Here is a 288028-nt window from a genome sequence, read left to right on the forward strand (position 1 = left end):
AATCGCCCCCTTGGGGACGAATAAAGTCATTGATTGATTGATTGATTGATTGAAGATGGACTTTCTCTTACGTGGGTTTCCTTTTCCCACACCTACTTTTTTCTCCTCCTCATCCTTTTCTTTCACTTTAATTAACCAAGGATGAGTAACAAAGTCCCTGCTGTTCTCGTTTGACTACCTGAAAACCAACAGTGCTCAACAGGCTGTAATTAAGAGAAGCTTTTTCTGTTTTTTTTAAACACCCTAACGTGTACTTTTCGACAAAGTCAACACGTAATCTAAATGGGTTGGATTTTAATTCTGCTGTGTTTGTATGAAACACACCATGGAATACATTTTCGTTATGTACACGAAGGAAATCAGTGCTGCTGACTATCTCATACAAACAATTAAGGGCATCAGATGACTGTTCAGGGGCCTCATTTAAAATGGACTGCGTAGGATTCATACTAAAAGTGCACGTACGCTCAAAAGCTGAAAATGGCGGGCGCAAAAAAAAATCCGGATCTATAAAACCGCGTGCACGCAGACTTCCACGTAAGGTTCTCTTTATAAATCACAGTCAGCTGGAAGGCTGCGCACGTGAATCCGCCTGGTATCCCGCCTTCTACACGCCCACTTTCTACCAAAAATGGAATCATTTTGCATATGAATGAGCCTGCTGAGCATGCGCAGTGGCTTCCTGCAACCTGTTTGGCTTCAGAATGAATGAATGAACGTGTCGAGCCACCGTGCCACTGAATTTCACTGAGATCTGAGATCTAGATGTTGTTGATGAGGAGGATGACAGGAAAACCACATTATTTTGTGGTCACAGTAAAAGTAGAAAAATAAATAGTATAAAATAAAGCGAGTGAGTGGCAGCACGCCGTTGCTGCGCGGAACGCCGTGAGTTCCCCGGTGCAACAGGGGGACACACGTCCCCCCGTCTTTTCAAAATCATGTTTATTTTCCCCTTACTTTTTACAGTTTAAAAACTAACGGTAGGCTCAGCCTTAAATTGCAAATTATCAAGACACTGTATGAAAGCGATACGAGAACGGCCCCGCAGCCCCGCTTCACCCGCCCCCCCCCCCCCCCCCCGCTCCCCTCCCGTCTCCCCTCAGAGCGGCTCAGGGCGGGTTTATGGTTCTGCGTCACCGACGCAGAGCCTACGGCGTAGGTGCGCGTCGCCGCGTACCCTACGCCGTAGGCTCTGCGTCGTTTTAACGCGGGGCCATAATTTAGGCACCATACACCCGCACGTAAAGGTTTCACGCGCCCGTAAAACTCATATATATGAAAACAAATCTGAGTCCCTTTAGGGAAGAAATGAGGGGCTCCGTGGGGCCCCCTAAACGCAGCCCCTCATTTGTTCTGTCCTAAGCGGTGAAGGAGGTTCCCGGCGTGTCCTGCACCGCGGCTGCAGCTCCGGCAGCACCAGAGTCCTGACTGACTGAGCTTCACACACAGAGGAACACGATCAGCGCTATATTATTTTATTTTATTATTTTATTATTTTAAGTCTGATATATTTTGTGATATGTGATGACATTATTAAGAGTATTACATGAATCTGGCTTCATTTCACCACCTCAAACCCTGCGTCGCCAGTTCCCCGTGTCTTAAGTAAATTCTTACGGGAGGGTCCTAGTTGCCGTAAAGATAAGCAGATTTTTCGGTTAGTTTTTTCTTTTTAGATCCGAGGATTTGCGTAGAAGGCGGCTTCCGCAACTTTCAGGCGCTTTTTCTGCGCAAGCAAGCTTTATAGATGAGGCCCCAGAGCTTTAACGAGGTTGTGACTCTGGCTGAGCATACAAGAAAGAAAATCTCAGCTGTCTACTGGTGCTCCCTGCTGGCTCATTGTCTGATGACCTGGATATTTGCTTTGATGAAGAGAAATGAGCTTGTAGTACATGATAGTCAGGGGTTATGTGGACATGCCGAGTGTAAATGCCATGTAAATTCTGACAACAGCACACAACACATTGATGTCCACAGTGGACGAGCTGACAGATAAGTCACCACAGAGAATTACAACTTCCTTTTTGACTGTGTGGTGATATTTGTCATTTATTATTGTAATTTTTTAGTCGGTTGAAAACATAAGTGCAATGCAGTTGCTTGATGTGCTATAACTGCAGTATTTAATGCTTCTGGTTTGGAGTCAGTCTGAATGACGTCATTATAAAACCCAGCAGGAACCTTGCAGCTACTTGTGATTTAGTGTTATTGCGCCATCTTCTGGCAAATCACTGCAAGTAATCATTCCACAAACGGTCAGACTTGTTCAATCTTTTAACTACAATTTCACAAGATTTATTTAAAAAATAAAAAAAAACTATTTATAATTTAATGTTGTTTATAATATTTCCATTAATTTACATAAAGTGTTTGTGTGAAAGAATACACCAGAAACGCAGTCTCTTATGTTATGATCAGATTTATTAACGGATGTCATTGGGAGTCACTCCCATGTGCAATTAGTGGTGTTCATCTTTTCTCCCAACAAACCAGAAGGGATCTCAAGACACAAAAACCACAAAATCAAGAATGACCTCTTGAATGCTTCATAAATGTTCTTTGTGCATTGACTCATTGCAATTTCTTTTGTAAAAATGTCATAAAATCAACAAAATATACTACCTATTTAGAAGAAAAGTTAATTTAAAGCAGGACAAGATGAAAAAAAAACTTTTTTTTTGTTTTAAAAACCATCACTTCAGGTCTGCAATCATACTCACTCAAATATGTTCTTTCACAAAATAAAAAGCTAAACTTTGATGCCGTAAGGAAAAACACCCTGCAAGTTTAGGCACAATATCAGTCACACATCATTCTGTGCTTTGCATGCTGAAGAAGAAAAGCACGACTCAACAATATTTATGTGATCTTATTAAGAAGAAGAAGAAAAAAAAAATACAAATGCGACAGAAAATTATCATCATGAAGTGAAATAGGTGGTCAGTTTTAGTACTACAGGCATTGCTATAGTGGTTAACTTTTGCAAAGTACTGACAAGATATTTCAACTTCAACCACGCACCACTGCGGACAAAGGATAAGTACAGATAAGTCAATGCATACCAATGCAGCCACTAAGTGATGCACAAAAAAAGCAAAACAAAACAAAAAAAAATTTAAGCATCCTCAATGAACAACTTATAATTTTCTCTTATTTTATTTGGACCAATGAGTTGGAAGGGAGAGGGGCAGTAACATTTCTGGGGCGGATGAGCCAATACTGTAGGTGGTCCTCATTCCCCTCAGCCTCCGGGGATTTGCAGGGAGGCAGAGGAGACAGAAGAAAGCGGGAAAGCAGGAAAGCATATGAGCAGTCAGATGGAGAAAGAAAACTAGCTCGGATGTGGCACAGAAGGAGCTGGTCTGACTTCAAAAGCCCGATGGTGTTAAAACATTCATGTCCCGGGGTTTAAGTTTGTGTGGACGTGGGGCAACTTGCTTAGCTTCAATGCCTGAGATATCAATTTTGGGGGGCATGAATTTGGCAGGGTCTTCCACCTTTAGGTTGACTTGGGTGTTGGTGCCATCCATGGTAGAAGACTTCTGAAGTCCAAAGTAGGACTGCAGTGAGAAGCCTGCAGGAGAGAAGTGTTGGTAGATACAGTTATTAGCACCAATGTGGTTTTAGGTAGTTGTAAAATGTTTTTTAAAAAAACGGGGTGCATTTAAAAAATAAATCCACCTGTGCTTTGGACATATATATTTGGGTATCTGAAAGAAAATCTCAAAAACTTTGACTTAACATAACCCTGTCATGTTGGTGCTACACAAGTCTGTAAAATACATAATTCAGGGTGCAAGTTCAGATGTTCAGGATTCTGTGTTATAGAATCACATAATAGTAAAATAATCCAGCCACCCCATCTTCTCTCAACCTAACTTGATATGCCTTTTTCTATGGAGCTAGAACAGTTTCAATATTCAAAAACGCACAAGAGATTTACAAATGCAAATTAATTTCTGATGCACACACACATTTAATCTGATTTACAAATGGCTTGTGGTCTGTGGACTTCTCTGCATGTATGTGTGGATTTTTGAGACTCCCCTAACTTGCCTCAACCCACAAATATCTTCTTTTTTTTTTTTAAATACGGAGTGGTCTGCAACAATCAGATACCTTCCTTGTTTCAGCCAAATCATAAGAACACACCCCAGTGGTGGACGATTTACTCATAAGCCAACCACATTAAATCATGAATCCAGCCCATAAACGTGATCATTTTTGCAGGATGAGAATTTTTTTTTCTTCTTTTAATTGTATTCTATGGTGTCTATATATATATATATATATATATATATATAAAAAGAATACATCTTTTCAATCTACCATAGTCCCCCACCCATTTCATGAAAGCAGAACAAAAGTTCAGATGCTCATGCTGGCCTGTAGAAACAAGTCACTCACCAGTGCTGGTTTCGGAGCCTGGGTCAGTGGGGGACTTGTGAACCACAGGCCGAGATCCAAAGAAGCTCCACCTGTCTAATCCTCCTCCACCTCCACCCTCATTTCCTCCCATGTCTGTGCTGGAGTTAGCTCTGTTATACTCTGGTGCAGCAAGAAAAGGTCCTGGACTCAGCTGTAACCAGCTCCTGTATTTTCCAACAACCAAAAGCATGATATGAACACACATAAAAAGGCAACGCTTGCCATATTACATGTTTAAGCAGTGGAAGTTTTACATTCAGCAATTTTAACATAACATTGTCAAAGTAGAATACAACCATGTCATTCTATAAGCCGAGTGCTCACCTGCGATTAAGAGCTGGTGATGAGAGGGGACTAACGCAGGGGGTGACACTGGGGGTGACACAGGGAGTCACACAGGGGGTGACGCAGGGGGTGACACTTGGGGTGGATTGTGCTGATGTTGTAAGCCTGTCCTCCTTGAAATCCCCACTTGGCATTCTCAACTTCTGCTAAAACAAAAAACAAAAGAAAAAAAAAATCAAAACACTGAAGGAAGTCCTGTTAATGTATCAAGAAGCACAGCAATGACCTCATTTAAAAAGTAAATAACCCTAGGTACACAATGCAAAAGGTCACCAGTGTTTGACTTGTCCTGTAGAGCAAGAATAATAATAATGTGCGTCACACCATCTGTGCCTATGACCTGTTACCATGTCATGTGGGTGGGAAAAGAGAAAGACTGAGATGCTGGATTATTTTTCCACAATGGACCATAGATTACATAAATTAAACTTGCTCAGAAAGATGTGTACAACACCAATACAAAATCCAAGCATCACTCCTACTTTAGTATTTGTGTGTATATATATATATATATATATATATATATATTTTAAGGCTGGGACTTTAGCATGTTAATTTCGATTAATTAATTACAGAAAAAATAGCACATTTTAATCGCATTAGTTTTTTCCCCATGGAACGTTTCTCACGGGACGACTTTCACACGGATGGCGCACCAATCAACCAGACCCCTTGAGAGTGAGGCTGCGTCCGAAATCGCATACTTCCACCATAATGATATTTATTCAAAAGTGTGCCAAACTTAAGTATACTTTTTAGTATGGCATTTCAGACGCACCGAGAGAGTTATGACACTTACGTCGACTCCCATTAGCATGACCTGGATGATAAGCAATATACACCAGTGAACCATTATAAGTTTCTAAATTAAACATTGCATTTTCATGCAGATGCACTATAGTCAGCTTGGATCAGTTGTCCATGTAAAGTTAATTTCCTGTGTCCTTTCTTTTGTCATGTCCAGATTTTTTAGTTTTGACCACTTGACCCGTTTCAAATGATTCAACAATGTTAATTTAGGGTTTTACTCATCACTTTGCACATCTATAGGATCATAGGATCAAAGCACAATTTAAGAACGTACAATAAATGTACCAATCATTCTCAATGGTCACATGTTATGCAAGAACAGTTAACAAAAAATCACAACTACTTCTTGCACAAAGTCAAATAAAACACTTTATTCGTTGTAAAAAAAATTATAAAAATACTAATACAAATGCATGCACATTGCACTGTTAGTACTAAAGTGAATCATTAAGAGCAGAACATACTTTTAATTGACAAAAACTTTCTTTTAGATGTGTTGGTTGGCACAGAGGTCAAAGCTTGCACTGTAGACAAAAAAAGAAACATGGTAGAATTTGTTTTAAAAATAGCTGTAAGAGGATGCAGATACCCTACATTTTGCCCATACCTGCCATGTTACAAGCTTTTATATCTTTCATTTTATTGTAAGCTCCGCGGCGAGATCAAAGCGTTTTACAACTCTCTCTCTCTCAAGGGTTCTGCAACCAACGTGCATTAGTGTTATAGCGAAGTGCGGCCGTCGTCATAACACAAGCTAAGTTGTTACCACACACGTTAAAGATGAATGACGTCGCAGACGAAAAAGGTCTCGTTGGTCCCGTGGATGGGAAATTTTGTTTTAAAAAACGGATGGATGGAAGCATGCTCGGTTTTCTAATGCGTTTCCATGTTCTGGAATGTACTTGAAACAGTTGAAAGTATTTTGTTATATTTAAGGGTGCTTTCACACCTGTGGCCGTTTGTTTTGTTCCGATTCAGGGGCTAAATCGATACAGTTGTTTCGTTTCTCGTTCGTGGCGTTTGTGTTCACAAGGCAAACGTCTGTACCGGTGTCGGTGCTTTTTTTTCCCACCTGCTTTTTTTTCCCGGCTCCCCGTACGTGATGACGTTCCGTCTTGTGATTGGCTTATGACCGTACGTGATGACGTTCCGTCTTGTGAAAACTGATGATTATTAAATGTAATAAAGCAAATCGATAATTTAAAATGTCTATTAAGATCAAAATATTTAACTGCTTACTGCTATGCAGCAAGCAAAACATTGTTTACCCTATACTGTATATAGTAGGCTATTATTGTTCTCAGCTCACTGATGAATCTCCTAATGAAGAGAGGAAATAGTGAAAATAGTCCCTAATAAATATTTTAACTCTAATACTTTTTTTAGCCTATGTCAGTAAGATCACTGATAATTCCTTGTATATGTTTCTTCTCCCTTTTACCTCCACTATGATCTGCTGCTTCTGACTAAAATACCATCGCGGGGAAAAAAAATGCACACTTCCGGGGAAAATATTGCAGCCCGATACAATCTGGTACCCACACCGGTTCAAAGCTGATAACAAATGCCATGCACGAACCAGCTGTTCTCTGATTGGTCAAATGAACGCGGAAGGAGTTTCCTCTTCCGCACCCTCGGATAAACACGCCCCTTTCAGCGCAGCGCAGACCGCAGCCGCGGCTTTAGGCTGATTTATGGTTCTGCGTTACACCAATGCAGAGCCTACGGCATAGGGTACGGCGTAGGCCCTGCGTCAATTTGACGCGGAACCATAAATCAGGCTTTACCCATTCATTTATGTGCTACCGGCGCAGAGCTCAGCGGCGGGCGAGAGGCCGCCTGCCGCAGGGTTTGCGCTGCGCAAACCGGACAGGTGTGAAAGCATCCTAAGTGTTGTTTACACAAGGTCCTTGACTATAGGCTACCTGTCTCATTCAATGTGCATACATTTAATTTACTGCACTTTATAGCAAATTGCACTGATTTGTTCTTGGTGAGGCACCACCTTGATAAAGATAAACTGTTTCATAAATTGAACATATGTTTTCACTAGTCAATCATTCACTCGTATACAAAAATCAATTTGAAACAAACAAAAAAAGGAAATCTCATTGTTCTCAGGTCTAAAATTGATATGCGATCAAATTGCAATTAATTACAAAGCCTGTAATTAATTAGATTAATTTTTTTAATTGAGTCCCAGCCCTAATATATATATATATAAAAATAAATATATATATATATATTTTTTTTTTAGTGCAAAGGGTAGATGATATAATAATATTCAACTGAATGAGCCTCATCATTGGTTTATTTCAATGATATAATTAATATGATTTTCAAAGTTTAGCTTCAATCCAGTACTGGTATATTATCTATATCATTAACATTCCTAAAATTCATATAAATATTGTGGGACACATGTAGCTTTCAAATCAGGACAGTAATACTTGTGTGAATGATTAACAGGATCCATCTCTGTGGTCTCTTCTTTGGTGCATTATTTGGACTTGTAAACTGCTAGATTTCGTCACTGCACCAGCCCTCTTGGACCTCAGCCATAACACTGAAAAACAGCACTTAAACACGAGTCTACCCATCAATGTTTAAATGCATTCAGACAATTTTCAGTTTTCACGAGTTTTGTTAGGTTTAAAACTAAATTAATAATACTTTTTGCAACATAATCAGACCCCACCTGTGATTATATTTTCTAATTTGACAGTGTATGGTGTACAATGAAAATCAAGCCATAAAGTTAGGAAAATGAAAAAACAAAAACATTTCTGCAGGACAGACAGGACTGCATCACCGGCACCACAGTGACCTCTGTTAATCTAAAATGGAAGAACATTAACTAGCTGCCCATCCAAGGTCAGAATTGGGGGGGGTTGAAAAGCCTTGACAAACAGGTGACGAACGACCAAAGGATCACAATGGCTATGATCCAATATTTATCTGAGAAAAAAAACAGAAACTTGCCGCTGGTCTGAAACACTGAAGATAGAACTTTTATACCTGAGTGACAACTAAGACTGAATCAGAGAAGTGGGATACCAATCCAGATAAAAAGATGTTTGTGCAACAAATAAAAAAAATCCTGAATACAAATCTTTTCAGGCTTTGTCTTTTAGGTTAGAACAAGCTTTACTTTCTTCAAAGTAAAACTAAGGAACTGCATTACAAAACAACTGTTAAAAATTCTCAAATGTCTCAGCCAGACTCTATCCCCAAAACTGGGACCTGAAAACACCTGTTTACTGATACTCACCATCAAATTGATTTATGATTTAATGAAAGAGTAACATTTCAGGTTTTTGTCCGATTTTATATAAATGGCAAGCAATAATCATTATAAAATACATTTGAACACGAGTTGAGAAGTTCATCAGTGAACTGTATCTCTATATTATAGGAGGTTATAGAGTCTATAACTACGACAGCATTTCCGAAATGAAGCGGAAACAAAACCAAACACTTACATAATGTATACATCTGATTTTTATCAGACACTAATTCGTCAATCTCTACAACTACATTACAGTTTATATTTATAACTGATATGGCAATTTAGCGTTACTGTCGACACTTTAATCTATAATTATTTTTTGGGATTTTTTTTGTACATGTAAAAACAACACTTCAAGAGATGTTTAAGAAAACAAAACAACAAAACACTTGATATCTTAATTTACATGTGCAAAAAAGGAGTAAGAAGTGTAAACGTATTTAATCCTACCCCCATTCACTAATAATTTAACCCGTAAATACTCACACTGCTAAATAACAGCATTATTATTATAATACTCACACACATAGGTGAAATATATATATATATATATATATATATATATATATATATATATACACACACACACATACATACATACATACATACATACATACGCCCATATAAATATTTATATAAATATACTTATTTACACTATACTGTCTCTATTAACTGCATCTGCTTTATATCTATATACAGGACTGTCTCAGACAATTAGAATGTTGTGATTTTCTGTAATGCAATTAAAAAAACAAAAATGTCATACATTCTGGATTCATTACAAATGAACTGAAATATTGCAAGCCTTTTATTATTTTAATATTGCTGATCATGGCTTACAGCTTAAGAAAACTCAAATATCCTTTCTCAAAAAATTTGAATATTTTGGGAATCTGAATCTTAAACTCTAAACCATAATCGGCAATATTAAAATAATAAAAGGCTTGCAATATTTCAGTTGATTTGTAATAAATCCAGAATGTATGACATTTTTGTTTTTTTAAAATGCATTACAGAAAATAAAGAACTTTATAATAGTTTATAATATAATAACACAATATTCTAATTTTCTGAGACAGTCCTGTATCTACTTACACACATAATAATAATATTGTAGTTAGTTGATTAATAAACTATAATCTATAGGTCATTATCAGTAGAAGTAAGGCTTTTCTGTATCTGTGTTATCAGTGAACAATAAGGGAGGTAAACTGGGTCTAGGGTTGCATAACAACATTACAGATAGTACTGTAGAGGCGGTAATGATTGTTTTCTCTCTGGTAAAGAGTAAAACAATCATTACTGCCTCTCCATCTGTTAGCTGTTAGCCGCTGCTCTGCTAACAAACTACAACATGTCACACACTGGAAAAACCATCAAGCTACAGGCTTCGCTTATAACACGTAGCCAGGGAATGGCCGACTATTCACTAATAACTTAGTAGTGACTCTTTAAAACCAACAGTTAACCGAAGAATGTGTTTGTTTTTCTCGAGTTAGCTCCGACATTAGCATTGCAAGCTAAGGCCTTGCTGCAAGCAAAATTGGAGAAAAAAAATGCAGGTGTTAACTACGGCATCATACAAACCTTTTTATGATCAGTTTTCTTTGACGCCTCAACTCGACGGAGTCCTTCATTTTGTCCATTTTAATGTGTTGCTGTGGAGACGATTAGTTTTCAAAGATACGACGCCGTCAGGTTGATTTTGTGACGACCTCGGTGTACTGGCCCTTTAAGAAAGTGGGGGGCGGGGCCTCTGAGGGCGTTGCCCGGCAACGGCGCTGATAGAACCACAGCACGGCGCACATTACGTAACTTGTTTACCAAGGTGTTGCTTCATGTTTCATCTAATGTCACTGCACCAGTGTATCATTTATGGGTTTTACTGTATAATTTTTGAAACAATACTCAATACTCATAAAGAAATCTAGGAGTCATCATAGATTATTTATACGGTGAGAGAGTGAACACGGTGGACCCTTGACATTTGAGAAGCTCAAGGTTTAGATATTAATATGCCTGACAATTTTGTTTTCCTCTTTGTGTGCCTTTTACTTAACATTTTTAGGGATTTGGGTGGGGGGTGGGCTGGTGGGGTCACTGTACTACCTCAGGATTGCAAGATTTCCTTTTATTTTAATTTTTTCTTGATATGTTTTGTAAGACAACTATTTTGATACCATCTGAACCTGCACCAGCAAGACCTTCAGTGGGTTTTTTTTTTGTTATGGTCAGGATATACATTCTCAATATAACATTGTTATTATTATATTCATTGTGAAAAATAATAAAAAAGATTTGAAACAGAAGAAATCTAGGAGTCATATTTGACTCTGATTTTAATTTCAAATCACATGGACGCTGTGTCACTAAAACAGCATTTTATCATTTAAAAAATATTTTCTTAGGTGAGGCCGTTTTTTTTCTCTCTGAGAAACATGGACAGACTAATGCACGCCTTCATAACTACAAGGGTAGATTACTGTAATGCTCTTCTGGTCTACCCAAGAATACCATAAATCAGCTGCAACTGGTTCAAAACGCTGCAGCGTGAGTTCTGACTCAGACCAGAAGGAGAGCACACATAAGGCCCATTTTAAAATCCTTACACTGGCTACCTGTTAGTTTTCGTGTTAATTTTAAATTTATTGTATTAGTTTATAAAGTGCTACATGGGCTTGCACCAGAGTATATTTCAGAGATGATTTTATTCTATGAACCAGGAAGGAACTCAGATCCTATGGCTCTTCCTTTTTAGCTGTTCCACAGAGTAGAACTAAAACATTTGCTGCTTTTAGCCACTATGCTCCAAAACTGTGGAACAGCCTGCCGGAGGATCTGAGAGGAGCTGGAGATGTGGACATTTTTAAACATAGACTAAAAACTCATCTCTTTGGTCTGGCTTTTATGTAGCATCACATTTTATAGTTTTATTCTGTTTAACATTTTTTAGAGGTATTTGTTTTATTTATTTATCTATTTCTTGTCATGTTTTTATTACTATTATATTTTATTGTTGTGGACTGATTATTTTTTTGCCTTAATTCTTGAAGTTTTATCATTATTTCATTTTAATTAACTATATTGTATGTCAGTGTGCGTTGGTCTCCCAGTTTTTATTTTAGTTTTTATTCTGCTTATTTTTCAGTCAAAATGTTAAGCACTTTGTATTTCATGTACCTGGATGAAAGGTGCTAAAATTTGATTGATTGATTGATTAGAAGAGGGAGACCAGATACCATCCAGTTTTAGTAGTTTAGAGCAGAGGTGGGTAATCCTGTCCTGCATATTTTAGCTGTTTCCCTGCTTCATTGCACCGTGATACAAGTGACTGTGTCGTTAACAGAATTGTGCAGACCTAGATGACAAGCTGATGACGATGATTAATTAGAATCAGGTGTATCAAAGCAGGGAAACATCTAAAACAGGGGTTTTCAACTCCGGTCCTCGGGCCTCCCTGCCCTGCATGTTTTAGATGTTGCCTTGCACCAACACACCTGATTCTAATTCATGGTCCTCATTAGCTTGTCATCAAGGTCTGTACATTTCTGTTGATGACACAGCTCCTTGAATCACGGTGTGCTGAAGCAGGGTGGCATCTCAAACATGCAGGACAGAGGGGCCTGAGGACTGGAATTGAAAACCCCTGATCTAAAACATGCAGGACACCAGCCCTCGAGGACCAGGATTGCCCACCCCTGTTTTAGATGCTACCCTGCTTCATTGCACCGTGATACAAGGAGCTGTGTCAACAACAAAGCTGTCCAGACCTTGATGACAAGCTGGTGACGACCGTTAATTTGAATCAGGTGTGTTGATGCAAGGAGACATCTAAAACATGCAGGACAGGGTTAAGGACCCCTGGTCTATTGCTATGTATGTAGTCCACATTTGTAATATATGAGTGGAGCAGGGCCCTTTTGTTGCAGGGCAAAAGTGCATATGAAACTGCATTATTCTAAATACAATTTTTTATAAAATGTGTTGTATGTTATACACATAAAATGTATCGAAACTTTTATCAATAAGCACACTAAAATGTTCTTATTTAATAATCCCAGCTATCAACTGGGACCTTCTAAACAAGCATTTGCCAAACATCCCACATATTAAAAAGGTAAAGGCCCAAAACTTACAATTGATCTGCATTTAACACACAATCTCATCTTCAATTTGTGCATATTTGTATTTGGATGATAATAATACGTGATTTGTGTTTTCAATTATGTGACAAGGTTACACTTCCTAAGGATATTCCCCCATGCTTGATAGAGATGCAAACATGCTATTCTATTATTTCGAGGACAAAACTGTCTTCTGCTCCTGCTTCCTCACATTAGTTTATAATATTAGTTTAAGAACAGTTTCTATGCCAGAGCCATAACTACACTGCTAAATAATCAACTGACTTTTTCCATGTGCAATACTGACCGAACCGTGCAATACCTGCCATAGAATCGTGCAATACCTGTATGTTGTCTTCCTGTTTGTGTCCTTTTAGAAATTATTTATTTTTATAGTTGTTGTTTTTTTAATATATCTATTTTTTTAAACCATGCACCTTAGAGAAGATAGCATCCAATTTCGTTGTACCTGTACAAATGACAATAAAGACATTCTATTCTATTTATACTTACTGGTAATGTGCCATCAACTAGTCGATGAAAGCGGGTCTCCTCAGCTGAGAGGCCCTTGTGCGGTGAATAAACAGCATCTGTCAGTCCTGCCTGGTGCTCAAACTCCCGGAGGTTCTCTTGGGTGTGCTCTAAGAAATGTGAGAATAGTTTCAACATTTTTAGTTAATGTTTAAATGTGTTCCACAGTATTACCATAGGTATTCTTAAACATTGTTATTCAATAATTGAGAGCCAAAGTAGTCTGAATTTGAGCAATGAATAACTGGTATACAACTGTAAACACATGAATAAATCTGTCATAAAGCAATGGAAATCTTTTTTTATATAACCCCAAATCAAACAAAAGTTAAGATATGAAAATGTTTTTTGTTTTAAAAAAAAACAAACAATTACATTATATTAATGTTTTCCCTGTAAACCTATGTGTGAATATACATCTTGTTTTTGAATTTCATGCCTGCATGTCATTCCAAAAAAGTTGGCATACTGACCATTTAGTGCTAGTAGGAGCTAAAGGCACAACTAGATTGAAGTATTTTTATTATTTTTTTAACATAACATCAACAGTTGATTGTAATGGTGATTTGTTGTGTCCAGAAAAAAGAAGCTGAATGTTTGAGTTGCAAAGATGGGCAGAGGATGCATGAGAAACTAACTGAAATGTTTGAAAACACAATTTCTCAAAGATACAAAAGGAAAGATTTGCATATTGCTTTTCTTACAGCGCTTAATATCACTCCATTTGTTTAGGATTCCTGAAGAATTTTAGTGGGCAACAATACATAATCTGACACCTGTGATCTAATTTTTAAGTTCTTCAACATGGAGTCACATTTACAAAAACTACTTACAATGTTACTGTACAAAGCCTCAGAGCAATTGAAATGAATAACTTCTGACTCCAGTTGTCTCTCTTCACAACTGGACATTGTTTTATGGCACTATATCACACATGAACAACAATTAAAACTAGCTCACAGAGCCACACTGGGCATCATGTCAGAGATGACTCACAAGAGTCACGAAAGTAATGATGGAAGAAGAAAAAAAAAGAGAGTTATCCAGCATGAGACAAGAATAGATCTTAGACAGTGGTGTAAAAACAAGGTCCAATGAGTCACTTTAAGGCAACCTTGGCCAGTGGCATCATCAACCAACCCACAGTAAAAAAAAAAAAAAATGTATTATGGTCAGACGAAAAAATAAAAAAAAAACATTAAAAAAAAAAAAAATCTGAACTCTTTTTGGCAACAAATCCCCCCCAAAAAATCTGGTTTTGTGATGGTATGGGTTTTGTATAAGCGCCTTGGCAAAGGTTCTTTATACTTCACTTCAGTGATGCCAGCTTAAATGCAGAAAAACACATCGTGATTTTCAAGCAGCCAATACAAGAGCACATTCTGCAGACATTACAAGTACTAAACGTATAGGGATGGCCCGCCTTTAGGTCCTATCTGCCCGCAAGCATTTTGAAATGAAAAATGCAAAAATAAGGACTCTGTACTGTTGCACACCTTAATATTTGCAGGAAGAGTGGTACAAGTTAACAACTGGATCACTTCGTCATTTGGGGTTGTAACACAAGACAATTTGCTGGTGTTTTTTTTACTTACTTATCATTAGTGAGCTCATTAAAGATGTGGCTTTGGTTTTCACTATTGGCACTGGGGGCTTGAGTGGCATCGTCGTCTCAAATGTCAATAACTGCCCGGCATTCTCTCCGTCCTAGTCACACAAGTTTACAGTATAACGATCAATTGACACACTAGTTACATAACAGACAAGTGATCACTTCCAAAGTGTACAAACATGCACCAAATCCCAGAGAGCCAGTTTACACAACCCCTTACAGTGAACATTTTGTTCAGGTAACCAGTTCAAAATAATGGGGGTTAGAAAGTAAAAACAAACAGGGAAGCACCTCTGCACCGTCCCTGAACCTGTGCTGTGGAATGACAGGATCTTTCCACAAGATGTTGACATTCATGTCTGGAGGTGGTGAATTGATAGGGGCATCCATGTGCTCATCATAGCTGATATTGCGTCGGACTATTCCGATGGGATGTGCTAAGGAACCACAGAAGCCAGCAGACATGGCAGACATGCCAGACTCGAGCGCTGAATAATGGAAATAAAGACAAGTATAACTGTTATCTGACAAAGATTATCCCTCTTGATTTTATGTAATTGTATTCCTGGATAACAGCATTACCTGGGATGTCTCCTCGCCCTGAGGCCATCTGGACAGCAGGTTGGGGGGTGCCGACCAACAAGAGACTGAAGGCAAACAGTGAGGAGGTCTACTGGTCTCAAACCTGCAGAACATGACACCACGGTGTTAAACCCAGTGTTACAGGGCTAAAGTTAAAGCCAAGTAAAACACAGAGATGTCTTTTGTTTTATATTTACAAACAGTAAGTTATGCTAAGAAGCATGTTGCATGTCTGTATTACTCACTGTTACATCAGATTTATCACAACCAAATGTTATTTCTAGTGCACAGTGTGTCCTGTCCCTGACCTGCTACAAATAGAACCGAGAGTCTGGTTACTGTTGAGCAGCGTCATGAACATGACATTAAGTCAGAGCCGTTCTCATCCATCTGGCCGTCTTATGTCCATTTAGCAGCAAAAAAATACTTAATTAATTCAAACATTTTGTGTTCCCTTCACATGGAAATAACATGTCTAGCATTTAATTCACACGACTTCCATTTAACCTTGAGTACTCTGTGTAATAAAATACAAAGAAAAGCAAGTCTTCTTCTGATGAACTGATTTCCCTTGATCCTTAAAGCAGTGTCAAACATAATATTTTATTAAAATCTAATATTTTCTATGTAACCTTATAGTCTGCAAACTACTTTGTCAGAATTCAGATTTTTTTTTCTGCAGCTGCTGCTTTCCAGACAAACAGCGGACTCTTGTTCACGACAGCTTTCAGGGAAGTCAGTAGCAATGACTTGCAAAACACAATCCTAAATCGCACCAAGGGGATTTGAGAGTAAAACCTGATAAGTTGCCACAATCATAATGAACATTATAGTGATATAAACTGTTTTTGGATTCTTCTACAGCGATTATCCAGTAGACTGCTCACACGATTCAATCACATCCAATATATTATTACAATGTAATACCCACATCGTTCTTCAATTTGATTACCAGCCTTTGCATGCCTTTAACTTCTTTGCAGTCTGTGATTTCCAGCTCTCCTTGAGTCTGTTGTTGCAGCTTTACATGGCAAACAACATGTTATTAGACATGCTACTTGACGCACCTTACCTGTCAATATTTTCCCCTTGTCGTCTCCCGTTCAAGATCACTCCTCAGATGCGATGCCGTCCTCTGTCACACTGGGAAAGAGCTGGCAGATTGTATCAACGAGCCCCGCATGTTTGATCAACCCTGACTTTTGGACATGCAAACAACAATCAGAGCGCAAATGCGTCAGCCGCTCGGCAGCAGGGGTGACGCTCCTCTCCTGCAGCCGCAGCAGACGGAAGTGAAACTTGAAAGTCCTGCAGAATGTTTAGAAATAATGGCGCGACATACTGTCACTTTTTGTGTTTTGTGAATCTCTGCTATAATGTAATAATGTGCTCTCGTTTGCAAGGTAATCTGTTGGTTTACACGCCACTTTAAGTTTGGGTGTGTGCTGCAGCTGCGTGCATGGGGGGGCAATATTCCAGGAGGTGTAATGAGGGGAGATGGACACGAGGAAATGTTTATGAAGACTGCAAAGACCTACTCAGCATTTTCCTACATCAGGGGTATTCAATTGCAGTCCTCGAGGGCCGGTGTCCTGCCTGGTTTAGATGTTTCCCTGCTTCAGCACATAAATGACTGTGTATCATTAACAGACCTGTGCAGACCTTAATGACATGCTGATGACGGCCATTCATTTGAATCAGGTGTGTTAAAGCAGAGGAAAACGTGCGGGACCCATGGCATACATCATGCATGTAAAAGAGGGGCTGGTGAACAGCAAAACCCGCCATACAAACTAAATGTAGTAGGCCAACCTTTTTTTTTTAATTTTATTTATTTTTTTTAAATGTGTCAATATCAGCTCGGAATATGACAGTATCAAGTTCAGTTAAAATCGAGAGTTTGAAAACAATTGTATTTTTTGTCATTGTTTGCATGTTTGCCTCGAGCCGGTGCAATTTTTTGCTCCTTTGCAAAAGAAAAAAGAAAAATCTTGAAAAGCTTGTTTGCTGACATCAGTTTTGGGTGTAATTACAGGAACAGCAGATGGAGCATACTTTGGCATACTTTCAGTGCCAACGGTCAGAGGTCTCTTTGCCTGCTGCAGGATGTGATGCTCAACCTATAAAGCAAACAGCAGAACAGAACTTTAGCTTTTTTTGTTAGTTATTTTTACTAAAAGCTGTCAAAAGCTTCAAGTTCATAGGGAGACTATAGGCTACACCTCTGTGCAACAGAAACCTCCTGCCAGCTGTAGACTGACTGTTCTGTGTGTAATTCAAATCCACTTACAGACTATTTTTTTTCCACCGACCTCCCCAACAGGGAGGAAAATGGAGAAAGGTTGTTTCTGAGGAGACTAATTCAGAGGCTAAATAGGGGAGCTCTGATAATTGTCTTTGAAAGGAAAAACCAGAAGATGGCAGCACACCATTATGAATAACAGATAAAGATTCACTTCATGAGCATTTTCTTCCGTGAAATGTCTGAAATGTACAGTTAAGATCAAGACACATAGAGACTTAGAATATTAGAAACATTCCAGTAAAAAAAATAAAAAATCCAATGAAAGAAATAAACTTAAATAAATGCTATTATGAGCCAAATGTCACTGTAAAGCATTTTGGTCAACAGTGGTTGTTTTAAAAGTTCTATACAAATATTGAATGAACATCACATTAAATGTGATATAGCTGCATCGATTTACTCTCCCTTTTCCAATTTTTTCTCTCTTGTCCTCTTTCCTGTTCAGTTTTTGTTAGAATCCTTTTCTTTCTTTCCAGGAAATTTCTTCCATAAAGTAAAAGTTTGGACCCAACTGTAGCACATTCTTAACCTGTACTTTCATGTTTAGCTTATTACTTCTGCTCCATTACATTTCTGGAGTGTTTTTATTTATTTATTTATTTTTATTTTTATTTTCTCGTGGAAGCACATTTGTCTGACTGCTCACTGAGACTTGGAAGGTTGTCATTAAATTATCAAATGAAGCAGAAGAAATAAGTAAATGAAGCTGCTCAGATGAAATAGTCAGCTCAGTCACACTAATGTTTGACTCAATAAGATGTTAAATCAGCAGTCCAGTCCAATATATACAAATAAAGCTTATGGATTAGAATGTAAGGTACCAGTTACTTAAATATTAGAAAATTATTGACTGAATATATTTATTGATTTATGTTTTATAATTAGTTGAAAACAAGAAGCCATAAGAACGACCAGTGGAAGCCAAACTAATAATTTTAATCATAATCAGCTTGATTTTCTGACGGTTAAATTGACCTGATTCTCTACATTACGTTAATTTGAAGAAAAATGTGTTCCCTTATATTCTTTTGCATACCTATAACACCTTTCACTAATTAAGGGTTATATTGCATGGCTTTATTTCTTACTTTTTTAAATGTAACTTTGCATTGCTGCTTTAAACTTAAAATTTAAAGCATCACATCCTTCCACTGCTTCCAGTGCTGTTTTATGACAGGAAGAGGCAGTGTCATACAACAAAGAAATTCTTCCAATAACTTTTAAAAGTTAAGACTTGGTTTAAGAGTTTAGTTGCAGACGTGTAAAGTGTCGGAGCTGGAAATTTGGTTGTTCTGGTCAAGTTGGTTAAGGCTGTCACAGAGGAGAGTGTAATATCCTCAACTGAGTTGAGTTTATTTGTAATATCAACGTCTGTAAGCAGTGTTGGTGACAGTTGTGTGTAAATGCTGGATTGGTGAAGTGACTTTAGTAAAGTAAAGTCTTTATTATCATCATACATCCAGTGTACAACAAGACTGGGGCGTTCTCATTTGGTGCATTGACGTAAGATTAAAATGTTTTTCTTAAATCGAATAGCAGGATAAAAAAATAGATAGATAGATAGATAGATAGATAGATAGATAGATAGATAGATAATAATAATATCATTTGTAAATGTGGTGTAGTTAAAGTAAGCAGAGGGAGGAAGACAGCGTAGAAAACATCAGGTTCCTGGGCATCCACTTCATATCAGACCACCCTCCTGGTGAAGAAAACTCAGCAAAGCCTTTTCTTCCTCTGGAAGCTGAAGTTGTTTCCCCTACCAGCTGCTGGTGAACCTGTACAGATGTGGAGAGAGGATCTTCTGTTACTGAGTAACTGTGTGGTAGGCCAGCTGCAGGCCAGTATCAGCAATCCTCCCTCAGACTTGGACTCGGTGTGTGACTTAAACCACCAGGTCACAGGCTGTTTGTTGTCTCAATGTCACAACAGAGCTGCAGGACTGTAAAAAACAAACACAAAGGGACAGAAGAACAGGTTTTCCCCAGAGCTGTGACCTTCCCTCATACCTCCTGCACACATGCACCCAGGCAGGGTATAACAACACCTTACCTCCTTTAACACTTTATTTGTACTGAGGCACTTTGTTCAACAGATATTTCTAACTGCTACTCTGGGCTGCTACTTTTATTTTTTATTACAGAATGCCTTAAACACATTTTTGAGTGACCATTTGGAAATTATTTTTTATTATCTGTTTATTGTTGTGTACTGTTGCATGTCTGTGTTTGTTTTAAAACAGTCAGCAAACAGAAGAGTTTTGTCTGCTGCACAGTTAGAATGAAGTGCATTCCTTCAGTCATTAATCCGGATGATCTCATCTTTTCTATGACTCAGGGAAATTTTTACACATCAAAAGGAAACGCTGAAAGACATGAGAGAGAAAGGAAAAGAAAACAGAAAGCATTCCTTGTAATTCTGGTCCTTGTAGTTTGTATCTAATAGCATTTAAAAAATGAATCCAAAAGTGTAGTCCGTACAAATATAACAGGTGGAGCCCATTTTAATCAGCAGCCAGTGAATAGTTTTACACTTTGAGCTAATTTCTCCTTCATATTTTCTACTAAGGTGTAAAATATAGTAATAAATACTTCTAAGTCATTTTCAAAGAATGGCATTGCTGCTTTAAATGTAAAACCAGAGTACATCTTCCTCCTCTGGTTTCATTGCTGTTTTTATGAGTATAATAGGTATAAGTGTCAGTTTTGTACCATAACAACGAGCTATTCAGCATTACGGTAACATCTTTGGTTGTGTAACACTAATTTAAAGAGCTTTTTAAAGATAAAGACTTGGTTTCAAGCTGAATTGAGTGACTTTTCCAATACAGTTGTGGAAAGTTTTGAGTTTAGTTTTTAATTGTTATGGTTAAGATTTGGTCACAGAAAAGAGTATTATAGCCTCAGTGGAGGTGACCTCTCCCTGTACTATCCATCTGTGTGCGTCTTTAGTGTCAGTCGTGAGTAAAAGACACCCAAAACTACAAATCCTTGTCATTTTCTTGTTTGCATTACGTTATAGAAATAAAAATACACAAGACTCCTTGATGTTTGGAGTGACACATAAGTAACGTGCTGCGGCTCAAATCCACTATGTGCTAGTGTTTGGACAGAGCACAACGAGGACCAGGGTGGGAAAAGAAAACCATTACTCAGAGATCCTGTAGCTTACTTTATTTTTCATGATATAAAACTGAGTTAAAAAGAAACATTGAAAAATGTACAACATAGTCATAGTATATATATATATATCTACAAGACATAACAAAAGAGGATTCACATCCACAGAACATAATGCTGTGATAAAGTTGATGGACTGTAAGTCCACCTGAGAATAAATAGAAATAAATAGTTAACTTGTGTGTGCACGATAAAATGCACGTCTCTTGATGAACCAAAAGCTAAAGATGAAAGTTAGACGGCAGCGGTAGCAGAGGATGCGCGTTTGGATCTGAGGGTTTGCCGTTTCCTTCTGGAGCTGAAAACAAAGCAAACAGGAGTCTCATTAGACCGAAATTCTGACAGTCACACCTGAATATTGGTAATTGTCATAAGTGAAGAAGTGAAGAAGAAGCACAGATTTGTGTAATACTCACATTATCCCACTCACAATCTTCTTCACAGCCTTCGGCTTAGGATTCAGACAGTAACGCAGGCCGCTAGTCTCAGAAACACTAATGGGATGAAAAATAGAGATCAGTCCTGTTAAAACACTGCAGGTAATCAGACACACTCAGACACACAGAGCCAAGAGCATAAACGTTTTGTTTTAGTTGGCAATGAAAACTCAAAAACTCAAAAAACTCTAGTCCCATTACACATTTCATTACTGTGGTGTTTTATATCAGGTAGATTACATCTTCATCAATGAAATACACTAAGCACTGTATTTTTACATAACCTTTCTTATATTTACACAGATTGAAGTTGCATAACTTACACAATCTCAACTCTGTCACAGAAGACAGTTGCTGGGTAGATCTGGATGTCCTTTATGCGGTCCTTTGACATGAAGCCGTTCTTGACATTTTGACAAAAACATCTCTGTCCTGCTTCATTGACTGGAAAGAAAGACACACAAAAATGGATTAATCTCCTGACTTTTTACAACAGTGTTAAAAGTCATAATTCTTTCAATCATGAATAGGATTAAAAGCTTACGCAGAGCTTCGGAGATAAAGACCACAGCAGCAAGGAGCAGGAACAACCGTATCATGCTGGACATTGTTGGTTTCCTCTTTGGTCGAGATGAGCGTAGAAGTGAAAACGGGTGGTAAAGATAATGCGGCAAGAGAGAAGATCAAAGCAACTCAAAGAAATCAGCACTGTGAAGGACAGAGGCTGAGTTGGGTCTTAAATGCTGTCTTCAGTGGGCATATGTCATCATTCTTGTGACCAAGGGAAATTTTCTGATACAGAAAGTGAAACCACAAGATGGAAGGAAACAAAAGGGAAAAAACACTTATCGCCTACTCGCAGTCCACTCTGCTTTATTAGCACATATATTTTACTTCTTTAAAAAAAATAATTAAATAATGCTTTTAAAAATACTTTTCTTTTTCTCAAACTAACTTTGAGCCAGCCACGAGCTGAAAAGTACATAATTGAATTCATTCATGCCACTTTATTAGTATAGCAAAAGTTCACAACAAAAGTCACTTCTAGGCAATTTATACAGAAAACAAACAGTTTCACTGCATTTAATTAGGCACAATCCATTTCAGTTTGATGATATTGCATTTCAATTCAGTTAAGTTAATCCAAATAATGAAATAGCTCTGATAAAAAAATTAAAACGGCCTGATTATTCCCAACATGTTGCATTATATCTTCAGTCTGATGCAGTTCTTCATCTAAAAAAGTGTACGATGGCAGTGGGAAACAAAAAAAAACCTAATTAATAGGGGAAAAAAAAAAAAAACAACCGGACTCAGGAAGAGCAGCCACCTGACTCAGGCTAGTCGAAGGGTCTGAGATGGGAGAAAGAAGTTAACAAACACAGGAAGGTTATGCCAGGAAGAGCTGTCTCTGAGACACAAAAGATAAAAATACTGACTTCAGTAAAAATGACACATACATAGAAGAAGAGTAAAGCGAACAGAGTGAGGTAAGTGCATCATGGGAGGTCTCCTTTCTGTTGAGGTCTACAGCAGGAAGGGTTCAGGGTTCAGCCCTAATGATAAGGTTTACTAAAAGTGGATGTTTTAAGGTAGAAACTATGTCCACATCCCTAATCATGAACTGTGAGCTTTTTTCACAGATCTCTTTTGAGTCCTCATCAGAACTCTCACAGCAGCATCGTGGTTGAATTGGAGGCTTTTCAGGATAACTTGAGGACATGACATGAACAAGACTGTCCATTGTTGGAGTAACAAATTGAGGGATTAGTTTCTATTCATCATTCTGAGACAGGATCTTCTTAAGTCAAGCAGACACATTGCCAGATCTGCAGGATATAGGCTATATCATTTCTTTATTTGCTAAGAGTTATTTCCACTGAGGGAAAGTCGTTCCAGTGTTGAACCTGGATATTCCTACAGACTTTATAAAAATAGCCAACACTTCTGTGAGGTCACCTATAGAGTTCTGAAGAATGGCCTTGAAGACTGATTTCCGGGGCGGCGGTGATCACCATTTTGGCTGGAATTGCTACCTGTGCCCAACATCAGTTAAACCAAAAATGAGCAAATGGGGGGAACAGTCTTCACCGTAACTCTCTCAATCCTTGTTTTGGTTGTCGCTTCGGTAGAAACATCTGAGACAAGGATGATGGAAGTATTTGATCAGAAAAAATGAAGGGTAACATGAATTAATGTTATAGTTTTTTGCAACGTTTAGAAAAAATGTTTAGAGCAAATTGACTTAGAATAGACTGATGTGATCACATATGATAGTTGTAGTTGTCTTTAAGAGGACAGGGGGGGAGATAAGAGTGCACAAACTGTGCTATGATTCATTCTGAACATGATTAAATAAAAAAGAATAACAAACAACAATAAAAGGAAGGATGTACACATGCAGGCAGTAGTTGTTTTTTATTGCCCAGCAAGAGACATCTATGAGTTAAAAATATTTTTTACTAAAAATATTGTTATGCATGCAAATTTGTGTTCTGGCACTTTGTGATGTGTGGAAACATTTCCAGGGGCTCCTCGTTGCTCCACCGGATCCCTGTCATCTCTGTAAGCCCAGGCCTGCCCTCTCATTGGCTGTAGCTTGAACAGGGATTCCCCTGACAGATCCACATATTTGCCCAGGCTTGTGACTGGAATATAGATTTATGCTCATCTGGTTGATTTTTTTTTAATATTATTATTTTTTAAATTAAATACTTTTTGAAGATTTAGTTTTGGTTAGAAACATGAGTGAGAATAAAGTTTCTCCCGTAGTTGGGTAAAGTGTCTGTGTTGGGTATTGGTATAAGGTTGAGGTCACAAAACAGAGGATAATAGCTTTAAGAGAAGTCAGCCCCCCTATTCAAAGATGTGGTGATGGTTTGCTGTTGATGTTGTATTTTCTGACTCTGTGAGCAGCTTTGGCATAAAAAAGCACCTAGAAATGACCCAAACTCATATTTATGGCTCATAGTCTTAAGAATACGTATGTTGCAGCTCTCATCCACTAGATGGCACTGTTTTGATGGGGCAAGTATCAGACTTGGAACAGAAAACTTGATTTAGTTTTTTCTTTTATTAAACAAAACTGAGGCAAACAAAATCACATAAAAAACATACAACATTTAAATGTATCCACTAAACATAGCTGAACAATAACACATTATAGATTTGATGCTCTCAAGGTCTCCCTTAGCATAAATACAGTACTAATAAATAATATAACTATTTTAAATCCACATTTATTGAAGGTGCATTTGTCGAAAGGTCAGAGGTCAGACGAGTCTTTGATTCAACGAAAGGGGAGAATCAGATGCGAGGTGTGCTGGCGCTGGTTGAAGTGAAAGTCAAGGAAGTGGGCTTAGAGGTTTTTTGTTTCCCCCTGGAGATGATGCAAAGAAGAGAGGACACTCATTAGACAAGTTTTTGTTATCCGTCAAGTGAAAGTCTCAAACCTTCACATCGGCAAATGTGGCATAAGCGTATTGAATAAGAAGCGCAGATTTGTGGAAAACTCACAATATGCTAGTCACAATCCTCTTCACAGCCCTCAGCTCAGGATTCAGGCAATAACGCAGGCCGTCATTCTGGGAAACACTGTTGAAATAAATAAGGAAATGATTCAAATTAAAATACAAGAAATCAGACACACGCTTTAAACGGGTTACTGAAGGTGAAAGTGAGAAAAATGTGATCTGCCTTGAAATCTACTTTAAGCATATTTCACAATTTAACTTACACAATCTCAACTCGACTGCAAAAAACAGTTGCCGGGTAGATCTGGATGTCCTTTATGCTGGACTTGGACCTGATGCCGTTCCTGGCATTTTGACACAGACACGTCTGTCCTGCTTCATTGACTAGAAGGAAGAAGAAAAAAAGTGAGATTAATATCCAGATTTTACAACATTGTAAAAAGACCAACATTTATAAACAATAACAATTGTTCTAAGCTTACCTTGGGCTTCGGAGAAGCAGACCACGGCGGCCAGGAGCACACAGATCCAAACGAAGCTCGACATTGTTGGTATACTTTTTTTTTTCTCGATGGATATGACTGCTGAAGTGAAAGTGTGCGATAAGGTGATAATGCAGCAAGATGAGAAATCAAGATGTAAAGTAAGAGTGTTGACAGGAGCACTGTGAAGGACAGAGGCTGTGCAGCCTCTTAAATACTGTCATCAGCTGCATTGCTTATCTTTCCTTCCTCTGGGGGAATTTCTTTAAACTGGAAACTGAAAACGAAAACCACAAATGAAGAAGGAAAGTAAGACCCACTAATCCGATAGTACTCAAACTTTTTCATGCCCCCCTGGAGGATGCTTTATTTTCCATGCCCACAACACAACCACCCCCTCCCCCTCCCCACCCTGAACTATGTGAAACCTGCCGTGTGGTTTGAGATGCACTGCATTAATCTTCTTCTCTTTCACTTCTGCTCTTGTAAGCATGAATCTAATGGGGTTAATAATCCTCCTGTTACAACTTTGCCTTTTTAAAATAAAAACAAAACGATCAACAGCTTCTCTTATTAACATTGGTAAGATTAAAGTGATAATATGACAATGATTCACTTTTGTTATTAATTCCCATTTCTACCGACATGTTTACATTTGATAGGTAATAAAAGACACTTTTGGAATATAACGTTGTGACTTTGTGTTCAGGGTTGACAACGTCATCGTCTTACCTTTTTGAGGACAGTCAAGCAGAGAATTAAACAAGCTGTATGCATGTCTAAATAAGATTAAAACATGCAAATAAAATAACGAGTTCATCTTGAAGTAGCTTTGTTTAATTATTAACTCCCTATAATATCAGTGAGGATATCGAGTGAGGAGGATTTTCAGTTATCTTGCCATATTCTTCTCATCAACTGTCCGGCACTAATGCTGCTCTGTCATAATTGTAAATGATTATCTTTGATGAGCCCACAGCACCCATTTCTAAAAAAATGGGAGAATATTGACTCGCCTGACCATAGAGCATGTTTCCACCATTTGGCGATTTTCTCCAGATGCCTCCAAGCCCAAGCATGTTTAACACAGCCTCTTAACAAGGGAAACGTGCAGCTTCCATGTTGCACTGCAAAGATGTAAACAGCATTTCTGAATGAGTCTCCATATTGTAGTGGCAGAGAAAGGTTTCCCAAAGTAATCCCTAAACTGTACGGTTACATCAGAGGAAGACTATTCTTGATGCACTTCTGTCTGAGGTGTAAGGGATCACGGGTGTCCGTCCTGGGCTCATGCTGTTGCTCTTTATCCTCTGAAATTCCTCCAAACTCCTTGAGTTGTTCAAGTGCTGCAGAAGGAGAAACGAGCAAACTTCTTTCAATAGTCTGTGTAAAGGGCCTTTAAATGACTTTGCAGTGAATTGGCGCAAGATGTTTGTGAGTTGAATTCAATTAAACCGAATTTGAGAAATGTTGTTTTTAGGCTTTGAATGATTTTCTCATAGAGATGCTCTACCCAGCCTTTCATGGATACTGCTTTTGTACTACTCCATCATAGTAAATACCTGTTAACATCAATCATTTGAAAAAACACCATTATTTATACTTTAACCTCGAAACTAGTAATCCCTCCTCCTTTTTTTATGTTTTTTTTAATATATATATGTCTTTGACCTGAAATGCAGAATTGGTCATGTACTAACATGATACATTAGCTGACAAAAAAAGATCATGACACATTCGAGGGTCCTACTATCCACAGAGAAGTAAAAGTCAAAATAAGTGCGATGCGTCTGCATATTTCATACAACTTTTTCTGTATTCAACACATTGCATTCAACACATTGATCCACTGATTGTCCTTCTTATATTTCAGGTTGACTTTAAAGACGTTGAATGAGATTATTCCAGATATGAGTGGACCACGTTTCATTTGACATCTAAAAGTGTAGCGTGATCTTTGCAATACGCAGTTGAGTGATCTACAGTGGTTAACACCTTTAATGTTTGCTGCAACAAATGTGTGAAAGCTCTGATGAAAAACCAAAGGGAAGTTTTCATTTATTTCCACTGTTAGTTGTGAGGTGTTTGCACTTGACACTTGTGGTGTGAATGATCTTGTATTTCCACTGCAATGTAATGTTTTACTATATCAATTTCAGCTATGATTGTTTGATATGAACATATTATGTGATAGTAACACATATTAACACCTACCAGATATCTCACCTGATTTGATCTGATATGATCAGACGGTAGATCTGATAGATGAAAGTGGAGCTATCTGATGTGGTCTGGGGTACTGGTTTAAAGGAAATGTTTGGTTTCACTGGAAGTCATTCTTAAGTCAGTTTTTATCTGAGTTTCCCTTCTCAAAGTGAAAATAAAATGTGACCAGTTTTTATTCTCTTCTCCATTTTTGCACTCTATTTTCTTTCGTTACCATTTGCAGATCAGATGCAAGGAACTAAGTAAAGTTCAGAGAAAGAAAAATAAACTTGAGCTGGAAATCTCACTCTTTTTGAAATGTACTTAAAGCATTTCTACTAATAATTATGGATCATTTTCAAGCCAATTAGTGACCCCCTTGTGCACAAAAAAACAAAACAAAAAAAGAAAAGAAAACTTGTTCTTTTATTTTTTTCATCTCTACCTCTAAAACTTTAGCCATAAACCTTCAAAGAAATGCATTTATAATTAAACAAACTCAGAACTGAGTATCTGAAATCCACCTCAGTCACGGAGACAACTTCTGTATCACTTTTTCACAAGATTTCCAGATATTTGCGTGAAAACTCACATCAACAACTAGAAGATTCAACGTTTCATATGAAAATGTTTTGCACCTTTTTTTTTTTTTTATATATTTTTATCCCTGATTTTTTTCCCATTTTCATCACCTAGTGCTCCTACCTAAGTAACAGTCCAGGGCATTGCTCCCTCTACCAACCTCGGGAGGGCCCTGCACTGAGCTCAGGTCTCCTTAACCTGAGGAGTGAGCAGGCCGCATCTTTTCACCAGACAGGGTTGGGTTTCTCTGGCCGGACGTAGCGCGTGGAAGGATCATGTTATTCCGGCCAGATCTTCCCCACCCTATCTGGCGCCCCGGTTGGCCAGAGGGGGCATGTATAGCCCAGGACCTTCTTGCTGTGATACGGCTGCAATACCGTGCCCCTAATGTTTTGCACCTTGAAGAAAAAAAATATCACAACCCTTATATACAGAGATTCATAAGTCTGCAATGTTAAATGTGAGATATATCAAACTGCAAATACATTGAAATGCATCCATTCTAATTTAGGAAACAGGGGTTTCCCCTGACATTAAGGAATAGGGAAATTGACCTTTGTCTGTTAGTGTATACCACACAGACTCAACCGCAGAGATAAGGCCATCAGTAAGTGTCATTTCAGTGAAACTAAGAGTTTCTATTTATTCATGTCAAGACCTTGGCTCAACTTCAACTTCAACTTTCTTTTATTGCCACACGGCTAGGCCGGTGGAATTAGTTAATTGGCTATTGAGATCACAGTTTTTTTTTGCAAAGGTATGCTACAGTATCCTCCCACTATGTTTGATTCAAGTCAGCTGTCATTCTGCCAGACAGGCTACACTTTACAAGCGTAGAATATTTAATGTTTCTATTCTATTAGTATTTCATTTCAAATTCTGACAGGAAATATTGACAGATTAGTTCATGGAAACTCTTCTTTCCTGTCTTATTTGGGTCTGTTGGTTGGTTGAATGGGGGTTTAGGTGTGTGCAAGGGGATTGCCAACCACGCTTTTATTTAAAAGCCCTCGTCTTAGAGGGGAAATTTATGTTGTTGTTTTTTTTCACCAAAAATTAACACCACATAGTGTGACCACCATGCAGGAATGAACCGACAGGAAGAAATAACGTCAGAGGTGTCTCTTCCTCTGCTGGCTTGTCTGTGCAGCAAGACGTGGTTCCACTTCTCATTTCTGAGATTTCTCTGACTTCATGAAAAGCTGTGATGAAATTAAAAATGTATAATAATTCAAGAAAAACAAAACAACTGGTATGTGAGAACTTAAGAGAAGAAAAACAGAACTATAGATCCTGAAAAATCTTGACATGGCGTGCAAAGAAATCAAGAAAATGTTACTTTTAAATAATAAACAGCTTTAATTGTAAATGACTGGTTAGATTATTGTGCTTAGAGAGTTAAGAATACTTACTGCCACTTGGAGAAAGTGCAAAACGTTTTCTGAGTTTAGCAGTTTAGTCTTATTTGACATTTCAATGTTTGTTGTTGGTTTCATTTACGACACAGTGCTACGACACAGCTTTTTTTGATGAGTAAAGCAATAAAAAACAGTTAATAGTTCTGGCAACATGCAACTTACAGAAGAGATTAGTAAAAGCAGTTGTACTACTTTTACTACTCTCATCATCTCTCAACAGGAATTGTACAAATAAAGGTGACAACTTGCTGGTTCTTTAGCTCAGCTGTTTTATGAATTGTGAATCTTTGAATCTGAAATGGATTACCTGAATATGATTATTTGTTAAAGTTATTTGTTAAAGTAAATGCACAATTAAGGTGTATTTTAAAAGAAATAAACTATTTTTCATTCAGATTCAGCAAGGTGGTCAGTTTACCTCCAGATGGTGCAATTGACCCTCTCCCTCTGGTCCCTGACCTGGGGCAAGTTGAGACACAAGTGGACTTTTATTTAAGAAGTCATTTTCATCAATTAGCTGAGATCAAATATGTGTGGCAATAGCACTAACGCTATTTCTACACTATTTGAGGATTGACTCGAGAGCTTTTAAGGATTGACACGACTATTAAAGGAGCTTGAGGCAGGATTGAGGCAGGATTTATGAAAAAAATTCGCGTACGTTTTAAGTTTTCTAGTAATAATGTCAGATGAAGCGTTCCAAACCAAAAAGAATGAGCCCTCTAGTGTATCTCTCCGTTGCCTTGAACAGGCTGTGTGCTGCAAAATGCGCTGCAATTCGGGGCCCGAATTTCCCGCGCTGTCCTGCGGATGTGACGTCATGCACGTTCTCCCGTGCCGGCTTCACTGTTGGCTGCAGTACCCCCGACGGCCGTCGTGGCGAAGGGTGGCGCTAGAGAGTCTCATTTCTTAAAAGGAGCCTCATGCTCCTTTAACTAGTCCCAAAGTCATCTAACAAAATAACAGCCCTCCAACACCACCCTCCACCTCAGAAAAGTGTAATGAATAGTAAATGTTACTGATTTCAATTGTACTTAATTTGTAGATGAAACGTCAATTCTAAATATTAAAGATACACACAATCATCGACTTGAAATTGCATTATTTACCATTATAGTAGCCAAATGATACTGTATATCAGCATCACTGAAATGGAATAGACCTGAGGTTTAATCAATCACAACAATATGCAAATATTATTCAAAGGACAATGAATCCATACATTTAGTCAAACAAGACCATTATAAACACAATAGTGTAATTAAATACAGACACACATGCAGATGCACCAAAACATGGAATCAAATGTTAAATACAACTGGTTTACAAAACTGTACATTAACAAGAGGAAGAACCGGTGATCACAAGATTGTGTCACCTTGGTGTGTGCAACGGCATCTCAATTATCCGAATCCAAGACATGGCGAGACCGAGAGACCCAAGGCCGAGACAAGACCAAGACCACAAAAAAGTGGTCTCGAGAACTACCAGTCTATTGGCCAGTGGTCCAGTTAGTCAACTAGTAAAGGTCCTTCAATGATCCAAGGCGATAGTCACTTGACCATAGGAGCCAGCTGCTGCAAGAGGTAGAAGCCGATGAGCTGAAGACAGTCCACCTCCGTTGTCCTCTGGTTCCTTCAAACAGGAATGAAGGTAGCTGCCTCACGCTGCTTTGCTAAACCTTGTCCTCGAACCTTTCAGGCTTACTTCAAAAAATATTGGTCTCTTAGTGCAGTTAGCAGCACAACAGGTCATATTATTTTCAAAATAAAAATGACGACCCCCTGTTATTCACAGAAATCCAGTCAAAATAGTGCTAACGGCTAAATAGTTAAAGCGATAACAGCTAACCATTGGCTATAGCGAGACATCAATTAAAAAAAGAAGACAGAAATATAGGGCCGACCGATGTGGTATATGAAAATTCAAGGCCTGCCATCTTTCCTATTTTGCCTTGTGTGAAACCACCTACAATAAAGACTATTATTTTAATAGAAAAATCAAGTTAATTACATGTGGTTTCTATGACAGTAAATACATAGACTGTATTAAGATATAAGTCTGTATATATAAATCTATATCTTCGTTTCATATATATAAAATCTGGCTGCATCAACTGAGTCATGTTTTAATGTAAAACCTACAACGTTTAAGGATAACATTGTGACCACTGACAGATAACATAAGCAAACAAATCATCTTGTTACAAAGCAACTTTCTGCTGGAAAGAACTGTACCCCGGCATTCACACAAATATTTTTTGTCACCTTCCACCTACCTAAACCAATCACACCCCCCACATGAAAACATAATCATTAAAAAATCCCCTGACTTTATCATAATAAAAGAGCACAACAAAGAGTCTGAGGAGTTCGTTTGGTTTTCACAAACCTGAGACACCGGTCTGAGGGGACATGATGGCAACTGTGGGAAGCAAATACAGACCCCATTCCTCAACCCAAAGGATCTATTGCTAATGTGTTGGGACCACACGCTCCGGGACACCCTCAAATGTTCTTTGTAAAGTCCCTGACTGGTCAGAGCTCTTCTGGAGCACAAAAAAGGTCCTTCTCAATAATAAAGCCACTCTATGTAACAATGCAATTTCTGACCACATGGGGGCAGTATATCACACGCCAGTTCATTCTTTGCCAGTCTATTAAGATGTGAACAATTACACCTCTACTGGAACAAAGATTTGCTAGACTGTCCCTAATCATTAGCACAGTACACTCATTGGCTCTTTTGGCAGCATAGGACAGCGATGTGCCCCCGTGTGAACTGAGATGATATTGCTGCTTAGAGCGGCTTTAAGTGGGTTATTATAATATTGAGTGTGATCAGTATATAAATGTTCAAATTCTTTGAGGAAAGGTCCAAGGAGAAATAAAAGAAGCAATCTGCCTTTCTTGTTTATCTATTGAACATTGACCCACAAAACCCTTGACTTTAGTTTTCACTCATTTGAATATCTGACTCTCAATTCCTCAAACATCTTGTTGTGGTGCGTTGTCCGTCTGACCTTTTCTCTTGGTATTCGTCTTCATTTTCCCTTCAGTCTGCATACAGTCAGTTGGTTTCGATGGCTTTCTTTAGCTATCGTTATATATAATCAGGAATTATGAACTGAAGTGAAATGAAATTCATTGAATTATGAGTGGATTATAATTAAATGAATTGTTAGAATATCACTGATTATTACAGCATTGACCTAAACTGTATTTAGCTGGACTTGGTCTCTCTTTTCTAAAGAATAGATACTTTTTATATTAATTTATTTATTTATTAGAATAAACCAGAATCACCTAACTAAGGGCATTTGAATGGCAGCTGCTACATACCCTCTCAGTTCCTACAGACGCAGGAGGGAGCTGCTTAGTTTTTCATATAATCCATTTTTCTGCATATTGGCTTAAAGTGTCTTAAAAGAAAAAGGATATGGTGTAATATCGAAACTCTTACTGCACTCTTAGTGACACGTGAATGTGTTCCGTTTTTTACAGTGTAAAATACTTTTTCAAATGTCATCATCATGAAATCAAATTCTATGTTTAATTTTCAAATGTTCTGCCTTTTTTATGCTTCACATGGAAGAGCAAAGTCAAAGAAGAAAAGAAAAGTTGTTTTTTTGTCAATTATTTGCAGCTTAGCTGCTGTTAGGACAGGGTCTACAATACTGAGTTATTTAAAGTAATCACACTGAAATATCTAAGTGTCATAAAATAACGAGGGTTGTCCAGTTTAAAGGGGATTTCATATTTTAAGATGGATGAGGCTGGTTGTGCAAAGCATTTTCTAAAGTAGTCAACAGCCGAAGCCTGCCCTCTAGTGGTTAAGAGGCAAAAATATGTTATATCTTTCTGGTTAAAATCAAAACCTCACCGTGATCATGAGAGAAATCTTAACTGTAATGTTCAACAGTTAAATTCTGAATTGTATTTTTCTTGACTGATTGTTAACTTGTATCAGTGTGTCATCACTAGTCGGATGATGATGATCTTTGGATTTTCGCCTCCTCTCTTGTACTGTGTAGGCGCTTCTGTTGTTCCAGTGCAACATCAGATGACTGGCAACTTGCATGTGTGGGTTCAGTGGTGTCATCTTTCCTCAGCCTGTGTGCTCCTCCACAATTGTGTTTACCAGTGCAGGATCCCACGACAGTTACCATAGAAACTCCACTGCCTGGAACCAGCAGAGCTGAGAGTGGAGTTCATTTCTGAGGGGTTTCCACAGGCGAGGAAATACAAATTGGGGCTGAAAGCAAAACACTGATGGCGAAAAGTAAAAGGGCTGGTTTGATCAGAGTAATTCAATTCACAAAACACTGGGAGATAAAAACAAAAAACAAAAACAAAACAAGAGTTACAGATTTGGTCTCTTTAATGACTTTTTATGGTCACTAACAAACATCAATAGAGGAAGGATTATGTAAAAACTGGAGAACATTTATATCATGTCACAGATGGGCAATCATGATTCTATTTACTTGCCTTTGTATATTTCAAACATGTTTTTCCTACATATTTTATAACACCAATGCCTCATGCCTTGACACAAATATATTAGGAGGATATATTCTGGGGAATGTCACCATGGCTGTCTCCGTGCTTCTTATACCTCAGCAATAGCAGGCAGCATACAGGCTCTTAAGCGTGTTTCTCTCCAAGCTGACCTGCAGTCAGAGATCCAACGGGAGATGAGGGAATGTTTCACAACCGGATTCAGTTTCTCACCCTCTGCTACTCTGTCTTTTGGGCAGGCTCTCCCGATGACCTCCGACCCGGAGAAGCTGTGTTTCGGGGAAACATTTGGAACTGAAATATTGGTGTTGGTCTGTATTTCTGGGCAGCTGCTCTTTCGATGGCATGGGATATCTGCATTTGAAGCGTGAGGGATGCTGTTTGCTCTGTTGCTCCGCCATACGCTTCCATGCTGCCTTGCAAACCTTCCCTCACCCGTTCCTGAGAGTGCTGAGATGTTGTTCTGGTGTCCGTAAAGATACTCTAAAGGGTCAGAGTTGCCATACAGCAACTCCTCATTCAGTTCTTTTTTCTCATCCTGAAGCACATGATTGGTTTGTGGCTTCTCTTTTAAGTTGAACTCAAAAGTGTTTAATGTAGTCCTGATGAGCCGTGACGGCCTCAGCCTGTGCTGCGCTGTGTTTTCCTGCCGTGTGTGGAAGCTGTCGGGGGAAACGTCTCTGGCAGGGAAAGTGGGGCGGGCCAGGTGGCAGATGGAGAGGAGGTAGTCCTCCGATGAGACCGCCTGGCTGTGATTGCTGAGGAGAAGTGTGTTGGCCTCATTCAAATCCTTCACCGTCTCCTCCGCACCCTCTTTGATCGTTGGCAGAGTGAGTCTCCTCTTGGACAGCAGTCTGGACCGTGGCCGCATAGCTGAGGAACAAACCAAAGGGAGGTCATTTCTAAAGCTCACGCAACCTTCAAATCCTTCACAACTGTGCAGCCAGTCTAGTTTGGAATACAACAGCCTCAAGCAAGAAGGCAATTTTCCCATGAATCTTTCACTAAATTTACCCAACCTATTGGAAAAAACTTTAAGAGATCAAATAATAAGGAAAAACAACAACAAAGGCTATAACTGCCAGACTGTTGTTTACTAAAAAACATCTTCCATCTGCGCATTGAAATATACAATGTCAATGCAAGAAAACACTTGATAGCCTACACAGCATTTTCTTTGAATGTATGTATATATATATATATATATATATATATATATATATATATATATATATATATATATATATATATATATATATATATATATACGGTATATATATATATATATATACATATAAAAATATATAATAACTAACAGAATACATTGTTGAGAAGCTGAATGGAGTAAAAAGCAAAAAGCCTTTATTTTGATGAAATGCTTGTTTTCAAGTAAGCTTTTTAGTCAAGAATCTCTTCAGACTAATCTGTTTCTTCAGTGACTGAATGCTGCTCACCAGATACATAACAGCTTGTTGCCTATGTTTCAAAACACAACCATCCCCCGACTGTATCAATCAAATTAAACATAAAGACTCCCTGTCCTCCTCCTGACTCTCATCTTCCTCGTTTTAGGCTTCATTCCCATGCTTACTTTGGAGTGGCTGCATGACCAGCCCAAAATACAAACAATCCCTGCAAGGAGTAGCAAGAGGCTCTGTAAATAGATGGCTATTTCAAATAATATTGCAGTCACGTAAAGCCACAGAATGTGTCAGTCTGTATTTTTTTTATGCAACCCCATATTGTCATAACCCCGAGCATAACCCACAAAGTATTTTTGTCTCAGACTCCATGCCAAAAATAGAGTATGGCAAACCAAAATGCCAGCCTCTCCCAGTTTCTTCCAAGGTGTAACCATTGCTAAATTTAGCTCAGCCCTTGGTATACAGCATCTAAAAATGGCTCCACGGCAGCAGCTCCAGGCTGAAGCACAAAATAGGTGCTCAGTGTCTTTTTTATCTCATGCATTTTCAATAATTATGCAACAATCTTGCACAATTTACTGTCACACTTACCTGCTTATAGATGCTCTTTGTTGTTTTCACTTGTTCTTCTCTTGCAATTTCAAAAATCAGCTTGCATCAGTGTGATTTATTTTGCTTTTGAGCCTATGTTTCCCTCCAGTGATGCCGCTCTGTAGCTTCAACTGTCTCTGACCAGAGGCAGAGGTAGAATAGAGTTTTATCTCCTCCTCACATCCCTCCTCCTCCTCCTTTTCCTACTGCACTCTCTCTCTCCCTCTATAGCTTACTTTTGGTTTGCCCTCCTTCCCTGGTTCTAAAAATAGACCCAGCATCCATTTCCTCAACCCCAGTACTGTCTCTGGCCGACTGCACTGATGTGGACAGAAAAAGAGAGGCAGCAGTAAGATCAGAAGAGATGGGGAAACAAAGAATGAAGGTGCATTAACAAAACAAAACAAAAAAGAACAAAAAAGAAAATACGAGTAAAAATATATACACAGAGGGAAAGAGATTATTATTCTTTGAGGAAGCCCTAGAAGCCCTAAAAAGATACATTTGTCAAAATGAGTATGTAAAAACAGAAAAATGCATACTGTAGACTAGAGCTTTAAAAATTTGATTTGGCTGTTAAAAAGCAGGGAATGCACAATATGCAGATTCACTGATGAGCATGTGAGAGCTTGGCACGTGCTCACTTCTTCTGAATGTTTGTGTGTGTGTGTGTGTGTGTGTGTGTGTGTGTGTGTGTGTGTGTGTGTGTGTGTGTGTTTGTGTGTGTGTGTGTGTGTGTGTTTGTGTGTGAGTGAGTACAAAACAACAGTGATCTTCCTGTAAGGCTCCATATATAGAAAATGAGTCACCAATACCTCCTGGGAGAAGCTTTTCATGAGCTTATAAAACATCAAACAGTTGTTTTATAAAAACACAAACAACTCTTTACTATGTGTGTTATAAATATATTGTGTTAAACCTTCAGGTACAAAAACCCTTATGTGTATTAAGACTTAGAAACCACAAAAAAATAAAATAAAATGGGTATGTATATATATATATATAAGATAAGATAAGATAAGATATCCTTTATTTTCTCCCTCAGTGGGGAAACTTATTTGTTGTCAGCAGTACACACATATAGGGGAGGGGTAAAAAGACTGAAAAGTCAGAAATAAAAAATATATAAAAAAATACAAAAGATACGTATAAAATATAAAATATGAACACAGGATATGAACAGTACAGTTAAACAGTGCAGAGAAGCAGGAGGAGTGTTGTGAGGTAGATTGGCAGATTTTGCACATCTTATGTTATTGCACATATTATTGTCATATTATTGTCCACTGGCTACTGAGAGCAGGCCTGGTTATATAGTCTGATGGCAGCGGGGAGGAAGGACCTGCGATGCCTCTCGGTGGTGCATCGTGGGTGACTAAGCCGGTCACTGATGGAGCTCTCCAGGGCTCTGACAGTCTCATGAAGGGGGTGGGAGACATTGTCCATGATGGAGGACAGCTTAGCCACCATCCTCCTCTCCCCCACCACCTCCACCCGGTCCAGACTGCAGCCCAGGACAGAGCCGGCTTTCCTCACCACCTTGTCCAGTCTCTTCCTCTCTGCTGCAGTGATGCTGCTGCTCCAGCAGACCACACCATAAAAGATGGCCGACGCCACCACAGAGTCATAAAAGGTCCTCAGGAGGCCGTCCCTCACTCCGAAGGACCTCAGTCTGCGCAGCAGGTGGAGTCGGCTTTGGCCCTTTTTGTATAGGGCCTGGGTGTTAACAGTCCAGTCCAGTTTATTGTTCAGGTGAACACCCAGGTACTTATAAGAGTCCACAATCTCTATGTCCTTTCCCTGGATGTTCACCGGCGAGGGGGGGACTTTGCGCCGGCGGAATATATATATATATATATATATATATATATATATATATATATATATATATATATATATATATATATATATATATATATATATATATATATATATATATATATATATATATATATATATATGTATATATATATATATATATATATATATATATATATATATATATATGTATATATGTATATATATATGTATATATGTATATATGTTTAAGGTTCTTACCAGCATGGTATTAACCATTAATATATATGCAGACAAGGGAAGACAAAAAAAAAAAAAAGAAACCACAAATAAACTTTAGCAAAGACCGTAGTTACAGAATTTCTGGGAAGTGATTGATCACAATTTACCACCAAAAAGCATCTCCAATGGTGGTGGCCCAATATGCTGTTTTTTGTTTTGTTTGGTTATTTGCTTGTGTTAAACGTAATGAAACTAATATTTGGCAAATATAACCTTGGATGATCAACAGCATATACCTTGCTACCTTGCTTTCATTTTCATTCTTTCATTCTTTAATTTTTCTGCTATTCTGATGTGAGTTTGCTGGTGGTCCTTGAATCTTTGTTTGTTGCATGACCCAGTTTCAACCACGTGTTAGCTGTCAGACAGATGACCTCACATTTCCCTCGAGAATACTCCAGTATACAAAAGAGTTCACGGTCCACTCAAAGACAACAAGGTGTCCTCTGTCCACAGCAACAAAACAAACCTCAAATCCTCCCTCCTGGTGGGTTTGAGAGTTTGTATGAGGTGTTTACCCTGCAGTGATCGTTCAGTTTTAACTAAACATGATTAGGGCCAAAGACTTCCCCATCTGTCCATAGGACGTTGCACCAAATGTCTTGTGGTTTGTTCAAATGCAGTTTAAATAACCTCAGTTGCAATCCCATGTTGTTTTCAGATAGAAGAAGGCTTTCTCCAGGAAACTCTTCCAACCAGCCATACTTGTTATCGTGCTGTCATGGATTTATGAAGTGGCGTCTGAGATGTAATTCTTGGGTCTTTGTATATTTCTCTAAGTACAGATTGGTCTCACCTTGGGGGTAATTTTACTGTGACTTCCGGTGCTGAGATGATTTTTAATTGTCTTGTATACTTTGTTCTTGTGAATCTTTCTCTGTGGAAACCGTTGGATTCTTCTTTTTGATGTGTTGCAACATCTGCTTCTCTAAGATCATTGCTTATGTTTTGTCCTCTTGATGTTATGTTTATTCACTTGAATTCTGAAGTCAAGAACACTGGAAAAAAAATTACTTTTTTTTGTGCATTTTTCTGAATTTATAGAAGTCTGCACACCTGCTGGTGATCGCATCCTTAAAGGGGACATATTATGGCATTTAATGTATATTTTAAACAGGCCTTGAATGTCTTAAAAACAATCTAAAGCTTGTTTTTTCTACATAAATCAGAAATTCAGTCTCTGGGCCATGTTTTTATTTTTCTAATTCTAATTTTCTAAAGCCTTTTTCTGTGATTCATTTTCAGGGCGGGGGGGGCTATGATAATGAGGCTCTGCGCTGATTGGCTGCTTGAATGACGTGTAGCAAGGGAGGAGACAAAGCGTCGGTCCGGGCAGAAGAGCAGCGGCTGCGTAGCAAAGCGTGTCCACGGTTCTGCGTTAAATCGACACATACCCTACGCCGTAGGCTCTGCGTTGGTGTAACGCGGAACCATAAATCAGCCTTTAGTCACCTCGTCTTCAAACAGGAAGATTGAATTTAATTCTAAACAGTTACACCACAGTTATTTACTCCGATTCCTCATCATTTCACTTCTTATGTTACAAGACAAATGAATCATGTTAACTGTAAAGAAATCACAACACTGAATTTTCACAAATGGCAACTTTATTGTTAAAATATATAAATAAAATGTATGCACTATTGCTGGCTCAAGGAAGGACCGCGCATCTTCTGAATGTGAACAGCTCCAGGTGCTTGAAAGATCTGAAACCACAGAAGAAAAATGTATTACGGTACTAATAGAGCCCCGAGCCCGGGGCTCCTCGACCGTCCGGTCCGTGAGCAGCCCCCGCAGCTCCGTATGCGGCGCCGGGGCTCCGGAGCTAAGCTAAATACTTAGCCCATGCAAAGATCATACAAATATAAATAAACTTAAAAAAAAGGAACATACCGCTGACTCGTGTGCAGTTACCGGGTCCGTGCTGTGGGAACTGATCCTTTTATGAGGGTAAATGTCGATGCAAAATCTCATTTCTACTCTCCCTCGCTGTTACAACAGCCACCGCTGCTGAACAATGGCGGACGCTCGAGCCGACAGAGAGCTGGTTGTGGGCGTGGTTTCAGTAGCGGAAGCCGAACCTCTGCGCCTCGGGTGACGTCACCCTAGGCGCAGATTCTCATCGGCTCAAAAAAAATCGTTGTCACCCTAGGCGCAGATTCTCATCGGCTCAAAAAAAATCACGTGACACTGGGGGATTCTGTAAGGCGGGGGTCAGAGAGCTTGCAGAAATTCATGGTATTTTGTCTCCCCTGTGCTGGCAGGGTGAGGGGAGACCACTGTATATATGTTAAAACAAGAAAAAACTTGTCATAATGTTTCATAATATGTCCCCTTTAAGAGTCGATAGTTGAAACTTACCTGCTTAAATCCTATGAAAGCAGAGAGGGGGTCTTTAGTATGTCCTACATGTTTTCTATTTCTTGTGGGCCTTTTTTTTAACTTAAAAAGGACACAGTAAATAATCCATATACTAATAATAAGACCCACTATGGATTCGTTGATCTTTATAATTTTTTGCTACTGAGTTTTGTTTATGAATATTTTGCAGAAATGAATGCTCATATTAAGAGAGTTTCATAAGTAAAATTACTATTTTGTAATCTGAATAGCATGTGATGCAATAGAAACAATGTTTTTTTAATCCATTTACTCATATTACATTTCTACTGATCGTGGACGAGATCTCCACTTCATTCAGTGGCTTGTTTCTGTAGCCGTCATGGGCATGACATTATTGTTCACATAACACTTGGCATATTCTTCTAGAAGGCATGTGACTCATTTTTTGAAAAGGCACAGATCAGAAGGATTTTCAGGCTTCTGAGAATGAAGTCATGGGTTTGTGGAGAATGGTATAATTTGATATGATCAGACATGATCTCTGAGCAGAAGCAGGAAATCTGGGATTCTCTTTTTGCAGATTTGACAAATAGCTTCTGTTGTGATGTTTATGAAATTAGAGTTAATCATATTGTAAGTAAATCTAGGTCTCACATGTCGTCAGAACGTGGCTCTTAAGTTTCAGCCCAGAACACATAATATCCTTGGTAATGCCGGTGGGGATGTCCATATTGCCCCTCGTGCAGGAAAGCTGGAGATCCTTTAAATGTGCTGTTTCTTCTTTGAGCTAACCCAGCAAGATGTTAATTTAGGTGGAGGTAAAATTGAGGAAGATGGATAACTGTACTCTGGCCTGGGTGTGAGATATCGCAGGACCCTGCAAATCTGAATCGCTCATTGGCGCGTACATATCAACATTCACATAAAAGTGGACTTTACAACGTGATCCAGGCACGACAGAGAAATCCAACAAACTAGGTCTTTACATACTAAAGACTAATTTTCAAATATAGGCAACTGTGAAAAAGTCTCAGAAAATGTGTGTTGGTTTTCACTTGTAAATCCTGCATTTGTGGGGGGACATGAATCCCTGATCCCCAAACCTGAAAGAATCAAATCCTAGCAGTAGGAATCACAGGTCATTTACATAAATTATTTATTGAATCCCATCCTGTAGGCTACAATGTAACACGCACAAACCTATTGGAATTGGGAAACCCACTGACTTGCCTTAATCCACAGACACTTAAAGAGCATTTGTCTACATGAAATCTTCTAAAACAAGAGTATTTTAACAGAGGAACACAGCAGTCGAACATTCAATTCAATTCAATTCAATTTAATTTAATTTAATTTAATTTAATTTAATTTAATTTAATTTAATTTAATTTAATTTAATTTAATTTAATTTAATTCAATTCAATTCAATTCAATTCAATTCAATTCAATTCAATTCAATTCAATTCAATTCAATTCAGCTTTAAAGACACTTCAAAAGCAGAATTAAACTCCAAATTATCACAATAGAGTCAATTAAAACACTAATGATAATTGCTCAGATAAGAGAACCAACAACTTGCATCAAAACCTTTCTTCGATACAATCCCCTGCCCTGAGCAAGCACCAGGTGACTGTGGAAAGGAAAGAAACCCTTTACTAACAGGAAGAAAACTCTGCAGATTGTTGCTCTGTGGTAAGAGAACCAATCTGCATGAGCAAATTCTGTTTTTATGAAAGGAAAGTTGTTCTGAAAAAGCATTGGTATGCCAGCTTTTTCAAAACTCTTCTTTTTTGCTTAGTTACGCAATTCTTAAAATGGCAGCGAGGTCTATTCAAGGCAAGTATATGACTGATTAAGTACATTTTAACCTTTATAAGTGAGGAAAAGCATAACCTTTAGCCATTTAAAATAAAGCAGACATTGCTATGCCACGTGATGACCCATGTTGTGAGTCATGTTGTGAATGAAAGCCTGAGACCCAGTGAGTGTGCAGTTTGCAAGTTTCTTGGCGCCTCGGGTAACTTTTAACTTTGATCTCAGCAGCCAACTTTTTTACAACTAATATTCCTGGAATTTAGATGTTATATCAGATCAGTTCATATACATATATATTCATATATATATCATGTATCATGTGAATTATCATGTATGTATATATATATATATATATATATATATATATATATATATATATATATATATATATATATATATATATATATATATATATATATATTTATATATTGTTCATTTAAAGTTGTATTTGCTTAATTTTAAGGATTTTAAGGCTATCAGATTATTGTTACCATTTTTTTTTATTGTTTGTACACTTAAAAGTATAGAATTCAGTACTAACTTACATACATGACATGATTGGATGAAGGATGTGGGACAAAATTAGAAGTAATTAGAAGCCCGTGGAAGTTTTATCCTTCCTAAGCAACGTCTGATCTGGCCGAGGGTAAACCTCTGCTGCTATCGGACAGGCAAGATGTGGGAAACGAGTTGTGGAAACGAGAAGTCACCAACATATTAATACAACTGCTGGGACGGTTTGAAATCACCATGACACGGTTAACATCCCTGGTGCCTTAGCAACCAGCCCACTTGAGCGGATGCTGTTCATACAATCTTGGCTACATAAGCTGCTGAATTGGCTTCTTATTTTCTTGGAGGATTGGAGCCACGTGCATCGTGTTACTATGGACAGCTGACATGAGATCAGCAGATACACAGGTTACAGAAGTTTTTCCAAAACCCTGAGCTGTGTTGTGCTTTCATTGCACATTTACAGACGGAGAAAAAAAAGCAAATAAACATATAAATGCTTTGAGTAATGTTTTCATATTTGATAAAGAATTCAGCAGCATAGTTAGACTGTTGAGACTGTTGTGACAAGACTCATGACATGTTTTTGTCTCCAGAGAAGACACATGGACCAAAAAACTCATCACGCAAGAGAGCATTCACAGTACAGTGTACACAGTACCCTGTACTGTGCATACGCAGTACAGTGCATACAGAGGATGTACAGTACAGTACAGTACATCCTCATGTATAATCTTCCCCAAGGTATTTGTATTTAGTAAGCACTACTGTATTTCTGTTATTCATAACTCAATTCACCTTCTAATGAGACATTGTTTTATTTGATTTCATTTCTATCACTCCAATTGATGGAAACATGCTTCATGCCACATTATTTATTTCTGAGAATTTCAAAAGTTGGTCACGAGTTTGATTTGGAAGTTTAGGCAACACTGCTAATGTGTGAGTGCATGTAGATTAATAAATAAGTTGGTATTAAATCATAAACCACTCAAAGAACAGGCCCATGAGTTCTGCCTCTCATATGTAACCGTAGCAAAGTCCAGCTAGACTGGTCGGGTCAGACAACAAACAGAATACAAATAGAAGCTGGAGCCCTTTCGCTATCTCGTGCTTCGTGTCTTGCCTGCAGCTTTTGCATGTTTGCATATTATTATGAGGATTTGTTTAAACAGTTTAGCAGACATACTGGGGACTTTTCAATAATATTAGAAATGAACTATGCATATTTCCACTTTAACAACATTGTCAAGAGAACCTTTGAAAACTTTCTTTAAAGTATTGCAGGTATCATTGGTAGGTTTAGATTAGTAAATAAATGCTGCTTCAATCTCACCAGACAACAATCTGTCCCTCTGTGTGTGTGTGTGTGTGTGTGTGTGTGTGTGTGTGTGTGTGTGTGTGTGTGTGTGTGTGTGTGTGTGTGTGTGTGTGTGTGTGTGTGTGTGTGTGTGTGTGTGTGTAAGTGTATTTGAGGAAAACACAGACATATACACACATATGTACCCACAGTTATCCACACACACAGGTAAACACAAGCATGTGGCTCGTTTCAGATAGCGGCCAGACTCTCGAGCAGCACACTGACTGCTTTCATCGACAGACATTCTGCTAATGACACACAACAAGCACAACATCAGACAGGGGGCCGTTCTGGCAGGAGTGACAGAATAGCAAACACAGAATTGTTCTCATGGCATTCTGCCGGTACTTTTATATCTATTTTTTACAGAAAAATAGCACTTTCATAAGTCGGCTTCATAATCAAGAGTGACTGCTGATGGAAGTCAACTTAACTTTGACCTAGAGGTAACAAATATGTGATGTGTGCTCTGGAGAAAGATGGACTCTTAGTAAGTTAATCTTGAACAGCTGAATTGAAATAAACCCTGTGTTTTTGTGTAAATACTAACAATACTACAACTTTAGGGGAACAACATATAATTAAAGCTGCAAGCAGCGATGAACGGGCCCTCGCACCCTTGTGCACGTTCAGGCATGCTGCAGTGGAAGCACTTGTATGACTTGCATGTAGATGTCTTCAGGCCTGGACATTTAGCGGATGACACCAGCCACGACTCTCTATACCAAACCATTCAAAAGTTATGGTAGAAAGTAGGAACTATCAGATATCGACCAATCAGAAGAAGGGACGGGGCTAATTCATGCCAATGAAGGTCAAGTACTTAAAACCATGTCCGATGACACCACCCACGACTTCCTATGTCAAACCATTCAAAAGTTATAGCAGAAAAAAAGGGACAACCAATCAGAAGAAGGGACGGGACTAATTCAGGCCAAGGAAGGTCAAGGACTCAATACAGAGTCTGAGGACACCACCCACAACTCTCTATGTCAAACCATTCAAAAGTTATAGTCAGAAAATAGGGACAACCAATCAGAAGAAGGGGCGGGGCTAATTTGCACCAATTATGGTCAAGGAATTAATACAGAGTCCGATGACACCACCCTCGACTCTTTATGTCAAACCATTCAAAAGTTATGGCAGAGAAAAGTATTCTAGGGGGCGCTGTTGAGCAATTTTGCCACGCCTCCAAACCACGAAATATCAAATTTATCGCCAGGCCTGGCTTGCATGCCAAATTTGGTGCCTTTTGGGGAACTATCAAATATGGACCAATCAGAATAGGGCAAGTTTAGGGGGGCAAAAAGGCCCTCCTTTTGTCAGAAGAAAGAAAGAAAGAAAGAAAGAAAGAAAGAAAGAAAGAAAGAAAGAAAGAAAGAAAGAAAGAAAGAAAGAAAGAAAGAAAGAAAGAAAGAAAGAAAGAAAGAAAGAAAGAAAGAAAGAAAGAAAGAAAGAAAGAATTGCCATGTGAGCAATAACAAGTACTTTATTACAGTGTGTATAGGATTTAAGCAGGTCATTTGCAACCAGATGTTGCTAATTTTGTATTCCCGGTGCAGAGACTTCAGGCTAACGAAACGCTAAGAGAGAAAGACATAAGCACTTGTCTTAGTGAAACTGGTGTTGCTGCACATCAGTTATGAAAGATTTATAAAAGCAATACTTAACAGTTCAACACCCTACAACGAGAAAGCTGGTTTTACAAGTACAAAACATTATTGTATTGTTAGGAGTGGGGCCGAAGAAAGGAAACAACAAAAGAATGGTAAAAGGGGGGTTGGGGGGGGACACCTTTCAGACCCTGAAGGCTCCAATGAGTGTTAAACATTGAAAGCCATGACAGCACATGTAGAAGAAGAGTGAACAAGAGTGATTTGTTTGGAAGGCCTGACAGGAACAGGACAGGACAGCAGGCTTGCCAAGAATTGAAAAAAAAAAACAATCACAAGACTTCAGCAAAAATGTCTGATGGATAGATATGACTAAATGTTAGCTGTTTTTCCTAATGCACAGCACCATGTGTGATAAAAAAACGAAACAGCAAACACATAGCCTGATGTCAAGCATGGTGGGCAAGGGCTCATGTTCTGGGGTTGTCTAGAAGCCTGAGGACTCGGGGGACCTTGCATGGTCCCCAAGTGGACCCATGAACTTCTCTGTATAGAGTATTCTGGACGTAACTGTGCAGCGATCTGTCTGACAGCTAAATCTTGGCCGATGCAATCAGGGCAATAATCCAGGAACAAATCTAGGTCAGAACGTCTGAAAAATGAAGGAGTCAACGTTTCTGGAATGAATCATCGAGGTTCAGACCTCCAAATAAGTGAAATGTTAAGGGAGGACCTTAAAATAAGTGGATATATAAACAAACACTTAAAAACTTCAATGAATTAAAACTTTATATGTTGTTGTTATAAAACTGGTTTGTAAAATGTTCTTTAACACCCAAAAAATGTAGGATTAAAAGAGGCCAGTTGACCTTTACGTAACTGTAGACAAACATTGTGTTTAATATTGTACTGTTTTAGTAACCAAATGCAATGAAGCACCTTAATAAAATGAAGGCCTTGAGACTCGTCCAGTAAAAAGAATCACACTTTTTTCCATCTTACATCATCAATACGGTATTCAAGAGAGTGCAGATGTTTTTTTTAACAGACTGTCTTGATAACATTATGGTAACCAGTGTTATTGTTACACAATTACTACACAAAAATACTATATCCAAAAGTTTTTTTTTTTGTAGTTCAAGAAACAACCATAAAAAGTGTGTTAAACATTATTATTCAGTCTTCCTTATGTCATCTTTTCCTCTCCGTCTTCAACATCTTGTTCTCATGCTCTTATGCACTCAAAAAGAAAGGTGCTTTCTGTATCTTTATGCCCGACAAAAGCTTTCACGTACTCCTTTGTTGGTATAAAGACCTGGACACAATGAACTGAAGGTTTGACAAATGGAAGGGCTTTGATTGTTGAGCCTGGTTATTGATTTCTAACACTAGGTCACTAGCTGTCCAATATATTCCAAGAAACAGAGCTTTCCCCTGGGGAGTAGAAGAGTGCGTTTCCTTGAAGAGCTGTTCAGTTCCAAGAGCATGTTGTTTTGAGATGATTGGGCAAGATTCAATTAGAGTGGGAAGGACAAGCAGCACGAGCATTTGTGATCCAGTACAACCATTCCACACGTATTCATCTATGAAGGTTTTCATTCTTCAACAAACAGGACACTGGTAGTGTCACGATCCGATATCAGTTAAAGGGCAACTGGATTACAATAGATTATAAGGTGTAAGCATTAATACATAATTCGACACAGTTCTTGCCTTGTAGACCCAGTACATGTGAAATGTGCCAGGCCCTTTTTAAAATAAGACTTTTCCAACAAAGATTCATTACTTTACTATATATATATATATATATATATATATATATATATATATATATATATATATATATATATATATATATATATATATATATATATATATATATATATATATATATATAAAGCCAATCTTACTGGAATAATACACATCTAAAAAGAAGTTTAGATGTAAATCCTATTTTTATCATTTTGACTTCATGACAGAACGAGTCATTCACTGGCATTCCCATACTTTACATCATTGTTGTCCTGTTATTTCTCTGCCTTTGCCACATGTTTGTTTCTCTGACTGGTTGTCTCTCAATCCAGCGGGATCCAGAGGTAGTTTCTTAAAAGCTCAATTACTCTCAGTGAGGCTGGATGGGAGAATCAGCAGTGCACTGCAGCTCTAAGTTTCACCACACGGTCGAGGCTGAAGTCTCTCAAACTATTGCTGTTTCTTCTTTGGGTTGTGAGATCAGCGAAATGTTAAAAATGTTTACCCTAACACAAGAGCCTATGCAACTCATAAACGTTTTTCACTCAGGACTGAGCTACTCTACAGGATATACTTTCACACTCATCACCTCCAAAGTCCTGCTGCAAAGAAAAAACCCATAATGTTTGACTCTGTGGCCATGGTGTTAATGAGGTGATGCTCAGTGTCTGATGGATGACAGATGTTCTATTGACGGCTGGAAAAAAAGAAAATAGTTTATTTGTTGTATCAGATCAGAGGATTTTGCTTCTCATGGTTTTAAAGTCATTCAAGTACCAAGTTCCCAGCAGGCTGTCATGTGCCTTCTGGTGAGGAACGGCTTCTGTCTGACGGCTCTACCATAAAGGCCTAATTAGTGAAGTGCTAAGCTGACGGCTGTCCTTCTGTAACATCTACCATTCTCCGGAGGATGGATATCATTCATAGGGACCATGTTTTTTTCTTTGATTTGCACGTGTCAGAAGCAAAGGTTTTAATTTATATATTACAACTGTGTAAAATCTCATATTTGAATGGCTTTGTGTACTTTGATTGAAAAAGTAATCTATTAACAGATGTTAATTTAAAAGAAAAAAATCTTAAAGGGTCAGAAACTTTTCAAAGGCATTTGATCTAAAAATCCTTTAATTAAACCGGGATTATGAACTTAACTGTGACTGATTTATAAAATAATTAAAGTCTTTACAAATAAATATGTACAGAATGATGATACTACATTACAAATGCTGCTTTTGTTTGCCCCTCCCCCAGCAATTTATTTTCCCAAGCATTTCAAAACAACTTGGTCTTGGAACTGAGCCGTCTTTCAAGGGAACAATTTTTTCTGCCCTCGAGGGGACAACTACATCCATTTCTAAGAAGTTCCTGGAAACCGAGTGATGAAAATCAATAACCAGGAGCTAAATAATAACAGACTCTCCTGTTGTGGACCCATCAGTTCCAAGCATCCAATATATACTGGATAGAAGATATAAAATGGAAAATGTATTACATTTTTGTTTCCCTTAAAAAGGTATTTCAATATCCTTACTTCTGAGAAACTGTACCTCTTGAAAATACTCTCTTTTAAATACCCAATCATGTCACTGAGCTGTAGCAGTTTATTTTAATAAGTTGCATGTTTCCAAGAAAAAGGATGAATGGATGGTTCTCAAAATGTTTATTTTTTGTTTTTTTTGTTGCTGCAAACAAATTAAAAATGAACAAATACTGAAAATGAAATGGTAGAATGTCTCTATTTCAATGTTTGAAGTTTTCTGTGCTTTGTTGTAAATAAAATATGAGTTTATGAGAATTGCAGATCCCTGCTGTTATTTGTTTATTTTTTCTAAATTTGACTTTTACACAGAAGCCCAGCTTCATTGGAAGTGGGGTTGTGTAAAGGCACTTCAGTTACTGCAGCAGTATCATTGCTGTCAATACAAAGCTAATAATTCATAGCTTAAGAAACAATTAAAAACAGCGGAATCTGGTTTCAGTTTGAATACAGCTGTCCAAGAATAATACATTTCACTTCCTGAATGTCTGTCTTCTTGCAGGACAGACACATAACATCATGTTGGCTCAGGGTTGATGTACATTCAACCTTTATCATCAGTCCCTTGTGATCAATAAGCCTGCTAGTGGTTAACAATAGCCTCAGCATGATGCGGCCACCACCATGCTTTATTGAGGGGCTGATGCTGTTAAAGTTATGTGTGGTATTTATTAGTGAACTTAAAACTTTTCTTTTTGTGATTCTCTTCCCTAAAGCTTAGCTTTGAAATGTTCAGCTTTATGTGCACCCGCAAATACACACTTAGTCACTGGCTAGAAGGTAGGTGTCCTGTGGTGTTCAGCAATGGATGCTGGCAGCAGAACGTTCAATTCAATTCAATTCAATTTTATTTGTATAGCGTCTCTAATACAACAAAAGTTGTCTCTAGATGCTTTCCAGGAACCCAAAACATGACCCCCGAGCAATTATTACATAAACAATGGCAGGTAAAAACTCCCCTAGTGGGAGAAAAGCCTTAAGCCAAACAGTGGCAAGAAAAACTCCCTCAAAACTCCTTCAGATCATGTTGGTGAGGATGTCAGACTTTGATGACTCAAGCTTGTTCTGAGGGACTCTGCAGATGCTCACACTTGCATCTGGGAATGTGGGGACCAGCTCAACATCTTGAACATTTGTGAGTAGTTTGGTGAGATTGCAAGGTGTTTTTGTCAGGGAGTGACAGTCCCATTTGGAACTGCAACTGATACTGAATTTAATAGCCAAAGTTTAGCCCTACAAACAGAACAGAATTACTTTGCTTAATGTAAATGAATCTAAAATATTTACTTGCAATATGCTTTTAGGCAGAGCAACTTCAGCATTTTTCTTTCAAGCCTTCAGAAGCAAGAAGTCCTAATGAAAACATAAGCCAAACCCTTCCTAAACAGAGCTGTGAAATCCTGGCTAGGCAGCCATTTTAACCAGAAATTTTGAATGTTGATGTGGTTTGTCAAAAAAGGATTGCCTTTAAAGATTTAACAATAAAGTGAAATGATTACACGAACCTTTGTCCTGATTTCACCATCACTAAAGGCAGGAGCGATGTGAACGCTACGGGAGCGCAAACGTGATCACGGTGAACAGAGTTCTGTACTCTGTCGCCCCCTATCGGCCTTATCTGTCATAGCTTTACAACTATAAGTCAATGGTAAATTGTAGAAAAGCTTGCAGAGGGCTGTTGATATTTTGAGATGATGGCTGCAGCAGGACCTGATGCGGTCTTGTGCTCTTCAACAGACTTCACAACTTTGCATTACACTGAAGAAGGTGGGCGTTACAGTGTTTTTGACAAGAACTCACACAACGCTCATCAATTGCAAAATACCACAGGTACTTATACTTTAATAAATATTAAACATTAAGTTCTATTTCATATGTACATGTATTGTACAGAAAGATAGATGGCTTTGCAGCAAGTTAGAGATGTACAAACAATGCAACTTCTAGAGAAGTAGGTAAACTGGCCCTCAAAGCTTTAGTATGAACAGTATGAAAAGGCTTGTTTATTTATTTATTGTAGTTTCCCTGCATAAATGAATGCATGAGGGACATTGCTTTTAGCAACACTGACAAAAAAAAAAGCACCATACTTGTCTGGGCATCAAAGACATTTGTTCCCTCTCAAAAGTTTTAATTTCCACATAGTTTAACAAAGTTATAATAGATTATGTAAGCACCAGGTGTTTGGCAATGTCCCTCATTTCACACTATAAATTCCTGAGAAATTACAAAATTCTGGGGATATTTCTTTCTTTGGAAATAACAACACAATCCAACCAATGTAAACATTTGTAATCTAATGAAATCAGAACGGAGCTCAAACTTTGTAAATAACTGACATTTTCCTCAAATATACAGAATGTGAGGGGTACTCAGAGTACTGGTCACTTAAAAAGATAACAACTGTAATATTATAGTTGTTATTATAGATCTGAGAGGTATTTTCATATCTGAGTGGGGAGCTGCAGTCCTCGGCTACAATAAAATATTAGAGAGACAATTAGATTCATGTTTTGGCTCTGAGGATCAGCGGAATGCAACTTTAAAACTAATTTACATCTTATCTACATCCCTATATCCTCACACAACAGCATTTAAAAAGTGAAATCGAAGGGCAATCGGTTGGATCTGTAAAAGGTGGGTCAAAAGGGAAGAACTGTTCATAACTGTGTTTAAATTGCAACTTGAACCAAATCTGCATCAGGCAGCATCAATGCTAAAAAGCTTTTCTTCAATCAGAAATTCCACCAAGATACTCTCTCCCAGCAGCTGTCCTGATCATATGAGAAAGGTTTATTTATTCTTTTTCATATTTTGATTGGAAAAGGTTTAACATAAAGCATTGTGGCAGTTGAAAGGTGTTCCTCTCTATAAGAGAAATGAGAAGGCTTGTTCTATTGTGCAGCGTGGCCTCTCTTCATCCTGAGGAGAAAGTTTCGCTTCTCCTCTAGAAGCTCCTGTATACGTTTGTTCCTGGTTCTTTCTCTGAGATTAACCCGCCGCTTCGGGATCAGGTTGTTCTGAGAGATATCACTGTCCACGTTGATGACCCTGTTGTAAAACATATCAAGGGAGTTCTCACTGTTCTCTGCAGCTATTTGCTGAGGCTTTGTAGTAGAGGCGACGGTGGTAGCCACGGTTGGTGGTACTTCTTTCGTGGAAGCGATGGTGTTGAGAGGTGAATTGGTACCGGGGTCCGATGTTGTTCTGGGAGTGGGGTCGCTAACAGGGATGTACTCATACACGCTCTCCCAGGGTGAAGAAGCGAGCTCGATCATGCCCTCTCCATGTGCAGTTGGAATCACCATGGAGAGGTTATCTTCCAGCACGATGGTACCACCCACGTCATCTAAGATGATAGACGACTCCTTGCTGTCATCGCCACTTGGAAAGGTCCCGCTGGTCTCCATAGCATCGCCGCTACTTGTCATCGTTCCATCACTATACGGCATTGTTTCAGCTGGATATGTGAGAACTTCAATATTGATGCTTTCAGCAGGTGTTGTGAAATCAACAAAGGTGTCGGGCGTCGTGGCCTCAGCAGCTACACTGTCACTGTGCGGGAGCAGAGATGCATCCGTAATATCATTGTTTATGTATGTGACATTGATTCTCGACTCAGGGAAGGGCAAACTCGCTATTGTACCATGTACAATGGCACTAGAGGGAATAGTAGAAGAAAATTCCCTTTGAAATGATTCTTTGCTTTCAGACGGTGAGGGAGGGGTTATGTAAGAGGCTGTAGTCTGTTTGGGATTAGTCTTTTTCTCCTTGACTTTATTCTGATTAACCTTGGCCTTTGAGTTTAACCCGCCTTTGGGGGCTGGTTTTGGAGGTTTTTGGAGGGTTTTCTTAGTCTGAATTTGTTTTGTGGCTTCTTTTTTTGGGACAACACTCTTTTTGGGATTGGTCTTTGTTGGAACCTGCTTTGACGGAGAGGGTTTGTTCTTTTTCTCCGAAGTGGGCTTTACCGGAGCAGTCTTTTTCACAGGAGTATTCAACGACGTCTTGTTTGAAGAGGATTTTGCTGAGGTAGCCTTTTTCCCAGCCGTGTTTGATGGAATAGTCTTTTTGGGACTTGCGTTTGCTGGAGTGGTCTTTTTGGGAGTGCCACTCTTTGGAGGAGTATTTTTCTTCTTGGGGTTGATCTTTGATGGAACAGGTTCTTTTGGGCCACTTTTGTGTGTTGTCTTGTTTTTCTGATTGATCTTTGATGGGATGACCTTTGGAATGACCTTTTTCTTGGGTTTTGGCTGGATTTTCTTGTCAGACTTGGATCTTAGCAGGATGTCTGTTGGGTTTGTCATCACCAAACTGGGTGTTGCTGTAAGGTGTGCAGCGTCTATGGGAAAGGTTGGGAACGCTGTGTTGATACCTACAGGAAACGCGGTAGAGAGGAGAGGAGTGGTGGCTGCAGCTGGTGGATGAGTGGGCATCATTTCCGCAGTACTCAGTGGAGTTGGGGGGGAGTGAAGAGTTGCATCGTTAGATGGATGAGAGGTAGACCAGGAATACATCGTAGAAGATGAAATGGTTGTGATGACAGGTTGACTGGGTTGAGAGGTGCTAAAGCTGGAGCTCAGCATGTTGGTGAACGGAAGAGTTGTGTCTCTGGACCAGGTGGAGGTGATGAAGGTGGATCTGGTGGTAGCTCTGGGAACAGGGTCCGTGCCATTGACGTCGCTGCAGGTTTTGCAGCATATACGCCAATAGTCCGGTAGGGAGCAGTAGCGCTTCAGCACCTCCATACGACAGAACACGGAGCGGTCTCTATGACAACGCAGGCCTGTGAAGAAGAGAACAGAGAGCTGTGATTTGGAGCAGTTAAGAGTCTAAGAAGCAATATGTGATTGATGATTTCTGAAAATTAAATAATGTTCACAGTAATATATTATGGTTATATTAGCATTGGTCTCTGTGTGCATGTTAGTGTGCGTATGAGAGAGTGTGTGTGTGTGTGTGTGTGTGTGTGTGTGTGTGTGTGTATGTGTGTGTATTGCATCCACACTGTGCCAAGTAGTAAAGCCAGACGATTAGCAGAGGATGCAGGAAGGATGAAGAGAAAAACCCAAGAGCAGTCATAAGGTCAGTCCAGAGCAACTGAAATGGAAAAGAAGGCTTGCCAGTCTTGTGTTGTTATCATATTTGAAGATTAAATATTTATATAAACCATTTATCTCCCAGTTCCTGGCACTCCATCACTTGACACATAGGAGTGTTGTTGTATTGCAGTAAAAAAAATAAATGCATTCCCACAGCAACGTCTGACATTTTTTTGTCTATTTTCTACCCAGACAACATTCCTGGTGAGAGAGAGAGATCACACTTTTTAAAACATTTTTATTGATACAACTTTGCTGTTGAGAATGACAGGAACTGAAACAATGAGATGTACGCCCTTCCTCCTGCTCAATATATAGATATATTTTTTTCTTAAGAAAAATAATTCAACTGTATCGAAAGTTACAAGTTCACAGTCACTTTGGTAAAACACTTGATTACTTGGAAATCAACCAGTCAATCTGTTTTATCGATTGAAAAAAAAAGAAGACATGAAGTACATAAATGATATTTGCTTTTTAAATAAAATACATAACTTCCATGATGATGTAAAAACTGGAATGGCACATTAAGTGTCATATGAAACATTTACAAAACATTAATAAAATTTCCCTGATAAATCAAAGTGCATATAGACGCAGTGCACGTAGTCCATCAGAATGTTTCTTCAACGTTAGCCAAACGTTAACCAGCCCCACGCAGCAAGCCAGTGAAGCCACAAAACAGTTACCCATAGTATAGAATATTATAGAAGAAGATAACAGTCATGAACATTATTAAATACAGTCAACACCAATGTTATATACAGTATCGCACTGCTAGGTCTGGCTTGGTTTCACACAGTCCAACTCCAGCAGAAGGAAACCTTGGATAGCTCGCTACATAGTCACAACAGAAATATGTGATCACAATACAATGACAAGTCTGAAGTGTTCTTTTTTTCCTTTTTTTTCATTTTTCCTTTTTCTTTTTCAAATGCCATATGTGTCAATACCCCTAGGCCCTTTGAAAACCCTTTCCCAGTAGTCGGACATTGGCCCAACATCACCTTGGTAGGTTTGATGGTTGGCGGGTGTGAGTTTGTTTAGTTGGTTTGAAGCTGCCTCTATTCCGAGTGAAACTTTGAACGAATAAAGCCATCTCTTTCACAGATAAATGCCATTACATTCAATCCAAGATAAGGCATTGTTCACGTGGTTTAATGTTCATCAAAAGAAAGTGAGATCATCGGACGCTCTCAAATCAAAGTCTATGAGGTATTTCTGTATCTGAACGCAGTGTGTAAAAGCCAGAATGGTGAAACACTAACACACCCACACACGCACACGCACACGCACACACACACACACACACACACACACACACACACACACACACACACACACACACACACACACACACACACACACACACACACAAGATCAGATACAGATACAGATACACACATTCATGCTCACAAGCTCAAGCGACTGAGACTTTGACTGACTAGACAGGTCTTTTTTGTCATTTTCTCCCCCATATAAGCTCACACGTATGACATACATCTTCCCATGCACACATAATATATACACAGGGACACACACACGCAAACACACATGCATACACACATATATATGCAAACATACATGTGATGAATGCAAATGTGCATGACAAAACGTGATCCTATTCTTAAAGAAAACAAGAAGTGACAGTAAACCCCTGATCCATCTGAGAGATTGGAGAGGCAACTAACTAACCAGGTCCTGCATAATATAGGTCTAACCCCTTTCCCCCAAAACACTTTGTTATTAAATATTCATCTGTATTCATGTAAAATCAATAAAAAAATACACATAACAGTCAAGGATCTAAGCGATCAATAGCAGTCCAAAGGTTTTAGGCAAATAAGCTACAGCTTATTCATGGTAAAACATTATTAATATTATTGTTACTCATATAGATTTAGATTTTATAGGTATATATAAAAACAAATATACTTATAGATGTATTTGTTTAAAGTCTGCAAGCACAAATAAGCTGCATTTATTGAACTTTTGTATAACAGTCAAAGAGAGAATGGCTGATGATGAGGTGAAATGGGAAGCAACCTCAAGTGGTCAGACTACCCTGTTTTTTTTTCTTTATTGTTCTTCAAGATTTTTCACCTCACAGTTCCCTCCCCCCCAAAAAAACGTTCACTCATATCACTTCCTGTCCCTGTGTCGCGTTCCTGTCAATCTGAGAATGGAACGCATAATGAGACGCCGTTCTCATCTCCGTATGGAACCAGGATGTCAGATGAGCATTTTAGCAAAGATGTCCTCAGATCACATTCACGATAAAGCTTTCTTTTTTTTAGATATATTTATATATATATATATATATTTATATATATATTTCTAGATATTTATATACTTTTCTGTTTATTTTCACATCTGTTTCTCCCCACACTGACAATGCCCTACAAAAAGAAAAAAAATGTGCAGCGGCATCTCAGGTGTGGTAACCCATGACAACACGCAGCAAGCTCGCGCAAAACATGGCCGCCAAATGCAGAGGGAGTTCCTCACACTTGAACGGCTCACTGACACACCTCTGGAGGTGCCAATGAAAACCTGTTTGCCTTGCCACTTCGGATCCTTTTCATATCAAATTTTTTTGTTGATCTTTTTGAGTTTTCGACTGGCCAGCGGTTACAACACAATGCTCCACACAGGAGAGATAGAGAGAGAGAGAGAGACAGAGCAAAGAGAGAACCAACTAGCACACACAGGAGCCAGAGAACCTCCCCGCGGTCAAAGCCGTCTCAGACACAAAGAGAGACGTCGTCCCCCCGCAAAAGAGAAGCGAAAGCTTTGCCACTCGCTCACAGGCGTGGGCACAGGCACAAGGAATCGGGGAGAGGCGGGTCAGGGGGCCAGCCGGGGCCAGCCCTGCAGAGACAGGAGGACAGAGATGGGCAGGGCCCGGCAGAGGACAGACGCGCAGCTGCGGCCGCTGCTGTGGAGGCCGGGCTGGGAGCTATAGAGGGAGGTTTTACGTGAGGAGATCCTTGGGTAGTTGGCGTTTGGGCGAGACAGCCACTGGATCAGAATGTTGCCGTTCTTGTTGAGGTCTGATGAGCCCTCTGCAGAGAAACAAAACCAGAGTGATGGAGGTGTTAGAAGGCTTTTTTGAACATCAAAGCAGACAAACTTATTTGCATGAAGCGCCAAAATAAAATTAACATGTCAATTTTCACTGGTTTATACTTAAAAAAAGCACTTTTCTGAACAGCAGCAGGGTATTTACTATTCCTAATTAAGCATTGCCCCCTTTTTGCCCTTAAATGGCCAGTATTTCACTGTATAAGGCAGGGGTATTCAACTAGATTCGGCCGGGGGCCACATCTGCAAAAGGACTGTATGGAGAAGGCCGCACAATTTGAAAATGTGGGGGTTTTCAAAATGTATTTTGCACTCAAAGACGAAGACTTATGTAAATATAATACATTTGTATTATACATTTGAATATATCTAGTTTACATATGAATTATGTATTAATTGTCTCCAGATTTAGTAATTGTGAATGTTAAATATAATATTCAGATAAAGAAATATTATTTTGAATGCAAGTTCATTTTGAAACCATGCATTGTGCAAACTTAATGAAGTTGATATTGAACTACTTTTAATGAAACACGCCATAATGACAAAGCACCACTTTCCACCAAGATTTCCTTATTTGAATATTATATTAAGCATTGAGCACAACCATTTTAGTCCATAGTAGCCAGTTATAAAAATATTATAAAAAATATATATATTTTTTTTCAACAAACACCCCCTTTTTTGAAATATGACCAGGGCCACATAAAAGCTCCTGGCGGGCCGCATGTGGCCCGCGGGCCGCCAATTGAATATCCCTGGTATAAGGCGTCTATATAGTGCACATAAAAGGTGTGTTTGTTTTTTGTATTAAATCTTAAAAAAAACAAAAGTATGGGATTTTCACTTATATTTGCTTTTTAGCTTTGATATTGCGTGCATTTGTAACATTTTAACCATTAAATTAGCTGGAAAGGTTATTCTCAGTGCTTACTGGGACATGGTTCCATGCGACAAACTCTCATGGTGTCCGGCTTGGTCTCCAGACACAGGCCAGTGGTGTTGTCCCTTTTGTGGCAGACAGTCTGCCTCTGCTGGCTGCCGTTACCACATGTCACTGAGCACTAGATAAAAAGATATAAACACACATAGAGGTATAAACAAAGACAGATTCTTGTGGTCAAAAAACGTCCTACAAAGCAATCCAAAGGCATGTAAGGGATGTTAACATTATAGCTGTTTGGTCTGTGATCAGTAGAGCACAACTTGCTTCTCAGACGCTTCCTGTAATGTTTGAAACACTGAACACCAGACGAAACTCTTGCAAAAATACTGTCTGGTTGTTTTCAGTATCACTGGTGGGTCCCACGTCTAGCCTTCGTACCTGTGACCACGGGCCAACTGTCCACTGAGAGGGGCAGGGAAGTCGGTTGCAGGGTCTGCGGGACTCGGGTCGGTCGTCACTGCAATGTTTATTGTGGATGGGTCGTGTGGTGTTGTCTTCCGAGGGTTGGACACAGCTGACGGAGCGGATCTGCAGCCCTGTCTTACCACAGGGTTTACTGCAGTTCTGCCACTCTCCAGACACCCAGCTGCAAGGTGTGAAAATGATCAGAGGGGGAAAAAAGCCCATTTGAATGTAGGAAAGCTTGAAGTTGTGTGAATATGGTAAAGTGGTATCCCTAAGGTTACACGTACATGGGTGGGGGGCAGGGCTTCTGGTTGCAGTCTCTGGTGTCTCCCCTCGGTTTCATATTGGACTTGTTACAAAAGCTTTTGTGAACCATCTTGCTGTCAACTTTTCTTCTGCAGCCGTATCGTAGGTACTGCTTCCCTACAAATTAAAGACATAGAAGAAGATGTGAATCTAAAGACACAACGGCAGGAAAGAAAATGAGAAAAACGTGGCCACCCAGACAGTATTGTCCTGGCTTCAATGTACCTCCACCACAAGGCCTGGAGCAGTAGGACCATCGTTTTGGTGCCCACACATAAGCGCTGTCCTCTACCAGGACGTTGCTTAGAATGAAAGAATCATTGTCCATATTCATCATGTACTTGTAGGACAAATTCACATCCTCATCGCCATTTAATTTCACCTACAATGAGACAAGTCGACATGAATTCATTCAGAAACATCATCACTATCAACAACAGGGTTAATACTAGGGATGGGCGGTATGGACTAAAACATTTATCACGATAATTTCTGGCATTTATCCTGATAACAATAAAAATGACGATAAAAAAAATACCAATTCAACTCCACCTTTGTAACTATAAATCTATCACCACATTCAGTCTTTGGAGCCCCCAAAACACTGCTCTAAAAGAATAATAATTGCTACTAAACTACACCAATTAAATTGAATTGATAAAAACCAATGAAATTAGTACACCTGTACTGCAAAACTGGAATGACTCAGATCCGCCATGTTTGTTACACAAACACGTATCAACGGGAATTTATCCTTCTTTCTTTCTTTCTTTCTTTCTTTCTTTCTTTCTTTCTTTCTTTCTTTCTTTCTTTCTTTCTTTCTTTCTTTCTTTCTTTCTTTCTTTCTTTCTTTCTTTCTTTCTTTCTTTCTTTCTTTCTTTCTTTCACGTACGTTGTGTGTTGATTTAACGCAGAACCATAAATCAGCTTTACACAAAAACGTCATCAACAGGAATTTATCGTTTTTACCGCGAGATGACAAATTCTTACCGTGGGGAATTTTTTTGACTGTTTATCGTGAACGGTAAAATATCGCCCATCCCTAGTTGATACACGAACAAAAAGTGACGAGTGTGAATTTGGTTATAATTTTCTTTTATAAAACCAAACTCAGCATCAAACTCATTCCTGTTTGGTGTACCATTATTAAAATCCCATGTCTGAGTGGCCCGGTACTCTGAAGGGTTTCCCTCTCTTTGTCATTTTCATATTCCCACTCCACGCCTTTCTCTATGACGGAGCGGGATTCTGGGTAGTCGTTTTCCCCATTTAAGAAGACCAGCCCTGATGCCACGTTCTTGACAGCTGCAGGGAGATTTGGAACAGAAATTCTCAATAAAAATAAGCTGAAACAAATATATACATGTGTGCATGAAATACAAAACAAAGTCTGACATCACGTACCGAGAACGTGCGAGGTGGCTTTCAGTTCTTGAATCAGTAAGTGTCTCGCTCCTCTGGGGATCTCCAGAACTTTGAGGAAACCTGAAATAACAAACTCACAGGGTTTGTGCCCACAAAAATAGGCATCGGTCGCCTTGAAGAACTTGTTTTTTCCCCCCTTCAACTAGAATTTTTTGCTCACTAGGTAGAATCCCTGCTGTCCTCATTATTTCCTGCCTGGGAAAACAGGCAGGAAATTCTGGGAGCTGTAATGATGTGGGTCTGTCCTGACACCAAGTCTGATTATATACTTAACATTAGCTCATGAAGTTCGACGTAACTTCTTGGCAATGTTCTCATGGAAACATGTTGGAAACGTCAGCTCAACGTCCCAAAGGTTTAGAGTCAGTTACACAAGAGTTCCTCTAGAGGGCGATGTTTAATTAAACATAAAATGCAAAAGCAAAGGGAGCAGCATACAAACAAATATTCTATGGCCAAAATATATTATGATGACAGTCCCAGATTTAAACACAATAACTGTGGCTGTTTACCTTGTTTCTTTGCGGTCCGTGTGATTGTGTCTTTAAAGGTTTTGCAGCTGGAGCTGTCGCCTCCACACACTCCACACTTGTCTTCCTGCTTTGAGGAGCCGAACACGCCGTCGCAGCCCACCTTCTGTTGATGAGACACGGAAAGTTTGAGACACGTAGACATGATCGCATCCAGCTGCTTATCCTGAGGATCGCACGTGACGTCACTCACCTCACACTCCCCCCGCACACACACGTTGTGCGGGTCCTTGTACGAGCAGCGCGTCCCATCCAGGACCATTTTGTGCATCAGGACTGTGTCTTGTGTCTCCTTGGATTTGCAGTACAGGTGGCAGCGTTTGTTAGCTGAGAAGCAAAACACAAACAGGCTTTGAACTTTACTAACTGTGAAACAACTCAAGCTGTGACTCCTGGAATCCATGTTGACGGCTTCATTTTTAATAACCAACATGAGACGAGTTTTTTTTATGCTGAGAATGAACTCCTTGTGACTCTGCTTGACCCTGTGTCTCATTGTTTCTGGCTCAGTGAGTCATCCTACAACTACATGTGCCTTCAGAGACGAAACGTGTCAGATATCTGCCCTGGGAGAATGAACACTCTTACACCATCGGTCATCAGGCCTGCGGTTCAGAGACTTTGTCTCATGGAGCTTTGACACAAATAAACAGATGCCGGGAATTCCATCAAACTGATGAATTATGGGAGGAAAACACATTTTGTGAAGTAAGGATGAGGATGCACACTGACAGTGTCTGAATGAAGCCTCTTCCACTGCAACCACTGCTCATGTGGCCATTGTCATGCACATCCATTTAGTACAGTAAAGATGCAAAACTGCAGAGCCTGAGCTTGTTTTTACAGTTTATTATCATTGTTCATAACGCTTCTTCTCACTTTTTGTCTCACTTTCTGTTCTGTTCCTGAACGTTTAAATGGATATGCCAACACTCTGGGAACTAGCTCATTTGCATTCAACTCCACAGTCTGATAAGAGGGTGTAAACCTGCGAGCCTAGCTTAGCATAGTCAGTTAAAGTCAACTGCAACCACTAACCTGAGTGACAAAATAAATATCAGAATATCTCCAAAATGTTCCTATTTACGTGCTGTTACTTGTGCGATCACCTTATGTAGAAATAAGTGCAGCATGTAAAATAAGACGCTGCTGACTCGTGCAGGAAACAACAAAGTGCTACTACTGAGTGCCAGGGCTCTCAAGTCTCACGCATTGAGCGTGAGACACACGCATTTCAACAAGTTCACACGCTCACACGCCACACATTGTATTTCTTGCTCTGAGAAATTATTAACTTCACCGCACAGTAATTCCAACAGCCCATCTTACAAACGTAAGTCAAAGTCAGGCTGTGCTGCTCATACCGCTCACAGCAGCTGTCTTGAGTTACCAACCTATCGGCCAATCAGAAAATATAATCTTCTGTTGCCGGGTGAGGTCTGAGTTTCAGCTTTAAGCACTTCATCCCCTGTAAAACAAGCCCCGCGCCCCCTCCCAGATGTGCAGAGACATTCCTATGCTAACTATGACTGATTTTGTGAGAGGGCCGTCATCCCCTGATGATAAATACTTCAGACCAAACAATCTGGGATACATCCAGGAAGAAATACAGGTTATGAAAGCTAATTGTAAACTATCCACTCCCTCAGTTCTTCAACTCTCAGGTAATTTGTTACCTGGCAACAGATCAGCAATCATTGTGTCCAGTTAAGGGTGCTTTGCCAAAATATAGTTTCTCATTTGGTCATAAGATCGACACATCTCATATGTCCCGGTTATTTCTCGACAAGGAGAATATATAAATCACAACAGGTCGAAAGGAATATTTTGGAGTTTTTAGGAAGTTTCTGAGGAAGTCACTTAGGCTAGCTGAAACAATCATAGGAATGGACGAAGCCTCAACCGATAACACACCCACCGTACATCAAAGTTAGCTGTGTCTATCAGCTCCATCACCCAATCCCCAGAGAGATATCTGTGGAGGTGCCTGCAGACTTTTACAGCGGGATGTCCCGTTTTAAGTGTTGACTCAATTGCAAAATCAAAAATCACTATCACTATCATTTGTGCCTGCAAATGTATCCCTTCAACATGACAGCATGCAAATAAAATAAACGTTTAGACCAATGCAAGTTGCAATCCTCAGTTTTCAAGATCATTATTGATAGAGTTCACTGCTCTGCAGGACATTCTGGGAGACTGTACAGTATGATTTCATCTGCATGAAAACACAGAACGTAAATGGTTAGAAAAGTTTCCAACTAACTGTTTCCCTTTCATTTCATGTCTCTTTTTTTCTGGAGCATTTTCTCCCTTGTGGAGAAATAATGGAAACAATTTATCAAACCAATATATGAATTTCACATCCAGGATTAGACACTCTCACATGGAGCTCAGGAGATGACAGAACATACGTGGAATTCAGCCTCTCTCTCTCTCTCTCTCTCTCTCTCTCTCTCTCTCTCTCTCTCTCTCTCTCTCTTGTAATTTGAGCCGTTGAAAGCTTTGCTAAAAAATGCGTCCAGAATGAATAAGAATAAAGAAAAATAATTTAGCAAGGCTCATCTTAGTTCACACAGCGTGACCTCTGACAGATACATTTTAAAACTTGATGTCTGAAACAGCTTTAGCTATGAAGTATTTGAGGAAAACTTAAGGTATGGGGTTTCCTCTACATGGGTTGTGGTTAGGGTTAGGGTTAGAAGAGGAGGGTCAGTGAAGTTTAAATTATATCAGCAATTGGGTGGAGAGGAAGAGCCGACTAAATTAAAAGAGATATTCAGACATGGTGTGTTTTTATGGAAGGGCTTAGACATTCTTCAAAACTGTGTTCACCCTCAGCAGATTGTCCAGATGTCAGTGACCGTAACAAAACACAACTGTAAGACTTTACACATCACGACTTTCCTAGTCCTCAATGAGGTAAATACCACTTCAGATGAACAACAAAACATGGCATATTACGCTGTATCATTATGCGTTAAGGATGAAAGTCATCAACAATGACATCAGTGAAGCAGTTGTTGCTTCCCACTAATCTGTGAACTGTTGAAAGGCCTTTTGTTAATTCCAGATTCCATCATTCAACACTGAAAACGATTTAAGGTCACTCTGTGTCACAACGCCATAATTCACGCCACCACTTTTGGAGAAAACGGAAGTAGCACATCAACGCAAACACTGCATATCAAGTCCCAAGCATGATGGTGGAGGGGTGAACATTTGGAGGTCAATCACACACATAGGACCTGGGTATCATGCTGTTACTGAATCCGAACTCCAAACCACATCAGTAACAACGGAGATCATAAAAATCAAAACAAATCAAAAAACAAAACAAGGTATGCAATTACCCATTCAAAGTCCCGTCCTTAAAATGACTGAAATGCTGTGGAGGGAATAAATCCATGACCATGAACTTCAAAGAACTGACGCATCATTGTGAAAAAGAGTGGACCAAAATTCCTCCACATCCCACAGAAAATGATTACTTCGGATTAAAGATGGGAGATCTACTTCATATTTTACACCTTGTTTCTGCATCTTGGCTTAGTTATTGTTCAATAAATAATGACACAGTTGAATATGTCAAGTGATGTTGTTCATCTGATTTTCGATTTACCTAACTGTAAGACCTGGGGAAGACCAGGGGATTATTTTTCTGTTATGGTCTGATGTGTACAATATTTCAGTTGAAAGAAGGTGTATTTTCTTTTTTCAGTTGACGGCATTTAAATCCACTAAAACCCAGCCACATTCATTAATATGTTTACTCTTCCTTTAATTTGTTTTTATCCACTGAAGAGCTCCAATCGTGCATCATCACTTCTGGTTTGACATCCACAAACTACGTGCCGTCCAGCTGGATACTCACGGTCTGGGTGTTCATAAGGCAGCCAGTTGTGCTTGTTGCTGTGGTCGCAGGCTTGGCACTGCTCCTCTCTCGGGTCACTGTATATATCCTCACACTCATTGGTGTTGCACATCTGGAATTGGTATGTTGCCCCCACGCAGGTTCGGCCTCCGTTGGCTGGTCTGGAGTCGTGGCAGGGCAGGAGCACAAGAATGCTTTATGGTTTCATTTCTGAACCAACTGTGCGCTTTTAATTAAAAATATTGAGCTAAAATAAACATAAATATGAGAGTCCATAAGGGGTGAGTACAATAAATATGAAAATAATTTTGAAGTGCATTTAACTAAGCACAGTTTTCAACAAATACTTGTATACATGGTGTAACACACTTCCATACCTTGGATTGTCGCAGTCACGTGTGCGAAACTGCACTCCCCCGCCACATGTGCGGGAGCACTGGCCAAACTCGCTCCATGAACCCCAATTTCCATCTTGTTTCATGATGTCAGGAGTCAGCCAGATGCAGTGACCTTTAAAGCAGTGCTTCAACACACCAACAACACATCCTAAATTTAGCATTTTGATATCTGGGGATCAAACTGCTTTTTTTCAACATCATGGTAACGCAGCAATGTATCAATACCTTCCCGTTCCCACACATGGTTCCGTCTATGGGTGGTCCTTTCTTGGTCTTGCAGAAAAATGGATTGTCTGGGTGGCTACACCACAACTGCTTGCATGGATCGAACGTGCGATACTGCGGGGCACAGAAAAAGGACCCTTTCATGTCAAAAACCACAACTTGCGAGAAAAAACACCGGGCAACCATAATGAAAAAAGCTGAGATGGTGCTAAACACTGAAAAAAGAAGACAAAAGGAGAGATGGGAAGAGAAATATCACAACAACAGTAGCCACGGTATTAGTGCCAACAATAAAATACACCAAACCTGAACTGTACACTGCACTCCACTGGAAAAACAACAAAACAAAAACAAAACAAAAACAGCAATTCATGCAAACTTAACCAATGGATGATAAAGAGAGACAAGCTTCTCATAGTGAGACAGACCATGGTTTAATTACACCACAACAGAGGTACGAGGGCAAAAAGCCACAAGATCTGGTTTGAGTGACCTGTAAAAGCCTCTAGACACAGAAGGACCAAATTCTTCTCCTCATTCCTATATGAAGACGAGGACACCGCTAAACTGAGCTGGGTTTATTGTCGGAGGGACATGCCCTCCCCCCTCCTTTCCACACACTTCCCTAACTACCGTGATCCTGGGGGACCTTTACAGGTCAGGACAGTCACAATCAATGGCCAAGGACTGTGGTAGGTAATCTGAAGTACATCAAACTGTAGGATCCTAAAAGCTGAAGGGAAACATGGAAAAACAGTTTTTGTTCTGGCGAAGCCCTTTCCTTTGGATGGGAGAGACATCTCTCCAACCTTTTCTGCTCATTTATAGTCTTGAGTGTGCCAATATAATGAGGCCCTTCCTGCCAGTGCTGCAGTGATTTAGCATAGATTTGCAGGAGAGTACTCGGGCTATGGTATTGTTCAAGTGCTGAACAAAACCATAACCACAGCCCCAAGGAACCAGCAGGGTGTTGCTGTTTTGAGGGATTTTTTTATAGCCGCTTTCTCTTAAAATATGAGCGTTTTAGAATCCTGCAGACTACGATCCAAAAGAAGACAAATGGGTAGGACAGAGAAACAAGAAGTACAGTAAAAAAGAAAAAAAAAAAGCAAGGAGCAACATTACAAACACTTCAGTGGACAAATAGAGAAAAAAAAAATCTGAGAAAATACATGACGGGCCACACGTCTTCCCAGAGGTTCGGTTACCTTACCTGGGATCCCGACTGGCCCGCCTTTTGTAGCTGAGGGGAATGAGTTTGACAAGAGAATAGAGGGTAATCTAGCAATGTGTGCAAAGCCCCCCCCCCCCCCGAAGAAAAAAACCTTTAGTTAATCAAGCAACAGCTTGGCAACAGTGTGCCACAGTGGCTTCACAGTTACAGAGAAGGTAAGGTTGGCTGGAGGGAAGCTAAAGATGCCAGGCAGGAGGCTGCAGCCAGGTGGAGCTTGTCTAAGGTTTGTGTCGTGATTACAAACTACTCGTAGTGTCAGATTCGTGTAAAGGCACTGTGGTAACAGGACAACGGCACTGCTACAATGAATAGGTGCTTTTTATTAACATTAATAAAAGAAGAGGAAAGAAAAGCTATCAAAACCAATTACCTGCTTTTTAGCAAGATGTCAATCCCACCAGTGGCCGGGAGAGGAAACATCAGAAGAGACATCAGAAGAATGTGAATACCTAAGCATGCGTGGCTCATTATAGTCCAGAGTAAATGAGAGACAGATGTCACTACCGGGCTCAGTCAATGAAGATAACCTGCTGAAGCCAAAAGTTCCCATAAAAATGTAATTGCCTCAGTGAAATTCAGCTAATTCTAAATAATCTTGAGACCACTATTTCAGAGCGATTTTGCCAAAACACTAAAGATTCACATTGGACTGTATCAACATTTGATCTGAGAAGATAAATGATACTAAGCATGACTGGTGACAGTCGCCCTCAGCTTGTAAGTGTTAGTAAAACGGTAAAGGAACTGTCAGGCTACCGGCGTCTCTTACCGCGGTGCACATCGTGTAGCCTACGCCGAAGTCAAAGCGACACTGTTCGTTCATTGAGTAGTGCAAACCAGGGAGTTGAGGCAACGATGGCCAGTTGTGGTCAAACGGGTCATCCCGAAGGCAGTCGTAGGAACTGGAAGAGGAGGTATAAAAGGTATGTAGTGGTAATGTAAACCCAAAGACATTTGACCAGAATAACAGAATTTTCTTGTAAAAATTATAAAGTCAAAACGGAAAACATATCTTGTACTTGATGTTGGCTCAAGTTTCATGAGTTATGATTAATAACCAATCAATCAGACAGATTTGCACATAGTCACATAGTCAGGCATATAAAGACTGCAGTTCATTTGCATTACTGACCTGGAAAGTAATCTAAACCTACAATTATTTTACATCCGCGCACATTTCTCCCAGACATTTTATAGCATACACCAGATGGAATCAGGCCAGATGAAACCCAGGGTTGCCTGTGGAGTCACTTCACTCTCGCAGTGCCAGGAGGATGTCCTTATCTTATCAGCGTTACATACTCTCTAGTCTCCGCACCGGCTACAGAAGCTGTGCTTTCAAGCAACAAGCACACAAGAGTACTCTCCAAGTTCAGCTGGGTTTGTGCTTGATGCTTGACAGATTTCTATCATTTTACACTTCTGGCTTAGTGTTTACACGTAGCAGATTAGCAAAATCTTTTATATAGCGTTTGATTGTATATGAGTTAAGCTAAAAATTGACATAAAAAACAAAACAAAAAAAAACAATTTGCCTAACTGTTCACATGGAAAATGTAAAGCTATATTTACAATACATATAGAAGCAAGAAAAATGAACTGGTTTTCTGAATTATTGTGCCATAAAATGTGATACACAAACAAAATGTGCTTAAGTCAATAACACAGTAAACAGATTAAGATTGTGGTGACTTTAACAAACACAATCATCATCACAAGAAAAAATATGTGAACCGTTGGCATTAACCCTTTAATGCCTATTTGATAAATATATTTCCGAGACCTCTGCACCACTCCCAGAATCAAAAAATAAATACTATTACAGTACCTAATGTACTCATAGAGGTACAATAAATAGAAAACTTTTAAAAACAGAACTGGGAGTGTTTTTAACTTCAATACTGTATGTATAAACACTTTAACTTCATAGTTTTCTGTGTATCACTTCATATATCAGGCATCAAGGGGTTAATATCTGGTCAAATGTTCTTTGGCAGCAGTGACTTCAGTCACGCACTTTTGGGAGCTTGTAAAAGTGCAGCTCTTACTTCATTCTTAGAAGACCAAAAGACAACTTGAAAACTTCATCAACTCCATGTAAATTCAATATGCTGATGTCATAGCTGACCTTTAAAAACCAGTGTAATCAAATCCTGCTTTACATGCATGGCTGTGTGTGTGTGTGTGTGTGTGACAGTGTGTTTCTCACTGAAGGTAGCGTCCCAGCTCCTGCATGCTGCATCTGGACCAGTGAAACCGGTGGAAGGCAGCTTGGACCAGTGGGGCCATGATGCTGCCCATGTGCACCTCATCGCCGCAGCGGTTTCCCTGACCGTCATGCTCCATCCCCAGCCTACGCAGATCCAGAAGAGAGAAAAGCGTACAGGAGAGACGTGAAGGGAGAGGAGACAAACCAGCACAGACAGATTGGGAGCGTGTGGGAGGAGAGGAGCAAGGAGCAAAGAAAAAAAGAAAGGCAGCAGCAATTCTCTCAGATATTGACCATTGGACCAAAACTGCGATGAATCAACGCAGTCCATCAACAGAGAGCTTTGCTGTCTTTTTCTGTAACATAAAGCCGGGCACGAACACATCTTAGCTGAACTTACACATGTCCGGTCTCATGTGCCACCACAAAGGCCGAGGAGAAACCGTCCTCGTGGTTCAAAGTGCAGCTCCTCACTGGATGGCACATCCCTGTCACTGGAGCATAACCTTAGCAACCAAGAGGAGGCACGCCATGTTAATGCTTTATGAACTCAATGTTATATACTGAAGCAATCAAAAAGAGAAAACATTAGAAACAAACATGTTTGACCTGACAATAAACAGTGGCTCCATAAAATGTAAAAATTTCACTTGCGTTCTGTTTTGGCTCATTTAACAGCGTATATTGTTAACGAACACTAATTAAATACATTTACACATGTCTACACATTTTATGTAATGTAATACTAGGGAAAAACATTATTACTTTGTCACCTTAACTCCTCGGAGATGTTTAATTTAATTGCAATCTCATGTCAGACAAAACAACTGACAAGTAAGATCAAACTTATTAAGGTGACTTCTAATTCTAACACACACACACACACACACACACACACACACACACACACACACACACACACACACACACACACACACACACACACACACACACACACACACACACACACACACACACACACACACACACACACACAGATGTGTGGACTTCACACTTAAGAGAAAACATGTTTCCTGTAGGGGCTTCCACCTCTACTCATGCCAATCTTCTGCTCCCTGCGTGCTTGTCTGTCCTGTACTGCCTTTAATTGTGGAGCTGTGGCTTCTCTGTATATTGATTTTCTGCTGCTGACGGCTGTGCCCAAGGGCAGCTGAAGGACTTCTGGATAGCTAGGCCACTGCCTTTAAAGGCCTCTCCTGTGGGTTCAACCGTTAGTCTGTACTCTGCTGCACAAACCACCAAAGCCACAGTGCACTATACAGCTACACAGAGCAAAAGAAAGGAGAGGAAGAGCTGTCTTTGTGTACCTATGTTACTTTCAAACACGAGAATGCATTCGATAAAAGTTTAAAGGGGACCTATTATGGCATCTGATACCTATTTTAAACAGGCCTTGAATGTCTTAAAAACAAGCTTTTGATTGTTTTTGCTAAATAAATTAGAAATTCAGCCTCTGAGCCATGTCTTTATCATCTCATTCTCTAACCTCATTATCTATGCAGGATTCTGAGTGGGCGGGGCTATGATAATGAGGAACTGTGCTGATTGGCTGCCTGAATGACGGGATACACCGCTACGAAAAAATGGCGGAAGCTCCAGCCAGTGGAGTGAGTTGTGGGTGTGGTTTCACGCATCGGAGGCCAATCTATGTAAATCAGATTTCTGTTACGTAACGACAGTAGCAGAATCTGAACGGCTCGTAGAAGCCACATGACACTGGACGGCTCATCCGGCGGCTGTACAGACACTGCAGAATTTGGTTGCTTTCCTCCTTCTCTGAGTTGGCAGGCTGAGGGGAAACCACTTTTTATATGTTAAAGCAAGAGAAAACATGTTTTTCATAATAGGTCCCCTTTAAGTCATTAGATAGTGTACATGTGCTCAAATACCCTGCATGCCCGTGGGGCCGAATTCCTGTCTTGTGAGGAAAATGGCATGATCGTGATATTCAGCATCCGTTGTGTCTTCTTTCTGCTGCAGAAAGGCCCAGCGACACACATTCTCCAGACTCTGAGATGGATTCCCCAGTTCAATCAGACTCATGGACTGGGAGAGAGAAATGCAACAGAAAACAAAAAAACAAAACAAGGGGAAAACACTGTGTAAATATAGTGATAAAAACAAAAAACCGGGAGCTTCTCATTCAATATTTGTACATTTTAATTCATCCTCTAGGGGGCAGTGTCACAGTATTTTCATGGCAGAATCTGTTGGGTAAATCGCACTGTATCACACACACCTAACACACACACACACACACACACACACACACACACACACACACACACACACACACACACACACACACACACACACACACACACACACAGGATCTCAGAGAGATGCTCAAAAATAATAATAAGTTCATGAATTAATCATTTTTAAGACCATGAAACTGAACAAAAACATGGCAATTAATAGACTATTTACTTATAGGTCAAAAACATGTTTAATTAGAAAATGTCTCCTCATGATTGAATCTATAATATTAACACCTGTGGAAACACTCTTTGTTTTCACCTTCACCTTGTACACTCTTCCTAATTAGGATTTTTGCTTACATTCCCCCCTTTTCCTTGAAATCTCCTGTTTTTTCACTACATCAATTTTACTTTTTTTAAATACTGGCTTACATTTTCCATGCATTCACAATTCACAGCTACTGTAAGGGATACATATGACCTGCCTCTGCACACAGGGCGGAGCGTAATATTATGCCCCTTCAGACATGCGGGTCGTTTCCAGAGTTCATCAGCTGCTTGTGTGTGTGTGTGTGCTTGAGTGTATTTCCATGATCCTCACCGTGATCGCAGCAGTGTGCACATGTTATGTTGGACAGCGTGAGTGAAGTGTGGGCGTGTGTGAGTGTGTCTGCGCTCAGGGTCACATAGCCAATCTGCAGGATGTCTGGGTGCAGCTCGGTTGCTACGGTAATTGGGAATGATGGACAGCCGGAGCTTTGGCTGAAGCTGCATAAGGGCCAGCCCAGAATGACCAATGTTGTGTTGTGTGTGTGTTTTTCCAGAGTTCAGCTGGGACTGTAGCTATGGCTAAAGCAGTGCCACAGTGCACCTATCCAGCAATAAAATCCTTCATATCATCTGCTGAGCTAATCCAAACCTTTTACTGTTCCTGTCCACATCACAAATGTGCAGATGGAGTTACGATTAAGATGAAAATGATTCTCCTTTTTTATGAATGACGCAGGTTTATCGCTGATTGTTTATCTTAGTCTGGACCATGATTTTGTGCTGCAACCTACAGGGAAGAACGCTGATTGCATAACAGGCAGAGTTTCTGTGCGCTTTGGTGCTGCACTGTGCAGGCTCGCGACTCTGAAACACTCCCTTGGGATGCTGCATGCTTTTAGTTCCTCTTTTGCTCAGTCCACTGGAATAAGAGGCTCTGGGCATCAACATGTGCTGATAAGTGTGCCCCCGGATGTCTGTGTGTTTGTTTATGAGTTTGCGTGTGGCTTTAGGCACTTAAAGTGATTGTAGAAAATTCTTAGTATCACAGATCGGGCTGATGGGTGAAAAGGCATAGGAACTTCTCAGTTGGACGTGTATCTTGTTGGGGCTTACCTTGCCATAACCCAGCATGATTATCCGTACTAGTACCACATTGATTTTTGCTCCCAAAGACTTGTCATGGTAGATCTCATTCACCTGGTGCAACACAGACAAAAGAAGAACATTAGTTAAAGGTGTTCAAAAACAGAAAAATAAGCCAAAAGAAGAAAAAAAAAAGCTAAATTCAATAGCTTGTCATTCCACATTTACCAACTAATTGTTTCCTGTGTGATTTGATCAGCTCCTCATATCGTTGCAGAGAAGTTTTGGCCCAGTCTTCTTTACATCACATGTTTAGTTCCTTGAGGTTATCAAGGTCGACAAGACATTGGCAACACATTCTGATGTAGATTTGTTGGTGTCCTATGTATCATTTTCTATCAAGCTTTAGCAGACGATGTCACATTTGTCTCAAGAATGCTCTTGTATACAGAAGAACTCATGGTCAACTCAATGACAGCAATACAAAAATAGCTCCTCTAGAAACAACCCTAATATTCATGAATCTCTTTTGAAGAAAACATATCCTTGCAAACAAGGTGAAAACTATGTTTTTGACAAGACTTAGAACTAGCAATATAGTCTTAAATAGTCTTCTAATTTTCTTGAAACAAGGATTTAAAATTTTTTTTTTTGCAGTGCGGGTCTCCTGGCTGTAAAACAACCCCAAATCATCACCCCTCCAGTGCTGTGTTTGACAGTGGGGACACTTTTTTTTTTTTGGCTGAAATGCTGTGCTGTGTTTTTCGCAAAACATGACACTGTGCATGAAGGACAAACAACACCACTTTGCTTCCATCTGCACATTGGACATTGTTCCAGAGCTCCTTCTCCATGTTCCTGTTTAGATATTAGAGCCTCTCTACTGACAATTTTTACTTCTGTTGTCATGAACATCAACATTTAACTTTCCCAGTGAAGTCTGCAGACTTAGAGAGATGTAGCTCTTTTTTTCCTGTATTTCTTAAAATATTGTGGGTTCCAACCTTTGAAATATTAACATCTGTCTTAATATCTTTTCACGTGTGAATTTCTCGCAGTAGAACGGTGAAGGCCAAATTGCTTGGAAATGTTTTTTTTTAACACTTTCCATATAAATATGTAGCAAAAAGAGCTTTTCCAAGACCAATGCTTATGTTGTTTCCTCTTGGCATTGCGTGAACATACAGTACATCTAAATGTATCCGGACAACCAAACTCCCTGAAACTCTGCTTTTATAAAGCTCTACTAAGAATCAATTCATCAAAGACTGACGACTAGCAGCATCTGGCTACAATTTACCCCCTTAAATCTGATGGAGGCAATAAGGAAGCATTTAGATGTGGCCCAATGATTTATTTATTATGGCTACAATTTTGTTATAAGCAGTTGCTTGTCAAAGGTTGTATTTGCGTAATATGATAACTCAATATGATCAGATGATTAATTATAATGGTTTAACACAAAAACACAGGATTAAAAAGGCCCTACTAACTTTAACATGATGTTATATTTGGTCCATGTCTTTGTGAAGGTAACGGCACAGACAGAGCTCTTCGATGCCCCAGTGGAATTCGATCAAGTTGGAAAAGGGGTGCTTGAGGGTTTATGGGAGTTTGCCCAACCAGTCAACATGTGCTTTGTGGATCTGGAGAAGGAACTCGGCCGTGTCACTTGTGGTATTCTGTTGGGGTGTTCCGTGAGTGTTCAGTCTCTGTTCGACCGGAGCAAGAGTTTGGTTCCCATTGTCGGCAGGAACTCAGATCTGTTTCCAGTAGAGTTGTCCCGATCCGATCACGTGATCGGAAATCGGGGCCGATCACGTGATTGCAGACTCGATCCGGACTCGGACGTTATGAGCCGATCAGGAATCGGATATATATATCAGGGTTTCCGTTGTCCGGTAATTGCCGGACTTTGTCCGGTAAAATATGCCGAAGTCCGGTATTTTATAATCTCTCCGGGCAAAATGTCCGGTGAAAATACTCACTGGCGCCGACATCCACGTGTGCGTTGATTTATGGTTCCGCGTCGCACCGACGCAGAGTCTACAGCGTAGGGTTCGCGGCGACGCGCACCCTACGCCAGACCCTACGTTGAAGGCTCTGCGTTGGTGTGACGCGGGACCATAAATCAACGCACACGTGGAGTAGTGGGCTCGGAGCGGCAGCCATACACCGCATGCGCGGAGAGCACGCCTGTTTGTTTTGAAGCTGAAGCAGCCCTATGCTATCATGTCTGTTGTGGGGAATTACTTCAGAGTGAACGAGGAGAACAATGCTGTCGCAAACTGTAAGATTTGTCAAATGGGGATTTCGAGGGGTGGCAAGGACAAAGCTTATGTTATCTCTTAATTATCTCTAAGCTTATCTCTAATGTTTGATTGTTCTAATGTTGCACTAGTAGTTGTTCTACTTCTAATGTGAAGAAAATTTTTTTATACTGACTTAAGAATGTTCAAGCTGCCTACCTCCTATGTGCTCAGTTTACAGTACACATGTTAAAATATAATAAAAGGGTCATCCTGCATAATTTTCTTTTCTCTTCTTCATTTTTTATTGTTTTATAAAAGTATCGGATCGGGACTCGGTATCGGCAAGTCCTCAAAATCAAAGGACTCGGACTCGGACTCGGGGGCAAAAAAACCTGATCGGGACATCCCTAGTTTCCAGTGCATGTTGGACTCGGGCAGGGCTGCCCTTTGTCACCGCTTCTGTTCATAATCTTTATGGACAGGATTTCTAGGCGTAGCCAGGGGCCGGAGGGGATCCAGTTTGGGAACCACAAGATTTCATCTCTGCCTTTTGCAGATGATGTTGTCCTGTTGGCTTCATCAAACCGGGACCTTTAATATGTGTTGGGGCGGTTTGAAGCCGAGCGCAAAGCGGCTGGGATGAGAATCAGCACCTCCAAATCCGAGACCATGATTCTCCACCGGAAAAAGGTGGCGTGCCTTCTTCAGGAAGGTGCAGATGTCCCGTCTCAATTGAAAGAGTTTAATTATCTCGGGGTCTTGTTCACGAGCGAGGGAACGATGGAGCAGGAGATTGACAGACGGATCGGTGCAGCGTCCGCAGTTATGCGGTCGGTGTACCAGACCGTTGTGGTGAAGAAGGAGCTGAGTTGAAAGCCGAAGCTCTCGATTTACCGGTCAATCTACGCCCCTACCCTCACCTATGGTCATGAACTTTGGGTAATGACCGAAAGGATAAGATCGCAGAGTGGCCGAGATGAGTTTTCTCTGCAGGGTGGCTGGACTCTCCCTTAGAGATAGGGTGAGGAGTTCGGTCACCCGGGAGGAGCTCGGAGTCGAGCCGCTACTCCTTCACATTGAGAGGAGTCAGCTGAGGTGGCTTGGGCATCTGTACCGGATGCTACTGGACGCCTCCCTAGGGAGGTTTGTTTGATTTTGTTTGGTTTTGTCATACTTGATTTCCTGTCTGTGCTGTAAAATAATCTTATTTATTGTTATAACTCATCTGTGGTTTCCCATTTTTTGTTCAGCCCCTGAGCTGAGACTATTACTACAAACAATATAAATGGTGGCGTGTGATTTTCTGAAGGAGAGCTCACACCACGAAAAAGATATTCCTTTACAGTTTTTATTCAGAAATTTTGTTTTCATAAAGCTTTCTTTCTTTTGAAATTGCTTTATGGTTTGAGCTCAATTCTTTGGTTACAAAACAATATACTCACTTTGAAATGTCCCCTATTAGAAATGGAAGTGTAAGAACGATTGGACTGAAGTTTCCTGTCAGCAACACATGGGAAGAGGGGAAGGAACTAAAACAATATTTAGGAAAGTGTAACTCTGAGCATATACGAAAAGGAGCTGAAGATGTAAAGGATGGAAGGTTCCTCATGCAAAGAAACAAGGTAATGTGTGACAAGGGAGATTAGAGAGCACTCTACTGGCACACACACACACACACACACACACACACACACACACACACACACACACACACACACACACACACACACACACACACACACACACACACACACACACACACACACACACACACACACACACACACACACACACACACAGAGAGAGCAAGAGGGGTAAATTGGCACTGAAGTCAAGCCCTGCTGTCCTCAGAGGCTGTGTTTGGTGCTTAATGAGGCAAAGGGATGTAAAAACAGACAGCTATAATGAGATGGCTGATGGACACGCTGCAGAGAAAAGCACACACGCAAACTGTACACACACAAAGGTACTGAGATAAGGACCAAAACTGCAGAGGCATGCAGCAGGAGAATGGTATGAGGGAGAGTTGAGAAATGCTACGAATAGACACAGAGGCAGAAGAGGAGAGAAGAAGCTGAGCGCAGAGGGGGAGACGAAGCACAGAGGGAAAGGGGGAAAAGAGAAAGAGCTTTAAAAGGAATGGAAATGATGCATTCTTAGAAAACATGAATTATGAAGTTGTAGAGAACTACTTTTTATGAAAAAAAGAGCTCTAAAGCAAGATTATGCTCTTTTTATGTGTAGCGTAAAGTTGGAAATCCCTGCCTCTTATTCAGGAAAGTGTGCAGTGATATTACTTAAAGGGGACCTATTATGAAAAAACACGTTTTCTCTTGCTTTAACATATATAAAGTGGTCTCCCCTCAGCCTGCCAACTCAGAGAAGGAGGAAAGCAACCAAATTCTGCAGTGTCTGTACAGCCGCCCGGATGAGCCGTCCAGTGTGATGTGGCTTCTACGAGCCGTTCAGATTCTGCTCCTGTCGTTACGTAACGAAAATGCAATTTACATAGGTTGTCCTCCGATGCGTGAAACGACGCCCACAACTAACTCCGCTGGCCGGAGCTTCCGCCATTTTTTCGTAGCGGTGTATTGCGTCATTCAGGCAGCCAATCAGCACAGAGCCTCATTATCATAGCCCCGCCCACTCAGAATCCTGCATAGATAATGAGGTTAGAGAATGGGATGATAAAGACACGGCTCAGAGGCTGAATTTCTAATTTATTTAGCAAAAACAATCAAAAGCTTGTTTTTAAGACATTCAAGGCCTGTTTAAAATAGTTATTAGATGCTAATAGGTCCCCTTTAAAGTCTGTATTCTCATTTATTAATGACAAACTGTCTGAAACAAATTCCTTCATTACATCAGTATATAAACATGTCTGGTGCACAAAGGAGAGACAGGTTTGCAATCCCCCCCTCAAAAAAAATAAAAATTACATTTGATTTTCTGTGTTTCATGTTCTTTGAGTAATTATAGGAACATCTGTAAGTTTTCAGCATTTTATCTGCTAATGTAGTGAAATAAAGTGACAATAACATTAACAGGTTTCAGTGGAAGCTGCTTTTTACATCAAGACATTTTAACGGGCCTCTGCGCTTTTACAAGTTGGAAAAACGTCATGATGAAAAGCTGCAACACTGGTTAGAACTTTTGGACGTTCATCTTTGCATGAAACATCAGATTATATAAGAAAAGATGAGCGATACTTGGAGTTACAAGCATCATTGCATCACTGGATCGTGGTTTTATGTGTCTTTTAATTATTCTGGAAAGCCCAAGCAAAGACAGTGATCACATGTATGTTTTTTTCCTTTATGAGATTTGAAGTGTGAGCCAGGGATGGACAGGCAACCTATCCAGATCCATCCAGGGTGTACATCACCTGCTACACAAAGGGAGCCAGGGTCGTCTCTGGGTCATGTAAACTGTATGTGTGACTGGACACATATTTGAGGACAAATATTTCAGATATTACAATATTACTTTTGAAACGACCACCAGCACACTGTGAAAACACACAGTCTTTCTGAGTGAATCAGGTCTTCAACACATTCAAGAGAAAGTAGGGACAGTAAAACTTTCCCTGCTTTGTACTTAGAAAGGTGTTATGGCAACAAAGATACCAAAGAATTCTTCATTTCAGTTGTTATTTTGCTCTATTCTTTCTATTAATGCATCTTAAGATGTGCAGCAGAACAAGACCATCATATTGTCACATTTTCATTTAAAAACCTTCCACACATCCCCTGTTGTGAACAGGTTAGGACCTCAGGCAGGCCAGCCCCATACCTATATAGTAATTCAAGCCAATAACATCACAAATTCTGGGTTTTGGACTCGTTACTGGTCCTTGTCTGTCTTTGGTGTGAAACCCCCTGCACCACGTTCTTCCAAAAAATATCTACAGTATCGCTTCCGCTGATAACAATACTCAATTCAATAATGCTTCCCCATCCAATAGCGGTGGTTGAGTGGTTTCTCAATTAATACAAAATGAAACAGTTCAGCTGGCATGTAATGAATGGAAACAAAAAGTCTCATCAGTGGAGTTGCAGCTGCAACAGGATCAGTGCTCCATTTATTAAAATTGCCAACAAATGACTGTACTTACAGCCAATAATGAAGTAAGTCTTGAGTGATCAGTAGCTGTAACTGCCAGAATCAGACTCAACAAGTCGGACAGAAATGTCACGATGGAACAGAGAGCTTTAGGAAAGTCAGAAACTATAAAGACACTCACTTGACTCTTTTTTAACAGAAACCCATTGAACCTCCAGTAAATTCATCTATTGTACATCTTTTGTCTATCATTTACCCAATATTTGCCTGGATTCAGAAAACTCTATCTGTTCATGTTTAAGTTGGGCAGTGCATCTTTTCTTCAGATGGACAATGACATTTGCTGAAGCTGTTTTTAATTCATCTGTGCAAGCAGCTCCATCATGTTAATGTGTAACATAGCACCATAAAGTAATTGAAAGGTACTATAAGAGAGAAATGAGGTGCAAATCCAAACTTAGTTTGGTTGGAGACTGTAAGAAGTAGACAACACTTCCTAGATGTTGAACGTTTCTTTTTTGTTTGGAGTTGCAGTCACATCTATTTAGAGACTGATGTTATGTCTGCATAATGAAAAATTATGCTAAAGGGGGTTCATGTGCATTATGAAGTGCAAAAAGGGTTCCTCACCAGTGTGTGACCAATTAAGAAAGAAATTGTGCCGGAAGTTTGAGATTTTGATATGTCATACAACTGCTCTGTATACAGCGCTCTGATTTACATGGCCCCAGAGCTGACTATTACAAAGTGTAGCACCACTGCCCCGCAGCAAGAATTTTCCTGGTCCCAATGGCAACTGGGGCCTTTCTGCATGGAGCTTGCAAGTTGTCTTTATGCATGTGTGGGTTTGTGTGATATTGTTTCCTTCCACAGTCCTAATACATGCATACTAAGTTAATTTATTAGGTTAAAAGATGTCAGGTCAATGGTTGATTCTAAATCAATCGTAGGTATAACCAAGAGCTTGCATGCTTCTCTGCATGGTGTTAACCCTGATGAAGTGGGTGTACCTCCTGGGTAGATGGAGTTAATATTTCATTAAGCATCTTGTTTGGGTAATGTTTTTTACACTGCCTTTTGACTGTCATGTGGAACAGAAGTAAGGAAGGACGACAACTCATGTGCCATCAGTGGAAATATATATATATATATATATACATAACCATCATGTATGGGGGCTGTGGGCTGTGTGAGCTTGCATGAAATGGACATGGGTGGGTCAGTCTGCATTTTGCCTGATCCAAGCCACTTACTTCCTTGGAAAAAGGGCTATTAAGAGCACTTGACTTTGAGCATACCTTGGCACCCTGAATTCTTCTTTGAAGAGAAACAAATTTGCATGTTCACACATATGCAGAGACACTGAAACCTCCCTTCAGCCTAACTTTGGCTTTTTTTCATCATGAACGATGGCATTTGCAAAGAGCTAGATGTATAACGCAGAGACTAATAGGCCAATAAAAAGTTCCTCAAAAAACAGACCCCTGGACTTACAGAGATCTGTTTACCAACACAAAACCTAACAGTATGGACATGTTAAACTATTAAAACATGTGTTTTCTTATGTAGCTATATGTGTGACAAATGTTATGAATCAGTAACTTTCTAATTATATGAATTAAAGTTATAATTCAAATGTCTAATGGTGATTTTCCTTGTTGCGTCATCATAAGCTGTTGCCAATGATATTTGACTCATACCCTGCTTTTTGCAGCAGACACAATCCCTGCTGCCCATATCTGCCAATTCATTCTTTCACCCATGTTCTTTGTCTTTTCTTTCTTCGTTCATCTTCTGTACACATCACTGCACAAACAGCTTGCACACATTTTTTGCATGTTTTTTTGACAAAAGTGGTTTGGAGACCAGTTGGATGACAAAGTCAAGTGATTTGGGGTTTACACAAAGGAGATAACTCATATAGGAATAGGATAAACAACTGCAGGTAGTATATGCAAATAATCATACTACGGCTATAATGCTAGTTGTTGCACCGTTTTGTATTTACAGTTCACTTCATTGTGACTTACGCTAGGAGCTGACACTAGTTCTCATGATATGCCGCCCACATTCAGTCTGGAGTGGTATTGTTACATATGGCGCTTTTCCACTAGTACCTACTCGGTTTGACGCTTTCCCACTAGGGGTCTACCCGTACCGAGTAGATGCTTTTACTCTGCCGAGGTTCTAAGCTGGCTGAGTCGGGCTGTATCTGACGTCATTAAACCACACGTCAACGATTGGTCAGGGGGTTGGAGTCAGACGTCTGAGTCAGGATGCGGATATTAGCAAAGCGACTCTGATGGCTTCTTGTTCATTTTATTTGACAGGCAATGACAGCGCAAAAGTCAGTTTGGTGATCCAACTCTGAGGTGCAGATGATCATAAACCTGGTGGCTGAGGAGAGAATTAAAAAGGGATCTATATGGGCGATAAGGAACGACCAGATCCACCAGGAGCTCTGTCACTTCATAGCTGCTCGCGGCTACCAACGGACTTTTCAGCAGCGCCGAGATAAACTAAAAAAAAATTAAAAAGCGTTGGTGCTTGAAGCTTCTCTCATTCTCTTGTTTAAATTTGACATCGAACACAAGCCACAGACCCAGCAGCACATATATCATCTCCTCCAGGTTCTTCATCTTTAGTGTTGTTGTCTTCTCTGTTTAGATCACACAATCAAATACGTCACAGCAGCTTCGCTCCAATCCCACCTACTTCTGCTCCAGGTGCTTAACTGTTATGGAAAAGAAACCAGGCCTGAGTTGAGATGAGTAGAGACGAGTAGGTACTAGTGGAAAAGTGCCAATAGTGTGCCTTTAAAATTCTAGTGACACAGTCAAACAATAAGTTCAAGAAAAAGAATAAGACCACTCAATAATATAAATGTTACAAGACAGAGAAAAAGTATGGACAGCTCAGACTGAAATCCATGAACAAAAGACGAGTCTATCGCAGTGAAGGACACTATTTTTAATCTCTTCGTAAACTGCTGGAACCTCATTCACAGGTTGACAAGTGTAGTTAGTCCAGCAGCAAAACTCATTCTTTAATTTTCATATCATTTATAAGACTAACGATGAGCAGCAGGAGTACTTTCATTGGGAGTTACATAAGGTATAATCTAATTTTATAATAACAATGATATGGTCCGGGAGCTTTATTATTTGATCTCTAGTGTTGTAATCAGCTTATTGTAAAAAGTGGACTTCATTTACTGAAATAAGAAATACAATTTAACCAAGAAACAAGTAAAAGAAAAAAAAGAACTAAAAACACACTCAGCTGTTGATGAGACAGAACTGAGTCATCAAATAAAATCTGGCTAGAGTATTACATTAATTGGACAGATTTTCTACATCTTTCTGTCAACATGCCTGGAAAAACAATTTCAGCTGAAACCTAGAATTTGAGAGTATTTAACTAAGCATCGATGGCCCTTCCAAGGAACAAGGAGTCTGATAATTACCTAGACTACAGCTCCTTTCCCAGCTCTTCCCACCAGTGCAGAATATGAGTTTTACTTTTCATTAAATTACTTTTCGTTGGCTCCTTGGAAAAAAACAAAACCCAACATAACAATCTGCAACACCTTTTACACAAATGAGGGTTATTACACGTTAGAGAAATAAAGGTGCTGACAAAGTGCACATAAGGTCTCATCAACATGAAGAATGGACGCACGTACGTACACACACACACACACACACACACACACACACACACACACACACACACACACACACACACACACACACACACACACACACACACACACACACACACACACACACACACACACACACACACTTTCAGCCTCAACTATTAATATACAAGCAGAAAGTGATTAACACTTTGCTGCACCCTCTAAATGTTTCCCTTAATGGATGAGCGAGACAGGCAGACAGACAGATCGCCACGGGTAACAACATCTATCATCGTTATGTTTAGGAAGATTACAGCATTACGGACACAGTACACAGTATATGTCACAGTATTTAACACGCCGTTGTCACTACAACACTCTAGTACCACGCGCTGAGTTTTTGTTTACACTTCTCCTGTTTCTTTTCTAATCTTGTTCACTGTATCAAATTATGTGTAAAGATAATGTATTCACGCATAAAAATAACAATGGAAACGTAACTGAATAAAAAAAGTATTAAGATACATGGGAAAGGAGTGGGAAGCAGGGAAGACTTACCAAAACACATTTAAATTAATGTACACACAGATTTCGACACTCCTGCTGAACTTTGCTGAACTTTTGAAAGGACTTAATGGTTTTTTGTGGGAGGGCTTTGATGTCCTGCCAAAAACAGAAAGGACCCTGTCCTCGACACACACAAACATACACACACATACAGATGATCCACTTTGACCCGTAGCTCATTTCAGTAGTCATTGAAACAGACAGGAAGGAAAAACAGAGATAAAAGACGCAAAAGGAGGAAGATGCAGAGAGCCATTAAAAACATGCATGTGAAAATAATCGTTATTTAAAAGCATAAAGCAAAGCAAAGACAAGCCCCCCCCTTTTTTATAATTTACATGGCTACACAACAGATGCTGAACGTGAGACATGCAGTAAAGAGCGACAGGCCGGGACTCGAACCTGTGCTACCTGCATGAAGACTAAAGTCTCTGTAAATGGCGCTCGCCCTAAAACAACAATTCAAGTCAGCAAATTGCACAACAGTGGAAAGTAATAACTTAGTCATGTATTCTAGGCAAAAAAAAACAATGTATAACTTAGTAACAAGGGTCCTAACATATACTACTTTATGTTTCTACAAACCACATATATTTATAATCTATAATCACAGGAAATAGGTGGAAGTAATTTTTTAGTCCCACTACCAGGATGTTGTTACTTTTTATCAGTGAAAAAAATCCCAGCGGGTGCTGGTGTTGGTAATGTTCTCTATTTATCTGTCTGTTTCACCATCCATCCATCCATCCATCCATCCATCCATCCATCCATCCATCCATCCATCCATCCATCCATCCATCCATCCATCCATCCATCCATCCATCCATCCATCCATCCGTATAATATTGTTATATAATGTTTATATATATATATATATATATATATATATATATATATATATATATATATATATATATATATATATATATATATATATATATACACACTGTGGTCACATTAGTATAACAAATAGGTTTCCAGCTGTCGATTGTGAATCATTTATTAATTGAATTCATTAGTTACAATGTGACTATGATGTTAAAAAATTACAGATGAAACAAAATCGGCTAAATATTTTCTTTATTACTGAAAGAGTTGATTGACAAACAATTTCAGTCCTTATGGTGGTACCATGTGGAATAACAGGACCTTTGCAGTTAATAACCCCTTATTAGTGATGCTGGCATTGACGTCACTGGCCTGCTGGTGCAATAGTACGTATGACATAAGCACGTTTCTGCGAGCCCTCCTGGAAACAATAGAAATTGCGTTGAAATGCCTGAGATGTGAAAAGACTGACAATACATAACATGGGGGAGATCTTGTATGATGTTCAACTTAGCTAAAATTGCCCTGGATGGGGCGAGACCGCTTACGGCATGGCTTTATGCTTTATGCTGATTGGGTAATTACATAAAGCGTTGTGAATGGTCTTCCTAGAGGTGGTGTCACACGATCACCCTTATGACGCCTCTGCATTTTGTGGAAGTGAGATTCTTGCACAACTTGCAACGTCACTCTAACCATGGACTCTATTTTGCCAGGCTACATCAGAGTTTCAGAAAAGCCTAAAAAAATCAGTCCAAAAGCCATTCATCATATCTTTTTTTTTCACCCGGACAAGCCATCATCCTATAAAGAGCTTCTGTTTTAGAGCTCTGTGATGAAAGCCATACATTTATCACATTAGCTGTGATGAACTAGCCGGAGGAACATTTAGCACTGGCGGCAAACACTCCACGGATACGTGTGTGTTTTATCAACACCAAAGAAACACGCAGAAAGCGGGTCATGTGAAGAAATGAAGGTCCTGTTTAGACCTGGTAACATCTGATAAGATGTGGCCAGGTGTAAGCACATCCGTTCACACCTGACATTAACATGTGTCCCCCGTTCATCTTGAGTGCCAACTCATGATAGGATCCCACACTGCTGAAAGAATGTGGCTACATGCAGCCCAGACACCTCTGAGTGTGACTTGAGTGATTAGATCTTAAAGCGTCCTCGAATGCATCACAGGTGGCTTCCACCTATACTTAAGGCCGGCCCACCTGTGGAATTGGATCGCTCAGAATGGAGCCAGATGTAAACAGGGCTGACGCACAGTTAGCTGTGAGACCTTGGTTTTGGAGCCTGAGGTACATACACTTCACTATGAGACAATTGTTTAGTCACTTTGTTCTGGATGAACTCTCTTATAATCCCTATTACGGTTCTGACACTGCTTGGTTGGATTTAGGAAAGAATTGCAATTTGCTTAAAAAATCTCCTTTCAAACAGCATGTAAATACTGTCACTGTCACTATTTGAAGTAGACGAGTTGGAGCTGTTTAAACAGCAATTTTAAGTTTATACATTGCATAATTGAATTGTAACTACAATGTAAAAGTGTCAGCTCTTCAGAGTTTGGCTACAGTATAGACAGAATGTAAAATAATAAAAGCTTTCAGTCTTTACTGTGCAGTTATGCAGCTTTAGAGATCTCTCTTTAGAGATCTCTCCTTATCGTAAATGTGCATTTTATAGAGTGCTCGGAAACCTTTATGACTAACACTATACTTAAAAAGTTTTTCCACATCATTGAGGATTTGCTGCTATAAACTATCCAAATCGGGGAGGAGCAACAGTGCGATCAAGCAGTGCTGCTGAGATCCTGGGAGAGGGAGAGAACTCCAGAGAAGCAGCGAGTGAGACAGGAGCACACCCATCCTGAAGTGAGCATCGCAAACTTTTAAGAAGAAAGTCGCCCAGATGCCACGCGTGGGAGGAAGCCCTTATTTATTTATTTCTGTTTATCTGGTTGTCAGTAATTTATTCTGAATGTGCTGTTAAAAATACTCCTTCTCCCTCTTTCTCTCCAACTCTTTTCCACAGATTAAAGGGGGGCTGTGACAGGGCTGCATATTCCCTTCTCCTATATTGTCTAACAAATATCTAAAAAGGGAGGCAGGGAGCACGGCGGCTCTTGTTCTTTCTCAAGCACAGAAGTGAGACAAAGATGTGTGGTAGGATTTGCTGCTCAGTGCTCGCACCTGCTCAACAGTCGGAGGTTAGTTCTGCACGCAGTTGGTCGCAGTACAAGCAAAAGCAAACAGATGCACGCTCACATACAAATGCATGCATGCTAAAAAAATAAATATCATACAAAAAACAAAAACCTTCTCACAACAGGTTTAATTTGTGAAGATTAAAGTCGGCACTGTAAAGTTGTGCGTGTGTGCACAGAAGCTCATGTACACACACACACACACACACACACACACACACACACACACACACACACACACACACACACACACACACACACACACACACACACACACACACACACACACACACACACACAGTACCAACACCTGGGAGTGTGACTGCTAAGTGTTGTTGTGGCCCGGAGCACACTACCTGCTGTTTCTGCAATTTTTTCTTTCTCACGCACACACATACACCCACGCACACAATGAATGAGGACATGACACAAAGCCTGACGAAATAATACGTAGGAGCCCCTTCAGCACAAGCGGCTCAACATACATAGACACTTATACACAATTGAAATCTCATCATATTCAGATAAAGAAGAAAGGATTACCTGCGGCTGATTGCTGGATGAGAACATGTAGGAAGGGAATTGAATCTTCGTGCAGGAGCTGTGTGTGTGTTGAGTGTATTTGTGTCTGTGTCACCTTCTTCCCTTGACCTCTCTGTGACTTTCCATTTAGCTCAAATGGACATATTTTGTCATTTAATCAGTTTTTACAGCGAGAAAAAACATTACGTTTCAAATACTTGGGAACCTGTCTATGGTGTGTGTACATTACTAGCGTTCATTTCCTTCTGCCCAGGTATACACACACGTTTGTTTTTATACTTATAGGAGTTGTACTTACAATGTTCATGAGTGTTAGCAGGTACTTTTGCACATGTTCCTTCCCATGAAACTGGACCACGGAGTCATCGACACCCAGAAGCACCTCAATGTTGTAGGCTCTGTCAAGACTCTGTCTGCGCACTCGCCCTGCTCGTGTGTGGTTGATACTCTGCTCCACGCCACGGTACAGAGACTCCAGATCCATCAGACCACCAAGATCCGCCCCTGGAGATAGAACACACACAAGCACATGTTTTGGAAAGTCAAGATTTGCAGTGGAGAAATGATTATACTTGTTGAAGCTGACTAACAAATTTTTTACTTGACCAAAAGTGTGCCGTTTTGAAGGTGGAACGGCAGGACTGCACAGAGTTTTTTGTGTAAAAAAATACAAATAAAAAACCCATCTCATTTCAGTGGGGGCAAATACAATCTCAGATGAACAATAATACGTACCTTTTTAAATCGAGTCATTACTTATCTTTCAGATGTGCAAACCTATATTAATTCAGACGCTTTGACGATTTCTGGTCTAAAACATTTAGGAGTGTTGTAACACAACACCAAGAAGGCAAAACATAAGTAATGCTCTTCGAGAAGCGATTATTGCTTCACATCAGTATGAAAAAGGGTTGTAAAATAATTTACGAATAATTCAGAATGTTCTTCATAAGATAATTGTGAAGGAAAAGCATTCAAGACAGCTGACAGCTTTCAAAGAACTGAACAAACCCACTAAATTCACCTGGAGTTCCGTGACTAGAAATAAAGTTGGATCTAGAAATATAGTTCTGGAACTACACTAGAATGGCACCACTAGTAGTAGACTTGAGTTCCACAACTGAGACTGGGGCTGCGTCTGAAATTGCATACTTCCACCCTAATGAGTATGCAAAATAAGTATGTGAGATTTTTTACTGCGTCAGAAAGATTAGAACGTACTCAATAGCATGCTCTATCCATACTCATTCCGGAGAAATTTAATAGTGTGGATTGATGGACACTAGCTCAGCAGAAACTTGCAAGAAAATGCAATGCAGCGGTGTTTGGTTGCTAAGTGATACGTATATGTCATAAGTATAATATTAAGTATAATAATATTATTATATAATATTAATATTATAATATTAGTATATAATAATATTATATAATGTCATCTTGTTTCGACCAGAATAAACGGGAAATAGCGGAGCGGTGCTGCTACTGCTGCTGTGACACGTCACTTCCTCCCAACGGCAGGAAATGACGTGTGCGCTCTGAATAGTACGTCCGAATTAATGCATACTACTGATATTTACTCAAGAGTGTGCCGAATTTAAGTATACTTTTTAGTATATACTGTTTAGTATGGCATTTCGGACGCACCGTGGGAGTAACGTTCTATAACTACAATTAGGTTTCTGGAACTACAACTAGAATTAGTAGTTCTATAACTAGAATAACTAGAATTAAAAGTAGATTTCTAGAACTAGAATGAAAGTTCTGGAACTAGATCTAAAAATCCACAAGTATAACTAGTGTTCAAGAAGTAGAAGTAAAATCTACAACCAAAGCAGAACTTCAAAGTTTTCCAGCTAAGTAAAGTTTGTTTGGCAGGTCTGCCAGGAGAATGCCTTTTCAGTTGAGAAAGATCATGTACAGATGACTACGGTTCACAAAACTCCATTTGAACAAACCACTGGAATGTCAGATGGACAGATAAGATGAAAATTCATCGTTTGGTTTTAACGACCAGTGCCAGGTCTGGTGAAAACCAAACACAGCACATCAGACACACTTCATACCCACTCCTGAACATGCCGGTGGAGGGGTGATCATTTGGGGTTTGCACTTTGCCGGTTTTGTGTTGACCTTGAACAACTTCTGTATACTGGAATATTCTAGGAGTAGCTAAAGTTTGGTTAAAACTGGGTTGTGCAACAAGAAAGTGATTCCAGGCACGTCAACAACCCGACTGGAAGACTGTGGACCTTGAGAGAACTGTTTATAAGAGAATGCACAAAAATCTCAATGAACTAAAGTACTGTAATGTTAAAAAAGAAGAATGCGCTGAAATTCTTTGACAACAATGTTGATAAATTCATACAGGACAGGATTACGTCCAGTTATTGCTGGTATGGCTGGATCTGCACTTATTATTATTTTTGTCTTTTTGGCTTCAATTTTGTTTGGAGGTGAAAAAGAGAAAAAGGTTAAATGTTGTTCATCTGAGGCTGTATTTTTCTAATATCCACACCCACTCAGATGATTTTTATTATGCTTTCACACACAAAGACTTTATAAGATAAGGCTTAGGTTAGGATCACAGTTACATTACCTGCACAGTGCTGTGTTACGAAACAAGTGTTCATTCACAGAGTTTCTGAGAGACCAGGCATGACTTAGAAACTGGACAAAATGTCCGTAATGTATTTAAAATCAGCTCTCAGTTTGTTTCTTTTTGAAACTTCTAAAAGCAACAAATGAAACCGAAAAAATAAATGACTGCAGTGAAATTAAAGTCTTGTAGTATTTGTGGCTCTGTATTTTCATAACACCACGTCTTCTTTACAATTTCCCCAAAAAATTAACAAAATATTAAAATAAAACAATTTCAGACCTCACATCCACATGCAGTTATTCAAGATCTGTCTGGCTTTCCGAGTTTCTTTTGTAAGACACCAGTTGACCAAATCAAGCATGTGTGTTCCTTGTAACCGTTGGTAACGGTGTGGCTATCCTTCACAGATTCTCTCCTAATCAACCAAATATTTCTACTCCCATCTGAATAAAAGGAACAGATGGTGCTTGCTAAACACATGGATTAGGACAGCTCCCTCACAAAGGGGCTGCCACTCTGCTCTTTTCTTTGCATATACTGTATACTTGAAAAATGCAGATCATTTAGTTTGAGGCCTTTTCAGTTCATATGTATTATACAGTACTTTATTTGCTAAAATAAGTTATTAGTTCCTCATATTAGGATTTCAGATTATGAGTTGTTCATTTAGATATCTGTGGATGAAATACAATCCTAATTCTTGTACTATATTAGGCATTGAGCGGAAAGTCTGGTTGTGTTTCTTTCGTCATGCCAAATGAGGCGACGGGCTGAAGTAAGTAAGGATACAAAAGATAAATTGTCCTGTCTCCAGAGCCAAGGACATCCCTCCCTAATGCGCTATCCTCTATGCTCATGCAGAAGGCATCGAAGGCCAAGCCCCTCAGTCGTGGAGTTGTCGGCTCCGATGGAGTCAACATAGTGTCACTCTAACAGACTTCAAGGCTTCCCAAACATAACACACAAGCACAGCTTAAAGGGTGCTGTGTGAAAGCGCGTACAGGTGTTGGTGCGTCAGCACTCTGAGCACCAACATTTCCGATTGGGCTATAAATCTCTGCTCCAACAGCTGCTTTAATTTAGCCGAAGCGCAGCCGCAGGGTTGACCGACCGTGCAGGTTATGGAGACCGGAACTTAATGTGGAGGTGCGTTCACGCTGAGTTGATTCAACATGTGGCATGAAGAGACAGTTTGAGCTCCAGTGTTTTGACACATGCAGCTGAAGCAAGTGTTGAGAGGAGGACAAAGAACAAGATGGAAGACAACCGGGGGGGGGGGGGGGGACGAGAGAGAAAGAGAGCGATATCTGCCACCTTGTCTCCCAATCAGCAAGGGGCAGCCTGCTTTCCCACTCCCTCTTATGCAACGTTTCCAAGACAACGGGCTCCTGGGTAAAACAACAAACACGTGGTTAACACTGGCTCCTGAGCTTCTTGTGGAATTAATGTGAAAGTCTGACTATTATCCCATATCTGCCCACATTCCTGTGAGTGACAGAATACCAACACAGAAACAGAAAAACTGGAGGTGGGGGCACAGAGACAGGATAATATAGAGAACGATTTAAGATTTCTTCAGCGCATACTTTTGTCTGTTTCACAGAACATTTTATACGGGCACCGAACATTTATTCTGCTTGTTAGCAGAAGAATCTGTATTCAAGACAGTGTACTTCACAACAACCCTTGGCTTTTCCTAGTTATAGCTGCCTTTAACAAGCCTGATGTCATAACCACCCCATCTGCTTCTACAGACAGGTCCGGATATTTTTACCTTTTGGTTATGTAATGTTAGCTTCTCACTTTTAACTTCTTAACTCAGTACCTCGCAAACATTGAACAAGACAACAGACCAACATTGTATAACACAGGACCACAACTGTGTTATAAGCAGAAGGAACGAGGATGTCTTAAACCAACTCAATCAAAAGCATGAAAAGTATTTTACCAGGTCTGATGTGTTCATGATCACTTTTCACGTTTTAGACCTCCTTATTTCATCACACCTGTGTCCTTGCTGGGAAGCATACAAGCGCTTTATTTTTTTCTTGCTTCAGCTGTTTTAGAACAATTTTTTTAGAGAAAACTAGAGGAATAAAATGGAACGGGAGAGATTGAGGGAGGTGCGAGGTTGAGCTGAGGGGTGTGATGGATGAGAGAGTGAGATGAGAGGAGACCAGAAGGACCTTGGGTGTTGTGAGTTCCGCTTCGAGCTTCTGAGGTGACGGAGAATATGGCTGTCTTCTAAAGAGTCTGTCTGTGTAGCTGGGAGTGAAGCATCAGGGAGAACTGCTTTGTCTCTCACAGCAATAACTTGCATAAGCTCCTGACTAGGGCTGCAGCTATCGAATATTTTAGTAATCGAGTAATCGGATAAAACTTATTTTTGTTTAGTTAAAGAGCAATTATAAATATACATAAGAAAATAAGACAGTTCCCCTAATAATGAACCACTGGTTTCCTTTTTTGGACAATCAATGTCTTTATTTTTAGAGGCACATAGTTTAAAACAGCCAACAGCAATTGCATCTCAGGAAATGTGACTAAAAAATAAATAAGCACATTTTAAGTTGTAGTTAAGTTTTAAGTCAGTCTTGATAAGATTTTGATTTGGCAGTGTTCAAAATAAAATTATGAGACTTGCTGTATTGGAGCACATTAGGCACCAGTGCGACTTGATGTTTTACCCATCAATGACTACAGAGCTAAAATTGAAAACTACCCAGTTAGCTTTATTACGTTTTTATTTTTCACCCTTATCTCTCTACAGCTCTGTGTTTTTAAAGATTAAATGCGTTAGCCACGCATCGACAGTAGTCATAATTAATATAAAAACCTAGCCCTCCACAGGGCTAACGTTATGTTAGCAAGGTACCGTAATGTTAATCTCATTAATTAGCGCTACGTTAACTTAATTTTACCTTGTCTCGGGTGACGGTCCTCCGCTCTTGGAGTAAACAGGGTGTTCGGTGGAGATGCTGCAGCATTCAGGACGTACTGCTGTGGTATGCAAACGCTGTCTTAAGGCTGGATTATGGTTCTGCAACAAATCGACGCCGAGCCTACGCCGCAGGTTGCGCAGCGTCGCGCACCCCACGCCACACGCCACGCCGTAGCCTGACACGCACCTCCAACAAATTGTAACTATGCGCCAAGAGGTCGCAGACCAATGCAGACCAAGAGGGCTGTGATTGGTTCGCTTGGTAGCAACGCATTTCCGGTTTCCGGTTCGTGAAGCAGTCGTGAACTTTCAGCGTTCTTTTCTTCGTGTATGTGTGATTTTTTATTTTTATTTTTTTTTGCACAATAGTTGTCCTTATCTCTTTGATTCACTGTGACCGGAAAAGTCGGATAAACCATTCAGGAAAAGATTGCACCCACCTAGCGCTCGCGGGGGGTATTGCACCGCGGCAAAATGGAGTGTTGGAGAAGTCCGAAGGTTTCACAACGGCGTCACGGCAGCGGCGTGTGCTCTGCGTTGGTGTAGCGCAGAATCATAATCCAGCCTTTACAGTGAAGACATGCAACACTGTTCGCCTTGGTGTCCAGCTTAAAATGCTCCCACACTTTTGACATTTTCTGCCTTTTCTTTAGTTAAAACCAAACAAGCCTCTTTCGTCTTCCTTTACGTGCGTGGCGTCAGCACGTTGTGCCGCATTAAACGTAGTCTGGGCGAAATACCCTGCTTTGAGCTGGCGAAATTAAACGATTCCTCGAGGCAGAGAAAATTCCTCGATCATTTTTTGTAATCAAATTACTCGAATTATTCGAGGAATCGTTTCAGCCCTACTCTTGACACTAAACTGATATCCCTGTCAGCCTATATATAGGGAACTGATCATAGCACTTTCAAACTTTTCTCTCTTGATGGTGTCATATTTACTCTAAAACCTCATTGTTCCTACTGAAAACCTTTCCATCGCTCTTTACACCTGCAACTTCCCTTCCTTGCTCTTCCCTTCCGACTCCTTCTCAACACATTTTCACCAACTCATCCATCTCCCAGTATCACACACACCAACGTAGCACACCTCCTCACACACACACACTCTCTTCTTCGTCCAGTGTTTTTATTCAAGTGGGGTATGGAGCATGGCCTTATTAGGAGACAAACGTTCTTTGTCTTTCAACCTTTACAAAATGTCAAGAATGTCTGGTTGCTCGCCGAATACTAGGTGTGGTAAGAGGAGAGTTTGAGAGAGAGGCTAGCCTCACAACTGATGAGACTGGTGATAATTCAGGTCAAGCAACACTTTACTACCTAGCAGTAGCCTTTTTAAGGTGACAAGCATCCCTCTGATCTGCATTCAGGATGGCTGGCTGGTTCTGACCTGTGGTGGTCTTGCTATCTACTGTATCTGTCATGGACTTCAGCTATTCATAACAAGAGTGAGCCTCATGAATACTGATTTACGTGATGACTGAATTTCCCTAAGGACTAAAGCTCTAACTCATGCTATGGTTGCACATTTGTGTCAAATGTTGAGAGTTCAATAAAATATGATAACGAGGAAGCTAACGTTTTCTCATGGGCAAATGCTTCACTTGCGGCTGCAGAATTGAATGGCCCAAGAGCAAAAGAAGAGCTACATGTGAAAATGTGTCTCTCAGGTAACTCTGCTCTTGAAAATTATTTCTGCTCGCTTGAAATCAAACGGATTTTTGGCGATTTGGAGGTGGCTAATGACTATTGAGTACACTGATCAGCCCAAGTACTGCATCGTCACACACACATGCAGATATCTACCTTCACTTTGACAGATAAAGTTAACAGAACATCACGGTTGCAGCACCTTTTGAAAATAAATAAATAAATAAATAAATAAATAAATAAATTAACATAGCAGTGGCAGAAAATCATGAGTAAATTACAAGCTGCTCGATCCCCTGCCACGTTGCCATTGGCAGGTATCACAGGTGCACTCTCTCAGTAGACACCATGGATAGAAACTGACAGCCAAAAATTCTAAATCTATGGTGCAAAGTTGTTAACAAGGGCTGCTTACACATCTACCCTACTTCTGTCTTCTGTCTATCTTAAGTCTTTTGTCCAACTTTATCGTTCAACAAGACCATGAAGAGAGATACTGGAGTCTGGAACATACTCCTGCAACCATGTCTTGAAAAACTCTCTCCTATCAGCAAAACCACTTTTTCCATCCCACCTCCCAGGCTCTCCATCCTCGTGCTGATCGAGGGGGAAAAGCAGTCAAAAGCTCTTCCTTTCTGAACCTCATTTCTCTTCTTAACCTCCCCCCTCCAACTCATCTGTATTTGTGGTCTTTTCCACAAATGCAGTTACAATATTCCTACATGAGTGGGCACAAACTCTTAATGGTCACCAAGCAGAAACTGGTGCAGTCGTGGAAGGCCCCTCTCCTGCACATAGAGAAGTCCTGAATACATTTTCTCACTCTCCCTGTTCTGTTTTTGTTCCTGGGCAGCTTAATTATGCAACCTAAAATGATGAATTTGTCAGGAACAATACATTATTTGTGAACATGAGAGGAGGATACACGCAAGTGATCCGCGGTGTTGATGTTTCAAAACTATTGTCACTTTGTGTGAGTACAAACAAGAACAAATATCCTGATTCTGAAGTCTGATTCATGCTTCTGTGTGCCAGAAGCATGCAGGCTATGCACGGCTCCGATGCTGTCATTGGCGTTTATACTTTTGCATTACACCGCCAACCACAAGTAGGCAGTGGGGACTCTTTTGTGCAGCGAAAGGCTTTTTGTTTGCTTCTTTCATATACTTTCCTTTCTACACGCATCAAAAATGGCAACAGTAGAGCCGACCTTGTTGGTGACAAGATTGTAGCAGGACCCAAATGTAGGAGAGGAGGTGTCAAGTGTAGTTGAAAAAGTAATTTATTAAAACAAAAGTGCTGCAATGCAGGGATACCAAAAAGAATAAACCAAAGGGAATTAAACTGAAACTCGGGACAAACCAAAAACCCACATACAAACTAAACGAGGAAACGAGGTACACATTCGGAACAAAACAGAACACACCAGCAGGGAGAAAACAAAGGACAAGACAATATATACTGTATACACAAGGGGCTGACGAGACACAGGTGTAAATGGATGAACGTCAAAGTCAAAAACAGAACCAAACACAAGGATACAGGCCTTCAAACTAAACATGATCAAAATAAATCCAAACACTGTGACAGTTGGAGCTCATAAAAGTTGAGCAGCAGTTAATTTTAATGAAATTAGAGCAGCGATGAGTTGAATTGAGAGCCATCTGGCTATCTTTGTAGTGTGGACTAGTGTGGGCTTCTACAATAAGTCACTCATCAATCTGCTCCATCTCTCTCTCGCTATTCACTTTGAAAATAGTTCCTATACCTATACTTTGATACCAAGTTCAAATACACAATGTTCAGATGCTGTTGCTGAGATAGATTCATTTTAAATTAGATTTGTCATTTTCATACAGGAATCTTAAAAATAGGCCTCGAAGACGTTTTGATGTTGTGTTTCCCATGATGGAAAATGGCATTAAAGTTTTTTCAGGAAAAAAAAAACTAAAAAATGTTTTTTCCTCTGTCTATACCGATTACTCTGATTGTAACATTTATTGTAAAGCCTCACATGAGTTTAGAGCAACAACAGTCTTAGAAAATAAAGCTTACACGGATAGCTTTTTAATGCTGGTAATTAATAAGGCTAAGTACCTCAAAAGTAATCTCACTTCAAGTATGAAGAGCCCTGGAGACGAGAAGTCTTAGTTTAAGGAACCTTGATAAACTATCTGCTGTGTGGATTGTTGAGCTCTTTTGAGTCATTTCACAGGAGATTTAAATTATTTTAGATTTTTTATTACAAAATAACAACGTGGAAGTCTTTGGCAAACTCATGTAATTCACACATAATTTTCCCACAACGAATGATTCAAACCTTTTTCTATATTTTTATCTTTTTACTCTTTGCTGGTAAGTGGAGAGTTGATGGTCAACTCATTAGTGGCTTAGTGAGCTCACGGCTGTATTTCAGGTACGGATAGGAACACACACAGGCACGCTTGCACACACGCACACACGCACACGGCTGAACATTTTGTTATCTAAGTGACAGCTTTATGGGTTGTCAAGGTGATGAGAAGCTCGGACAGAAGATTGTTAATGTGGCCCCTATCAGCCGGGCAGGTAGAGACGCACCAAGCTGTCCAACAATAATGTCCAGATAATGAACGCTCATTTGTAAGCTGCCATATGACGGCTGTAAAGGCTACAGACTGTGGATCACATAGTAAACTGCAGTCGCCATAATCACAAGGTTGTTAATTATTTAGGTTGGCAATCAGCAGTCTAATTTTACATGGACAGCTCCCTAAAGAGCATAATAATTATTCATGCATCAAGCACTGAACTTGGCCTATTAATTAATAACAGCTTTAGGTTAGGGCTGTTATTTTCTATCGGGAATTTCTATAATGCTGATGAGATGTTTTGAGTGGTCGAACCTTGCCTGTGATTTGTCACATCCGGATATTCTTAATACTGAAGTTCTTACATTGGATCCATGTTCCCCGAAGTGGACTGGACCATTTTCATTACTGCATGAAGTAGCTTTTATAACCAGCAGGTGAGCGGGCCACCTATCTGCACCGCTGCTCGGTGTGTCTGTGTGGATTTCTAATGGTTCAGGAGACAAGGCAACCTTTCGCTTTCCCTTCTTACATAACTGTCTGTCTGTCAGAAGCCCACAGGGCTGCTGGCTGCCGGGGAGGTGATGTGGCGCACATCGATTCCCCCTGTGACCTGCTGTAGCACAGTTTCATTATCCAAGCTGAGCCGTTCCTTCATAAAGTCGGCAACATGTGCAGCTACCTACACATTCATAAAACAATGCCACCTTATTCAAAAGGCTCTTTTGTCATTTTGAAATGGGAGAATTTCTCCCAAGCTGCATAAACGCCACCAATTAAAAAGAAAAGCTCATGCAAGTACGGCAAACATTTCTCAATGCCGTAATCAAATCGTCGCCATTCGCTGAGGGAATATTGCTGGAAAAGATTAGTCTTCCTTCTCGCTCTGTGGTTGGATCTGTGAAGCTCAGCGCAAACTGAAGAGCCTTAGTGTTCAATAAGACAGTAAAGCCAGGCTGATATAAGGCTTACTGCTGGTGTCGCTGTCTGAAACTGGCCTGTCCACCTCTCCTTCTCGGTGTCATTTTATATCAGTCTCGGGACATTTGTAAAGGTCTCTTATGAAATCTAAGAGGAGGGGAACATCTCCAATGATGACAAGGCAGCAAAAATAAGCAACGAAAAGCACCAGTGTGATAATGACAGGGTCTGAGAATAAGACCAGTCGTACATCTACACCCCTTCTTACCACCTTAGCTACTTCACTACGTCACAAAAACCTGCAGTTTTCGATCCGTTTCAGTGGGAAACAGTGTGTGCATTAATGAGTAGGAGAAAGACAGAAAGGCTGACAGTGAGGCACAAGGTCCAGATTAGGGAGTAGCAATAAATCTCAGTGGAGACAGCCTCCCGCTGGCTTGAAGGGTTTGTGGGCCCCTAGCCACCTCTCTTCCAACCTTGCAACCTCTCCTGTCACCTCATTCTCTAATATCTATCATTCATCTATTTCGATATTGACTCAGTCTTCTAAAAATGCTGTGAAACAGACTAAATTTCTCTCCTATTTTATGAATTTTTTTTAATTATTCTTTTCTAAAGCATAATGAACAACTGAGTTATGTTTGGAATTTTTTGGGGGGCCAATTTTTGACTTGCTTAATGGTTTTTGGCATTTTGATTTGCATGTCAGCAGAAAATATGCATTTTAAGGCCATTTTTTTTATATGTAACCAAAGTTATTACTGTGTGCAAATAAAATGGCTTGAAGGGGTATTTTTGATACTTACAGCTTACAATCATTAATATCTCTTTCACAACTTGGGAACAGTTCAACATCAAGTAAACACATCATTATCACCTTATTAACGTGACAAAAACAAAACACAAAAAAATCCCCTAACTTGTCAAAAAACAGATGCTCGTGTACACACATTTAGCACTCAGTAAACAGTAGCATTTGAACATTTTCAATTTCAAATCAAGTTTACTTACAACTATATTCAAAAGCAAGGAACTAACTTTGTCATTCCACTGCAAGGTCATATTATTTGGTAAGTAGAGAACGGTGTTAAAATACAGTTGAAAGTAGTAATAAAGAAATCAGATAGTTAAACTACATGTTTAAAAAAAATATTAGAAGAACTAAGAGAAGCTGTAAAGTTGATGACACGTCTTTGTGGTACAAGACAACAATAGAGAAAACAGCAGGCAATAAAAGTAAGAAATAAAACATTTTGTGATGTCCCGTCTTCAAAATCTAAAATATTTTCTCTACTGTGCGTAGAACTTGATAAAACAGATCATTGAATTTCCTTTTCTCATCGTATTATATTTCAATTGGAAAAAAACTGATATAAAATGTAAGTTTTTTTTCTAAATTCCAAATTTAGAAGTGAAACAAAAAAAAATAAAAAAATACCAACACAATATTCATCCCCCAAAGAACTTCAAAAAGCAGATTTCAAGTTTAATCCATTTTGGGTCATGTCTAATTCAAGTTACAGGCACTAAAAGTATAAATCAAACATATGGGAAGGGGAAAGCAGAGTTACAGTGCGGATAGAGCGCTGCTGACCTCAACTAGGGATATAGACTTGTAGTGGTTGAAAACTTGAAGAATCTTCTCAACATGACTGATACACTATGAAAGAAGGTGCTGGGAACCCATTGCCCATGACTGGGGGAGTTGATATCTTTGTGTGTTGTTGTTCTTCTACATCTGATTCAAATCTGCTGACTGCTGCGTTTGTTTACTAATTGTTTAAACTAATGTGAAAGGGCATGTAGCGCCACCAAGTGTCACAGAGTCAAAAGCACCTCACTCAATAATTCGATTCTCTTCCCACACATGTATACTCGGATTTCTCAGAAACTTTAGTTTAATCCTTAGCTCGATTATGTCCAATAGCTCGATTTAGATGTTCATAGAAGTTTCTCTGGTGCATTATGGGGTCTCAGAGCTTGGCCTGCATTGCCATCTGTAAGTCAGCCCATGTTCTGTTGGATGCCCAACCCTGCTGAAGATGCTATTCATTAACTATCCCGTTTAATTCAATTCAATATACTTTATTGTCCCACTTGGGGAAATTTGTCTTGGACTCGACAGCTGAGCCGCAAATGCCTTGACAGCTACAGTGATAAAAACAATACATCACCGGGCAAGCCATTTCAGCCACAATTACAAATGTTTGTAACCTTAACAGACAACATTTTTTTAGGCTAGTGGTGGAGAGTTTCCAGTTTAGCTGGTATATTTACCATTTAATGACAATGTGTTTCTGTTGACTCTTTTGAGCAGAGATCCCCAGCGGTTACTGGGGCAGTTTGCAGCTGAGTGTGAAGACTCTTGGATGAATGTTTGCACCTCCCTGTCTGAGGCCATGGTCCTCAGTCAGAAACGATAGATTGCTCACTCTATTTTAGGAAAGATTTGCCTCAAGTGGAGAAGTTAAAATATGTCTAAGTCTTGTTCAGGAGTGAGGACAGAATGGAATAGAAGACTTACAGGCAGATGTAAGCTACACTTTTTCACTATGGTGAAAAGAGAGCTGAGCCAGAAGGCAAAACTCTCAACTTCCCAACTAGGGCTGTTCGATTTTGCCCAAAAATAAAATCTCGATTTTTTTCTCTCAAAATCCGATTTTCAATTACGATTACGATTATTTTGTGAATTGACAAAAGGCAAAGAAATTATTTCAAATATGCTGTTTTTTTATTGAACATTTGCCCCATTGGGCTTTAAGTGCAAACTTTGCTCTTATTAAACCAAAAATGAATGAATAAAGTGCAAAACTCTGTAAAATAAGTTGAAAAAAAGTTTTAAAAAATATAATAAAATATAAAGTTTTATCTCTGAAAAAAAATCAGCAAATCAGCACTTGCAAACATACAGTAAGTTATATTTCCAATTAAAAAAAACAAGACATTTTCTAATTAAACTAAACTGGGTCTTTACATGCTAAATAATAACGCAACCCATGAAGGAGGTAGAGGTGTGTAATGTCAGTCATTACATTTGCTATTCACATTTGCAAGTTTTTTGCAAGGAACACGAGCCGGTCTACCGCATCTGGCTTGAGGGATGCCCAGTGGCATGTTACAACGCCCCCTCCTACACCAAAGAGCCTCTCCGATGGGGCACTTGTCGCAGGTATTGAGAGGTATTTCCATCAATCATTAATATGGTATCAATCATTAATATGTGTGCAGACAAGGTAAAAAAAAAAAAAAAAAGTGAAAAAATCGATTTTACGATTTTCACGTTTTAACATCGTTCTAATTACATAATCGTGATTACGATTTAAAATCGATTAATCGAACAGCCCTATTCCCAACCAATCTATATTCCTAGATTCCACCAATGGACATGAACTATAGATGGTGAACAAATACAATGCAAGCTGTCGACTACCAGGAATACTTGGAGTTCAGTCCTCCAGAAGCAGACGCACTGCCCTTCCACATTGGAAGGAGCAAAAATAAGCAGTTTGGTAATCTGGTCAGGATGTCTGCAGGAGGTATTTGACCTTCCACTGAGATATTTTGGACATGTCTTGGGTTCCTTCTGGTACAGCTAGAAGACCTGGCTGGGGAGAAGGAGTTCTGGGGATCTCCGCTCAAAACGTACCTATAAGTACCCAGATAAGTGCAGAAAAATGGGTGTATAGTTAAATAACAGTTCAAACATATACGTTTTGCTAACACTATAAAGGTTTATTGACTCAAACCTTTATATTTCTATTGTATATTCTACTTAAAATGGGAATAAATTGAGAATTTAAAATTTGAAAAGGTGTGCAGTGGTAATTGTTGATATGTGCATAAAGATGAGTTCACTATTTCATGTATGTCTTGAGACCTTATCTAAAAAGAATTATGGCATTGACTAAAAATAAAACCTTGTTCCTTTCCTCCTCGCTTCCACCCTCATTTCTCCCTCCCTCACCCACGGCTCCAGGCAGTGTCCTGTCTCGATGTTTGCTGCTGGTGAAGTACTCAAAAGAGCAGCCACCACCTGAGACACACAGCTCCCCAGTTATTACGACAGGCTGGCCAGCAGCAGCTGCCACCCCGAGCACTGTAAGAATGGAGGAAGTGGAGGAGGCTTTTCAGGGAAGAAGCATCGAAGACAACATGACAGAATAAAGATAAACGTACAGAAGAGACAACATGTGACACGCAAAAGAAATAAAATGAACAAATGACTACCGAATACACACTTGACTGGACTAATTATTAACCAAAATATTGGTTGTTCTGTGCCAAGTTCTCAAGATGGTGAACAAAATATGAAAACTGACATAAGGCAAAATTTGATTTACAATGGGGTCTTTAGGACCAGACAAATGAAGGCTAAAATATCTGTCATGGGATGATCAAAGGGCCACATTGACACTGACACATTGATGAGATAATCACAGGTGGACAAGTAAAAATCCACAAACAAGGCAAGAATAACTGACAGAGTAATCCAATACTTCAACAACAGGTGGACTGTGTGAACAGCCGCCATAAAACCCGGATGAGCAGGCATGTTAAAGGTGTCATTTCACCTGCTGAGTGACACCTTCTCCTGACTGTTTCCTGTAGTTTCTCTTCTGTTTGCATTCCTTTTCTTTACAGGGTTTTACAAGCTGAGCAGAGATGAAGGGATGTTTTCTGTGACTATTTCTCCAGCTGTTAGCAAGATTATAGGGCAGGAGCTTGGGAAATGGAAAACCCCACTGAACAGTGCTGCGCATCCATTCGCAGTTTTCTTGGCAGAGTACTGCACTCTAGGACTGCCCTCTTGTATCTCTTTTAATCATTATATAAACCTTTTAAAGCTGTTGAAAGGTTAAATGCGGAGTACGAGTTGGTGAAATGAAGAGAAAGTCTGCCTAAAGCTGTGAAACATATTATTTGTAAATGTTCTCTCCAACAGAGGTGAACCCATATGTCTGCCATGAGGCAACAGATTGAGGATTTATCATCCAATACCATCTTATCATCAATTATTATAATAAACACATTTAACAGGCTGTAAAATAGTTATACTCCATCTCTAGCCTAGTTCCCTAAACAGAGAAGCATCTTCCCAGAGATTACGTTGGGATGCTTTCGACAATTACATTAAGAAGCTCTTGAACATACTGCAAACTTGAAGGGGGAAAAAAAGTGAATTGAAATAATAGTGTTTCGGCATTTATAAACAGGCATACTCTTCCACCAAGAAATATTACTGGCTAGATGGCCCACATAAAAGCAGCGCTCTCCTCGGCAGTACAGCGTTGGAGCCAGACGGAGGAGACTTAATAAAGCACTACAGTGTATCAGTGTTACTATATTGGCAGTGTTTCATAACAAAGTCCTTCAGAGCAGATATAAATTAGAAACAATTAAAAGAACCATTCATCACTTTCACACAGAAGATAATAAAACATAATGATTATAAAGAAAACTCCTGATCCATTTAGCACTTCTGTTGACAGAGCTGAGGAATATCAGTGCACTGTTTCAATGAACTGAACTCAAATAAACACACATCCAGTGAAGACGAGCCCTTCCCGAAGATGTGACAACATAAAAAAAAAGTTTAAGGTCATAGTTTAAAGTGAATAATTCAAACTGTCTAAAATCACAGAAGCAAGTCTATCCTGAGGGCAAATGATGCAACAGCCGGCGTTTGAACTCATTCATTGATTCTACAGTTCCGCTCTTTACTGGAAAATCCTCTCCAAAGCTTCCCACATGAGGACCCAGATCATCATCGCTTTGTTGCAAACCAATGTTGATAAAATCTTAATGCAAAGATGCACTGGGGGAAAGCAGGCTCTACCCCCGTACACAGGATATCTCTCCACATCCACATTCCTCAGTTCGCCGTCCCCCCGAGGTGCTTGTGATGGTGCAGGGTGAAGCTACAACCTCTCTGGCCTCCCAGGTATAGGACTAATCAATGCAGCTTCTTCCGTGTAACAGTAACTCTATACCCGAGTAGGGAGGATAGGGGAGCTACCAGAGCGGCCTCCCCAGTCTCTCTGCCCTAATCAAGCTCCAAGGTAATCAAATCACTGTACACACAGGCAGATGGCCAATAAGGGAACGACCATGATGGCTCTTAATGGGAGTAGGGCAAAGTTTTAAAACTTACCAATGACTTATTTCTTCTCCCTTTACATTTAATTGACATTACTCAAAAGGGAAACAACAATATTGAACAACAGTTCCATAAGCCCAGCGCGATGCTTCTGTCTGCGTGCCCTTTATGCAAACTTTCTGGATAGCCAGATACCAACATGCTGACCTCTGCTAAATCTAGCTGAAAGTGCTTTTTCTTTTGTTGGACCAACTGGACTGAAGTTGTGAAGCGGGAGGAGTTATTTCAGGCACCCATGGTTTCCTGAGCCAAAAGTCATGTTCAATCTCTGCATAGATCACTGGTTCCCAAGCAGGAGGTACTGTAGGGCTCCATAAAGCGCTGCCAAGCGACTGCGCCCCCAGAATGACAACAGAAAAATCTGGACTTAAATCAACCCCATATTTTATAGAAAATAAATAAAAAAGATTCTCTGACATTGTCAAATACGAATCAAACTGAGAATATCACAATTGCCGTTAAATTTGGTGAATGACTGTCGAAACGTAAGTATTAAAATGTCTAATTTATAGTGTAGCCAATCAAAGATACAATAACAAAAGCCAACAGACATTCATGTTATTGGCTCAACATAGAGTGTGGTCTCCAGCTCATCGAGCAAACTCATATTCAAAATATGTGCAACCCATGTGGAAAATAATGATATGGTCAATACAAAGAAATTAAAACAAACAAAAAAAAGACCCTGTAATTATTGTATCCCTTTTCCTGTTTTTTTTCTTTGCAGACAATATGAACCCAAGGTGTTTCATGTTAGTACAAGAGTCATTTTGTTAATAAGGAGGTGCAAGAAGAACAGATCATGTCAACAACTAATGTAATGATGGTTTGGTATAAAAGCAGTGTTAGTTGAAGGCTGGGTGAGGAAGAACTGTAGGAAGAGGATCATCACTTTATCAACTAGTGCATGAGATAATCATTAAAATGCTTAAAAGTTGCAAAGCACTTGTGATTTTGTCTTCTATAATGCATAATATCGCAAAACAGTTAAAGTAATCTGAATACAAAGGGCAAGGACTCAAGCCTAAGCTGGTCATATGTGAAGGATAGAACAACATGAAGAACTTGCATTCATCAGCTGCTGACACAATGCCGAGGGTAAACTTCTGTCTGGCACCACAATATGGAGGAATGTTCTCAAATCCTTTTATACACTAAGGGCCTGATTTACTAAGATCCTAAATAAAGAGTACTAAATTGCGTGTGCACTGAAAAAGTTTGCACGTGCTGTTGTTGTGTGTTTTGCGGGTGATCAACTAAGAATGCTCGCGCAATTGATAACAGGTGCAAACCGCAGTATTTAAATGAGGTGTTGCGTGTCTTACGGTTTGCGAGCGCAAAATGAAATTTGACGAGTTGGAGTTAGAGATATTAGTGGAAGAGGCAAATTGTTGTGCCGTATTCAGCACCCCTGCCGTGAAAAGCACCCCCTCGTATATTCAATGATAAGTAGACCAAGAAAAAAAACAACACACTGACACTTCAATATATTTATATATACACACTCACACAAACACATACTTAGGAGTTTATATTATATATATTTACAAATATTATGGAAGACAACACAGTAAGCAGGCTATTAATTAATGACATCAATAACCATTTACCCGATTTTTGTTATCTGTGACTGTGATTGTGGGAAAGTATGACTATTGTGGAATCCATGAGCGCATTTAAACATGAATCATTAACACAAAACTGGACGCTAAACAGAACGTGACACGGAATGAGAATATCATTTTTGTCAGACGAGGGGGTGCTTTTCACGGCAGGGGTGCTGAATACGGCACAACACCGGGGTATGACAACTGCAGAACAAGTATAGGCACACAATAAGAAACACTTTTTTCTCCATGAAAACACGTGATTTATTTATTATCACAAATAAAAAAATTAATGTGCCTCCTGTGGCAACCTTTTGCTGAATAATACTCGATTTAACATTCAAATAAAATATTTCTCCTTTTGCATGTGGAGAATCCTCACCACAAGTTGAGCCATCCCCACCCCAGTCCTCAAATCAGGCACCAACAAGCATTCCTGCGTAATGCTGAACGTATTAAATACAGACGCAATCACAATCCCCGCAAAAACTTTCAGGCTTGGTACATCTCATTGCGTGTGGTAAATGGACATATTTGCATTTTCCCCTCCCAGTATTTAGCACTTTCTGGCGGGTACGCCCCATATTGATTATTCATCAGGGCAAAAGTACTAAATGAATAGCGTGTGCTATTTTGCTCATTTGAGAGGCGCAGTCCTCTTTGCACGCTGTTAGTAGATCAGCTTGCACATTGGTTTGCGGGTGCTGTCAAGTTTGCACACGTTTTTACACACACAAACCTTTAGTAAATCAGGCCCTAAATGTTGAAAAGAAACTTCACAGTAAAATTGCCCATAGGCACCACTGATGTCCCTGGACTGAAGGCATCTAGGAGTGACCATGACACAGTGCAATCCTGTGCCGTAGCCAGATGAATCAGTATTTCAGATTTGTTTTGGGGAAAAAAAGAAGAAAAAGGGGGGAAGTGTGCTGCAGATCAAAGAAGAACAGGAGTATCCAGACTGTTACCAGCAACAAGTCCAATGCCAGGGTCTTTGATGGTTTGGCATTGTATCAGTGCATTTTACAAAGGTCATTTAAACATCTGTGATGGCAGCATACTGTACTTCAGAAAAGTACACTGAGAAACATATGTTGTCTTCAAGTTAACATCTTTTTTTGCGGAACTATCAATGCATTTTTCAGCAAGACAATGCTGAACCCCTTTGTGCACACTTTACAAAACCAGCTTGAGAAATAAGAGGGTGCAGGTTTTGGACTGGCCTGGACAGGAGGTCTGATGGCTAAGATTAACTTGTACTTTAAGATATGAGTGCAAGAAAAATTTAACAAAATAATGCCCAATGACGTTATTCAACCAGAGTCCTTAATAAAAAAATGCTGTTTAAGTGTTGTGTTCTAACTGTTTTTATTCACATTATAATACTAACGGCCTGATTTACTAAGATCCCTAATAAAGAGCACAAAATTGCGTCCATGTGTATATAGATTGCTGTGTTGTTTGTTCATAATTTGCAGGTGATCAACTACCAATGACTGCACAATTGATAACAGACGCAAATAGCAGTATTAAAATGAGGATTTACCGTGTGTTATGTTGTTGCCATGGAGAATTCAGACAGAGAGCAAACGCAAAAATGAAATTCAACCTGATTTAGATCGAAATATTAGTGGAACAGACAAATAAAAATATCGCTGAGCTCCAGCAAATAAATCTAAATGTCACCAGAAGGACTTCAATATGGGAGAGTATTTGTGGAAAAAGTAAATGCATTTTGCAAAACAAGACAAACACCAGATGAGGTTAAGAGGAAGTGGGAAGATATAATTCGAAGAACCAAAGGAAAACGACTCATAATAAAACCTCTGCAAATAAGACCGGAGGGGGGAGAGATGCCCCTGACCAACATTGAGTGACAGGTGCAGCTCAGTTACTGCGAGGAGCAGATAACTGGAATACCGGGGTAAGACACATTAGAGCCGGTTGCAGAACAAAGTATGTATGCAAAAAAAAAGAAAGCACTCTCAATGAGAACACATTTTTATTGACAAAATGCCTCTTGTGGGAACTTTTTTCTGAAAAACAGTTGGGATTCTACATTCAGAAAAAAATATCAGTTTCTTTGTGTAGAACATTTGGCAAAAATTCAGTCATCCCAACCCCAGTCCTCAAACCAGCGCCAGGCCAAAACACCTGCAGGGCCTCAAAAGCAGCCAGTTCAGACACTGATTGAGTAGGCAGCCCTTGAAGATGGTCTGACATCCATTACACACGAGGTGCGCACTGGGTCTTCTTTGACACGAACACTAAGGCGGGATATTCGCGGCTCTGTAGTGCTCACTCAGCAGATGGTCAGAGCTGGATCTTGGCTGACGATGGCCATTAATGCCCCGGCGAGAGGGATCGATGATGGGGTACGGGCGGTGGTGAGGACCCTCAATGCCAGCGGCCCCAGAGCGCAGCAGCTTTAATTACCATTGAATGTTCTGTTTTGTTTGTCTAGAGTAAACCTATGTTAAATTGTGGTGTTTTCTGTGTTGATTGTTATTGAATTAAAAAATGAAAAATTAATGTGTTGCCCTTGCTATTCATGAGAAATTATTTTGAATCAGAGTGATGCGCGTCGGCAGTCCTGTAGCGTTGGACTGTTGCCTCCAACGGGGCCTGTGGATGTAGTCATTCTCCTGTTCCCTCTCCATGGCATCATGCGCTATCCCATGACGCTTTGCAATGTTGTGCAACATGCAGGAAACAACAATGATCTGGGCCACCTAGTCTGAACACAAGTGCTCCCCCAGTGGGGTCCAAACGCTGGAACCGGTTTTTAAATACACCTCAGTTGCGCTCCACGATGCTTCTCGTGCGAATGTGGGCCACATTGTATCAGTGTTTGCCTGGAGTGGTCAAGTTAAGTACAGATGTCAGGAAGAAGGGGTGAAGGCGTATGCATCGTCACCTTAAAATAGAATATGAATCGCTACCACATTTTTTTAATAATGTAAGGAATAATTTTTACAAAGCAAAAATTATGTGATTCATTTACCCAAAAGGCCAGACATTTCCATAGTCACCATCTCTCAACATTTGCCACGTTTGTCACTCACTCACTCACTCATCTTCTTCCGCTTTATCCATTCCCGGGTCGCGGGGGCAGCAGCCTCAGCAGGGATGCCCAGACTTCCTTCACCCCAGACACTTCCTCCAGCTCTTCCAAGGGGAGTCCGAGGCGTTCCCAGGCCTGCCGAGAGACATAGTCTCTCCAGCGTGTCCTGGGTCTTCCCCAGGGTCTCCTCCCGGTGGGACATGCCTGGAACACCTCCCTAGGGAGGCGTCCAGGAGGATCCGGTACAGATGCCCAAGCCACCTCAGCTGACTCCTCTCAATGTGAAGGAGCAGCGGCTCGACTCCGAGCTCCTCCCGGGTGACCGAACTCCTCACCCTATCTCTAAGGGAGCGTCCAGCCACCCTGCGGAGGAAACTCATCTCGGCCGCTTGTATCCGCGATCTTGTCCTTTCGGTCACTACCCAAAGTTCATGACCATAGGTGAGGGTAGGGGCGTAGATTGACCGGTAAATCGAGAGCTTCGCCTTTCGACTCAGCTCCCTCTTCACCACGACGGCCCGGTACATCGACCGCATAACTGCGGACACTGCACCGATCCGTCTGTCAATCTCACACTCCATTGTTCCCTCACTCGTGAACAAGATCCCAAGATACTTGAACTCCTCCACCTGAGGCAGGACTTCTCCACCCACCCGGAGAAGGCATGCCACCCTTTCCCGATGGAGAACCATGGCCTCGGTTTTGGAGGTGCTGATTCTCATCCCTGCTGCGTCGCACTCGGCCTCAAACCGCCCCAGCACATGCTGAAGGTCCCGGTCTGATGAAGCCAACAGGACAACATCATCTGCAAAAAGCAGAGATGAAATCCTGAGGTTCCCAAACCGGATCCCCTCCGGCCCCTGGCTGCGCCTAGAAATCCGGTCCATAAAAATTATGAACAGGACCGGTGACAAAGGGCAGCCCTGCCGGAGTCTAACATGCACTGGGAACAAGTCTGACCTACTGCCGGCAATGCGAACCAGACTCCTGCTTCGATCATACAGAGACCGGACAGCCCTTAATAGAGGGCCCCGGACTCCATACTCACTTAGCACCCCCCACAGAATGGAACGAGGGACACGGTCAAATGCCTTCTCCAGATCCACAAAACACATGTAGACTGGTTGGGCAAATTCCCATGAACCCTCGAAGTATTCCTTCCACCGTCCGACAATGTCCCCAGTCGAGGTCAACAGCTCCCCACCCGCACCGTAAACGGTGCCGGCAGAGTACTGCTTCCCCCTACTGAGGCGCCGAACGGTCCTCCAGAATTTCCTCGAGGCCGACCGATTCTTCCTCCATGGCCTCCCCGAACTCCTCCCAGACCCGAGTTTTTGCCTCCAGGACTGCCCGAGCCGCGGCTCGCTTGGCCTGCCGGTACCCATGTACTGCGTCAGGAGTCCCACAGGCCAACATAGCCCAGAAGGACTCCTTCTTTAGTCTGACGGCATCCTGTACTTCCGGTGTCCACCACCGGGTTCTAGGATTGCCGCCACGACAGGCACCGGAGACCTTGCGTCCACAACTTCAAGCCGCTGCGTCGACAATGGAGGCAGAGAACATGGTGCACTCGGACTCGATGTCCCCCGCCTCCCCCGGGATCCGAGAGAAGCTCTCTCGGAGGTGGGAGTTGAAGATGTCCCTAACAGAGGGCTCAGCCAGACGTTCTCAACAGACCCTCACAATCCGTTTGGGTCTGCCCGGTCTGTCCAGCCTCCTCCTCCGCCAGCGCATCCAACTCACCACCAGGTGGTGATCAGTTGACAGCTCAGCCCCTCTCTTCACCCGAGTGTCCAAGACATGCGGCCGAAGGTCAGATGAAACGACAACAAAGTCGATCATTGACCTCCGGCCTAGGGTGTCCTGGTGCCATGTGCACTGATGGACACCCTTATGCTTGAACATGTGTTCGTTATGGACAAACTGTGACTAGCACAGAAGTCCAACAACAAAACACCGCTCGGGTTCAGATTGGAGAGGCCGTTCCTCCCAATCACGTCTCTCCAGGTATCACTGTCATTACCCACGTGAGCGTTGAAGTCCCCCAGTAGAACAATGGAGTCCTCCGTTGGAGCACTATCAAGTACCCCTCCAAGGGACTCCAAGAAGGCCGGGTATTCTGCACTGCTGTTCGGCCCCTAGGCACAAACAACAGTGAGAGACCTTTTCCCGACCCCAAGGCGAAGGGAAGCGACCCTGTCGTTCACCGGGGTGAACTCCAACACATGGCGACTGAGCTGAGGGGCTATAACCAAGCCCACACCAGCCCGTCGCCTCTCACCCTGGGCAACTCCAGAGTAGTGGAGGGTCCAGCCCCCTTCAAGGAGCTGGGTTCTAGAGCCCAAGCTATGTGTGGAGGTGAGCCCGACTATCTCTAGCCGGTATCTCTCAACCTCACGCACAAGCTCCGGCTCCTTCCCCCCCAGCGAGGTGACATTCCATGTCCCCACTGTGAGGGATTGGGATTGGGTCGTCGAGGCACCCCGCCACGACTGCTATCAAGCCCACAATGCACCGGCCTTTCATGGACCTTCCTGCGGGTGTTGGGCCTACAGGAAGGCGGGCCCACGTCGCCATTTCGGGCTGAGCCCGGCCGGGTCCCACGGGCAAAGACCCGGCCACCAGGCGCTCGCCTACAAGCCCCAACCCCAGGCCTGGCTCCAGAGCGGGGCCCCGGTGACGCCGATCCGGGCGACGTAGCGGTCCTTGATATATTCCTCCGCATGATTGGCGTTTGTGAACCGCTCTTAGTCTTAGTCTTCACCCAGGACCTGTTTGCCATGGGAGTCTCTTTTGAGTCGCGCACAACTTGCACCTTTAAAGACTGTGCGTGTTTCTGGTTCCTGTAAACAACTTGTCTGAGGGGGGAACAAGTTGCAAATGGGTACAGTCTATTGCTCCAATAACTCTGTGAAAGCCAGCAACCGCATAAAAACATTGCCTGGTGTCATTTAAGGGGTCATGAGTGTGTGGGAATTGAATATCTCTGCCCATCCTGGAAAACACTGCATTCAACACTTGTGACAGCCCTCTAGAAAAACTGCCCAGGGAGACGCCAGCATTAATTGCAACAGTGCGCTGGAATGATCCAGACGCAAGGAAGTGCTACGTTGGAAGGAGTTTTGTTATACAAGGTATGGCATGAGTCCTCCTTGTGACTGGTGCCAATTCAGTCTTTAACTAATATGGTAAAAAAAAATAAAAGTATTCAGAGTCAATGGAACACATGTACAGTGAAACGTAAGGAGTTTTAAGGAAAAATTCACCTTGGAAGGTTGTTGAGTTGTATATCAATAATCTTTGCCTCTGGCATTGCAAAAATGTTCACACGAGTAGGAAAGATGCACACTCTCTCTCTCTCTGTCGCCTTTCGTGGTCTCTCTGCCTCGTCCTCGCAACAATAACTGCAGCCATTTGTGGGTAAAGTTGTGCCAATTAACACCTGTCGTTCAGATGTGCTAAATATAGACGCAGAAAAAAAAAAAAAAAAATATATATATATATATATATATATATATATATATATATATATATATATATATATATATATATATATATAAATATATATATATATATATATATATACGCAGACACATCCAGTGCAATCAGTTACAGGTTTGCTAAATCAAAACCCAATACTTTCTGCGCTCTGGCCTGAATGCCCATATTACATATTGATCAAAGGTAAATGAGCGGGGCGTGGTGGCACAGCTGGTAGTGCAGCCGCCTCACAGCTAGAAGGTCCTTGGTTCAATTTGCTGTGGGTGCTGAGAGCGTGTTTACTTCCCCCCATGACTTCAGCGCCCACACCCTGGGTGGGGTTAAAAAGGGCCTTTCTGTGTGGAGTTTACATGTTCTCCCCGTGTTCCCTTGGGTAGCTAATGTGAGCTACCCTCACTAAAACATGCGACAGTCCTGGGCTATACATGCCACCAGATGGGGTGGGGAGGATCTGGCCGGAATAACGTGATCCTTCCACGTGCTACATCTGGCCAGAGAATCCCCACCCTGTCTGGTGAAAAGAAGCGGCTGCTCACTCCTCAGGATAAGAAGGACACTTGAGCTCAGTGCAGGGCCCTCCCGGGGTTGGTAGAGTGATGGCAATGCCCAGGACTGACTTAGGTAGGAGCACTGGGTGATAAAACGGGACAAAATTGGGGATAAAAAAAAAAGGGTAAATGCGCTCAATGCATTGCATGCATTATTTTGCCCATTTAACAGACGCAATCCTCTGTGTATCTGGTTTGTATATCAACTGCAACACATTTTGGTGTATGCTATCATGCTTGTACATGTTTTTAAAGGCGCAAACATTTTGCAGATCAAGGCAATTTTTTTTAAATGAGTTGCAGGCAGGAAGACAAAAATTAGTGAATATAAACATATGAAATAAAATGTAATATCTGCTAAAATGTAAATGCTCCCATTTCCAGGCTGGGATATTTCACTCATTATACCCTTGTGCCCCCAGTGCTGGGGGGAAATGCCATATAAGAACATAAGCCTGAGATTACGCTGGGTGCAATGATGTCAGTTCACTGAGGCCCTTCCAAGGTGAACTTTCCTTAATGGTGGACCAAGTAATAGACAAACATTTATCCGGAAGCACTGAACTACCGCATCTGCTGGCTTTGTCCTGTGTTCTTCGAAGAAAAAGGTAATTTATATTTGCAGGCTCATGTGTAAGGCTTACAAATGTATCAGGATGGACTACGACACTGCGTACGTGGATTCTGAACCAGTCCAGGGAATTTCAGTCCATATGCACAGATTGCGTCTGTGGGCAAATGCTTTCCTGAAGGTTCACTATAAGCTCCTGTGATACCAGTGGGTATTACATTTCAAGCAAAGGCAAGTCAGTCTGAATAAAAGGGATATAAAACCAGAACCTCACTTAAAACTTTTCAAACTGACTTCCACCTTTTTTGTGGGGATCTTTTTGGTTGAGGAATGATGTTTTTGTTCTCAACATTTATTCACAGCAGACACTCGCATGCGCAAGCATACATGCACTGCTGGCCTGACAGGCAGCTCATGGAACAGCAGAGCTCGGGTTACAACAAACACAGAGGAAAAGTGATTTATTTCCCTTTCACTCTTGCACTCAACTCAATCATTACAAAGCACACGCTTTTGTATTCACGTTCAAAATAGTGTACAGTTAACCTGTATTATTCCAGATGTACCATACGGGAATTTCTGAGGTCTCTGCCCAACTGCATGAGCAATAAAATCAAATACAACGACAAAGATAAAAAATAGTTTCATACATTAAAAAAGATTTAAAAAAATAATCAAATGAAATAAAAATTACCCAATGTATTCATATTGATACAAAAAATACTATTTGGAAAATGTACACTTTATTGGGAGTGTTTTTTAATATCAATATATAATAAACTATTTAAATAAAAAACAATATTTGATTAATATATTTCATATTTAAGGCTTTAAAGGATTAAACTTAAACCTCCAGTCAGCTGACTTATTCTGACCTCTACAGCTGATAACTGTGAAGTCGGTCCTAATATGTAACATCGCCAGATAACGTCGATTGATTATCGGTATTGAGGTACAAAGGACTAAGCAGACAGTAAATGCTGTCTATAATTTGAAATTAAAGCTATCAGGCTTAATATTGAAATGCCACTCATATTTAACCTAATCCCATTCTCTGCAATAATCCTCTTTATGACATGAATTGAAAATGAATTGAAAAATGATCTAAATAACATTCCATCAATATGTTATTAATTACCTAAAGAGACAAAAACTATGTGAGGACAACGCTGGCAGACCTACAGATGGCCTGCCCAGCCGCTGTGTGTTCTCCTACTTGATTTAATAAAGGGAGGTTATTATGAAGGGATATTTTCCCCGCTCTCCCAATCTAGGAACTGGCAGTACGACCTGTCTCGTTCTCCTCGCTCTGTAGAGCAAGTAATACCCTCTAATCCGAGACAGAGAGAGAAAGGCTGTAGGGAAGAAGGAGGCGGAGAAGCATAAAAAAAATGGCTGTCATTATTTACAGTTCATAAATTCTTTTATAAACCATTCAAAATCTCACCTGCTGACCCTATAATTTCAGCCTATGGGTTTGCGTGAGCTGTTAGTGTAACTGCATATATGGTATATGTGTGTGTGTTTGTGTGTGTGTATATGTGCGTGCTTTGTCACCAGAGCATGCCTAGTATGGAGGAGTGACAATCCCCAACAGTGTTCATTTAGAGGAGTTCACACTGACACACACACACACACACACACACACACACACACACACACACACACACACACACACACACACACACACACACACACACACACACACACACACACACACACACACACACACACACACACACACACACACACAGGAAGCTCCCATGTCTATCCTATCCAATGCAATGTAATGAGATATCCGCCGTTTCCCATTTGAGCCTCTTCATCCTCCGCAGAACAGAAACAACTGATAGGAATGGGAAGAGAGCAGAGGACAGGAACTTAAGGACAAGCAGGATGATCAGGTTCCCCCTGTTTCTGTCCTCCTCCCACCCTCTGTTTGAGGGTGTAATGCGTCTCCATCTCTGTGTATCCTATTATGATGGAGTGGGTCTCCCAGCAGTGCCTGAGGAAATAGCCTTATAGCACTTATTCTATACGTGGACCCACAAACAAACAGACAACACTTACTCTCATGGTAGTGGCCCCAGTGACACTGCTTAAATATTAACGAGCCGATTCTCTCTCATTAATAATAGCTGCAGTGCTGATTACTCTGTGAACGCCACTGTGTGCGTGTGTTTTGCACAAATGGAAATGTATCTACTCACATTTGTGAGTATTTGTCACTAATGAGTACTTCAAAGACAGCTATTGATGTTACATTACCTTCTAAACTTAAACATTATTGAGTTACTTTCCAGTGAGGATAGTAAAGATTAATACTTGGTGATAAACTAATCGGCCAGTTTGTGCCCGTGTGAGAGTATTCAGAAGATTGAGGGAGTAAATGGGAGGGTCCATGGATAATCTGAGCAGATGAGGATAATTACACCCCAAAAAAGTGTTTTTAAATTAAGCATGCACAAGCAACAAACACATAAGATTAAAAATGCTTCAAAGTACATATGAACACCCACACAGATGAGCTCTTGCACAGTTTAACCACACATGAGCTGATGAGGTGCAGCTGGGTTAAACTAACGTACAGTAGCACTTGACAGATAACACACACACACACACACACACACACACACACACACACACACACACACACACACACACACATTTACTGGGGCGATGAGGAGCAAGCTTTAAAATCCAGTATCCAGTGGGTTGTAATGGAGAACTTTGCACCCCGCCCCCCACCCCCCGCTAAGAATAGCAATGGCCACTGTAGGAGAGAAAGATGGGCTGCAGATGGAAGAAGTGTGACAGGACCACCTGTGTGCCCTTTAGTAATGATGAGTCAGCAATCTGCAGCTGCAGACATTAGTCCAAAGCAGCCTTAAATAAAGTATACAATAATTGCTAAACTTGTGATAGCCTTGATATATTAATATATTGTTATATATTTACTTCATGAAAATAGTATATGACACGCTACTAGCTCCACTGTGTCTGAAACGTACACTTCCACAAGTGCATCCATCTGTTTTGTGTTAGTGTTTGCGTTTATGTGGCCAACAGTCCTGGAAAATTCACATTAAATTCACATTTCTCATTTCCCTGATGAATTACAAGAAACTGCTTTGAGACAGGGAAAGACGGAGAAAAGGTAAGAACCCAAGAAAGAAAGAAAAGGTAATCTGAGTTTCAGTCTCCTGGTGGTCATGTAGTGATTGGACAGCTGAATCTGGCTTTCAGACCGCGGGTATGCAGGATTATCATCCAATCCAAAGGAAACATAGGCTTCAAAATCCCTGCTTTTGTTCATTGTTTCCGATGCATCTGCTCCTTTTTTCCTCCCCCTGAACATCCACCCACCCTGGGTCTCTCTGGTCCTGGCTGTCGGTATCTGGAACGCGTGGCTATGGCTGATGGAAATCATCTTGTTAGGGCTGTGCTAATGTCTGCTCTCAAGTCCTAGGACACTTCAGCTGTCCCTATTTTAATTGGCTGACTCTATTAATATTTCATTCATCTGCAGTGCTGCACATCACCTTTCCCTTTACCGACTGTGACCCTGCTGAGGGTTGCTCACTGAGACAGACTGGAGGGATGGATGTAGGGATTTAGGTGGGGACTAACATCTTTTGACAGTGAAAACGGTGCTTTTTATTTTGTTGTGTCAAACAACATATTCAGATGTGTGTGAGTGAAATGAAAAACCAGATTTAAATCCACACATTAAAACAACTTTATCTACAGGTGTATGCAATGTTTGGACAGTTTTGAGAAGAAAAAAAAAATCACATGATCCATCTTTAATTAAAAACTTAAAATGATAAGTGAAATGAAGGGAATAAAAACTACAAAGCAAAGGAAGACTTGAAAAAATATCAAAGCTTCGAGCTGACACTTTTTACTTTCCAAAATGACTTACAGAGAAGGAAGTGTGGGAGAAATGTGCAAGTGAAGACGAGATCTCGGAGACCATAAAATGCTTTAGATGAAACACAAGTTCGGCAGAAAAAAAAATAAAAAAAGTGTTATTCTGCAAAGCAGGTACAAACAGTATCTATATGGATGAGATATGAGAAAGGAAATCTATGTGAGGTATGCTAAGCAACATTTGCATTAGGATCAATATGTTGATGGATGGTGTATATTGGTGCTACGCAAGCTCTGTGACTATGAAAAGAGTTGCAGGCAGTTTGTAGTGTTGTGTGGAGAGTGTTTCTTTACTGTAAACGTGCAAAGAACAATGGAGGCTCTATTTGCCTAGAAGGATTTTTCACTCTTTCCCAGACCAGCAAGAGATTGCTCCAGTGAATTTGACTATGACATACTAACTGTGTGAATAAATACCCTGAGGGGCTCCCCATTGAATTAAAGAAAATGTTTTTTTACAAAAGAAGTCGATGTTCAACTGGGGATGGGCAATGATTTTCAAATATAATGTAACAATACTTCTAACCACATCTGAACAGCATATCACAAATATGTTCCCACCTCAACTCCTAGCATAAGATGCAGCATACAGCACCTCTAGTGGGGCATAGAGGTACTACAAGATATGCCGGCTCATCCCTACTCATTGGAATAGCCCTCATGTGATGAGAAGTAATAGTACTAGAGATAGTGGCTTTAAATGATAAACTATCAAATATTATATATTATATTATAAGTATTTGCATTTATCCTCACAATATGTAGCTATCTTGTTTTGAGCAGCCTTGGCACAAACACATATGACGTCACAAGGTGGCAGAAGTGCAGTAAAGCTGTTTTACAAATGCAATGAAACACAGGAAAAGTGTGTCTTTACTGTCCAGCTGTGGTAACCTCTGTGTGCGAGTTTAAATAATAATTATGCAGTTAATAAATTAAAAAAAAAAGTAAAAGCACAGACCAAAGCTATCCAAAAGCTCTGTAGGGGCAGGTAGGTGGAACTGTGCTACCAGCTACTGCCCTCACTCAGTTATGTTTACAATTTCTGTTTGCTCTAAATCCTGTTATTATGGTTTAAGTCAGTGGTTCCCAAACTTGTTCTCGTGGGCCCCCCTTTATTTTTGCAATGGCTCTACCCCACCGTTAGGAGGCATACCCCTGACTTTAGGTACCACTGGTTTCAGTAATGTATGAAACAAAAGTAATTTGTAATGTATGTTGTTGCTGCAACACCTTTTGAGATATATTTATTAAAGAACTGCATTTCAGCCGTATTTTGAAACCTCGAAAGTGTACTGAATAGTAACTGAAGACAATTCAAATGAACAATGAAAATAATCTCTCCCCACTGTTTATTTTGAGGCCACTGGCCACTATTTAATGTTTTTTTCATGTAATTAGAAATAACAATTTGACTTGAGATAACTGAGAAATGTATTTAACGTGCATTACTGTAGCTGTAAGGCGGGTGTGTTGTTCAGTCAGGAATGCACAAATGCGCATGCCTAAAAGCACACACACGTACACACAAACACACTTGCCAACCCTGGGGCTACCTCCAGGACAGATTGCATGATGGAGCTGGAAGGAGAAAACGCAAAAGTGCAGAGAGAAGGAGTGGAATACGTTGGGGAGGCTGGTTTTGCAGCCAGGAGTTTGTGTGCACATATGTGTACTGTACACGATGCTCATCTGCCATCCATTGGCTCAACTCTGCCCTGCTACATACAAATCAGCTCTGTTACTTTGACATAAGTACACACGCAAAATACACTTTCTATGTGTCTCTCGTTCTTTCGCAAACACATGTGTACACAAGGCAGTTGGGTCCCACCACAAGTATGATGACTACAGAAGAACACACACGCAGAGTTCCCTGATTAACAAGATGATTTGTTCTCTTCCTCACGCATGGGCCAATCAGGCACGAGGACACAAATCTCTACCTGCTGGTGATGCTGCTGAAGGCCACCGACCACTATTTATTGGCAATCTCAGCCCTAACTACTCAGACAGAGAGAACGACACGCTTGCCACAGGCAGACACCGCCACTGTGTCTGTTCCTGCGGGCGTTTTTTTCACGTGCCAAGTAGGAAATGTAATGGAAAGCATCATACATTATAAACCCAACTTTAATGAAATAACACACATATAAACACACATATACGACAAGATATACTGAAGTACAGTATATCTTCATTTTTAAACTGTGTGGGTGTGTTAATAGTGATTATCTAATTAAGTCTGCATCACATCACATTGGTGGATAGATTACCAATAATCCTGAGCCGTGGCAACATCTCTGGGCTCGGAGGCATCTAGCGTGGACCTTCACATGGTGGAGACATTTATAGTGGTCAGATTAATCAGTATTCCAGATCTCTTTTGGAAGAAAAATCATGCCCACACACATACTTACACACACCACAAGAATAATCTTCAAAACTTCAGCATACTGGCACCACTGTCGAGAAGAGTCCGTCTCATCTTGTATTTCTTCCAAAAAAAAAAAAAAAAAACAATCTTGCGTTTGCGTGACTCTACCAAAGCCACAAGAATCTTGGTTAAGTGTATATGGATCGTGCTACAATGTACCTTTTCACAGCCATGTGTTCAAAAAGTACACTTGTAGCATGAAGAACGCAATGACGAAACAATGAGGAATCACGTGATTAATCTTAGTTAGTCTTTACTTGTCAAAGATTAAAATGGAAAAAACGCAGCTTCTGGTCCACTGGTACAGTATGTGAAGTTTGTCTGGACTCAAGTATAATTAGAAACCCAGTTAAAGGACTGAAAACATATGATCCCAGTAACAAGTATACTTTATACAGCTGACTGAGCTTTTGTGATACTGATGCCACACAATAATTTAAAATCGGACTAAACGTAGTAGGAGAAAAATGTGGAGGAAGAAGAGTAAACTTGGCCCATATTTTGTACTGTAGTGTCTGTGAGTCATTCTTCGCTCAGTCAGTCAGACACAGGGAGTGCAAATCTGGCTCAAATTCATTATAGCAGAGACGAAAGAAATGATTCATGGACAGGAAAAAAAGAGGAGGAAGTAAGAAGATTAAAGGACTAACAAACGATTAATCCCTGCCATCTTCACTAAAATTGATGTGTTTATTCAATAATCGCTCATTTTAGTTACAATATGTACTAACCTTCCTCATATGAATATTGTTGCCGTTTGCCCCACCCCCCATCCTACAAACTTTTACAGAAATGAGAACCGTTTTTACGATGCAGGTAACAATACAGGGGTAACAAAAGATTGAAAAATGTGATCCCTGAACCACACCTTGAGGAATTTTTCAATAATAATTAGGCCAACAGCAACTGGTCAGTAACAAACACCAAGAATTGCTTTTCTTTTAACTCAGATAAAAGTATAAAGAAGACATCAGTACATGTACCGTACTTAGATTGTTTTTTAGCCGTTGCTTTCAAAAATGAAGGTCAAAACCAAGCCATTCAAATAAAAAACAGTAAATCAACACAATCCAAACACAAAAACCCCCGGGGTGTTTGAGCTCATTTAGAATGGGTGAAAGATAGAAAAAAATCCTGTGTTCTGACTAATCAAAATATGAAATTAGATTCATGTTTATCTGTGATGTTATGGGGGTGAAAAGTACCCATGACGTAGGTAACTTACACAGGTGAGGTGCTATTAACATAACAATATGCTCTAGCATCACGGCAACAACTCTGCAATGCAGATGTCTTTCTCAGGGAAGGTCTTGCTTATTTTAAAACCATACCAAACAGCAATCTGCATTTATAACAGCACTATGGTTGCATAGCAAATGAGTAAAAAAAAAAAAAAGACCTGCCTGCAGTCCAGACGTTACACCACTGAAACCATTTCACACATTACAAAAACAAGCATTTGCCAAAGGTGGCCCTCAAATCCTAACTCAAACAGGAGCCTTTTAATTTCAGACACTGGTCTCCTTGGGTCTGTGACAGTGTTGCTCAAAGAAGAGGTGGTGCAACACACTAGTTAGAAAAATTAATAAACCTTTCTCAGTATCATCATTTCATATGTTCTCTTTGTTCTATTTTTAGTGGGTGTTTGAATTGTTTGCATATGATTATATGATTCCATTCAATTTTTCATTTTAACATATAACAACAGTTTTAAGGCCTCCAAAAAAGAAAAACAAAGTTCTAAAAGAAATTTTACAATTATCTGGTCAGTACTCCAAACTCTGAGCACAAGGTAACAGTCACCTTGCTTTACAAGGGCTGATGATGTGAAAAAGAAGAAGAAAAAGAAGAAGAGGAGGAGCTTGAAAAAGAGTGGCGAGAGACAGATGGCTCAGTAAAGTGGAGTAAGACAAAGTACAGAGGTCAAAAGGAGAATGCAGATGGTAGAAGAGAGAAGTTAAAGAGTGCAGTATAAGCAGGATATGAACAGAAAACTCACATGGACACAGATATGATCATAAGCCAGAAGACTGCAGTTTTACAGCTTGATTGGGAATCCTTTCAGAACTCTCCCAACACTGAGCAATGGTGGGAAGTCTGGAGAAGGAGAGGGATCACAGGGGAAGCATTGGTAATATGCCAAGGAAGAGAACTAAGTTTTCTCTGGCATCAGCACATCTGCTATGGAGGATGATCTATCTCCCTCTCGTCGCTACAAGATGACACATATGGCAGGAGAGGGAGAGTCTGCACATAAGCACAGCAGTGAAGACGTGCCAGCATGCTCTGCAATTGTCACAGTGTGATTGTGACCACAGCTGTGGAGGACACGTTACATAAAAGCAGAACCTCTTCCACGGTTACTTTTAACTGACTGTGTAAACTAGTGGCTGAATAAAACCTATTAAACAGCCCTCAACTGGGCAAACATTCTCTAACGCAATTATCAGACACTTTGATATAATTGGATTGTTGATTTATAAGAGATCGCCATCATGGCTTGTACAATGAAAAACCGGAGCTTGCTTTATTAAACAGGTCGGGTTTACTGTGCTCAGAACACATACAAACATTTTGATTGCATGTATCTGAAAACTCTTCTCTTAAACCAACATCAACATTTTTTTCTTTTTTGAGTACCCTAGCTGCTACTTGCAGGTGAAGTATAACAGGCCAAATGTCTATTGCACAATTTCAATCAAGTCCAATGGAAAGTGAAAAATGAAAATCTGACAGCTAAAGTACAACAGACTGCATAACTATTGTTGAATTAAACAAGCCCAATGAGGAATGTGTGTAAGGGTGCTACACGTGTGGTTGAGTCAGCACTTGGCTTCTGTTTATCTTTGCAGTGATGAACTGTTCATGTCTTTGTTTCAAATAAATGCACAAGTGTCACTTAATTTTCTCAAGTGTTTTGGTGACGTTACTGAACTGAGCCAAAGCAACGGACTCCAGGGCAGTAGTGTTGCACAATATGGGATTATAATTGATTATAAACGGAAAAAATGTCCACGTATAATAACTTTGATTTGCTACATGAGGCTTTTACATGAGGAAAGTGTTTGAAGTCTTTCAACATACACGATCAGATATGTCGTGACCATCCTCCTTATATTGCACAGGTCCTCATTGTGCTCCAAAAACAGCTCCGACCAGTCGTTGTCTTGACAAAGAGGTAAGGATGACCTGGACCTTCTGGTACCAGGATGCTCGCGGTAGATCGTAGATCCTGATTTGTAAGGTAGGCTTTCTATAGATTGGGATTGCTTCCCACAGATGCCATCAGGTCCTATATCTGACTGGTTCGTGGGGATTTTGGAGGGTAGAAAAAACAAAATGGCAAACCTTTATTTGTATGCCTTTGCTAAGCTGATTGATTTTTCTCTCTCTCCAGAGAAAAGCTGCTTCTATTTCAGCAAAATGTGAAATATCCCTCAAATGCAACAAGGTACATGAACCATGTCAGTGTAAACAAACACACTGTGACGAGATCCCCATTCCCACTCAGACTAAAAGGGATCCACAGAAAAGCACCATCATGTAATATCCATCCACAACCTGCTTAGATGGTTTGAGCCATAAATGTGTCTTTCCTTATGACTAGCATTTTAGCCATCGTCTAATAATGAGACACAGAGCTGTGTTTATTCAATTAAACTCCCGAGGGGGTGCAGCAGCAAATGAACTGAAACCTAACGAACTCCCACCACCACACATCACTCCACTAATCAGACAGCAGCAATGAGCCACACGCCACACTAACTACAATGCACATGGAGGGAAAATTTCAATTACAAACATATTGTGTTGTGCGACTATAGAAAGCAATGTGTTGTTTGCATCAGTTAAGTGGGAGTTTAAATAATTATAGAGGAGGGGGGCCTTCATCAATAAAGAGTGAAATAAAAAGTTAAACTGGGCACATGTTCATCAAAATATTAACAGCCTAAATGTTGGAATTAAAATTATTTCAGTTTCACCCCTAGTTACTGAGTTACAGTCAAAAAAAATGATTTCACACAAACAGAATGAATCTTACATCTAGAACACATTGAAACAATTTAAATAAGACAATGGTGGACAGTGCATCAATAATGACTGTGTTAAGATGTAACATGTCAACCCGGGTACCACAAAAATACCTGAAAAACATTTTAAAGTAGAGGTAGTTTATTAGATTTTTAAATATGGGAAAACAATACACCGTTCTGGATGTGAATGTATATTTTTGGTACTATAAAGTGACTACCAACTCAAAAACTCAAACATAACACAACCCTTTCGACTGAAGATATGTTATTTGGTAAAATTTCACTTCTCCTTGTCACTAGAACCAGAAGAGAGCACTTTGCTCATTAAGTACTGTTGTCAGCTACACAGAACAGTCCCATCAGACCCAGCCTCAGACGTTATACTGTAAGTCCCTGCTGGAAATACTTTATTTTTGAGGGCTTTAGTCCATCAGTGGTTAACCAAACCTGGTGCCAGCCATGTTTTGCTGAGAGGGATCCAGTGAGAACTTACTGGCTTGTGGCTACAGACGTCACTCGCACACATCTGATGTAACCCCAGCAGGACATCAATTAACTGTCGTGCACATTGATGAAATTGCAACAAGATTTTTTATGGTTTTGGGTTTGGGTTTGGGTCTGTCTAGTTTCCGTTACCCTGTTTTACTTCCCTTACCAAATCTTTCCTGATCATTAGCACCTGTAATCAACTTGTGTGGGTTTCTCTGTTTGTGCTTATCTCAAAGATTTTTGTTGTTTACTCCTGCCACCTCACAATTTTCTGAATTTGGGTCCTCTCCACATCCGATAACCCACAACAGTACGGGTCAGCAGGGAGGAAGGGATGGACAAGACAATATGAACTCACAGGGCTGACGAGACTCAGGTGTAACCATAGACTGTATCGAACAATGGATGAAGCATTGGGTCATGTGACCCCTTGGTTTCTGAACGGTTTTGAAGCCCGTTTTTCTTTGTTTTTCCATGTTGCTTTTGAAGCCAACGGAAATATGCCCACCATATGTCAGTCAAAGACAGTTTTGCTGCCAGCTCCTTCAGGTAGAGCCTTTTAAATATCTGCGGAACTGCCATCAGACATTTACCGAGGAATAAACCGTTTAATATGTTGACTCGATGGCTAAATCACAAAAGACAGCCTCTATGGTTCAGTCGAGGAACTGCAACAAATCTTGGTTCTGCAGGAGACTCAATGCAGAAGTTACATGGTTGGCACCATTTAACTTCTGGGTGAAGTCCCCTTCACAAGTCGGATTCATTGCAGTGTTTCCAGTAGCCACTAGACTAGAGACTGGCTCCTGATTATTTTGCACCGTAGACTCTATGGTGCAAAATAATCTGGATTGATGGGAACAGGGAAGTCAAAGTGGAACTTTTAAATGTTCAAAATAAAACAGGAACTAAGCAAACCAAAAACCATGATGAACACAAAAAGGAAGAAAGACAGAAATGTAGTAATGTAACTGCAGCCATGAAAATCCAAAGAAGAAATAGAGAAATATACATATGAACACATTTCATGTTTCACGGTCAGAAAATCAAACAGGGCCAGACCTACAGTAAATCCTCAGATATCTGGATATTTCTTTAAGCGGACATTTGCTTTTCAATTTACTTTTTTTCTCTCTTTTGCAAACGGCCATTTGCAGTGCTCTTACTCACTGGTCACCATGACTTAAGATGACAGCATGCACCGACCTCAGCTGTGAGGGATGCTTTAAATTGAGTGAAAATATGGCAAAGAAAGTCCTTCCCCATCACATTTGTTCCAAGCAAATATTTTTCTCACTGTCATACAAGTTAATTTCCACCTGCGCACTCCTTGGTTGGTCGTGCACACATTAATAACTTGTTCGCTCCAATGCCCATCTCCTGACTGAGAGGGAGTAAGTAGGTTTCACACACGAGCGTGAGGGGGTGCTCGGTCACGCCGGTGTAAACCTTTCTAGTTGGGGTCTTGCATGTGAACCATACTCGTTCAGTAATGCGTGTGCTATCTTCTTTTGGTCACATGCATTAACTTGAACTGTGCTTAAATGCACATACGGGTTACGTGTGTTTTGGCCTCGTGTTCGTACACTCTGTTGTTTGGTGTTGTATGCTCTTGCTCCATCATACCGATTAGGGCTGAGTGATTTATCGTATTTGGATCGTATAACATCATAAATCACGATTTTGAAATTGCAACGTGAGCCATTATGTGGGTAGTCACGTGACGCGGTAAAGAGAGAACACTCGACTGCATCAACTCTTCACACTACACTTTACTCTGTTGCGCAATGGCGTCTGAAGAAGAAAAATCGCATATTAAATCAGACAAAAAAAATCACTATTATATTATTTTACAAAATCGTTCAGCTCTTGTACAGATGATACCACCCCACTAAGGGAGAAATTACACTTTTTCAATAACTTAACTGAATAACTTAACAACTTAATGAAAAAAAGTAGCAGGCAGTGAATATTTACAGAACAAGTTGTGGTATACTGTGTGAGCAAATGGTTAGGTCATCCATCTACTATCTATACCCTCTTACACCTATTCAGCTGTGAGGCAGCGGTGCTAACCACCAAGCTACTGTCCTGCCCTTGATATAATAATGATAACATAATCAATACTTCAGTGAATAAACTGGAATTTTAGGTTGTGTCTCTTGTTTAACACTGTGTTTCTGCACATGTGGATGTGGATGTGTGTGTGTGCGCGTGTGTGTGTGTGTGTGTGTGTGTGTTTGCGGTGCTGTGACAGTAGTGGGAGGAAGGAAGTCACACACCATCTCATCTTCCTTGGGCTCTGTCACTTAGGTTGGCGGGTTGCATAACAGATCCTAAGACACAACACCGGCCACCTCCAGGGAGCTATGTGACACGGAGACGAGCTTTCACAGTACCTAATGCCTTGTGAAAACCCCACATTTAAACTTGCTTGCCAAAAAATAAAGAATTTTTTCCATATATCATATTGTACTATTGGGCGCTCATTGCTCAGGTACAAGATATTTCTTAAAAATGCATTAAACCATTTTGTGGAAACTACACAGGACAGTAAAAACTGCAACTGCTATATCATTTTCCTATAGTTTCATTAAATGTTTTAATGTCATTCAAAGTCTATACTTTGTGAATATGCTACACTAATCTACATCTCTCTAACCTCCTATTTAAGCCTTTCATGCATAGTGATCACTGCTTTGGATGGCTATTCATAAGATCTTGTCTAGTAAGGGGGTTTGAATGATTTTGTTGCACAATGGCATCTTCAGTGCAAATTAGGGGTGGGCGATACGACGATATTAGATTGTGAAGGATTACAACGTGTAGACGATCTTCCAAACTGCAGGAAACTATAAATTGCAGTTCTATGCTGATGCACTGACCCACGAGACGTATGGACGTCTTCAACCTGACCCACCAATCATAGCGAATTACGGGCAGTGACACGCTTTCCTACCCGCCTCCTTGTTTGTGTGTGTAGCGGTAGCGATGGAGAGCGATGGCTGAAGCCAAACGGAGTTGGTCGCAAAAAAAATTCCACCTCAATTATATGGAATTTGTTTGGATTTTCCACAAGTGATCGAGCTCAAGAAATAATAATTTACAAAGTATGCAGGGAAACCGTCCGCAGTTCAGGTGGTGACATGACAAATTTGTTTTATCCCCTGAAGAGGAAGCACCCCAAGAAGTATGCTGAGAGCCAAACAGAGGGCCCAGCGACACCGCAGGCGGAGGCAGCAGCAGCTAGCGTCAGACCAAAACAGACAACATAAACAGGCCTTTGACAAGTCAAGCAAGCAAAGTTAATTCAGCTGTCAGAGTGCAGTTTAATCTTTCACTTTAACAAGCTTGATTTTCTACACAAACCAGCTTTCTAGAAAGTTGGAATACTGAACAGAATGTAAATAAGAATAAAAAAACTAGCAAAACATGAAAACTGACACTGACAAAACAACAGTTATTGAAACTGACAACTACAATCATCAAGTTTTCTTTTTCAGGCCCGATTTCTGCATTGAGGACAATGGTACACTGCTATCCTAGTTTTTAATAACATGTCGGATGGCTCTAAACCCAATTTTTGTAGTCTCTTTAAATTATCATCACCCTCAGCAACATGTATTGTCTGTTTTTATTTTTTAAATTTAAGATCGTGATAAAATCGAAATCCTGATTTTATTTGAAAAAAAATCGTGATATGATATTTTTGCCATATTGCCCATACCAAGTGCAAATCTATAAGTCTTCCAAAATCAATTCAGTATCTGCCAATTAAAAAGTTGATGGTTCAGTTTCTGATTTCACATTAGATATTGCGAAGTGTTCCTGGGCAAGACGGTGAACCCCACATTGGTGTTCAGTGGTGTGTAGAAAAAAAGCGCTGTGTTGATTCAATTTAAAAGATTACGAGAGTGCTGTTTGAATGTATATATAGATGGACTTGGTTTGTATTGTTAACATACTTTGAGTGGTCAACAAAACTAGAGAAGTGGTATCTAAGTACAAGTCATCAAACATTCAATTTAAGATGAAGATGTTGAACAATTGTTACATTTCCTGATTCTGTCAAGACATGTATAAAAACACTTGATAGGAAACATACAGTTTGAGTTTAGTAATAATAATAATAATTAAAGCTGCAAGCAGCGATGAACGGGCCCTCGCACTCACGGCCACCGTCCCTCATAAGCATATCAGAAATGACACCACCCACGACTTCCTATGTCAAACCATTCAAAAGATATAGCAGAAAAAAGGGACGACCAATCAGAAGAAGGGGCGGGGCTAATTCAGCCCAATAAAGGTCAAGGACTCAATACCGAGTCCCATGACACCACCCACGACTCTCTATGTCAAAACATTCAAATGTTATAGCAGGAAATAGGGACAACCAATCAGAAGAAGGGGCGGGGCTAATTTTCACCAATTATGGTCAAGGACTCAATACCGAGTCTCATGACACCACCCACGACTCTTTATGTCAAACCTTTCAAAAGTTATGGCAGAGAAAAGTATTCTAGGGGGCGCTGTTGAGCTGTTAGGCCACGCCCATTAATGCAAACCATGAAATTCATCGCCAGGCCTGGCTTGCATGCAAAATTTGGTGACTTTTGGAGAACTATCAAATATGGACCAATCAGATGAAGGGGAGGCGCGCGTTTTGGCGTCTAGCGTCGCCACGGTAACACTTTTGAAAGAGAAAAGTAATGCGGGTAGTCGCAGGATGGAGATGCACATTTTGATGTATAACACATCTGGGTTCACAATACGGTTCGGGCCGTATTAATTGCCGAAGGAATGGCATAAATTGCGCCAAAATTACACAATTAATTCAAAATGGCTGACTTCCTGTTCGGTTTCGGTCATGGCGCCAAGAGACTTTTCTTTAAGTTGCAACATGATACAGGTGTGTACCGATTTTCGTGCATGTACGTCAAACCGTATTGTGGGGCTTGAGGCACAAAGTTTTCCGGGGGGCGCTGTTGAGCCAGTTTGCCACGCCCATTCATACAAACCATGAAATATCAAATTTATCGCCAGGCCTGCCTTGCATGCAAAATTTGGTGACTTTTGGGGAACTATAAAAATATGGACCAATCAGATGAAGGGGGGCGCGGTTTTTGGCGTCTAGCGTCGCCACGGTAACACTTTTGAAAGAGAAAAGTAATGCGGGTAGTCGCAGGATGGAGACGCACATTTTGATGTATAACACATCTGGGTGCACGATACGGTTCGGGCCGTATTAATTCTCGAAGGAATGGCATATATTGCTCCAAAATTACGCGATTAATTCAGAATGTTCAAAATGGCCGACTTCCTGTTCGGTTTCGGCCATGGAGCCAAGAGACTTTTCTTTAAGTTGCGACATGATACAGGTGTGTACCGATTTTCGTTCATGTACGTCAAACCGTATTATGGGGCTTGAGGCGCAAAGTTTTTTCTGTCTGAACCAACCAGATGAAGGGTGGGCGCGCTTTTTGGCGTCTAGCGTCGCCACGGTAACGCTTTTGAAAGAGAAAAGTAATGCGTGTTGTCGCAGGATGGAGACGCATATTTTGATGTATAACACACTTGGGGGCACGTTACGGTTCGGGCCGTATTAACTGCCGAAGGAATGGCATAAATTGCGCCAAAGTGACACGATTAATTCAAAATGGCTGACTTCCTGTTCGGTTTCGACCATGTCGCCAAGAGACTTTTCTTTAAGTTGTGTACTGATACAGGTGTGTAGCGATTTTCGTGCATGTACGTCAAACCGTATTGTGGGGCTTGAGGCACAAAGTTTTCCGGGGGGCGCTGTTGAGCCATTTCGCCACGCCCATTAATGTAAACCATTAAATATCAAATTTTTCGCCAGGCCTGACTTGCATGCAAAATTTGGTGACTTTTTGGGCACGTTTAGGGGGGCAAAAAGGCCCTCCTTTCGTCAGAAGAAAAAAGAAAAAAGAAAAATTCCTACAGATACAATAGGGCCTTCGCACTGAAGGTGCTCGGGCCCTAATAATACAAATTGCATGTATCTGTATCTGAAATTATTAAAATGTTACTTATAATACTAAACTTCCTAAAACTCTTACAGCTTTGCTGCATGTTGGGCAGAGATTTTCACAGTAAAACGTGCATCATTTTGTACAAAATATAGTGGCACAAAGAGACATGCAATACTTAGCTACAGTGTGTAATATGATTCAAACACCAAGTCTCAAATTCTGAAAATACGAAAACCATATCAGAGGCAACACAAAGGTGATAATCTCGTCAGAGAACCATGATCACCATGATTATAGTGACACTCTCTCAATCACTAAGGCAGTAATAACTCTGTACTCCTTCATCTTCTGAGGTTTTCCTTTTTCTCCAACTCACCCTCTCCCTCCTGATCTTTGTCTTAGACTGAACCCCCGCCCCTCCAACCCACACACACATGCTGCATTTGGGTCAGTGCAGCATCAGTGTCTGCAGACTGGAGCAGAGGTCAGCCGCACCCTGCTATTATCCCCGGAGACCTGTTCAGTTTAAAGGCAGCGCTGTAATACGCTGACTGACAGCTCAATGGAAGGCCTGCTGGGAGTTTACTAGCAGGTGAGGAGTCAGACAAGCCAAAGGGAGAACACGCAGGGGGACATGCAGTCCTGGCACACTGACCAACACACACTCACACCCGCACATCTGCACACGCACAAATGCTGTCAGTCAGCTGTGAGTTAAGCAAAGAATAAAACCCTTAGACACACAGGGAAACACACACAAATGCGGCAGAAACAAACACACACACACACACACACAGGCTGAGTGTGGTACAGTAATAAGGCTCTCATGATCTCCAGGGGAAGAGCCAGTGGCCACAGGGGGAGGGGGAGCGGAAGCAGCTGGCTGCTGAAATACTTCCCCTCTTAGGACTGTAATTTCCTCTCAGAGACACACCTGGACCGATCACACATATAAACTGTATCTAAATGTGTATGTGTGTGCATGTGTGTTCTGTGCACACAAGTGAAGGTATTTCTGCAGTGAACAAGTTTGTTTTTCAGGTGTGCCAGACTGCAGGTGTAGTGCAGGTGTGTGTTTTTTTTTTAACGAATACACAAATGAATAGAGTTGATCTGTCTGACATAACATGAACCACAACCCTTAATCACATCTATTTTTTAACACTATTAATATTTTCTAACACACAAATGATATTCAGATATTTTTGAGTCCTAAACCACACCAGTCGGACAAAAGGTGCTGAACTGTGAGAAGAAGTGAAGTCAAAAAGTGGTAAAAAAAAACAACAGTCTACAATGAGTCTCTGGTTCTGGATCTTTTACATAGAAACAACAAACAAATGCCTACTTTTATTGCCTTGTTCCACCTTTTGAGGGGTTTCTGATCAGCTTACCAAAGGATTCATCTTTACCCCGCAAGAAAGATTGCTGGCTTAATGCTTCATGCCAAAGTTGGTCAGAGAAATATCGATTGGTTATGATTAAAGATTTCTGCAAAACTGTTAAGAACATAATTATTTTCAACACTTATAGTGCATGATAAGAATTTAAAGTCTATTGCATGACTCAACTGACAAAAAAATTTCACCTTTTGAAGGATTTTAAGGCAGCTATTTTAAGATTTCCATCAAGAAACACAACAAGGCCTACCGGCGTCTACTGGGGCCTCTGTTACATACTGAAGATGAGCCCAGGCCATTTATGACGTATGCGCTCATGGTCTCTAAGTGCCTGGTCATGAATCTGCTCTTAAAACCCTTGTACTATATGGCTATGCTTGTGTCACACCGGCAGAGACATAGCCGGAGAGGGTCAAGACGTAAGCGAATGAGGCAGGGAGAGATGAAGAAAATGTGGGACTCTAAGGAATATACTTTTAGTCTGGATCTGGAAGGCAGTCTTTAAGCTCCAGTAGCAACGCTCACCTTTATCTGACCTTTAACTTCCTCTAAAGCTGCCCTCACCTTACAATGTTTTAAGCCCAGTTTTGATTAAATAGCAGTCAGTGCTCACTGTCTACACTCAATATTTATGTACAAATGTACTCAAAGACTTCCAAAGAAGTTCGCCAACACATCGCCAACCATTTCGGACTCCAGACAGATATCGAGCATAGTAATTATCCGAAGCTGATGGCGACTCAATAGGTCAGCTACAACCAAGGAGGTTGAAAGATGGAGAGGGTCTGTTCTGGTTTGAGCTTCAATCCAACACCATAATAACTTCAAGACTTCTACTTAGAAGACAAGTCATGTAAGTCTAAACAGTGCAGTGATCTGCAGAGTCGTGTAAACTGAAGTTCCCCTAAGCTGATGAGTCAAGGTATTGACACTGCAAAGAAATATTCACCAACAAAAACAAAAACAACATGTGCAAAGAACAACCCAACATTCCCCAAAGCATACAGCAGATAAACAGCATTCATCAGTAAACTATTCTAAGCTGTCCTTCTATGTGGCTTATAACAAATTCTGGCTTTGTGTACATGCCTCTGACCCTGCGTAGCTGTTTCAGTCCTCCGCCCAGTGTCAACCCACCAGCTAATTGCACTTTTCCTCAGAGACTCCAACAGAGCAACACAGACCTCGAAAATGTCAATGAAAACAAGTGAGCTGCAAACAAGTGCAGCTTTGTGCCACAGCCTATTGGGTACAAGCATTCAAAATTCAGCTTAATGATGCCATGCCACTAAAATACACTGTATATTGGCTGAAAAATGGTGACATTTTGTGTCTCGTTGCCTTGGACATGATTGGATGTACGCATATTTGGGAACGCATACAGGTAGTTTATTTGCCAGTTTGCAACACAGCAGGGGAGAGAAAATGTGATCGTTCAAGCAGACCTTTAAATTCCATTCAAACGATGCCATTCAGACTCATTTCACATAAAAACATGATACTTCAACACACGAACCAAGGCGAGACATCCGAAACAACAAGCTGAATGATCTGCTTTGTTCCAGACTCAACATACTTTGAAAGATTTCCATGTATAATGCAATACAAATTCTCAGACTCTCAGCCCTATTTAAGGTTTTGGAGAAATTCATTACCCTAACAATATATTAGCAGCTTCTGCCGTCTGTTTGAACGCTGTATTGACAAACTTTAGACTTGGCTGTCCTTCCAGTGTGATGGAGGAGAGCGAGATGAACAATTTTGAAGGACAGAAAGAGATGTTAAAATGAAGATGGAGGAGAATTAGCCAAACAGGAGGACATTGATCAAAATCACAGACTGAAGAAAAGGGGATAACATGAAAATGTTGAGGGGGGCCACGAGGACAGATTGAATGATTGAGCTCTGTATGCCCCGGAAAAGAAATGGCAATCCTTCATTTTCCATTGCTGCAGCGATTAATTGACGAATATGCCACATTAATAATAAAGCTTGCTCTCTCCACTTAGGACATTGATTCACACCTCCCTCAGCTCTTGGTGTAAGAAACCAATCAATCTTGCTCCTTCTTTATCTCTCTTTCTCTTCTTCTTCAGCTCCTGTATTACCTTGCTAAATATAACTTCCTTCCCTCTGTCTTTAGCCAGGAAATGAATCCAACATTCAATAACAGGCTATGAATTAGACAAGGCTGCCACAGAACATCTTCAGAAATGAATGATTGATTATTAATTAATCTGCTAATGTCCCTGATTGAACTACAAGGAGGAGGGATTGCCTGAGAAATATGAGGGGAATGAGGGAGGAAAGAAGAGGATCAAAGTTTTTAGTGAAAGATGAAGGTAAATGGAACTGTGTGTGTGTGTGTGTGTGTGTGTGTGTGTGTGTGTGTGTGTGTGTGTGTGTGTGTGTGTGTGTGTGTGTGTGTGTGTGTGTGTGCGTGTGTGTGTGTGAAGTCAGAAGGGACTATAAGGTACTTCCTATATGTCGGCAGGGCTCTGATATTACAAGGATCTGATGTAACAACTGAATGGTAAACCTTTTGTTTACATAATGCTGTAAGAAAAAGGAGAAAAGAAAATGGAAAAAAAAGAAAAAAGGAGAGAGATCTGTCTGAAATGCCACTGGGAACAGTACATGGCTGCTAGTCTGTCTGTCTGTCTGCCTGCCAGTCTCCCTGTCTGTCTGCTTAGCCTTGAAAATCCCAGCACTCCAAGCCAGACGACCATAGAACTCATGCCCACGCCGTACACGCATGCACACAGACACACGCACACACCAGTGCGCACAAAGTGGCCTGTTGTTTCCTACACTATTGATCTGCACCCCACTCTTCATTAGAAAGAAAGATTCAAAGGCAACGAGGAGCAGTGGGAAGCACTGAAAGTGTGTCTATGTGTCTGTGCACATGTAGTGTGTGTTTACGTGTATTTGTATGTGTGTTGTGAAGTGTAAATGTATGATCAAGGGAGTTGTGTAAGCTTTATGTGGTTATATTTTGTATATGCTTATATTTCAGTAAAGTTTTTTCTTTCCCCTGGTGTGTGCATGTGCACCAAGTGTGTATGTATGTGGACGCCACGTATCAGTAACAGTGGGAGCAGATCTCTGTTACTCTAACACAGTCTGTCCTCCCTGGGTGTTCCTATGGAAACTCTCTCTCTCTCTCTCTCTCTCTCTCTCTCTCTCTCTCTCTCTCTCTCTCTCTCTCTCTCTCTCTCTCTCTCTCTCTCTCTCTCTCTCTCTCTGTATATTATTAGACATTCTCGAGCCAAATGCTCAGAATAGGAAGACACAGATCTCATCTATTGCAATGCAATCATTATAAAGAGCTTTGACTCGCGCCAGCGATGAGGTTCACCCCGGGGTTTGACCAGCTTCACTTCCTGTGACCTTGCTCAATCTCCGTTCTCATAAAGGGGGATGCTTTTTTCCTTTTTTTTTTAGATCTTTCTGTCATGAAACATTTTGACATTCACAGGTTCTGATCGGTTCCTGATGAGATTGTCATTTAACCAGGATGAATAAGAAAATGCTTGCAGCCTTTGTAGGCATGCTGAGTGTCAGGATTCCCTTTCGGCTGCTTAAAGATTGAGTTTTTTTTAGCTTCTGTGATGAAGAAAATGTGGTTCTGTCTTCCTTGTTGGTATATCCCCCTGCACGCAGCAGTTTTTAGGTAATTTATTTGATTTTGATTGCAGATGGAAGAGTCTTCAGACTCATGGAAGAGTCTTACATTGCCTTACAGTGCCATACTCAACATCAATTATTCACTCACATTATGTCCACCAAGACTTCAAATGAAACACTGAAACATGTTTGAATATGTAACATAACTTTGAAGTTGACGAAAGTAATTTTATTGTATTGACAATGGATTTTTTTTTTTTTGCTTTTTATTTTTTATAAAAACAAGAAGGCTTTGAGATTAATCCAGAACACAATAGCAATGGATTTCTACCATGAAAATGTTATTTTGCTTGTGTGATATTATTCACACCTTGGGTATTAAGCCTATTTGAATACATATTTGCCTTCTTCCTCTAATCCTAGATCTGACGTGCTGTGTCAAGCTTTTGCTTTCTGTTATTTTCGCTAAACTACTGGCCCTTTGGGAATTTTGAGTTCATGAATTTCAGCTGAGTAAAAAATAGAAGCAGAAATGCAGAGAAGCCAAACAGCTGAGTACCAGCTGTCAATTGTCAAAGCAACCAAGATCATGCGATTCTGCTAAAAACACTAAAGGTGTTACCTTATCATTATAACATGCGTCGCTCCATGTGTCACACTTTCCGTGCTGGAAAATAGATCAGTGACGGCAGGCTGCATTTAAACACGCGTTTGTGAATCTCTGAATAACATAGTTTTGTAAAACAAGCTAAAGAAGAATACCACAATACATTTGTTTATTTGATGAGAGGATAGCTTGTGTTCCAGGATTTGTTAATGAGAAGATGATGATAATGAAATCCGTACAACATATGTATTTCTTCTGGTTTATTTGAAGTGAATGATCTGTGACTTGGATCAGGGCTGCTGGTATGGAATAATGTCCATGTGTGACTTGTGCAAGGAGTGTAGGGAGAGTGTGGTGCTGAAGGGTGCATGACTAGCTTTTACTGAAGGATCAACCAGAGTGGAGGATAGAGTAGCACTACGGGAACCACAGACTGACCTCTGGAGTGGTAGTCCGCCTCTCCGCTGCTGGCGGGAGCTTTCTTTACAGCTGAAGAGCGGTAGATGATATGTGTCCTGCCGCCTCCTCCTTCCTCTTCCTTTTCTATGACTCCATCGCTCGTCTCCAAAGGTTCAATAAAAAACTCCTCTTTCTCTGTCCTGATCATGCCAGCCTGAAAGAGAAATATTAATTGGATGACATGAATATGGATAATACAACAATAACGCGTCAGTCAGTCTTATTCTCCTCCCACCAGCCAACTAACAGCATAAATGCACAATATACTGTAATTCTTTGCTTGATCCAGTTGCTGTGTTTCGGGGCATGCCGAGTTAAAAACAAGAGGAAGGGACAGCAGTGATCCCCCCTGGGGCTTAGCGAAGGTCCAGAGTGACATCTGGTATCTAAAACGGCCTACACACAAGCAGGAGATGAGACGGTCGCACTCCCGTCCTCACTAACACATCCTGTCAGGTAATTCCCCGTGTCTGCCTTTTACACACACTATCACAGCACACATCAGTCGTGCACAAACGCACACTCACAGGAAATCAGGAAATGCATTACATTGGTAGGGAGGAAGATGAGATGAAAAAATAAAAAGTGAGGAAGCTAGCATACAGGACACACACACACATATGCACACGCACGCACGCACGCACGCACGCACGCACGCACGCACGCACGCACGCACGCACGCACACACACACAAAAGAGTTCCCAGGACATACATGGGGAAAACAAGAAGTGCTGGAAAAATTACCCATCACTCTCTCTTATTCCATCTGTCTGTTTAAGACAAGTGGTAATTACCAAGACAACGCACTGCTGTAGAGCAAGGCCATGAGGGAGATCACACACAGGATTGAGAAGCTTTTGAGAGAAAGAGAGCGAAAGAAAGTAATAAATGACAAAAAGAGAAAACATCAATATGTTCAGACCTTGCTTGTCAACGTTTCCCTCTGACGGAGGAAATAAGACATGATGAGCAAGTTAAAGGAATTAAAAAAGAATGTGCGCAATGAATATGTGCGCATGTGCTGTAAAACAAAGAGTTGCTCAAAGGCAGCACAGCCAATGGCTAAAATGCCTAATACTGACTCTCTGTATGTGTGATGTTAGGCGGCATAAAAAGAATACATCATATTTAGACTGTTTTAACCAAAGATATTGACTGCTTTTTTTCCCCGCATCAACTTTATTTAACTAATTAACTTTTTCTTATTTCAGGCACACGTTCCAAAAGAAAGCTTTTTGTCACTTTGGAATGTTGACATTCCTTCTCACAACACGCAGAAGGCATCTTGGCATTGAGGATGCTAACCAATGGGGCTCAACTATTACTTTGTGTAAATGACCTCATCCAAGGGCACGATACAACACCAAACCATCACAGAGCTTGGTTTTTGGACTTTGGTCCAGAGCACACGTTGCTAAAGAAAAAGTTATCAGTAGATTAGTGGCGCTGATGTCATCTACAATAAAACACTCCACAGAAGAGGTATCAACAGAGCCAAATAGCTATTGATTAATAATCGATAATTGATTGTAATCACTTTTCCAAAAAAATTCAAACTAATAATGACTTGAGTGAAGGATGGGTGCATTTTTTCTCAGCCCGTCTTGATTCAGTGGCAAGAGAGGTGGACATATTTTGACATGTGCAGTTCCACATCAGCCAAAACTGGTCGGAAAGTCCTGCTGCTCCTGTGAGCTGTTTGGATATAGAGCCAGGAATGAAGAGACGGGTGAGGACAAGCGCAACCAGCAGCATGAAATTCTAAAGTAAACCATTTAGCACAAATGCGTCTAAATGATGGTTATTGTTATTTTAATCATTACACGCTGTTAAATGAATGCGCTTTGTGACTGAAAGCAGTATAATGTTGAAAGTGATGGAAAGCGAAAACATAACCACTTTAATACTTCTACTGCATACAATACTCTACAATTTTCTTTTTCTCCTCTTGAAAATCCCTATTTGGGTCAACCTTGTAAGGCTTATGACAATTTCGATTTATTAGAAACAGTGCAGCAGAGACAGTTCCAGCTGGTGTCATTTGCTGGCAGGTTGAGATGTGGGCAGAGCCAAGTTAGCTTTGCCAAAGATCCCATTCAATGAATGAGCAAAAAAGTGTTCCCAGGCATAGCTCAGACCAGGGGCCAAAGTATTGTAGCCACTTCATACCGCAGGAAAGAACACATGTTGTTACTGTTTTGCACAACTGAAACTAAGTGGTGTTGTTTACAATAGCTCTACGGGTCAACCACACACTGAGAATGCAAGCCATTCGCAGTAGATGTCAGAAGCTTTGACCTTCATGGAACTGTGATAAAGTTGTACCATCTTTGTCATGCGTTTTAAAGCTCTTGCTTTTGTCAGCAACATTAGTATCCAGTAATTCACGGTGACACGTCAGCGTGAGTCCTACTGTGCTTGATCTCTTCACTCGTTGTTCAGCAGATTTTTGTCCGAGGTTCCTTTGTTGTTGTAAAATCTGAATAATGTCTAGCAATCAGGCTTGATGGTTCATCGTAAACTACAAGATTTGATTGCCAGGTATACTGTATATGTGTTTAAAACTCACAAGCAGCAATGGTGGGTTGCGGATGTACCTCCTGGAATGCCCAGTGGATGTGTCGGGTGAAACACTGTTTAAATTATCTGCAGACACTCTCTATCACTACAGTACTGCTGTAGATCAGTTCTTCTTTTTTTTTTTTAAATATTTTTATCCCGGTTTTTTTCCCATTTTTTACCACCCCGTGCTCCTACCTACTGACAGTCCTGTGCATTGCCATCCTCTACCAACCCCGGGAGGGCCCTGCACTGAGCTCAGGACTCCTCCTTAACCTGAGGAGTGAGCAGGCCGCATCTTTTCACCAGACAGGGTGGGGCTTCTCCGGCCGAACGTAGCGCGTGGAAGGATCACGTTATTCCGGCCGGTTCCTCCCCACCCCATCTGGCGCCCCGGTTGGCCAGAGGGGGCATGTATAGCCCAGGACTGTGTGCATGTTTTTGTGAGGGTAGCTCACACTAGCTACCCAGGGGAACACGGGGAGAACATACAAACTCCACACAGAAAGATCCTTTCGCCAACCCCACCCATGGTGTGGGCACCGAAGTCATGGGGGAACTAACACGCACTTCAGCACCCACAGCGTCCCCCGGCGGGAATCGAACCCAGGACCTTCTTGCTGTGAGACCGCTGCACTACCAGCTGCGCCACCGTGCCCCCGTAGATCAGTTCTTCTGATGGTGATGTGCAAATTACACATATACTTGGTGATTGAGATTGCGTTTAGTTTTTTTGCAACATTGAGGAAACAGGATTGAGAGAGCAACTCAGGCCTTTTCATTAGCTGTAGCTGGATGCATAATAATTCAGTCACTTGCAGCTTTGTTCACAGATCCTGAATGTATCTAAAATAAACACGTAGGTGTTTGCAGACACAGGTATACATCGTACTTATTGACTCCTGCAGTCTGAATGAGCTGAAGATATGAACTTATATGCTCCGCGAATGCTTCAGGGTGCTGGATGTGAGAGGAAATGGACACTAACCCACTGCTTTCTTGCCTCTGTCATTTTCTTCCTTTTCTTCTTCTTGTCTTGTTCTCTCTGCAATTCTGACGCTTTGGTCCCAGAGGGATGCCGACAAACCACTGACCTGTACCCCCACCAACCCCCCTTCTATTCTTTTTCTCGTTCCTTCTCTTCTCATCCCACTATATTGGGAGCCATGGTGCAGCATTACGATCGGATCTGACGGATCTGAGATGATGCATGCGCTCACTCCAGAATACCAAGCAGCAAGGAGAGGGGAGCTATGTCAAAGAAAAAGATGACATGCGGGACTGGGAGATGGGGCTGGATCGATTAGATCAAGCGTAGTGAGCATGGAGGGTTGGAGAAAGGGAAACTATGAGGAAGCAGGGGAACTGGACGCACCCTTTGAAAAACCGATGTCAATAAAAGCACAAAGCATGTGTGGGCATTTCCATAGTGCGAGCCACTGTCCTCTCTCTCGTCTAAACCAGGAACAGCTGAGTCCTAGTCAAGAGGCTTACATACAGCTTGTCCAAACACTGCATCCACAACAAGTGAGAGGAATTTCAATAATTGGCTGTACACCACTGAACATGATGTTGCAAAACAAATGCGGTCATTAAAAGGTGGGGTTAAGACCCAAATAATACCGAAACAAAAATCAACCAAGACCACACATTCTCAAGGAGTCACATCAGGACGAGCCTCTTTCCTGCTGGCCTCTGTGGCTGACTGAAATACCTCATTCAGTATGTTTGTCATATCTCTTTGTAAGAAATTGTTTCTGTTTTATTGGAAATGGCTGCCGAGTGTCCAACTATACAAGAACAAACTGAAAAGGGGTTTTATATTAAGCAAGAATTACTCTGAATGACTGCAGTGACGAAGGAAAAGAACAGCAATAGAAGTAGCAGGATTACATTTATATACATGAAATTCCAAAAAGCCCTCTTGTAAGGTCATTTGCTTTCAATGTTTCACACGTCTTTCTTTCTTTCTTTCTTTCTTTCTTTCTTTCTTTCTTTCTTTCTTTCTTTCTTTCTTTCTTTCTTTCTTTCTTTCTTTCTTTCTTTCTTTCTTTCTTTCTTTCTTTCTTTCTTTCTTTCTTTAGCTTTTGAATTTATATTTTGGTCCAACCTACCTCAAGGATGGTATCAATGCCTTTGTAATTAGCAACTTTTGTTTACCGCCTTCACATATTAAATGATATGTTTTAATCTGTCATAATTTCTTCTATTGTACTTTATATGATGCTTTAAACTGTAAGGTCTGATAATTCTAGGAAATCCTAGCCAACAACGTGCGTATTTAAGGTCACAGGGATGTGGTCCAGCCTATCTCAGCTACATTCAGGAGAAAGGTTGATGTACACCTGGGACAGTTGACCAGTCCATCGCAGACCCACATCTTCTTGTTGTCCATCGAGTTCGATGACGACGTCCACTTCTATCGGTGAGTTCGTTGGTGGCTGAATAGCCCTATCCTGGATCCACAAACCCTACTGCAGGTAGGGCACGTAAATGTGGTGGTGGTGGTGGTGGCGGCAACAGCAACCGTAGGTGTATTCCTCCTGAGTCTTCTCTCCTGTCTCCTGGCTGTCCGATCCTCCTCCAGCAGGCGAGTGCCATCCTGGCACAGCTGACGCCAGGTGTTACGATCAGCAGCCACAGCTTCCAGGGCCTCAGGTCTGATTTTACACTTCCTTAATGCAGTCTTCAGCTGGTCTTTATAACGCTTCTTCTGCCCTCCAGCTGAGCGACGACCATGGTGTAGCTGGCCGTATAGCACTTTGTATTTTTGAAAATATTTGTAAATATTTTGTAAATATTATCCGTTTTTTTTGGTGTTTACTATTTTTTTCTCTCTTATACATACTCTTTTTCTACTTATTTTTTATATTGCTCTTTTTTATTATTTAACTATTTATTGGTTATTTCTATATTCAATTTTTTGTATAAAGCGTGTGTGTGTTTTGGCTGCTGCACGACTGAATTTCTCCTCTGGGAGATCAATAAAGTCTTCTATTCTATTGTATGCTCAACAAGGGCCCTAACCAGCAAGTCACCATGCTGCCCTGTAGCTGAACTGATGCTACATGAAAGGGATTGCTTTGAATTCAATGGAGATACTTACGTTTAGTTTAGTTTAGGTTTAGCCGTTACAAAATAGTAATCAAATATACCATACAGATTTCAAATTATGAAACTATTACATTTTCAGACGTGTGGCCAGTGAGAAGTGAGTAAAGTACTGAAATGTGTTTGGGATTCATGTGAGATTTATGGGACAGTCCGTGTGTTTTCCTGGAAAACAATCCTCCAGTACTCATCTCTGAATAAGAAATTACCATTTGAACAGTTTCCCTAAACTGAACCTGATATTTGAATGTTATCCCATTAAAACATCAAATCAAAGCTGCATTACTAAAATGAATTCCAGATAAACACCACGATCAGTGTTTATCTGTGGTTAACCCTAACCCAAATGTTTTGTGGGAGTATTCACAACATTTTGCAATGCCAAATTGCCTAGATATAAACCTGTCTGAGGTAGATAATAACTTCAAAATAAAAAATAAAATGAATTTTCAAGGACATGGAGCATGTTTGGAGTGAACTATCTTTGTGTTATTTGTGTGGCATTAAAAAGCAAGTGAGCTCACGTTTATTGTTGCATTCATGAGAATCCGGACGTAAGGTGGAGGATCTAAACAGGTGTCATTAACCAAACTATGATCTTTGAACTGCAGAACTTGAATATGAAAGAATATTCTACAAGCAACAAATCTTAACACCTATTATTATATTATCTAAGCTAAAGTAATGTCAATAATGTTAAAATCACTTTTGGTTCTTTCATTTCTAGCGGAGTTAAAACACAATAAATGAGAGGAAGCATGATCGGGTCCTTGAGGTGATCGATCTATTACATGCTTTGGTGTAATTCTAAGTAGTGAGTTTATAATACCTAGACATTCGTCAACTTTGTAAGAAATGATGTCCATTGATTTCTGTGTTAAAATTAAAAAACACGTCTTTTTTTAGACGTGAACAGTCAAACGCCAGCAGCAGAGCAATAGCTGCGATTGGTTCTTCAGTAAAACTAAGCCCTATAGAACTTCATATTTTCTGTCTGGTGGTTGTTCGTCTGCTGTTGTGAATGTTTGCCATTCCCTCTGTAATTGCTGTATTTTTAGTACCATCACTCTAACTGCTCTTCCTTGTTCAGGGACTTCTATACCCTCGGCTGCCTTGCTAGCTGCTGTTCTCTTATTACAGTAAATTCATTGTGCTCCTTTGGGTGATGAGTCTGAAGATGTTTTATTAGATTTGACATGTTAAGATTTAGCTTATTAACTCCCCCCATCTCGTGAACCATTAAACTCTAACGCAGACACTTTCTACACTGTTACTTTAATCAGAAACCTTTTGTTTTACTAGGTTCTTCCAAGCTCAGGAGATCTATCTTTTTTTTTCTTTTAACATGGGTATAAGGTCACTGAACTCAAATGGGCTCCACAGTTGTCAGATCTCAATCCGATAGAGCAGTGGTCCCCAACCTTTTCTGTACCGCGGACCGGTTTAATGTCTGACAATATTTTCACGGCCCAATCTAAAGGTGTAGTTGATAAAAACTAAATAAAATGACCGGCATTAAAAACTGTGGTATTTTCGCTATAGTAGTAGTAATAATAATAATAACTAGACAAAATTTCCGGGAAATTTTGAAGTGCCACGGACTACTGCCGGATGATCGCGGGATGCACCCATGAAGGTCAAGGACTCGATACTTAGTCATTTGACACCACCCATGACTCTCTATGTCAAACCATTCAAAAGATATTGGACTATAATGTATCGGCCAATCAGAAGAAGGGGCGGGGCTAATTTGCACCAATGAGGGTCAAGGACTCGAGACTTAGTAATATGACATCACCCATGACTCTGTATGTCAAACCATTCAAAAGATATTGGACTATAACGTATCGGCCAATCACAAGAAGGGGCGGGGCTAATTTGCACCAATGAGGGTCAGGGACTCGATACTTAGTCATTTGACACCACCCATTACTCTGTATGTCAAACCATTCAAAAGATATTGGACTATAACGTATCGGCCAATCAGAAGAAGGGGCGGGGAAAATTTGCACCAATGAGGGTCAGGGACTCGATACTTAGTCATTTGACACCACCCATGACTCTCTATGTCAAACCATTCAAAAGATATTGGACTATAACGTATCGGCCAATCAGAAGAAGGGGCGGGGCTAATTTGCACCAATGACGGTCAGGGACTCGATACTTAGTCATTTGACACCACCCATGACTCTCTATGTCAAACCATTCAAAAGATATTGGACTATAACGTATCGGCCAATCAGAAGAAGGGGCGGGGCTAATTTGCACCAATGAGGGTCAGGGACTCGATACTTAGTCATTTGACACCACCCATTACTCTGTATGTCAAACCATTCAAAAGATATTGGACTATAACGTATCGGCCAATCAGAAGAAGGGGCGGGGCTAATTTGCACCAATGAGGGTCAGGGACTCGATACTTAGTCATTTGACACCACCCATTACTCTCTATGTCAAACCATTCAAAAGATATTGGACTATAACGTATCGGCCAATCAGAAGAAGGGGCGGGGCTAATTTGCACCAATGAGGGTCAGGGACTCGATACTTAGTCATTTGACACCACCCATGACTCTCTATGTCAAACCATTCAAAAGATATTGGACTATAACGTATCGGCCAATCAGAAGAAGGGGCGGGGCTAATTTGCACCAATGAGGGTCAGGGACTCGATACTTAGTCATTTGACACCACCCATTACTCTGTATGTCAAACCATTCAAAAGATATTGGACTATAACGTATCGGCCAATCAGAAGAAGGGGCGGGGCTAATTTGTATATATAATATACAAATGTAAATATTTATATGTATAATAATAATAATATACATATATATCCAATGAACCTGTTCCCAGCAGGACTGGGGATCATGTAAGGTCAAAAGGTCAGGGTTCAGATTCCTCCATTTTCCAGGTTATATTACATGAAGTCTGTAATGTCTGTGTCATGTGACCAGGTCTGGGTCAGTCTAATCAGCACAGCTGTGCTCTGGTTGTTAGGGGCAACAAGAACCTGATACAGAGGGAGCGGGAATGACAGCTAGATTTTCGGTTGTGACAAACCTCAAATCACTCCACTTTGCGGTCAAACCGTAGCTCTTAGCAGAAATATGAAAACATCGTGAGAGACGGAGAACCCAGAACATTCTGTCAAGCTTATTTTCATTCAGATATTCCTTAAAATGTGTTAGTAACGGCAATTCGAAAACAAAAATGAGATTTTTTTTAAGAAAATGTTTTTTAACATGGGAGTCAATGAACAGCGAGACAGGAATTGGCGCGTCTGTTGGGCCCCCCGTTAAAATTTTGTGCACACCACGCCTGTCAAAGTCACATTTTATAAATCACAACACCTATGTCTATATTCTGACCAAAAATGATCTGTCTACCTTTTACGGTTTGGCCGTGACCTCGAGTTACAAATAAGAAATCATGTTTTTTTTTCAGTGTAACTACACTCTAGCAAACTGACTCCCGTGCTCTAGATTTGAAAAAAAGTGATTTCCAGACCTCGCTTGAGGGCTCATATCTTGAAAAGTGTACATTTTAGGAAAAAACAGTCCGGGGTTTAGAGAGAGAAGAGAAGTTTTCCTCCGTTTTGAAGTTTGAATGACATTTCTACGTGCAAATATGAGAAAGATACGTGACTCAGAAAAAAGGTGAATTTTGTCTTTTTTCTCGACATTTTCCCATCCGCTTTGAATGGCGCCATAGGAATACATAGGGAAAATGAGCTCCCCATTAGTTTGGAAATTTGGAAATGTTTTTGCACTTCGTGCAAAAACTATTCGTGCCATCGTTCTGAAAATCCACAGGACTGTAGTTAAATTCAGGGCCTACAACATTCTAAATCGGATCATAATTTTTCGAGTAACGGTGTGCGAGTGGTGAGGCCCCAAAGTTCACGCAATGCGTTCCGGATGGGGCCAAAAGCGCACGTTTGTGCACGTTGCGCAAAAACGTGCACGCCAATCGCTAATAAAAGTCATACCCATCGATTCCCGATTAAGGCGCACGTTTCTACGTTTTTACTTTTCGCGTTTTCTCAAAGCTGTGGGACTAGTTACGGGACAAAGTTTTTACGGAAGAATCTATAATAAATAAGCCTGAGCAATAGTATGAGTGCCTCGTGCTGCGCACGAGGCACTCCTCCTCCATTGAGCTTGCGCAGCTCAATGGAGGAGGCGTGCCACGTGGCGCAGCCGTGGCACTAATAATGATAATAATAATAAAAAAACATCATTTTTGAAGAAATAAAATGAAATAATGGAAATTGTAAATTACCTATAATATCAGTGTTTCTATAAATGTGTTTTTATGTTTGTTTTCTCATTAACGTTATTTAAAGCCAGGCTTTTATTTTATTGTTATATATTAAGTATATTTAGTGCTTTTATTTTGAAGGCGTCTCACCAAGACCTCGTAAACATCCGGCGCTTCGGTAGCTTTATTGCCAACCGAGCGAGCAGCTGCGTCGGTCTGTATTTAAGTTAAACTTATATGAATGTAGAAAGACTAACTATTTTATTTTATTTTATTCCTTTATAGCTCTTACGGTGTGTTTGCAGTGTATTTACATCCAAGGAATAAAAACATTGTGAACCATTAGTTTGAGAGTCAACCATCATCAGTCGGGGATTCTACAGAAATTATTTTTTAATAAATTTTATTTTTTTTAAAATTTTTTTTTTTTCTCTCTGTGCGGCCCGGTACCAAATGACCCACGGCCCGGTACCGGGCCGCGGCCCGGGGGTTGGGGACCACTGCGATAGAGCACCTTTGGGATGTGGTGGAATTGGGGCTTCACATCAATGTGTAGTTGACAAATTTCCAACAACTGTGTGATATCATGTCACCATGCATCAAGGTAGCTCCAGCACTTTGTTGAGTCTGTGCTGCAAAAAAATTGAGGCCTATTTACAGGAAAATCCTGTGATTCAGGAGTTGATCTGAAGTAAAATGACTCCCTTTTTGCTTGCAACCAGGGAGCATTTTGAATATACTTGAAAAAATCATGGAAGGGGGCACGGTGGTGCAGCTGGTAGTGCAGCTGTCTCACAGCAAGAAGGTCCTGGGTTCAATTACCGCTCGGGACGCTGTGGGCGCTGAATGTGTGTTAAGTTTCCCCATGACTTCAGCGCCCACACCCTTGGTGGGGTTGGCGAAAGGGCCTTTCTGTGTGGAGTTTGCCCCAACCGGGGCACCAGATGGGGTGGGGAGGATCTGGGCGGAAAAACGCGTCGGGCCAGAGAAGCCCCACCCTGTCTGGTGAAAAGAAGCGGCCTGCTCACTCCTCAGGTTAAGAAGGAGCCCTGAGCTAAGTGTGGGGCCCTTCCTGGGTTAGTAGAGGATGGCAATGCCCAGGACTGTTACTGTCACTTAGGTAGGAGCACTGGGTGATATAATGGGGAAAAAATTGGGATAAAAAAAAGTTATGGAAGAACTTTGGTTCCCAGTCTATTTTATGGGAAGCCTCCTAGCAGCACCACCATCCTTTCTGCTAGCATGTACTGTACACCGATGAAACGGGGTGAGGTTTTGGACCCAATTGCAGCACACGGAGCACACGGCGGTAGTTTGTCTGGTTTGCTTTATTACCCTCAACAGGGACGAAGAGCAGGCAAGACAAGGGTCAGGCAGCAATCGGTGTCAGGTTCGGAAGACAAGGTCAGGCACCGGAGACCAGGAGACGAGGCAGAGTCGGCAACGGGAAGTCAAGACAGGGAATGCTGGAGGGTCTTGCATCTACAAGCATAGAGTGACGATCTGGCAGTGAGTGTGCAGGATAGTGGAGCTTTTATGCTGTCCTGATTGCTGAGGAGCTGCAGCTGGGAGAGCAGGTGAAAGGAGTGAGCGACGAGGTGGGCGTGGCTAACGAGGTGGGCGTGGCTGGCAGATGGGGTGAGCAGGAGAGAGGGGAGTGTAAAACCACTGAAGGCTGGTGGACCAACCATGACAACCGAATTAACCCATTTCCAAAAAAACAGTCACATTTTTCCTTTTACAGGACGTGTTTGATCCAACTAAGTGTTGAATAGGAGAACAACCTTTTAAACATAGTTTTACTACTCTGGATGCAACAGACTGTTGAAGTCCAAAAGCGTTTTCTTTGTTGGTTCTGCTAAAAGTATTTCTTCACAGAAGAGGTATTTACACATGTTTAAGGCTCGAGACACAACACTCAAGATTCCTTTCATAAATAAAAATAGGGACACTTGATAATTTTTTGAGTAAATTGCTGAACAGAGATGCAAGTAGAGTGTTGCTGGACAGTTTGATTGACTTAAAAACATCTAAAACTGGAAACTGCGGTGACTACCTATTCATAAAGCCTCATCCTCAAACAATACGAGCACTTTACTGCGTGATCAAAACTCAACAAATATTTTGATGTATTATTACTCTCATGGCAGGGGAGATGGAGACACCAACTGTGACCGCAACCCTGCCCTTCGAGACCAGAAGCCCATCTGTATGCTCCAAATCTGGATCCTAAACAACGAGTGTCCGGTTACATCTGGAGGATTCTCTGTATTCAAAACCACACTCAGATCTATTTGAAGATTTGAAATGAGTAACTTGAGTCCAGTGTAAGTGTCCAGAGGGGCATGTGAGACAGATGAGGAGCAGAAAAGCAACGCTGGAGAGGAGGAACGGATGTTGTGGTGAGGATCAAAGTCACACCCGGTCAGAGCCCTCCACTTCAGTCCAGTGCAGAAACTGTGTATGTGTATGTTTGATGTGCTATCACTGTGTGTTGCTGCATGTGTTTGATCTGATTCATAACCCTGCTGCTGCTGGCTTGCTTCACACACACTTGTACACATACATCCACAGGCAGGCAGGGCATGGCGTAGTCACACAAACGCACATCCACTCACAAATATGGCTTTGAAAGTGATTCACTCATACCACCTAACCTTCCATTCATTCATTCTTTGAGTCATAACAGAATCCGTCTCACACAATAGTAAGGCTGATTTGAAAAATCAGACACACTTCAGAGAGATTAAGAGCACACATTACCATAAATATTGATGCAACTTAATTTAATTGCTACAGTATCAATTTACACTCATAGAGAGAGGTTTGTTTAAAGAATTGAAAGGCAAAAGTGTTATATTTGTGCACACTGTGCATATATAGCGGAGAGTGAAGCAAGATATGGATAACTAAATACATTAATGACCTTGTAAAAACATTTCCACTCTTCTATTTCACTTGGAGAAAATTTTGAGAGGATCTACATTCAGAAGAGTAACATATTTCAGTTAAAAACATGCTCTCACTGTTTTCTGTTCTTTCCTCCTTTCCATTCTAACTAAAGTCTGCTTTGATTTCCTGTAATTAGCTTAAAAGTTAGAGACACTCATCCCAAAGAAGAATTTCCTGTTACAAACAAACAAAAATGGAGCTTAGTTCTTTCTTTCAACACACTTGGCCTCACTTGGCATTTTTGTTGCGTGAACGTGGTTCTGCAGAAGCTTTCGTGTCTGTGTCACTGGATGCTTCCCATACTGTATGGTTGTGTGTATCTATGGCATGCATGAAACACAAATGTAGTGTTTTTTCTCAATTTTTTTGTTCTTCTGTCCTCTGTTAAACACACAAAAGCTGCAGATAAAAACATTGTGCGCTTGCATGTATCGGTGTGGTGTAATCTAGGATTTAGTGATGCTGCTTCATTGTTGTCTCCCTTCTCAGCTCATTACATAGAGTGGTCTTTAAGTCAAGAAAAAAGGGATAAAAAGGGGGAAAAAATGAAAGCCTGCCTCATGACAACACAGCATGAATGCAGGTGTAGGACAGCCCTGTCCTGGTCAACCTTTACTTCTCGTTCTCTTAGTGCACCTCATTTGTAAAGTGTACATCTTTGACCTACATTTCTCATCACAGTGTGTCAGCCAAACAATACACACTCTCCCTCAGATCCACGCTCGTACAGAGACTGGGTCATTCCAGATATTAACTCTCCACTCTTTCCAATACAAATCAACTATCTGCAACCACTTAAAAGAAGGAAAAAAGATGAATTGCAAATATGCAGCAGTGAAAGGAAGAGGAGGAGACATGAGTAAACAGGAAAGGCCCTCTGTGAGGCCACCACTATAAAGCTTTAATCTCCAGAAGCATCTTGTTTCTTATGGTTCTGATACCCTGCCCTCCCCATTATGCACTTTCATCTGCTAGTTTTCTCTGGCTGCTCTAATATTCCTGTTAATATTTACTCTTCCTTAATTTGCTTTCTCTCCTTGCTGCCATACAATATGCATCTCCCGTGCTCCTCACATTATTTTCTCATTTTCCATTTCTCCATATGGCATGTCATAAATGGTCTTCATACAGTTCCTTTCATAGCCCCTCTTACTTTCCTTCATCTCTTCCATCTCTCATAATAGCACTCTAAATATGTTATAGTGAAAAAAGGTCCAGGTGTTGGAAGAAAGGAATGAGACAGAAGTCCAACAGTTTCTGGATGGCAGACTTATGAGCTGCGTGACTGCGTCAAACCAGGTTACTGTGACATCACGATGACAGACTTTTTGGATGAGGGCAAGAACACTGACAGATAGAAACACAGATGCTGACAGTCTGGCACACACAGTCTGGGATGTCTCTGTATCCCGATCTAGCCTCCTCTCCCTCACTGGCTCCAAATTTCCCATTATTCATAAGGACAGAAGCTTCCTCCCTCTGTGTTCAATCCAAGCAGAGATTGTAAATCAGCACTGTGAGAAAGGAAAAATAAAGATAATCAGAGTTAAAGCTCAAAAAATATGGGACTACATAGACATGGACCAAGAAAAGAAATTAAGAGTCACCAATGAGAAATACATTTTCAAGAAAATGTAAAAAATGAAAAGGAGCTCAAATGAAAATGTTTAGAGAAAAAAGACGTATTTTGATAAACAGTCTTCCAAGTTGAAGTGAAAACATTTTTTAATTGCATCATCAGCATCTCAGTAATCTGTTCAGCACTGAAATAAAACAAATATCCTCCCCCTCCTTGTAAAACATTGCTCCTCTCCCTCCTTTCGCTCTCTCTCATTTTTATTCCGAGTAGTTTGACAACTTTCCCAGACAGGCAAATGTTCTTGGCCCGGCCAACATGGAGGAGTCAGGACAAGCGTAGGGAATGTTTACATGTTCGCCTAACCAGAATTACCGCCTCTCTGTCTCACAGTGTGTTTCAGGTATTAACAGATTAATTAAACACTGATGGTCTTTGTTTGAGGAGCTCTCCACATGTGCAGAGAGAAGGATTATTGGAACTTAACTAACGTGGAAGTTACAGTGAAACGCATGCATGGAGTCCTCCAACAAGCCACCAGCCTGTCGTCCCTGGACAATATCAATCTGAGCCCTCCATAGGTCAAATGTTGAGCGATTGAATGGCTTGCTCCAAATAAAAGAGAAATGACCAAAGCAGAGTTCATTGCAAAAAATGAATACATTTAAAAGCACTGCACGTGACTGATGATGTCACAGACCTGCCAATGGCAACGCTCTATAACGCTGATCCATCATTTACATCACCAAACCTCCTCCCACTATAAAAATCTGTTCAGTGTGACTTTGGTAATTCCCTTGTGAATGGCAAATCGAAAACAAACATGTTGTGCCTATCATGCCTCCAAAGGTGTAGCCAAAGGCAGATGTGTATATGCAAACCTCTGCATACAGCAGCAACACCACACTACGCTGGAACCTAAAAGGAGTCTGCTTTTCTTTTTTTTTTAACACTGGTCATAGGCCATATAACATAAAACCCTCACAGGAAATGTTAATCCAATTATGAACCGCTGTGTGGAGTGTTTGTGGTTTCACAACAGAGAAAACTTTACATTCACACTGAGCACAATAATAAAAAAAAAATGCATTCACAGTGATTCTTCGAATTGCTTTCATTTCGTAGATCCTGATAAATTTCAACTTCACTTCATTTGTGAGTGTCAATGAGGTTTTGCATTTCAAAACTCTTCAACTGATTCCAAAAAAAAGCAGGAACAGAAAAGACAATGGGTAATGCTTAAATGGCCACCTGACCGAGTGATGAAGTGTTTCCTGCATTAATGCCATCACGGAATGGTGCCAAGTGCTGATAAGTGCTGATAAAACCCCCAAAAAATCAAAGAGCTCTAACAGTCTGGACAGACCTTTTTATCTTTGGTTGGGTGCAAACCGTGTCCATCTCTTCCAAAAAGATCTGGAATGCTGATGTGTCTGACCACAAGACAGGTTTCCACTGTGTGATGGTCCATCCCATCCAGAGATGTCTATGTCCCCCCAGGACAGAGTTAACATAAGGTTAACGAAAGGCTTCTGCAGTACCATCTTATGGATCAGAGATCAGAAGTGTCCATCTTAGTCTTTTCCTTTTAAGCACTGAAATTCCAGAGGATTTCTCAAAGTCTTCATCGTCATGTGCTGCAGAAAGTGAGATATGCAGGTCCTTTACAAATTACCTTAAACTAATGTTGCCTTTTTAAAATAGTTAAATGATTTTGTAAGATATTGAAGGTTCATCAGCCCATCTTTGCTTCTTAAAGACTCAGCCTTTACATCACTTATTTGAAACATTATCATTTTTCCTTTCACTAAATAACTAACATGGAATTGCTCCTGTAGCAACTTTTTTTTTTTTGGAAGGTGCTGCAGGCATGAAAATGCAATAGGGATGTATGGTAACAGACATAAACTAAGCTGTGTAAAAAAAGGAGAGAAGTTGGGTTGAAGCTGTCTGCACAGAAATGAAAGTCAAATGAATTTGAGTAGCAAAAAGTCTCTTTTCCCTGTTGTTGCAACACTTTCTGACTTGAGGTGGTAAAGTTACTTATGAACAGCAGCGTTCAAACTCTTCTGCTTGGAAGTCGTTGGTGTTTATCCACCAATCAGCCGCCTCTGACCACGCAAAGTGACAATATGTTCCAATATGTCAATTATCACAAAAAAAATCTAATGAATAAATAAAAAAACTTGAATGTTTCTGTTGATGCAATTAAAAGGATTGATTTTCATGACTCATGGCTGTGAGACGGAATTACTGATTACTGTCGCAACATGACCATTACCCCATAGCTAGGCTAGGAGGTTGTCCTCCAACAAACCCCCGGCCCTGCCACGTGTCAGTGTCCTTGGACAAGGCACTGAATCCACACACTGCTCCCGATATACCACTGTATAACTGTGGACCATTTAGCATTTACTGCCTTTAAGCTCAGCACTCAACACATACCTCGGGACATTCTTGGTTACTTAAGGCAGTCTCTTAGTAACGCTAAGCCTTCAGGGTTTAGTCTTTATTTACACCTCGGAAATTCTGATTATATCCTGTGTATTGTAAAGACCTTCATGTAAATCTGTTGGATGAAATAAAGCAATTATAAGGATATTGTTACACAGCACCTTCCACTTATGGATGTACAAATGATGGTTACTATCAGTTTAATTAATACATGCTTAGATTTTATTATTTGCTTATTTGAAATATTTTTGTGTGTTAGGAACTTCAATAAAAAATGTTATAAGACACATTTTGATAGACTGAGCTTTACAGATCTTTAGAGTCTGTGCCAGCACACTCTTCCACACAGAAACATGCACAAAGCTCTCATCAATCCTTTTTTATGTCAGCCCAACCCTTCTATCGATCAATGCATGCGAGTGTATGTGTGACGTGTGTGTGTGTCTGCGTGTGTGCGTGTGTCTATGTGTTACTGTATTTATTTCAGGGCGTTCCTGTTCAACTATGTGGTCTTCCAGATTGACAAATGACCACGATTAGTGGCGACTGACCATTCTATGATTGCAATCAAAGTGCGGCGGAGCAGCTGTTCTCAGAGTAGCGCAGTACGAAGCAGCTTGTAATTAATACAACAGCCCTTTAATGAATGATAAATCAACCACAGGTCTGGGATCTGTCTGCTCTTTCACCGCTAAAACCTTTCAATTTTGAGGAGGTCAGCGCAGATGATAAATGCTTCTTCATGTATTTTTATACAAGCAAAATTATAAGAAAACATGTTTTAGGATCTCTTCAAACGTGTTCCATTCCTGTTGCTCAGTGAGACATCACTTCGGAGTTTTAAAATAAAATAAATGATCATAATTTATTTGAAAATGACTTTATATAAATCTGTATGTTTTTTTATTTTTTATTTTGTGGGCAGTCCACTGTTTCTTACCAGCTCATCTTTCCACCGTCCTAACCAGCTGACACGCATAGGGCTGCTCTGGGTCAGAGTGATTGTCCTCTTTACCCACATGTTTCTATCTTCCTAGCGTTTGAGTGTCCTTGGGCATGACACAGAACTCCACATTGCTCCCAATAACCTCATTTGTGTTTGTTTGTTGAGAAAAGTACATCACATATATAGTTGGTGCAGTGTGAGCATGTGTGTGACTGTGTGGATGAGAATTACATTGTAAAGTGCTTTGTAAAACCTTAACAAGGTTAAGGGGAGCAAAATAAGTATGGACCATTTACCATTTCCCTCCCTCAAGCGAAGAATCCCTCACAAGCACAAACACACTGCATGCAGGATATACGTGTCACATCCGCACATTCACGCACACTGATCCACACCCTTCCTCAATCTTATCTCTACTCTATCTCCATATCTCCACATCTATTCGGTATACCTGTAACCTAGCAACAGAGCAGAGTGAAGACCCAACCCTACCTGCGCACAGTCTGACTGCCGGACCCAACATCCAATCATATTGTGTCAGGGGAAGCACCGGGAGCCAATCAAACGTTGGCTATAGGTGGGAGTTGCAACCTTGTTCTCCACCTTGTTGACCCCACATGCGGGCAAAACCAAGCACATGCATGTGCATGTATGGTGCAGTATTTCACACCGGCGGAAATCTACTGAGACCAGGAGGCATCACAACAGAGGGCTGACAAGCCTGTTGATTTCAGATCAAGCAGTGCTGTTATAACCGAGAGTGCAGCGCTGCGGAAGCACACTGCATTAAAAATGTCCTCCATGCTGTTCAGTGTGTTTGAATGCTCCTGAATAGCAGGTTTACTTCTCCCTGCGTTTGGTAAAGAATTCGATGTGTGAGAGTAAAAGTGTGTGCGGCTCCCTGTTGTGCTATTGTTATACAAAAGCAGCATGTGTCTGTGCACAGCTACGGGTGTTTCTAAGCACCCATAAAGCATCAGGCCTGTACTGTTGCTTTGCCATTTCAACCTCCGGTGCACTGATATTCTTTCGTTTGGTCGGGCTATCCGACTATAAAACCCTGTTACTGTTGCTCAGTCAATAAGCAAAGCATTATGCCTAAAATAAATATACCCACAGCAGGTTCTTCATGATAATATTCACTATTGACACAGAATTGTCCATTTTTATGTTGTCTTTAAAACAAGCTGTAATCATGGCATAAAAAAAACAGATACAACCACGACCACTTGAACATGGAGCAGATTTTAACATAAACAGCACACTCAAAGGGGAGATTACTCTTACTTATTTTAAGACTTAAATACTTAGGTTACTAATTCAATATGGTAAAATTTTATGTATTTCTATTTTTCTTTTTTTTCATTTAAATATACATGTGTGTATATATATATATATATATATATATATATATATATATATATATACATACATACACACACACACACACACACACAACATTTTCTCTTTCTACAAGCTACCTTTCATCCGTTCTAGACTGAGCATTCAAAGTAAATACATTGTGGAAAAAAGAAAGAAGTGTTGCCATTTACAAATTAGCAACTTTAATTCACAATATAAGTGCAGTAAACTTTTCCCCAAAATATTGCATTCAAAGAAATGCTCCATTTTTATATGAGCTGCTCTTCATCAACATTCCATGAAAAAGAAGTCAGAGATATGTATAAAACCAGGGTATGTGCAAAAACCATCACTGAGTAGAAACTGAACTTTATAAATTGTGTTTTTCTATCATTTCAGGACTCATTTTGAGCAACGATGTCAATTCATGTGTTTTAACTTATAAAGAAATTCAATAATGAGCCTGATATTCACTTATGAACTGTTCCCTGTGAGAATTGTTCTCCAAAAAAGCTAATATTACATGGAGGATTTTTAGCCATTTTTATTAAGCATATTGATTCAATAAAACCAAAAGGTGGTCTTAATCATCATCGCTTTGCTACTCCAGCAAAACCGTGACAATAACATACACTCAACAAGTAGTGAAGCTTTTAGGAAAAAAAAAACAATTTGTCTATGAACAGAGGCCAAAAGAACCACAGAGACTCTTTGTACTCAGTCCAGCAGTATTCTTACAGAAACTTACAAAAAACCTCATGCAAGCACATAGACAACACGCACATATTGACTGGCCAAGAACGTTCAAACCCAGAAGCATTGTGTTGTGAGGCAACAGCCTAACAACATCACTACCTCAACATTAATCTTCAATTCACTTTGGTTAATATAAAACACAAATCTGGAGCGACATGACACTCATTGCCACTGGGGCCGACCGACAGGACAGAGGCCACAGGGTTTAGTGCAGGAACTCTTTATTTCACCAGACACACGTGCAGTCACCCTCGGACGAGCCCCCTGGCTGGTGTGCAGCCACTTCTTATGAAGGCAGGCAGGGTGGAGAGGTTGATTGGGCACACCTGTGCCACCTGTGCCCAATCAATTGAGTGGCTGCTCCTCCACCCTGCCACAATGACAGAAATACGTTAATTCGTTACATTAAGTTCCAACAGCACAGAGTTGCTAATGTAAACCAAAAATGACAGAATCCAATCGCGGGTTTGTGGTTGATGTTGGCTGTTAAGAGGGCTTGTGTAAACTAGCCCTCATAACAGCCCTCTTAACTGTGTAAACTCTACAGTATACACAACATAAAGAGTAGATAAAGAAACTTTTCTTATGGCCAAGCTGGGTTGTGCACCATCATTGTCATTTGGCAAGTGTTTGTTTAGTCACCATACTCCTGGACTCCAGAAAGAGTTCTTTAGTTTAATCAGTGTTAAGCATAAGATTGTTGTCCATGATCTAATCCACCAGATTACACTATGGTGACTCCTGCCCCCTATTATCAGACCAAAGATGGTTGTGTCATCTGCATACTCTATGATTACATTATTGTCCTGACTCATGTGTATATGTAAACAGTTTGGGAATTGAGCCCTGCAGGGTTCCTGTGCTCACTGTGTTCAGCAGATAAACTTCTTCCCCATCCTCATCATCTATTGTCCGTCTGTAGGAAAGGCAAGAGTCCCGTTTTGGGTGAGTGTTGGTATTGTCAGATCTGCCAGCTTAATGGCACGCTTCATCAGCCTGGTTGTATTAAAGGTTAAGTTGTAATACAGGAACTAGAGTTGTGCATATGTGTTGGGACTGTCCAGATACTGCAAGATGTAGTGAAGTGGTTGTGCCACTGCATCATGTATGGCTCTGTTCGAGTGTCCATCTGGAACCACCAAGTTGATGTATTTTTAAGATTTGTTTAGGCAGATATGCACTAATCATTCTAATGCACTGTAGATCCCTATGCAAATAGAATTGCCTACATTTCAGGGTAATATGTGTCCAGCCACCGAAAAACCAGCAACAAGTCGGCCTCGCACAAGTACTGAAAACAATGAAATTTTTTTTTTTTTACAAAATATGCCAGTTGCAATTGTTAAGCTATCCCTCCATCCTTCAAAAACAGTACTAAGGGTTTTAAACCTATAAACTTTGTATTTGAATTTGGTCACTTTCAGAGGAAATGCAACCAGGAGCCGCTTCCTAGTTTTGGGTGGGGGACATCTGATTTGCATTTCAACTCTCTTTGACTATTTAAGCACTTTTGCTACGTCTTTCAGCCAATCAGTACCACGTTCAAGTGGAACCATATGGCTACTTAAGCAGTTTTTATGCTCTGGATTTCCTATTACCAATACTGCTACTTCAGGAAGTTGTGTATGTTTTGTGTTGAATAAAGTTGGACCTGGAAGAACGGATTGCAAAAGAGCCAAATCGTTGAGAGTGACTGCATAACACTGGAGAACATTCCTAACCTACAGCTGACATTAGCTAAAGATGAAGAAGACGAAGAATCTGTTGGACTCATGGCGGAGGAGTTGGAACGTAATGGTGGTGATGGTTCATAACTTTGACTGTAAATGCTACAGAAGAAGAAAAGAGAATTGTCACACAGTAGCAGTAAACTTTCCTGAGAGTTAATGTGTAACATACAGATGGATTCATTAGCAGCAGAAAAAGAGTGGCATGATGTGAGAATAATTGGATACTTTGAAGCTTACGGGTTTATCCTTTAACGGGTTTATCCTTCAACTCTACCTAAACTATTACATTCCTGTTAAAGATTGTCCACCGTGTTTGAGAGATTCTACACTGATGAAGAGCATAACCGGTAGGACTAGTCAGTCAGTGTTGCCTCTGTGCTGCTCCTCCCTGCATCTCCCATTTCAAAGTCACCCTTTCGAGATCCAGAAAGTCCCCCAGATGTGGCCTGCTGGCGTTGCTTCACAATGGAGATGTAGCTCCTTGAAGGTGCGGAGGACATTTATGTCAAAACATCCTCATTGGCTCAGTTCCCTTTGTTCTCCCAGTCATACTTAATATGCATCACACGAGAAAAGACAATACCAACACTATCGGGAACCTACAAAGGACTATGCCGCACACCAAGCAACACCATGCTCTTTGTAACCTTTGAATTTGATCCGGTAGCACCTGCACCTGCTAGAATCATACAACTGTATTCAACGAGGCAAATAATAGTTGAGAACCATGCATGGTCTCTTCCAGCTGGATGGAGAGAGACATATGTGAATGCTGTTTCAGCCTGCTCCACATCTCAAAGGTAAGTGGAACATCCATGTACTCTGTGAAGGAAGCACAAAAACCTATTTTCCGCCTGTGCGCCTCAGAGCATCTGTTTTTTGAGTGAGAGACATGACATCTTATGATCCAGTGTTCTGATATTCTTAATACACCCATCAGGCAAAGCTTCACTTATTCCTGTATTTTATTAATTTTCCCTCAGTTGCTAGTCCTGGAAACATAAGACAGCTCAAGAAAATCATCCAGTGTCCAAAGACTCTTCATGAACTTGAAACACAATCTGGCCAATAATTCGAGTCACAATGGCAGTATAGTCAACTATGTCACTCAAATGTACCACTTTTAATTACATTTTTTGTTTGTTATTTGTCTTTCCAACATCAGAAAAGCTTGAAAGAAGCCAGCAATTCACAGTTACATCCCAACAAACTGGATATCGAAATTTCGATGAAACTTTCAATCCATGTGCAATTTGAAGTGCAGGGGGGCTTCCACCAGAGGGCGACACTGTGGCAGGTCCACAGGAACACAGCGAACAGAGAGGTCTGGCAGGGCTGTCTGGTGGGCAGAACAGAGAGAGGAAGACAGGGACGAGGGGAAGAGGCAGAATGTGTGTGGGAGAGCAAAAACACTAAACAGAAGGTGAGGCGAGACAACTGAGTGGGGGGCCATGAGACTGAGAAGTACTCAAACAGACTGTTTGTGTGCCTGTGTGTGTGATGTTAGATCTTGCATAAGCGCAGGTGTCAGCAGGTGCATGCATGCACTAATATGAAGCAGTATATCGGTGTGTGTGTGTGTGTGTGTGTGTGTGTGTGTGTGTGTGTGTGTGTGTGTGTGTGTGTGTGTGTGTGTGTGTTCATTTGTGTGCCTAAAAATAATGTTGCTCCCTCGTTACCCTTTTTCCTCCAGTCTATCACTAATGAGGAACCTCACCATCACGGCTGCATTCAAGGTCAAGCCTAGGCCAGAACACGGAACAAGACGCTCACACATTGAGGAAACACGGCGTGCATGTGAATGTCTGCACAGTCTGAAATGACTACAGTACATGCTTATGATTAGTAAAGTTTTTTTTTTTTTTTTTTTACATGGATTAATTGCAATAAAAAAGAAAGAGGCCAATGGGAGGAGCTCTGCAGACTCCCATATGACCCTCACTCTTCCATAGGAAGGATGTGGGTGTGATGTTACACCCCCCCCCCCCCCCCCCCCTTGTCTCCACCTCCTCTTCTTTAGGCGATTTTTAAAGGGAAAGGAGGCATGGCTGGACACAGGTAGAGTCAAGCAGAGAATTCAAGAACAGACAAAGAAGCACAAGGGTGAAAGAGGAAAGCATGGGAGGGAAGCAGAATGTGATATACAGGGGAGCTGGGAGGGGTGGAGCTTTGTAGGGAGGGGGTAATTATATGAAAAGAGCAAGACTTAGCTCTTTACTCCCATCCCTCAAGACCATCCTGACACTGCTACAGCTACCTAATGTCATAGCAACAGGGAGAAGGAAAGTCTAATGGGTGGGGCACAGAGAAGAGGAGCAAGGAGGAAGGAGCAGGTACATGTGAGATGGAGGAGCGAGGAATGAAGGAGCTGAGTGATTTAAGATGTGATGATGGATGGAAGGAATGAAGTTGAAATGAACAGAGGGAGAGACTGTAGAGTCAAGGACAGAAACATTGAGATGATGATATAAGCATGGAAGTGTGGTTGTGTGTGTAGGAGGTGGGGATGTCCATACTGTCCCTTCCTTCCCACCTATTTCTGTTCCCTTCTCTTTTCATGATCTTGCAGTTACCTGTGTTTACCATTGTTTCTATATCTAATCGTCCCCTTTGAATAATGCGCTACTCTATAAATAATTCAGCTTTAATTAGCTAAGACACACCAGACAGGCTTGGACTTCACATTAACATTGACAGGGCAAACACCCTACAGAAGCCACACAAAAGAAGCAGTTTTGCTTCCGGTGGCTTTCAGGAAGAAAAGCATGTGCAAGATTGTAAGCAAGCTACAAAACTATAAAAGTCTCAAACTAGACCACAAAAAACTATGTGTTGCAGAAAATATGGAGGATTATCACTACTTATCCATACAAAATAAACTTTTCACAGACCTAAAGAAGCTGTATTGGTGTGATGACCCCAAAAGTGATCACTTTGTTTACTGTCTGATACAAAAAAATCAGCTTTAATCTCTAGGGTAAGCTCATTGTAATATTTTAGACATATATTTACACGTGCCATTTTAATATGATTGTAAGGCTGCTTTCTCAGGCACGTCTCCCTAGAAAAAGATATTGTATCTCAAGGGGGGCTCTTAGGGAAATAAAGAAAGAAAATACATAAATAAAATGTTCACTTTTTCTCTGACAGATCTTTCATATGCACATCACCTCTGGGTCTAAAAACAAAAACAATGGTAACAGGTGAATGACAAACTCCGTGTTTCAAAAAAAGTAGTCCCCAATGACAACCATGAATTTCCCCCAATGGGGGAATGTCATGGTTGTCATGTTCTACACCCATTTTTTTCCATCCTTTTTATACCCAGTCTTGTCAGAACTGCATCAGTGTTGCAAGTTGTCTATTACTGACACTGAAGCAGCAGAGGGATCCCGAATGAACAAAAGCATGCAAACAGTACCGGTACTAGTCTTAGTGTAGGGCAGTCGTAGATGGATTTATTTTCAAATTAGACACTGAAAGCTTATGTCAAATGAAAACGGGCATTATTAACACCACAGTAGGCCAAAAGATGGAAAAACAAAAGGTGAAAACCAACCAAGAAGCCACCGGGTGTGAATACATTTTAGGTTGGGCACATAAAAGGCTCTCAGACAACTAACCAACATTAAGAACAAGCAACAACCTTTCGGTGTCCCCTCACATCAGCGAAATAGAGCAGCGGTGACACACGTCTGCACAAGACACAGCACAGAAGGGACAACTGCCTTGTTTAAAAGCGTATTAGTTCAGAAAGTACTATTTAAAAAACAATTATAGCTCATTCATTAGTGTTTTAAAGTGTTTATCCTAGTTTAGAATAGTTTTCAACACGTTGAACAGGGTGGAAAAATAAAAGAAGAGAGAAAGAACTGCTGACAGGGTCTAACGGGACAGTAAAGTTTGTATAAGTCTGCTTAGTCTGTGTGAGTGTGCGAGTTTGTGTTCCAGCCTAAACAGAGTGTACACCAATAAGATCTGGCGCTGGATCAATCGGACTCTCACTGTGCAGGAGTTGACAGACTGAACCGGCTGTTCTTTTGATTGATCCAAGTTCTATATGATGTGAGTGCGTTTAAGTGAGGATGTGTGTGTTTGAATAAAAGACAACAAATAAAGTTAAATAAAAACGCTACGATGTTTGTCTCTTTCGTACTGTGATTAACCATCTTTGGATGTCCAAGAATAACCGCCAGACAACACATCACAGCCACATCTGCTAAGGTGGAAGATTTGCTCTCCAAGTGTCTGTCTGGTTTGAAAAGGTTTACAGTGGTGCCACTTTTTTCTAAAATAAGATCAATTTTCAATTTGTTTGAAGATCGAACATTATATCTATGGTTTGTGAGTGTAATCCAATGTTTTTAACCCTGTTAGGCTCTCCAATTATCTGAAATATCATGACAAGAACACTTCTATAATTGGTGTGCACAACAGTGTGCTAAACATGCTTTCAGCCCGTGTTGCCAGTAGTGGCACGGTGAACATTTTATCATAGAGGGTAGAATGGATTCATAAAATGCGGGCAGATTCTGGAAGCAAACATCAAACTATTTCTACAGCAGCTGAAGATGAAAAGAGGAAGACTTGGGCTTAAAAAAGAATCTTGAACACAGTTTAAAATCCACCATGAACTTTCTCGGGATTCTCTTTTTTTAGGCCTGCACAGGAACAAGGTGCAAGAAAGAAAATTAAAAAAAGCTCTAAAACTGCCCCAAGTTTTGCTTAGAGTCATGTTGTTAAAAGATGGAATATGAGTGTTATTTTCGTGAAGTGTGGAAGTACATACAAGTTTCAATGGTTACCAGCTGATTCATGAAACTATTCCTGCTGCAGATGTAGAAAATTGATTTTAAAGTTCACATCACGGCCATAATAAGATTTTTGTCAGCGCAATAGTTTTTCACACATTCTCAAGCCAAATGATCAAACACGCCTAAGTTTGTCATAATTCAAGTAATCATGTTTAAAAGGACCCCAAATGTTGCCTCATGCACTCTTTTCCAGTCATCATAGTAATAATATCAAGCAGCACACCATGGAGGTGAAGTAAAACTGGGGAAAAAAGGGAGAAAGGAGGAAAATGAGGGAAAAACAAAAGCAGGAAAGGATAGAGGAGCAAAAGCAGCAGGTTAGCACTAATGGTCAATGACATAGCGCTGTGGCTGGGCTTAGCGCAGGCGTCTGAACTGCTGAAATATTTACATGGCTTACAGAACGAGAGGCTCATTCACTTCAAATCAGCTGGAGCAGAGAAAGGGGGAGAGCCGGACCACTTCTCTACCTCCTCACTTGCTGAGCTAACAGCATGCAGTTCAAACGGATGGCAACACACAAATAAATGTGCCTGTGTGAATTTTTGTTTTACTTATTTATTTTTGTCCCAGCGTGTTAGCATTTAAGCTTCATTTTCTTAAATACTTGCATATGAGGGAGTAACTTGATAAACTTATTAGTAACCGTTTGCTTTTGGGTCTTATCTTGTCTTATCATTGTTAAACATGCACAAAAGGGCTTTATTTACCGTACTTTAACTTTCTCTGCTAGCTCTTTTGTTTTTGCTTTCCTTTTTGCTTTTATGTTATGACTTTAACTGGTCTCTCAATTTGAGAAAGTGTTCTTTGCCTACTCATCCTGAACACTCACCCCTTTCACATCTCTCTGTAAGATTAAAATAACTCCTTTCATATATGATATGAGTCGTGGAATACAGAGGATAACTGACAAGCCCAAATCAACTTTAATTTCAATATTTCATGCAAGTTGTACCCTACTATACTAAGTGCCTGAGAGCTGAGTGTGTCTGCGTGTGTGCGTGTCCCTGTGCATGTATGGAAGCCAGCGGGGGTGTGTGAAAAGGAATCATCCAAGATCCTCAGTGCGTTCTTTCCAGCGCTAGTCGGCTTCAAAGACAGGGGTCAAACCAACAGGCACCTGACACAGGCTAACTTCGCCTGCTGCCATGACAACAGAAAACAAACAAAAACGGAAAAACATACTCCATTTCCATAATGACATCTCAGTGTCTCTCCCCGGCATGCTTACGATCACTCTTTGACTGAGCGGACTACTGGAGCGATGAGAGACAGAAATTTGTCACTTGTGTCCTTCCCTGTGAAGTTTTCTCTCCCTCACTCAGCGCATTTACATGGCATTAGAAAAACAGCTAAACTATTGCAACGGATCAACCGAGACTGTAGTTTTAAAATGCATGTTAAACTCTTAGTCCAACAGACAAACTAAATCAACCCGAACTTTGTCATAATCAGATTAACACACCCAGGTAATGCAGCTGAAGTCAGGCTAGTCCCTGCAAGTAAATGTTAAGCCGGACTGAAACTCCCCTGCGTGCTATGTGCATCCGCCACCGCTACAAACCCTGGAGGTTGACCAAAATTTTGGAAGAAGTGGATACAGAGAAAAACAGCCTAAAAGTGTGCAACTTTCACCAAATATACAGAGCTGTAAGTCTGTCCAGTTCACCATCTGCCATTGTTCCAATTTGCCATCTAAACCAAAGATGTATCTGTTATTCTGGTACGTGTTGCAATATGTCAACCGGAAAATCATGATGCTATTAAGCTGAATGTGGGCGTTATCACCACGTATAGTTTAGCATAGTTTGGTTGGTAAATCAAGTCCTGAACGTTTAACTGTTCAAGTAAACGTACTCCGACCCTAAGTCACAGAAACGATTGAACCAGTTTCACCTTTTTCCTCTCATGTTTGTTCTCTTCCTTGCTGGGAGGCTGACTTGGACACGCCTGGAGGCAAACTTCCTGCTGAGGGAGCCTGACAGCTCCAATTTAATATTTAATCGTCAGACGGGCATGCACTTACATACATTCACACATACGCACAGCCTTGCTGCACACGGAGGCACGCAGAAAAATGCATTCAGAACAGAAACCTGTCAATCAAATGTTGAATAAGTTAAAATGCCAACCTTATCTTGCTGTTAATGATAAAAGAAAAAAATATCTACATTGGCTGATTGTGTTTTTGTTATGTTTTTTTCATTACATCATATGGCTCGACTGTACTCAGTATTCCTCTGCTACCCCGGATGATCAAAAAGGTGGCGTGTGAAACATTTGTGCTGAAGAGATCAGGCACAGAGGTCACGTAAAATGTATGAGTGGCGAGTCTGTTGGAAGCTCTCAGTACGGAAGAGTTGAACATCTTTACTGAGTAAACATGGCAAATAAGTGCCAGAGAGCCGCCCCTGGTCAGGAAAGAAAAGTAGGTTTGTGCAAATCCATGATCTTCATAATCTGTGGACAAAGTTGGCACAGTTTTGCAGGCCTAAACAACAGGTTTCTAAATAATACACACAAATCTTCTGACACCAAGAGCCTGTGTGTGTGTGCAGTAGTTAACCAAGCTACAGATACATTGTTGATGCACAGGTGATAATTCTCTCTAGCCGTCCAGAGGAAAGAAATGAGCAAAGCCCAGCTGACTTGAGCCGTTTCACGCGGTGGAACCTGCAGGCGTTCACATACCTGTTGCTGATGGCTGTGCTAATGACAGGTTCGGTTTTTAGACAAAGCTGCATGAGGCTGTCCATTATCCTTCTCCCTTCTGGCCTCTTACTGTCCTTCCCTCCCACTCCCCCCTCTCCTGTTCTTTCTCTCACTTTTCTTTTTAATTATCTGATGTCTCCTCTCCAGACCCTGACGCCAATAGAGATGTGAGCGGCACCGCGCTGGGCCGTCTGTGTGCACCAAGTCTCTGATCTTTCCACTATCTGACTGTTGGTATGGTCTATGTGTGCACGCTTCTCTTGGTGTGTCTACATTTGAGTATCACACCTTATTTGCATTTCTGTCAATGATTATGAGGGTTATTTTTCTTTTTATAGACACATTTTGGTTACATACACTCAGGATTATTCGCTTTATTATGAACAAGACAAAAAAATCAAAAGTCCTGAAATTTCTGTATATAAGTGAAGCACAGACGACTCCACATAGGGAAACTAGCTCTCAATGATTGATCATATCAATATGTCAGCTGATTATTTTTTAATTTATGTATTTTTTGCCACTCATTAACTAATTAATCTTTTGATCCATAAGTCTTGGTGAAAAAACTTAATCTCTCCAAGATGACATCTAAGCTGTTTTCCATGACAATAAGTTCTGAAAATGCAAAGTTGTTCTCAGTACCAAATCCAATCAAATCAAAGTTTGTGTTTCAAGTCCAAAACAGACTCATTTGGCAGTTTCTGAGAGGGATTAGAGTGAAAACAACTGAAGATGCCATGGCAATAAATCACAGTAAGAAGAGAAAACAGTGTTTCAGAAGGATTTGGGATGATGATCATAAACTAACTCACTCAAACTCTGAGAAGAAAACTTACGCAGAGAGGATTCAGAGGAGGCGGCGCTGATCATGCAGTTTTTGGCTGTTTCTCAGTCCCCTTCCTCAATTCCTTAGATCACAATCAGGCCCTCTGTGTGTGAGTGCCATGCACCTCTCCTGTCTACAATTCCATGCTTTTGTACTCTTTTTCTGTTTCCTGCGACTGATCTTTCCGGGATGTCCCTTCTCTCCACTGATGCCAAGCTCAGGTTCCCCATCTGTGACATGCATGAGGCTAGAGGATGCTTGTTACGCTTCAAACACAACTGAGAGGCCTCTGGCACTCTTGGCATTGCAGCAGAGGCAAATGGATACTGAGACGGGGAGATACCTGCCAATGGGGTACTCTGTGTGTGTGTTTGTGTGTGTGTGTGTGTGTGTGTGTGTGTGTGTGTGTGTGTGTGTGTGTGTGTGTGTGTGTGTGTGTGTGTGTGTGTGTGTGTGTGTGTGTGTGTGTGTGTGTGTGTGTGTGTGTGTGTGTGTATGTGTGTAATTGGAAAGCATTTAAAGGTTTTATTCCTCTTGTCTTTGCTGGCATTGAAGTGACTTGATGATAATGGTTTTCACTATGTTTTTTGAAAAAATCAAGCAATCATGTACTGTAGGTGTTCTTTAGGTGTCCGGTAGGTGTTATTCCACTGGTTAAAAAAAGGTTCAAGCTTATTATGACAATATATAATTAAATTAAGTGTTGTTGTTTTTTACAAAAATGTTTTAAAAAAGAGCTTATGTACGGCCTGGAATTCAAACATATCGTTTATAATTAAAGGTGGAGCAGATGAAATTTGCAAGAACATAATATATTCTAAGTCTGAAACCAAAATACTCAGCATCTTTCCTTTAACCTTCATCAGAAAACACAGAAAAGTATCTTTCACTGTCAGGGTGGCGATGTCGGTATGCCAAAAGGTTTGAATCACAAAAACAACATTGTTTAAAGAACCAAGAAAAGCCAATTTTGCTTGTTTCAAGCATTTGAGGATGTTGACCTGTAACTTACGTGCACTTGCTCTGAATCGGGGAAAATGAAACGTAAAGACCATTTTCACACAACCAAAACATGACTCCATCACTGAAGGAATAAGGATGTTGTAAATGGCCAAGAATGCGGCATGGCCCAGAAACTAGCAGCCAGCTGCTACATGCTACTACTACCAGTCTGTTATCTGTTGAAAGCCAGATGCTAAAGACGGCAGCATAGAAGAATCAACACAACACAACCAAAACACTCTCATTCAGCAGACAAAGAACAGCAAAAACAACTTCACTTTCTACAGTCTCAATCTAATTTGGCTTTACCTTCAGTATTTCAACATCATATTCAACAGCAAAACTTTATTAAGTACATATGATCCCAAGTCATTGCACATTGACGTCAAGGATGTGACTAAACCATAATTTGCCCGTTTTATGACAACATAGCATCTATTTGAGGTTTTTGGGGGGGGGGGTTTCCCCAGTTTTTGATGCGTTTTCATGCACATTGAACCCTGACAACAACTACCTGCACGCTTACCTAAGACAACATTTACACACTGAGTATAAATGAGAGCTGTGCACGTAACTGCCATGGAAACAAGCAGAATATCCAGTTGACCCGAAGAAATGGCAGCGAATCATTTCCCCTCGGCCTCAGTAAAGTCTTTGGGCAGATGACGGGTGTTTTTTCATCCTCATCACAGAACATTTGTTTGAATTTATTTATTAATTTAAATCATTTATTCTTCGTCCTAAGGGAAAACAATTTAAACCAATGATACCAAAATAGCTTCATAAAATGATCACTTAAGATAGTCAAAGACAGGAAACATCATGTAGAAAATATTGTCAAAATAAAACACCCTGTGGTATATAACATTGTTACGGCATTACAGATTGTTATTTCAATTAATTTAAAATAAAAGCAAACAGCAAAAAGCATAAAGTTAAGAATATACTTTTTTTATTTTATTTTTTTATTATTATTGTCTTACATACTGCAGAAATACCTGACTTTTCTCTGACTGCAACTTAAAAACCCAGACAGGCAAAACTGTCCACTTCTGTAATATTCCAAGTGTGGATTCCAGCTCCACGACAGATAGACCTCAACTGTTGAGTATTTTCTTTTTCATTTTCTTTTTTTTTTTAACAGAAAAGATGGGAACATTTTTGAAAAGCTGACATGATTCCAACTCTTCATCTTTTAAGCAGTTTTATTGCCAAAAAACGAACAAATAAGCAACTGAAAATAAGTGAAAAGAGAGAAAAATGAACACAAAGCCTGGGAAAAAAACGAAAGTAATATCAACGCAATGGAAGCACACACTGAAATTGTTACACTTAACACTCATACATATACATATATATATATATATATATATATATATATATATATATATATATATACACCAATATACTGTTGTCTTTTTGCTGTCAAGCAGACGTCACCTCAGCTGCATTCAGCCAGCAGTTTGAGACACATTCATGACAGCTGTCGACAAGGGGATATTCCTGAGAACATTCCACATTATGAGGAAAGTCAACATTGGACCAAATCTCAACAAGGAAAGCAAATGCAGAGAAAGGGGAGTGATAAAACTGGCTCTAGAGCTCCAAAGGGAGCATTTGATGATGGAACTATTAAGGCCTCTGATAAAGTCAACACGCTGTGTTTATAGTGAGAAGGTTGGATAAGATCTTCTGAGGTCTGCAAATTCTGAAAACAGATCTATCAGCCATTTTATTTCAACAATCTTGTAATGTAATGGCATGTAATGTGCAGGGATCAATGACGTTGAGGGGCAAATACACTGCGAAACCAGATTATATGGCATACACATACAGTTCAGTACAGATATGGTTTATTAGAATCTGACTCATTATGAGTCTAACACTTAAAGGAGCATGAGGCAGGATTGAGTCAGGATTTATGAAAAAAATTTGTATACGTTTTAAGTTTTTTAGTAATAATGTCAGATGAAGCGTTTCAAACCAAAACGAATGAGCCCTCTAGCGTATCTCTCCATTGCCTTGAACAGGCTGTGTGCTGCAAAATGTGCTGCAATTCGGTCCCGAATTTCCCGCGCTGTCCTGCGGATGTGACGTCACATGACGCTGCATGTGCGTTCTCCCCGTTCTCCCGTGACGGCTTCACTGTTGGCTGCAGTACCCCCGACGGCCGGCGTGGTGAAGGGTGGCGCTAGAGAGTCTCATTTCTTAAAAGGAGCCTCATGCTCCTTTAAGTGTCAAAATATTACACTTCTTCTCTATCCTTGGGCTGCAGTTAAACAGATGCATGTTGCTGATGGTGACTGACAACAGCACTGATCTTAAGGGGTGCTTAAGGAGAACTTGTGATTATCAAGATGAAACAATAAAAAAGATTGTTTAAAAGAGTTAAAAATGTAATAATATTGTCAATACACCACGTCAGATTAATGAATAAGGGCACGCTCTTGGAAAATAAGTGTTTCCTCACAGTTTCTTGATGGTTATATTTAAATTTTATATCCAAATGCCATGACTTGTGTAATAGAGCTATTAAATCATTATAAACATTTGACAACATTTGAATAACTTCACATGTATATCATAGTGGCAGTAGTCCAAGTCGTGAAGGCAGAACACTGGGTTTTTATCATCATCTTTTCTTGCACTAATCCAATGTTGTTGTTTTTTTCAATCAGGGAATTAATGTTTTTTTTGAGGAATTTCTTAACAGTTTAAACAAAATTAACGGTGAAAATATTGACACATCCCCAACATCTGCCCTTCTGCAACAGCTGAACTTTTTTTCCGTAACTATTAATCGCACCTCTACAAGCAGCATTAAAAAGATCCACAACAACATTTATTTCCATCTCAAAAGTCTCAAGCAGCACAGTAATGATGATATGAATGGCAAAAGAAGGTGACTGAGACCAGGACGAAGAGATGGCCGGCCCAACAATCACCAGAACTCAACCTTACGGCTGCTGCCCACTCAGCACAACAGATCTCTTGCACTGCATGGATCCAATTCTTTTTCTACCGAAAGTAAAGAAAACACTTGAGCCTTTTCAAAGAATATTGGGAAGGCAGCACATCCATCAAAAAGTTGCGTTTCGCCCAACTTTATGCAACTACAAATGTCCAACACAAGGACGTTATCCAACCAAAGCAGACATTGTTCTGTACGTCACTGGATTCAACAGGAAGTTTCTCTTTACCTCTGTTGCTGTAGCAGAAGAAGGCAAAATTGGTTTCGATAAAGCGAAAACTCTGCTTGTAAAATGATGGAGAAGAAGCTGATGGTGGCCGTGGCATGATCCCCACTGCCTGCCTATGAGAACAGCAAGCGGAGGGTTGGAGGATGGTACCAGGGGGTTGGCAGCTGAAGTAATTTCTTCTACTAATTCGGTAATTTAGTTAAATTTCTTGTTTACTTAGGTATTACAACAAGATAGCTAAATTGAAATAATCCCCAGCTGTGGATGTACCGGTAGTATGAAATAAGTACACGCCTCCAATGCAGCCCTCTATGCACAAAATTGGGAGAATGATGCATCCCCAAGCGGACATGCAGGCTTACTCTATTTTTAATTTTTGTTTTGTTTTTAGCATGAGCGTAATTATTCCCTCAGTATTGACAAAATGTCCTTTAACCTGAGCGAAATGGTTATTTTAACTTATCAAAAGGCAGCTCATAAAACATCAACTTAACCAAGTCATGTTTGTGCATCATCAACTAACGGCTCTAAGCAAATCTTGCATTTTTTAGCCTGATACAGGCAAAAAAAATTGCGTATTAAAGACAAACATTATGGATTTAGATCATTTTTGAAGTTACTTTAATATTAAATGATAAGTTAATCAAAGTAGCCTCATTTGTGATAGCAAACAGACACTGGTTTACTGCATTTCTATCCCATTTCTTTCTATGATCAATCATGCACATTAGCACAGACACACTAGCATTTTAGAGGTCAACCTGTTTTTATGCCAGAAACCTTGTAGAGGGCCTTCCAGTGAATAGCAGCCATGACAACACAGCAAGCTGTTCAAGACACTAGAGAGAATGTCACAGCATGCGCAGCAAAGATAGCTGTCCTTTGAAAAGCATCACATCATGTATCTGTAGGAATCTCAAACTCGCTGTGTGGAGGGATTCTTCAAGATGTGTCAAGGAAAGCACAGTGGCAGTGCCATTGATATCTCCCTGAGCTGTAAGGTTATGGAGGACAGACTTCAGATGAAGTGGGCCCGTCTTAAAGATTGCAACTATTTGGTCGCAGACAACAGCAATGTAAACACAAAAAGCTGAGTTGCATGGCTCTGAAGATAAAGGTGTGGAGTCACACACCAAATGTTCCAGCAAATAAGAACAACTTTACTTTAACGACTCATGGTTGTCATGGTAGCATTGGGTCACTAGGCCAGGAGGATCTGTGGTCTTTGCAGTTTAGTTATTTAAGCAATTACCGTCATACACATGCTCACACACAGACTCTATACGTTAAACAATCAAGTAGGCTATTAGATGAAATTAGCCCAAACAATTCCTGAACAGGCCTGGGAAAAGAATACTGGGAGAACTGCCACGTCCTCTTAAATCTGCTCACAGTCGTTTAACCCTCGCTGGGTTGAGAGACGGACATTGGAGAGGCAGGGCAGGACTGGGCCTCAGGGGCTTCTTGTGGACAGTGGAGACAGGGACTGGGATCAGGCAACCACACAAAACTGGCTGTGTGTGGTAAAGAAGTGGGGCATAGTTTGATCTTTCCTGTCTCCTGCGTCTTTCTTCCAGCTTTCCGGGCACCTTACTGGCACCACGCATGACATGATGGCATCATGGTGCTTCTCCATTATTACTATAATTCTCTGTGACTCGGTCGGTCAAATGTGGTCAAATGTACATATATATATATATATATATATATATATATATATATATATATATATATATATATATATATATATATATTAGGGGTGTAACGATACACTAATCTCACGATACGGTACGATACACGATATTGAGGTCACGATAACGATACGATATGATATTATAGCAGTATTTTTTTAACAACCTTGAATGAGGAACATATGACTGGAAAAAATTGTCTTTTATTTGAAAGACACAAAATACAAAACAATGCTGTACGTTTGCCCTAGTGTTACAGTTTGTAATGCTTTATAACTGTTTAAGTTTTAAAGAGAAAGCCAGGCCAACTATTTTCCACAAACTGAACTAAAAGTAAATTTCAGGTTTGCATTATGCATCTTCAGTAAACATATTTTGCCACAAACTGAATAGTTTCTCTCATGTATGATTTGACTTTTTTCTTTCTAATTTAACAACTAAAATTAAATAAATAAATAAAAGTAAATAAATACATACAATTTTGCATCATAAAAAAGATTGATAAAAAAGATTGATTCATTCAAGTGTAAGAGGAGATTTATTTTTGTTAAGAAGTTTATTTTGGTAATTCAAGGTTAATTATTTTATAAATATATTCTTTATATTCTGATGTAAATCAGGGACTATAATGACACTAGTCAGTTTATCTGTAGTTGTTAATATGTTTTAGATTGGGCGGAGTGATACAGCACTAGGTGCTGTGTTGATGTTCTAAAATCCTACGCTGTTGAGCGGACATTAAAGTACACTGGAGCTCAGCAGAAGTTGCCTGCATGTTTATCCTACTCACGACCCGAAAAAGGTTTAATTTAATAAGGTAAGGCTTAACTCTACACCAGCCTTACATAAGTAAAAGTTCAGAGCTCAAAACGGGACCACAAGACGGGACTAGTTTCTTCTGAGCGGAGTAAGGTTTTGGTTCCCGGGTCGAGGTGCGGTCCGACCGCGACCGCGGCCGCGGTCAGATGCGCGTTTCTAGTCAACACAATATTAATATTAATAACCCAATACCACGACACGTATTGTGACGTTTTTGTATCGCGAAATTTCGTGGCACGATATATTGTTACACCCCTAAAATATATATATATATATATATATATATATATGTATATATATATATATATATATATATATATATATATATATATATATATATATATATATATATATATATATATATACATATATATACATATACACAGTGGCGAACCGTGAGCACTACCGCTGGGCCTTCACCTCATCACAGAGAAAAGAAATCATTGCGAAAAAAGCAACAGTACAATGAATTGTCACTCTCGTCTTCCGCCATCTACTTCCATCTCTCAGGCGCTCTCACCACTGCAGAGATTTGATGTTCGGACTTCATGAAGGCCTACGATCTTTTGTTTTATTCCTGCCCACTTGAAATCAAACCGTGATTGGTCAATTTGCCCGTCACTCTCCACACCAAAACACATAGCTTGGCCTTCCCCGGGATTTGTGAAGTCCTAACCAATGAATGAGCAGCTAACCGGGCCTTAATAGGGACAGACGATTCTGATTGGATAACAGATTTTCAGGACATGAACTTGACAGTATACTTAATTTTAGAACATAGATGAGAGAAAATCTGTTAAATATATTGTATTAAATGAAATGAGACAGAAATATTTTTTTTTTATTGAATACTTTATTATTATTAACATTATTATTTTTATTACATTTATTATTATTTCTTTTTTTTTTAGGCCTTCTCTGGCGTAGACGTAGAAGACCCTGAAGGTTCCCCACTGATATATTGATATACACATACATACATACACATATATGTGTAAAATAAATATTATACAGACAATAATCCTGACTCCAGGTGCACGGTCTGGAGCACCACTATGCATGTGTTTTTCTATTGTTGTTTTGTTTAGTTTTTTCCTAAAATGACAGCATTGGAGCTTTTAATTTCTGCAAACACCTGCACTTCACTAGACTGACAGAAGGTTGGGATCTTCAGCAGATGAAAGCACATGAGCTGCATTTTAAAATTAAAATAGCAAGCCATTATAACATGAAGTTTGTTTGCATGCACTCTGTTTGCACATTTACATTTGTGCTTTTGTAAGCATTCCAGAACATACGTCATGACTCAGAGATATTTGTCTGAAGTGTGACCCAATGAATATGACGAATTACTCATTTGCAGTAGTAAATAGCAGCTAAAGACAGTTGGTAGCAGCTGACCTTTATGACAAATGCTTCATTTTCAGCAGTTCCATCCAAGTATTTTCATTGCAACCTTGAAAAAACACGACGTTCTCAGTTTATTTGATTCATTGAATGATCAAAGTGTGTTTGCGTGTAACTGCAGGTTAGGTGCCCATGTCTGACATGCTTCCTTCTTCATCTAAATACTCCATTACCCACACGTAAGGATAAAGTGTAGTATTTTCTGGCATCACTGGTGGGCTCAGACAATGGCTTTGGAGTAATTTCCACTCCTCTCTCTGTTATTATTGGAGTTGCCTGCATTTCTTCCACTGCTGTGATCCTGCTGTAATCCAATGTCAAATGCAAATGGTCTGGAGAATCATATGCACCCCTCCACTGCTCATTCCTACTGTTTAACTGCCTAAATATCTAAATTCCTTCACATGTGCACCTGAAGCCTTTATTATTCTTGTAAACATAGAAGCTCCTGTGTATTAACTGAAGATGTCTGGGACTTTCTCACCTGAAGAGTGAGCAGTATAGAGCTATGATCATCACATTTTTGGGGGATTCTTCCCCTGAAAAATGCAAAATGTGGTGTTTGTTCTTATCTAGAAAAGAGTGTGAGCATTAGCATAGTTCGGATGCCATTTTCAAGTCGCCAGTCTGCTTCCACAGTCTCGAGCGACAACACTAACTACACGTTCACACACGGGTCCAGACTTAGTTCTTCACCGAGCTGCTTCAAAGAATATTTCCACACACTGTCATGCCCTATACACGCACTCACACACACACACACACACACACACACACACACACACACACACACACACACACACACACACACACACACACACACACACACACACACACACACACACACACACACACACACACACACACACACACACGCAGGCACAGAGACACACACCTTGCTGTCAAGATGGTGATAAATTGCAGAGAAAATGAAAAGGGGAAGGAGTGATCTGACACCTCCAGTGCTGAGCAACCAGTAATTAAATCCCTTCATTAGGTCAAATATTTGATTATGAAGAACCTGAGGGGAAATCTAGTAATGACCTCTCTCTCGCTCTCCCTTGGGTGTGGATGAGAGGAAAACAAAGCAGGATGAGGATATCAGTTGAAGGTACTGGAGAAGAAAAATGGAGATGGAGCTGGAATGGAGAATGGAAACGAAGCAAAAAATGTTTAACACCGTCAGTGACTGCAGTCATAATAGACGTGACATTGTCTGTAGCTGCTCGCCAAGTTCTTCAGACCGTCTCCCCACATTCCCCCCGTTGTCTAGATAAAGTCGGTGGGTCACTGTAAGTCAAAATCTCTGGCTGCTGCACACGGCTAATGTGTCGATGAAGGCGGCCCAGGCCAAGGGAGTCTGTCTGGTAGAAAACAGACATGGTGCGTGTTCGACAGATGAGTGAACATCGCTGGCCTGCGCCTCAACCCTCTTTGGGAAGATACGAGCTTCACCCTGCAGCAGCATCTCCCCTATTCTGCTCTGCAGCTTCATGTACTTGAAGAGGATTTTTGTTAAAAGGTAACCAAATGAGAAGTCAGCTCAAGTGATGCATGTATCAATTCTTTTGTTTTGTTCTTATTGTTTGCTGGAACAATATGTAACAATATGTATATATATAGCAAATAATTTGTATATACACATATACTGTATACATACATATATATATATATATATATATATATATATATATATATATATATATAGAAGTTTATATATATATATATATGTATAAACTTCACAGCTTTCCAGACTGGCATGAAGTACAGTTTTTAAACAAGTGTGAAGCATTGAAATAAAATTCTTAAATTGTTAACATCTAATTTGATTAACCACAGTATGCCCCAGTGAGTAAGACAAATCAAGCTGAAACTGCAGTTTCTTCTGCTGCCGTTCCAGATGTTAATTTCAGTATTGATTATTTTATTACACAGGCTTAATAGCCTATCAGGTATAGAAGTGTGGCAATACAGTAGGTATACAATGCGATTGATGAAGAGCACTCGCTTGGCCATAAATCACATATGGAGTGACCGGTCCTGGATCTCTCAGGCCTCATGGGCCCAAAGGGAGGCTCACAAGCTGCTGCGCAGAAACTACCAGAACCCCACACCGCCATCTTTCATTACAAGCTGCTGGCTCCCGCCATTAATAAATAGATGTTTATGCAAGAGTGTACCTGAACTTGGATGCTCTTGTTTCATATTTCACAGCTTTTCCTCAATCACTCCCCCCTTCCCATCTTTTGTGTGTGTGTGTGTGTGTGTGTGTGTGTGTGTGTGTGTGTGTGTGTGTGTGTGTGTGTGTGTGTGTGTGTGTGTGTGTGCGTGTGTGGCTCCTCGAATACCAATGCCGTCATCAAAGGATATGTCAAAATCAAGGCTCTGGCAGAGGCTGCTATCAGGATCTTAGGCTAAAGCACACACAAACATGCATACACACACACACACACACACACACATGTACACACATGCACATACACACACACACACACATACACATGCACACACACCGCTCCAGCTATGCTTTCATATCACGCCCTGGCAACGCCCACTGACTGCAGCATATCTCCACCGGTATCACCAAGGTTACCGCCGGTAGCCAGGGATACTGTCAGAGGCGCTTGTGAAAATGTAGATAAAGGGTGTGGCCAAAGTCTAGTTTTGTCAATTCACATCTTCACATCAAAAATTATACAATAAAGGACATAATTGCATTCTGTATGAATGTTTAAAGTGCGCTTGTTTAAATTTCACTGAGCCCACTGACATTTTACTCATTTAATGTCTAATAGAATTATAAAAGGCTAAAATTATTCATTTAAAAAGACCTTTGCATTAATCAAGCACTTCTTATATGTCAAATATTAAACAAGTCTTCAATAAAATAGTCTTCTTGATTTTCCCTCTTTTTTCCATGCTCATTTAAAAGCATTTCCCTTCCTCCTCTTAGTTAACACCTCGTCTGGGAGTAACACAGTCATATGTTAATAACAACCCTGAGTTTTTTGTGTGTGGTTTTTTTCAATCTTTTGCATGTCTGTTTATTGTATTCTAACTCTTTGCTCGCCGATTCTACCAATACAAAGTGTACAGGCCAAGATATGACAGACATCTTCGATGCATCAGTTATACCATTCTGCATGTGTTTGTTATTCACTTAGTTAGCTGATGTGACACATTTAAAGAGCCTGCATTAAAATTGGTGTTTCCATGACAAAGGAGGGCACCCAGCACCCTCACATCCATGGCACTCAAACACAAATTGAAGGAGAGTATTCTTAGGCATGCTCTAAGCTCTGCTAGAGAGTCACAGGGAGATAGATTGCTTTCCTCTTCATTTATCAAAAATAATTCTAATATTTGGAGCCATCAAGGACCCAACAAACAAAATAAAATAAATAAGAAAGAAAAGAAATGATTATGACAATGCACGGTCATACTGTGACTTGCAAGATATTAAAAGATGTACGTGAAACATACAAGAGTCACTGGTTGCAACAGGAACCTTTGTTACTGTTTTCATGATTAACCCACATAAAACGGTATCTTCTGTTATACTGAAATCACAACATTAACCCAACATTAAAGCTTACTAATAGAAATTGTGCCAGAACTGAAACACTAAATATCCTCTAAGTCTTTGAATCATAGGATATGAGTCCAACAGACCTCTCTCACCATGTGCTGCAGCATTCCTGGTCACCTGATGGTGGAAATTAGTAAACATAAGCGTACATTCAGCTGGCAATATCACATGCCAGCCAAGTACACATCAAACACAGACAGGTTTATCCCTAATGAGCTGACAGACCATGCTCTGCACCACTTGGTGAAAAAAAACAATGTGTCAGTCTCTATTTAATCAACAGCACTGTTCCGGGTACCTGATATTGTTCAGTACAATAACAATTTTAGAAACGGCAGCTCCAAGTAGCAGCGCGTCTTGACTGAAACCTGCCTTGTAGCCAAGCAGCTGACCAGCTTCTACTGTCATGATCAACTGCAGTGATGAGGAATGTGACAACCTGGTAACCTGCAGCAGTCGGCCTTTTTCATTTGTGAAACACTGAATGTGGTGATTAACATTTATATAAAAGTTATCTGTTGCATCTAATAGTTTGTGTAATGTCAAATATTCACCAAAAAACACAAAAAAAAACACACAAAGGCCAATTTCAAAACCACATATGATACTACTGGAGTGTACTGATCATCCAAAATGTACAATATGCAAAGGTCAAAAATGTCCACATGACATCTTACGAGTAAAACTCACATACTGTATCCTATCATGCATAAAAGTCATATATATATATATATATACATATATATATAAATATGCATATGGACACCCTTGCACCCTCTCATACACACACACACACACACACACATTCATTGAGACAAATGTGAATCAATCTCTCTCTGAACTATGTAATTCACCTTGTTTTTGATCTCCAGATATTTTATCTAGTAGGGGAAAACCACGTTCCTCTATTGCCCCCAATTACTTAGGCCAAGAAGCAGAGTCAACAGCCACCGTTTTAATACAATCAAATTGTCTGCAAGGAAAATCAGTCCCTTTTCACTTCTGCTTTGAGCTGAGCGCCGCAAATGGGGCTTCAGAAAGAGCCTCTTAAACTATAATCTTCTGAAAAAGAACATAAATGAGCTGAGATCCTCGTGCAAAAGAATTTATACTATTTTGCTGAGAGACATTCTTCTTTTTCTTGTAATGCTTTCGTAGAAATCAAGCGGGCATCTTGGTCCTAAGAATGCAAACAGGCTCGTGCTCAGTACTTCATATGGTAGAAGGAAAGCCTATAGGTTCAATTTGTTTGCAATTTACTGTGTGTGTGCGCGTGTGTGTAGTTTGTACAGGCCTTTCTGCTCTCTGTAAACTCATTTGTATTGCCATTATACATCACAGCACAGCACCAGCGAGAGGCTGTGTCAAAAAGCAGCGTTCTTCTCTGCCATATCTCATAGTTACCTCCGCTAACCAAATTACCCCCAACTCCTGCTTCACTCACCCCCTCTTTTTCCAGACACTGAGAGATGACTTTCAGAGACAGCTGGCTAAAAAAAGACAGCTGCGATGTCCAACAGCATTGGAGAAGAAATTAGAGTAAACAAATACATTCCAGAAGCAAAGATCCCAGCAGTCGTGTTTCTGGACAATGCAAAAGTCATTTTTAAGATAAAAATTCTAATACTTTTACTTAATTTCTTGTCCTATCAAGGTTACCAGAGAGAGTTGGTGCAGCCTGTCAAGACATTGAGGTTTGAGAAGAGTCCTCTGGCACAGAGGGAAGCAGCAGGGAGCACTTTGCATTATTTGAAGAGAAGACTTCCCAGTCATAAACAGGAAAAGTCCATCATCAAACAAAAAGAAGTATGGTGGCATAATGGGGCCATTTGAAGACATAGAAGATAGAGTGAGAAAATATTCAGAGAAAAAAAAGATCTGAATCCCCTACCCAAAAAAAAAACAAGAACAAAAGGAGGGATTGAGACTTTTTAGCCAATCCCATCACTTCACTACTATGAACTCTACTACAGGATCTTTCTTCACACACAGTTATGAAGAGTTAAAACAACAGCAAACATGGCTGCAACGTTCACAGCAGCGTCTCGTCCAGAAGCTGAAAATAAAATCATGACTTTGAGCCATATTTCAAGGGTACTTCCTTGTTGCTAAATTCAGATGCACAGTATCATTTGAACAGGTCACTGGGTGCAAACATGCTTCATTTATGCACCATCTGTGTTGTCAGCCAAGAGTTTTTTCACAAATTTGCATGAATTTCGTTCTTTTTACATTTTTTTTCTGGATTTCACTTCGTATCGCACCCACATTTTTGTAAAGTAATTTTTTTGTTCAAATGACCCTCTTATTCTGTTGTAAAGAAAAGCAAAGTGTTTTAACACAAGCTAGTGGCAGTTTAAACGTTGGTAAAATTATCAGCAATTAGCCGAGCCATGCCAGCTTTGTTTATGAAACACTGGGAAAAAAGCAGCAGTCGCTGTCCAAATGCTGAACATGAAAAAAAAAAAATAGATACAATAGTTATTAAATTATTTCATAGAATGCCCTTTGCATCACCAGTATGTCAGTGTGCATCATTTTATTCTGCGGCTCCTCCTTAAAACAGTCTAAACTGCCAAAATTTTTTAAAGGGATCAAAAGCCAGATGCTGGATCAGAATAAGAACATCTGGGGCCCATTATTCGCCTGGAGGTTACATGACATCTGTAAAGTTATTCTGCACATAATGCACTTCACTGCCATGTTATCTGTGGATTTCCAAAAACATTTCAACAACTGCCTAAAATGAAAGGTTCATATCATTATCAACGATATCAGCTTTTCATCTCAAAGCAAATATAATTATTTTTGGACCTCATTATTGTGGAATGTGTGACCACTCCAGTCTGAATAAGAACTACGCTGATACACAGGGCAAATAAACATAACAAAGGCTCAATTACTGTAAAATTACTACACTTTCTGTGTTCCACAAATGCCTTTTCACAGATAAAAAAAAACTGCAAAATTGCCCCTGGTTAGAGAGATTGTTATGACGCATTATATAAAATAGGAAGTAAAGGAAACCAGCCAACATAAAAACAGAAAACTGATATAAAGACTAAATAACAATCTACATTTTTTAATGACTTATTTAGTAATAAATTAAACATATATTAATGACTAATTTATTATAATGATTTATAATAAAGCGTTGATGCTCTGCTTTCAAACATCTCCATCTGGGAATCTTATGCAGTCTTAATCAATTGTCTTAACCTATTTTAATTATTTTCAGGATTCCTTGTGAAGTGCAAATAAATGATCACAAGAATATTACCAATAAAAAAAAAGCTCTTGCTTTTGGAAAACAAACCGTTGCTGCCTTTGCTCGCAGACATGAAAGAGTAAAACAGCATACTTAGTTGAAAGGAATTCCTGAAGGCCTCCTCACATTTTTCTCTTCTGTATGGCCACTGGTTATCTTTTGGATTTGTTTTTTCTCCAAGGTTTGTTTCAGTGACAGCAACGTCTCTGTTTATCGCAGCCATATGCAGCTTACACAGTACCACCACCTGCTGAAGGCATGATGATGTCTGGGGATTGACTGTAAATCTGGATATAATTCAAGCTGAAATCTGTTTTTTGCCTGTCAAAATTAGGAGGAAGAGAAAGCAATTTGTCCAAAACGTAACTGGCATTTGGCATCAGAAGTTACACTGCGGCTTAATCCTCAAACGTGGGCCATAAACATCAGTACTCTCTGACAATCACCACACCTTGAAACTTTAGTACAAGTATACAAGCACTGAACTGTGCCTTTACATATGTCAGCTGGCGGTCGGCCCAGCAGGACGTTCCTCAGTTACATTTGGTCCCAACAAAATGCAGCAATAAAGAAAAACCAAAAAAGACTTGAAAGATATCAAGCAAACGGTGAAGTTCATGTCACCTTTTACATCTTACAGTGGAAGCCTTCATGCCGACTGACCTGAAGATGACAAGTTTTTTTGTGCAAAGATCACTCTTGTCAGCGCAACTTTCAGAAACAATGTGTACCCAGCAAATACACCCAAATCATTTGAGAAAAATGCCTCACAAAATACTCTAGTATTACTTATCCTTCTCCACAAATGCAACTCCTCGCCGTAAAAAAAAAAAGTGTGGGTAGTATTTTCTCAGATTGATCAAATCTTCTCCAGGGCATTTGTAATTGAATAAATGCTACTCTTTGTTTGCCATTCAGTGAACAAAAATACGGATAAATCAGGCTCAGCTGATTTTTTCAGTCTAGGATTAAAAACCCTTTACTCCTCCACATGCACAGACTGAAAACAGAAAAAGTTCCCATCACTGCACTTTTTTGTTGGTTTTTGCCCTTTTTATTTTCTAGAGCTGTTAGAAGATATGAATAGCTGAGTTGGGGAAAAGATGGCTGTATGCTGTCACACTCAAGCGAAAAGGACAGAAAGAAGGGTTATATCACATCGCATCAGAGTCATCTGTAGCTACACCTTCCTGAGAGCAAGAGCCCTGCCGTCTGGAGAGGACAGAGGAGCAGAGGAAGGGTTTTAAAGGTCTCTTGAGTTAAGAATAAAAAAAAAAAACCCTAAATGACAATGGAACCATCCCTGCAAAAAGAGGATGTCTCAAAATTCAGAAATGTAACACCAGTCCCTTGTTCCTGCAGTCCATTTGTTAATAAAGACCTCTCTGTTACCCAACATGTGCTGGCAAGAGTCCGGCCTTTAACAGAACCGTCAGAACAACAGGGTCCACACTACCAGTATTTAAAGTCAGATTTTTTTTTTTCTTTCCTGTTCAGCCAGATGGAAAATTTAGCAAAATCAGATAAAAAATTCATAAGTGAGTGTATGGTTTGCTTCTTTTTTCTTCCTCTGAATTTAAGACTCCATATAACAAAACCAAATAAAAATCTTCACCAGGACAGTGAAATCACCTTTTCAAAATATCAAAAAAGGCTGACCAGTAAGGGAATAGTCTGGACAAATAAATGTCCCATTGTGAGATGCATGCATTATAATCTGGGTCTGCTCTGTTTCTGTTCAGCTTCAACTCGGTGCACCTAGGTGAAGGACCTACATGCAGACTTCTTACACCCCTTTGCTCCCCATTCTAGTCAGATGAGGGATTGTAAAAGGCAGGAGGTAACCCTCCTTTAGTGCTGAGTAATGGGCAAGTTGGGGGAAGTGTACACACTTTCTTCATCCCACTGTTCAGACACAGCACTCTTTCCTGCACACAGTCTCAGAGGTTTTGGCATGGTGAAACACCACTCTATCAGTCATACAGTCAAGTTCCCTCTCAACATGTCCACAGATGGGGGTGGCATCTTCATCAGATGAGTTTGGTACAGCAGGCTTTCCTGGGTTGAATTTGCAGGGAGGCAAATTGCCGTAAACGTATTGATATTCGGTTGTTCCTCAACCATGTACTCAGTGTTTCTTTGGGGACAAGGAGTCATTTTAAGAAAGTCATGCCTGCAAAACAGAGGTGTGAAAAGATGTAAATCCAGAAAGGCCTCATTTCCTCAGAGGGGGAACTCAGAAGGAAGAACAGTGGCACTAAAGAGTATGCTGGTTCTCTGCGTTGGGCCAGAGCTGATCCACCACAGTCTTGGAAGTGGGTTTTGGGTTAAAGGAGTGGATGGAAGGAACAGGAGAGAGAGGATTAAAAATGAACTGTGGAAATGGAGCGCAACCTGACAATAATCTCCCCAGTGTGTCTGTGTCTGAATCTCAGCTTGTGTGAAAGAGAGACGTAAAGGATTACCAAGTGTGTGTGTATGATGGGGGTCGGGGGGTATAATTTCTCTTTGTGTTGATGCTGTCAGTCATTGCACTAGTTGGAACTGTCTGTCTGTGTGAGAGTGCCAGTGAGGAAAGCAGCTATAAGACTGAATATGCCAATTATGTTTATATTCCTGTAGCTCTAACCGTAGCCAATAGCAGACATCATTAAGTTGTTTTATCACTTAAAATAAAAACGCCACTATAGTCTTCTTACGTCAAACAAATCGGTGTGGGAGACCTTAAATCCTTTCACTCAAATGCATACACACTAGAAAACATCTTTCTATATTTTTAAACCGATCCTCCATTGAAGCCTGCAGGGTTTTTCTTTCTCTCTTTCAGGGAGGCCAGAGGTCTGGACTGACTTCAGGAGCAGGGCAGGGTAGATGTGAAGGTTAACTGCTGATATAAACAAAGATCATATCCTCCCTGCCAGAGACAAGATTTTAATGTATCCTAAGTCTTGCAAAGCCTATTGACAAATTAAATAACCGACAAACCCTTCTACTTCTCAAGCTTTTATTATCCCTTTAAACAAAATCCCATCCCACTTTAACGATATATTGTTTTTCTTTTGTATCATATTTAAGACATTTGGGTACTATGAGAACATTTAGGGAGTTAGAGGGGTTTTTTTTTTGTTTTTTTTTTATTAAACACTCCAGTGTATAAGACTTTGTGACATCTAATGTTTCTAACACCAAACTACAAACAACTAACCTTCACCTTTCAAGCACGTAGAATACGATTAAAACATTTGGGAAAAATATCTAATTGTGATATTTCTGTTGTCAGACTTTGTGACGATAAAAATGAAGAAAACCGGAGCTAATGGAGGAACGGAGATCTACTGCACGAAAGGAAAAACAAATGAAATATAGCTGGGGGGAGTACAGAGCAGGCTGAATAGCACAGCGAAGGGTTGATAAGTTGATACATCACGCAGAAAGGATCAACCAGGGAACTGAAAAGGGAGATTTCCACCATGAAGGACTGGTGTAAAGGCGTCTTTTAAAAGGCTAACCATATTTTTGCTGCTCGCCAGGTTTATAATCCATACACCACGTGGGTTTGATGCCTAAACCTGGAAGGAGAAGTGAGATGTATCTGAACAAGGCCAATTTTCACACATCAGTCTCTTCATATCAGCACTTACAGCCGTCTCCGTTAAGGTGCCACTGTTTTGCCACTGTGAACAGAGGTGGCTCACTCCAGCATTAGTATGTGATTACACTCAGGATTCCGACTTTGTGGAGTTATCTGAGAGCCGAGTGACGCGAGCGCCGCTGGTAAAAGCACTGTGTTTCGTCATACCCATTCACCTCTGCACACAGAACTTGTTTCCCCTTTGTTTTTGTTTTTTTAAATTATTATTATTTTCTGCTGTTGCTCCCTCTCAAGCGGAACAGAATGCCCTGCCATCCCACCTCTGGGCTGCTAACAAACAAAACCGGGGCTGAATATTGATGTAAAAGTCTTGCTGGGGAAAAGCGCTGCGTGTTAGAGGCCTACAGTTTCACAAACCTCTGTGATATCGTCTCGGTGAATCGGTCCAGATGAAAGGAACGGCATAGGTTGCCAATTTGTAGAAAAACAGAATCACACAAAAGAGAGCAGTAATGGCGAGTAATCAGAGCAGATATTTTCCTGCCTGGATGATGCAACTTAAACGGAGCAATATATCAAGTGTAATAGCTATTACCAGCAGAGTTAAAGGTAATGGGGAAGCATCCACACGAGAAGGGTCCATTCATACCATAAAGATTATATATTGTCGCACTAAAATATACAGAGGGGTGCAGGTGTCTTCCCAATGTCCAAAAACCAAAAGACATATGTTAGGTTGTTTGGTAACTAGGGGTGGGCAAAAATATCGATATGGCAATATATCGCGATACTTTTCCAGCCGATTCAATATTGATATTCAAAATTTGAATATCGATTTTTTTTTTTTTTTTTTTTTTTTTTTTAATATTTTTTATCCCCGATTTTTTTCCCATTATATCACCCAGTGCTCCTACCTAAGTGACAGTCCTGGGCATTGCCACTCTCTACCAACCCTGGGAGGGCCCTGCACTGAGCTCCGGTATTATTTCACGTTTTATTTCATTTTATAATTTATTTTTTATATAACACAATTGCCTGTCCTTAAAAAATGAAAAATAATGGACAGAGGTTTATTTATTTATGGATTTATATCTATACTGACTGATCACTGTGCCTGTCCTTGGTTTTAGTACCCATCTTTCTTGTGTTTATTATCATTTGCCACATAATTAAAGCAACCTCATACTAAATTTAATGTTAATTTCATATGATGTAAATAATATGAAAAACATATACAAATATGTTGTAACTTTAGCTTGTATAGTTATAATAAAACATTGTTTTGACTCAGTTTGTCCCATGAATTGTCACTATAATCTGATGAACGTGCAACTCGGATTTTAAGATCCATCACTATCATCTGATGTACATATATACAACTTGGATTTTAAGATGTGTAATGCATTTTTAAATTTTTCGGTGAACTATGTAGAATATGATAATCGGGATATCGCATAATCGGGATATCGCAATGTGTATCGTATCGTGGCTCAAGTATCGTGATGCGTATCGTATCGTGAGGTCCTTCCCAATACCCACCCCTATTGGTAACTCTTCCAGCTCTACTGTGATACTGGAGAGGATAAAGTTCATGTGAATAAGAGAGCATCAACGCTGTAAACATTTTATACAGTTGGATTAGAAAATGATTTATTCAGACAGGATTTAAGATATATCCTTATTTATTAGGATTATCCATTAAATGTATACTGCTTGAAGCTGACAACAACTCGTGGTGCCTTTTCACGTTCTGAATCTTTTGCTGTCTTAAGAAATTTAAACTAAACCCAACCTTGCACTCCATATAGGTACTTCTGTGATCTAACCTGATTAAAAAAACAACAGCATATAGCTGTGCTATTTTTTGTTGTTCTACTCCCTGGCTCCGTCTCTGATTCAGATGCAACATGCAACATACCTTGGGGGTCCAGCTATAAAATATCCAAGTCTTACACAGGGCTTAACATAGACAAGGTCCTCTCAAAGTCTGCACTTTATCTTGGCAAACAGATTATATAATTGATAGGCAGTATCCAAAGCTTTCCATGTTCACATTGGCAGACAATCAGTCACTCTGATCAAAGCACTAGATGTGTTTCTTTGCTTCTGCTGCTTCATACCAGCCCCCACACAGTCAGTTATTAGAATACAATATATTATTATATAATATATTACATATGCTGGTACTGTAACAATTCCCTGGGTCCTTATGTGCTAGCACCCCCCCACCCCCCTTCCCAAACATAATACACTGGGAAAGAAGGAGTGATTATTTTTCTATTGCAGAAAACAAAACAGGAAGCGTTGGTATGATGAGAAAGGTGTGACTTTCTGTTATGAAGTGCAATTCTTAGCTGCATGCTGCACCAGGCAAAATGATTTTTATCCATGTGTACCGTATGCAGAAAACAATTCAGACAGCCAGACAAGCCCTGCCCCATTAATGAACATGCATGCACAAAATACAAGCAAGAAAGAACAAATAGAAACAATAAAATGAGGCCTGGACAAAAAGCATCCAAAGTGAAGGCAGCTGCCAAACATAAATACCTGTTCTGGGGACGAGTTATGACTAAAAGTGAACAAGGGACCTTAGACTGTAAAAACATGACACGGAAATACATTTTAAATGCTATTTAAGAGTCTCACTACTCCCAAAATAACTATTTCCCTTCTGATTGAGCACAGGTGTTGATAGTATGATGGTACTGTTGTCTTTAAGTTTTGAAAAAAAAATACATTCATTGCTGTGTGTGTTTTTTTTTTTGTTTTTCTTTGAGGATTATATCAGGAAATCTTCCAGACAAGAGTGAAGCAGGTAAAACAGTGCAGGTGCTGCGTTGGGTCGGGGGCTAGTCAGGGGCGCTCAGGCCGAAGGCTTGTTGAGACCAACAAGGGGATGATTCCACAAAGATCCACAGAAGTGCTGATGTGCTGAGCATCGATCGCTTTCCCGCATGGCTCTGTAGCCTGAGGGGCCCAGCGGTTGTCAACTGTACGAGAAAACATTTCCAAAACAGTCAAATATCCATGTTACTGCCTTTTTTTCTTCACTTTTTGTCTGCAACCCTTTTTGATGATCCGGTGACTTGAGCTTGAAATGAAGTGCCACTTAAGCAGTTATCAGTCTAACTCAAGTTTACTTGTGCTTTCTCAATTGATCAGTATGTTGAATCTATGATCAGGCTAAACTGCATCTCCTCATATTGCACCACGAGTAGATGTTACCGTCTCTGATACGCTATGCCAGTCTTAATACTGGAGTAATACGGTTATTTACTGTTTATTTGGTTTATGTGCTAAATACAATTGTAAATTGTCTCTGTAATGTTCTAATGAGGCTGTCCTCATTGGGACAACTGATCCTTATGTTTGTACGACACATAAGGTTGCTGAAATAACCAGATGTGCTACTTTTTGCCCTACACAATCTACATTTCAGCTGCCTTACAAATACTTTGAATAAAGTTGAATAAAGCACCCATCAACAGAATACCCTCACATAATATTTAGTTATTACAATTTATTACAGTTGTTACAATTTGTGTTATCATCCGGGAACCTACAGTACAAATCCCTCTGATGTGACAGCTACAGAAGTCTAACTCGTCCGCACAGCCACAACATCTCCAAATACCAGTGTATAAAAATAACCCACTGATATAGTGACATCACAGGGGTATTTCCCTTAAATTGTTAGGGTTCCACTGCCCTATTTTCCTTTGGTGAATCCTGTTATTTCAGCTACTCAAATAAACTGAGCCAGCAGTCTGTGAATGACAGGGAGCGAGAAAAAAAAAGATCGACAAGGGGGCTGGTTAAGTGCAGCGGTAATCACAGGGTCTGGTAAAAGCACTCGTTTGCTGTGTAGCATTCCTCTGAATGGGCTCACTCTCCGCGTTGCTCAGCCTCTTTCTCTCCCTCTCTCTCGCTCCCTCTCTCCTCCTCTGATTCTGATAATAGCCCTAGATTGAGTAATTGTATGTTTGAGTGGCGCTACATAGCAGGGTGGAACCTGCAATCAGATACCGAGAGCGTTTTTCTCTCTCCTGCTGATTTGTCTCTTCATTCATACTCCATTACATCCCAGCAATCGGGCCTCCCGTCCACACCAGGCCTTCCCTCCAGCCCTGCGGTTCCTGCAGGCCTTCCTCCTTTACTTATTTTCTGTCTATTTGCAGTCTACTCTACACGGCCAGCGAGAGCAGGGGTCAATAACAACTGCGCGCTGTGCCGTAATTGATGTCATCATTTCAATTTGAGCTGATTACAGTTGAGAGCTGCTTAGCGTGTGACCCGCAGCGGCAGAACACACTGTAGGGCCCAGTGAGATGCTACACCTGACCAGGCTTAACTGCTGGTTTGGCTGGATGGATCACTGGGTTGGCTCAGGCCTGAATTGACTTCTAATGTGAAGGTAATGACTGAGTTGATGTCGGGGCTTGGCTGGTGCAACTGTCTGTGTCACTAGCATTTATTGTAAGTCTGGCGCTATTAACGTGACTGGTCTGTCGACACTCACGCAATTGAGATCTCAGCTGGCACATGAATACGTGCGTGACAGTGTATTTGCACTACTTTATAATATATATACTACTGAAGTGTTTGTACTATCTTATAATATTATGTATTTTACAAATTTAGAAAAAAATAGAATGTAAATGATTAAGATGTAAGACCTTTTTTCCAGAAAAGAACTGTTTGTACATCAGCTTAGGAGGATCTAGCATAATGGACATAGTGCTCACATGATTAATTGATACTGTGAACAATCATCTTCAAGAGAACAGACATGGTCAATAATCTGAATAGTTGGAGGGGGTCCTAAGGATGTCTCTCCAGTTTTTCTCTTTCATGGGGCCAAGGTGACTGTTTTTGTTTGTTTACGCTTCCCTGAGAAATGATTTCCAGTCATTTATCACCCTTTTTGTTAAATTCCAGCGTCGGGTCCAGCAGGTTTATTCATACCAAAACAGTTATTGGAAACATGCGTCTGAGTAAAATAGAAAAAAAAAAAAAAACAGTTTTAGTAACATTATTTACCCGATAGTTCATTTCTTAGAGGTAAAGTAACGTAAACGTAAAGTAAAAGTACCTAGCAGAAGACTGGATGAGGCATCTGTCCACAAAAGTCAATTTGATGAACCGAGTCACACAGAAACAATTAGCTATTAGGATTTCCCATTTTTGCATGTCGAAAAATTTGGAAATAAAATTATTTTCACATTATTTGAGGATATTATCCACAGTCAGCCAATGTGGCGCCCTGGAAGACGGCCCAGGATGCAAAACACCATGCACAAAGTTTTAGGGAATTGTACCATTGAAGCTTCCTATCCGTCTGTACTGATACCATTTTGATATCATCATTACACATGTATGCATTTCTAATGTCAACAAACAAGAGTAAACAAAAATGCAGCTTGAGGAAGAAAAATGTAAAAACGCGTCTCTGTTAAATGTGTGTCGTTAGTTAGGAGATTCCTTAATACTAAGAAGTGGCTGGAAAAGCTCAACCACACATTTTTATTTCTGTACAATGCACACTCTAAATTTGAGACTGAATAACAGTCTTAAGTAGAGTTCGGATACAGACATTGCAAATACTTGCCAATATCAGGAGGGTATCAGTGTTGGTAAAAGGTATCGTAACCAGATTCCCAATTTTTTGTGCCCTTAAAAGTCAACACAAGAAGTTGTGCTATATTGCTTTGCAACTTCCTGCATTGAGTCACCAGGTGGTTAAGCAGTGGGATTAGAGTTGTTAAATAGAGCATTCAGATTGTTGCAATATGGTTTTATTTTGCAGTTCAAGAGCCATTACGTACAAAATCAGAACAGTACCACACCAGCAAACTTTTAAACATAATTCCCAGCCAGAAACGAAGAGTAACATGGACAAAACCGCAGAATTAAGTGTCCTAGATGACCCGCCCCTATCAGTCATGACAAATGTTAGATTTCACTGGGTGATTGAACATCTGGAGCCGCGGCACACTTTCCCAGGTCAGAAATACATCTTCGATAATTCATGTCAGCTAAAAGTAGCGCAGGCACCGACTTCAGACCTTCAAATGTGTTCAAATATCAGAATATAAATGCCTTTGCACATATTTGTGGCTGCCCTTCATTTAGTTCCTTTAGTTCTTCACTTAACAGATATTCTTTATTTGATGTTAATTTGAAAAACAATATATTTGAAATTGGTCAGTAAAAAATAAATAAATACAATTAAAAATAACATTAGTAATAGGCTGTCTCTACAGTGACTACCAAGCTTGGAGATCTTCAAAAGATGCTGCTGGCTCCTTCAGGGTGGAATATATCAAATAAAATGATTTCCCAGCCCAGAGAAAAGGAATAAATACACTTATAAATGCTTTGACATTTGTCTTTGTTGCTCAGGTCCAAGTATCTTCAATGGAAGCACCAAGTCACTCTGCTACCCTCCAGCAAAGACATGGTATAAACAAAAGTATAACACGTTCACAGAATCGAAGCTAACAAATATTCAACTTAAGGTGAAAGTGGTACCATTTAAATGGCATTCATAAAGGCTCCTTGGCTCTAAACTCTTGTCTGCATGTACAGCGGGCAAAGCCCTTAACCCTCAACATCACTTGTCTGATCAATGCTTCGCAGCAGAGCTGTTGCTAAAAACAGACAAACACGGCTCACGAAAAGGAACACTGTCTCTCACTGTCTGATCTTTGCCTTTTTTCTTTTTTTTTTATTGCGCTGGAGCTCTGAATCTGTGGCTGTCGGGGAGCAAAAAGCTGTCTGCCACTTTCTTTGTCTTCTTCTCTGTCATTCCTCTGACTCTTTTAATACCATCATTAGGAGAGCTCTCCTGCTTGCTGCTACCGCTCCTGGCCAAGAAATGCGAAGCAGAGAGAGGGCGAGGGGCGTGAGGGGTAGGTACAATACGAGAAATGTGCGAGCTGGTTTTAGTCATGCATCAGGGTAAAGACGGTTTAGAAAAGCTTGGCTTTTTTTTTTATCACTGATGTTTGTGAAAAGGATGTTTTATTAGATGCGTGCGAGACGGTGGGATTCATCCACCCCAGCTGTGTTTTGTTATCCAGGTGTACATCCACCTGGACTGGAGGAGATAACAGGTAACACACTTCCTCTGGTATGGACAAGACGATCACTTCTCACTCTGACGGATTTCTGGCCTGTGTGCACGCCCACTGGCCTCTGTTCCCACGGTAACAAATAGCTGCCACGCCATTATTCAGGTTCTGATTACTTCAGTTGTTGTGGACAACCTGGAAGACAAAGCCTCACACTGAAGACAGACTTCTGCAAACCATGCACTGCACTGACAGAATATGTACCATCTGATTATACAAAATTATACAAAATGTCAAGTATCTCTACGTCAACCTGTGTGTGAACCATAAGGATTACTTATCATTATAATTTTTCATCACTTTTGCATCACTGCTCTGATATTATGGTTGCACACATAATATATAAATAAATAATCATATTATTTCTATTTTGTCTTTTCCCCCATTATCTTTCTCTTTTCACTTTCTTCTGATGCTCCCGTTCCAGATGCTTCTCCACCATTGGGTCCCATGCTGAGGATTCAACTACAGAGTTGTTCAGCATATAACTCATCAATCTAAACAGGAGGTCAATGGTTTTGGAAACTTCACCTTATCAAACCACAAATATGTGCGGTAGACACTTAACAGCGTGCTCTGGAAAACATGCATGCACTGTCTGTTTGCATAAGAGCGGAAATACTGGCCTTCATCAAAACAAAGCGAGCTCTGGACGAGTGGAATTGGTTTATCAGATTGTGTATTACGTTATGTACAGTCTCCACTTCAGTATTTCATAATAACACAATTTTGTTTTTCATTAAAATTAAATAAACAGAAAGAATGTTGCAAGCCTTGACCGGCCATCACTGTCTCTGTGTATCCTCTGGAGAAAGGCTTCAGCTGACACTTAAAATTCCCCATGAGACAGCAAAAGACACATGCATTAATGTGACTGAACTCACACCCATATGTGCCCAAAACCAGTCCAGCACAGTCCACATTCTCCACATCTCTACCTGAACAAATACTGAAGGAAAAGCCTGCAGATATATGGCCAAGGGTTCTCTCACCTCCTCTCTCTCAAACACACACATGTGGATATAAAGTTCAGGAGTTGGGATCCTGACTTCAGTTTTTGGATGGAAAAATAGTTTTCATCCAAACTGACTTATTTTTACGAGGAAATCCTATTTACAGCACCAGAGCATTGACAATGTTTCTCCATGTTCAATCCAAGCCACCAGGAATAAAAAAGCTCCTCTGAAAAGGTTGCATGCAACAGATTTTCTCGTCATGTTGCTGCATACATCAGTCAGATAAAATCAAGCTACTTCAAATTGCTTTATCTTTTTTGTTTAACTGGGCTTTATGAAAGACACTGGCATATAACCAATCTTTTTTCTTTTTTTTTTCATTATTTGCAGCTTTGTCGTGTATACTTAACTGGTGAATCCACGAGAACACGTTTTTTCCTGTCACCGCTTCAATACAAGAGTAAATAAATGGTATTTGTGTTATTATTTGCACCTGTTTTTTCTCCAACGGGGATGCCTGTGCTTTTCTGTCAAAGGAGGTAATACTTTCTCAGGAAGTGGCAAATTCAAAAACAAAAAAAAACTTAAAAAAAAAACTAAAATGCAACTCTAATTTCTAAGCCATCATAGATTCATACACACAAAAACAGAACAGCCCAAAACACACCAACATTCGAACACAAGCTGGGAACCCGCTAAGCTTTTGAGTTTTTATTTTGTTTGATTCATGCGGCACCTCATTCTTTCCACACAAGAAGACAGAAACAGTCTCAGCGGCAGCTTAATTTCATTTTTACACTGAACTAAGGATCAAAAACACATGGACACACACACACATACACACTGCCCAGTTTGCATACTGTGAGTATACTGTCTCCTATTAACCATGCAGAGAACTAAGTGGAGGACAAAACAGCTTTCCTATCCTTGTATAGTCATAATAAGAAAATACAGTGGAAGAAGAACAATGATGATAATAATAATAATTAGTCAAATCTAGGAGAGTGCTTTAAACTGCCTACTCGTGACCTCAGTGAGTTGACACAAACCAGAGTTTCTTGCCAGGCTCTTGTGGAGTCTTGTAACACAGTAAAGTTAGTTTTTGTCCTATTAATTACCTTAATTTGAAAGCTAAACTCTTATTTGTTTACAACTATTTTTCATTTTTAGTTTTAGTGCATTTAAAGGTACCTTGTGAGCGCTCCCTTTACACTATAAAGTTACGTTTGCATTCTGTGTTTGTCACAGTGACTTGTTGAGAACTGACAAACACTTGATATTTACTATACATGCTTCATCTTTTTCAGAGGTGCTGGAGCCAGTCCCAGATGTTAACAGGCAAGTGGTGGGATACACCCCAGACAGACTGCCAGACAGACATAACAGAGAGAAAAACAACCATGCACACCTCACTCCTATGGCCACTTTACAACCATCAATCAACCTAACGTTCATGTTTTTGAACTGTGGGAGGAAGCTGGAGCTTCAGGTGAAAAACCCACACAGGCACAGGGAGAACATGAAATCAGAGACTCTAGCTGGGATTTGAACCAGAAGTCTTCTTGCTGTTTGGCAACAGTGCATTTCTGTATTCATATACCACTTTCTGTTTTTCACAAGTTCAATACAACTAAACAGTGATTTCGTTTTCTGTTGCCATTTAAAGCGAGGGTAAGTGATTTATGGATGACATGGCATTTGTTCTGGCTGTATCTTTAAAAAAATAAAACAAGGAGTGTTGTCGCCTTCCTCATCCGTCCCTGTATAGCTCCTCAAGAAAACAGATCTCGTCATAAACTTCCCCAAGCCTTCCCCAAACTCCTCAATACTATATACATGAGCATGAATCCTACCCTCCTCTTAGATGAAGCAAAATGTTGTTATGATCTGCCGCCATCTCACTTGTTAGCCAGAACAAGAATGAAGAATGTACTCCTTGTTTTAACCCTAAGTTGCTTTTTTTTATTCATTTACAGAAAAACATACTGACATCGGGTCTTAGTACTAGCTCAAGTACAACATCAGACATACAACGACATGCAACCTTTTCCACCAGGAGAGTATTATTTTGACAAAAATAAGCCAACCAGAAAAAAAATTATGTCGGTAATACTAAGTACCCCATTACTGCTTCAATGGGATTCCATAAGAGTGTAAGTTGCAACCACATCCTGCTAATGATCAACAGGTTTGTGTTGATGAATTGATCACCCCAAGGTGTGCCTAGCTCTATAAAGCAAACAACTGGTCAAGAGTGTTATTTGTGTGTTAACACATTGCCAAGGAGAAAAGACATCAGGAAAGATCTTAGAGAAACAGTTATTACTGCACATCCGACTGGAAAGAGTTATATAAAACCATTTCAAAACTAACTAATGTTCAATATTGTACAGTGAGAATGAGTATCCACAAAGAGTGAGCATTCAAGGCAGTTGTCAGTTTTCCCAGAAGTAAAGGTCAAAGCAAATTTACCCCAAGGTCAGACCATGCAATCCTCAGAAAAATGCAAACTCTCAAAATACATGCTACATTGAAGGCATTAAAGGCCTCACTAAGGATATAAAAGGTTACAGTCACAGCCTAGATAGAAGAAAACAATACAAACACAGTTTGTTTGGAAGGATTTCGAGGAGAAAAGCTCTTTTGTTTAAAAAGAGAATACGACCAAGCTTCACAAAACTGCATCCAAACAAAACATACAAGAATTTTGAAACAATGTCCAAAAGACAGATGAGACCAAACAGAAGTGTTTAACTTTAAAGCCCAGAATTTCAGTAGAAAAACACCTCATGTCTACCGTCAAGCACGGCGGCGGAGGCGTGATGATTTGGGGGTGTCTTGCAGCCACGGGACCTGGTCACCTTGTAGTCATTGAATGGACCATGAACCCCTGAGGAAGCAAATGTGAGGCCATCTATCCAAAAGCTAAAGCTACAGCAAATACACATCAGAATGGCTGAAAATTAAAAGAATGATCAGAATTTTCAGATGGCCTCGTCAAAATCCAACACCCACCCAGATGACATGGTGCCTCATAGATGTTAGAAGGGCTGAGCATAAGCAAAAACCTCAACGAGGGTATGTTTTTGTACAGGCCAAAAATCCTCCCCATTGATACGAGTAACTGATAAATTCTTACAGGACATAACTATTTCAACCTACAGAATTTCTGGTTATGGTGGATCTACAAGCTATTGAATCTTTGGGGTACTTATTTTTGCAATTTTTTTTTTATTATTTCTGTTAGTGTTTTTGATAATTTGCATGATTTATTGCTTGTATTAAATTAATAATGGTATAGAGCAAATGGTTATACTGTATGTCATTGTATTGGTCTGATACTAACATCTACTGCTGTCAGATGATTTTTTTTTTCATGCATTCACACAAAAAGTATATGATTAAGAGTGGGGCACTAACTGTTGCGTGCAACTGTGTGTTTATTGCTAACATCTTTAAGGTATGATAATTATTTAAGTAATTAATTAAGTAAAATAAAAACAAATTACATTTTGCCCAATTCAACCTGTATAGTCATGTGAGCAGAGTGTCTCCCACTGGCTAAATATTTGGAGTTCCAGTTAGTGGAATCCCATGCTCAAGGTTTCCTTGTCTGCTACAGCATTTTTCCTCAACCTTGTCATTGCAAAGGCTTGTTACCACCAACCAAGGTAACCAACCAAGGTTCCTCTATAGCACCAGCACTGATTCATTTCTGTAGAACATGACTTGACTGTTCTCACATTAAGGAGTGACAGAGGCAGCATCATTGTATGTAAATATATTTTTGAAATCTGGAGTGCAGTCAATAAATCAAAGATTTGTACTGGCTGATCTGTGAACTGTTACAACTAGACTTTGTCACAGACCTCTCCAAGAGATTGCCTGTAGGCCCTGAAATGACAGTCTGGAGCAAAGAAGCAACAGCGGTGAGTTGCTGCTGGCTGGTGTCAGACTAAGTGGGCATGTCAGGCCTCTGCTATCCTGGCTCCTTGCCTGCTCTCTCTCAGCTGCTGGCTTAGTCCCCTGTGTCCTCAACCCTAAACGGATCCAGTTGCTGCTGCTCAGCTCCACTGGTGGGCGGATCTGGCTGACTAATGAACACTTTTCTAATGAGGGGAACTCCTCCCCCTCTTCCTTACATTCCCTATATATTCCCTTGCACATTTCCCTGAATGTACCTGCCGTTATTTAACACTTCCCTGAGGCCTATCGTCATCATTCATCCATTCTACCTCTTCCTCAAGCACCGGTCTCCATCTCTCTGCATCCTCTCATCTCAGTTCCTGTGCACAATCCTCACACTCTATCACAGGAAGCGGTTTAAATTTGATTGTTGTTGTAGTGGAAGTAACAATATTCAAAAAGCTGAGATAGTGATGAATATGACAAACGGTAAACATCCGAGTATTCCATTAACATTCCCTCCCACTTTACAGATGTAAACTAAAAGAGGAAGAGGACAGAGAGATAAAAACATGACTCAGGTATTTCTCATGCAGGCAACTAATATCGATGGGAACAGGGAGAGTGGCACATCATACTGTAAGTCTGACCCCTGAAAAAGTCTCACTTTTAAGGCCAGCAACCAAAAAAAAGGTCACATATCTTGCGTTTGATATTTCAATCTTTTTTCTTGTGTCCCCTCGTGTGATTCTGTCCAAGTGACAAAGCAAATGTAAGAAGGGTTTCCCACTCACCAGGCCATTGCAGTTGCTGATAGCCACGGTGGCTCCAGGCGTGTCCGTGATGTCACCCACATACAGGCAATCATCCAGCAGTGGCTCAGTGTGCCGGATGCTGTCGCTGTCGTCATGCCACTCGATCTTGGCTCCGGGGGCCACCAGCCTTGCATTGTTACGCAGACGCAGGTGGAATTCCCGGCCGAAGACGGTGACATTGTAGTAAAGCCTTTCCTGACGAGCCACGTGCTCTTGGTTTTCCTCAGCTTCTCTTGGTCCTTCCCACTCATCATTGCCTTCTCCTAACTCCCTCCTCCGGCGCCTACGGGACTGCCCTCCTGCCTCACGTCCAGCTGAGACGGCGTGTGACAGAAAGCGGCCCTCTGCATCCACACTGATCGGCCTAACCAGTCCATACTCCCCCAGGACATGCTGCAGGGAGTCTAGGGGGGAGGAGAGTGGGGTTTGGGTAGGGGGATGGGGGGGAAAAGGACATGAGAGATGGGGAAAGAATTTTATTGGGTGAGGGAGATATGAGCATGTGGAAAATTATTAAGAGGGAGGTAAAGTAGAGGTTGAAGATAAAAAAGAAAGAAACCATAGGATGGAGGGGAGGAGACGTCATGGGAGAAGAATGAGGAATGAACGGTGGAGAAAACGGGCAGAGGGGTGAACAGGAGGATGGAAAAAAGAAGTGGGAGGGAAAAACAAGGGATTAGAAAAATGTCAAGACTGCGATGGAATTATTTATTTCTTATTCCAAGTTGCGTCAAAAGAACAGACACGTGCACCGACACACACAGATGCAGAGCCGTAACATTTACATAGTCACACACACACACACACACACACACACACACACACACACACACACACACACACACACACACACACACACACACACACACACACACACACAGATATGCATGCACAGCCCCACCCATGAACCCAGAGGCGACCCCTGTGCGCGGCAGCGTGCAGCCTCAGCAGCGCTGCGCTCCTGACACCTTCTCTGCCCTTCCACCCTCAAAAAGGAAAGCCGGCACAAGTTCAAGGTGCAAACTGCGGCTTTCTCGCGCTGTTTTATCCCTGTCAATCATCTCGAACTCAAATTGACGACCCCGAGTATTGAAGAAAAGAAAAAAAAAAAGAAAAAAGAAATTAATCCTATGGACATTTGTTCTCATTAGGGACTTCTTCTGAACATGTTTCACACTGGACTGCAGTTTTGTAGACACCCATGTCATCAACTTTCCCTCTAGGTACTGCACGACATGAGTGATTTTAATTCTCGCACAAAGCCAGGTCCTGATATTTTCTTTGAAAAAAAAAAAATGTTCACACGTGACATTGACAATACAGATGCATTTTGGGGACGACTGGAGAGATGCTCGCATCAACATACAGCCCAAGGCCATTTAATAGTGTCAGTGTCATCTCGAGAGTCACACAGTTTGTGTTTTCAGCCGAATGTAGTTGCTGCTGCACACTTGGCACTGCCGTTTGCACCCATATGTCTTAATTTATAAAGTTTGCATACTGATAAACTCAAACGCACTCTGTTAACATCGCTTTAAATCTCCACGACGGAGGAACGATTTGCTAATAGTGTGATCAATAGGCTGACATCCGACTCCTGCGTCTAGTGACGGATCGATAGATGCGACAGCGGCCGGATCAGATAGGCTATCGCTGCAAAAATCAACCCAGTACACCGGCGCATGTGATGCCCCGTAAAGGCTGATTTATGGTTCCGCGTTACACCGACGCAGAGCTTACGGCGTACGGTATGCGTCGCCGCGTACCCTACGCCGTAGGCTACGTGCGTCGATTGAACGCAAAACCATAATCCAGGCTTAACACCTCGGATAAAAACCATCCCCTGCATGGGAGGAGGAGGTGGGGAGGGGAAGGGGGGCAGATCACAGCAATGCTTGCACTGCTGAGGGACCCTCAGAAAGTGCAGACACAACAACAGGACACCCAGAAGTTGCAAATTGCGTTATTTTACCAAAACTGGAAAAAAAGCAAACATTGGAGAAGAAGCAGAAGAGAGCGCACAGGGTCGCCCTTCAGCTGCACACTTCCAGGGAGCGCTTGAGGAGCCAGCTGCTGCCCTGCTGATGGGAGACCAGCTCCCAGTATAAACACTGAGCACGTTTAAAGTGTGCTGTAGGTACTCACCAACGCTACTGGCGATGTAAAGGCCGCTTGTGTGCAGCAGGAAGGCCGGCAGAATCATGAGGACGGTGAATCCCCGCCAGAGACCCATGGCAGCTCCGAACTGCGCAGGTGAGAGAGTGGGACTCCGGGCTCCAGTGTGGTGAAGTTCCCCCGCCTGGTTGCGACCAGCCACGCCACGACAGCAACAGCAACAGCAGTCCGCAACCAGACTGCCAAGTGCACCGGGAGAGACGGAGCTCTCCTCCCTCCTCTCTCTCTCCTCCTCCTCCTCCTCCTCCTCTCCGCCGAGGTCTCTCACTCTCACTCTCTCCCTCTCTCACTCAACTCCTGCTTTCTTTCCGCTCTCAGCGTCTCCCAAACTCTTCTCTGGGCGATATTTCCCTGGTGCTCTGACACCACACACCCACCCGCTGCCCGCGCGTCTCCGCCGGGAGACGGGAGGATGTTTCAGGGATGTTTCAGGGAGCGCTGGCCGGCCGGCCGACGCGCACACTAAGACGCGCTGCTTTTATCACACCTCCAAGCGCGAGGTTCACTTTAAATTCATTTTTTACAACTTGGACGCTCTTTCTGGGATCGTAACTACCGCTAAACTCTTCCCTCCGCCGGTTTTTGATGTGCTTGCAAGCCTTTCGGAAACTTTGAGTGCCAGTGGAGCGTCCTGCGTTTGGCTGAACAGCAGCGCTCCCGGTGGCTGACGACCGCAAGCGCACAGCAGTGTTTGCAGGACCCAGGGGTCCAATTTACAGGCAGAACAAAAAAAAAAAGAAAAGGAAATCCTACTAGCCCTAACCTGCATTGCCCATTTGCAATAATAAAATAATAATAACTTTTTTTTTATAAAAAACATTTCTGTGAATGCTGTCGTTGAAGATGTGAAAAATGTCCCGCCCGGATATTACCACATATTTGCAGTGGTGGACAGTAACGGAGTAAATTTACTTGAGTACTGTACTTAAGTACATATCCAGAGGATTTGTACTTTACTTGAGTATTAGATTTCTTTGGTACTTATTACTCTTACTTGAATACATTTCCAAGACAAATATTTTTACTTTTACTCGAGTAAATTTCTAGGAAGGCTGAAAAGTACTCGTTACTTTCAGGTCTGCTCTTTTTTCTCCTTCCCTAAAATCCTATTGGACACAAGCTGTTTTTGTCAAAGGAGGAGACCTATCACAGTGCACGCTCTCCACTGGGATGTACGTAAAGCAGAAATACGTCAAGCCTCCTCAAAACAATACCGCCAAAGTAGCCTGCGTTTGTCAAGACAGAGCCGCAACAATTAATTTAGAAAAAATATAGTAATTTACTGATGTGGAAAATAAGAAATTTACTCTTACTCTTACTTTTACTTAAAGTAAATTTAAAAGCATTTACTTTTGGATACTTAAGTACCTTTAAAAGCAAGTACTTTTACTCTTACTCGAGTAATATTTTGACTGAGCTACTTTTACTTGTAACGGAGTAAATTTTGACCAGTAGTATTTGTACTCTTACTCAAGTACTGGGGTCGAGTACTCTGTCCACCTCTGCATATTTGCAGTGGCGTCAATTCAGTGGAAGCTAAGGTATGGCAAGGTTACGAGTCACAGAACTTAGAGTATCAATCAACACGTCCAGCAAATACTCATCATAGAAGTCTGCTATGTAGCTTATCTGTGTGGTCAAGAAAATTTAAACTTTTTCAAATGCAGTCTCGCTCACTGCAAATCTCAAAATCTTACCAGGAATATTTGTCTTATTTCTAGTTAGAATGTCTCATTTTTGGTCAAAAAATCTCATTACACTTAAAACAAGAGTAATTACCAGAAAAATAACTTGTTATTTGACAATTTTCACCTGTTTCAAGTAAATTTTCACTTGAAATAAGTAGAAAAATCTGCCAGTGGGACAAGATTTATCTTCTCATTACAAGCAAAACAATCTTGTTCCATTGGCAGATTTTTCTACTTATTTTAAGTGAAAATCTACTTGACATAGGTGAAAATGGTTGTTTTTGAGTCTTGTCTTAAATGTAATGAGATTTTTTTTTTTACAAAAAATTAGACATTTTATCTAGAAATAAGACAAATATTCTTGTTAAGATTTTGAGTTTTTGCAGTGTATAATAACTAGTGAAATCATGTTCTGATTTGCATTTGTAGTTATTCTATATGTATTAAGTAATATAATCAATACAAAGAGACACAGAGTAATTCCATAAATGTATTTAAAAAAACAAACACTTACATTTAACCCTTGAAGCCAAGGTGTGGCGGCTGCCGTACCTTGGCATACCCAATTGACGCCCCTGCATATTTGACTAGGATGATTCTATGTTTTTTCAGTAATTTGTATGCATTATTTTTCGGTAATCTGTATTATTTTTTGCGGTTTCCACCTACATAAAGGGATTCCTGGTTACCCTGCAGATTATCGATAGAGTAATTACCTCTCATGTTGTGATTTCTGTTTCACATGGGGGGATCCTACCTATTGATCATTTGCATGTGTTGCCTCTATATAATGATTTATTGTTGATTACCTATGGGTGGATTTTCCCTTTGTCCATCCATCCGTCCATCCATCCATTATCTATACCCGCTTTATCCTTTGCAGGGTCACGGGGGTCTGCTGGAGCCTATCCCAGCTCATTTCAGGTGAGAGGCAGGGGTTACACCCTGGACAGGTCACCAGTCTATCGCAGGGCCACATATACAGACAAACAACCATGCACACTCGCAATCACACCTGCGGGCAATTTAGAATCACCAATTAACCTAATATGCATGTTTTTGGACTGTGGGAGGAAGCCGGAGTACCCCGTGGGAACCCACACAAGCACAATGAGAACATGCAAACTCCACACAGAAAGACCCTTTGTCCATATCAAGGATATAAGGAATTGAACTCTAATTTATGAGTAAGTCTTTTTAACAGAAATGTGTTAATTTAAAAAAAAAAATACAACCTTGTACGAACTTTAAAATTTAGCCATCCTAAAACTAAGAGGCGCCTTTGTTTTTTTTCTGGTTCTCTTTTTATGACTAGATATGACGGCCAGCTGGCCTGATGTTGCCTTATCTAGTTATAAGATGTTTGGATATCTGGATACATGTACTTTGTATTTTATATTTTATTTTACACCAGGTGTTTTGAATTGATTTTTTTTCTTTTTCTATACCATGTGACCCCCTGGGGAGGGCTTAAAATGGGGCGTCTTTTGTATCCACATTGAGTCTGAAGAAGAGCAAAATGCGCTCAAAACGTCACGTTTGATGTGGTAAATAAATCTGCACTGGGGAGCAAAAGTGTGCGGTCTCCTCTCTTGTTTTTTCCTGGATCTATGCTTTGAGACCAGCACCTGTTGAGCTATTGGATGTGCACGACCTATTTTACCCTTTGTTCCATTTGCAATAATAAAAATAACCACAATCATATGCTGTAACAATGCACCTTTCAATAACCATGTCTACCTCATACTGCTGCACCTTTCACTTTTTCTAAAATTGTATATATTTAATAAGATCCATTTGTCTATTTACTGTACAGTGAGCGAAAATAACCAAGTCAAATTCCCTGTCTTGTTTGACCTGACTTGGCCAATAAACCTGATTATGATTATGATTTATCACTCTTGACCAATATTTCCAAACAGCCGTGTGTAAGCTGTTACGTCTACTCAACAATCGAAAAAGAAAGTAGATAAAAAATCATGTTCTTGCCTAAAATATGTCATTTATACAGTTTGAAACATGTAACTTGCCACATTGTTTTTGTGGATTGTCACGTTTCTGGTCTGAATAATTTCAATGTTCAGAATGAACAATTGTGGAAAAATTAAAAGACTGATTTGACTGTCGAATGAAAAGAAAATATTACCTTTAATGATTTAACATCCAAGGGCACCAAGACTTATGCATTTTTAAAATCATATTGTTCATGCTTGCTACACAGGCAGGGCCTTTAGTTTTTGTGGATTTCAATAGTGATCAATTAAAAATGTACTCTTCTAATTGGCTATATCGAAATCCCTAGCCAAAGGCTTTAGGTTATTTAACAGCAAATTGCAGTGCTTATAGTTTTGGAAGGGTGGAAATAATTATTTCGTATAGATTTATCTGTTTAATATTATCTCATTTTTAAACAAAAGTGTGAAATATTTTTGTCAGATTACTCAGTTTATCAGTGTGCAAATACATTTTAAAGCTTTTAAGTTGAAGAATTCAGTAAACTTTGGCTCTTTTTATCTTTGAAGGTATCCAGAAGGTACTCTCGTCCTCTAGTTTGTGTGGAAAAACGAAGAAGAAAAAAGAGGCGATCCTGTGACAAAGGTTTTCTGTTGTGATTAGTTCATGTTTTTTGCAGTAATTCATCAGGTTCATGTGGTACTCTTGGGTTGCAACTAGGGGCACATTGTCGCCTAAACTTTCAAAAATCTTCATGGGATGTTATGACAAATCAAAGTTTAGAATTTTATAACAGTTTTTTTCAGTGGCACCATCATGATTTGCCAATTTTTTTCAACAACATAATGAAATACTAAACTACTTAGATTTTGTTAATAACATAAATTAAACATTGAATCTTACTAGCTTATCAATAGATTTTTTTTCTACTGTTAGATTGTTGTATGTATAATGTATCTATATTGTGTGTGTGTGTGTGTGTGTGTGTGTGTGTGTGTGTGTGTGTGTGTGTGTGTGTGTGTGTGTGTGTGTGTGTGTGTGTGTGTGTGTGTGTGTGTGTGTGTGTGTGTGTGTGTGTGTGTGTATTTATTGTGTTATGTTTGCTTATGAAGGTGGTGCAGAGGTCTTAGAAACCCCCCCCCCCCCCCCCCCCCCCCCATTCTCTATTGCGAACATTTCAGGTTTGCAGCCAGGCCAGTTCAGTATCTGTATCTCCTTCTTCATCCATGCCTTGGTAATGTGTTTAAAATGGTTTTGAGTTCTTTTCCTGAATAGTACGCAGAGTCCCTTGAAAGGTTTTTTCATCTTGCTTTAAAATGTTGCTCACTACCGTCTCAGAAATGTAAATGACCCGGTGTCAAGGGCGCTGATGCAAGCCTGTACCATCAAAGACCTTTTAGACTGTGATGGCTCTTAGAATTGCTGTTGGTAAAAGTCTGGATGGTTCTTTTTGACTTTGGTCCAGAGCACATGGTGCCCAGATCCTCCAAAATACATCTGGAATAGTGATTTATCTGACCACAACATGCTTTTCCCCTCTGTGATGGTCAATCCCAGATGCCTCGGATCTCAGAGGCACCAGTGCCATCTCTTAACAAGGTTAACACAAGGCTTCTTTTTGCACAGTAAAGTTTTATGTGGCATTTGTGAGTGTAACCCTGTATTGTAGCTTGACAAAGTGTTCCTACTGTAATCCCTCGCACACGTGCTGTTATCAGCCATTGATGAACGGAACTTCTTGAATCAGCCTTGTCTGAGGGGTCCGGGATCACAGGTGTCCAACTCAGGCAGTTGCTACGGACCTTTATGCAGTAAAGCTCCCTCATGTTCCTTGAATTTTTTAATAATATTATGCAACATATGAGAAGAAACATGCAAAGCTTTTGCAATATTTCTTAAAAAACAAAACAAACAATAACATTTCAATAAACTGTCTCACACTTTTGTTGCCAAACTGAGCATTCTTTTTAAAATAGCCTCATTATTATTAGAGTCCGAGAACTGACAGTGCGAAGGCCCTATTGTATCTGTAGGAATTTTTTATTTTTCTGACGAAATGAGGGCCTTTTTGCCCCCCTAAACGTGCCCCAAAAGTCACTAAATTTTGCACGCAAGCCAGGCCTGGCGAAACATTTGATATTTCATGGTTTGCATTAAAGGAGCATGAGGCAAGAATAAGAAATGACACTCATTAGCGCCACGACGACCGTCGGGGTTCCTGCAGCCAACAGCGAAGCCGGTGTGGGTACCAGATTGTATCGGGCTGCAATATTTTCCCCGGAAGTGTGCATTTTTTCCCCGCGATGGTATTTTAGTCAGAAGCAGCAGATCATAGTGGAGGTAAAAGGGAGAAGAAACATATACAAGGAATTATCAGAATTATCAGTGATCTTACTGACATAGGCTAAAAAATATATTAGAGTTAAAATATTTATTAGGGACTATTTTCATTAGACAATTGGAGATTCATCAGTGAGCTGAGAACAATAATAGCCTACTATATACAGTATAGGGTAAACAATATTTTGCTTGCTGCATAGCAGTAAGCAGTTAAATATTTTGATCTTAATAGACATTTTAAATTATCGATTTGCTTTATTACATTTATTAATCATCAGTTTTCACAAGACGGAACGTCATCACGTACGGTCAAAAGCCAATCACAAGACGAAACGTCATCACGTACGGGGAGCCGGGAAAAAAAAGCAGGTGGGAAAAAAAAGCACCGACACCGGCACGGGAGTGCGTGTGTAATCTCATGTGATTTTCAAATCCAGCGCTAAATATGACTTACAATGTTATCTTACCTGGTCAGTAGGAAATGAGCCATGTCAGCATCTGTTTTCAGTCCCAATTCAAGTTGAAGCTGCCTCCATGACTCAAACGCGTATCCAATGTTTACTCGTGCGCCGCCGAAAACGCGCATGCAGCGTCATTTGACGTCACATCCGCAGGACAGCGCGGGACATTCCGGTCCGGAATTGCAGCACATTTTGCAGCACACAGCCTGTTCAAGGCAACGGAGAGATACGCTAGAGGGCTCATTCTTTTTGGTTTGGAACGCTTCATCTGACATTATTACTAGAAAACTTAAAACGTATACGATTTTTTTTAATAAATCCTGCCTCATGCTCCTTTAATGGGGGTGGCCTAATGGCTCAACAGCGCCCCCTAGAAAACTTTGTGCCTCAAGCCCCACAATACGGTTTGACGTACATGCACGAAAATCGGTACACACCTGTATTATGTCGCAACTTAAAGAAAAGTCTCATGGCGCCATGGCCGAAACCGAACAGGAAGTGGGCCATTTTCAATTAACTGTGTAATTTGGCGCAATTTATGCCATTTCTTCGGCCGTTTCTTCGCCCGAACCATAACGTGAACCCAGGTGTGTCAAACATCAAAATGTGCGTCTCCATCCTGCAACGATGCACATTACTTTTCTCAGTCAAAAGCATTACCGTGGCGACGATAGACGCCAAAAAGCGCGCCCCCACTTCATCTGATTGGTTCATATTTGATAGTCCCTACTTTCTGCCATAATTTTTGAATGGTTTGACATAAAGACTCGTGGGTGGTGTCATCTGACTCGGTTTTGGCTCCTTCACCGTAATTGGTGCAAATTAGCCCCGCCCCCTCCTCTGATTGGTTGATATGTGATACTTCCTACTTTCTGCCATAACTTTTGAATGGTTGATATAGAGAGTCGTGGCTGGTGTCATCCGCTAAATGTCCAGGCCTGAAGACATCTACATGCAAATCATACAAGCGCTTCCACTGCAGCACGCCTGAACGTGCACAAGGGTGCGGGGGCCCATTCATCGCTGCTTGCAGCTTTAATTATTGTTGTATTGTCATTACCAGCCCCAAATTAAACCTTTTTTCTCAGCTCTCCTTGAAGTCTGTTGCAGCTCTGAAAAGCACACATAAGTACACATTCAATTGAAGAGGCTACAAAATATTGAAATATTCCTCAGGCACCATACACCCTGAGGAAGGCGCAAGCCGACACGCGTTGGTGTTTTTTAGATGTAACCCGTGTTAAAATAAAGGTTTTTTTAACTTTTTTCAATCCACCAGAGTGCCTGCATTTTTTCTTTTGAGTTTCACGTTTGCAGCCATTGCAAGAGCACCGGTGGTTGTGGGGACACCAGCAGCGCTCCTGTCTATCTGTTTTTTTTTTATATTTAATTGAATATTGACATATTTAAAAAGCTTAATCTATATGAAATGAAAATCAAACAACATGTGAGAATTACTGCTTTTTTGTCTACTCCCTCTTAATTAATTTAATTTAATCTGTTTTGCCGGATACAAACACAAACACAAGTGCATTGCTAACAAAACACAAACCCATCCTCTCCAATGCAAATCCCCTGTGGTGTTTCTACCTCCACCACTGTTACCTTTTAGATGCTATTAATGGATGGTGATGCTCAATGCCTGGTTTCTGTCATGCACTCATCTGGGAGTTAGAGTAAAGAATATTTTAAATGTATTTTTCTTTTGAAAGTCATTCAAAGGCCTTTTGACAAATACTAAACTGACTATTGTGGCTGTTAGTGGGTATCTTCTGTCTGGTCACATACTACTAAAGCCTTATTTGTGAGGATCTGTAGAGACAGCAGTTTTTCTTTGAAGTTTTTCTGATCCTAAAAAGTATCTGTCAACCTCATTCATTCATTATAACCATTAGATTGTGAGTTCTTTTTTTATTGGGGCCCTTAGGCTCCTATTACCCTAGGCTTCTCATGTTTGTACCTCAACAAAGTCCAGCTTGGCAGGTCCACAGACAGTTCTCTGGATTTCATGGCTTGGGTTGTACCCTGACATACAACATCCCCTTTCAGACCATCTTTAAACACGTCTGAGCTCACGTGCAAATTCAAGAAATTACAACTGGAATTCAGGAAACTTGTAGACCACTCCTGGAAAGCCGTTTTAGGAAGTATGATATCTCAGAGCTCTGTGGTTTATATTGTAATAAATGGTAATAAACTGGATATTTCTGCCTTTTATTTTATAAAACTTTTTATTTTTTTCATTGTGGGAAGTTGTGTAATTTTGCTTGTGAGGTCCAAAAACCTTTTTAATGCAGCACAGAGTTTCATATCACCCACAACTGTCACACATGGCATGTCTACGTTATTCTAGGACACTGGTTCCTGTTCTTCTCAATACGTTTACATGCACTAACAGAAAGTTGAATTGTTGCCTTAATCCGACCGATATTGAATTTTTAAAAGTCATGTATACACCTTAGCCGGGCTGTAGTCGAACCAAACTTAAGCTCTTGAGATCGAGCTATTAGTGCCAGATAATACGGTCCTAATCTGAGTTATTCTGGTGTGTATATGCAACCCACGCTGAAAACCCACCGAGCTACTGACTGCCCTGGGACGCCCCCTTCTGCGGGAATAATTAAATAAATCACGGTAACAGAAGAAGAATCTTACCTGCAACATGATCAGGTACGTACGAAATTCACAGAGCTGCTGCATCGTTAGCATCCATATTTTTATTCTTTTTAAAATATTTTTATCCCGATTTTTTCTTCATTTTATCACCCAGTGTTCTGTCCTAAGTGACAGTCCTGGGCATTGTTCCCTCTACCAACCCCGGGAGAGCCCACACTGAGCTCAAGTCAAGCTCAAGCTTCTTTTAGCGTGTGGAAGGATCACGTTATTCCGGCCAGATCCTCCCCACCCCATCTGGCGCCCCGGCTGGCCAGAGGGGGCATGTATAGCCCGGTACTGCTGCGTGTTTTTGTAGCATAGCTCACATTAGCTACCCAAGGGAACACGGGGAGAACATGCAAACTCCACACAGAAAGGCCCTTTCACCAACCCCACCCAGGGTGTGGGCGCTAAAGTCATGGGAGAACTTAACACGCACTCAGCCCCACAGCGTCCATATTTTTTCATGTTGTTGTCCTCCTTTGCGCTTGTTTATTAATTTTTTTTTTTTTTTTTTTTTTTTTCCAGAAAATTCCAGTTTAATCCTTAGCTAGATTGCTGCCAATAGCTTGATTTAGATGTTCATGTAACCACACTGAGTGATTCAACTGGTTTTTCTTAAGCCAGTGACCTCTAATTGGTGGGCGGCAACAGCTCAAGCAAAAGAGTGGTCGACTGCCAAGGAAGACGTTTGGTAGTTTGATAGTTGACTCTTCCAAGTGTCACGGTGTCCTTGAGGAAGATACTGAAACCCAGATTGTTCCCAGTACCTCTGTAGAGCAGACTGATCAAACATTCAACTAGTTTTTATTAACAAACATAAAGTATACACAAATTTACTAATCAGGATAAGTGTGTCAGCAGCATTTTACAATTCTGAAGGCAATCATCTTATTTTTTTCTTTTTCTGTCATTTTTCTGTCAGGAGTGGAGTGAATTGACCATTCACCTCAACATACCAGACAATGTATTCATTACTTTTCAATGCATGTGTGCGCAAAATCTAAATAGTCAGAGTTCACAGAAGTCATCGGTGTATGGTAATTAAAGAACTGTGACTGCTGGATAAAGAAAACCACCAAATTAATTTTAAACAGATTACGGTCATATGAAAACTATAAAAACTGAGATGTCAGTGAGGCATGACATTGAAGGGAAAATCACTCTCATCATGACCTCTTAATTTTCCACTTCAGTCTATAAACATCCCACTTCTTCCTGCACTGATGCTAAACATAAACCATTTTGAAGACAGAGTGAGAGGATGAACAGGTTAGGAAATGGCAACTCAGAAATGATTTGTTTCAAAAGGTGTTTTGCTTGAAGAGACAGCTACTTGTTAGACCAAGATGAAGAGAAAGGCAAAAAGTGACCACTGTGAGATAAAGGTCAAAAGAGAGAAGAGCTCAGAGGAAGAGAGGAAGAATGTACAGAGGTGGACATATTTGGGCCAGCATGGACACATGTACATGTAAACACAGTTCAGTTAGACCTTGAGGTCCAAAACCCAGACACTGACCGTCAGCTGAATATGTGTTTCAAAGTGAGAGGTCATCTTTCAGCAAGCATCAGGATTACACCATCAGGGCTCTCACTGCACAGATCTCCACAAGTTAGTGGATGTGAGTACAGATGCACACAAAAACACCTCTAGAAAAGAGCCACTCCCTGTTCGCTATCGATCCCAGAGTCACGACGCACAAATGTCACTGTGCTCTCAAGCCTATGTGCCCTGAGTTCGCGTCTGAAACCATAAGAACCCCCCTCCCACACACACACACACACACTTGTAAATGCTGTCGCTGCTGCCCATCTCTGCTATCCCCACTTCAGTCCCCACCGCCCACTTTCTCCTCCCTCCCCGTTCTCCTTGTTGGTTCACTGTTGCCATGGAGATACCAAGCCCTACACCTTAAAAAGTGCACTTGGAAAGCGCAGGGGAGAGACAGACAATAATATCCCTCTTCCCAGACAAACAGAGTCTTGTGTTTGTGGAGGTTTGCTGTGGTTAGGTTCAGCAGAGAGGGAGGGGTTGTTGTGTACTGGCACGTGTCTGTGAGTTTGTCCTCTTCCTGCACGAACAGATTGTGCGAGTAGACAAAGATCTACATGGTTAGGAAATAAAAATTTGGAAAAAAAACTGCTCTCCTCACAACATGTTTATTCTGTGGTATATGTTTTTAATAAAGAGTCTAATTTTGTTGTTATCTAAGTCAACTCCAGTGTTTATTTTTCCAGTTTCCTGAGGTGTGTGTCCACACGTAGTCATGGCATCTAAGCACATTCAGAAAACTGTTTATACTGCTACAAAATTGTGTTTTATTGGTGTTGTTGACGGCTTTAAGTCCTGTTGTGTTCTGCCTGACCATTAGGCCGTTTTACTCACCAGTAGCCTGATTCTACTGCACATGTTAAGGGCTATACAGAGTGAGCATATGCCAGAGAGTGTCCTGCAGTGCCACCATGGCCAGTCTCTCCAACGACTCCCCCTGTCCTAGCAAGGTCAGGCAGCAGGGCACCATGTGTCTGCATGTATTAGCATACTTTATGAGGGCAAAGACAGGTGTTCCCTGCGACTCAGAGAGGTTACATGATGAGGCATCAAAGCCCCATGACAGCACATCAGGTTAAAACCATGAACCCTGACACAGGTGGCCACTGAAAGTCAGCCTGCATAACTACACGTGGAGACCAATGCACAGTGTACGAAACTGAAACTGTGTATGTGTACCCCACAAAGGCGTAAAATTCAATCAAGTTGCTTTGTATTTATTCACCTGCTGCATATAAACATGCAATAACGACTCAATACGTCTTCAAAATTGGTTATGCATACAATGACCAAGATACATTTTTACAGACCTGCAAGTGTCTATACAGTCATCAACACTCTTTTAAGTGTGGCTGCAAGCCTTAGACAGTAACATATTACTAGTAACTAACATTACCAGTAAGATTCGATGAAAATGTACTTTTTGTGTAAATAATTTTACAGAATTATAGTAATATTGCCACTATTGTGCTTTCAGACACAAGACTCATTTCACACTTTTGGACACAGCAGATGAAATAAAATGTGATGTGAAAATGAATGCTAGCTAGCATTAAGTCCTAATTCTTAAATGCTCTCAGGGGAGCTGTGAGGAGGTTGGAGAGCAAGCCCTGATTGCTATGAAACAGCACTTATCAAAATATATCTTTGTTTTCTGTCCCTGCATCTAGAGAGGCTCAGACACAATCCTTTTTCTGTGATGTTAACCACGAGAACCGCCTGTGCACATCCTGCACCAATTCCACTGTACACATCCCATAGGTAAGCAGCTCTTCTCGCAGCAGAACAACAGAAACTAACCCGCCTGCTGCTGCAGCAGTGATGATCACTGATGAGGGTTTTTTTTTTTTAATTAAAAAGTGAGTTCACTTTATCAACCAGTTGCACTTTCCTTCTGTGGAGAGTTTCAACCGTTTTATCTTCGATGATGACACCAATACCCCTAATCCTCAGCACCAGCAGGCAACAGTCCCTTGATCTTGTTGGCTCCCAGGTTCCTTTTATGTCTTTTTCCAAATTCATTGCATTCCTGAATGAGTGGTCTGATGAATCGTGATACTTGTGTGTGATGTGCCACACAGCAACTTTTATTATTTGTTTAAGCGCGATGTGACTGTACCAATATTATTCTGAAACGTAAATTGTTCGGAGGCACCAGGACGTTGTTTTCCCTGGGTGAAGGATGAAGTCAAGTTTGTACCTTTAGAAAGCTGCTGCGGAGAGCAAATGAATAAGAGGGAAACACAAATATTGTCAATGTGGAGATCAAACAGATGCTTTCATTTTATGGTCTATGGTTATATTTAGCAAACTTTTAAAAAACAAACTAACAATTTAAAAATGGAGGTGAGAGAGGTGAGGAAAAATGTATAAATGTATGTACCTTTAAACAAATCTGCCAGTAAATGAGAACTGGTTAGTTTTGATCTTAGACACACCTTCGTTCATTTTTAACTTAGAGCTGGCTCGGCTCTGTTCAAGGATAACCATAAAGGGTGTTTTACTTGGTGTAAGTACAGTTTCATGAAAAACAATTTAATAAAATACACAGAAAAAGCAAAGTCCTCAATAAATCCTCAAGCTGTTGTGGGCCTGAAGCCACTTTCTAAATTCTTCTCCTGACCAGTTTGTTTTCTTTGATGGGAATATTGCTCAGCTGACCAGTGCTGTGGAGTTGTGAAAATGGGTTTGGGTGATCGAGGGCAGTTTGGTCTGCGATTCCCACAGTGCACATCCCACAGCAGGAGATATGCCAACAGAGACAGTCACTTCTCTGAGCTCTGTGGCCACTGAATTTAAAGTTACCGTGGGAAGTCTACGGTCCAGCCCAAGAATAAATGCTATTGTTGTAATATGAAAGAAAGAAAGAAAGAAAGAAAGAAAGAAAGAAAGAAAGAAAGAAAGAAAGAAAGAAAGAAAGAAAGAAAGAAAGAAAGAAAGAAAGAAAGAAAGAAAGAAAGAAAGAAAGAAAGAAAGAAAGAAAGAAAGAAAGAAAGAAAGAAAGAAAGAAAGAAAGAAAGACATTTTTAAATTTTTGGATCAGAGGTCACCACCATAATCATTGTTTGCACTGGTTATTTTTAAACACTAAGTACCACCATTTTTTTCACAGTGTTCTCCATAACCTACAGTCTTTCATTTCACTTCACAGCAGGCCACTGCACCTGTCCCACTCGCCTCATCGACTTTTTGCATATACGCATTTACATGTAACAGCTGTGGTCAGATTGTCTTATTTGCATGATTTCCTGTTTTGACAGATTTTTTATTTTTTTTTTCTATTTGGTCAGCAGAAGTCCCTGTGGTGAGGTTGATTTTGTGAACAGACTCCACACTGAAACTATGTCAGCCACCTCGAGGGCTGGCCCACCTTAAAACTCACGGGAGATAGTTGTATGTGGCTAATTTATCTGTGGTTAAATACAGTGCATCAGCTTGAGATCACCCAGCTGCTGGGCTCCAAACTGAGCATCCCCACTGCGTCCCAACAAGCATCGCTTCAGCTAATTCCCACTTAAAAAGTCTGGGCATTGGAAGTACACAACACCATCAACATTAATCTGTGAAGTACACTGTATATCCAAGCGTTTTATGTACAAAATTGATTTAGCATCCTCTAAAAATAATATTTACTCATGCTAATAAATAAAGGGGCTCTAATGAATCATGCTGTCATTAAAATGTTTGAAAGGGAACTGATGCCATGATTTAATCTCAACCATCTAATCAACCACTTAATCTGGATCGGTAATGAATCATAAATGAAACACACAAACCCGTTAATGGTTACTTTTTGTTTCACATAATGACAACTGGCAGGACATGAAATAGCATCCCTAAAACCTCTATGAGCTACTGATATCTGTCACATGATTTTCCAATTTAACAAAGAGGCAGAGCAGAAATGCATAAATACAACTACTAGGCTAAAATTAACCATCCCAAAGACTATCATTGATGTGTATGACTTTGTGTTACAGAAATACATAAACTGTTTTCCAAACCTAATACTGTATATCGTGCATACGACAAAAAACCCAGTATGTACTGCATAATAGTTTCTCCAGAAGTAATGCATCTGAATATTTTTTAGCATAGCCTACTAAACGTTGGGAGACTGCCCTCATTTTCTATATTATGTATAACATTTTGGTCAAATCAGTCAGTTAGTGTGCACTAATATTGTAGTGGGCCTATCTGGTTCTGATAACAGTCTTAGTCTCTCTTGTAAGAGATCTCTAGTGGTTGTGAATTTTTTGAAGGCAAAGCAGTTCAATTTAATATTCCCCAGCAGGTTAAACTACACACACTAACAGTGCAATGAGGTCTAAGAGCTGACAAGTCTTTCTTACATCACATGGAGGTTTAACATCAAACTTATAACCAGGTAACTAGGTTGGTTTTTTAATCCACAAAATTATTACTCGCTGTTTTCATCTTTTATTTAATAACTGCTTATATTATTATTTTATCACAAAATGCTTGTATGACATTATGTTGACATGTTGAATTTCATATCTTGGCAAACAAATTCTCTTCTAAACTAAACTTATTTTTTGGACAATGTCCCCTTAACTCTGATCCCACGTCTGCAATGCCCGTTCTGTGAAGGACTAAAAACTGCACTGCAAAGCGGTACATTGGTATTTTTGGTCAACGCAGTTTAGTTGGAACTTAAAGAGGTCGTATCATGCTACTTTTATGGATTTGTATTTTTATTTATTTTGTTATTATTTTGATCTTCTTCAGAGGAGCTAAGCATGACTGGCTGAGTGGCTGAACAGAGGAAGCTGATTCCTTGTTAACTTCTTTTCCCCTTGCTTGTTTTCCGTTTCGTCTTTCGTAGTCTCTCAGCATAGTCTGTGTAGCCCTCTCCTCCTCTTGGCATTCCTGCCTCGCCACCTTCCCGAACAATTCTACCAAGAGCATCTTAGACTGGTTAGAATCTTTAACATTAATAAATTGTCATTTCAGCAGCACGGTGGCTTAGTGGTTAGCACTGTTGCGTCGCAGCAAGAAGGTTCCTGGTTTGACTCCCTGGCCCGGCGCAGGTCTTTCTGTGTGGAGTTTGCATGTTCTCCTCGTGCTTGCGTGGGTTCCCTCCGGTTACTCCGGTTTCCTCCCACAGTCCAAAAATATGCATACTAGGTTAATTGATGATTCTAAATTGCCGTAGGTGTGAATGTGAATGGTTATCTGTCTCCTGTAGACCCCTGTGACCCTTGCAAAGGATAAAATGGGTATAGAAAATGGACGGATAGATGGAAATTGTCATTTCAAAAAGTTGGAAATTTTAAATACAGCCATGATCATCTTATCCAGAAGCAAAAAATAGAAAACAATGAACCTCTAAAGCACAGAAGATTGCTTCTGTGCATTTCTGAATGGTAATTATGATTGTTAGGGGAGATCTACGCTGTTTGGATCAAGTGCAATTTATATACTGTAGATATAATTTAGCTATATTTTCATATGAAATGTGAAAGGTTGTGGTAAATGGTGGTAGGATACTCAGAACTTTTCCCTTTTTTTAGCTTGAAAGTGCGTCCTAACCTGACGTATAGTGAAGACATCAGCGGAGATTAAGACAGAGGCAGCGAGACAGGTGAAGACGATGACTCCTGCCTCGTCTATGCAGAGCCATTTTTCAAAAAACCACCCAAAGGAGGCTTTGGTTCAGTGCATTTATTACAAAAAGTGAGGACATGAATTATGTACCCTAGGCCTTGCTGTCTGTATCTGTGAGAATTGTGACTCATTCGGTTTCTATTAAAACACACACACACACACACACACACACACACACACACACACACACACACACACACACACACACACACACACACACACACACACACACACACACACACACACACACACACACAAATATGTTGGGGTAGGTTGCACAACTGGACCTTAGCCTAATCATAAATTAAAAAAGAAGAAGAAACCATGTACGGACATTACAAGTATTTGTTTTCTAAAGCTGGTATATCAGTCTTTCAGTTGACGGTGACAAGCCATTATGTATATTTGGCAAGACAGAGAAATATTGCTGACAAAAAGTGAGCTAGGCAGCCCCGGTCTCTGTTAGCATATGTGCTAATTGTTTTTAACCTTCCTGCTTAACTCTGTGATGGATATTTTATTTCTGCTGTAGAGAAATATCAAGGGTAGCATAGCAATAAACATTTTTTTTTCTGGTGATGATGAAGTTTAGAGCAGGATTGTCTGTGCACTGCTGTTTACGGTTTGGTATGAGTGTTTAATGTTAAAAAAAACCCAATTTTTTTACAGTGTCTTTGTCGAACTTACATCAAATTCATCTTGGCTAAACTGACAAATATGTAACAGCTTTGCATCTATAATTCAAATGAGAGAATTAGGCTTTGGCCCAGACCAAAGAACACGAGAGCATTATGTGTAAGTTGAAATAAAAATGGAAAGAAAACGCTCAGGTTTAAAGATAATGTGATCAAGTAATTACAGTATTGATTTGAAACCCTGTCACTCAAAATTATAGAATGACTGCCTTCATTCCTGACTACTTTCACAAAAGGCTTTTTAATTCTCTCCACACAGGTTTCAAGAAGAGTCAGTCAAGATCCAAATCCTCCATGTATGAGCAACCATCCTGGCCTACTGCTTAAACTGCTTAAATCCATACCTTTAAAAGAAATATATCAACATGTTCAGGACAGATTGGGGATTGCAGGTGAGGAGAAGTGTTTTTCTTTTTCATTTCCTTTTAATTATCAAGATTTACTCTGTTTATCCAAAAATATGACCCGGAAATTCAAAACAATAAATCCTTCACATAAAGATTAGGAAGGACTTTACTGACAATATATTTTACCCTGTTACAATGTTAACGTAAAATAAAAATCCCAAGTTTTAAATTTGGTAAGGCTGTCCTTGGAGTCGTAATAGTAAAATATAGTAAAAGAGTAATTTTTGTAATAATGAGGGACTTCTTTTGCCTGTAATTACAGGCATTTTGCAAGTTTAATATCAATTTTCTTTGTTGGAGTCCTGTCTTCTCGTGTTTTCTTAAGTTTCAGTCCTGTGCCCTGTTTTCCTTTTGCTTCTGGTATGTCGTGTTTAGCTTCCTGTTTTATTTTGAAAAGTGTTACTCTGTGTGTGTGAGCGTGACTTTCCTTGTCCTGCCATGATTGTTGACACCTGTGTCTTGTCACCTCCTCCCCTTATATCCTGTCCTGCTTTCTGTCGCTTTCCTGTTAGTCTGTCTGCTGATCTTGATGCCTGTCTCTCTCCCAGTCCTTTTGCTTGTCCCCTCTACCGGTGTTTCTGTCAATCTGTCTGTCCTTAGTTCAATTTTTGCTCCCTACCCCTGAATTGTAACACATGTAAACCGCAGCTTTGTATCCTGGTATGGGGGATCCGTGTCAGCATCATCCCAGCCTGTGTTATGTGTTACACTAGGAGTTTCTAGGTTCATCTGACTTCTACTCTTTAGTCTGTCCAACCCTTGATTGAATCATGGTTCACAGCTTGAAACCTTTGGTTCAAATAATGATGTCAAATGAACACGTTTTGAGATTATTTGTAGCTTCGAAAAGCATAATAGGTACCCTTGAAACAGTCAGATTGGGGAAGCCAAGTGAATAGGGTAATTATATTCCTAGAAAGTTACAAATCAGTTTAAAAGCACAGATGGCGTGACATATCCACATTCTCCTTACCATAAATGCTCAATTTTCCATGTCAAAGAAGCGCCTGACATGTTTCGTGTGAATTTAGACTAGAAGATCAGACCCACGTCTAGAAAGATGTATAGTCTCAAAACAGTCCATACAGCCCCCCTTGCAACGGGAGGCTCTATGGACTGTTTTGAGACCTTACATTTCTCTCAAGGGTAAAACTAAACTTTCGCCATAGGCTCTCGGCAAACAGCAAATATGTCTACCTTACAAGGAATTATTTGAGCGCCGTCTTCTCTTCAGTTTTAGAAAATAAATTCCAGATCCTTAACCGACAACACCACATCGGATTCAAACGGCCATTACTCCTAATCTTTAGCCATCTACACAGTTTACATCCATATGACGTGGCCACTCTGTCATCTTTTTGGGCATATTTAATGAGCTCCAATGGATGGTGGCTGGACGTACCTGCAAACCAAATTGAATTTTGGGTTGAGGCGACCTCTGAGAGACCAGAAAAATGTATTTTGTACAGATATACTATATAGATTGCATTGTTTCCAAATTAAAAAAAAAAAAATACAAAAAGCCATTTTCACCATAATATAATCATTTTCTTTTTAAATCTGGCAAGATTTTAAAATAAAGAAAAAAACAAAAAAAAGTTAGCTGCAACCTGACACATGCATGGATATGAAGGGTCTTAGGGTTCACTCATTTAATAAGCAATATGTAAGGAAAGGGTGCTGCAGGATCATTTGCAGGATAACCAAAATAGTTATTTACAACAAACCATGATAATTCTACACAAAAAGATGTTCCTTTATACCTGTGTGGGAGAAATACTCTAAAACCTAAATCTAAATCTAAAGCATCACCGTGCTGCAAAACCAGCTGTATTTTAACCTGTTTCAGTGACATATTTTTAGAAAAAAAAAGAACAGCATAGCATTTCATTGAACTGAGCAAAGGAACTTTTAGACACAATGCTGCTCACGAGGTGGGATAATCCCTTCAGAAGAATGAGAGGTATGACGGCACAGCCACCCGTGAGAACACACTCCCACCTGTAACAATATTGTGGGTGAAACCAGGGCCTGAGCGGAGGAGGACAGAAACGCCTGGTAATTGAATGGAAACATTTCTTCTATCCTCTTTCATAGTGTGAGTTTCAGGGTCAAGCCTGCCACAATCACATGTGAACTATCTAATTCTGAAAAGACTGGTGCAACTTTGATGTTAAAATGACACAAGGACAGAAGGAGATTTCACTTATGCAGCATTAAGGTACTTGTGTCATGCAAATATTATAGGTCCTGTAGCGGCCTAACCAAATGCAGAGTTGATATCAACACACAAGTGAGTGTTAATCATTATATACATGTAGATGCCTGAGTCTGTGATATCAGCTAATGGGGCTCGGAGGAAATTTTATTATTGCAATGCCTTGTGCCCTGGAGGTGTTGGGAACAGTCTTGTGAACTTGCTTAACTGACTGTGTGGAGTTTCACATAAAAAGGAAACGGGGCACAAGGTAGTCATTAACCGTTATTTTATTTTAAACCATTTTCAAGTTATTGAAAATGAAGAAAACTCATAATCTCTGCTGCAATCCAGAACATCTTTTCATGTATCTTATCCAGAGAGATGAAACTTTAACCTGCTGACTCTGAAATTTCTAATCTATGTGTGTTAAATAGAAAACTTTTGTATTCTTTCACAAAATACATGTTCATACTTTAGAACTTCTACCGCTGCACCATCGAGAACATCCTTACCAACTGTATCACAGTCTGGTACGGGGACTGCTCTAGCGCTGACCGGAAGGCACTGCAGAGGGTGTTGAAAACCGCCCAGCGCATCGCCGGAGCTTCACTTCCTGCCATGAACACTATCCACAGGAAGCGTTGTCTCAGGAGAGCAACCAATATTATTAAGGACACCTACCACCCAGCACACAGACTGTTTGCCCTCCTGCCCTCTGGGAGGCGCTACAGGAGTCTCTTTCCCACAGCTGTCTCCCTGCTGAACTCTGCCCCCCCAGGCCCCCACCCCCTTTCACTCACACACACCAACCCCCACCCCTCCACCCCCCCAGAAGTGAACGGGGCTAGGACCAGCCCCCCAGTCTCGCGCTCAGAAGGTGTGCCGATTTTTCCCAGTGGCCAGCCGCGGTACTGCAACCAAAAATCCCATGTGGCCCAGAAAGCTTTTTTCCCATAGACCGCAATAGTAAAAGAGAAGCCTCTAAAACTGTTCACAGGACACCTCCAGCTGTAATCACCGGCAATAACTAATCTTTGTATTCTATATTTTTAAGTCATGGACTTTATATCCGTCAAAAATGTTTTATAACGGCCAGAAAAGTCAAAGAAAAGTCTCTTTCTGGGCGTGAGGTCACGGCTGACGTCACAGCCGTGTCCGTGCATTCCACGGATGTTTTATATTAATATATATTATGTAATTATATTATATTAATACATTAATAATATATGTAATACTATACATGTAATAATATACATTAATTAATATATTATATTAATACATATTATATTAATATTCGCGTCATTGCCCCAGAGCATCATGGGAGGTGACTCAACTGCGCATTCTCTATGGGCCAGTGTATGCGGAAGTAAACCCGGAAGTCAGAGATTTTTTCGGCACATGCGCTGGCGGCCATTTTTGGCACTGTATCCAGTTAATATTATAGATCCATGGCTAGGACCCACTGACTGCACAACTTTATATAATATATTTGCACTGGACTTTTTACCTTTTTACCTTTTAACTACCTCCTCGCACTACTGTAGATACCTCCACACTCATGTAAATATTGCAATCACCCATGTACATACTGTAACTCAAATCTGTGTAAATCGTATAATCACATCTCATCTGTTCATAATATATATTATCATTCATTCATGTCTGACCTGCACCTTATAACAACAGTTATTTATTAATCTGCGCTATGTACATACATATGTATATATACAGTATATGTGTATATATATGTGTTTATTTCACTGCATAAGCACTTCTGGTTAGATGCTAACTGCATTCCGTTGCCCTGTACTTTTGACATGTGCAATGACAATAAAGTTGAATCTAATCTAATCTAATCTAATACGTGGGAGCCTTAGCTGCCCGTAAAACCAGCTGGAGTGGAAGCTGCTTCCCTGTGGTCTTGGCCCCAGTTGCGGTTACAGCAGAGACAGGGGTCAAAGGGGAAGAGATTAAGGGTATTGGGGTGAAGTCAGGAGGTGGCTGGCTGACAAATTAGAGCATCAGCAAAGACAGAGAATGATGAATGAGGGACCAGAAGGAAGAAAAATTGAAGAAAAGAAGGTTACAGTAAGTGCTAAGAAGACTGAGGCAACAATACAGGACAAGAGAAGGTGACGTAATAGAGCCAGTTGAAGATATAAATAAATAAATAAATAAATAAATAAATAAATAAATAAGTAAATATAAATATATATATATATATATATATATATATATATATATATATATATATATATATATATATATATATATATATATATATATATATATATATATATACACACACACACACACACACACACACACACACACACACACACAATCTTTCTTTTACAGCCTCTGTCTTCCTCCACAACCACTCATCTCAGTTGCAGCCCCGGTGTTGTGATTAAGCTGCGTTTATGTTGATTGCTGTTATGAAGTGTCACTAGGTGTTTATACTTATTCTGTGGATAACTCACACAGAGAATTAAGAAAATGAACACTCATAAATTGTGTATTTAAGCGTGGTGGAGATTAATGCAGAGAGGAGCTCCTTCTCAATCCACATACACTATCTATCACAGTTTTGATGTTTGGCAAATTAAATGAAATAGGACCTACGGTATTAAAAAAAACATCTTTCTGATATTAGATGTCAGTATTTGACACCATCAGAGCCCGTTTATGTTGGCCTATGGAAAAGTATATATCAGCTCTTAAAGATTGTGTTTCTCTAAGGCCCAAAAACCCAGAGGAAGCTCGCAAATTCACGAACCATGTGTTGAAGTTAAGTCATAAAAAAGAAGGGTCCACCCTCCTTCACCAGTAGATATTTATAATTTGTCAGAAGGCTGGTAACTTCTGTAAGGAGCGGACACCCACCACATGGACTACATCTGGACTGGTTCTGATCTCTATAATTATTCTCCTGCAAACACATGCACTGTATAAAAAAAAAAAAAAAAAAAACTTACAAAGAACATATGGAAACCATATCTGCCGTGACATACTGTTCTTTTTTCCCCGAGCTCTTCAGCATATGCACAAAATATGACAAGAATGCAAAAACAACCCAAAAGAGGAAGAACAGGTCACACCAAGCCTAAACACAAATTAAGAAGGAAAAAAAAGGACTGGAAGACAGAAAGCAATTTGAGTGTATTCCACAACTCAATGTTCTATATTTGTCTCTACATTTTACATACTTATCTTCAGATTAGCACAGCTAAAGGAAAAATGTGTCAAACTATTATTGCTGTGATAATAAAACATAATACCTTCCCAAATCCTAATTAAGCTTTTGGCTTGTTTTGATGCCAGTTGAAAAGAGTGAGATGCTGCACATTTAGCCATTTCTTGAATAGTGGAAAAGAGCATTTGTACAAGCAAGATCCAATTTATTTATCCTGGTGCTCATAGCACAGAAATCCTCTTCTAATTTAGACTTGATTTGGGGCAGAAATTAAATGTAGAATTGTTTGGATGAAGTCCAAAGTGATTATCAGGTTATGAAGAATCTGTTTGTATTTAATGGATTCCTTCTGCTTAGTTACAAAAAAATAATAGAAAAAAACACAGCAAAGAAGACATAAGAAATTGAGGATGTGTTGGACTTTTTTGTGTATGATTAATTCAAGTTTATGCCCTTTTGTGTCTCTGAGGGATACGCAGTTCAAAAGGATAAAGAAGAACAGATGGATTCTTTTGAGGCTCAGTCTCCTGTTCATTAGTTTGACTGCAGGAGAACGACACCGGGCTTATGCAAGAGTTCATCTAAGGCCACATGATGATCTGGAGGTCAGGGCATCTCGAATGTTTTTCTCTGCAGTTACATACTCATGATTTCATAGTCTTAACTGCTTTAGATTATCATAATTTCATATTTTTTCCAATTTGATTTATTTGCAATTTATTCTTCTCAATATTTTTATACCAATATCACTATTCCAATGTGAGACGGGTGTCGTGGTGGCAATCCCACAGAGAACTAATTCTGCAGCTCCCTTCAGATCCAAGGAGATTCTTCTTTTGGCTCATTGTTTTGGTTTTTACAGCACGCAACTATTTTGTTTTGGTTTCCTCCCATCACTGTCATCAGTCACTTTTTCAGCTGCAGCAGGAAGCTGCTTTCACTTAGAAGGCTGTGATGAACCCATCAAAGATTAAAGCGCCACAAAAAAGAAGACGAAAATATAAGTGAAGATCTTGTAAAGATATTAATTAGCAGCCAAATATTTCTTGGAATATAGAACAAAGCCAAAGAGGTGGCCAAAAAAGAAAGGTCATGTGATATTGTTTGTTCATATATTTTATACCAGAACTTTGTAGGGAGACAAAATGGATTTTCTAGAAGCAGATGGATTCAAACCAGAGATTTTGTAAAGTATCTTTCCATTTTTCAGTGTTTTAAGATGAACCTTTGTTATTTCAGAGCATATAAGACTCCTCTTTGAAACTTTCTGCACTCACAAACATATCATATATCATTTCCAGCAACAGCAAGCTAAGCAAAGAGCAGCCACACATACCAAAATTAGAAACACTATCAAATCTCTTCTCACTTTGTTTGAATCACTCCTGAAAGTGGTGCTGTCATTTCAATCCCTTTTGTAGCACGGCATCTTTCCCCTTTGTGTGAGCGCTTGTATGAAAGTGTGTGTAAATCCTCTGCAGCACAGAAACGTTTTATGCACCCCGACACAATTTAATTTAGTTTAATCTCAGCCCTTCCACTGGGAATGCAACATATAATTAAACTTTATGGAACTGCCCTGCAGCTCATGCAGAACAGCACATTGTCTCACATTTTGACTCACAAAGACTGAAGATGCTAAATCATTTGTGCTGATGCATAATCAAATCATTATGTAAGCTATGATTTGAATTTCAACATTTAAAATAAATATTGATACATTCTGAAAGCATAATTGAAAGAACAGGGTGAATAACCACATATAATGCTTCTTTTCTACCACATCAAAGTGGGCGGCTCTCCTTGAGTTGATTCTCTGCTTTATTACTTTTCAATGTATATGAGATAACAAAGTGGACACAATAATACCCGTTATTAGAAAAATATACTCACACACACACACACACACACACACACACACACACACACACACACACACACACACACACACACACACACACACACACACACACACACACACACATAAATTGGTTCTGTTTATCCAACTGTCCTCCCTGCTGCTGTCTGTTCACAGCTCCTGAGTGTTACAAGCTGTTTTTATTAGGTTACTGAGAACATAACGTGGTCATCTGTCTATCTGGATGGGGCTTACTGTGGTGAATTCTCATTGGACTTTCCATGGAAAAGGAGTGGTCAAAACGTAATACCTTAGTAACACAGGGCTCAGGGACTGAGGGCATCAGAAAAAAGATCAGCTGAGCCGAGATATGGATTAGATATTGTGTAACCTGTGAAGGAATGTGTGTTGCACAACAGGCAACTAGAAAGACAAAGATGGCTCTGAATATGTTCATGGATCATGCACAGACTCCTACTGGGTACTGGGTGTTTTTTTCTGTGGCTTAGGGAAAGACCAGGGGTGTTTTGTTGATGCGTCTTTCTTTATTCATCTCCTATGTGGAACAAAGACCTGCTCCTCTGAGACCTCCTGCATCTCCTGCTCCTCTTTTCCCTTGACCTAGTTTACCTATTGATCTCTACTCGGCTGGCCACTTGTATAACACAAACAGTCCTTGAGTGTGTTCCTGCACATGTGTGTCAAAGTATCCTCACAATGTACACTAAGGGATCCCAGGGAATGATTTACTTTACTAATAATTAGATAGGAGCTTTTTCTTAAACCCTCTACATCCTATACAATCATAAAGTGAACACCAAATCATAATGAGCACCAAGTTGGAGGGCAGATTTCACTTGTTTAGCTCTCACACCTCCATCGGTTTTTCATAATTTTCTTTCCCCCTATTTTCTACAGCTAACTTTAGCACGAGTGAAATTTCTGTTGCTGACAATGCAGTTCAACATATTGTGCCTTTTCTTACAAAGATATAGAAAATTCAACAAGTTCTGTAAGCAAATCAATTTTGCAAGCAACATGAGTCTTTTCTTCGCTCCAAGTAACCTTAGTACAGTCCATCTGGGTCCCACATACACACACAATTAGACAGAGTGTACTGCCAGTACTGCTCCTAACACCCCCTTCATGTCCCTTTGGCCTTGCAAAGTCTGTTTCTCACACAACCACAGTATTTATAAATTATCTTTTTTTTTTGCTTTCTTCTCAGTCTGTATCTGATCATCACAAATTGAGAGACATAAAACCCCCTAATAACCATACAGTAATCATTCAGTGCTGTTGCTTCAAGACCTAGATTACAAGTTACAGAAGGCACCATGAATGACTGTGATTTGTCATATGTGTAAAACTGTTGCGTACAAGCTCAAAATAGTTCTGTCACTTGTGATGAAATTCAGATGAAGCAAGACACCCTCGTCAAAAAGTGGCAAAACTTCTGCTTCTGACACATAATTTGTTTTTTTTCTTAGGTGACTACCAAATCAAAAACTCTAACATGACACGATTCTGTCACTTCAGTTGATTTTTTTTTCTTTCACGTATGTTGATCTACACCATGGACATGCGGGCTTGGTGCACATCAAATTGAATTATATTTTTCAATTACTTTGGTTTGTTATCACAAGTGTTTTCAATGTAATTTAAACACCACCCCAATACACATGATAATGGTGAGTGCTGTCTTTCATCAATAGTGATCTTGGCGGAACTATTTTTCCAACCTGAAAAACATGATGACACAACTACTTGATTCGACACAGACTTAGCCATTCTTTTTCATGTTGCTTCTTTGTACTACTAGAGGCAGCCTATACAGTTTTTAAATGAAGTATTACTGCAGCTGGTTGTTTGTGGTAGGTATTTGTCTGCGACAACCAGCGCTACTTTCTTTGGCCATGTTTAGTCAAGGCTGTGGAGCTTTTTTTTGGGGGGGGGGGGGGGTCACACATTGCCGCAAGTGAGCCACATAGGGCTGACCTACACAATGCCGGAGTGAAAACCCCCTAAGTTAACTGTTCGGATTTGCTGGGTACAATGACATCACAGAGCCCGACCATAGAAGTTTTCCTATCAATTGACATTATGCTCCATTCCCGGTTTGCAGGAAGTCAGCAGCATCAACATTAGTTTAAAAAAAGGTGGAAAAAGAATGGCATCAGAGACAGCTTAAAGGGACCTGGACAAACCCTCTGTGACATCAGCCGTAGGTTTTTGCAAAGTAATTTCAAAGCCAGGTGTGATTGGTGCCATGATACCACAAAGCGACTTCTCACAACCCTAGATAATCAGAATCAGAATCAGCTTTATTTGCCACATATGTAGACACAGACACCACACAGTCAATTATTTGCCAACATTATCCTCCAAAAATGGGCAAATTTGCATAATCAATCAACCAGGCAGTCAGATGGAACATGGCCAAATTATTTTATTCTATTTCTTTTTTGCTAAGCTGTCTGTATGTTAATTAGGGGTCAATGGAGATTGGCTTATTTTTAAAGTCAGTTAGTTCCTAGTGGTCATTCAATGAACTGCTTCTTTTCCTACTTCTGCATTCACAAAAGCTTCAAAACCTCATGTTGGCCTTTGACAAGAGTAAATTTGTGTGTCTGACTGCATGTCCTAAAACCAGCTGCTGTAAACTGAGCTGTAAAAGAAAATGAAACTGCTACAGCATCTTTTTGACATTTTGACCAAAGCATTTTGCAGGCATTTCATTAATTTTAAAAAGTGACACAAGATGACATATTGTGTCACTTTTTAAAATTAAGGGGAGAAGATGCTTCTTTTAAGCCTGACGTGAAAGCTTGCTTGTGGGAAATGGGACTGACACAGATAAGCCATAACCTCTGACAGCATTTAGTCATAATGCAATGTTCTGGGTTCCCGGAATTCCAGTGACCAAACTGAAAAACCACTCAGTAATGGCAAAGGGAGGGAACCAAAAAAAAAGAGTCCAAAGCTTTGAACCGGCCACAAACTCCCCAGATCCCACTTTAGCAAGATTCCACTTGATGTGCTGGAAAAAGCCTGATCCACAGAGGTCCTAAACATCCCAGTCTGACATGCCACAGGACCATGATGTTCACAACAATTTTTATAGCACAGAGAAAATATGCATAACACCATACATGGCAGGTGTGGCATACTGTTCGCAATGACCTCATGAAGGGACATGAAAGACACACAAAGAAAAGAAAAAATCAAGGAAAATCCTAGCGGTTATGACTTCTATCAGCAATTACAATGTTGTATCTATCACCTTGTTGGATAGAACAACAAGTTGTTGGAGTGTGTTGCTCACAAGCAAGTTCTCTGCAATGAAATTCTTTCTTTGCGGTCCACCGTGATGTTGACATATGTACAAATATAAAATAAACAGAGAATGCAATAACTAAAAATAGTTAAAAAATATAATACAAGTTGAATAAAATAAATTTGTAGAGTAAAAACCGATGGTACAATTCTGATGTATAAAGTGTTGGTGTGCATTGTGCAGTGAATATGATGAAATGTCCAACACAGTTGTGCAAGAACGCAGTTATAAACAGTTAATAGTAAGTGGCACAATATAAACATTACAATGTAAACAGTAGTGCAGTTTAAGGTGATGATGTGGGGAATGTGACTCCTGTCAACTGTTCAGGAGTCTGATAGCAGATGGATAGAAAGAGTTTTTGAATTGTGTTGTTCTGCATTTCAAACTTCAATACCTCTGGCCTGAGGGTAGAAGAGTGAATAGTCTGTGTTGTGGATGGGTGGAGTCTTGGAGCATGGAAGCAGCTCTCATGTGGACTCTGCTGTGTTAGATGCTCTGCAGAGAGGGCAGTGGTGATCCGGTGATCCTCCCAGCTGTCTTATCCACCCTCTGCAGGCCACTGTGGGCCGCAACAGTAGTGTTGCCGTACAATGCTGTGATGCAGCTGGTTATGGTGCTCTCAACTACACAGCTGTAGAAGTTGCTGAGGATCCTGGGCAACGTGCCAAACTTCCTCAGCCTCCTCGGGAAATACAGCCATCGTTGGGCCCTCTTAACAAGCTGTGTGGTATTCAGTGTCCAGGTGAGATCCTCACTGACGTGGACAGGTATCTAAAACTGCTCACCCTCTCCACTTCAAGCTCCTGGATAGACAGCGGTTGATAAGATCTCCTCTCCTTCAACCTGTCCACAATCATCTCCTTAGTCTTGTTTGTGTTGAAAGAGAGGTTTTGTCCTCACACCAAGCCACTAGACCGGCTACCTCTCTCCTGTAGGCCGCTTTGTCACCTCTGGTGATGCAACCAATCACTGGCCATCCGCGATGTTCAGGGTGAAATTGTCTCTGTGGGAGGCGAAATGGGTGTAAAGGATGGGGCTGAGAACGCATCCCTGAGGGTTGCCACTGCTGGTGATGGTGCTGGTAGAAGTCCTATTGCCAATCTTGACAACCAGGCCTGCCAGTCAGAAAGTCTATGAGTCAGTCACAGAGGGTGGGGGCAGGTGCAGGCCAAGTGTAAGTAGTATGTGGGGGATGACTCTATTAAATGCTGAACTGTAATCCACAAAGAGTATCCTGATGTGGGAGTCTTTTTTTTCCCAGATGAGAGAGTGGATAGTGGAGTGCAGCAGTGATGGCGTCTGAAGTGGACCTGTTCGGACTATAGGCAAATTGCAGGGGGTCAATTGTGTCTGGTAGGCTGCTCTGAATCTAGGTCATCACCACTCTCTCGAAGCACTTCGCTATGATTGGAGTGGGTGCTACTGGCCTGTAGTCATCCAGACAGGTGGGTGGGCTTTTCTTGGGGAGGGGAAGAAAAGCCCACCCACCTGTACCTGGCCTTTTGAAACTGTTGGGGGAGGGGAGAGGTGTTGAGTGGTCTGGGGAGTCTGGGTGTCTGCAGGCCTCTGTGCTATGGCTAGAGGTCTAGAACCAGGTGTAAAAGGTGTTGAGGTCAGGCCAGGCTGTCTGTGGAGCTGATAATGTTGCTGGTGGTCCTAGTCAGTGATGTGCTGCAGGCCTTCCCACATCCGCCCTGGGTCAGCAGTAGTGTAGAAGCTGTTCAGCTTCTCTCTATATCGCCTCTTAGCTGCTGTGATAGCTGCTGTGATGGCTGTCCTCAGTCTGTACCTCGCAGCTTTGTAGTCCTCCTCATTTCCTGATTTGAAAGCAAGGGAGCAGGTGTCGTACCTAACTGGTGAGCCAGGGATTCCGGTTGGGGAAACTTTCTGACTTGTGTGGTGAGCATGATGTTGTCAATACAAGTGCTAATGTTTCCAGCCACATATTCAGCATAGTCCTGTATACTGACAGAACAGTCCTCCAGAGTGGCTGCAGCTTTAAACACACCCCAGTCCCTCCTGTCTGAGGAAAACAGTCCTGCAGGATGCTTTAAGACTCTAGGGTCCAGAGTTTGACCTGACTGGCGACAGGGTTTTGGGGAGTACAGTCCGTAGTTTGCACTGGTTGAAGCTGCCGGCAACAATAAAAACAGCATCAGGGTGAGCGGTCTCTAGTGCACCGATCACGTCATGGAGTTCACTGAGTGCTGCTGATGAGTTGGCTCACGGATTAATGTAAACAGCAGCCAGAAACGCTTCAGTAAATTCCCTCAGTAGATAATAGGGATGGCATTTCAACAGTAAAAACTCCATATAAATACAAGCTCACTCCACAGTAGTGAAATTTACAACCCGCTCTAAAACCTTCTCATATGTTTTCTCAGTTCTAGTCCTCATTCCCCCCATGTCCTGCATGTTTTAGATGTTGCCTTGAACCAACACATGGTTCAAGGCAACATCTTTTTGTTGCCTGGATTGTAATTAAGGGTCCTCAGTAGCTTGTCATCAAGGTCTGTACAACTCTGTTGATGACACAACTACTTGTATCACAGTGTGCTGAAGCAGGGTAGCATTTAAAACATGCAGAGCAGGGGGGATGAGGACCGGAATTGAGAAACACTGGTTTAACCCAACTTTGACTCAACCGTATATTCTTTTCTAAAACAATTAGCTACAAGAGGTCACAAAGCATTACATCTCACTGATCTAACTTCACAGATGATAGTACATGTTAATGCTGCACCAATATTGTGTAATGATAATAATGCTTTAGTTGATGCTGTATTGCTACCATGATGGACTCTCGTGAAACTGATACACGTATGCCCTCCTCACAACCCTGAGTTCAGAAATGTAATCTGTGAGACATAAACTAAACAACTCAATTGAACCACATTCATGGAAATCAATCCTCATGGCGAAAGCCGTGGATAAAGGAATTGGAAGTTACAGTTAACATGCTAGTAACACATTGAAATGTCTGGATAGTAGGCTGGAGGAGCTGGAGGAGAGATCCAGCCGGTATAATATGTTTATGGTAAGTATTGGCACTTTTATACTAGTACCTAGTCAGCCCGACTCAACTCGCCACGCCTCGTATCGACTCGACTCACCTTGCCCTTGTTTCTTTTCAATACCCAGATCAGAAGTAGGCAGGGTTGGAGCGAAGCTGCTGTGACATACTCGATTGTGCGATTGGGCCAGCCCTCTGACCAATCGGTGGCGTGTAGTGTGATGACGTCAGATGCAGCCCGACTCAGCCCACTTAGAACCTTTGCAGAGTAGTTACAGAAAAGGTATCTACTCGGCACGCCTCGACCCCTAGTGAAAAGCCTAGTGAAAGAAAAAACGAGTAGAGGCGAGTTGGGCTGAGTAGGTACTAGTGTTAGAGCGCCATATGTAGAAGGGACTAGAAGGACCTCATCCCATAGGTTTCATTGCCATACCTTCAGGATCTGCTTGCTCTGAATGAAAAGCCCCAATTTTATCATCCCCATTTAACCGTATAAGAAAAGCCAAAAGACAGGAGTCCACATAGGCCCACATCATTTCTACCATGCATGTCTGTTAGAGCAGTGTTATGATCTGGAGTTGCTGGCATTGATCAGGTCAAGGTTCAGCCAGATTTTATATGTGAACACAAAAATGAGGCCAGCTGACTATTTCAATATAGTAAAAGAGCAGGTTGTTCCATCGACTGATTTTTTTTAAATTCCCTGATGGCACAAGCAGATTCTAGAATGACGATGACCTCATACTGGGAAAGAGTAGTTCAAGCAGCATGGGACATCATTTTCATGCCAGACACTGACTAACACATAGTCCATCTTAACTAGTGTGAGACTTCTTAGGTCGCGCTGGAGAAGACCCCAAACAGCTGTCAAACTCTCCCATCGTCAAATCAAAATTTAGTTTTAAGGTTGCAGACATTACACTACAGCCAAAGCATTTATTTCATTCTATTGCACTTATTCACACTTCACTCTTATTGTTAAAGTTACAGATGTTTTTTAATTGCATACAGTACAGAGGTAGTACAGGTAGGGGCCCTAAAATCTATTAACCTGGAATCTTGTTAATTCTTGTTAGGCTAATTCAGATCAAATCAGTTCATGTTTGTGTTCCCAGCTGTCATTGAAAACAATAAAGTAATGGATATGTTCTGATATTGGGGGCAGTGTGATCCAGATTAGTGTTTTGTGGCCACATAAACAGGCTGTGAGTCATTGGATCAGAGGGAAGAATTCACAGCTAAACAAACGTAGGCCATCAGCCAGGCAAACCCACTCTACTGGCAGTCATGCACGGACATGATAACATACACACACACGTACAACCATTTACACATATTCTACTAACTTTACAAGTAGAGCCATACATGCTCATTCCAAATAGTTACAAAGCCATGAGTTCACACATCACACTGACAACACTACTTTGGCTTTGATAAATGTGGCCTTTCTGCTGCTGTTGTTAGTTGTATCTCTGCGAGTAGCTTTTATCACATTTGATGGAATCTGCATTGTCTGTCACATCTACAGAGAAATAATATTTTTTAGAGTGTGAATGTAATGCTTAAAGCCACTAGAAGCTCACATGAAGAACAGTCTCAGTAAATGAAAGGTTGTACAATTCCCCTGCTAACACTTCATTCTTCCCGCAAGCATCAATAGAGAGGGGCAAAGACGACATTCACGTCACAGGATGCTCCATATCTATTACTACATCTTTTCTTTCTTTTTTCTTTTTTAACCCAGCCTACTTACAACATAAATGCGGGGCATTTATTTCACAGGATTAGGAGATAAGGCGGCTTTCAAGATGACCTGGCCGCAAGTGCCAAACAGAAATCCTCCCTTGTCCCACAGCCTGAGGCTAATACTTGTGCTAACCGCTAACACCATCATCCAGATGAAGGGGGAGGAGGAGACTACACAGAAGAGATGATCCCAGCCAGTGGGCCTCTAGCCTGGGTGATTTATTTCCTACTCTGCCTGCTGCTTGGGGAATGTGGGAACGGAGAATGTGGCTGCATGGACTGTGGCAAAACCGCCTCGAAGCAATCTCGTTGATCTCAAACTGGAGCCAATTAAAGAAAGAAAAACAAGGGAATAAAGTATTTTTCCCCACAAGCCAGATTTATAAACTTTCACAGCTTTAGCCTGGCTTACGCAAAACACATTTGAATTCATTTCATGAGGACAACAAATCTGTAGTGTTTACAGCTTCGCTTCATAACAAACATGAAATATTTGCATATTATTCAGTCACTTCTATTGTATCCACTCAACAGGGACGGCCGTTAAACTCTTGGCACAGCCTAGTGACAGGGTTCAAGACCTGTCACGAGTCGATGACAGCTCCCGGCTTCTGCCATTGAGTAAAGCTAATCACAGAAAAGGCTCAAGTAGCGGTGCTCAGTTTTTAGTGTGCAGTTCTCGATATTTCCATGTGGGGGTGTGGCAGAGGGCATAAACTTATGGCTGAAAAGAACAAGATGCTCCATCCTTGACATTATAAAAGATCAGGGAGCTCTAAAAGGTCGCTGTTGCCATATTCTTCTTCTCTGCAGTATTGACACTTGGTATTTCTCTGATCTTTTCCTCTAATTAAAAAAAAGAAAGGAAAACAGTTGCCGAGGCTGCAATTTAAGTGTGTTTGTGAGCTGCGATAGGGTCGCTGTCTGTGTTGTACAGCCTCTGGATGTGGACGTTCAGTGTGCTTCAGTGTGTGTGTGTGTGTGTGTGTGTGTGTGTGTGTGATCGTGTGTGTTTACACTGGGGAAACAGATCATCCTGACGGACTCATATATCTTTGGCTAATATCTGAATCATCAAGTCAGTCCAAGAAAATCTAACTTCTTCTCCCTCCCCTTGATTCTTAGCCAAAGCTCAGTCCAGGAAGTCATAGTTCATGAGACGAAAAAAACAATCTTAATGATTAACAGTTCTCAGTGACATCTCAGTAAGATCTCTGCTTTGTTTTGATTTGCAATTTTTGTCTCTGTTTTAGATTTACCCAACAAACAGTGAAGAAGACGCGTGAAAGGTGAAATGCTTTTCAGATTCAGATTCACACATATGGTAATATTTGACTTGCCAGTTCTGATCTGCTCCTTAATGTCCCCCGTGACATGTTCTATATTGTCTTTATTCACACAATTCACATTTAATTGGACCTGTTTGCTCACCACAACTGATATTATTTCGATGAGCACCGTAACACAGCGCTGAATTCAGATTTTGTGATAACAAAAAGAAAAAATTTAAACTGCAAGCAGCTATGAACGGGCCCTCACACCCTCGTGCACGTTCAGGCGTGCTGCAGTGGAAGCGCTTATATGACTTGCATGTAGATGTCTTCAGGCCTGGACATTTAGCGGATGACACCAGCCACGACTCTCTATATCAAACCATACAAAAGTTATGGCAGAAAGTAGGAACTATCAGATATCGACTAATCAGATGAAGGGACAGGGCTAATTTGCAGCAATTATGATCAAGGACTCAAAACTGAGTCCGATGACACCACCCATGGGTCTTTATGTCAAACCATTCAAAATGTATTGCAGAAAATCGGAACTATCACATATTGACCAATGAGAAGAAGTGGCGGGGCTAATTTGCACCAATTAAGATGAAGGAGTCAAAACCAAGCCCGATGACACCACCCACGACTCTCTATGTCAAACCATTCAAAAGTTATAGCAGAAAATAGGGACTATCAAATATTGACCAATCAAAACCAAATCGCTTTTTGGCGTCTATCGTCGCCACGGTAACGCTTTTGACTGAGAAAAGTAATGCGCATCGTCGCAGGATCGAGACGCACATTTTGATGTATAACACACCTGGGTGCACGTTACGGTTCGGGCCGTATTAACGGCCGAAGACATGGCATAAATTGCGCCAAAGTTACACGATTAATTCAAAATGGCCGACTTCCTGTTCGGTTTCGGCCATGGCGCCAAGAGACTTTTCTTTAAGTTGCGACATGATACAGGTGTGTACCGATTTTCGTGCATGTACGTGAAACCGTATTGTGGGGCTTGAGGCACAAAGTTTTCTAGGGGTAGCTGTTGAGCAATTTTTCCACTCCCATTAATGCAAACCACTAAATATCAAATTTTTCACCAGGCCTGGCTTGCGTGCAAAATTTGGTGACTTTTGGGGCATGTTTAGGGGGGCAAAAAGACCCTCATTTTGTCGGAAGAAAAACGAGGAAAAAAAAAAAAACGAGAAAAAAAAAATTCCTACAGATACAATAAGGCCTTCGCACTGCAAGTGCTCGGAACCTCATAATTGAATCAATACTGACAGTCAAAAGTCTTTTTCAAACTGTATGAAAGTTTTGTTGATGTTCGCCTCTCTGTGCAGACAGAACAGAAGGTGGAGTTTTTGGTCCCACATCCGATCACGCAGCGGCACAGGTCGGCATTGCTTTGCCAAGCATCACAACCATCAGGCATGCTACTTGAAAACAGACACAGGGACAGAGGTGTGCTGATTCATGAGTGAGTGAACAGCAGCTTAATAAGGGGGTCTTTCTAGGGGCTTTTTGTGTTGCACCTGTGTGAAAACAATCTAAGACTTTCCATATGCTCTCCAAAACCACGACAAAGGCAATCTGTCTCATCTGCACAACAAAGACTTCTAAAGACACGATAATGTTGCCACATTCGATTTTGTAATGTGGGGGAGAAGAGCGGAAATCTTAGCTCTCAGCAGTTTACCATCATCTTGAATATATAACCTGAGATGTGGTTGACAGTGCAAGAAAGAAAAAGAGATTCAATCCTTGGGATGGGGATGAGGTAGTTTATATGTACCAGCATGTCCTAGCATGACATCTTCAGCTGCTGTGTTGGTTTAAAAAGACTAATGAGCTGGATTGGACCGATGTTTGTTTTATAGCAAGTTTAGGCAGAGTGGCAGAGTGAGGAAGGACAAGCTGGTAACAGGTCTGATTTAAGTAAAGGGAAAAACCTGAAGACAGTCACACACATCCTTGTTTTTCCATCTTTGTTGACAGGATTCTCTTGCCCCTTACCCGAATAATCAAAACTGAACACTTAAACCCGAAAACATAGATCTCATCCTAAAACAACACACCTTCGAAATTATGAGGTGAAACAATATGCTGTTTTCAAATTGGTCAGACGCCACAAATATATCTAAACAAGATAATACAAACACAACATGAGTTCAAACTGAGTTCAGGGAGTACTTTCACTTAAAAAAAAAAACCAAACCAAAACATAAACCGGCCAATCAGGCCAGAGTTCTTACTGAAATATCTCTCCCGTTCAGTTGAAGTAACCTTTATTCAAGACAATCACTTCACCTCTCAAGGAACCAGACAGAAGCTTTTACAGGTGATACTAGAGATGCTCGACTGACCCCAGATGTGTTTAGGTCTTATTTACCTGAAGTGAAACGGAGTGAAAGAGATTCAGGCAAAGGGAGGACAGTTAAGTCTTCCAAAATTCCTGCCATTGTGTTTCTATAATCATAAAGTCTGGGACAAAGTTGGACCAACGATACCCTCTGACAGTGTTTAACTCTTTTAGTTTCTGTCCCATACACATACAACACAGGCAGTGAGGATAAAGATCTTCAGTGTCTTGTGGCATCAAAGCACATAAGTACTTGGCAACTGGAAGCAACTACAGAAATCCCAAAAGACAACACATACGGACTACTGTACACTGAAACATCTGCCTTCCATATACAGTACAGCAGTCACACATACTGTAGACAGCAGCACGTCTGCTCTTCCCAGAGGAAATGTCTTTAGCTGATTGACCCCCAACAATGTATGTTGTATATTTGGAGGATTACACATTTTTACCCTGGAATTTGTACATTTAAACCTAATCTGACTTCTTTTGGTAATCATTTTACCCACACAGACACGAGGGCCTTCTTTAAAAGGGTGCTCTAAAAAAGGCTCTCAGATAAAACAACCAAACAAAACCGAAACCAAACAGGAAGTTGGCGATTTTAAATTAATCGTGTAATTTTGGCGCAATTTATGCCATTTCTTCAGCCGCTTCTTCGCCCGAACCGTAACGTGCACCCAGGTGTGTTATACATCAAAATGTACGTCTAAGTCCTGCGATAACGCGCATTACTTTTCTCAGTCAAAAGCGTTACTGTGGCGATGATAGATGCCAAAAAGCGTGTCCCCCCTTCATCTGATTGGTCCATATTTGATAGTTCCCCAAAAGTCACCAAATTTTGCACGAAAGCCAGGCCTGGCAATATATTTGATATTTCATGGTTTGCATGAATGGGCGTCGCCTAATGGCTCAACAGCGCCCCCTAGAAAACTTTGTGCCTCAAACCCCACAATACGGTTTGACGTACATGCACAAAAATCGGTACACACCTGTATCATGGCACAACTTAAAGAAAAGTCTCTTGGCGCGATGGCCGAAAACGAACAGGAAGTGTGCTGTTTTGAATTAATTGTGTAATTTTGGCGCAATTTATGCCATTCCTTCTGCAATTAATACGGCCCGAACCGTAACGTGCACCCAGGTGTGTTATACATCAAAATGTGCGTTTCCATCCTGCGACAATACGCATTACTTTTCTCTTTCAAAGGCGTTACCGTGGCAGCGCTAGACGCCAAAAAGCGCGCCCACCCTTCATCTGATTGGTTCAGACAGACAAAACTTTGTGCATCAAGCCCCACAATACGGTTTGATGTACATGAACGAAAATCGGTACACACACCTGTATCATGTCGCAACTTAAAAGTATCTTGGCGCCATGGCCGAAACCGAACAGGAAGTCGGCCATTTTGAACATTCTGAATTAATCACGTAATTTTGGAGCAATTTATGCCATTCATTTGGCAGTTAATACAGCCCAAACTGTAACGTGCACCCAGGTGTGTTATACATCAAAATATGCGTCACCATCCTGTGACCACGCGCATTACTTTTCTCTTTCAAAAGTGTTACCGTGGTGACGCTAGACGCCAAAAAGCGCGCCCACCCTTCATCTGATTGGTTCAGACAGACAAAACTTTGTGCATCAAGCCCCACAATACGGTTTGATGTACATGAACGAAAATCGGTACACACACCTGTATCATGTCGCAACTTAAAAGTATCTTGGCGCCATGGCCGAAACCGAACAGGAAGTCGGCCATTTTGAACATTCTGAATTAATCACGTAATTTTGGAGCAATTTATGCCATTCATTTGGCAGTTAATACAGCCCAAACTGTAACGTGCACCCAGGTGTGTTATACATCAAAATATGCGTCACCATCCTGTGACCACGCGCATTACTTTTCTCTTTCAAAAGTGTTACCGTGGTGACGCTAGACGCCAAAAAGCGTGCCCCCCTTCATCTGATTGGTCCTTATTTGATAGTTCCCCAAAAGTCACCAAATTTTGCATGCAAGCCAGGCCTGGCGATAAATTTGATATTTCATGGTTTGCATTAATGGGCGTGGCCTAACGGCTCAACAGCGCCCCCAGAATACTTTTCTCTGCCATAACTTTTGAATGGTTTGACAAAAAGAGTCGTGGGTGGTGTCATCGGACTCGGTATTGAGTCCTTGACCATAATTGGTAAAACTTAGCCCCGCCCCTTCTTCTGATTGGTTGTCCCTATTTTCTGCTATGACTTTTCAATGGTTTGACATAGAGAGTTGTGGGTGGTGTCATCGGACTCTGTATTGAGTCCTTGACCTTATTTGGCCTGAATTAGCCCCGCCCCTTCTTCTGATTGGTTGTCCCTATTTTCTGCTATAACTTTTGAATGGTTTGACATAGAGAGTCCTGGTTGGTGTCATCGGAATATGTATTGAGTCCTTGACTTTCATTGGACTGAATTAGCCTTCTTCTGATTGGTTGTCCCTATTTTCTGCTATAACTTTTGAATGGTTTGACATAGAGATTTGTGGGTGGTGTCATCGGACGCTGTATTGAGTCAGCACACCTCTGTCCCTGTGTCAGTTTTCAAGTAGCACGCCTGATGGTTGTGATGCTTGGCAAAGCAATGCCGACCCGTGCCGCTGCGTGATCGGATGTGGGACCAAAAACTCCACCTTCTGTTCTGTCTGCACACAGAGGCGAACATCAACAACACTTTCATACAGTTTTAAAAAGACTTTTGACTGTCAGTATTGATTCAATTATTAGGTCCCGAGCACTTGCAGTGCGAAGGCCTTATTGTATCTGTAGGAATTTATTTTTTTTCCTCGTTTTTTCTTCCGACAAAATGAGGGCCTTTTTACCCCCCTAAACGTACCCCAAAAGTCACCAAATTTTGCACGCAAGCCAGGCCTGGCGAAAAATTTGATATTTAATGGTTTCCATTAATGGGCGTGGAAAAATGGCTCAACAGCGCCCCCTAGAAAACTTTGTGCCTCAACCCCCACAATACGGTTTGACGTACATGCACGGAAATCGGTACACACCTGTATCATGTCGCAACTTAAAGAAAATTCTGTTGGCGCCATGGCCGAAACCAAACAAGAAGTTGGCAATTTTGAATTAATCGTGTAATCTTGGCGTAATTTATGCCACTTCTTCGGCCGTTAATACAGCCCGAACCGTAACGTGCACCCAGGTGTGTTATACATTGATGAGGCATTCCAGGCCCCTGCGGGGACACGACGCCGCCTTGCGGATGGCTCCTGAACTCATGTCCCCCTCAGGGCATCGACATGCAATCTCCAGTTCCTGAGGACCCCTGCCGGGGCGACGACTTGCCGGCAGCGCATTGTCTATTTAGTGCCTCTAGACATTGTCTTCCTGCGTCTTGCATCCCTGCTGAGACCGGCACCGGGGGAGTGGTCGGATTTCCAGCCCCCCGCAGAGACAAAACCATATATGGATTTCCTGACGAAAGATCACACCTTTGACTGTCTCTCACTGACCTGTTTATTTCTGTTGTTTGTTCTTGTATAAAAAGCTTGATACAAAATCACTCGAGGTCAGCATTTCAACCAGACCCCTGGTCTGTGTCGACGTTGCTCACCGCCGGCTGAATAAACTCTTCTAAAATGGTTTGATAAATTCCTCAACAACATCAAAATGTGCGTCTCCATCCTGCGACGACGCGCATTACTTTTCTCAGTCAAAAACATTACAGTGGCGATGCTAGACGCCAAAAAGCGCGCCCCCCCTTCATCTGATCGGTCTTTATTCGATATTTCCTACTTTCTGCCATAACTTTTGAATGTTTTAATATTAAGACTCGTGGATGGTGTCATCGGACTCGGTTTTGAGTCCTTGAACATAATTGGTGCAAATTAGCCCGGCCCCTTCTTCTGATTAGTCAACATTTGATAGTCCCTATTCTCTGCCATAACTTTTAAACGGGTTGTGATAAAGACATGTGGGTGGTGTCATCGGACTCGGTATTGAGTACTTGACTTTCATTGACCTGAATTAGCCCCGCCCCATCGTCACTTGATTCTTTAATCTGTTTGTCCAGATAAATGTTTTGATTTTATCATTTAACTGGTTCTCTAATTTCATTTTTGTCTGCGTTGTGTTTTTAAATCCTTCTAGTAAAGCCATCAGCTTTTTATTTTGATCAGTAAGCGAAGCTATTTGGGATTCTGCATTACGGCGTCTACTTTCATCCCTCCAAAGATCTGAGGGAGTTTGAAGTGCTTTTAGTTATTTTAACCATATTTAATACTAACTAAGTAACAAATAAAACTAACAAATAAAACTATCGGTACCGTGATTACCATACATGTATTTAAAAGGACCAGTCAACTCTTTCTCTGACTCTCTTACTAAAAAAACTTCCCAAAAACTTTCCATTTTCTTTCTGTAAGATCCCTCCAAAAAAACTTACTTTTACTCACTTACTTTTACCCACAAATCACTTGCTAATTCTTCCAAACATCAGTCTACTTCAGAGCATACAAATTATTCCTGTTGATGCAAGGAGAGCGCGTCAGATCCTTGCAGAAATGAAATATACCTTGAGTATTTGGGAGAGCGAGTCATCCCCATTTATAAAATAAAAACAGTTCCTCTACATACAGTATATGTCTATTTCTCACAAATATCTCAGTGTTCCAACACGTATGGACCTGAAGTGCTGCATATGCTTATAAGTCCCACTGGACTATTCTTTTGGTACTCAGACCAACCATGGCGTTCTGGCCATTTCTCTCTTTAATGTTACCCGAGATATTAAACCTTTTTAGAAGAGCGAGTCAAATTCTAAGGCAGGAGAAGCAGAGCATTCTCACAACACAATCAAATTGAAGTGTTATGAAATTGTCAGTATTCCTAAACATCTCTACAATAACTTTTCCCAATAACCCCTTGCTCACAACCACACATCGGACTTACCTAAAGTTTCAGGATGACGTCAACCTTTTCTCTGATACTCCAGTCCACAGACTTTCGACAACAACTCAGCAACAATAATTTGGGATTTTGCAAGTGGATCCCTTACCTCTAAAATTTTAGATAGAGTCGCTGATTGTGCCGTTGTTCTAGAAAAGGAGTTCCCATTGAAAGTCTATTGTCAATCCGGGTCACAGCACCAAATTGTTGAGGAATGTATCAAACCAGTTCAGAAGTCCGATTTGTGGTATAGTGAGTTTTTTATTCAGCAAGCCGGCGGTGAGCGAACCTACACAGATCGTGTCTGAGTTGGTGTGCCGACCTCGAGTGATTTTGTAACAAGGTTTTTATACAAAAAGTTTAACGAACAAAAGGCAGGAATAAACAACTCAAGTGAGAGACAAAAGTAATTTACAGTCAGATGTGATATGTGGCCAAATGTCATTATCAGACATTTGGCATGACTGTCACAGACTTCTAAATTACCCCTAGGGTGTTCTCGTGATTCATGTCTGTTTGAACCAACTTCCAAGGTGTCGGGATCTGCATGGGGGGTGGGTAGGGAGCTGGGTAGGAAGCTGAAGATAACACAAAGGTGTTGGGTCCTAGTTCAAAGCCCTGCAGGGGGCCACGTGCTGTCACAATGCTTCATCAACGCACACATACACATAGACATATACACTGGTTTGTTCACCTGCATGCTTGCTCTGAGTTTTTGGGGTTAGTTAATAGCGGTAGTTTAGCTTAGACTGTGTTCGGATCTCGAGATTTGGGTCGATTGCTGCTCGTGTTTTGGTCGGCTCCGTGTCGGTTTTGTGTTTCGGTTGTGGTTTTTGTTGCAGATTTCCAGTGCTCGACGTGTGCCTCCATGTGTTCTTGCTTCCTGGATTGGAAGTGGTTGTCACCTCCCCCCGCCCCCCCCACCCCCCATAAAAAAACAAAAAAAAAACTCACTGGGTTTGTATGTGTGTATGTGTATGTGTATGTATGCGTATATATATGTATATATATTAAATATAGTAATAATGCACATATATATGCCTTAGGTTTTTACCGGCATGGTATCAACCATTAATATGTGTGCAGACAAGGTAAAAAAAAAAAGAACATAATTGCTGCAAATTCGCCCCGCCCCTTCATCTGATTGGACGATATCTGATAGTTCCTACTTTCTGCCATAACTTTTGTATGGTTTGATATAGAGAGTCGTGGGTGGTGTCATCCGCTAAATGTCCAGGCCTGAAGACATCTACATGCAAGTCATACAAGCGCTTCCACTGCAGCACGCCTGAACGTGCACAAGGGTGCGAGGGCCCGTTCATCGCTGCTTGCAGATTTAATTATGATTATTATTAGATTAGATCAGATGTCTTTATTGTCACTGAACAAGGTTGACATTTCAGCTCTCGTGTGCAAAGAAAAAGAAAAGAATAACAACAGTGAAAATACAAAAAAATCACAAAAAAATACTTTAAAATACAATAAAATACTCATTATTTCTATATACTTTTATTATTGCTATTATTATTCTATTAATATGCACATTGTTACTTTCATTGCATTAGACATTTTTTATCAGGGTGATGTTGTTAGAAGTGTTGAATCACTGATTGTTGTCTCAATCGTTTTAATTGTTTTAACAAACTTTTACCTTACAGGCTATACATATTACTTTCTTTCTTATTGTATTTTAACAGTGACAAAGGGTAAGAAGCTAAAGTAAACCTAGTCGAGCACACAGCCTGCAGCCTCTGCTGTCTTTTTTGGCTGATTATGTTAATATATGCAGTTGATTCGGGCTGTAAGAAAAAAAAATCTGTATTGGCAGGTCAGACCTTTCAGACAATCAGAACTTGTAAGTGGCAAAGAAAACTGTCAGTAGTGCCATTATATTGCTAATGACTTGGTGTCTACTGTGTACATGCGTCTTTTGAATTCGGAGAGCCTCATCTGCTCATCTCAACAATGTGGGCAAGATGTTTTATTGAGGCTACTTAGATGTTGTTTATCACACCTGTTCTCCGTTTTTGTTTGTTTGTTTTCATCGATTTGAATATTTTTGGGACTGCCTACTTATTATAAACAGTACTACTCATTTCTTCTACAAAAACATCTTGCAATGTATTTTCATTATGATTTCTGTGTGTTTACTTCTGTAGTTCATTATAAACTCTTTGACTATGCTGTCAGTGAAGTGCCAGGTAGAGCCTGTCGCATGTAAACCTCTGACATCCCTGATCTGCTTTCCTTCACAGAGGTTCGTGGAGATTCTTCACAGGTGGTTCTTGACAGCTGCTGTTTGCTCTATTTGCTCTTTTGATTTGATGCTCCACTTTCTACTTTCTACCGCTGGATCCACTTCAGAGGACATACTTGGCGAGGTCATAGTTTTCATTATTTCTTCTCTTGATTCTTGTCTCATTGCTGCAGTGTGTTTTGGATTATTGGGATGTTTGAAAGAACCCCGCCAAGCTTCTTCAGCCCCTTTGCAGTCATGAAGACTCATATTAACACACTCCTTCATCCTTAGTTGTATGCATAGTTCTTTTCATTATTCAGGTTGCTCCTAACCATGTGGAGATATGTTGCTTTGGATAAAGATCAGCTAAAGCTGGGACAATTATGGTGTCCACTGGTATTTGTCTAACCTTAGTCATGCAGTAAGCAGTTATTTGAAATCACACGTAGGTACACCGTACACTTCCTGTGAATGTGTCATATTTGCTAAATTGAGGTGGTCATTCGTAAACCAGAATTTAAGTGTAGTTTATCTAATCTCTCAGCTTTTACCAATAACGTTGCACAACTCACACACCTCAAGTAAAAGCATTAGAATAATTTATAGTAAAATTCAAACATTCTGAATAATTTAACATTTTTTGATCACTGTACTTGGTTTTGTTCTATAAGCTAAACTAGAGTATTAGCTCCAGCTGTTGCAATAGTCTTCTATGAAATCCTGTTGTTAGATAGAAACTACATTGAATGAGGAAAAGAAAGTACATGTTCATGTACAGCGTGTGTTTTGGGCTCTCTCTGTGTATCTTGGCAGCAGCTGGATGATGATGGATGAGAATCAACACCAAGTCAGTGTTTTAACAGCTGAAGAGTATTGGATCAAACAATGGGGAGTGTTTGTTTCCAATACACAAAGTGAAACCATTGATTTAAGAAAATGTGTGAGAAGTTACATTTGAATGATCACATGTGCATGCAAAGTGGCAAAAAGCACAGATGAGTACTGACAAAACAGCAGTTGAGACCTTTATTTATGGCACTCGTTCCAGTTTGATCCATCCATCTATGAACTTCTTCGTATCCAAGTTCGGATGCTGCAGCCTAAACACAGAGACCCAAACCTTCTCCCCGACCACCTCCTCTTGCACTTCCAGACGAATACTGATTTGTTCCCAAGTGAGCAAAAAGATGTAATCTCTCAAGTATGTGCTGGGTTAACCTGGTTGGATATGTCCAAAACACGTGCAAAGCATCTAAGTGAGATGTGCACGCTCTTCTCTGAGTGTCACCCAGATGGTAAACCTGTTTTACCCCCAGCAATGAGGTCAGTACAGTCAGGTGCATTTAACAGAAAACCAACCAAATGTAATTTTACAAACTCACCGGATATTTTAGATACAATTTCATTAGTTGTGATTAAGCAGTATTTCCCGTAGTTGATGTTTCACATGAAAGGCAGCACAGTGTTGGGTCACCGATGGCTGGCGCTGATGTCCTGCACAGTATGATCAAAAACCCCTTTGTATCCGAAGTGCATGGTTCATTACTCAACTCAGTTTGCCAGAATTAATCACATTAAATGCAAGTGTACAACAATGCATTTTCTTTGATCAGCCAGTTCCTTACATAAACCGTGCATTTGCGTAAGTCTGTTTTTCCTTTGTTAAACTAAATGGGCTGTGGGATGACACAAGTAGGACTAATTTTTCCAGCTTGGTCATCTTGTGTGACCTTGTTTGATGTGCATTTCCCAGATTTGGGTGTAATATAATATAATTTGCCAAGAAATAATACCCTTTAGAAGAACAACTAAAGGGTGTTAATGACTTTTGCAGAATTCTTTGAGCTGGGGTACTGCAGTGGTCTGCAGGACTTCATGTTAAAATGTTAACAAGCATTATTAATAAAAAGTTGTTTGTTTCCGTGTCAGGGTAAACCTGAGGTAAAAAGCAATAAGCAGCATAATGCTGACATAAACAATTAAATGTTCATGTAGTGGATTTTAGTATTTTACACATGCAACCCCAAACCAACAAAAGCATCAAACTTTTCTTCATTATGTCATGAAAATGAGGGTATCTCCTTGCTGCTTCCACAGATTTAACAAAGCCTAACTGAGCATGCGATATTAAAGTCCTCGACAGTTCAGTTGGAGGAAAAATGAATAAGTGGGGTTTGTTTGAAAGGGTTGCAAGAAAAAGAGAAAGCCTCCCACAACTGTCTACCTCCACTATCAATGCTGTGTTTTCTGCATTCATTTGTATTCTGGATTAATTAGTTTAGTGTTCTGAAATAAAATGGATATCTTTTCTTTGCCCTATAAATTCAACCTTCACCATGTTTTTTCTTTTTCCAAAGATGTCAGTGCACTTAATGTAAAAGCAAACAAATGTTTCTGAATCGTTTAAGGATAAATGGAACTCATCAACAAACATTTTTACCTTGCACATAGTTTTATGCTGTATTGTAACATGAGTTAAGTAGGTTCAACTTTATTTGCTGCTGAAATAACTGCATGAACCCTAATAACTCTGTGGTCCTCTCAGTCCATGGTAATTCATCTAAAGAGCTTATGAACTACTACCATAAAATAATGCAGATATATGTTGGTGATGCAAAGGTTTCGAGCAGTGACAAACTTGTATTTTGACTGGTTGCGGACAGAATGTCAAACCTTGTAATTCCCCAAGTCATCATTTAAAGACTGTAGATAGTTGGCATGGATTAATTAAGTGCAAAATGCAAAGCAAAGATAAATTCAGTATAGAGCATTTCTGTCTTCATAGTCTTTATTCTTCAACTTTGTCACTCTTGCTCTCTCTCTTTCTCACACTCACCCACTCAGACACACACACACACACACGGTTTAAATGAAATCCCTGCCTGTCTGTGTTGGCTGCCATTAATGTATTCGTCTGCACACTTTCAGTATTTACCGAGCCCCAGGTGTCTGGCATCCCCTTAAAGGTGAAGAAACCTCAAATGGAGAGGGAAGGAGTGTGGTGGGTGAATTCCTGCAACAAGAGGACAAATTGGGTACTCTCAGCTTTTCCGGTGTAGCAGTAGAGTCAGAAGACATGCAGTGGCAAGAAAAATGTATGTGAAGCTCTAAGAGTGTTGGTGTTCCGTATGACTTTGCAAGAAAATTCAATTCAGTTAAGTTCAGTTCACTTCAGCTTTATTTGTAGAGCACCAATTCACAACAAAAGTCACCTCAAGGCACCTTCTGCAGATATGTCCAATATGGTCCAATCAAAGGCAATCCTATTTAATCCAGTTCATTCCAATTCCGTTGTATTAATATATTCCAACAGAGTCCAGATTCAAAGTTCATTTAATGCCAATTAATAAAAAGGCACTTAATTGTCACTTCAGTGCATTCCCCATCCTCAGCAAGCAAAAGGTGACTGTGGAGAGAAAAAAAACCTCTCATAAATGGGGAAATATAAACAGGGGTGCACACAAGCCGGGACTCGAGGGCAAGTCTACTTCCCCTTTTAGATGTTTCCCTGCCTCAACACAACCCTGATAGACAAGGCTGTGTCACCAACAGAGTTGTGTAAACCTTGATGACATGTTGATGATGACCAGTGATTAGAATCAGGTGTGTTGAAGACAGGGAAACATCTAAAACATGCAGTAGACTAGCCCTCGAGTCCCGGCTTGTGTGCACCCCTGAATATAAACCTCCAACAGAATCAGGATGGCAGCCATCTGCCTCGCACGGTAGGGAGTCTGAGATAACAGGAAAGAGAGACCTGTAATCTGATCTTCATTTAAGTCACAGTAACATGAAAACACAATATGCCTAAACTGATACGCAAACAATTATACATTATTTCATGTTTTATTGAACACATCCATTATTCGTTCCTACTGGTGGAAAAAGTAAGTGAATCCATAATTTTTTTAATTTCTTCAACAAAACCTTTTTGGAGACAGTGGTTTGCACGCATGCACCTTAGTTAATGAAACACGTTTGGAGGTGAGGTACTGCTAGACTAATAATCAAAGATATAAAATATTACAGTAATTAGGTTTTCAGCTCATAAAAAAAGCATCTGTTAATCATGCAAAAAAGCTTTCTGATGACATGATTAAATGTAGCAGATCTGCACAAGGCAAGAAAGGGAATTAAAGTGATCTCAAACGGTTTAATCATCCATCAGTCCACGGTTTGACAAGCTGTCTATAAATGGAAACAGTTTCGAAGTGTGGTTCCTTTTTCTTAGAAGTGGGCGCCCATCCAGGATAACTTCAAAGGCACAATGATGAATCCTCAATAAGGTAGAAAAGAACCCACAAGGACCAGCTAAAGCCTTGAAAACGCCACTGGAAAAGGGCATACCAGCAACCCTCCCCACTCACACTCATGTTATCCTACAGTACAAACAATTATACAGCAACAAAAAAGGTGTGTTTTTTGTTTTCTCTTGAATACCCAGAGGTCAAAAGAAAACCCAATCCCAACCGGGGGCAACGTGCAAGCTCCAAACTGAAGCCACAGCAGGGTTTTGAATGAGGAACTTACTTGAGGGTTCTAGTACTAATCACTGCATGACTTAAGTAAAAGCACCAGTATGATTTGTTTGAGGAGGGTTCGTCAGGAGAAACCCTTATCTCTTGGAAACTTTGACATAGCAGCTTAGAGTGGCGCAGTTACATCCGAACAAACCACCAGACCTTTGATACAATGTCTTTGGGAGGGGTGCACCAAAGTTGAGATGAAACAAGGGATAAAAGCACAAATGAGGCTGTGATGCACAGCCTCATTTGTGAATTTATGTTTTAAAAAAATCCCATACAAATAATGAAGAAAAACAAAAACATTTCAAATACATTAATAATGTAGTCATGTTTTTTTTTAACCGAAATGTTTTCTGTACTTCTGTTGTTATCAATCAAACGTATAGAGTATTGCAAGTCTGTGTTCTTTTATTTGCTTGTCATTGAGCCTGCATTCTTCACGCGGGATTCGTGATCAATGGTTTGTACATTCTTTATGTTCTTCATATTCATTATCAGCCACAAACAAGTACACACAAAAATAAATAAATAAATCAAACGCAAGCACACCTACCTTGGCCTTGGGCCATTTTCAGAGGCAGGTCCAAGTGAGGGTCTCCAGGTTATTAGAATGTCATTTAACTGCTTTTGGAAAAGGATCAGATTTCCATTTCCTCTTGACCTCACTCGTCTCTGCTTCCCCTGGGCTCCAAAGCAAATGAACAGGGTCGCCATGGTAAAACAGGCTCCGACCAACAGCTTTAGTGCCACAGGCGTCCTGGTGGCAGATTTGATCCAATCTACGTGGAGCCAAAAGTGCAATAAAAAGCGAATCATAGTGTGATTAGTTTTATGTCTGCCACCATAAAATAACAGCGGCTATTTTAGAATATTTTGCCTCTCACTGAAACATTGAGCAACAGCTGGAGAAAAGCTATGCCTCTTCATTTGAGATTTAGGTGAGAGAGAGTGTAAGATCAGTTAGTGGTAATAGGAAGTCTCCCGCCTTTCAGGTTTGTGTGAAATGGTCTTAGATTTTTAGCATCTTCTCATAGAACTTCAATTCACACAATGGTACCTTTTTCAAATGACTGTTGACAAACACGTAACCCTGTAAGGGATGGTGTCAGCACCAATCTGGAGACTCTGCACCAGGGAGGCCTCCCTCGGTTAAAATGATCCTGTTTTACAGCGAGGGCAAACTTGCTCTCTCTACCTACTGTTCTTGTTCTTAAATTGAATTTAACTCTGTAGAGGTAAATTCAGTCAAATTTTTTCTGTTTTTTTGTCAAATTCCTTGAGTGGACATGAGCTTTCAGCAAATAAAGAAGGAAGATGTAGTATGGAAAGACACACAGTGGAGAATGATGTATAAGAAAATAATTCTGACTTCACCCGAAATTGAAGCCCCAGAGGGAAGTTTAACAGTACGAGTATCACATATTATATTACATTATATTACTATGTAAGAATGGACACACATAAGTCGCCTGTGAGCTCCGTTCAAGAACATGAATCAGTTCAGATTTTTCACTCAGGATTTTAGATAATGAACTCAGTCAAGAGAAGTCAAAGGTCAACTTTGGTTGTTTTAAATGTGCTACATAAATAAACTTGACTAGACTTGACTTGACAAATAAAAACAAATTAGGATGATCATGAAAATGTGTTTCTTATTTTCAGTCTTATGAAATAGGATATTTTACTGAGTACTGTGGGCAGGGAAGAAGCCTTGCTAAGAGTAAACATTAACATTTTGAATCATATCCATCCCGAGCAAATAGGAGTAAACGATTAAAACAAGAGGTATGTGTGGGCATGCAGCAAAAGATTGAGCAGAGCAGGCAGCTTAAATACGCTGCAATGATTTATGGGATATGTGTAGCAGTGAAAGGTGTGCGACACGTGAGTGTTTAAAGGCACAATGATGAATCCTCTCCAAAAAGGTTGTGTAGCAACAAACTCAAGCTGAGCTGCCTGCAGTCTCTCCCGGACTTGGCTTCCTTTAAGACCGAGTTGTTCTTTTACCGGAAGCACCAAAGAAAAATTACACAAGGAAAATATTAACTTAGGAAAAAATGTTAATCCCAACAGTTGATTTGTTATTCTGTTATTCTGTAAGTGGATGGATGGCTCATGCTCTGACACATGCAGGATTAACAAAAGGATAAGTTGTTGATTTTTTTTGTTTCCATTTATCACATAAGGACATTTTATCTTGTTGTTCTGGAGGGTGAATTTTCCATAAAGTCCACAGGAGTATCCAGTAACTGATTTGGTATGATTCAGTATGTTAAAAGTGGAAAAATTCAAGTTAAAGTTAAAAAGTTTAAATTTTTCCTGAGTCTACACACAAGACATCATAAAACTGTAGAATAATGACATTCGGAAAAAATGAATATGAAAGATATGAAATTGGTAAACACGATTATTTTTGAAATATATACTTTAAAACTACAGAATGTATCAAATTTAATCTATCAATTAGTCATAAGTCTTTTGTTACTTCTAGCTGTATATACAGTAAATTACAATGTGATAGGAAGTACAAGTTTGAGCTTTAAAAATGCCTGGAATCTGTCATTCCCTAAACGCTGTACGCTGTAAACTAAATTTGACACACACTACTCTCTGTCATCGTACAAACCTTTTTTTCTAGCTTCCATATTATGTCTTAATATATAAACGTTAAAAGAGGATATACTTTGTTTTCCACTTGAATAAATCTCTATTTTACTGTCTCAAAGCTGGAGTTAACTGATCTCTGTCTCTCCAAAGCTCCAAAAGCAGACATCAGCTGTCAACACACCCGCTGTCTCACAGATGATTGACATGTTGCTCCATGTCCCTTTAATCATCATTCCAACACTTGAAAGATTCATAACCTCTGGATACTTTGTCAAGACTCTGCATACTGCTCATTATACCTGGAACACATCCTCTGGATGGTATGAAACACATCAGAAATGCAATGAAGCCCCCATTTAGGGTCCCAGTTTCCCAGAGAAAGTGTAAAAAATATAAATAAATAAATTATCCAAGAAATCAAAAGTTTTCTTTTTTTTTGTAATGCTAACAAAAGAAACATGAAGCGTATTCCCAGTGTCTCAAAGACCCCGAATGGTGATCTGGTGTTGGAACTTTGTCTTCTTTTCTTTTTCACAAGCCTTTAAGAGATCCAAACAGTGTTGTGCGCGTGTGTGTGCATGCGTGCATGTGTGTGGACATGGTCACATCTTAAGCTGGTGTCATTATCTCCTCCTGTGTTGCCTGGCTCGAGATTTCATGATCATTAAATTACATAAAATGGAAAACTGAAACAGTTAAACTTCATGTCTACTTTACTGTTTCACCAATCTTTTTATATCCATCCATCCATCCACCGTTGTCTATACCTGGTTCTGCGTATTCAGGGTCACAGGGGTCTGCTGGAGCCTATATCCCAGCGCTCTGTGAGTGTATCTTTTTATAATATTTCCTAGTTATTTATACATACAGACCAATGTATCTATGTAAAATACATGTTGGCATGAGGATCCTACTTTATACACTAATACATACATTTTAATGTGTATGGGGATCAAGCTGCAGGTCATGCTGCAGGTTATCAATCCTGTTAACGGCTGCTCAGCTTTGGAATCATGACAGCAACAGATTTACACATCACAGATGAGACACTGAAGTCTAAGCAAAACAGAAATATATAATTGTTTCTTAAGTTTTTCATGCCACCGACAACAATACCATTAACCTCTCAGCCAAACATGATTAATTCAACCAATCATTAAGTTAAAAGTTTCAAAATTATTAGGAAATTAGCTGTGTCCTCTGCTACAAACTCACATAATTTGGAAATTAAACCACTTCTCAAACATACATGCATACATATGGTAAAAAAAAAAAAGAGCAGCAAACTCAATTAAAACTTCTAAGACAAAAGTTGAATAAAATGGGCAGTACCACATTCACGCACACCCTCATATTAGCCTTCTACATCCCAGCTTCATGTGGCATGGTGGGGAATTAAAGACGGTGAGTCTCTTCTCCCTTTAATTAATAACCGTCTCTGTTATTATCAAAGCCACACACTCGTCTTTAACAGGGTGGGGGGAGGAAGTGCTTCCTCAATATTTCATGAAAAACCCGGAGAAGGTGGTGAAGGAGAAGTTTGACAAGACCGAAGTACAAGACATAGGATGTTAATAACCATCTGTTTGGCTTTGGTGAGGGAACAGAACCTGAAGTTGTACATATGTATTGAACACGTGCAAGAACATATAGTGTGTGAGCACTTTGTTTGCATGTGTGTTTGAGTGTGTGCTGGAGCTGGGGGTTATTGGGACTCTAGTTTAATAACAGCCTTGATACTGTTCTCACAGAGGCCTCTGAAGTTGCTTCCACTCCATCAAGTCAGTGTGTGGTTGCCTGGCAACCAAGGGTCCGGTGTTCCCGAGCGGCGTTGTTTGTTCCCTGCGAATGATCTGCCAGAGAGAGGGAAGATGGGCGGAGGTGAGGATGAGTGTAGGAAAGACACAAATTGGTAAATGGAAGACGCAGCCTCGGGGGGCCCCGAATCAATGCCTGAGCAAACAAGCACCGTCTGTCTCTCTCTGCCAGCCGCCATCTTTCTCTCTGCTGGAAGGCTCTCCCGTTTCACACTGTTGTCTTACTCTTCCTGACCCTCTGTCTATCAACTGGTCTTTTATTCAGTTCTGGCTATTTCACTCGATCAACTAATTAAAGACATTTTCTAATTTGAAAGTTTTTCTTAAACAAATTCATCTCAAAATCTCGATGCCTGTACACATCCAGAAACTCATAAAAAATGAAAATAAAGGAGAGAGAATTGCAAATGTAGTGCAGATACGAGGTAGCTGACTGCTGATCAGTCCTGAGCTCCATTCAAAGTGAATTGCACTGTTTAGTGGTTTAACTCGTGACTTGGAGCTAAAGCCTTTATTCATATCCGAAACTTTTTTTAAAACTCCTGAATTTCATTAAGTTTGGTTCTTTGTCTATTTCTCTTAAAAGAAGAAAGATAACTTCTGCCCCGATAGTAAGGGTTTAAGAGAGAATTATGGTCATATGATGACCTGGCTTTTATTATGTTGGTTCAGCAGTCAGTTCATTTTTATGAACCAAATGTTTTTTTCCCCTTCTCAAAGCATTGATCAAATTCCAAACTGAAGCACACATATATATTTTTTCCCAATATGAGAAGGTTATGATTTGCACAAAGACATCAGTGATACATCAGGGTTAGTTTACGAGCTGCTGGTTGAGCCGTGAACCCAAGAGGATAGGCTTCATCTTGATAGGACCTGAAATGGGTATGAGCTAGCATCAATATAAAAAAACTAATGACAACTGTGCCTTTTAATAAACACTGTTAAACAATCCACCCTCCCCTTGTCTCACTAACTTTCTTCCTCTCACCAAAGCGGTACAAAGAGATCAAACGGTAAAATGACAGGTATTTAAAATGTACGTGACATGTTGCAACAGCGACTCTAGGGTGTGTTCTTTATTTAATAAGGGTTTTTATGAACGATGAAACTGCTAAACATGTTAACAGGCTGCTTTTTAATCACAAGTAGGAACAGCATTTAAACAACAAAGCGGTGGTCACACTTGCTGATCATCAGTTAATAAAGTGCATTTGATTAGCGGCACCCTCGCAGCTTAATAACTTCTTCTTAATGAATGTGGAAACAGTAGAAGTGTTAGTTTTCACACCCTGATTATTTCATTTACTTCATTTCAGAAACATGTAAAGACCAAATTGTGTTTACTGTGTCCTGATCTGTAAAACCCTTAGAAATGGAAGCGAGTGTATTTCCATGTTTTCCATGGAAATACACTGGTTTGGTTTCTTAGCTGCTGCATTGTTGTTGAATGTGGCTCAGAGTTAAACTTTTACTTTAACAACCTGCATTTAATGCTGACGGTGAGATTCATTTATGATCAATACATATTTGTAACTTTAAACAGCATAAAGGATCTTTTTCTATTTTTTAGCTCAATGGTTCCCCTCTAGGCAGCGAAGTGAACTTGTTTTTACAACACTATTCCAGATTCACTCTTGTTTTGTCTCTTTCTCCCATTTTAACTGTCATCTTTGCTTTTTTTTAACCTCCTTCTTGCCTCTGTCCTCATGTCTGCTGTAACTGTGTGGGCTATAGGCATAGTGCAGAAGAGCAATAGCAAACCAGGACGGGAGTCAAAAGTTACTTCAGTTGGTTTTTGGCATTATTAGAGACAGGAGGCCGGAGAAAGCTAGATGACATGCCCTAAAGATCAAATATTACTTCAGACGAAACTGAAACTCAAGTGCTACACACACACACAAGGATTAGAGTGGCTTTTTGTGGTGTACAGACTTCTGTGCAAGAAAGAAAACACAATCAACCTGATGGTACTTATGCAAATATATATACTGTATATATGTACAGTCAGATGAGCTCACATCCTTGCATTCGAACCTCATGTGGCATGACAATGCAACGAGATGTCTTTTTTATGAGCAATATTTTTCATACCGTGTGCAACATGAGAAATAAAGTTGGGCTCTGCCGACTTTCACAAGCCGAATCAAAATAACTGTGGCTCGACCCGGCCCATACCACAGGCCAGCACACGACAGCAGCAATCAACACAGATTCATATTCTGCGAGTCAGAATGTGGAAAATGTAAAGTCTTGCTTTTCGCTTTGAGGTTGGTGGAAGTTTTATGACATCACTGCATGTCTTCACGACTTTGCAAATCCTCAAAGTTACTTCGCAGCAAGCTGTCATTTGGGTAAATGTTATGAAAGCATTGAAATCAATGAAGCACTCGTTTTTTGTCAAGACAGTAAGTTAATGGATCCTGACAGATTTTGGTATGCAGTAGTTGAGACAAAATCAATTGGCTAAAGTTGCTCCCAATGGAGTAAGCTTCAAAGGAAAGGGACCGGTGAAGCGTGAGAGTCTACCTGGCCTTTCTGCTTCAGTTCAGCTTACATTATCACCGAGATGTAACCAGCAAGAAGGTGGAGTGAGAACACACACACACACCTAAACACACGCATGCACACGCACACACTGAGCCCCTCAAAGGACACAATGTACTCAGCACCTTCTCTTGTTCTTCTCCTTCTTTTTCACCCTTTCCCCCTTCCTTAACCTAATTATATCTGTCCTTCTTTCTCCTCCTCCCTTGCGCAGCAGAGCTGGCGTTCTCACTGCCACTAATGACACGGTGTGATCGCAGCGCTCCCCCAGCCAGCGAGCCGGGGTCACATATGTTCTATATCATCTCCTGAACACTTCCATATGGAAGCAGTGCCACCCATGCCAGGACCTGACACAAGCAAAGGGCCGATGCGAGAAGAGGAGCGGAAAACCGAGATGGAAGTGCAGGGGGACTGGCGGAAATAGTTGAGAGACAGAGAATAAACAAGAAGAAAAACACGGTTAGAAGGATGGACCGAGCGAAGAAAAAAAAAAGGGAATTGTGAGGATATAAACAAAGTGGGGCTGACAAAAAAAAAAGAGCAAAAGGGAGAGAATCCGCCAATTAAAACTAAAACAGGGAGAGTGAGAGTAGGACGGAAAAGGAATGCATACCAAGTCTAGTAATTTCTCCGTCTGGCTGGTGGCTGAGATCGACAGAAGCAGACATAAACAGGAACGCATTCGACAAACCTCCATCTAAAGGGGTTGGTAATAAAGGTTTTTTTTTCATTCATTTTTATTACATGTGCATTTACCGTAATGTGAGAAAAAGAGAGAACAACCACTCTCAACCCCAAAGCATGCAGAACTATCCTCGGTAGGAAAAATGTTAAATAATCCTCATGACGTTATCAGTCTCACTTCATTGTGGAGGAATTTACAACTTTGGTTTGTGGGAATTCTTTAATTCACAGCTCTGTCGAGGTCCTTGCCACAGCTTTTTAATAAATATCACCCCAGACACAACAACACAACATGCAGCACAGGGTCATTATTTCTTTAACAAAACGTAGCCCATAATGCAGAGAGAAACCGCGCATGCCCTGACTGCTTCCCCGGAAAGGTAGTGGCATCCAGGCGCCTAATAGATGGACTTGATTACTGTAAGGGTTATTCTGTTCCCTTATTACTTTTTTGTTATTACTTTACTATACGTTCATGTAATGTTTCCTTAAAACATACTGCTGTATGTATCGGCACCACAGAGGCAACTGAACAACTCCAACAGGTTGTCCCAAAGAAAAACTGTGCCCATCATCTGGACACATGTTGGCTTTTCCAACAATGTATAAACAATATAAACAATGTAAGACATCGGTTTAAGTGACTAAAGATAACAGCACTAACATGTTTCAGAGAGAGAAGATATGTTAAATATCAGTTGTTATTCAATACATCTTTTTAATTCACTTATTTCAAAATTATAAAGAAATGTGCTGTTTCACCAGAAATATATTCCAGTTGTAATAGTTGAGTATATTTATTTTAAAAACCTTGTCAGTAATCTATAAACTCAATAATTGTTCATTCATTTTTATCGTGGTAAAATGTACAATTAATAGTGTTATTGATTTGAGGATTAAAGAAATAGCTCAACCTCTCTTCTCTAAAAATGCAGGGTGCTCTGCCTTTGCACATTAGACAGGTGTCTTCTTTCCTGACTTTTGAATCTCTTCTTGGCCTTTGATACCTTATGAGTTGTTGACTTCGTGCTGTATTTTATTTTTATTTAATCTTTTTTATTGTATTTAATCTTATGGTATCAGATTTTTGATTTTTTTCTGTACAGCACTTTGGTCTACTGCAATTGTTGTAAAGTGTTTTTTTTTAATAAAGTTTGATCGGACTGTAATTGAATTACATTTAACTTTAAAATTGTGTTTTGAAACTTAATAATAATACTAAGCCATTTAGTTTCATCTTTTTTTTTGTCCTATGTCCCTTTTTCTTCACTTCATCCATTCACCGAGCCAACGCTATGAGCACAGAAAATAAATATTGATTTAAATAAATGATGCTCTTTTTTGTATAGCCGAGACAATGGAGACAAACAAACACTTGAGCACGCAGGATCCCTCGCCAGAACTAGCCATCATTTCCTAAGTCCACGAGTCAGGGAAGAGTGGAGGAAAGACTAGACAGAGAAGACAAACAAGTCGGTTGCCATGCAGATGTGAGGCGAGGCTTTGAGAACGTTTCTTTGTTACTAATCAGCCCATCACCTTGACAACACCCAGCCTTTTAACTCTGGAACTTACACATGCATTGGATATATCAACGAGTGTTACAAGTTGTAGGTGTGACAGACCTGTTAATGCACATGTGTGATGAATCTAGTCAAACAAGAAAATCCAAGCACACAAACATGCTATAACAGATAAATAAAAACAGTGAGTCTTTGTTCAGTTCTTGTTATTGCAACAGAGTGAACTACCGCTCCTCTGGGGGTAACATATGGTATAGAGTACTTTAGGGGGCCAGAACAGCTTGTGAATATGTGCATATGTTACTGGTGTCATGCAGCTCTTTACATTCAGAGTGCACACAAAGAGTAAAGGGATACCCAAATCAACAAAATTAAGTGTACACATTTATTCACAGTAAGGTTATTGCTTCCAATCCAACCTCCATTTACACGTTATTTTGACTGCATTCAATTATTTTATGATTCCTTTGATATAGATTTGTTTTGATCTGTCCACTGATTCCTGAAACACAAGCAATCCACAGTGTTTTCCAACTAGCTCGCAGTGCACTTGTTTCAATGCCTTTGAAGGACATTTATGGCTAAATCGCTCAACTTTGTTGTTGTACAATTTACTGAAAAATGACACTGAATGAAAACAGTAAAGATAGAGGCAGTTATGAGACAAAAAACTAAACTGGAAACCCTTAATAAATGGCTAGTGGGTCGTGATATGAGCAATACTTCTCTTTTTAAATAAAAATTACATTACACATTACAGTGTCATTACAATCTCTGATAAATATATGGAATCAACAATCCTGCAGAATGGTCACTTAGATGACAGATTTTGTAGAAAATTATTGAAAATTATCATAGTTATGACACAAATCATTCAATTTAAATGTTGACCATTCAGAATGAAAAAAAAGCAACAACAACAAATTAATGAAAATAAAGTAAAATTGATGATAATATTTCATTGCAAAATGCAAGGTAATTTTATATTTTGCTTGTCAAGAATAGATGATTCTACTTGATCTGTAGCAACTGTCTTTAAATATGCTGTGGTCAGGCCACTGTTAAGAAATCAAGTCTTGATTCAACAATACTCTCCAATTTCAGACTAGTTTTCTCATTTATCTTTCTTATCCAAGGTTTTAGAAAAAATAGTTCTCATCCAGTTGCTCTCTTTTCTGGAAAATAATCATATTTTTGAGAAATTCCAGTCAGGATTTAGAACCAGACACAGCACTGAATCTGCTCTGCTGAAGGTCCAGACTGACATCCTGCCATCCCTCGAGGCTAAAAAAACAGTTCTGCTAGTGATGCTGGACCTCATTGCTGCATTTGACACTGTGGACCACTCAGTCCTCCTAAGAAGGCCGTTCATGCTTTTATCAGCTCTCAGCTTGACTACTGTAATGCTCTACCTTGGGGTCAACAAAACGTTTCTAAATCGCTTACAGCATGTCCAGAACGCTGCTGCTCGTCTGTTAACTAACACCTGGAGACATGAGCACATCATACCCTTGCTGCATTCTCTTCACCGGTTCCCAGTGGAGTTTGAATCCATTTTAAACTTTTATTGTTTGTTTTTAGTGCTCTTAATGGCTTTGCCCCATCTTATTTATGTGAGATTTTAACTTTTTATTGACCTAGCAGAGGCTTGCTGGCCAACATCTGTTAGAGATTCCACATACTAGATCAAAGAATTGGGGGGACCATCTTTTGGTCCAAGACTCTGGAACACACTCCCACCAGAGTTATGTACTCTCAGCAGCCTGACTCAGTTCATGTCAAAACTGAAGACTTGTCTATTTAGGATGGCATTTGACACCTAATAGCAATTTGGGATTTTATTGGGGTTTTTACTAGTAATTTTTCAGTTTTGTGTGTAATTATTACTGTTTGTTTTAGTATCTATTTGTTCTTAAACTTCTATGAAGCACTTTGGGTAACCTTGGTTGTTAAAACCTGCTATACAAATAAAGATTGATTGATTGATAAAAAAAGAAGAACCCCTCCCCCCCAAAAATCTATTGTACTTTTTAATAATTTTTACGTAGCCAGACAACCGAAGTGGGTAATTAAATATAGAATATTACACAGCCAACTAAACAACCTTTCAGAGTAGGGTGTTTTTTTCTCCAGGGGTTGTGGAATGCTACATTTATAAATGGTTCGTATTTATATATGGTGTTTTTAGCTTTGCTTTGAAAATGCATGGATATAGATATATTATTCACTCTCACTTTATTATATTCAATATTCAAACCTGCAGTCGTAACATTTTGACCATTGACAGGTAACATTCTGCTTGGAAACACTTGCATTCTGGTGTCCACATGAACATTATCTTGTTACTTGTCACCAACCTAAAACTGTTTGCAGACCAGTACCATGTGTACACATAATGCCCCTGCAGAAGCAGGCAGGACCTCCTCCAGCAGGTCAGCAGTGGCAGCACTGCTCAAAGTGCACAAACTACTCAAAGAACATAACAAAGAGTCTGGCGTTCATTTTGATATCAAACTCTTCAGAAGGATATTAGATGGGACCTGATGTCATCTGTGGGAAGCAATCCCAATCCACAGAGACCCCAGCCCACAAAGGATCCATTGCTGACATCCTGGCACCAGACACTTCAGGCCACCCTCAGATTTTCTGTCTCAAGACCCAGAGTGGTCAGACCTTTTTTGGGTGCACACATAGAATGTGGTCAAAATTAAGTGGATGTTCCCAGTCAAGGGGTCGGCAACCCAAAATGTTGAAAGAGCCATATTGGACCAAAAACACAAAAAACAAATACTTTATGTCTGGAGCCGCAAAAAATGAAAAGTCTTGTATAAGCTTTAGAATGAAGGCAAATGGCGAAAGGCGAAATGTTGAGAAAAAAGTCAAAATTTCGAAAAAAAAAAAAAAAGTCGAAATGTTGAGAAAAAAGTTGAAATGTTGAGAAAAAAGTTGAAATGTCGAGAAAAAAGTCAAAATTTTGAGAAAAAAGTCGAAATGTCGAGAAAAAAAGTCAAAATTTTGAGAAAAAAGTTGAAATGTCGAGATTAAAAAGGAAGAAAAAAGAGAAAAAAATTTAAAAAAGAAGAAAAAAAGAAGGAAAAAATGAAAAAAGAAAAAAGAAGAAAAAAAGAGAAAAAAAGGAAAAAAGAGAAAAAAAGAGAAAAAAGAAGGAAAAAAAGAAAAAAAAAAGGTCAAACATTTTTGAAAAAGCTCCAAGGAGCCACTAGGGCGGCGCTAAAGAGCCGCATGTTGCTCTTTCTAGAGCCGTGGGTTGCTGACCCCTGTCCCAGTCATACACTGTCCTCAGCTGTATCTAAAGTATCTAAACTCTCAAATATTGTGACTTGTCAGTTTTCTTGCCCTGTAGACAACCTGTAAAAGGAATTTGAATGTAATCCAATAATGTCTGATACCTACTTATCTGTGACGAACTGTAGAAAGTGACCATAGAGAGATGTGATCCTCCCTGCGCTGCACAGTGAAGACATCACCGTTTTACAGTGTGAACAGTGAGAGATTGTCATTTCACACCTATAAGGTGAATTATGGATAGTGGAACAACAACAAATGTAGTGTCCTTGATTAAAATCATTTTCCGCATTATTTTCCATTATTTAGTTGTTCATTTGTGGTGAGAGTAAACCTGGGACACCCGTCTCCTAATCAGGGACCGTATTGGACCATGTCTGTGTTTGTGTCTGTCCTTGTATGTGAGGCAGCCAAACACATGGTACTGACACACACACACATGCACGTGCGCACACACACACGCACACAAACAAACAAGCCCAGCATGGTGTGCAGATGTACTGAATTTAAAGCGGGCCAACAGACAAATACCAACACGTGTCATGTCTGTCTCGTACACTTCTAATTTCGAACACTTTCTCACACGTAACTTTGTGAAGGAGGATGATGGTCCGACAGTGAATAGGTGGACATATGACACGAGGAAGACTCATTTGCAAGCATACCTGTCCTTGAATCCTCTGCTCCTTCACCACAAGTTTCCATGGAAACCCAGGGAAAGCAGGGAGTTGTGTGAAAGTGAGTTTGTGTGTGTGTGTGCGTACTAGCACATGAAAAAGAGAGAGAATAAGAGAATTTTCAGGTAAGCAGGTCCTCACACCTTACAGACCTGGGTTCATTTCTAACACCTGGCTGTTCCCATTAAAATCTAAACTCAGGGTGATTATTAACGATAGAGGAAAGCTGGAGGGAAACAGCTCAGAACAATCTGTGTAGAAATCAGGTTAGAATGATTTGAGAAAAAGTGACTCTTCCATGATGAAGTGTGATATGAAAAGTCGCTGCTTTGCCAACTGTAAACGTTACTTGGAAAGAGCTCACGTGAACCATGCTGACAGCTTGCCCTTGACACTAAAGCCAACATTTAAGCACATATGAGAACTAGGCTCATTCTGGCCAGGTCCACAGCCACCGCAATGCCAATGATGTATTTACGAGTGGCAGACAAAGAAGTCCCGGTGAATTTTTAATGGTAGTTCTATTTGAAATTTTGAAGAAGCTCTAATTGAGTCATGATTTTTTAATGGGGTCTGTGGAAGCTTCCAGAATTGCTGATTGTTTCTCCTATAAAGAGCAAACAGCACATCAGCAGAGGGAAAAGAAGAAACTGGGCCATGACACAAACTAATTTCCTATGTTTTCTCCCCACGCTCTACACAATATTTAAGAAGGCAATATCCTGTCTTGATGTTATTTCATGCAACTTGGTTGTGAAAGTCTACTCTTTTGGAAAGCTTTAGCCCCCTCACTTAGAACTATTGATATAACTTCAGCAAGTCCAAACTTGACTTCACATCTGGAATCACAACAAAACCCCTGAGCCCTCGGATTCAGGTGCAGTACTATCTCTTTATTTAGCTGACAATTAGATTCACACATTACAAGACGATTATTATTTCCTTATCCAGAACAGTCATGAAGAAATTCTCTTGGATAAAAACTTAAAACTTAAAGAAAAGTGACACAACCACTGTGGTTCCAAAATGAACCTTGAAAGAATTCAACCACCTGTCGTTACATCCATCAATCCACATGAAATACGCAACACGTGTTAACTTTTCTAAAACGTATCTTTAACTCTCTTTTTGAAAAACGTACATGGAACTCAATAATATTTTTATGCAATATTTATGTCGATATCCTCATTTTCATATATTAAATGGTTTTTATTCTTTTTCTTTGTGTTGCCTTTTACATCTCTTTTTGTAGCTGTTTTATTAAAATTCCATTATAATTTACACTGAGAAGTTATAAGATGGTCAAGCTGATCAATGAATATATTTTTATTTTCAAAATGCCAAAGTTAGAACAATCTGCTTTTTTATCTGGGTACTTTTATTGCATAATATAACCTTTCAATAGATTTTTTTTCTTTACTTGTGCTTTATTTATTTATTTCCTGGTTCATTTCATTCTTCATAGGCTCTCTGAAATTTAGAATTGTCACCAAACTGTGTTACTATAATATTCATTTATAATCTGTACTGCTGCACTACTTACTTTCCAGGTACAACAAATGCAGTGTGGTGTGAAGCTGGATGGATATGACATCGAAGGGGCGGCTGGATAATTCAACCTTGATCCGAGTCTGGGATGTCACAAAAATATCAACAGCTTACTCAGTGACAGTTTTTTCAGAGCAACGTGGCTGCAAACAAAAGCCTTATTCATGCAACTTCATTTCCCTTCTCTAAAGTTTTGATGTATGAAACATACTAAGGCAGAATTATATAACATCTCATTCTTTCTCTGTAATTTCTCTGAAATGACTGTGTGAATTGGCAATGTGGTAAGGCCTAACAGGCATGCAAGGACACCTGGAAACTGTGCAAGGAATGAACCCCCTCTAAAACCTGGAAGGCGAGGGGTTTGGCACGCAGGTCAGAATGCCTAACCAAGTGCCAAACACAGAAAAGATGCTGCAGGATCTCAACAACAGCCAAAGAGGCAGACTGGCCATATTATGAACTTTGTGGGTCACCATCGATTCAGCGAGACCTAGAGCCATTCTTACCAACTTAGAGGAGCCAGCACCTGCTGAACCAGCCTACTGTATATCACCCTGCTACAGATGCAGTAAACGCCTGGAGTGAAAGGAAAACTGAGGTCAGTAATGTTATGTCTCACACGAAACAAGCAGGTAGGAACTTTTTTTTTTTGCATTTATTTAGCATCAACAGTCAGTAAACTGGGACACATTGAGGGCGTTTTGCTGACTGTGGTGGAGAAGTACAGGAACGGGACGGTCTTCAGATTGTTGAACGCCGTAATGCTTGGAGAACACACGCTGTGGAGGGAATTCTGCGCCTTTATGGGATCACTGTGAATGCACAGCTGGAGAGGGAAGTTGCAATGAAAAGTCCACCTTTATACAGCACCAAAATTTATGTGTGAAAGTGGTTAAAGTAGCAGGGTTCTGTGGTGTTAGAGGTTTTCAGTGTTTAATTTGAGAACCAAGTGTGTGTTTTCTAACAAAGGAGATTTTGATCATTTTTCATGATACAGTATGTCCTCTTACAATAGTTGAATATGCTTAAGAATGGGTAAGGCAATGCAAGATTATCTCCAGCAACCAAAAGCCTGGTTTAAATGTGCAGAATGATTTAACAGGTGACATTTAATGCTCCTGTTTTTTAAAGTGACCATTTGCTTGATTGCCTTTAAGGTAACAGGGGGAAGACTTTAAGAGCCAGGCCTTAGCTCTGCTCCAGCTAGCAGCAATAAATCACGAGCCGGTAACGTCAGGCTCCAGCTATTGCTTTGTGGATGAGGTTCAGGTGTCCATCCGTAACCATCTCTTTCCCACACTTAATTTATATTACAGGTGTAAAGCAGTCTCTGCTCAGCTTAAGGTCTCCTCCAAAACCCTCAGGGCCACAGTTCTCCTTGGCTTGCAATAATTTATGAACGGCATTGCCAGGTTTAATGAGGCAGGAGTGTCAAGTTTGTGATACCTTTATCTATTCTGGACACGGACTCCGACTGTCTAAAATATAGATCAAAGGCCGTGAATGGGGTGTAGATTGAGAATGTAATGAAGAAAAGATGAATTCATGAACGTGTTTGTTCAAGAATCAAATCTTGGTAAATATTTTATCGTGCAAAAATAAATAAAGTGCCTGTGAATGAAGATAAAAGATTTTGGTGAAGTTATGTTTTAGAAAATAAGCGATGAAGCAAGCGAGGTGTTCGTTAGAGCAGGGGAGAAGCACTGGCCGTCTATCAGCACTGTGAGAAGACAAGCATCCTGACAGGACTGAGATCTCTCCTCTCTGCTACTCAATGTCACACTATCCCTCTTCAGTCCCTGGCACATTTTCTTTTTCTTTCTGTCTCATATCTTTCGTTTTCTCAAGTGTCCTTTCTTTCTTTGTTGAGCTGGGCTGTGCATGTCTCTTTTTCTGCATCTGCAGAACATACAGTATATCCAAAGGAAACCCACATGAGAAAAAGTACACTGTATGATCAGTCTATGATGTGAGCAGAGGCCACACATCATGCAGCTCTTGTATATTTGTCGTCCTGCGATACAGAAGGGCAAAACCTTCACACTGCTTAAGGCTCTCCATCATCCTCCACCCTGACTCCACACACAGTAGCATTTCTCTTTCAACTTCCCGGAGGTCAGCCGGAAAGAGTGAGCCATCTCACCGTGTTCTGGCTTCTCTTGCTGCACGCCAACAGCCTGGATCTGCAGGGCTGATCTGCAAAAGGATGGAAAAGGCTGGCATTTCTGCATGACCATACACAGAGTCAACAAATGGACAACAAACAGCCAGGTGTCATCGGTCGTGGGTTAAAGCGATGGCAGGGCAGCGAGTGCAGGTTGGTTGTGCAACATGAAGAGGTAGTTCAAAGGCCCCAACTGCTTATGCAACAGACATTTTTCACAGAACCTCTCTGCTGTCTGTCATTGTGCCATACAGGCGGCGCACACTGCTGCAGGGATATATTCACTTTTAGAAGATGGCTGTGCGCTGTGGCAGTTTTTACTGTGATACTTTGCAGGTGTGAGATCCTTTTAATCATCTGCAATCATGGAACATTCACATAAAACACAGTGCCGTTATAAATATTCCCTGCTGTGAAAATCCAGCTCTTAACCTTGTTAACCCCACATGGCGCCTTTAAGGGCTGGAAGATATATCTTCAATAAGAGTCTGACACTGGTTGTGAAACTCATAAAACACAATCTAGATTTTGTGTAAGTGGACAGTTTTTCTATTTCTTATTACTGAAACTAGGGATTTTATTCTTAATAAATAATTGATTGTTTGCAGTTTATTTCCTCTTTAAACATAGAAGAAAACACAGGTTTCTGCTATGGAATGAAAAACAATATTTTCCAACAAACTGTATTAGATGGTTGTATGGTTTAGATACCTTATGAAGACTCAGGCTAATGCTGAACTACAGCCATTTCTCAATACCAAGTTTGCCAAATTTGAACTTAAATCGGCCAACCTGGTAGTTAATTCTCAGACCGACTCTTGAATGAAAACTATTTTTGATAAATTCGCCACAGAGTTGAACGAAGAAGCAGTACAATTCTCACGGGAAATTATCTGAAATGACAACTCCACTGTTACAAAACCGATGTAACATTTTGAGGTTGTAACTTTGGTCACAATTGAGAGTTTCCTCCTGCAACATTATTCTGCTCCTTGATTTGAAATCCATTGTGGTATAGTACTCTGCTAGCAGACGAAAGTCTACAAAGTCTCTGATGAATGCATCGTTGATAAAAATGAGCAGCGCAAGAGCACATCCACGGATTTCAGCCGTACTTGATTGGATGCAGACTGAAGATTGGAACGGATCTTCGGGCTGAGAGGCATCGGTAGCCACTTACGCTGCTCACAAGTGGCAGGACTCCAACACTAAAACCAAAGTGGTGAAGTCTATTGGTGGCATTTTAACGCTTTTAGAAAATAACAAAGAGCCCTAAAGAGGCCATTTCATTGGGTATGTAGGTCCCATACCTCTGGTGCCAGACAGGAGATGAATTTGTATTAACTCAGGGGGGATATTTCACTCTCTTTCTGAGTTTTCAAAAAAGCTGTCTCTGTTGCAACGCCATCATTTACTTTAAGTGTTTTATGGCCTGGCTTCTGCTAGGATTGCATTATCTCATCCTAAATGTGAGCACCGGAAATTCTTTTTTTAATACTTTGATTGTGTCATTCTTTTTTGTTTTCTCCTCTTGTTTACTTTCATTTTCACTTAACTGATTGATAAGGTTAGGCATCAAAACCACCCGGGTGGCGGAGGGCACTAAAAACTACACGATTAATTGGTTAGCCTTAAAATAATTGTTCTCACAATGGCAGCTGCATCCCAAACGTATCATCTCTCTGGCTTAATGAGGGTGCATGTGAGAAAGCTCTCAGTTGAAAACATTCCTTTAAGTCATATTTGGTGAGCTGAGGTTCAGGAAGTAGAACAGTCATCTCGCAATGAGAAAGTCAGAGGTATGATTACTGCCCTCGTAGTCCACATATAGAAGTGTCCTTGGGCAAGACGCTGAACCACACATTCCTCAGATGCATTCATCAGTGTGTCATTGTGTGTATGAAAGAGAAAAACAAAGAAAACTGAAAGTAAATCTGTCTAGCTCGCTGTCGACTAAGAGGGTGCTGTAAGAATGTGTGTGAATGGGTAAATGTGGATTGTAGAGTGAAGCTCTTTGAATGGTTAACAAGACGAAAAGAACGGTATGAATAAGTCCATTTAAAATTTGTATGAGATAAAAAGTATGAGACTGCAGCTGGAAAGTAAGCAGCCACTGCCGTGGGTGAGCGTAATCGTTTCGAAAGTGCAACAAAACAAAAAACAAAACAGAGATTCAGATGAACTAACCTCCTCAGCTGTTGGTGTGGATGGGAATTGTTAGAGTAGGATGATGGGAACATGCTTTATCTGACATTACTATTATTTATTATTCACATAACATTGATTTTTTTATTCCTCATTATTCTATTATGCAAGTCTAATTATGCAATTAGACTTGTTATACATCACGAATGGGTGAAGAAGGCAAGGCAAGGCAAGGCAAGGCAAGTTTATTTGTATATCACATTTCAGCAACAAGGCATTTGGGTTCTTTACATAATAAAAATATGAAAAGTGAACAGGAGAAAAAAAAAAGTTACATTGCAGTAGCAGAATAAAAAAAAGTTAGACTTAAGCTAGAGTTGCAAATTGGTACTGAAACGAACATTGTTTAAATCTCAATTCTGAATGGTTGAAGTAATTCAGTAAAGAAGAAGCGCCATGGGTGGAGCCATGTCATCTATCTTTTTTCAATGAAAATGAAATCCAGATCATTTGCTGTCCATATCTTTGAGTTTATATGTGGACTGTCAAAGTGAGTTAATGCAAATTGTGTTAAATGCATCTATTTTTTTTTTTTACCATGAGATTAACATTCCCATATTTCAGGAAATAAGGCCTTCAGTTTAACCTGTACATTGGAGCAAGAAGGGATGCAGCTGTAATAGACTGTTAAATACACATTGGTTTTCTGACAAGAGATTTTGAACCAACTTTGTCCCATAGACTGTAAATCACAACAAAAATAAAGATTAGATACACGCCGGAGGACTTGCAGAGCTGCTGGTGGATGTTTAAAGCAGAATATTCTGCTTCATGTGTTGTGTCCAACTATATTATGTCCGGGTTGAGCCTTATGTGTAACTAAGATTTGCAGTTCATCGACTGTCCACTAGAGGCGGCTCCAAAAGCATATACATTTCTATTGACCTCCGTGTTAAAATGTCCAACCATAGAGCAGAAAGAAACATATTTACAACCTAGTTCAAAAAACGTTCTTCAACGGATTGATTTGCCATCCATGGCAACTCTGAGGAGAAGGGTTTTTTTTGTACCGCTTCCAGAGAATTAATATGAAGCAATAAATTAATTTTCTATTACGATTTATTGACAGTCAGCTAAGCCAATGGTTCGCCCCTTATCACTACCGCGTCAGATTTTTGATTTTGCCATCTAGTCAACATGAAGAAGGCGGGAGTCACAGATAACTTTGATTGGCGTACCATTGGCGCGTTCACGACGGCTTTTGGGGCAAGGGCTCAGTACAAAGAAAAAGAGGCTTCAGAATGGGTCCACAGAAACCACAAATATACCGCTGCTTTCAACTAATACTAGATTAGTATAAACTGCCAGTTAAGTGATGATGGCTAACTTTTTGCTGAGCCTGCTATACCACAGCCTAATATCATGAATAAATCTATTTCTTTATATAAATTAACCTGATTAAAAAATAAAATAAACACCCCTTATAGTTGTCATGGATGTGAAAATATATTTTAAAGGTAAACAGATCATTAGAAAAAAATATTTGTGCGAATAATTGCAATTAATTGTGAGATAACTATGAAAATCTTTTGATTAACTGATCTACTGATAGCCTTCCATGAATATGTTTTACCACTATTTCTCTGGGAAGATATTCAATCATCTTAAAAAATGGGTCAATCCTTGTCAAACCAACATTCAACTGAAGGGATGAGGAAATTGTTAAAACATTCAGTGTACGTGTATGCATTTAATAAAGTATTTTGGAATTGACCCCCATCCCTCTGGTACCTTCACTGGCATGCAAACACATATCGTGCTCCAAAAGACCATGGATAAGAGGTGTTTCCTGTCTATGTCAAAGATGACGGAATCCTCTGAAGTATTGCACGAGTGCATACAAATGGCCCTTTTCTACTAGTCCCGCTTCACCTCGGTTCTACCCGCCACGGCCCCGTCTTGCGCTTTTGCACTCGGGGCTGAGACGGGTAGAGCCGCTCCAAGCCGATACTATTTCTGTAACCATTCTAGCGAGGTTCTAACCGGGCTGAGCCGGGACTATTTCTGACGTCACCACCCTCCGCGCCACTGATTGGTCGGGGGCGGGGCCGTCAGATGTTTGAATCAGGAAGCGGGAGTCAGCGCGAGAGTGACCCGCGGCTCGCGGCGATTTTATTATACAGCACAAACGTTTGTTTGGTGATCCAACTCTGAGGTGCAGATGTTCATAAAGCTGGTGGCTGAGGAGAGAATTAAAAAAGCGATGTAGACGGGCTGTTTTACTCTCAGCCGCTCGCAGCTCCAGCTGATTTCTGATCAGCGCCGACATGAACAAAGCGGTTGCGCAATCGAGTACGTCACAGCAGCTTCACCCCAACCTGCGCACTTCTCCCCTGGCTGTGGAAAAACAAACGGGGACAAAACGGGTAGAGGCGTGACGAGCCGAGTCAGGCCGAGTAAGGACTAGTCCAAAAGGGCCAAAAGAGGCGGAAACAAGACTCTTATTTTTCTTGTGCCGGCTTCAAATTTGAAACACAGGTGACTCGGTGCTACCAACGTCTTTTGACACATGCTGTGAAGACTTACCTTCAAGAAGGAGTCCTGAATGATATTAAGAGTTTCAACTGACAGCTCTCTGGTTACGGTTACATTTACAACCCATGAGCCAGGTACCACAGTTTATGGGCCGTGCTTATAACTTCAGACTAATTAAGACATTTAGGACGTATCTGCTTAAGATTAATCCATGAAAGGAAATCATATAAATGTAGTTTTGATATGAATTTTCAAGGGTTTATTCAGAACTAAAAAAAGGAGCAACCCTGAGCTGCTCTTTGCCACCTCAGACAACACTGAATTGACAAAAAAGACCAAAGTGAGAAATTAAAAGCACTGGCATCAGTTCCCAAGGAATTTAACACAGCAATAAAGTACTCATCTGTGTATCGACGGGGTCATAAAAGATAAATAAATAAATAAATGCTGACATGTGCACATACACACACACACACACACACACACACACACACACACACACACACACACAGCTGCATTATCCTCAGCCAAAACATGAAAGACAGCCAGATTGATCAGTGGCTAAACGCTGAATCGAGACAATGTCTGATTAAACACAAAGAAAGATGGAGTCAGAATAACTAATGAGTACTGGCATTTTTCTGCAGTCAAAGCCGTTTCTTTACCTGCTCTCATGACGATGAGGCCAACATGTGATCTCTGCCACAGGACACACAGGCACTTTTCCCAGAATTCCCAGGGGCTCACACACCATCTGCATCATTATCTCTTCTCACCTCAGCTTTTCTGCCTCTTTTTCCTCTCACTAGGGCTCCCCTTCCTCAGCAAATAATTTGTCAAATCCTTCCTTAGAGAGATGCTTTATCACAACGAGAATACTACCTGCTTAACCCAAAGTGATGAAAATCACAGCCATACATGAGCAAGAGAACCTGAGTGGAGAGAGCCCAAATATAGCCTCCATGTCATCTTGTGTGACTTTAAAGATCAAGCTTTGTCTGGTTCTTGTGTTCTCATCTCTTTTAGGGTATATATCCAGAATAAGGCTTGGCTGTGCTTGAACTTACCATCATAGCTTCAAAGTTCTGAACGGGGAATGTGAGAACCGTTCCTGGCTGCCTCATCTGCTACGATCTCATCAGTCATAACATTGGCAGTCTTATTCAGGTAGGCTGCACGGTGCTTGTCAACTACAAATAAACCAGAAAAAGAGTCTTTGCCAAAGACTCAATCCATTTAAACAAGTGTGACAGGTAGCATGATAGGTAAAGTAATCATCTTATACCGTATTTTCTGGACTATACGCCGCACCTGTATATAAGCCGCACCCGCTCTATTTTAAAAAAAAACAATAAAAAAAGATATACAAGCCGCACCTGTATATAAGCCGCACCCGCTCTATTTTAAAAAAAAACAATAAAAAAAGATATACAAGCCGCACCTGTATATAAGCCGCATCCACTTTATTTAAAAAAAAAAGATATGCAAGCCGCAGATATTTATGTTGTTAGATTAGATATTTACTACATGTACAGAACGATTTTGAACTGTAAATGATGTACATGTTTGTATCTAAATAGATCTTTCCTAACAGTGTCTTTTAACACGGCAGCAACTTTGCTGATTAAAACTGGACTGAACCAAAAGAAAATAACCGGTATTTATTTATCTATTTATCTGTTTGAAATCTGCTTCTACCTACTTATATCTGCTAAAGAAGAAGTAGCGTATTCTTCTTTGCATTTATTTTGTCTTAGTTTTAATTCTAATTCCGGTTAGAGCGCCCCGAGTGGTGGAAGAAAAATCCACAGAATAGCCGCACCTTTGTATAAGCCGCATGCTTCAAAACCTAGGAAAAAAGTAGCGGCTTATAGTCCAGAAAATACGGTATGTTGATGATCAAGTCCTGCGTCATAAGAGAAGCAAGGAGAAAGGGTTTTTTGAGTTTTACTGCTTGTTGCAGGTTGTGAATGTGTGTCATCATGGTGAACGCTCTGCAGGCAGGATGACATGCACATAATGAGCCTGGTGAGATAAGATGTTGATAAATCCACAAAAGATGCTGGATGAAATGAAGAAATGAAAGCAGCACTTGGTCACAGAGGACACTGTCAGCACCTCTGCTCTCAGATGCTGCTTTGTTCAATAGCGATCAATATCCAGAGACAACTGCTCTCCCACAACCCACACACCCAGGAACCAGCCTAAAGTCTCTATCTCACTCTATCAACTCATTTGTCTCTTCCTTCCTGCCTCCTTGTCAAGGCTGTCATCGGATCACTGTCATTAATCTCTCTCTCTTTCTCTGCGGCTCATACAAACATCCAGTTTCATACTTACAACTGAACTGACACACCGGCCCACAGATATTATCTACGATTTAGCTTATCACAATAACAACCTTCATAAATACCATACAGGAATGTCAGATAGACTGTGAACACAGTTATTATTCAGACAGCATTCCACAGACTTGTTCACACCCTCAAAGTTGCTGATGCTGTTGATGTAGCAGAAGTATTGAGACTCTCATTTGCTCTGTTTTGGGCCAAAAAGAGTACGTTGATCCGTCTTCTTGCCCCATCAACAGCGTAACCTTCATCTACTCTTACTTTGAAAGGGAAAGGATTGGACACGTCACGGGGAAAACTATGTTCAGTTTGTTTGGAATTTGTGATCAATGAATAGTCAGATCTTGGCATCAACATGGTAGTAAGAAGCCAACAAAAACCCAACAATAAAACAGTTTGCTGTCATTATTTCCAGGAAGAGCGCAACAGTATTTTTTATACTGGGACACGACTCATTCTGTAAGAACACAGCGTTCATAGTGCACTGTTTTTGTGTTTACTCAAGTATGGTAAAATGTGGTGAAAAAATAAAATGTGCCATTTGGAACAAAGCTGATGAGTGTATTTACAAGTGTGTGTATATTTAACTAAGAACAAAACCAGCAGGGGCCAACAGAACACATTAACTTACGGCCAGGGCCGTAACAGTCGTGTTTTTATGAGGGTACTTACTTGAATAACTATACTCTGAGCTAACGCAATATAAATGAGATCATGATGGACATATCATTAGCAGACTTGTGCAGACATTGATGACAAGCTGGTGATGATCATGTGAATCAGAATCATCTACAACATGCAGGACCAGAACTGGCAGCTCTGCCGTCCGCCTGCATTTGGTGTCAACCTCAAAAATTCAGTAGTCGTCAAGCCTTGTTGCACAAACGACTGCATGTCAACGTTTACATAAGTTTGGTCAGACCACAGGATTGTTTATCTATAACCTTTTGAAAGCTAAAAGTGAAACATTGCTTATCTACAATCTCAACTTCAGACTGATTCTTTTCCACAAATTCAGCAGCTTTTCCCTCCGATAAGAAGTTTATAACCAAACTGCTTGCGTACAAACCTCTTGAGTTTTTGAGACTGTGGATGAAACAGGATGAGATGTATATGTTCGGCTCACTAGACTGTTTTTCTCCTGTCAAACCCCACCGACCGATCCAGCACACTCTCAACCCAGCACACAGTGTTTTGAAAACGTGTCAGCCACTCCTCCAAACTATGCCAATAACATCCTCTCTGCACATGTGTGTGTTTGAGTGGATCTGGGCTGAATTATCTTCCAGGCTTCACAGAACGAGCTCTCTGTATTCCTCTCTGTGTGGGACTGGATCAGAAATCTTGTTTACATGCGAGCGCGAGGCAGACTGGGGCCCACAACACAGACACCAGCGTCTCATCAAGATTTACCTACGGTTCCTGTCGCTCCCGTCGCTCTAAAGCAGCTGCAACTGCACCACAAAACCACACGACTGAACGCCAAGGACATTCTGTTTTTCTCACAGGCAAAAACACTGGTCCATATTGTTTGTCACTGCAATCGCCCGTAACGTGGACGTTGAGAGGGGTATTTTAGTATTTTAGTATTTTAATATTTGGCGGAAAGCCTTTCAGACCCTTGCTGTTTTAACAAATGACTCTTTGAACTTGTGAACTTGGAGCCTGGATTAACAACTGACCTGAGAGCAGCAGAGTCTGGGAAACTATGATTAACGTTGATGAAAGAACGTTCTTGTGTCTGTGTCTGCATGTTAAGTGAGCTGTGGAGGTTGAAGGAGACCTGTGCCCCTATCAAATGAGCAATTTCTAAGCTGAGAATGAAATATGGGTCATGAAAAATGCAACAAGGCGGCGCCCTGAAGTGGCTGCTCATTGTAAATTTGCACAACTTTGGACAAAGATTGCATGTACACACACAAGGCCCTTTCACACAGCCAGTTCGAGGCGGGAACGTTGCGCCTTTAAGCCGCCTCGCTGTTCTGTGTGAAAGTCACGGAGGCGGAATGGGGGGGCCAAGTGGCCCCACCAATAAGCCGGCAGCGGAGGTAGTCACAGAGCCGTCACAGAGACGAAACGGGGTCTGTGTGAATGACACAGCCGGCATGCCGCTGACATGACGGTCGGACTGACGCTGTCGTCACGCCTCTGATTGCGGAACGCCGGCATGCTGTGTGAATTTACAGACGGGAGCGGCGTTATGCCGGCGTTGTATGGTTCTGTGTGAACCAACAAAGGCGGCGTATTGGCAGGACTTCTTTACACCAATATTGCGGAATCTCTGTGTGAAAGGGGCTACAGTCAATGTGCACAAAACCATACACATGCAAGCTAAAGTTAAGGTATTGTCAACCACAGGGAACTGAGCAGAGAGGAAAACAGCTCCAGTAGGAATGCTTTGGAAAGCCAGCCAGTCATTACTGACATTATCCCCACGATATGCACAGTATAATTGGCTAAAACAGGCAGCACTGTGACTATAAATACTAGAGACTAAACAGCAGTAAACAAAGGGACAACCGCAACCAGTCACGTCTCAGATTGGACCTGAGTTCGCGACCACAAACCCAAACATCAGCAGCATCAACAAGTAAGTGTAAGTAAGTGTAGCATCAGTGACAGCAGCAGAAGCAAACTCAGCACTTGGGTGTCCATAATTAAACTTTGCTTAAAGTTATGTAGCTCTAGAGGAATGTTAGCTTTGTTGTGGTCATTGCTATTTAATGCATCACAACCGTGCGGTTGTTGTCCTCGTTTATCCCTATACTTCTGAGACATTCAGAATGACCACTGGATTGCAGACACATGAGACAAACTGGGTCACAGAAAGCAGCAGGATCATGTCATGCAGACTGCAGCTGCATAGTAAAGGTGTTTATCAAGCCTGTCAATTAACCTGATGTGACCAAAGCCGTACTCAGGATTCACGTGTGGTAGGGCTGGGCAATATATCGAGATTTTAATATATATCAATATATTTTCAAACACGATATGGTACGAGACAATATCGTTTATATCGATTTTTAATTTTTTTTTTTTTTTTTTTTTTTTTTACTTTTTTTTTTTTACGATTTTGATATAGCTTATTTTGTGACAAATTGACTTGAATGTTTTATTTGAGATTTGCACAAATGTTTTGTTATTTGCACAACTGTCAACCTCAGTGGAAAAGTCTGCCTGTTACTGTCTACATTGTATTAATTGCACAGTGTATTTTAATTTAATTGTTATGCAGGAAAGGGATTTTTGTTTTATTCAAGAAGCATTTTTATTCTATATATGCAGGCAGTTTATTTTTATTTCATTTGTTTTATACATTTTGATATTGTGCAGACCTCTGTTAACAAAGGTACCTGTGTGACATTTGGCACGAGGCTTTGTATTAAAACTGACAGTTTTTTTAAGGGTTTGCCTCAGAAAAAAATGAAGCTAACAGAGATGCTATGCTATAATGCTTTGGGGGAAACCCCAATTAAGGCATAGAAAAAATATCGAGATATATATCGAGTATCGCCATTTAGCTAGAAAATATCGAGATATGACTTTTGGTCCATATCGCCCAGCCCTAACGTGTGGGTATTTACACTGTATAGTACACTGTACACAGTATAAACACCTGTTAATGTATTATTTTTACATTTAGAAAAACCCATTGATTTGAGTATCCTACTTGTGGTGCAGGTGATGGATTTGGACACATTTAAGCCCATCCTTCAATGAAAGTGCCAGCCCGTTTCATTATTCATCTTTAACAATACAAGTGAAATCCTGCGTTTGTCCTAAATTGCATGTTTTGAAATGTTCATGCAACCTTTTCTTCATTCATGCAGAGCTGTTTCTCTTTTATGCACACACCAACTGCAGAGAGAGAACTGCAGAGTCCAGGAATCAAATCACCAACCTTCTAATTGACAGACTACACCTCAGCCATAGCCACGATGATTTTAATGAGACTTCTAAATCTACTAAATGACACTTGAGATAAATGTTACAGACTATATTATGAACAGTTACTCATGCGCTGTTGCATGATTTACCAGTGTCTTTTCATGTGTGACCTCCTGGCCACAGACACGGTAGGAGATGACTGCACCAACATCCTGCGAGATTAGCATTTTAATGACCGTTGGCTAGAAAACAGCAAAAACAGACAGAAGGACTGAGGCTCTTGCTGGACCCTCTTCCACTCCAGGGAAACACCCTGCACAAGTCACTAGTCCATCGCAGTGGTGCTCTATACATAGAAACTGAATGAAACTGAAACTACACTGAAAACAAGTCTTGATAATTATAATAATGATAATGTTTTTAAAAAAAATATCTTTTATTTCATGCTTTTAAGCTGCGTGGTTGAAAAGTCTGATGCAAAACTGTTACTGACAGACTTAGTCTGACAGAACTGGTATTGCCTCTAGATAACCACCTTAATTGTGCCTTCTCAGTTTGATTGATTTCTTTTTAGGTGATGGCAAGTAAAGTTTAATTATAGGAAAAAACAGACACATTTCAAAAAATATAAGATGTTTATTTTCCTATAATTTCTTATCATTCTGCTGTTATGAAGTTCAAATTGGTTCTTTACTGTTTCCTTTTTAACGCAATAGAAACTGTAATAATCATCTACTGTATTAACAGCTTGACAAGTGAAAGAAAACACCTTAAGACTGACCTCATAAATTGTACCTCAGCTACAAATAAAATGAGGAAACAATGTGTTGTTTAGAGAAAAGTCAGAGTATGCAGGCTTGTTCTGTTATTTCACAAAATGTGTGCCGGAGAATCCTGGCATGCCTTCACAGATGAGCAGCCTTGTTTCCCTGTGCTCTCTGCGGATAATATATGTTGGTGACAGGGTTGTTGCTGCTCAAGTGGTTGTTCATGTGTGCATTTGCAAGCAGGTGTGCTTGTTGGTTGGCGCAGCCTCCTTAATTAGGTCTGTATGTCTGCTCCGCTTCTGTTGTCATCTCCCGCGCAGGTTCAGAGCTAATTTAACATTTCACTAGCTAATCTCACGTTACATGTGTTATGTAAGTCGAGGTTTTGTCACTTTTTCATGTACGCTTGAACTTGCAAATCTTAAAAATCTAACCGACGTGTTCTTTTTTTCTGAATAGTGCTGAATGGGACGACCTTTGTTTGAGCCGACTGCTGGAAACATACCGTGCAGCAAAGCAGGTCTGCAGGAAGCATACTTAAGCTTGAGTCTGCCTTGCGTAGACATTTTATGATGTTTTTTATGATCGGAGTCATAAACAGCACATGACTTCATAAGCTGCATTTGAGAGAGTTTGTACAAAATAACAATAAAATTCAGCAACGGGAACCAGCCCCCGGATAACTCAAAATAAAGGCACCAGCCAAAGAAGCTTAAAACTTTAAAGAAGAGAAAAGTTCATGTTACTTTCCATTGGGAAATACATTCTTTAAATATTACTGTTCAATCAGTTTAGTTGAATTGAACTGAACTGTATACACACACACACACACACACACACACACACACACACACACACACACACACACACACACACACACACACACACACACACACACACACACACACACACACACACACACACACACACACATTTTAATTTGGAAGTGTGATTTGAGAAACGAGTTCATCTGTAGTGTCACCTGGAGCTCAGATAGCAGCACGGAGGCAACTCTTAGTGGTCTCACATGCTTTTGTCGCCCTATAGACAACTAATCAAATTTCTTCCCAGTCAGTTGCAATTTAAATAAGCTGCATGCTCTGAAAAAGAGATTGGGAACAATTCAGCTTTTAAGGCTTTGACGTGCATCAGCCAGTCAAACTGACCTGTCAGCATACCTGTCAAGTCTCCTGTGTTGGCCGGGAAACTAGCGTATTTTACCCCTCTTTCCCGCCGTCTTCCCGTATTAGTATTTTCCCGTAAATTTCCCGTTTTATAATATCATAATCTTTAAACAGCAAACTGAATTGCCACTAGCCTCACGAGAACTGCCACCTGCTGTAGCTGGGTGGCAGTTCTCGTGAGATTAGAGTGAACAACGGGAGCAAACTCGGAAAAACAAATCAGAGATGGATGGATGTAATGAGAGAGAAAGCATTTCTGCTAAAAAAGCGAAGACTTTGTGTAAATATCTGTAAAAATGGGATAGTGAATTTACTTTCTTAAAGAGGAGAACAGTTACGAGTTCTGAAAGATGTGTAACTAAGATTTTAGTGTCTCTCACGAGGGAAGGAAGGATGTCCGTCAGCAGCACCAGAGAGTGAAAATGACAAATTGAAGACAATCAATGTGTATATAAACTAAAAATATTTTAAATAAATAAATGGGCCTTAATTCCCTTTTGTGTTTTCATTGAGGCTCTATTATAGGAATTACATACATAGGAATGTTCCCAGCATTTCACTGTCAACAAAGGTAGACTTCTGAGCACATAATTGTAGTTTGTAAGTCGTTGACAGGTAGTTATTTTGGATTCTCGTAAATCTGTGTTAAAACGTAAGATACTGGACCTCGGTTGGGCCGTTGGGACAGCGGAGGAAAATTTCCTGTATTTTTAAATCCAAAACTGACAGACTGACAGCCAATCAAATCCAAAAATGGGGGCAGCCCAATATGGCCAAAATTATTCCCATGTGCAAACCGAATATTTTATGACTTTTAGTGACTTTATCATGACACAAACCTCTGAAATACAGCGTGGAGAAGAGTGGCAGAAATATTTGTTAAATATGGTATGCATTGTGTGGTTATTCACACAGGACAGTGATATTCCCCCCACTGACACATTTTAAATAAACTCCCCCAAAAAGCAATAGGTAGCATGGGCGCTATACAAAGCATTGGTAACCACCACTGTCATAGCAAAATTGACATGGATTATTGTAGCACTGTGTCAAAGCTGTGTCTTCATTAATCACATGACAAAGACATCAGCAAGTGTCGACCCAAAGTGTCAGACACACTCACTGTCAACCTGAAGCTTATTTATTTTGAATTAAGTTGAGATAATGACTATATGAACTCAAGCAGCAGGGAATCTTTGAAGTTGAATCCACTTCCAGCGTTTTACAGTGCACATCTGCACTCAGAGCTGCTATTACCTCCCTGATCTCACCTTTCTCTCTTATATGACAAAACCACACCGCAGAGTTTACAGGGTAATAAAACACACATATGTGCAAGCATGTGCTCTCTACTTAGCAGCAAATGCTCATGTGCCAGCCCCTCCATAATAAATGTTTTTGGTCATACTGGCTCCAGATTACATCAGTCTGTTCTGCTGCTGTTCAGCGAAGATCAGGATCGGTCTGAGATCATCTCGACTGCATGAAAATCCTCAGGAACTTTCCGGTTGGAGTGCAGGCCCATCTGCGTTTTGAAATGCGTCTGGTCTGGCAGACCCAGCCTTGGTTAGACACGCGTAGCTGTATTTTATGTGCTCATTTCTGGATCTTTACAACTTAAATCCACAACGCTGGAATGAGAGCATTCGGAAAGCGTGTTAGGAGTAGTTGGCTGAACATCACAAAAGCAACTGGCCTCGTCGTCATCCACGCACACTCACACAACTTGGAATTTCAGAGAGAGAGGAAGAAAAAGAAAAACATGATAGAATGAGGGAGGACAAACCAGATGCAAAAAAAAAGAAACAAGAGAGGAGAGATAGCAAAAGACTACGTCTGCAATGAGGTTTATAGCCTGCGCTGCCACGTCAACAGAAGGCAGGCAGCTCTGCAACATCGGGGTGATGTAAAGAGGAATCTTGACTCTTTCTTCCCCCTCTGTTCCTAGTGTGAACAAATTTCCTCAACTAACACAAGAAAACATTTGGCCAGCTGTTAAAAAGTTTCCACTTAAAATGAAAAAAGTAGTTCATGACCTCAGAGGTAAAATTGCTCTTGGAAGGCCCACCATGCTGTCTTCCAACTTCCAAAACTCTCATTTCAGACAAATTAACTCCACTGAAATTAAAGCAGCATGTTTTTAAAGCTCTTTATTCCTATCTTAGCGCAGTCAGGTGAGAATTATATTTCCTGTCACAGCCCATTTGAAGGAAATAATACGAAACTGTGTATTTTTGTGTACAAGATTATGAAGTTTTATCAAGTCTATGTCTACAGCTAAAAACTCCAGAAAATACTGATGGTTAAAGTGTTCTGCAGAATTTAATGTCATCTTATTATCATTTTATGTTACTGTTGTCATGTGAGCATCTGTTAATACATCTGTGGGTGAGTTCTACTCTCCGCCTGAACTCCTTCACGATGTGTAGTGCCAGTATTAAGGATTAAGGTGGCTCACATCCCAGCTCTGTTAACTGGTATTCATTTCAATGACGCAGTTTCAACACTTGATGTTGGAGATTACCTCTGCAAAAATGTTCTTTTCCAATAATGGGCCACCACCAGTTTGACCGGAAAGGAAAAAGTAAGATATTAGACTGATTGAAAGCTAGTTGGACCACATTCACTATTGTATATTTTTCATGGCAAGGCCATTGTGATAAAATGAGACACATGAGCAAAGCAATGCACTGTGAAATATTCTAGTGGAGCGAAATATGATGATATAATGTTTTAACTGCTGAAATAAAATAACGCAGACATGCAGGAGGAGGATCACTACTCAGATTGTATGTCTATGTAGGCTGTGCATGAGCAGATGTACAGTATGCAAAGATTTTCTTTAAGGTATGCTGGTATCTAAGAATCAAGTTGAATCAAGTGGAGATCCCTAAAGAAAGTAAAAAAGAAAAACTAAATAAAACAGAATTTATAAAAGCAAAATTCATTTTGAAATTCATTTAAATTAATTGAAAAACAAAGACATTTGATGTGCTCGGACACTTTAACGGCGCATCACGTTATGTAGACTGACTGGACTTGAAACACTCCTGTTAAGCGAGTTAATCTCTCACGTGATATTGTGATCTAGCAAAGAGGCCCAGGCTAAAATTGAAATAATCAGAGGCTGAAAGGCTAAACATTTTGTGTTTGTGGAGCTTTATGCACTGTGTATTGCTAAATAAATAATGTACCATTTATATATATGTGTTTGCTGGTCTTTAATTTAGACTCAACACCCTATAAAGGCCTCTTCTCTTTTCACTATCCACCTCTTCACTAGGTGAAATCATCACTTCTCATGGGTTCTCCTACCACTGCTATGCCGATGACACCCAGCTCTTCCTTTCATTCCCATCTGCCGACACAGCCGTCTCAATGCGAATATCGGCCTGTCTTTCTGATATCTCTGCATGGATGAAGGACGGTCACCTTCAGCTAAATCCATCCAAGACCGAGCTTATTGTCTGTCCAGCCAGTCCTTCCTTACCTCCTCAGATAAGCGTGCAGGTGGATTCCACCACACTTCTGCCCACATTTTCTGCTAGGAATCATATGGCGCTTTTAAACTAGTACCTAAATAGCGCGACTTTACTCGTCACGCCTCCACTCGCCTTGTCCTCGTTTGTTTTTAAACACCCAGAAGTGGGCGGGTTGGAGCTGCTGTGACATATTTGATTGTGTGATCTAAACGGGGAAAAGACAACAACACTAAAGATGTAGAACATGGAGGAGATGATATATGGGCTGCTGGGTCTGTGACTTGTGTTCGATATCAAGTTAAAAAATGAGAGTGAGAGAAGCTTCAAGCAGCAACGTTTTTTTTTAATTTTGTTTGTGTCGGTGCTGCTGAGAAATCAGCTGGGAGCCGCGAGTGGCCGAGCGCCTGGTGGATCTGGTCGTTCCTTATCGCCCGTCTAGATCCCTTTTTAATTCTCTCCTCAGCCACCAGGTTTATGAACATCTGCACCTCAGAGTTGGATCACCAAACAGACGTTTGTGCTGCCGTTGCCTGTCGGATAAAATGAGGAAGCCGCAAGCCACTCTTGCGCTGATTCCCGCTTCCTGATTCAAACGTCTGACGGCCCCGCCCCCCGACCAATCGATGGCCTGTAGTGTCATGACGTCAGATCCAGGGCCGACTCAGCCGCTTAGAACCTCGGCAGAATAGATACAGAAAAAGTACCTACTCTGCACGGCTCCACCCGCCTTGGCCCGTAGTGTAAAAGCGCAAAACGGGGGCGTGGCGAGTAGAGGCGCGCTGAGTAGGTACTAGTGTAAAAGCGCCATTAGTGTCATGTTAGACAGCCAGCTGACCTTTAAGGAGCATGTTGCCTCGGTTTCCGGATCTTGCCAATTCCCTCTTTACAACATCAGGAAAATCAGACTCTACCTGACAGAACATACGACACAGATCTTGGTTCAGGCTCTGGTCATGTCACGCATTAACTACTGTAATTCCTTGTTGGTCGGCCTCCCTGCGTGCTCAGTTAAACCTCTGCAGAGGATCCAGAACTCAGCAGCAAGTCTGGTCTTCAACCAACACAAGAGAGCTCATGTCACTCCACTAATCACCCTGCACTGGCTTCCAGTTGCAGCGCGTATCAAGTTCAAAGCGCTGCTTTTGGCCTACCAAACAATTGCAAGATGATCGCATGATGGTCTCTTTTTGACGTTGCTTTCTTGTATAAAGGGACTGTTGGGTTGGGGCGAAAAAATAAATAAATAATTTGAGCACTGGCATGGCAGCACCTGTGTCCAACTGGACTCACAGAAGTCTGACCAGCACTGATCCAGCTGGACCTCCTATGTGATTTCTTACTTGTGTTGTTCTGTCAGATGTAAGTCGCTTTGGATAAAAGTGTCTGCTAAATGAGAGTAGTTGTAGTAGTAGTAGTAGTAGTAGTAGTAGTAGTAAATATGAACGAAATTAGTATGTCGGATGATGTACAGTACTCGTTTTGTTAAAGAAATGACAAAGACTCTTGTCAAAACTTAAACCTTTGTCAGGTTTAAGTAAACATGGTGAGTTGATATTTTTTGAGGACACAGCAAGATTGATCTCATTTGCTGTGTCTTAAAATTTAAATAAATAAATAAAACACATGTGCGAAGCAGGCGTGGACTGGCCCGCGGGTCAGATGCACATTTTTTGGCCGGGGCTGGCTGTCATAAATCTACACCCCCCAAAAACAAATCAGTATGAGATACAAAATGCAACCATTGGTAGAATTTCTTGAAGGACATTGGGCTAATCCAATGAAGTGTGTGTCAGAGAGAGACAATTTATCATATTTGTTTTCAAATAATGCTACAAGTAGACTTGGTGTCCAACTTACCATATTTGGTTACACTTTATTTGAAGGTGCCTATCTACATAAAAGTGACATGAGCCTGTCATTAGCATGACAGGACACATCATGAACATTATTGTTTATGAGTTAGTGTCATTCGATTTTTGTAGGCTAATGCAAAGTTGACACTGGTTTGCAGACATTCAAAAAACATAAACATCATTGAAGTGTCATTAATATTCATTAAAATGTTATGTTAATGGCTCACGTCATTCTCATGTAGACACCTATAAAGTGTGAAATTGTTATTTTAGCTTGTCATAAATGTGTCGTTTGCAGTTGTTACAGCTTACAATTATGATCATGTAATATTTGTGAAACATTGCTTTGCTGAAATGGATGATTAATCATTGGTAGATAACAAGAGAAATAACACCAGTGAAATTAACATGTCTGCCTCTTTCTTTCTCTGTTTAGTCAAGACGGACTGTTGAAATAGGAGCGGAAGAGTCACAGGGAGATCAGGCAGTGGTTGACTATTTTAGCTGCCCTCATTCCACAGAGAGGCAGGGATTTTTTAAGTTTCATCCACAACAGGATGCCACAAACCCTGTCCTCCAGAGGCTCTGGAACGGAAGACATAGCATGGAAATGGCTGACGTATAGTAGGCAATTGCCTCCGTGTACCTCTTAATAATCATGTAGGGCTGCCATGGCCAAAAATGCCCTGGACATTTTTTGGTTCCAGTCCAGCCCCGGTTCAAAGGACAGGAGAAGTAGAGTTGAAGAGGTCACATGTCTCACTAATCTCAAGGACATTTCATTTTCATGGGAAATGCAGGGAGTGCAGTTTTTGCTTCTGGCTGTGCAGAACCCAAGTCCGTTGTGGCAGTTTAATGTAACATCCAATTTCACACGCGTAGCACTCTCATCAGACTCCTTAAAGAAGACGTATAGCCCAGTCCCATGTAAGGTCCCCATGGGGAATAATAAAGTTAATTGAATTGAAATGCATAAATGTCGGATGAGTCAAAACATGATATTTTGACTAACATGCTTTTTGTCGGTACCGGCTATTTCTGCCCTTTGATTTGATTTGATTCCTCTATTTATTTGACAGGGACACTGCACAGTTTCTGCAGTTGCACCAGAGTTAGCTGGCACATAATTTGCATCTGCAGTCCCTGGACAGACAAAACAAACAGCAGATCTCAACAGCAATGAAAACATGATACACTTTTAGAAAAACTTTGGATCAGCATCAAAAATTCAGAATGAAATCGAATGATAATACGATGGAAAGTCAATTTCAAAATTTCTGGATATCTATTTCCCTCTTTCATAATAATAAAAATCGGGATTTACAATAGTTGAAATCCCTCAAAACTATTCGGAGCCAAACATATCTATTGTTCACAGTTTACTTGGAAGTTATGTCCCTGTTAAACCAGCTACTGATCCAGCCGATGACGGCCAGTTGTTGACAGCAGAGCAGCTGCATTACCAGAGACGGTTACAACTACCTACAACTAGCTAAATTAGTTGTTTATTTGGCTCAGCTTCTTCTTCTTTTCTTCTTTTCTCCTATCTTTTTCTTGTTGAACTGCAACCGTGTGCTTGTGCCAGCCATGCTCGGGCCCAATTGATATCGTACCAGATAAATATTGCTGTGTTCTTATTGACCCTTGTAGACAACATGTCATGCACTTTCTATGATGAATCTATAAAATTCAACAACACATGTTAAATGACATGATTGGTTAGTTATTTCTTTAGCTAAGCCATTGACAAATTGCAGAAACAGTGTTTACAAAAGAAAAAAGTACACTCCATGTACTAGATTGCTGATTCAACTGTTTCAAGTAGTCCCTTGAAACAGTTGAATCAGCATAAATTTTAAGTTCATTCTTGCATCATTTCATCAATCTCCAATGTGACTGTGAAGAAACTGTAAGCAGAGCCAATCTCTGATGTCACTCACACTCTCTTCTATGAGTGTTTCTGCAATCACACTCAATCTAAAGTGCATGTGTTTATACTACTGGAAGAAGCTACTTTCATCTGGCTCAAATCTGAAAACCTTTTTTTCAATTTCATTTATTTTTTTAAATGTCCTATTAAGTAAAACTTTAAAACTGCAGAAGAGAGTACTTTACCTGAGTGTAAAACATGATAAGAACCAGATGATATCTTGCAATATTTCTTGTTTTTCACAATTTTACACACGGTTTATTTAGTTCTGCAGTGAAATGCTGGGAAAGAGGAAATGTACCTTGAAGTGTTAGATTCAAAGATTCAAAGACTTTTATTGTCAATTCACCATATGTCAGAATATACAGAGGAATCAAAATATTGTTGTCTATCACCAAAAAGATATCAAGGACATGTAAAAAGTAAAGACACACATGAAGTAAAACGATAATAAATGAATAAAAGATAAAGTTGATGTGGCAGACAGTTCAAGTGTTCCAGGTGTGCAAATTGGTCAGCAGCACCAGCGAGATTCAATTGTTGGCTATAACATTTTACAATATTTACAGTCCAAAGGAAGGGGACAGAGGGCGGAGGTAGTGGATACAGTTCAGCATCCTGACAGCCCGGATGATGGTGTTTGACAGCCTTGTGGAGCGGGCCCGGATGCTGCAGAACTTCTCCCTGAAGGCATGGGCATAGGGCTGAAGTGGGAGTGGGAGGGTTTTGAAAGAGCCTCAACAATCCTAATGGCTCTACGGGTAATTCGGGTGTGGAAAATCTCTGTGACGCAAGGTAGGGGGACACCAGTGACCTTCCCGGCTGCCTTCACTATGTGTTGCAGGGTCTTTTTGCAGGAGGCGATGCAGCTTCCATACCACACAGTGATGCAGCCAGTGGTGTCTCTCTCAATAGTGCCCCAGTAGGAGGAGAGCAGGGGCGTCAATTGGGTATGGCAAGGTATGGCAGCCGCCACACCTTTGCTTCAAGGGTTAAATGTAAATGTTTGTTTTTTCAAATACATTTATGGAATTACTCTGTCTCCTTGTATTGATTATTCTATTACTTAATACATATAGAATAACTACAAATGCAAATCAGAACATGATCGATTTCACTAGTTATTATACACTGCAAAAACTCATCTTAACAAGAATATTTGTCTCATTTCTAGTTAAAATGTCTAATTTTTAGTCAAAAAAAATCTCATTACATTTAAGACAAGACTCAAAAACAACCGTTTTCACCTGTTTCAAGTAGATTTTCACTTAAAATAAGTAGAAAAATCTGCCAATGGAACAAGATTGTTTTGCTTGTAATGAGAAGATAAATCTTGTCCCACTGGCAGATTTTTCTACTTATTTCAAGTGAAAATTTACTTGAAACAGGTGAAAATTGTCAAATTAGTTATTTTTTCCTGGTGATGACTCTTGTTTTAAGTGTAATGAGATTTTTTGACTAAAAATTAGACATTTTATCTAGAAATAAGACAAATATTCCTGGTAAGATTTTGGGTTTTTGCAGTGAGCGAGACTGCATTTGAAAAAGTTCCAATTTTCTTGACCACACAGATAAGCTACATAGCAGACTTCTGTGATGAGTATTTGCTGGACGTGTTGATTGATACTCTAGTTAAGTTCTGTGACTCGTAACCTTGCCATACCTTAACTTCGACTGAATTGACGCCACTGGAGGAGAGCATGATGGAAGAGGGAACTCGTTCTTTCCTCAGTTTGTGGAGGAAGTAGAGGCATCTCTGGGTTTTCTTGGCCAACTGTGTGGTGCTGGTTGTCCAGGAGAGTTCCTCAGAGATGTGCATCCCCAGGAACTTGCTGTTGCTCACTCTCTGCACCGCAGCACCATTGATGGTCTGTGAGGGATGCGGTAAAGACTTTCTCCTAAAGGTACATTCCCTTAGTCTTTTCCACCTTCAGGAAGATGTTGTCATCGAATCCCCGCACCAGCTGGCTCACCTCGGTCCTGTAGTTAGCCTTGTCATCGTTGGTGACCCCAGTCCTGTCATCCACAAACTTAATGATTTAGCTGGTGTTGTAATTGGGCACGCAGTCGTGAGTCAGCAGGGTGAAGACGAGAGGGCTGAACATGCACTCTTGCATGGCTCCTGTGCTCAGCAGGATGGTCCTGGATGTGTTGTTACAGCCCAGATATTGTGTGGCCTTTCTGATAAGAAGTCGAGCATCTAGTTCCAGTAGATCACAAGGAAAATCTTGCAAGTGAAAACAAAACTTGGAGAGAGACTTATTGCAGGTAGATGTGTTAAACAGGGTGAGTATAAGGAACGTACAGACTATGATTAAATGTATTTATAAGTCATAATTTCTAAGAGTGCACTGTGACATTTTAGCAGTTTGTTTTACCTAACACTAAGCTAAGAATCAGAGACAGTGAAATAAAACAGAAAAAGGCACCTCCTCAATTCTGACAAGCTGGAACCAGTGAGTGTTTAGCTTGTACATTTTTGTAATCTTCATTAATTAGTTCACATAATTACTTAATCTGTAATGAAAGTGACTGGCAGCTAATTTTATATTAAACCAGTAAGAGAGCAAAGAGCTAATCATGGCAGCAACAGAAGCTTTGTGTATCTAAAATAAGCCTATAAATATGAATTAGAAAAATTGCTCTGTTGTAAACAACGCACTGTAAACACTATTTATTCACTTAACCCCTCCCCCTTTGATTTTGAGTATCTTTAATTGCCATGTCAGCATCAGAAACACGTTTACACCTGTCAGGGTAAATTGTAAACAGCAGTAGGCTCATTGTATTATTTTTTTTTAATTAAAAGCCTTGGAGTTTTATTATAGCACTCTGTTGGAACGCATCTTCAGATGTTGTTGTTAAAACTGTCTAATACTTGCACTTCAATTAATTCATACTAATGCATTTTAAAATCATGTAGTATTAAATAGTCCGACATTTCAGAACGTTTTATTTGTTTTTCAAGTGAACAGCTGTCACTGTAAATCTCCCCCAGCTCTATCAGCCAGAACCAGAACAGAGGCAGTAACTGCTCAAAGATGGTGCTGTGTCGCCACCATGTGGCCACAGATGGTACTACACATGCACTACAAATATTCAAATATAGTTACTGTTAAACCTTACCGATTCCAGATGGGTTTTTATCTTTTGTCTCTCGGGTACAAATAGGTCAGTCTTATGAGACTGCATCTGTGGTGTTGATGTTCCTTGAAAAATTAAACATTTTTGACCTTTGACTCGGCGACTTCAACCCGGATAGTTTTTAAAACCCAGCAGTTTAGGGAAGTGTGTTAACAGCCAGTGATATTAACATATTTTAATGAAGCTGATTCAAGGTTTGGCTGGAGCTGGGAGAAGAAAAAACAACAACACAGCACTGTATACTCTTGGGTCTCATACTCCAGCCTCCAGCAGCTGTTTGAC

At 40.4% G+C, this 288028-nt stretch overlaps 5 protein-coding genes across 8 annotated transcripts; all 5 read right to left on the reverse strand.

Annotated features, from left to right (window-relative positions):
- Positions 1–2406: 2406 nt before the first annotated feature.
- Positions 2407–17121, reverse strand: kiaa1191 (KIAA1191 ortholog). 2 transcript variants are annotated; one of them, XM_061725151.1, is made up of 8 exons: positions 16797–17121; positions 15725–15827; positions 15434–15630; positions 15126–15237; positions 13513–13640; positions 4756–4919; positions 4411–4595; positions 2407–3577 (listed from the first exon to the last, which is right to left on the reverse strand). In XM_061725151.1, exons 2-8 carry the CDS (start codon positions 15750–15752, stop codon positions 3372–3374), a joined length of 1020 nt encoding a protein of 339 aa, XP_061581135.1. In that variant the 5' UTR covers positions 15753–15827; positions 16797–17121; the 3' UTR covers positions 2407–3371. The 2 variants fall into 2 exon arrangements, with proteins under 2 accessions (XP_061581135.1, XP_061581134.1); XM_061725150.1 differs by having other exon boundaries at positions 4756–4922; positions 16797–17120.
- Positions 17122–21227: 4106 nt separating this feature from the next.
- LOC133447555 (C-X-C motif chemokine 10-like) lies at positions 21228–22342 on the reverse strand. The gene is made up of 4 exons (XM_061726258.1): positions 22190–22342; positions 21969–22089; positions 21625–21702; positions 21228–21506 (listed from the first exon to the last, which is right to left on the reverse strand). The coding sequence occupies exons 1-4, from the start codon at positions 22251–22253 to the stop codon at positions 21443–21445; spliced, it is 327 nt and encodes a 108-aa protein (XP_061582242.1). The 5' UTR covers positions 22254–22342; the 3' UTR covers positions 21228–21442.
- A 2377-nt stretch (positions 22343–24719) lies between these two features.
- On the reverse strand, positions 24720–25776 carry LOC133447556 (C-X-C motif chemokine 10-like). The gene is made up of 4 exons (XM_061726259.1): positions 25601–25776; positions 25382–25502; positions 25162–25239; positions 24720–25024 (listed from the first exon to the last, which is right to left on the reverse strand). Exons 1-4 carry the CDS (start codon positions 25662–25664, stop codon positions 24952–24954), a joined length of 336 nt encoding a protein of 111 aa, XP_061582243.1. The 5' UTR covers positions 25665–25776; the 3' UTR covers positions 24720–24951.
- An 8397-nt stretch (positions 25777–34173) lies between these two features.
- si:dkeyp-72g9.4 (uncharacterized) lies at positions 34174–36481 on the reverse strand. Its single transcript, XM_061726260.1, has 2 exons — positions 36341–36481; positions 34174–35198 (listed from the first exon to the last, which is right to left on the reverse strand). The coding sequence occupies exon 2, from the start codon at positions 35194–35196 to the stop codon at positions 34417–34419; it is 780 nt and encodes a 259-aa protein (XP_061582244.1). The 5' UTR covers positions 35197–35198; positions 36341–36481; the 3' UTR covers positions 34174–34416.
- A 14705-nt stretch (positions 36482–51186) lies between these two features.
- On the reverse strand, positions 51187–199724 carry LOC133446931 (A disintegrin and metalloproteinase with thrombospondin motifs 2-like). Of its 3 annotated transcripts, XM_061725152.1 has the most exons (23): positions 199485–199724; positions 197319–197743; positions 135873–136047; positions 87081–87286; positions 72700–72783; positions 71005–71161; positions 69495–69600; positions 69095–69238; positions 67655–67787; positions 66865–66894; positions 65652–65765; positions 65406–65551; positions 65029–65189; positions 61348–61481; positions 61137–61260; positions 60604–60684; positions 60341–60504; positions 59425–59581; positions 59181–59316; positions 58867–59074; positions 58477–58606; positions 57437–57523; positions 51187–54142 (listed from the first exon to the last, which is right to left on the reverse strand). In XM_061725152.1, exons 1-23 carry the CDS (start codon positions 199570–199572, stop codon positions 52251–52253), a joined length of 5082 nt encoding a protein of 1693 aa, XP_061581136.1. In that variant the 5' UTR covers positions 199573–199724; the 3' UTR covers positions 51187–52250. The 3 variants fall into 3 exon arrangements, with proteins under 3 accessions (XP_061581136.1, XP_061581137.1, XP_061581138.1); XM_061725153.1 differs by lacking the exon at positions 66865–66894; XM_061725154.1 differs by lacking the exons at positions 135873–136047; positions 197319–197743; positions 199485–199724 and adding an exon at positions 103615–103695.
- Between the last annotated feature and the right edge of the window lie 88304 nt (positions 199725–288028).

The sequence above is a fragment of the Cololabis saira genome, chromosome 7 (genome assembly GCF_033807715.1).
Source record: "Cololabis saira isolate AMF1-May2022 chromosome 7, fColSai1.1, whole genome shotgun sequence".
Taxonomy (NCBI): Eukaryota; Metazoa; Chordata; class Actinopteri; order Beloniformes; family Belonidae; genus Cololabis; species Cololabis saira.

Bases quoted from the DNA above. Each gene is read 5' to 3' on its own strand.
- kiaa1191 (XM_061725150.1), bottom strand. From the start codon at position 15,752: ATGGCCTCAGGGCGAGGAGACATCCCAG. The intron at 15,238-15,433 runs GTGCTTCCCTGT...TTGTGTGACTAG, and splicing joins GGTTCAGGGACGGTGCAGAG to GACGGAGAGAATGCCGGGCA. The intron at 4,923-13,512 runs GTAAGTATAAAT...TTTTTGTTTTAG, and splicing joins TAGTTGATGGCACATTACCA to CAGAAGTTGAGAATGCCAAG.
- LOC133447555 (XM_061726258.1), bottom strand. From the start codon at position 22,253: ATGTCCAGCATGATACGGTTGTTCCTGCTCCTTGCTGCTGTGGTCTTT. The intron at 22,090-22,189 runs GTAAGCTTTTAA...CTTTCTTTCCAG, and splicing joins CTTTATCTCCGAAGCTCTGC to TCAATGAAGCAGGACAGAGA. The intron at 21,703-21,968 runs GTAAGTTATGCA...TCATCCCATTAG, and splicing joins TGTGACAGAGTTGAGATTGT to TGTTTCTGAGACTAGCGGCC.
- LOC133447556 (XM_061726259.1), bottom strand. From the start codon at position 25,664: ATGTCGAGCTTCGTTTGGATCTGTGTGCTCCTGGCCGCCGTGGTCTGC. The intron at 25,240-25,381 runs GTAAGTTAAATT...TTATTTCAACAG, and splicing joins TGCAGTCGAGTTGAGATTGT to TGTTTCCCAGAATGACGGCC. The intron at 25,025-25,161 runs GTGAGTTTTCCA...CATCATCTCCAG, and splicing joins AGGATTGTGACTAGCATATT to GGGGAAACAAAAAACCTCTA.
- si:dkeyp-72g9.4 (XM_061726260.1), bottom strand. From the start codon at position 35,196: ATGCGGCCACGGTCCAGACTGCTGTCCAAGAGGAGACTCACTCTGCCA.
- LOC133446931 (XM_061725152.1), bottom strand. From the start codon at position 199,572: ATGGGTCTCTGGCGGGGATTCACCGTCCTCATGATTCTGCCGGCCTTC. The intron at 197,744-199,484 runs GTGAGTACCTAC...CCTCCCCCCTAG, and splicing joins TTACATCGCCAGTAGCGTTG to ACTCCCTGCAGCATGTCCTG. The intron at 136,048-197,318 runs GTGAGTGGGAAA...TTTCTCTTTCAG, and splicing joins TCAGCAACTGCAATGGCCTG to GCTGGCATGATCAGGACAGA.